The 230313-nt window shown below is 41.7% G+C and overlaps 1 protein-coding gene across 1 annotated transcript; it reads right to left on the reverse strand.

The window, feature by feature from the left end:
- Positions 1-1265: 1265 nt before the first annotated feature.
- On the reverse strand, positions 1266-163367 carry Atp8b4 (ATPase phospholipid transporting 8B4 (putative)). The gene is made up of 27 exons (XM_059258935.1): positions 163364-163367; positions 162127-162185; positions 137731-137844; positions 134319-134417; positions 133298-133359; positions 113465-113537; positions 105891-105961; positions 102906-102988; positions 93086-93244; positions 88247-88335; positions 84165-84361; positions 79942-80150; positions 76405-76451; positions 70328-70493; positions 64631-64819; positions 58586-58701; positions 54948-55112; positions 53932-54043; positions 47264-47369; positions 39791-39938; positions 37685-37868; positions 36961-37184; positions 19776-19859; positions 12138-12383; positions 7087-7225; positions 3727-3857; positions 1266-1547 (listed from the first exon to the last, which is right to left on the reverse strand). Exons 1-27 carry the CDS (start codon positions 163365-163367, stop codon positions 1266-1268), a joined length of 3558 nt encoding a protein of 1185 aa, XP_059114918.1.
- Between the last annotated feature and the right edge of the window lie 66946 nt (positions 163368-230313).

Raw genomic sequence — 230313 nt, forward strand, 5'->3', positions numbered from 1 at the left:
TAGGTAGAGGAGGAAACTGAGTCTCAAGAAAGGCACACCACCTGCCCATCACAGAGGTGAGAGGCAGCAGAGCAGCAGTTTGAACACAGAGCTTTATAAAATAGTGGCTCACCCAGAGATCCCAAAATTGGGCTGTAATGTCTATTTTAAAAATTAGCTTAGCACCGGGCGGTGGTGGTGCATGCCTTTAACCCCAGCACTTGGGAGGCAAAGCCAGGCGGATCTCTGTGAGTTCAAGGCTAAGCTGGTCTACAGAGTGAGATCCAGGACAGGCACCAAAGCTACACAGAGAAACCCTGTCTCAAAAAAAAAAAATTAGCTTATACATCTATACATTTAGATGTTTGAGTTATAAACACAACAACAAGATACTAAAAGGAATTGAGTCTCCATGACCTAAACCTGAGTAAATAACAGTAGAGATGGCCTATTCACTCACTTCCTTTTAATTCTCAAGTTTTTAAAATGGGATCTGTCAGCAGCCTTTGCCCATGAACTGTATGGAACACTATCAAAAAAGTGTGGCATTCCACCACAAGTCACTGAAACGTTAGGAGACTTCCTGGGGAGCCACTCTGGTATTTTGTCCCTACCTAGAACAGACTGAACACTTTCTGAATACATCTGACCCCATTAGCAGCCCCCCTCTGCAAAGGTGTTCACTCTTTTTTGTCCCTGGACTGGTTTGTAAAACAGGGAATCCCACAGGCTTTTTCCCGTATTCCTCAAGGCATGTCATGGTTTGTTGTCCAGGGTGGACTGGCAAGTAGAGGTCATAACTAGAGAGAGAGACTAACTCTCAGTCTGAGAGCACCGTACTGCATACTTTAAATTCTGCACTTACATTTGGGAAAGGCAGCTCTTCACATACACAGTATACCGGTAGACATGGGTTTTCTAGTTCAGACACACTGTTGGAATGTACTTTTTACATACCCAGGACCCATCCAGTATAGATGGTAATTTACAAGCTTTTTTTTTTTTTTCATAAATAAGATTCAAAGTTCAGATCAATTGGTGTTTAAGTTAATAAAAATCTGTGCTTGTCCCACGAGGCGGGGCTTGGTCCACAGAATCACAAACTGGATGGTGCCCATCTGGCCCGGTTTCCTGCTGAACACACCAGTATGTGACAGGCCTTGGAAACAGGAGGCCATGGATTTAAGTTAAGCAAGGCAATCCGCCCTGCTCTTGGCCCCTGAGCAGCTGAAGCTCAGCCCCAGATGAGGTAAAAAGAAAACCTTGTGGTTCAAGCCCGTCTTGACTCACAGCTTCACTGTCTTATCGTGACTAAAGCCGCTCACCATGTCTGTGGTTTTCTTACATAAATTTTCAATCCAGCTCGTGTTATTATAAAGCGTCTTTTCCAGCCCTGATGTTGGGGCTGGACTTTTAGCTCGCATATTTTTTCCAGATGTGATGAGCTCTCCGTAGCCCTCTTGGTGAGCAAATGCGTACCCGGATCTTCTGGAGCTGGACCTGCGGACCTGAGGCCTTCGGCTTCGTATGGGCCTTTCCTTTCTCTGAGCTTTCTGCCACCTGCGGATCTGGGGAGGAAGAGAGCCACGGGAAAATGATGAACCCACACATTAGACTGAGTATCTGCTACAAGAAAACATCCACCTTCACTGAAAAGGAAATTTTAAGCCTAAAAGCCATGACATTCTCCTCCACTCCCCAAAGATCACACTAGGCACTAATCAGGTTTTTTATTCCTATCAAGAAATTCTCATGTAAACAAGAAATATGCCAATAAATTTCATACTGTCTCCATTTCATTGGCCTTATGGAGAATTTCGGTGAGGTGGTTGCCTGCTTTACTAGCAGTGCTGGGAACAGGGTCCAGAGTCTGGAGCGTACTTCTGCAAAGAAATATTACATCTATAGTTCCAATACTCACAGGCTCTCTCCTCTTTTCCCCTTTTAGAGTCTGTCTGGGTCCTGGAGTTACTAATAACTGGATTAGGAGAAAATTTGGAAAATTGGAATCAGAATTTTCCTCTCTTATAGAAGGTCAACTTACCATGAGACTTTCGGGGTTTTTATTTGTTCTGTTTTGGGGTGTGTGTGTGTGTGTGTGTGTGTGTGTGTGTGTGTGTGTGTGTGTTACATGAATATGAATGTGTGGATTGACGACTTTTAAAGAACTAAACATATTGTTGCGAGTTGATGGGTGGATTTACTCTCTCATGTTTCAAGGACCCTATCTAGCAGGAGGGATTTTGTTCCTCTGGCTCTTTCTGACCCCACCTCAGCAACATTTCCTGGGCCTCAGGTGTAGGACTGTGTTAAAGATGTTGTATCATTTGGAGTTGGGCACCCCATAGAAACAACTTCTCCGGGTTTTGACAAGTGTGGCTCTCTGAAGTAGTCTCCACCTGCTGCAAAGAAGTTTCTTTAATGAGGGGCAGGAACTACACCTATCTGCAAATTTCACAAAGTCATATCCCAGATGAAGAGCTACAGCTGGTCAGTGGCTACCGGGAAAGGAAGAATCTGTTTTCTCTGGGGACAAGCTCCCGTATAGGTTGTCCAGTCTCAAGTGGTCATCCCTAGACATGTGTGTACAGTATCTGCACATGTATGGATAGACAACAGTAAACAGACTCGGCGCAATAACAGAAGAAGAAATTATGAGTTCAGGATGGGGAGCACAAGGAATTGGAAGAGGAGGAGGGGAAGAATGATCTGGATGCAGTGCTCATATGAAGTTTAAAAAAATTTTTTTTAAGAACTAAACATCATTTGGGTGGGTTGCCAACATATCTCCCATCTCCCTGTAAAGGTGAGCAGAGAAAATGACCAGAGATTTTGCACAAGCGCTCAGTTCTAACTTTCAGGTCTGAAGACACTCATTAAGCAAATGATGACGATTATCTTTAACACAGGAAAACTGAGCATCTTCAGATTGTCCATCATTTCCTGAGTTGGATTCAGCTCAGAACCAACACAAAAGAACAGACACACAGGACTCTGCCAATCATCTTATACTCTGCCCCCAGAACGTAAGGGACATCACAGTAAGAAAAGGCCACCTCGGCATCACTGCTCTGGCCCGACTCCCTCCAGAAACGTGTTATCTTTCCTTGTGGCATGGTGCCATTATGTCTCCCCCTCCTCCTCTTCTCTCTGTCCCGAGTCTCAGCCCAGGCCAGCATCACTTTATTTGTACTGTTTTGCCCAGGAGCCACAGAGAACTGGTCTAATCTCTGGTCTAGGCTACTTTCTATACCATGTTCTTTCTGTTTTTCTTCTAGCTTTGTGTTCCCAGTCCACTCAAAGCTGCTGTTCCCTTTTCAAATCTGCTCAACAGGTAACATCTCTCACTTTTTCCCAAGGCAATAATCTATTTCCACCCAAATGATGAGACCCCTTGACATGACTTGTTCAGATTCTTTGCACAGTACCCTTAGCTTTCCCTATAGCTTGCCCTTCTCTTAAAGAAATACTCCAAAATCATCTCAGTGAACTTCTTTTCCCAGAGTCAGGGGTGAAAATACTTACAGTTCATCACTCCATACCCACAGTTAGCCTAATACACTTCTCTTCACTGACACTCAGGACTAGTACACTAGTGTGTAGAGAGAACACTATCTACTGTGTCATGGTGCTGTGGACCTATGGGAATTTCAATAGTCAGTCCCTGTGCCTCTGTTCAGACAGAGAAGGACACCATTCACGAGAGCCACCAACCAGTTTTCAAGTACTCAGAGTATAGTAACATACCTGATCACTTAGGCTTGGGTATAAACACATCTTCAGGAATCTGAATGTCACCACCGGCATGATGGAAGCCACAGCTATCAAGAGAACAACGAGCCAGATGAACTTCTGACTCAGGGAGTGCACTGCATTTCCTGCCATCAGAGAGACATAGACATCCCAGCTATAAAACACTGAATTGATATAAAATCTTCATAATTATATAAATTAATTTACAATTATAGTTGGTGATTATGAATTAAATTGATAATTATGTAAATTTAAAAAAAAATCTTTAAAACTATTACGAACCCCTGGGGAACTGCTGGCATGGCCAGGCGTCCTCTCTTCCAGGCTCCGTTCAGCTTGACTCAATTCCTCTTTCAACCTCACGATCCATGATCAGATTAGAACTTTTGATTAATGATTTGAACTCAGGCCCATTCTCAAACAATAGCCTCACTGACTGCCTATGTCACAGGGATGTGCTGTGTCTAGCACAAGGCTAACCTTTGAAATTCTAGGCAACAGCCCAGAAAAGCTGCCTCAAAAGGAATTTGCTATTTCTTTGATGCTCCCTTGCTTGTGAGCTAAAGATCTAAGGAAATCCTGGAGGCTCCTGAGTTATGAGAAGAGTTCCCTATGACTACTGACACAGCCACCCAACATGAGAGAGGGCAGGCCAGAGAAACTCACTGCCAAGCCTGAAGCCAACTTCCAGACTTTATACTCGTTCTTCACATATTTATCATTTGTCTAAACGAGGCAGCAAGGGGGTGGACAGGCAGACTTCATGGGAAGACACCATCCCTGCCCCAGTTCATTTTCTAGGGATTTATCATGAGACCTTCAATCAGCCGGGTCTTCACCCCATGCACCCACGGTAACACCATTCAAATGGGCTTTGGGTATGAGAGCTTGGCTACTAATTGGTATGTCTGCTTTTTCTGGCTTCGGAAAGCAAATCTATCTACCAAAGAGCAACCAACTCCAGTTGCTATAAGCCAAGGGCAGAAACAAACTCGATCCAATCAATCAGATGTCTTTTGGAGCTCCTTGATGCTCATTACCCACAGGCAACTCTGAAAAAAACAAGCTTTGCTTTAAAGCCATGCCCCCTTGCCGCTAGTTACTAAGGAAAAAACTTTTTTTCTTTTTAGAAAACCCCAATGTTGATCTAACTTTTGTAAACTTTCATTGGATCTCAGTAATTAATTCACGGATGGCGTGTGCTTGACTAAAAAGGATTAGTCCATACACAAACTGCATTCTCCAGGGGGAAGCAGTCCCATTTTGTACATTAAAGTGGTCTTTAGGATTGGAAAGGCACTAAACCCTCAGATTTGGTAACACAAAAGTAAATAAAATGAAACTTAAGAACAGTTCTCGAGTCTTCCTTTCTCACTGGCTTGTTCTCATGACTAACCAACATGTCTCTACATGATTGGAATCTTTTGGTAAACAAAGCATTAACATGGTGTATTGAGCAAGACTGTTAGGATTGAAGAGGTTACTGCACATGTAAGAAGGGACAAAGTTGAAGAACAGTGTGTGCGCACACAGCTGGATGGGAATAGAAACCTGGCATCAGTGAGGATGCCCACTTCAGAATTGATCCTGCGACATTTCCTACACAGACCAGTCTTGTGAGAACTGTTTTCTAGGCTGGGATAATCTTAGAACGGATTTGAAGCACTGTGCTGTCTGTTGGAGCTCACAAGACTTGTCTCTGTGCACCGTTCCTTTCTAGTTTGTTTAGGTGAACCCCCAAAATCTGTTATTTACCTACTCACCTGTACTAGAGAATTCCAAACTTCTTGGAAAGTATATTAATAGTTCTTGTGTAAAAGAAAGTGATCTTTCCAGAATCATTTTGAAGTGTGAACTTTAACAGGAGAACACTGGATATGTCCTCTCATAAACTCAAGACTTTAAGGAATTTTAGGGGTTCCTTGTTACACCATCAGACATTCAAATTCTCCCACAATGCTCCCAAACATAATCATCAAGTCACAATTTTTTAAATAATAATATTGTCCTGGCTAGTTTTATGGCAACTTGGCACAAGCTAGAGTCATTTGGGAAGAAGGACTCTCAGTTGAGAAAAATGCCTCCATAAGATTGGCCTATAGGCAAGACTCTACCATTTTCTTAATTAATGATTGATGTGGGAGGGTCCAGTCCATCATGAGTGGTGCCACCCCTGGGCTAGTCATTCTGGGTGCTATAAAAAAAGTCAGATTGAGCCAGTCATGGTGGCACATACCTTTAATCCCAGCACTTGGGAGGCAGAAGCAGGTGAATCTCTGTGAGTTCAAGGCCAGCCTATCCACAAAGAGTTCCAGGACAGCCAGGGCTGTTACACAGAGAAACCCTGTCTTAAAAAACAAAAAACAAACGAGAGAGAGAGAGAGAGAGAGAGAGAGAGAGAGAGAGAGAGAGAGAGAAACACCAATCAACAAAAACTAAATATACTTTTACAATAAGAAAAGAAAAGAAAAAAAATCAGATTGAGTAAGCCATGGAGAGAAAGCCAATAAATGGTGTTCCTCCATGGCCTCTGCATCAGCTCCTCCTGTGTCCAGGCTCCTGCCTTGAGCTCCTGCCCTGCCCTCCCTTCATAATGCACTGTAATCAGAACATGTAAGAAGAAATAAACCCTTTCCTTCCCAAGTTGTTTTTTTGTCATGGCGTTTTATCACAGCAATAGAAATCCTACCTAAGACAAACACTATTATCAGAGTTAATATTTATTTAACCTGAATACATCTTCATACTTTATATGTAGTGACTCATTTGATCTTCAATTCTTTCTATTGAAAATGGGAACAATTAATAACCTAGTTCATAAATAAATCTTAAATCATGGAAAGGAAATAAAATGTGTTTAACATCACACAATTCATTAAGTGGTGGAGATGGTGTTTGAAGCCTGACTATCTAGGTCAGCCATCTCTTCTGGAAGGATGTTCAGAAATCTACAGAGGGCTATAAAGTCTGCAACACTTCCTTTTTATCTAAATGCAGATAATATTTATGGGGGAACTTTGACAGATATGCCGGTGGTAACCTGGTCTAAGGAGAACTGGGTATTTCTTCCTCTTGTCTCTGTAAAACAAATGAATGTTTCACAGGCTGTGAAGCTGTTTTCTAGGGCACAGCCTATTGCATCTGGGCTGTTAGAGCCTATAAATTGCATTTGGCAAGGAAAACAGCAGTCTTTTGGAACCCCTTTCAAATCTGGAAGGCTTCAGGTGCATGAGTCAATTCCTAGAAAAAGATTGGCCATTTCTAGCCCTACACAACAACAACAACAACAAAACATTATAAAGACAAAGAACTTTCAGTATGACACAGGGCCTCACAAAAGTAAGGGACACTTACCAACAAAGGGGAACTGGTGTGGGAAGATTCCAAAGACGCCATTACTGTGCATGGCCAGTAAAATGGAGAAATACGTAGCAACACTGCCCCAGATGAAGACGTGATTAACCACAGTCCAGTAACTGGTGTCCAAGGCTATCTGCAAATAGAGTCAAATGCAAAAGAGGAGTCACTATAAACAGAAGCTTGCCCCTAGGACTGCTCCCAGATCACCAACCAACCTTGCACACCTCCACTTCTGCACACACACAGGAGACTGACATGCGTTAGACTCATGGTTAGAACTTAGGTAAACAGGCAACTGTATCTGCCAAGGTTGAAACAGCCTTGGGAAGTGGAATGTTAAGGGTTTTATTTTTTAATGAGAAATAAGACAATAGAATGATTTTCTAAATTGCTATCAAAATATTTCTATGGGGAAAATCTTGTGGTGGGCTAGTGCAACATTTTATGAGCTGTGTGTAAACTTTATAAGATTTTTTTTTACACATGGGATATTTTTATGTGAACATTCCAACTCATTTTGATGACCTCTGTCTTAGATTCCTCAAATCACAAAAGAAAAAGGTTTGACTTTTTTTGTCATAAAAATTTGTGGTGACCTGGGAGTGTGTTCCCAACCCTTCTTTCCTTTCAGTATATTGTGTGGGAGCTACAATGTTATTTACATGGCAGAGGCCTCAGGAGATGTGCAGGTAAAAGATTGTAGACTCCTTCTCTGCCTGAAGGGACCCTTCCTGTGACATGGATATATCCCCCTCTAGACATGGAAATATGTTCCCTCCTACTGCAGTTCGCTGCCCTCTGAAGTACTGGTAGCATTAGGACCCTGGAAGCAGAAGATTTGAATTACAAGACTGTTACAACTGAAGACAGACAGCCCTGCTGTCCATCCTGGTCAAGACCTGCTAATTATCTAGGGTAGTTGGCTACCAGGACACTAAACCGGAACCTCCAATGCTTTCTTCCACCACCTGTCAGTTCATCACCAGCAAAAGAAAAAGGCCTGGTCCATGTTACAAGAAGGAAAGGAAATTATAACTCATATAAAAAGACCTAGCTAAAAGAACAGGTATCTCCCATTGGAATGGAACTAATAAATGTGATAGACAAGCATTACAGTAACAGCTAAGCATCGAGAGATCTCTTAAGAGGATACAAAACAAAACTGGGGGGGGGGGAACACCACTTCTGATTTTAAAACTTGAACAGAAAATCCAAACAAGAATCACCACCGGCGAGAGCTAACTTTTTATCCTGGAGTGAACAAATGAAAAAAAACTGGGAACACAAACTAAGAAATGGAAACCATTTGCAAATCTGTAGGTATCAGATTCATGAGCCCAATATATAATTCATAAGAACTTTGAACAAAATAAGGAATAAATAAAGAAGTGCCAGTCAAAGATGTAATAAAAGGAACGTGCTCTCAGCCAGCAATAGCCTAGATTTTCAGACTGAGAGTACTCTTCAAATCCCAGGCAAATTACTGTGTGTGGCGGGATCATATTCTGGTAGCACTGAAGAAATCAAATAAAGAGCATAAGCTTTTAGACCAAAGGGGTGCTATATGAGAGGGAAGGGGTCAGCTGACATCCATCTACCACAGAGGAACTGGGATATAGAAATGTAGCAGTAAAGTTGACAGGGCTTTGGCGGGGTGGAAGGAGCTATAGCCAGAGTCTTATTCTCACCCAATATAGTGTTTAAATACAAAGATAAAGAATGTTTAAGCTCAAAATTTTAACATCCAGATATCCTTTCTCTATTAATTTCTGAAAGATATTATTGTAGCCAAATAAATTAAAACAAAAACCTCAAAACAATTGTAGTATAGAATTTTAAAAAGGTGGCATGCAATGATTCTAGTGAATTTATAATTAGTTCTAAATAAATAATAAAATGAATGTAAGCTACAGTGTTAATTTGAAAAGAATTTGTAACCTTCAAAACTTATGTGAAAGGAGTATTCAGTAGCATTCTGAAATAACAACATATCATCATTTATGTACCAAAATTGAGGATAAGAGTAAAGGCAGAGGGAGAAAAGAAAAATTGAAACAGTCCTACCTAAACTACAACCCAGTCACAAATCCTTTGAAATAAAGTGGTGTCCTGCCTGTAAGACATGCTGGTGAAATGGTGGCCCAAAGCTTGTGGGAATAACTAACCAATGACTGATTTGACTCAAGGCCCACTCCAGGAGATGGAACCTATACCTAACACTGCTTGGGTGACCAAGAACCTGAGACCAGACAGCACAGGGACCTAGGGTAACCAAATACTAGTGTTATACAAAAAAGTAGCAATAACTTGACTCCTGGTGACATTTCAGCCATACTCATAGATCAGTGTCTCGCTCAGACATCATCAGAACATTTTACGAACTATCTGACCGCTATTCTTCAAAGTTTTTACAGATGAAGAAAGACCACAGAGCCATCAGAAGTCAAAGACTGTGGCAACACGACAGCGAAGTGCCCTGTGGAACCCTGTGCTGGTCACTGGAATACAGAAAAGTTACTAACAGAAAAGCTAGGGAAGTCTGAGCCATGCCTATAGTTTAGGTAACAAAACTGTATCCATGCTAATTTCTCCTGATTTTCATAAGTGCCATCATGGTTTTGTGTGGTCCTAACAAGGCAGGTTGAGCAGATACAGGCACTGCAGTGTCAACTCGTTTGCAAATCTATAATTATTTCAAAAGCAAAAAAAAATTTTTTAATTATTCTTGTTTAAATCACAAACTTAATAAAGACTTTTCAATGCACATCAATTATTTCCCAGGTACCCAGAGGCTATGGACTTAACATTGTGATCAGAGTAATGATCTCTTATCCATGTAGGCCTGGCTGAGAAGGGTATTTTATACTCACCTGCTGAAAATAATCTATTTGGGAAGATGTTTTGCAACGAGGTTTTTAAAAAAGAAACATCAAACTTCCATATATCCTTGGACCCAGAATTCCCCTTTTAAAAATAGAGTCTAGCTGAGCATGGTGGCGTATGCCTTTAATCCCAGAACTTGGGAGGCAGAGGCAGGAGGCAGGTGGGTCTCTGTGAATTAGGAGCCATCCTGGTCTATATTGTGAGTTCCAGGACAGACAGTGAGACCTTCTCTCAAACAAACAAAAAAATGAAATATCAATAAAGAGTATACTTGAAGGTGATAAAGAAGCATTGAGAATTTGGTGTGTGAAAATTCACCACTGTGTTGTTTTTCATAGTGAAAATGGTAGAAGCAATCTAACACTGTCCTGGTTGATAAGTTACGACATGTTCATATGCTGAAGTATTATAGCCATGAAAAGGACATTTCAGAGAATAATCTCAAAACAAGATACATGCTCATGAACAAAGATCAGTGGGAAAAAATGATAAAATCACACAAAATTGATTTCTACTATTTTTGCCATGTTAACAGCAGTGTGGGACTGTGGGTGAATTTTAACTTTTCTCTGTACTTTTCTGCTCTTTCCAGATTTACTCTGTGTTCACTTATGGCCCAAGTTCTGTGTGGGGCTCCCCTGCAGGGCCTTGCTTTTAAAGGCTTCTGAATTTCACAGGAGACCATAGCACATGGCTGAATCTGTTGTTGTCCCAGGTTCAGCATAGGGAACTGCTTCTCAGGCTGTTTGTAAACTGGCCATAGATATGTCTGAAGACTGTAGATATAATCTGGAAAAGCAAGTCATTTTTAATTATTCTTTTCTAATAGTTTGGCACACCCTGACAAGCTCTTTTTATGATAGGATCAGTAGGGAGAAAATCCCTTTTATCATCTCCCTCATTTACTCAATACTCAAGAAATGGTCATGTATGACTGGAACTTGTGACAAAGAGATCATCTGATTCTTAATAGTTCACTCAATAACCCAAAACAAAATAACACAGAGGTTGTATCGCCCACCACATCAGTCGGGTGCCACAGGTATTAATGGACCAGAAGTGTGTCTGAACTCTAACTCATGAGCACCTAACACAACTGCACCAGAAAACAAACCAAAGCACAACTCAGAGCACAAGAGCTCCCCCGTCAGACTGTCTTCTTAACATGCCATTTGAACAGAGCACTGAGCCTCTTGAATGATTTTTAAAAATGCATTACCAAATAAGTTCTAGTTCTCACTTTAGAACCTGGGACTTATTGTGTCTGAAATTATAGGAAACTTTTGTTATCCTTGGAAATGCGTCTTCTCCAAACACAAGAAAGGAACAGTAGTATGACTTTTTATTTTGACACAGGGTCTCACACTGTAGCCTGTCCTTGAGCAATCCTCCTGCTACAGCCTCTTAGTGCTGGGACAACAGGTATGTGTCACTCTGTTAGACCTGTTTTTTCAGTACTGGGCCTTGAACCCATGGCCTTGAGCATACTAGACAATCACTCTACCACTGAGCTATACCTCCAACCCTTAATCATTTCTCTTTATATATAATACCCAACCCAAATAAGTGATTGCTATATGTCTACAAACATGAAGGTTGTAAACTCCTAATGCTAATTTAGCACATCTTATTATCTATTAAAGATTATTTCTTTCAGTTCAAAATGCACAATTAAAAAGAAAATTCTGGGGCTGGATCAATGGCCCAGTGACTAAAGACTTGTTGTTCATGCAGGAGGACCTGAGTTTATCCCTAGCACTTATGTAAGATCCTAGGCATGGAAACACACACACACACACACACACCTGTATCCCCAGTGCTGGGTGGTCAGAGATGGCAGACCACAGGGGCTCAGCTGATAGCCAGTCTAGCTGAAATGATGAGCTTCAGGTTTGGTGAAGTACCCTATCCCCCAAAATAAGGTAGAGAAAGGATTGAGGAAGACATCCTTATATCAGGCTCTGGCCTCCTCGAGCATGGACAAAGGCAATAGGACCTACACACAAATGCATATGCCTACACACAAACAAAGGGAATTCCTTGTACTCTCTTAAGGTTATTCCCTGCCTGGCACCTTACCAAGCGGAATCACCTGACAGTGAACTTTAACCTATGTTGAACCTATCACATCAAGGCAGAGGTGCTTTAAGGAACAGGGTTACCTGTACACTGACCACAATGACCAAAGATGTGGCCATGGTAACTGCAAAGGACTGATAGTCAGCGATGTGTTGCCCATCTTCTCCAGCCACGTTGTAAAAGGACCCATAGGGAATGAAGAAAAGCGCTAAGGAAGTGTAGATTCCATGTGCCACACAGATGAAAAATCTACGCTTGTTAAAAAGTAGATTCAGTTGTCCAGGTTCATAGAGCTGGGGACAGTCCATGCTGGTCTGGTCACTCACATCCTGTAAACAGAGTATAACTTCAGAGAAGAGTCAGGGAGGCCCTGTATTCCTTATCCCTAGAAATAGACAAGGTCGTTGTAAGCATGCCCTATTACCTACTACTCACTGGGCTAGAACAAGACATTATGTTGCTTTTATTCCCAGAAGAACCTACCTACCAGATGGTAAATTCTAGGGGATTCTAATCCCCTTCATCCTTGTAGAATGGCCCAGACTGCCAAGAGGAGGATTCCATGAATCCTGACATGTTCTCTTTGAGAAGTCCTCCCTGGAGAAGTTGTCAGATACGAGTGTACTTTCTTCTAGTGCAGTAACTGGTATAGTTATAGTCACAGGCTTTGAGACCACACAGTGATGAACCGAAGGCCTGGTAACAGGTTTGGGCAGTGTGTAGCCTTGTACTTAAACCAAGGCTTGTTTTCCCCATCTGCAGAAATGCAAACAGTAATACCTCCCACACAGAAAACCACTGTCATGACTAAGAGATGTTTCTGCAGGGTCCTTGCCCCATATTAAGTAGTCAATAACCTATGCTAGGGTTGGAGAGATGGTTCAGTGGTTAAGAACACTGGCTGCTCGTCCAGAGGTCCTGAGTTCAATTCCCAGCAACCACATGGTGGCTCACAACCATCTGTAATGAGATCTGGCGCCCTCTTCTGCCCTGCAGGCATACATGCAGACAGAACACTATATAATAAATACATAAATCTTTAAAAGTAAAAAATAAAAAACCTATGCTCACACAAAACATTAATAAAACGATGGTGATGATAAATAACAAGGATAGTAAAATGTAGCTGCCCAGACTCAAGTAAGCTTGGGGTGGTCTTAATTCTGCCACTTATTGGCTGATCGCTCAGTGACTAGAACCCCCAGGGCTGGCTTCCTTTCACATAATAAGTAACACCAGAGATGATCCCGGTGGCCTTTTGTAGCCAGCATCCATGACTCTGCCATCAGCTTAAGGGCCAGGGAAGAAAGGAAAGGAACGGACATTCAACTTGATGACAATAAGGAGGCTTATTGTGTTTCGTTTTGTTTTGCTTTGCTTTTTTCAAATTGCACAATAACTGTTTTTGGTTTTTTGTTGTTTTTTTTTTTTTATTCCCAGAACTGCTTTATTTTTACTATTTGATTCCACATTGTGGGCAGCTACAAAGCACCAAGAAAAGAAACAGTTGTAAACATCAGCACTTGGAAGAGCTTGTGCTTAATCCTTTACATCTAAGGTCTTTTGAAGTTCAGTACTTTGTGCAGATGCCCTTTTTACATATGGACAGGAGACTCAGAACCAACTCCAAAGCAGACAGAATGGGAGAAGGGAGTGACCTCACAGTACGAAGACGTGCGTTGTGCAATAGATAGCGTGAGCCAGAAAATGAAGTCTAGTAAACAGGTCTAATAACAGATTGGAGAGAATCTGGTCTCAAAAATACTTACAAAAAAAACATTTTAAAAGTAATACACTTTAATTGTGCCATGGAAACTCTACTGGCTAGGCTTCTACTTCCCCACAGGCAGCCAGACTTCCTTCCTTGCCAGGAAGTATGTTCCAAACCAGAGTAGGCCGTGAAGCACCATTCTTAGAATGGATTCCTCCCCATTCTCCTGTCTCACACACATAAACACTAAATCAAAGTCTGTGTTCCGTCTCCCCATGACTGAGGGGTTGTGTGTGCTCACCTCTCTTAGACGGGCCATTCAGTGCCCTGGAGCTCTTTCTGCTCTGTGCTGGCCAAGGAGGGTTCACTGTACAATGCTGATATTTTATGCACCACCCCATCCCTTCATTTTTCCTTAGCCCTGCAAAGTTCTCTACAAGCCCCAGAAGCTAACACAGCACTTCCCTGCACATGATCTCAGAGGCACTAATTCTGACACATTTTAATGTTTGAAGCCAGAACAAGAGGTTCACAAAAGGACTCGAAGGGAAGAACCCTCCAGAATAAGGTTTGTTAGAAGAAAGAGTCTTGTTAACTATGAAGGGAGGAGGAAATGACAGGGCTTGAAGTAGGGGAGCATTAGGACATGTAGCCACCGTCAGGTACCAAAGAAACCCAGGACAAGGCTCACTCAGTACCTGTGGCTCCTCCTAGAACTTCTCACCTTGTCCCCTACCTTAAAATTCTCCATCCCGGCCAGGCGGTGGTGGCGCACGCCTTTAATCCCAGCACTTGGGAGGCAGAGCCAGGCGGATCTCTGTGAGTTTGAGGCCAGCCTGGGCTACCAAGTGAGTCCCAGGAAAGGTGCAAAGCTACACAGAGAAATCCTGTCTCGAAAAGCAAAAAAACAAAAAAACAAAAAAAAAAAACCAAAAAATTCTCCATCCCAAGGGCTTTGCTTCCTTTCCCACAACTTCCCATTCCTGTATAAACCTGCCACTTCAGCCATGCACTCTCTTGGTGTCCTCTCTTGGTTCTCTCTCTCTCTCTCTCTCTCTCTCTCTCTCTCTCTCTCTCTCTCTCTCTCTCTCTTCCTCTCTCACCCCCTCCACCTCCACTCTTATGGCTCAGTTCAGTCTGGATTCTTTCATATGCCTCTGACTGTTCTCTCCCTTATATCTACAATAAAATCCTTCTCCTCAACCATGCCTTGGAGTAGTCATGTGCTCATTCTCATTCAGCCACCATGTTTAGCATGATGGGAAGCTGAACGAGAAGCCTTCAAGTCTCCTGAGATTTTTTTTCACTATTATAGACTCTCAAGGGATGGCAGGAATTTCCATACCACATTATTTGGGAGAGAGACGTTTAAGGTTTCCTTTGTCCTGGCCAGCAAAGGAGGAAAGCTGGCCTTTTTTCCTGCCAAGTGTGTGTGATCTTAAGAGTCACAGAAGTGTCTTGTCAACTCTTTGATAGACTGTAGGGTTGTTGTGACCTGATTAGGAATGGAGAAAGCTAGAGAATCTGTGCTCTAACATTTAATGGAAAAAAGAAAAAAAATGAAAGATATAATTACATAACAAAGTGAGAGACCTGTACAATGAAAAACTTTAAAGCACCAAAGAAAGAAACTGAAGAAGACACAGAAGACCGACGGACCTCCCATATTTATGAACTGAAAAAAATTAGAATTAATATGGAAGCACAAAAGATTCAAGATAGCTAGGGTCATCTGGAACAATGAAGTCACTGCTGGAAGCATCACCACTCCTCGTTTTAACTTAGAGCTGTGGTGTTAAAACAACATGGTATTGGCACAAAACCCAATCACATTAATTAGTGGAATAAAATGGAAGCCCAAGATATAAGTCCACATACCTAGATCCACCTGATTTGTTTACTAGAGATGACAAAAATACACACTATAGAAAACACAGCATCTTAAACAAATAGTACTTGGGGAATTTGACAGCTACATGGAGAAGAATGAAACTCAAAATGTATATCTCACTATGCAAAAAAAAATCAACTCCAAATAAATCATGGACTCCAAAACTTCTACAGGAAAGAGTAAGGGGTATATGTCAGGATACAGGCTCAGTTAAGGATCTTCTGAATCTGACCCTGGTCACTCAGGAAATAAGATTAACAACTAATGAGTAGGATTTCATTAAATGAAAATGTTTTTGTTCACCAAAGAAAACTGTTAATCAAGTAAAAAGAGAACCTATAAAACGGGAGAAAATTCACCAGCTGCACACAGGACAGAGGGTTAGGGTCTAGAACAGAGGTTCTCAACCTTCCTAATGCTGTGACACTTCTTTTTGTTAGTTTGTTTTGTTTTTCAAGACAGGGTTTCTCTGTGTAATTTTGGTGCCTGTCCTGGATCTCGCTCTGTAGACCAGGCTGCCCTTGAACTCACAGAGATCCACCTGGCTCTGCCTCCCAAGTGCTGGGATTAAAGGCGTGTGCCACCACTGCCTGGCCCTGCTTTGACACTTTAATACAGTTCCTCATACTATGGTGACCCCCAACCATAAAATTATTTTTGTTGTTACTTCATAACTGTAGTTTTGCTACTTATGAATTATAATGTGAATATCTGTGTTTGTCAATGGTCTTGGGCAACCTCTGTGGAAGAGTTGTTTGACCACCCCCAAAGGGATTATGACTCACAGGTTGAGACCTCCTGGTCTAGAATATCCATACATTTCAAGAAAAGAAATAGCATGAGCTATGGATCTGAACAGAAAATTCTCAATAGAAAACTGTAAATGGATAATAAACATATTTAAAGTTTTCAACATCCTTAGCTAGCAAGGAAATGCAAATTAAAACTATTTTGAGACTCCATATCACCTCAACTAGACTGGCTATCATCAAGGAAACATGTGATAACAAATGCTGGTGAGGATGTGGGGAACAGAAACCCTCATTCACTGTTGGTGGAAGTGCAAACATGTGCAACCACTGTGGAAATCAGTGGAGAGGTGCCTCAAAAAGTTATGCCATGTGCATCTGGACAGATATCCAAAGGACTCTATATCCTACCACAGAGACACATGTTTATCCATGTTCATCACTGCTCTGTTCACAGGAACTAGGAAATGCAAATAGCCTAGATATCCATCAGCTGATGAAACAGTAATTAAAATGTGGTACATATGCTCAATAGAATTTTATCCAGCTATAAATAAAATTGAAATTATGAAGTTTGCAGGTGAATGGATGGAAATGGAAAAAAATTATATGGAGTGAAGAGTAACCCAGACCCAGAAAGACAAAAGCAACATATTCTCACTCATACGTGGAGCCTAGCATTGACTTTTTCAATTTGTGTGTTTAACTTGGAATACCTGTTGAAGCCAGGAAACTGGAGAGGGGCCATTGGTGGAAAAGGAAAGATCTTAAGGAAGGAGGATAATGAAATACAACAATGTGAAGGGGAAACACAGAATAACAGAAAGGAAGATCTAAGTAGGGGAGGGGTGGGAGGGAGGATAGAGGAGAGGGTGAGACGAGGGATAAGAGGGATGACTAACATTAAGGATGTTTTTAAAAGCCATGTAGAAACCTACTATTTTACAAGCTTTCTACACACAGAGACAGAGAGACAGAGAGACAGAGAGAGAGACAGAGAGACAGAGAGAGAGACAGAGACAGAGAGAGACAGAGACAGAGAGAGACAGAGACAGAGAGAGACAGAGAGACCCTTCTTAGGAAATAATACTTCTCCCAGAAGCCATACATTGGCAAATAAAATTCCAAGTAGTAGGTGTGGGATACCTCCCATTGAATTGTTGGCCAGGGGTCTTCTGGAGAAGCTCACAACAATAATAAAACATTGTCATTGCCCCTGGTTGCCCACCAGACCTTGTTGGTGAGATTCTATTGCTGAAGACACCACACAGCTTGGTCACAGGACATGGAGAAATCAAGCTGGTTCCCAGGACAATCTCCCTCTGCAGGCTAGCTCTCACATCTCCAGAAGGTGCTATGCAGGGCACCGAAGGAGAAAAGTCATCAAAAATTTTATCCAGCTGTGAAACCCTAAAGCTACAATGACAATCAACCTGGCAAGATACATCCATGGGTGTAACAGGGGCACATACGTTATAAAAGTAACCAAACGCTTCCTGATTGGATAAGCCCTGGTCCACAGGAAGCAACTCATGCTTGCTACAGTAAATCTAAGAACCCATGACTGGTGAGCTCGCAAGCCCTGAGGGTGAACCTACTACTTTTATTTTGATAAATGGACACAGTATCAAATTGACCTCTAAACATGTATTTCTACACCTATGGATTAATACTCCCAATCCTCATGAGAGAGGCTTCTTTGTGAAGTGGATGGTGCTTACTACAGAAACTCACAACTGGTCAAAGCACAAAGAATAATGTCTGTAATGTCGCTCAGCCATAAATGGGATATCTATATCACATGCCCTCATTCTAGAGCTCAGGGAACGTCACAAAAGAGTGGGTAGAAATAATACAAGAGCCAGAGGTCAGGGCTGGGTGGAAGATGGTGGAGAAAACAGCTTCTTCTGGACATGACACGGCCACTGTGCCCATGAACTCACAGTGGCTGTGGTTTCCTGTACAAGATCAATCCAATCACCTTTCTAGCCTGGATAGGAGAGGGGCTCATGGTGGCAGTTGACAGCTCCCAGGGAAGGGAGTGTCATTTTTAAGAATATGGCCTCTGGAAGGTAAACCGTGCTCCAGTGGGTGGCCTCGCATTCGTGTGTACGCAGGTGGCATAAATTGGACTTTGCGGGTCATTGAAAGAGAGAGAGGGAGGATGTGAAGTTAAGAGGGGCAGTGGGGGTGTTGGGGTAGATCTGAGGAGACTTAGGAATAGGAGTTGGGAACAGTGAGTGTGATCATGATACATTGTATGTGTTTATGAAAGTCCCAAATGTTGTGGAATATTATTTTAAGATGTGTCACATTTGTTTATGCTGTAGAACATTTGTTTTAATGATGCAAAGATGTGTTGCATTCTTTTATGTTGCATTTGTTTAACTCTATGAAGCTGTGTTACTGTGCCTGTCTAAAACACCTGATGGTCTAATAAAGAGCTGAACAACCAATAGTGAGGCAGGAGAAAGGATAGGAGGGCCTAGCCGGCAGAGAGAATAAATAGAAGGAGAAAAAGAGGGATAAGGAAGGGAGATCAAGGAGCAAGAAAAGAAGGAGCCAGCCACCCAGCCATACAACCAGCAATGGAGTAAGAAAGAAAGAAAAGTTACACAGAAATAGAGAAAGATAAAAGCTCAGAGGCGAAAGATAGACAAATTAGTTAAGAAAAGCTGGCTAGGTCAGGCAGTGCTGGCGCATGCCTTTAATCCCAGCACTCGGGAGGCAGAGGCAGGCAGATCTCTGTGAGTTCAAGGCCCTCCTGGGCTACAAAGTGAGTTCCAGGAAAGACGCAAAGCTACACAGAGAAACCCTGTCTCGAAAAAACAAAAACAAAACAAAAGCTGGCTAGAAACAAGCCAAGCTAAGTAAGGCCTGCATTTATAAGTAATAATAAGACTCTGTGTGTTTTATTTGGGAGCTGGGTGGTGGGCCCCCAACTCAGCTGAAGAACTGAGACAAAAGAATAAAAGCCAAAGAACCCAAAGAGTAAAGACAGCCAACTACACTCAAAAATTTAATTTAAACTATTATATTTTTTAAAAGATATAATCACAGACATTTGAGAAATGCTGGACTTAAATGAAAGAAAAGACTTCATGCATGACTTCTCAGAACGTTACATCAACACTGTGAGATGTGAATCCCTAAGAGCAGATAAGGCAAACTTGGGTGGAGAACCTTTTTGGAGAAGCAGCAGGCAGGGAAGGGACCCAGAAGGTCTTGTGACCCATGTAACACTTCTTTTAAAAACGACATTCCTAGGGATCTTCCCATGAATCAGTCTTCTACTTAAAAGCTAGCTGGCAATAGCTGAAAGACTCAACAGACAGAGTAAGCAACAAATAGAGAAAAAAAAAAAACGTACCTGGTCAAAAATCCCCATGGCTAAAACAGGTAATGATGTGTAAACGATGTTAAAAAGAGTGATGAACCACTGGTCATAAACAGTCTGAAAAAAAGTAACACGTCCATGAGAAACACCATCCACAGAATGAAAGTCATCTTTGTCAGAGCTAAGGAACTCAGAGTCAAGGCAAAGACATGAGCCCTCCCCAGGTCCTCTTTGAGGAGCCGCTGGATTTTTGGGGTGCTAGCTTCTCTAGGTGTTCTTTTTTTTTTGCTTGATTTGTTTCTCAATGCTTTTAAGGATGGGCCTTGGTCACTAGGCAGCCCATGCTGGCCTCCAACTTGAAGTTATCCTCCACATGTTGGGATTGCAGACATGCATCACTCTGCTCAACTCTATCTCATCTCTGAAGGGACATCATACCCTCCTCACCGTGTGTCAGTGAGGGTGAGATGAACTAATGCATGCAGCATACCAAATCAACCACACCACCAGACAAATTCGAGACACCAGACCCTTGTAGTGGGTTACTTGTACTCTCCAAGTTTTCAATAGCTTATTACAAGTTCAAATGCATGATCTAAGTGATATTCAAAGAATCCACTCAAGTATTCCCAAAGAAACACAGATATGAGCCTACACTATATTACCCCTACACTATATTCAAATCTTTTCTTGGGAGTGGCTTGTAGCAAAGTGAGCACAAATCCCAGGACTCACTGCACTGGATGTAACCAAGACAATAAAAGCATCCCCTCACACACACAGAAGAGGGTGCCTAAGACAGACTTGCATAGGGGGTTGGCAATGCAGCTCAGTCTGTGGGGTGCTTGCATAACATTCATGGTGCCTTGGATTTGCTCTTCAGCACTATATACGCCAGAGGTAGAGATACACAGCACCCAGGAGGTAGAAGCAAGGGGATGACAATTCTAAGTCATACTTAACTACATAGTGAGTTGGAGGTCAGCCTGGCCTAGGAAAGACCCTGTTTTCAAAAACCCAACAAACAAAATCTTTGCATAAGTCCCACCAGTAGAACAGGAATTATATTCCCATTTTGTTGATGGCATAGAGAGGCAGAAACGAAATCTTTAAGAGTTTCTTATTATAGGAATATGTAAACATTAAAATATGGATCTCTGGCTCCTAACCAATGACTATCCTACCACCTTCATAACATTCACTCATTTGTAATTCAATATGTATTGAGAAATCAATACACATCAAATTTTAGATCCTGTGTAGTAATAATTCAACATGGTCACTCACACAGGAATTTATCAAAAAATTTGCATTGTAATGGCAAAGGGAAGACACATTAAAAGGTCAAGTTTTGAAAGAGGAAGTGAGTGAGTGAGTGAATGAGTGAGTGAGTGAGTGAGTGAGTGAGTAAATTAGAATACAATAATTACCAGGGAGGAACGGAGACAGGAATGTGAGAGGGTTATCACTGTAACAAGGTGATTGAAGATGACCTCACTGGGAAGTGACATTAGGGAAAGGAACGAAGGAAGGAAGGGAGGAAGAAAGGAAGGAAGGAAGAAAGGGAGGGAGCGAGGGAGCGAGAGAGGGAGGGAGGGAGGGAGGAAGGAAAGAAGGAGGGAGGGAAGGAATTGAATGAGCAGATTCCTAGCACAGGCACACTCTCATGATCCAGGAAGATCTGGTGAAGCATACCTTAGGCAAAAAAGCATTCCTATGCCTAGCAAACAGCACACCCGCCATTGAATAACTCAGAGTTACCAATAAGGGAGATGATAGATGTCAAGAGCTAAGGTAGAGCAGCCAGGCACAGTGATGATCCTTTACAATACCAGCACTTGGGGGGCTGAGGTAGGGGTGAGAGGGAGACCAAGTTTGAGATCAACTGAGGGAACATAGTAAAATACTGTCTCAATAAATAAATAGTAAGTAAATAAATCAATAAGGCCCTAAAGACAAGGTTATTGTGTGGTAACCAGCAGAAAGCATTGGAGGTTGATACTAAGCTGAGAACAAACTGAAGGGCCATGATGCTGTGGTAGTAACCGAGGAATCTCCAACGGTGCTTCCAACCAAAGACAAAAGGCCCTGGGTCAACCTATCAGATTTTAAATATATTCGGAAACCCAATTTCTTTGTGGGGAAGTACTAAAGCATTAGAGAACTTTAGAATCAAATGAGTCAGAGGCGGTAAAGTGGGTTGTATTGGTTACATGAGCAAGATGATCCTTCCAATTATGTCCTGCAGATGTAAAGCATCTTGAAGAGAAAATGTTCTGGTTTCTTCAGATGTTAAATCTGAATTTGAAGTGTGCTGTGTCTTAGCAGTATCATTTACTTTTGAAATGAGGATAGATTTGTTAAAGAAAAAATGGAAGCCGTTCATCTGAGGCCAAATCCTAACCAACAATGCTCTGGAGAGCTCTCTTTAACTTGACTAACACAGACACTGGCAGTGTTATTTGACTTGGAGGCATGTTTAGCATGATTAGATTCTGTGGTGAGAGAAGGGCATTAGTGTCTTCAACTAGATCTGAAGGGTGAACAGGGAGGGGGAAGGGCTGGTAAATGAGTGAGGAAGTGTGTGAGGCCGTTTCCTACCAATGGAAACATCCTCTCCAGGAGGGGTCATGTGAAACTCAAAAGATAAACAAAAGGTTACACATCTGAAAAGGCATAAATTCGGAAGATTCTGGAAGACCCCCTCTGCCCCCTCCAGCTTTATAAAAGGAGGAAAAAGCTACAGAAGCAAGAGGAGACTGACTATCTGAGCAGAGCAGAGAGACTTAGACCATTCACTCTGCCTGTAAGCTGTTCAGAGTGCTCTAGGGTCGCCGCTTTCATGAGGGTCACCATGTGGCTTTGTGGTCATGTCTTTCTGTCATCTCTGATCCTGTAACTCCTCACCCACACTCCTGCTAGTAACCCTAGTGAAAACTCATTGGCTTACCAAGATGGACATTACTGCAGCTGTTACTTTGATCCATTGTGAGTTCCATTTCTTGGGTAAGTGAACACCTGTGCTGTGTCTCACACAACAGGGAGGAGATTTTTTTTTAATTCTCTGGCTATCTGTGCTGGTTAGTTTTATATCAACTTGACACAAGCCAGAGTCGTTTGGGAAGAGGAAATTGGAGAGTCCTCCCTCTCTCCAGCAGTTCTCATCACCAAATTGTTCATCAAATTCACGCTGTCATCCTGTTCAATGGCTGTACCTCTACCCAGCCAGTACTCACTCCCCATCTCTCCCTCTTCCTACAGCCCCTCAGCTGGGGTACCCGTCCTCTGACTCCAGCCTGCTCAGCTTTGATTGATCCTGAAGAATCAACTTGGTGTAGGTGGCAGGTCTTTTAGGATGCCTTTCTGAGCTAGTCCACTCCCATTCCTTGTAGTGAATTATACCTTTCACCTCGGGACCCACTTTCCCAGGTAATGGGCACCAGCTTGAAGCAGTTTGGAAGCCAAGGGCGTCCAAAAGCAGAAAAGCCACAGCAGCCTTTCTCCAACATGCTCATTCCAGGGATGGATTCCAGGCCACTTGTTAGTACCATGACTCACCACATCTCAGTGCTTCATAACACTGACCTGTAATTACTTACATGCTGCTTCCAAGCCCCGTCCTATCAACCTGTCAGCTCCTGGAGACTTATTCATCCAGGAGCCCAAGAGCCTAACTCCAAGTCTAGCATGTGGTGAGTACAAACAATGTCATAAAAGGGGTTGGTTTTGGAACACAGTGCTTGCCTAGCATGAAATGAACAAGGTCCTGGGTTTGAGCATCAGGCGCTACCAGCGCTGAAAGAGAGAGAGAGAGAGAGAGAGAGAGAGAGAGAGAGAGAGAGAGAAGAAAGAAAAGAAAGAGAGAGAGAAAGAGACAAAAGGAAGGAAGGAAGGAAGAAAGAAAGAAAGAAAGAAAGAAAGAAAGAAAGAAAGAAAGAAAGAAAGAAAGAAAACAACATCCTAAGATACCTCTTTGGAAATGTATATCCCTGTGCTTGCTGTGTGTTGCAGACAGAGAAAAGCTGTATAATTTCTTTCAGCCCTCAAAAATATTCACCTGTTAAAGAAAACACACTGGGAAAAAATAGGAGGTGTCCTGCTTTAGTTCTTTGGTTGTTGGTCTGCATAATTAGCAGGAACTCACTAGTAGGATCCGGTAGAAGGGCCAAGCTTGAACATCAGCCTGGCCCAGGTTTCCATAGGGCACATCTGGAAGGCAAAGGCAAAGGAACTCCCCTGCCTTGTAGAAACAGGCTTTGGGTATCAAAACCCATGACGCCATTGGCCTCAAGGTTAGTCTCACTCTTTCACATAACTTTCCAAAGTTTCACTGTATATTTTCTTGTATTATTTGACAAACCTTTTCCAGCCTTGACAAGATAATTGTTTCCATATTACATGGAATTTTTTTTAAGATACACATCTCTGTATCTCCCTGACAATGATAAATTGTCATCAGATAATATCATCTCAAGTGCCCTGTGCCAACATTTACACAATTTTTCAAATGTGAATCTCCTAAACTGGGCCTCAGCAATTTTTGGAGGGAACAACTCATCTTTATTAAAGCCCCTGAAGGACTGGGTGCTTTTAAAATTAGTTACAGATATTAACAATACACATGAGCGTGCATGCACGTGCACACACACACACACACACACACACACACACACACACAACTCAAGGAAAACCATGTATGCTACAACAGTGGGTCAGGGTAAGGCTTGTCCTGCAGAAAGAGCCATGATCTAACCTTTATCCAAAGCTTGCTAGACTAGAAATCCAGCTTGAGATCTCATCAGGACAGGTTATGTTTATTTGTCCCTCAGTAGCAGCTCAGTTGGAGTATCTGTTGACAGAAGGTAGGCTCGAGCTTCTAGATGATTCTAGAAGGAAAGCAGTTCCCCTGGGGAAGCTTGTGTGAGCAGACAGAGAACTAAAGGGGCAAGAGTCACACTCCTCACCACGCTCACCACTAACTCCCAGCTCTTGAAGGACTCAGGTTTTTCCTTTGTAAAATAAAGGTTTACACTCCTTACCCTAAACTCTCTGCCAGAGCAAAGGGTCTTCTTTCAACAAGACATGTACATTGGGAGCCATCAAGATGTCTCTGCAGGCGAAGATGCTTGCCCTTCAACCTGATGACCTGAGTTTGTTTCCAAGACCAACACGGCCCTCTCCACCATTGCTAGGAGTCTTAAATGGGCACATCCTTGTGGGTTCCTACAGTAGAACAGGCCCATAGGGTTGAGGAAATTGGCTCAGACCAGTTGCTAAGGCATACACATAACTTACTCCTTATGAGCCAACCTGGAGTCTGCCTGCAGGCCCAGCAACAGGCGCTGTCAGAGTTCCTAGTCACTGTCAGAGTTCCTGATAGATGTCAGAGTTCCTGATCATGACCAGCCAATGAGGGATGACCATGCAATGCCACCAGGTTGTGACACAGACTGGGTGCTGGGAGGAGGGTATATAAGGCCTTCCCTGTTATTAAATAAATACGTTTGTTGTTTGCCTTCAACTGACTCCCACTATCTGTGCCATTGACACCATGCCTTCTCACCGGCTAGGATCCAGTAACATCCTTAGGATTTCCCTAGCTCCAGGTTTCTTCCTAACCCCACACTGGCTTACTTGGTGTCCTGGTTCTTCCTTCTTGGAGAAAGAAAACGTTTAACTTATTTTTCATGTTACAGGAACCCATAGTTGAAAGACTTAATTTTAAAGACATTTAGAAATTCTACAGTGACTTTGAAGTTTAAGAGAATTCAGATTTTTTTAGAGGCTTTGGATATTTAATGGAACAGAACTTCTAAAGTGTCTGAATTTGTAAAGACTACAGGACTTTTAAAACTTAGAATATTTATTTTGTGATATTAACATGCCATCTTGATGATAAATGAAAAATTAAAAGTTCTAGTTGAAAATTCATGTGTTTGTGTGTCAAATCTAGAGAGAGTCAATTGTGCTGGCTAGTATTATGTCAACTTGACTAATAATAATTGAGAAAATGCTCCTACCATATGGCCTCTAGATAACTGTTTGAGGCATTTTATTAAGGTATGATTTATAGGGGAGGGCCCACCTCACAGTGGGCACTACCACATCTGTGCAAGTGGTCCTGAATGACATAAGAAGCAAACAGGCTGATCAAGCCATGGAAAACAAGATAGCACTCCTCAATGACTTTTGCATCAATCAGCTCCTGTCTCCAGGTGTCTTTCCTGACTTTTTTCATGATAGACGATGATCAAGACATAAAAGCTGAAACAAATTCTTTCTACCCCGTGTTACCACTGGTCATGGTATTCTATCATAGCTATGGAAACTCTAAGACATTGATGGAAGTATCACATTATACAAAGGCATGGTTGACTTACTAATAAGAATTTTGAACTCTGATATATAATAATTAAGAATTCACCTCATGTTTTTGGCAAATTTTAAAAATATTTTTAAACCAAATTTTATATAACTTAGAGCTTTAGATTAAACTGGATAGGCAGTGCTTGTCTTTTTAAAGATTCCATGGCATGAAGAAATCTTGAGCTGTTTTTATTACTATAAAATTTTCTAAGAAATTTAACAGTAGCTTTTTTTGGTATAAAATGGAATCTTATCAATTTAATATGATTTCTTATCATATAATACTATTTCTTAAAGTTAAATTTCAAATGTCAATGCATGGGGAAACGGCTTAGTTACCAGAGTGATTGCTTAGCCTGTATGATGCCTTTATTTGACTCCCAGAAACACATAAAACTGGATCCAATGGCAAATATCTGCAATCTCAGCACAGCAGAGTCTAAGTAGGAGGATTTGAGTTCAACACCATCCTAAGCTATGGTCCAAGTCAGACTGCAATGTGTGAGATCCTGTCTCAAACCGACAAAATTGCAGAAAAAAAATGAGGAAAGCAGGAAGAAAGAATAAGGAAAAATACTGTCTCTACATGATATCAATTTGCTATATATTGAGAATATGTGTTATCTGTGAGGGACAAAATTATGTTCTCTCAAGCGTAGTATATTATATATATTTTATACATACATATTTATTTATGCTTAGTGAATATAATTAAAAGTGTTGGGTGGTTGAAAGGCCTTTTGCTTAACATTGAAGTGCTATAATTTCCCTTTGTTTTTTCTATTAATCTAATTTTAGGAATATTAAATTGTATTGTCTACTTATTATTGTATGCAATTTGTATATTCATGCAATTATATTTTACACCTATGCAGTAAGCATGAGCACTAGTGACATTTCTAGGTAGTGGAAGAACTTACATAATACTTTCAGAGAACATTTTTCCTTGACCTTTAACTTCACTCAGTGATTGTAATTACTATTTTCTCACTTTGCATTTCTGTTGTAATGTGAACTAGTATAGATGAATTTTATATCACTGAGTTTGTATTTATAATATAGTTCTCTTCAATTTGATCACAAAAAGGATAACTTTGGAAATAGAATTTCATTACATTTTAAATTATATTTCAAAAATTGCTACAACTTAAAATAATCACCTGTTTGCAAATGTGATGGATCAGCACCTTTCAGCCAGTCATGTGGCTTCTGTTGTATTTCAAGATTATAATCAATGAAGCTTTCCTCATTCAAAGTGAAATTTGCAACTTTTAATTCTGTTTTATTCATTTATGCATTTGAAAATTAATTATTGATATAGACACTTATGTCAAAATCATTTTGTTCTAGTTGCTTGTGTACTTCTTGACATTCCTTTTAAATATTAAAATCATGAATTAGAGAAATTAAAAAAAAAAAGACCAACACAGTGCCGGGAGAGAACAGACTCCTGAAAGTGGTCCTCTTACCTGCTTATGTACTCCATGGTGCATGGGCCCCTCCTCCCAGACACACATGCAAAATAAATTCTTTAGATATCATGTGTTTTATTTTATACGTGGATGTCAGTATTTAAACATTTGATGTGTTTGCTAAAATCTAAATAAACACAGAGGTTATGTAAGGGGAGCAAGGAGGAGGAGACGGCCTTCCAAAGAAGGGGAAATAGAATATAGTGTTATGGAGAAATAAAGAGGAAACTAGAATAGGAGGCTTAAATAGGGGGGATGGGAGAGGAGGGTAAAGGAGGGAATATGGGAGGGACAACTAATACTGAAGGCCTTACGAACAACCATATGGAAACCTATTTCTATAGAAGCTTTGTGGTGGTGTGAATAGGAATGGTCCCCTTGGTTCATATATTTGAATACCTGGTCATTAGGACTATCATTACTTGAGAGGGATCAGTAGGTATGGTCTTATTGGGGGGGAGTATGTCACTTAGGGTGGGATTTAAGGTTTCAAGAGCCCTAGCTAGGCCCAGTGGCTCTCTCTTCCTGCTGCCTGCAGATCTGGATGTAGAATTCTCAACTCCTTCTCTAGCACCGTATTTGTTTGTGTGCTGACCTGCTTCCCACCATGCTGAGAGTGGACTAAATCTCTGAAACTGTAAGCCAGCTCCAGTTAAATCATTTCCTTTATAAGAATCGCCATGGTCATGGTATCTCTTCACAGCAATAGAACACTGACTAAGACAAGCTTCCTAAAACATATGCATGTATCAAATTAACTTAAATGAGCTACCATATAATGGGAAAAAAACATCTTATGTCATCAAGTAAAACCCCCAGTGCCAGAAAGGGGTTACATTCTGTTGAGTCATTGTTCAAAAGGGTACCATGGACCGCCTCCAAACATTACAGGCTATTGCAAAGGCTATTGGCTGCTTTTCACAACCTGATGGTAAGCCCCTACTGCTGAAGACAACACTCACATACAATTGAGCAAGAAGTCAAGCTGGTGCCTGGCTAAAAGCTTCACCCCCACTGACAAGCCTTCACAGTGCTGGAAGGTACTCAGCATGCCACTGGAAGAGAAAGGGAATCATTAATATCACCCAGCTACAACCTGCAAGGTATACTGGTGTGGTGTGCTAGTGGCACAAATATTAAGGGAATAATCAACCACTTTTGAAGAGTGTATTTATGGCCCATTTCATGAGATGAAACCCATACCTGACACACCTAAGGTGGCCAAGAACTTCAGACCGAATAGGTCATAGACCTACTATTCTTATTCTGCTAAAGGAACAGAGCAACAAAATGACTCTTGGTGACAGACTGCTATATCCATAGGTAAGTGCAACACTCAACCCTCATCAGAGAAGCTTCTTCCCACAGTAGAGGGGAATTAACACAGAGACACACAATTGGGCAGTGTGCAGAGAGTGAGAGACTGTGCAGCCCTCGGTCCTAACTGGGACGTTTTCATCCAACCCCTCCTGTCAAGGCTCTATGTAGATGAGGAGATCGAAAGACTGTAAGAGTCAAAGCTGGTGCATGGCTGCAAAGAACCAGTGTTTTGCAGACACACCACGACTGGTACACATAGGAACTGAAAGAGACTGGCAGCGTGCATGCGTCTCACACAGGTTCAACCCAGACAAAAATCCCAACACTGAAAAAGGGATGTGGACACAACGTCCCACACCAACCAAGAAGCTATTTGCAATTGATACCTACTGGGAAAGGACAAAACGCCACTGGGTATATCAACCACAGTCCAGGGCAGGGTCCATGCCCAGGAGCAGTTGGCCAAGACACCGTGTTTGTTTGTTGTGGGGTTTTTATAACACTCTGGGTTGTTTTTTTTTTTTTTTTTTGAGGGGGGGGAACATTTTTGTCTTATTATGTTTTGGGATTTTTTTTTTCTGGAACAAGTTGTTTTCTTTTGTTTTTGAGAGAGAAAGAACATGAAGTTGGGTAGATAGAGAGGTGGACTCTGAAAGGAGTTGGGGAGGAGGAAAATATCAAAATATATTTTATGAAAACAAATTTAATCAAAAAAAGTTGGTTGAACAAATAAGAGAAATGTGACAGTGGAGTGATTTAATATCCGTTTCACATTTATACAAATAAAATCATTCCCAGACTGTACGTTCTCTGTCAGTGGGAATGACCACCCTCCGTTTCATTGTAGTTTTCCTAGAGGTCATCAGAGCACCTGCCCTAAACTAGAACAAAGCTAATTGCTGGTAAGTGAGCAAACATTCAAAGACACAGGAGAATGTGTTCAAGTTTTATCCTGCCAGGACTGAACAGAAAAGAACCTTGAAAGTTGGGCCACTTAAGAGAACACTGGCAGGAAGTAAGAGGATCTCCAACAGCCAGCTCTCTTCAAAGGGCAGATGGGTTTTGGGAGCTGAGGAAAGCTCCACAACCAGCACAAGGTTTCAAGGGAGGCAAGACTGTCCCCATTCATAAATTCTCAGGCTCCGTAGACTGGTCAGTGTCTCTTGCAAACATGTTTTCTTTGAATTGCCTCATTATAACATAATGTTCTTAGAAGAACAGGACTCAGAGAGGAAGCCAAAACATGTTACAAGCCTGGTACTAATCAAGCCCTTTCCAGCCCTACCTCCCAGTGGCCCTCGCAGCCAGTTCTCAGTACCCCTGAAACAGAGAACACACGGGGTGTGGGGGTAGGGGACTCCAGCTTCCATCTACACAGTGGGTAAATGCAAGCTGTAGAACAGGGTTCCTGCTCCTCAGAGCAGCAGTGAGAAAAATCCCTTTCTGTGTTCTGCCAGTTTTAGAAAATATTTCTGTATGAATTTATATTAAATGGAATCTAACAAAAACACAAGTGCCAGGCATGGGGTACCTCACATACAGTTGTGGGTCAAGGGAGCCAAAGAGACTCCAAAAACGGTATAGGCAATTGCCATTACCCTGGGTTGCCTTCCAGAACTTGAAGACAAGGCCCTATAGTAGATACACACTTCAGACACAGGGCTCAAGGGAATCGAACTGGAGCTGTCAAGGAATCAATCAAAAGTCCTACCCAGTTGTGGGGTCAATGAGCCACAACAATAGCCAGGTGGCGAGATATACCAAAGGACACAACAGTGGCACTTAAATGTTGGGAGTAACCAATAACCATATAATCAGACCTAAGATCTGCCCAGTAGGAAGAAATTCATGCATTCAGGCCTGATATTGTAAAGCTAACCAACTCTCCATGCCTGAAGAGACCATAGACCCTTGAGGAGAACCTATTAGCCCCACTTTACTGAATCAGCATAGTTCCTAACTGCATTTTAAATACATAGCCTTCAACCCGCAGATAAGTATAGCTCTCCCCCCTCACTGAAGAAGCTTCTTTTTGCAGCAGTGGAGACCATTCCAGAAACCCACAGCTGCTTAATATGCAGATAACAACTGATCATGGGGTTCCCAACCCCAACTGATGCATATATAACAAAACCACTACACCTAAGGCTCAGGAAACAAAGAAGAAGGGGGTGGAAAATTGTTAGAGCCACAGGACCAGGACATCTGCTATGAGACACACAGTCCTGTATATATGACAGGGAGCTGCACCCACAAAATCTCAACAATATGAAGTCTCAACACCTTAATAAGACCAGCACAATGACAACACCAGTTGTCATGCCAACATGGATAGCTGACATGTTCTAGATGAAGAGTTACAAGTAATGGCTGCAGAGAGATAGAAAATCAGTCTTTTCCAGGGATGAGCCCTCAATAGGTTGTTCAATCCCAAGTGGTCGGCTATAAACAAATACACATAGGAACAACACTAAATGGACTCAGAAGATTGTGTGTGTGTGTGTGTGTGTGTGTGTGTGTGTGTGTGTGTAACAATAAGCAAAGAAGAAACCATGAATTTGAGAGAGAGTTAGAGGGGAGTGGAAGTTGTTTTGCAGAGGAGAAGGGTTGAAAATTATGTAAATTCAGTACTTATGCGTGATATTCTCAAATAAATTTTAAATCAAAAACAAGAATAAAAGTACATAACTATAAAAAAGATTATCACAAATGGTTAATATAAATTTAACATAGAAACTCTGAAACCACTGTACTAAATTTTCTCAAAGGTTTGAAAATAATTAGAAGGAGAATTCAGCGGCCACTTGGGCAGCATAGGACAGGAGGAATTTCTTCCTTTTATGTGACAGTTTCACACCTTTATATGAATCAGACCACACATTCCTGAAGTGACTAGACTATTAGGCACTCAGATTTCTACTTGGTGCTTAAAATGTCCTCCCTTGCAAACTAAAAGAGCTCTGGGGTGATCTCAGCTTCTCATAAATTTCTTCTTCCCTATGAACTAGTCTTAACTTCAATTATAATCTTTCTGTTTAGACTTACTTGGATATCTATGCCCCAATAAGAAAAGTTCTAACTGGATAGGAACATATTCTACATTATTTTATCTTTTCTACCCAAGACAGTAAGCAAGTATTCTTCTAGCAGTTTGGGATATTCAGTTACTTGAACTAGAAGAGGAAAATGATGACATCTAAACAAATATAGAATCAGGATGGTTAAATAATTTATAATAAAACAATAGTTCAGAATATTATAAAAAATAAAATTCTTTAAGTACATAAATCAGAGAGGTCTCTCAAAAAAACTATATTTTAACAAGAAAAATATAAAAGACTATAATCACAGTCATATATGAGTCAAGACACATTCAGGTACAAATATTTTTGTAATCTAAAGAACACATTAAAAAGCATGGGGAAAGGCACTGAAATATAAATCACAATGTTGCTGAATAAAATGGGGCTATTCTTTGAGCTAGTGTTAATAAGGAATAAACAAATGGTTTCCATGGAAGAAACATTCTCAGCATATTTTGCTCTGCCCACTTTATTTCAAATCACCAGACCTAGGATTAATAGCAATACAATATCAGGTTTTTAAAATGTTACTTCAGAGATATTCCAGAACATCCCAAAAAGGGTTCTGTGATGACATCTGTTTTACATGACACTATGCATATTGCTGGGGGGAAATTAGGTACCATGGATATGTGCTGAAGTAATAAGACTGAACTCCATTGGCCCTGAACATCCTTGACTTTAAGAGACACCATCACCAAGGTCAACATTAGACCAAAAGAGAATCAAGCATCTCCATAAAGCTAAGGCAATAACAAACCAAAGGTTCAGCAGAACGTAAAGGAGAACTCATTTTCATGCAGAAAGAGACTTCAAGGAAACTTGCAATAGTTAAAAGAAGGAACAAAAAAATCTCTCCAGAAAACCTGAACCACAAACTGGTAGTCACTGGAATTTCTAATCTGAATTCAAATCTTTCTTGAAAAGAAATGTACCTTGAGAATACGACATACAAGATAGCTACCCACTTATAGCACTGGGGATTAAATAAAAGTCCCATTTTTAAAACTTTCATATGTAAGGAGAGTGCCTGGATTAAAGAGAATGCCCTGGCATCCTGCTGGTAAAGGCCACAAAGGAAGCATTTTTCCAGATTCAACCACCCATTCTCATAATAGCCACAACAGTCGTGATAGAAGAGGATTCAGCTAATTTGGTAGCAGAACTTGGTGCTAAGTGGAGATGGTTTCATAAGCAGGAGGAATGCAAGGGTCAATGGAAATTCCATATGAAAAAAAAAATCTGTGAGGCCAGGCAACATGTGGCAGGGTTAGATTCTCTGTAGAGAGCCTGATGTTCTAATCTGACCTACATGTACATACATGTACATATACCTCATAAATATCACACACACACACACACACACACACACACACACACACACACACACAATCCTGATTAGTTTTTTTGTCAACTTGATACAAGCTAGAGTCCTTTTAGAAGACAGAACCTCACTCATTGAGAAAATGGCTCCAAAGTTGGCCTATGGGCAAGCCTGTGGGACATTTTCTTGATTAGTGTTGATGTGGGGGGCTCAGACCACTGTGGACAGAGCCATCCCTGAGCAGGTGGTCCTAGACGGTACAAGAAAGCAGGCTGAGCAAATCATGAGAAGCAAACCAATAAGCAGCTTTTCTCCACAACTTCTGCTTTAGTTCCTGCCTCCAGGTTCTTCCTCTGCTTATGTTCCTGTCTTGACTTCCCTCAGTGATCAGCTGTGACCTGGAAGTGTAAGGTGAAACAACACCTTTCTTTCCCATGTTGCTTTCAGTCATGATGTTTTATCACAGTAACAGAAACCCAAACTAATACACACACACACACACACACACACACACACACACACACACACACACACACACTGTACTAAAGCAAATCTTTTCCTTTTTTTTACCAAAAGATTAAGATAAAGATAAAGAATGTTCAAAGAAACTTTACCAATGGAGTGAAAGGACTCTACAATGAAAACTTTGAAATTGACAAGGGCACAATGGAGTTGATGGAAGACATGGGAGAGGGAAACTTTCCATGTGTACAGATTAGAATCAGTATTGTGAATACAGCTATCGTACTACGAACTATCTACAAATTCAAAGCAAACCACATCAAAATTCAAACACTATTTTTAACATAAATAGGAAAAAGAACCTTAAGAATCTTCAAACTCACATGGAAGCACAGAAGACCTCAGACAGCCAAAGGCAGGCCTGAGGGAAACAAACAGAGCTGTGGGTATCACCGTAACTGCTATCGAGTTATAGTTTCACAAAAATAGAAGTGTAGGTAATAGAACATAACAGAAGACGTGGATAGAAACCACACAGCTATAGACACCTGTTTTTGACAGAGATGCCAAAACTGAAGAAAAAACCAGCATCTTCAATAAATGGTGCAGTGAGAACATGATGAACCCATGCTGAAGAACAAAATCAGATATTTATCAATGTCTTTAACATAGGACCTGAAATTCTGAAATTGCTATCGGAAAACGTAGGGAAACCCTTCAAGGTATTGGCACAGGTAAGACTCTCTAAATAGGACTCTGGGGTCTCCAGAAATGAAGCCAACAGTTGATAAATGGGACCCCATTAAATTAAAAGGCTTCTGTACAGAAAGAGAAACTGTCAATCACGTTGGTGAGGGTGCCTACAGAATGGGAGGAACTTCACCAGCTATGTAGATGACAGAAGATTACTATCTATCTGGGCTATACATAGAATACAAGAACCTAAGCATTAAGAAAACAAACAACCCAGTTCTAAGAAGGGCTATAGAACTGAACAGAGGAGTCTCAAATGCAAAGAGCTAGTAAATATATTTGTAAGTGTTCAGTATTCCTAGCCATCATGGAAATGCAAGTCAGCGCCCCAGTTAGAGTGACTATCATCAAGAAAACAAGTGACAGCAAATGCTAAGGAGGAGGTGGGAGAGGACTCTTCTACACTGTTGGGAGAGTGTAAATTGGTGCAGCCACTACGGAAATCAGTGTGGAGACTTCTCAACAAGCTAAAAAGGAACTGTCATGTGGCCCATCTAGAACGCTCCTGTGTATACACCCAAAGGACTCCAGATGCTACTACAGAAAGGTTTGTGCATCCATGGTCATTGCTGCTCTAGTCATGACAGCAAGGAAATTGAATCACCTTAGACATCCACCAACTAATAAACAGGTAATGAAATTGTGGGACATACACGTAATGGAATTTTACTCAGCTGTAAAGAAAAATGAAATCTTGAATTAGCAGGAAACAATGAAGTAGAAAGTATTATACTGAGTGAGGCCATAACCCTTGCTTGGAAAGACAAACACTTAAACACTTCATGTGTCTTCTCATATGCGGATCTTAGCTTCTCATTTTTATGTACTTGTGCTTAGGGTCATAATCAGGAGGGAAAGGGACTTCAAGGATGGATAGGACAGTATAGCACACGTGTGTGATAGAAGAATGGAGCTCGGAGTACCAGGAGAGAAAAGCTCATGCAGGAATGGAGGGCCAGGACAGGGAGGGAGACAGGGTGGGGATAATCACAATTAAGGATGCCTGGAAAATCAATAAGGAATATCTACCACTTTGTAAGTTAATTAAAATATCAAAATTTTAAAAGGATTTGTCCTTCTGAGTTTGGATCACCTCACTTAATATTATACTTTCCAGACTCATCCATTCTCTATGGAAATAGGAGAACAACTTGTTGAGAAGAAGAAAGGGATCAGTGGAAGTAAGAAGAGGGCCAAGGAAGAGTGATGGGAAATATAAATGAATAAAATACATCATATACACAATGAAATAGCCAAGAATTTTAAAATAATCATTTTTAAAGTTTAACTATTATCTACATGTAGATATAAAATAGAATACTGTATTTGAATTTGCTAACTACTTACATGATATCAACATTAGCTGTAGATGAACTTTAGCTGGTGGAGTGATATCAAAACATCTCTGATGTCAGAGCATCAACTACTTCTTGATGTAAAATATCACATTGCCCTCTGAATCCATATCTCTGTACCTATCAATTAGTACAGCTTTTAGACCACATCAAAGAAGTTTCTTTATGCAGTGGGTAGTGGCTAAAACAGAAACTCACAATTGATCAAAGTACAGAGTGTCTGTGGAGTGTCAGGCCATATATGGGGCATCTATATTGTACTCCATTTCCCCAATGCACCACTGAGGGAGAAGTGGTAGAAAGATTTATAAGAGCCAGAGGTCAAGACAGGGGAGGAAGGCGCCAGAGAGAGGAGAAACCAGTCCCCTCTGGACATGACAGGCCCTGCACTCATGAGCACACAGTGAGGAGGATTGCTTGCTGGAGACCTGCAAAGATCAGGCCGGTCACCATGCCAGCCTGCACGGGAGAGGTGTTCGTGACACACCAACCTGGCTGTGGAGCCTTTAATCATGGATGGCTGATAGTGGAGGGAAACCCCGTTTTCTTTAAGGTTAGAGTTCCCAGTAGGTTGACTATGTGCCAGTGAATGGCCCCATTCCCACGAGCTTATGGGCAGTACAAACTGAACTTGGCAGGTTGTAATTTTTTAAGACACAAAATTGGGGGGAGGGGGGTTGGATTTGAATGGATCTGGAAGGAGCTGGGGTGAGGTGGGTGTAGTATGATCAAACACATTACAGGCATGTATGAAAATTTTAAAGAATAAAAATACATTTTAAAAACTCTTCATTGAGCTTACCTGTTATCATACCAAAACATTTCAATGAAAGCTAAAAGTTATGTGAGAACTGGTAGTTAGTTATTCTACAAATAAAAAAAAATTCCAGCTACACGTGGTTTTTGTTTTTGGTTTTTGGTTTTTTTGGTGTTTTTTTTTTTAATGTGGGTTGGATTCAAAGCTCATCAACACTCAATATACTGTCCTGGGTCAGGTGTATAAAAGTGTCTTTTCTTTATTAGTAAAATAGTGTGAAGAAGAATGGGTGTCATTGTGGGATAAGAATCAGGGTTTTTACTCACCTGTGCTGAGAAACCACAGAAGAAGGCAAACCAGAAATGCACAAGAGTGAACGCAAAGTTCTTGTAGAAGAAATAGCATAGAAACTTGCACATTCTGTAATAGGACCACCTTCCGTGAACAAGAAGCAGCCGTTGGAGATATCTAAACTGAGCCAAAGCATAGTCACTGGCTAAGACTGCCTGCAGGCCTTCTTGGCCGCTGATGCCAATGCCGATGTGAGCGCCTAGGAGGAAGAAGAGCAACGTCCATCACCAAACAAAATCACAGTATCTTTAAGGAACTTTGCTTTTTTGTCTGTCATTTATTGTAACTGTACATCTACAATAATTATTATAGTTTTTCACATCCATCATGAATTAGTCACATAGTTAAGTATCTGGGCTAGGAACAGTTTGGAAATGTGCACTTTACACTGGTAAATAACCAAGATGGGATCAACCCAGCCACTAGGAATGCAGCCCTGGCTGCTTTCACTTGCTCTGACTGGTTTTTCCCTCATCCACAAACTACTTAGGAGATGGCAAGAAATATGCAAGTGATTTAACTGAAGAGAAAGTATCTTAGGGATGCTAATAATTGTGGAAGTGCTGGGCCCAGAAAGTGTCATTTATGGAAGAACGAACAATGGTAAAGTTAAATTAATGCACAGTTCTACGTCATATTGCATGCTGAAATAGGACTTCCTGCATGTAGTGTGCCTCACTGAGAAAAACACTCTCTTACTTTTAATCATGCTGACATCGTTGGCCCCATCGCCGATGGCCAAGGTTACAGCATTTCTGTGCTTTTTGACCAGCTCTACGACTTGAGCTTTCTGGAGTGGGGTGACTCTGCAGCAAACCACAGTCTTACACATGCAGGCAAGTTCCAAAAGATCCTTCTCGACATCACTTTCTAGGGCATGGGCCTGTATCAGCAAAACAAACAGAAATGAACAGCAACAGAATGCATAACAATTGTCAAAGCAAACGTCTTGGTTCTTCACTGACTTAATTTCAGAACCATTTCATTACCTTGTCAATTCAGAATCACAAAATCCATAACAGAAAGAAAGGCGTGGATATAGAGCCATCAGTAAGTTTCAAGGAAATTTAACATAAAAATAAAAGACATGCCCTTAGTGTGTCTCTTTGGCATGTCACCATGCTGTCTTGGCAAGATATGGCTATAATAGATGTTGGAAAAGTTCTAGGAACCACTAAAATCAGTGGAAGCAACAGATAGAGCCCACTCACATTGAGATAGTTTTAAATGAACTGCGAACTGTGGTGATTTCTATATTTGGGGCTGCTAGCCTCCTTTGTGTTATTTTGTACAGTTACTGTTTGTGAATGCCAATGTGCAGGCAAGACGAACAGGTCATGAGGGGAGGTTGGTCCTTAAAAAGCACTGTGGTTGGAATCAGAAGCCTGGACAATAGGGTGGCAGGCAACCTGTGCCTCAACCAAGGTTCCTCAACCATTTCTATCCCTGCTCCACATACCGAGAGCCTTTCCATACTCTAAGAAATTACTGAGAAAGAGAGCACAAGTAACTGGACAATTACCTTTCTAGAAACATCTCTCATTTTGCACTTTATAACAGACATGTTCAAAGGAAACAAGAATCTATATTTAAGTAACTTATTAAAGAACCCTCAGTGAGTCCTTAGCAAACAGGGCTCCTGAGGAACATCTCTCTTAGCCCTTTCTCTCAACAGAGAGAAAGACAAGGTAGGTGATTATCACCTGAGAGCCCACACCCCCTCTCTGGCTTCCTCAAGCCCGAAGGACAGTCAAACCATAACCAATTAGGGATCCTGTCCTACTGCGCTGGCTGGGCCATTCAGCTCCAGATCTCAGCAGACAGACATAACTTTCAGTTGGTGTTCATCTGTGCAAGGGAAAAGTTCATGTCATCTGGACCAGCTTTCGACTGAGCTTGGCCCACAGCTGTGCTCTGTAACTTTCCATGGTGTGGAAGGCAACACATAGTTGTGTCTGCAATCCAGCTGGAGAGAGCAGAGAGCCCTGGGAGCTAACAGGCGGATGGTCATGAGGGGAATCTAATATACTCACATCCAACTCCTTTTGTCCACTAAGAAACTGTCTTCAAGAACAAACGTTCATTTTCCAAACTCCAAAGTGAAAAATGAGCATCAAAGCCAAAGAAAGATGTGCGATTAAGCTCTTTGTACACATAAATGATAATTTCACTAGACTGCAGTCGGGGCTTTTGTGTTCTAATTAGAGACTCAGAGGAGCTGTTTGAGTTTCATTCGGGGCTTGGAACCTGAACTGCATAAAAAGTACAATGCAAGTTTATTCTATTATGACAAGAACCAGATTTCCTAATCAAATCAAATTGTTTGGCTTTGCTGTAGAATGTTGCTATTTAGAAAAACCACCAGAGGTATCTTAATGACGATGATTTGGCGTGGTAATTCTATGAAGGTCAGGTTATGACTCGCAAATCACAAACATTAACAAGAGCAGTAACTGAAGCCCATCCATCCAGTTGCGTTATTTCAATTAAGTGACACTGAGCTGTGACATCCTCCCTTACAAAAAGCCCTTAAACAATTCTCCTAAGTGACTGTTTAGGCAAAATTCATAGGTTCCCTGTGAATTGCTTCCCCAGTGCCTCCCAACCAGTGTGATCATCCAAACAATGTATGAAATGCACCCTAGAAGTCTTCCCTTTTGTAAACAGGATATCCTGTGCACGCCCTATTCCTTGTAGTGTCATTTGTTTGAAAAACACAAAAGGGGTTCTCATTATGACAGCACAAAAGAGATGATTATGGGGGGGAAAAGAAAAAGAAAGGACAGTAGCCTCGGGCCAACTCACCAAACTGTGGCCGTTTATGACTAAGGCACAGTCTCCTGTTAGAGCTTCTTCTGTACCCGGGTCCAACTCCAACGGCCGCTTACTTTCGTCAACTACATGTCCATTGGAAAAACTCAGGTTTTGTCCAAACAAAATTTCCTTTGCTTTCCTTAAAGAACAGTAGAATTTTAAAAAGTATAACGAAGAACACAGAGCTAATCTATATAACTGCACCAAAAGACTGGCCTAGAAGTTAATTCATTTCATCACTACTCAGACAGAATAAGGCCCAAGAATTAGCTCCAGCAAGCAAGCCAATGGACAGACAGCAGTACCTGTCAAAAAACTGCATGGTGTGGGGGTGAGGCACAGGAAACAGACAGGTAAGAATGATGAAAACAGAATCATCGCAAACATTTTAAACTACCTGAGAACTAGTTTTAATTAAGGGATCTCGATAGCTATGATGTGTGAAGGCTGAAGAACTACTCTCTGGCATACAATGATTTTAAATATGCTAAACAAAAAACTAAAGACAATGAATGACACCTGGTCATTGCAGAGTATTCCCCCCTCCTTCCCTCTCTTCTCTCTCTCTCCTTTTCTCCACTTTTCTCTTTCCCTCTCCTCCCCCCCCCCGTGTGTGTGTGTGTGTGTGTGAGTGTGTGTGTGTGTGTGTATGTGTATGTGTGTGTGTATGTATGTGTATGTGTGTGTGTATCTGTGTGTGTATCTGTGTGTATGTATAGTGTATGTGAGGTGTGAGTGTGTGTGTGTGTGTGTGTGTCTGTCTGTGTGTGTATAGTGTATGTGGGGTGTGAGTGTGTGTGTGAGTGTATGTGTGTGCATGTGTGTGTATCTGTGTGTGTATAGTATATATGGGGTGTGAGTATGTGTGTGTGCGTGTGTGTGTGTGTGTGTGTGTTGTGCATGATCATCAATTTGACATACAATGTTATAAGAAACTACAAACACCAAAGCATGAGGGTTGTTGCAAATGGAAATTCATTGCAATGCTCTAGACCTAATCGGTAATAGATACACAGGAGTCCTGCACACAACTCACCCATGTCTCCCATTTAAGAGAAAGCTTATTTGATGACATAACATCCTTAGAAGTGGCATTTTACTGTTCTTTTCAAAAATGGGATGATGTCTTTAAAGGAAGGAAATTCCCTCCCTGAAGACCTGTGGGTGGCATGACTATAAATAACAGTTCTATCAGCATAACCACAGGAGCTTCCATGGTAGGAACACCAGCCGACGTCCCCTGCAGAAGGGTGTTCCAGCCAGCCACTGCTGCAAGTGAATATACAACTACATGTATAGATGAATGCCAGAAGAAAACAGGAAGTAAGGAATGAATTAGTAGATGTTTTGACTTATGGCAAAATGAACTGTCTCCCTGAAGTCCTACACAGTGTAGAAAACATTTCTTAAAATAGGTTCATATTAAAGTTTCTCTGATAGGAGAGAATGATCATATTAAAAAAAACATTTTTCCTTCAGCGTTTCAGTTATTTAAAAACGCATCATTAGAATTTACATACAAAGGAAGCCCAGAAGCCCTCAAGCTACCTTGTTTCCTGGCTCAACATTGCCTTCTGCTGTCCAGGACCAAAATCACACCTTCCCTTCCGAGTCCTGTCACTCTCCCTTGGTTCCAAGGGTGCTATCAGACAGTCAGCAAATCGTTCTCAGGAACACACAAAAGGATGTGCAAAGTCAGAGGGTTGTGTGGGAAATGCACTGTGGGGAAGGATTACTGTTGCAAACAGAAGGTTCGGGATTCCACAGTAGATAAGCAATCCAAGCAACACTCATCGTGGGCATGAAAATTGACAGCATCACATGATGAATGGGAGAAATGAAATTGGACATGAGCATTTCTATGACAGTGCTACAGATCCCATAAACTGGGTTTTGAAAAGACACTGAAGGGGAAAAAAAAAAAAAAAAAACCGTCTCCCAGGGTTTCCTGTTTAGTGAAGTTCCCATTTGCTGTGTAAATGACTCAACCTGTTTCCCCCTTGGAGAATGAAAACATTCCAAAGGAGGGTGAAGTTCATGAACACACTGGCTGAAATTCTATTTACTTAGGAGTTTTCCCCAACGATGTCTTCCTAGCATGTGACACAAACCCTTTTCTGGGCAGAAAAGGGACAATTTTTATGCTCTGCTAAAATTCCTAATGCTCCCTCCTCCCAGGCCTTCGCTCTCTGCCAGACTGGATGCTCACACTGTCACATCTGAGTGGCTGTCATTTCTTTTACTTCCTGGAACTCAGTTCTCCAAATACAATTGGGTTCTCACAAAAGCAATTCCTCAGGAGGGAGGGAAGCTTTACATAATACCTCTCAATGAAGATGAACTGTACATTGCATAAGCATCACATGTACTGTGTAGCCTCAGGATACAAACAGATACTTTAAAAAAATGCCTGTGCCTCCTAGGCTTTGTAATGAGGGGCAGTTTAGTACAATGTTGGAATGCAGAAATACATTAGGAGTTGAGCTGACTAGAGCACCCACAGCCCATAACATCAGAGGTACAGTAAAGCAGGGTGAGGCCTTTGTAAGCACTCAACCTACAAAGAAGAAAAGAGGTGGGGAAACAAGCCATTTTGTCAGTCCTTTTCTGGCACTCTAGATCCAAGAACTAAAAGGATCTGTTAGGAAATAGGTTTAAATTATGACATTATGTTTAAAGGAAAAGAATTTGGATTTCGGTACAAAGGCCAGTACTCTGTGTTTGCTCATTCCCTGGGAACTTGGGTCTGCCTCTAACAGATTAGCTATCTGACTTTTGGCCACTTGATTAGTCCATGGCAGGCCCAGAACTTCAAATTCCTAGCTCTTGGTTACCACAACAAATGGCTTGACACACACACACAGTCAGCCACAGGCTTTCTCTAAGATGGAGTAAGATACATTGGCAGAGGGCAATTAGAGACAGCACGACCCTACCTCTACCAACCGTGGAGGAAGGGAGAGAGTGGATGAAGTTTTTAGTGCAAGCTTCGTGTTTACCATCCCTCACTGCCCCAAGGACCTTTAAAGATGCTGATCCCTTATCAGAAATTGGGAATCGGCTTAGATGGGGGCATGAACTCCTGAAAACAGGCAGCTTAAAAAAAAACCTGTGGGCAACAATACCAGTTTGTGCAGAACTCAAAATGTACCATTCTGGAATTTTACAGTTTACGAAAAGAAACTTGACTTACTAAAACACTTTACCCAGGAGACTAGAACCTGGGAATTCAAACCAAGATGCCTCTTGTTTGGTCTGAATGATGCTATGGCCATTGTCATGTTCTTCTCCATGAAAGCACTAATATAAACAACCTCTATCACACAATTAATCTTACCTACCTACTCCAGGAGCCATTTGCACTTGCAAAAAGCACTAAAGATTAAAAATTCTACTGATTGGGCTGGAGAGATGGCTCAGCGGTTAAGAGCACTGGCTGCTCTTCCAAAGGTCCTGAGTTCAATTCCCAACACCCACATGGTGGCTCACAACCATCTGTAATGAGATCTGGCGCCCTCTTCTGGCCTGCAGGCATACATGCAGGCAGAACACTGTATACATAATAAATAAATAAATCTTTAAAAAAAAATTCTACTGATAAAAGAGGGAGTATCGAGTCCTGGTGCACCGGTGGGATACTCCGAGGCAGTGGAGTTACAGGTTAATGAACTTCTCTGAGAAAAAAACAAGTGATCAGTGCCACAGAAATGAAACACTGAGTGAGTTTTCTTGTCTGACTCGAACAACATTACATTCTCTGTTTTGTTCTGAGCAGAAGATGCATGCACTGTTAAAATGCAATCCATGAAATAACCTCAGAAACACTGGCAGGGCTTAACTGTAGATCTGTGGCATAGTGCTACCAATAACACATCAATGGGAGCAAAATCAATTGGGATTCCATGTGTCCAAAATGGCACTAATGACTCTACACAAGCTGTATGCATTGCTGTGTAGCTTGAAAATTACACACCTGTATTGACAAAATCCAAACACACTTGACAGGTTTAACTACAAGCACTTAAGAAGTTTCCCTCCAGTGACTACTATCACTCAGACCCTGCTCTTCTGACACATTTTTTTTTGCATGAACTTTCACTGAACTTAAAAACATAACACAAGAACGAGGAATGGCACAAATTTATGATTTTAATATTTCATCCCCAAAGCTATGGACTTAGATATATAAATCACCAAGATTACGAATATAGTGGAGATCTTGACACAATAGCTCTCCTTAGGTACTCTTTCCCCTCAGTGTCCATAGAAAGCAAATGCATTCTGGAAATGCATTCCTTCTGCCAGAGAATTTTCAATCATGCATTGCCTCCATGTTAGACTCAAAGCATGAAGGTACCTCCAAGTCTGGGTTAAAATTAGCATGGCCAACTCTGTCAGCTGAACAATGTAGCCTCGTGGGATGTGAGGTTACACCTACCCATAAATATTTTCCTTTGACTATTTTTCCTCTCATTACAAAATAAACACATTTTTAGATTTTTATCAATTGTAAAACTTTACACAAATACTACTACTTCTGATAACATAACAAAAATTAAGAAAATAAGCTTGTTGCCTAATTCTATTACTTAGAAAGAACCATGGCGTATATTTTCCAGGACTTGATAAGTAGTTAGGTGGGTAAATGTATAGTTGTGTGTGTGTGTGTGTGTGTGTGTGTGTGTGTGTGCGTGTTTCCAAAATATGTCATTCTATACACATTTTATAATCTCATTTTTCACTTTAATATATCACTCATCTTCCAAAGTCAATAAAAGCAAAATCATTTTATTGACTAATTGTATTCTATTTCTTGTAAATATCATAATATTTAACAAAATTCTTTACAACTAGGCATGTGAGCTATTTTAATTATCTATTATCATACCCAATGCAGCAATAAATATTTCCTCAGCTACATATTCATACATTTGTTTATTGCTTCCTTAGAAGAAATTCCTAGAACAAGGATCACTAAGTCAAAAGCATGCCTGTTTATATTTTTTAAATACATTGCTAATTTCCTCTTATAGAGAATTCTACCATTTGAAGGTTCCAACAATGGTACATAAATAACACACATTTCTCCACATTTATTCTATGAAATGACAGCTACAACATCTATGTAGTCAACTAGTTGTAGCTGTGGATAAAATCTTGAGGTACTAACTTGACTACTTCAACTATTTCTATGAACTCAAGGGCCTTCTCTTTCTTTACTTGGGGACATGTCTTGCTTGGGAAGGGAAACACACACAGAAAAAGTCAATTGCTTGGTTTTTGAGCTCCAAAACAGACTCTTGAAAAGCGTAGCATCAATATCACTCTAAACCCGACTACCTGGAACATTGCTAATTGAGTATTTTGAAAGGAAAAAGTAAGGTTTCTTCAAGTCTCAAAAGATGAGTTAGACCTGTCTTGAGGAGCAGAGTAGAAAGCAAAGCTCCCATAATAATGAGTGGCTAGATGCAGGCTTTGCCATGTCTGTAAGAGAATGTCTTGATGGATGATCAATATGGGAAGGCCCAGCTCATGGTGGGTCTGGGCTATGTGAAAGCTAGTTGAGGTTAGCCAAGGAGCAAGACAGGAAGCAGCATTCCTCCAAGGTTTCCTCTTCCAGGTCCCTGCCTTCAGATTTCTCCCTTGAGTTCCTGCCCTGGCTTCCCCCACTGATGAACTGTTTCCTGGAAGTGCAATCTAAAACAAACCCTTTCCTCCCCAAGTTGTTTTTGGAGAGATCCACATTCAATAAAATGTGACTTCTTTGGGGGCATTATTTACTGCTTCTAACATAGTCTAACATCAAACGAGCAGTCTCCTGTGTTGAGAAGCAGCCAGCACTGCCCACTGCCTTCCATTCCTGGAGATTCACACTGATGCTAATGTTTTGTTTTGGAGGTTTTGTTGCTAGTTTGTTATTTTTAGATTTCCAAAAGAACTGGGAAAATCATTAACCACTGCTTTGGATTTTTTTTCTCTTAGCCTCTGTGCAAATTCAATGCACATGCCTTAAGTTTTGTTGTTGTTTTAAAAGGGACTTCATGAGTTCATTTTCTCTCAAATAAGTGCATACATTTTAAAACTGTATGCCTTGCAATAAATCCTGACAACATTACTTTTGAAATTTTAGGTTTACATGTGCAGGTTAGTTGCAAAGTGATTTAAAATTTTAGTAATTAAAATGCAAACCAACTAACTATAACAGAAAATAAATGGGGAGGGAAACTTCTGATTAATTGGTTTTACAATCTGTATAAAATTATTGTGCCAGAATTATATACACATATGTATATGAACATAAATGACAATTTACCTTGAAAATTAATATTTTAATTAACCATCCAAGTATTACTATTTCTCCCACAGGCTCCATGAATTCTGTCATAAAAATGACATAAAAAATTATCCAAAATCATTAACTCCAATAAAAATGTGGCCAGTATACTGTCAATAAATAAATAAGAGATTTTAAACCTATATAAATAATTAGAATATATTACTAATAATTAATAAAATTTCCCGATTTTTAATTTGACAAAGACACGTGTAGCCTTCTGTCAGAACTTCACGCCAGCACTGGAGAGCCCTTTTCTACTCAGGGTCCCACAGAAACAACAGCAGATTCAATCTACAGCTCTCAGTTGGTGAAATCTAAGATTTCCTTCCCTACCCAGCAAGCTTTGGTCAGAGAAGCTGTAGGAGCAGCAAGCAAAGCTGTTACAAACCAGTACTTTTCAAATTTAGAGGGAAATAGTTATGTAGATTTTTAATGTTTTTTTTTTCCAAATGAAGTAACAGAAAAATAAATATAACGAACAGACAGATGCTAAGACATACTAGTCCTCCAAAATTAATATTTATGTGCTCGTATGTCCAATGCCAGTCAGCACTCTTGTATTTTCTAGCACTAGGGGGCAGCTGTACGAATAGCAGAGCATTCCCCTTCTCATACGAAGTGCTCAGCAGTCTGGGCTGAGTACTCACTCTTCCGACCATACGGCACCTCCTCCTGTGTTTTCCAAAGTTATCTTATCACAAACTGCTGCTGCCTACTAAATAGTAATTCCAATACTCCATACCTCAGAGACCAGACTCAACGATGGAAGGAAGCCAGAGGACTGGTGTTTTTAAAATGCACCTTCAGTGACATTGCTATTTATCATCACTTAATATCTTCCAGGTTTTTGCAAAAAAGTAATTTTAAAGAACAACATACATGACTTGAGATTCTTTTCTTAAAAAAACATAGGAAATGTTGGTATCTCAAAGACAATGATTCATTGCCAATGTCAACTTTATCCTAGCTTTTGTGACTAACATGAATGAGACTTAAGGAAGCTTGCAGGAACACCTACACAAAGAGAACTCACTGGGAACTGCAGCACACACACTTCTGCTTTCCCAGGTGCCTGATAGTCCTTCTCCCTTCCCAGACCTACTTTCTCCCTTTCCTTCAACACACACCTGAGTTCTTCTCGCACTTCTCCAGCTGTGTTCCCCGTTATCACAAACACGGCATCCATGGCATCGGTCAGCACATTGCAGGCATAACCAATATTGATGGCAGTTTCTGGCAAAAAGAAAGATCATCTCTGTTACATTTTCCATAAAGTTTTGAAGCTATGGCTGTGTTCCCCAGAGCCTATCAGACCCACTGATAGCAAACACACACTGCATTATACAACACAATTGACTGGGCAAGAAAAAACAAGCAGGTAAAGAAAACTACTCATGAAGTGAAAATTGAAATAGTAGCAATAAAGAAAACACAACCTGAAGGAATTCAGGAAATGGAAAATCTGGGTAAGGGAACAGGAACTACAGATGCAAACATCACCAACATAATACAGGAGATGGAAAAGAGAATCTTAGGCATTGAAGACACAATAGAAGAAATAGATTCATTGGTCAAAGAAAATGTTAAATCTAAAAATGCCTAACACGAAACATCCAGGAAATCTGGAACACCATGAAAAGACCAAATCTAAGAATAATAGGAATAAATGAAGGAGAAAAATCTCAGCAGAAAATATATTTATCAAAATAATAGAAGAAAGTTTCCCTAACCTAAAAAAGGACATGCCTATAAAGGTACAAGAAGCTTACAGAATATTAAATAGATTGGATCAGAAAAGAAAATCCTGACATCACATAATAATCAAAACACTAAACATATAGAACAAAGAAAAATATTAAAAGCTGCAAGGGAAAAAGGCCAAGTAACATATAAAGGCAGATCTATAAGAATTACACCCAGCTTCTCAACAGAGACTCTAAAAGCCAGAAGTACCTGGACAGATGTCTTGAAGACTCTAAGAGACCACAGATACCAGCCTAGGCTACTATACCCAGCGAAACTTTCAGTCTCCATAGATGGAGATATTTCATGACAAAGTCAAATTTAAATAACATCTATCCATAAATCCAGTCCTCAGAAGGTGTTAGGAAGGAAAACTCCAACCCAAGGAAGTTAACTATACCCACAAAAATACAGGCAATAGATAATCTCACACCAGCAAAATCCAAAGAAGGGAAACACACACACAAAACCAACAACAAGAAGAACAACAAAATAACAGGAATTAACAATCACTGGTCATTAATATCTCTCAATATCAATGAACTCAATTGGTCAATAAAAAGACACAGGCTAACAGAATGGATATGAAAACAGGATCCATCCTTCTGCTGTATACAAAAAAACACACCTCAACATCAAGGATAGACATTGCCCCAAAGTAAAGGGTTGGAAAAAGATTTTCCAATCAAATGAATCTAACAAGCAAGCTGGTGTAGCTATTTGAATATATAGCAAAATAGACTTCAAACCAAAATTAATCAAAAGAGATGGAGAAGGACATTTCATACTTATTAAAGGAAAAACCCAGCAGGATGACATCTCAATTCTGAACATCTATTCCCCAAATGCAAGGGCACCCACATATGTAAAAGAAACACTATTAAAGCTTAGATCACACATCAAACCCCACACATCAATAGTGGGAAACTTCAACACCATACTCTCACCAATGGACAGGTCATCCAGACAGAAACTAAAGAGAGAAATAATGGAACTAACAGATGTTATGACTCAAATGGACCTAGCAGATATCTACAGAACATTTCACCCAAACACAAAAGAATATACCTTCTCTTGGCAGCTCATGGAACCTTCTCCAAAATTGACCATATACTTGGTCACAAAGCAAGTCTCAACAGATACAAGAAGATTGAAATAACCCCCTGTATCTTATCAGACCACCATGAATTAAAGTGGAATTTCAACAACAGAAACGACAGAAAGCCTACAAAGTCATGGAACCTGAACAACTCTCTACTGAATTAGCACTTGGTCAAGGGATAAATACAAAAAAATTAAAGATTTCCTAGAATTTAATGAAAATGAATGCATAACATACCCAAACTTATGGGACGCAATGAAAGCAGTGATAAGAGGAAAGTTCATAGGACTCAGTGTCTACTATGAAAAAAATTAGAGAATTCTCATACCAGAGACTTAACAACACACCTGAAAGCTCTAGAACAAAAAGAAGCAGACACACTCAAGAGGAGTAGATGGCAGGAAATAAACTCAGGGTTGAAATCAATAAAAATAGAAACAAAGACAACAATACAAAGAATCAGTGAAACAAAAAGTTGGTTCTTTGAGAAAAGCAACATAATAGACAAACTCTTATCCAAACTAACTAAAAAGCAGAGAGAGAACATGCAAATTAACAAAATCAGAAATGAAAAGGGAGACATAGCAACAGACACTGAGGAAATTCAAAGAATCATTATATCAAACTTCAAAAACCTATACTCCACAAAATTGGAAAATCTAAAAGAAATGGAGTTTTCTTGATAGATATCATTTGCCAAAATTAAATCAAGAGCAGATAAACAATTTAAATAGACCCATAAACCCCAAGGAAATAGAAGCAGTCATTAAAAGTCTCCCAAGCAAAAAAAGCCCATGACCGGATGGTTTTAGTACAGAATTCTACCAGACTTTCAAAGAAGAGCTAATACCAATTCTCCTTAAATTATTCCACAAAATAGAAAGAGAAGAAACAATGCCAAATTGTTTTTTATGAGGCCACAGTCACCTTGATACCGAAACCACATAAAGACTCAACAAAGAAAGAGAATTACAAACCAATGTCCCCCATGAACATAGATGTAAAAATACTGAATAAAATACTTGCAAACTGAATCCAAGAATATATCGAAAAGATCATCTACCATGATCAAGTAGTCTTCATCCCAGAGATGCGGGGATGGTTCAACATATGAAAATCTGTCAATGTAATACACCATATAAACAAACTGAAAGAAAAAATGCATTATCATCTCATTAGATGCTGAAAAAGCCTTTGACAAAATCCAACATCTTGGAAAGATCGGGAATAAAAAGGACATACCTAAACATTATAGAGGTAATATATAGCAAGCCAATAGCCAACACCAAAATTAAATGGAGAGAAACTTAAAGCAATTCCACTAAAATCAGGGACAAGACAAAGCTGTCTACTCTCTCCATATCTATTCAATATAGTATACTTGAAGTTTTAGCTAGAGCAATAAGACAACTGAAAGAGATAAAGGGAATACAAATTGGGAAGGATGAAGTCAAAGTATTGTTATTTGCAGATGATATGATAGTATACATAAGTGACCCCAAAAATTCTGCAAGGGAACTCCTAGGGCTGATAAACACCTTCAGTGAAGTGGCTAGATACAAAATTAACTTGAAGAAAATCATTAGCCCTCCTATATACAAACAATAAGTGGGATGAAAAAGAAACCAGGAAACAACACCCTTCACAATAGCCACAAATAATATAAAATATCTTGGGGTAACTCTAACCAAGCAAATGAAAGACCTGTATGGCAAGAAATTCAAGTCTTTGAAGAAAGCAACTAAAGAAGACATCAGAAGATGGAAAGATCTCCCATGCTCATGGATCAGCAGGATTAACATAGTAAAAATGGCTATCTTACTGAAAGCAATCTACAGATTCAATGATATCCCCATCAAAATTCCATCACAATTCCTTACAGACCTTGAAAACAATACTCAACTTCATATGGAAAAACAAAGCACCCAGGATTGCTAAAACAATCCTGTACAATAAAAGAACTTCTGAAAGCATCACCATCTCTGATTTCATGCTGTATTACAGAGCAACAGTAATAAAAACCCAAATGGTATTAGCATTAAAAACAGACAGGTGGATCAAATTGAATCCAGACATAAATCCACACACCTATGGACACTTGATTCTTGATAAAGAAGCCAAACTTATACAATGGAAAAAAGAAAGCGTCTTCAAAAAATGATGCTGTTATAACTGAATGTCAGCATGTAGAAGAATGCAAATAGATCCATATCTATCACCATGTACAAAACTCAAATCCAAGTGGATCAAAAGCCTCAACATAAACCCAGATACACTGAACCTGATAAAAGAGACAGTGGGGAACAGCCTTGAACGCGTTGGCACAAGAGACAACTTCCTAAACAGAACACCAATTGCACAGGCACTAAGATCAACAATTAACAAATAGAACCTCATGAAACTGAGAAGCTTCTGTAAGGCAAAGGGCACTGTCAAAAGGATAAAACAGCAGCCTACAGAATGGGGAAAGATCTTCACTGACCCCACATCTGACAGAGGGCTAATATACAAAATATATTAAGAACTCAAGAAACTAGATGTCAACAAACCAAGTAAGCCAACCAAAATATGGGGCACACATCTAAACAGAGAATTCTCAACAGAGGAATCTCAAATGGCCAAGAAGCACTTGAAATGTTCAACATCCTTAGCCATTAGGGAAATGCTACTCAAAACAACTCTGAGATTTCATCTTTCACCTGTCAGAATGGCTAAGATAAAAACCACTGATGACAGCTCATGCTGGAGAGGATGTGGAGCAAGCGGAACACTCCTCCACTGCTGATTGGAGTGCAAACTTGTACAGTCACTTTGAAGATCAATATGGCGGTTTCTCAGAAAACTGGGAATCAATCTACCTCAAGACCCAGCTATACCACTCCTGGGCATATACCCAAAAGACGCTTCACCATACCACAAGGACACTTGATCAGATATGTTCATAGTAGCTTTATCCATAATAGCCAGAAACTGGAAACAACCTAGATGTCCCTCAACTGAAGAATGGATAAAGAAAATGTGGTACATTTACACAATGGAGTATTATTCGGCTGTTAAAAACAATAACATCAGGAAATTTGCTTGCAAATGGATAAAACTAGAAAAGATCGTCCTGAGTGAGGTAACCCAGACCCAGAAAGACAAACATGGCATGCACTCACTCATAAACGAATATTAACCATAAAGTAAAGGAGAACCATGCTACAGTCCACAGACCCAGAGCAACTTAGTTACAAGGAAAGCTCAAAGGGTATGGGGTTATACCTGAATATCACTGTGAAAGAGAAATAGAATGAACATTGCCAGTGGAAGAGAGAGGGGCATGGAAGAAAGGATAGGGATGAGAACAGGAGGAATCAGGTTGGGGGAAGATGGAGGGAGAGAGTACTGGGGAAAACAACTGGAATATGGGGCATTTCTAGAAGAATTAGAAACCTAGTACAATGGAAACTCCCAGGAATCTATGAGGGTGACCCCAGCTAAGACTCCTAGCAATGGGGAATAAGGAACCTGAACCAGCCATCTCCTCTAACCAGGCAAGACTTCCAGTGGAGGGACTGGGACACCAACCCAGCCATAAATCCTTTGATCTACAATTTGTCCTGCCTACAAGATGTGCTGGGTAAAGGTAGCACAGAAATTATGGGAGTAACCAAATAATGACTAGCCCAGCTAAAGACCTATACCCTGAGAGGGAGCTCACCCCCTGAGGGCCAGGACCCACATGCAGGATACCCCAGAGACCTAGGATAGAACCAAACATGAATCGCAAAATAAAAAGTCAATGAAAGATTCCTGTTGATATTCTGCTATACTCATAGATTGGTGCCTATCCCGACTTTCATCAGAGAGGCTTTACCCAGCGACAGATGGAAACAGATGCAGAGACTCACAGCCAAACATTAGGCAGAGCTTGGGAAATCCTGTGAAAGAGGAGGAGGAAGGATTACAGGACACAGTGGGGTCAGGGGCACCATAACAAAACCCACAGAAACAACTAACCTGGGCTCACAGGGTCTCACAGACACTGAACTAACAGGCAGGGAGCCTGCATAGGACTAACCTAAGCCCTCTGCATGTATGTTACAGTTGTGTATCTTGGTCTTCTTGTGAGACTCATAATAGTGACAGCAGGGGCTGTCTCTGACTGTTATCTGCTTTTGGAACCCTTTCCTCCTACTGATTGCCTCATCCAGCCTTAATGGGAGAGTAGATACCTAGTCTCACTGTAACCTGCTATAACATGGCTGGTTGATATCCATGGGAGGCACACCTGTATCTGAAGAGAAACAGTGGAGGAAGAGTGGATGGGGCCTGGGATGGGGACGGGGTGGGGATGACTTTGGTTGGGATGTAAAAACGAAAATGTAAATAAACAAAAAAAATTAAAGGAGAACAACACTCACTCAGTGTCTACTCATTCCTAAAAGTGGTTCAGTTTTCACAGACGATCCTGGAATTCAGCCAGGTGCACTGGGACAGTTGCAGTGATTGTTAAGATACAGTAACATGACCATAAACAGCTGAGAAACAGCTGTTGCCCTTAGCCTCTCAGGAGATTACTCAACACTTTGAGTTCTTCTAGAAGATCTCCCACACCTCCCTGCCATCAGGAAACTAAAGGACAGTGTAAGGTCTCCAGTGTCTCCCTTTGGTTCTGACAGAACAATGCTCAGATGAAAATCATGTTAAGTATGTTTCTCTATAAGGGTGACAACTATATAGAAACTCTGCAGACCAGAGAGTGTACTGTGGAAGGTATTTTTGTTAGTTTCTAAAGAATAAGTTCATACTTAAAAAAAAAAAAGAAGCTTTCTTTTGCATTTCAACTTTTTTCTATGTGGAGAACTAGGAAAATGTAGAGGTACTTAAAGTTGTTGATTAAAAGGTTTTTTTTTTTCAAAGAATTAATTCCCCCTCTTCAAATATTGTCACCCATTTCCAAATTACCTTGTTTGTCTCCTGTTAGGATCCAGATCTTAATATTGGCTAGTGATAGACTTGTAACTGTTTCAATAACACCTTCTTGTAACTTATCTTCTACAGCAGTGGCACCTAATAGCTTTGATTGAGAGTAAAGAATAACGTGTTAATACACGCAAAGAACACATGTAACATCCGTAGCTTTCAGTCAGAGTTTAAAGATACAGGAAATGAAGACAACTTATAAAATGTGGATATAGCAAGCACACTATTGTGTATATAAATCAATCAGTTGGGTAGAAACCCAAAAGGAAGTACATAAGTGAAGCTTACTTAATAACAGAGGCCCGGGGAGGTAGAATTTACATGAGGGAGATGGGATGATGCTTGCATCAGTGGGCAGAGGCGACTCCACCTCTAATGATTTAAGAAGTCCCTTGCTCTTCCCCACTTTCAGTAGCAAAGGAGAGGTCCAACAAAAAGCCCTCGGACCCTAGTCAAAAAACTGAGGGGGCAAAAGGTAGTGTCATTCCATGAATTAAGAGGTCAGCAGGTGATCTAATAAAAAGTAATGATGGTTCAGTTTTCACCCCAAGGATGAGACCTGCTTCCTATGACTCCCAGCAATCAACCTCCTTGGTCACTGGGGTCTCTGAGAAGAGTGACTTCTAAAACCACACTCTAAGTAGTCCTCTTAGTCTCCTGGGCCAGGAATACTTCCAAGCAACAGTCCTGCTCTCCACATCAACTGTCTCTGCACTAAAAAGTGTGGATCACAAAACAGAGCAAGGAAACGAATATGTTGTATCAAAGATAAACCGGGGGTTGACAAATAGGGTGTCCACTATCCTTCACTTTTGGAGGACTTCCCTTGCATGAGCTATTGCTAACAAAGCCAGTCCTCCAGAGTCACTGGGGCCACAAAGAGTAAGCTCAAAGTCAGCATATAAAGTGAGACTCCACATTGAAAAATAACCATCTGTTATTACAAGATGACTTAGCCAAAGGCTTGAGCATAGGCCAACACACTTCCAAACTTATACCATCAAATCTCTTTCAATGTCTTCATACAGCCCAGATATCCTTTCATCCCTGTCAGTGGTGGCAGCATTTGCATCTTCAAGCATCTCCTGCCACACTTTAAAGTACTTGTCATCAAGTTCTCTGTAAGCAATTGCCAAGGTGCGAAGGCCTTCACCTGCAAATTCCTGTAAGAGAGGATGTAATCTTAGGAATAGGTAGACAACAATAAATACAGCAAAAGTCCCCCACAACATGGGACGGGTTTCATTCTCATTCATTTTGTCCCAAGAGCACTGCATGACCATTCTGACCTAACTCCATATCTCCTCAGATATGGAAGAGTATAGTTGTGTTTTATGTTTATGTCTATGAGGTTTTCAGGGCACTAGCTTTCTCCCCAAAAGCTGCTGAAAAGGTGTGTTGAAGTGTTCTAATTGGGAAGAAAGGAATGGCGTGGAAGAGAGGTCTGTTGGAAGCAACTACATCAGTGTCCAGCCTACTTTGCCTGTAGGAAGCATTCCTGTCCATAAGTCACAGCTTTAACTCCCAGTGATGAGGAGAGGCCCTTGGAGGAGTCACAGCTCTCAGGCAAAGAGAGGAAGCCCTTTTGGGGATCGTATCAGGCTCTCTCACCAAGCCTTTCCACACACACCCCTAGTAAAGCATCCTTGATGAAAATTCAATGATTCCTACTTTTGTATCTGTAACCAGAGTTTTCCTGCCTGGCCCACAGTCAGGACAAATCTCTGTCACCCGCCAGTCCCACAGCCGCTCAGACCCAACCAAGTAAACACAGAGACTTATATTGCTTACAAACTGTATGGCCATGGCAGGCTTCTTGCTAACTGTTCTTATATCTTAAATTAATCCATTTCTATAAATCTATACCTTGCCACGTGGCTCATGGCTTACTAGCATCTTCCCATGTTGCTTGTCATGGCGGCGGCTGGCAGTGTCTCCCTCTGCCTTCCTGTTCTTTCTTTTCTCCTCTCTGTTAGTCCCGCCTATACTTCCTGCCTAGCCACTGGCCAATCAGTGTTTTATTTATTGACCAATCAGAGTAATTTGACATACAGACCATCCCACAGCATGTATCTACTTGAAAGTTTCCATAATAGAAACTAAAAGCAATCACTAGTGAATAAGTAGATGCTAAACAGTTGAGTAAGAGAAGTCTGGTATGCTACCTATGGTTATGAGAATAACCTTTGGAGGAAAAGGAAGAGAAAGGAATGAAAGATGCTACAAGTATAAGCTCTGAGAGATGTCTTTGGTCTTTCATTCTAGACTCTTCTATGAAATAATTCTCTTCTTTACTACATTAAATTTCATTTTTAAGAACAAAACTTCTTTGAAATCTTGAAGATATCATCAAGTCAGACCAGCTCAAATATTCGTTATTTGTTAGAAATTATATTTTATGGAGTTAACTTTTAATAAGTAATCAAATATTGGGAAGTCATACTTTTCCTGTTAGTGTTAATTGTCAACCTGACACAGCCTACAGTCATCTAAGAGGAAAGACTCAGCTGAGGAATTGCCCAGATCAGATTGGCCTTTTGATACGTCTATGGGAAGATTGTCTTGATTAACAGATGTAGGAAGGCCCAGTCCACTATGGGCAGGACCATCCCTAGGCAGGTAGTTCTGGGCTATGTAAGAATGCTAGTAAGCATGAGCCTGTGAGTGAGTGAGTGAGTGAGTGAGTGAGTGAGCCAGAGAGTGAGCCAGTAAGCAGTGTTCCTCCATGGTGTCTGGTTGAGGGTCTTGCCTTGAATTCCTACCCTGTCACCCCCAATGATGTACTATGACCCAGACATATAAGCCAATTAAATTAGAACACTTGGTAAACTGACAATCTCATGATTCTTCTGGTACTTTATCCTTCTAACAGGGGTGAGGGGTAGGAGATTGATGGCTGCTATGTGTCTCACACAGCCACATTAGCCAGAAATATAAGTAGATTGAGTTTGGGAGCAATGTTGAAAACCTCCCACGTCACTTCTGCCTCCAGTGGTCATTTTATGGGCCTCCAAACTGTGAGCAAAGCATTTTAATAGCCATTTCTGCCCCTTTGGGCATTGCCAGTCATTAAACATGCTTCTCTATCGTTTTGATGTATAGTGCAGATAGAGTTTTGTGATCACACATGTGGTATATCATGATGCATCCTAATTAGAAAAAATAAAAGCCAGTGCATGGTGCAAAGATGCATTTTAGCCCAGAAAGACCACAAGAAACATTAACTGAATTCATCACCCAGGCAGTTGGTAGTAACTGGGACATTGCATTCACATTACAAGCCCTATCTTCCAAGAACATCACCGCATTCCCTTCTGATCAGAAAATCTAGTTACAGCCTTAAAACCATCTTTTGCTTTCTCAGTTCACACAGATGCGTCTTTGCCTTTAACTCACAACCCCACTGGGCATTACCACTGCCTCCCACTCCGTTCTGCACAACAGTGAGTCAACTCTAAGAGGACATTAGAAAAGGGGACAGATGCCTGAAGTCATCTAATTAGTCATGCAACATACATTTAATCCAAAATGGTCATTTGAGCCAGGCCTTTTCCTATCATTAAACTATCCAAAATCAATGATTAAATACATGAATAAATTTAAAAGCCTAGAATGCAGATGGAAAATGACAAATGTGAATGAAGGTAATGCCAGGTCCAATTGATCTGCCCTAAAAACAGTTAGACTGAAAAGGAAAATGAAAAGACCAAATTAAACTTTAATGTGAAAGGAAAATGTCTAGAGCCTTGGTGTTTGAGTAATGACAAAAATCATATAGTTATTACTCCAATATTGTTTTAATTAAGAAAACTAAAATACCATGTCAATCTCTGGAAAATATTAAGAGGCAATCAAGAATGCTCTATTAAAAAGGAAAAAAAAAACTATGTTTGTAACAATTATTACTAAACCATCACTTTAAACTTAAAGTCAGGCAGAATATTTACATTTTATTTGTTTTTAGAAGAATTGAGGGGATGTTTTATAATCAAAACAACATCTGACAAAGGAACATGAATCTTCAATAATTTTAATGGAAGAATAAAAACTAATAAAATGAGAATTTTGAACCATTTCCTGCAAAGTTTCACAGGGCTCAAGCAGAACCTCAAACAAATAATTAGTATGACACGTGGACACCAGGTTTAAATCCACAGTGCCTCTATTATTTCCTAGACCCTTGCCCTTGAGAGGGGAACAAAGGTACAAAGATCACCTCTATGCCCTTGAGAAAGTTTCTGAAAACAATTACACTAGTCTTGGAATGTGTGGGTTGACACCCAGAACACATAAAGGACTCACAATCTGTAGCCAGAATGAAAGGAACTTTAAGAGAAAGTCGATTATCTCCAGAGATTATTGTCCCCTCACCATCTAAACACAGCCTCAAAGTGGTGGCTCTGGAGGACCCTGAGCTCACCCCACTGTGTGGCTCTCCCAGCTGTCCTGTGCTAATCCACCTGTGGAGAAACGGAGTGGCAGCCGCTTCCCAGACACTCACTGGCACTGCCCTTTGTGGCATGGCTCCCCAGCTGCCTTCTATTTCAGAAGTCAGCTTGTTTGCTGATCTTCATTAACGAGTGTCATAGTGGATGGTAAAAGGGCTCCTATGCTGACCTCAACGTGGAGCACTTACATTGAGATGGTCCGACGTCAAAGACAGCAGGTCTTTGTTGGAAGGATGGAGTTTCTCAAACAAAATAGTATCTGCTCCTTTGGAATAAAGTTTTATCTGTCCTTCTGGGTTTCGAACTGAAAAAAAAAAGAAGGTTTGGTAAAGCAGGTTATATAATTGAAATCTGTGAAAACTAGACTCTCCCAGGGCTCCAGCTAGTCCATCTGGAAATGGACATAAGGTTTCAGCCAGGAACAAAGAAAGTATTCAGGGCCTTTGGCTAGACAATCACTACCTAAGTCAGTAGGCTTTATTCCTGTTCAATTAATTTAAAAATATTCCTTCTACTGGAAGTTTTTGATTTCCCAAACTCAGAAACAAGTATTTTTATGCTTTTTTACTTGACCTACCAAGCTCTCTATTGCAAAATGGCTGAAAGACTTAAATTAAGCCATGTGTATTAAAGAGAATTAAGAGCTTTGTTTGAAAGTTCTTGGTGTGGAATTCAAGATCTTCCATTTAAATAAACATCACTATCATACCAACTCATTTCCACATGGAATTCTAGCCACTCAAGTTGTTACCATCTAGGGGTCTTGATAGAGTTCATTTTCTCTACCATTTGAAGAATTAAAAGGCAGCAAAGATCACCGAGTCAACAGAATCTATCAGTGAAGAAAGACTTACTAGAAGTAAGAATACACACACACACACACACACACACACACACACACACACACACACACACACGGGGGGGGGGGGAACCTTCAAATCAGAGAGATACTCCAGAGCCCAAAATTCAGTCTCTCCTCCAGGGCTGGAGGTTTTAAGTATCTTTGGGAGTTCTTCCTCCCCTACTTTAGGGCTGGCCAGTCTGGAGAAAGACAGGGTGGCTGATAGGACCCCCAACTTGGTGAACCTGTCCTAATCCTTCCTTTGTGGTCCAACAGAAAGGGAGCCTTATTGGTGAAAGCAGAAAGCCCACCAGGCTTTTGTTTTAAACTGCCAGACTTTTGTCTCATGTCTGGAGGGTGAGGGGAAAGCTGCTGTCTTTGGAACTTAGTCATGGCCCTCTCCCTGCCCCTCTGGTCTGCCTGACTCCCTGCCTGTCTGCCTGACTCCCTGCCTGTCTGCCTGACTCCCTGCCTGTCTGCCTGACTCCCTGTCTGGTCTGCCTGACTCCCTGCCTGTCTGCCTGACTCCCTGTCTGGTCTGCCTGACTCCCTGCCTGTCTGCCTGACTCCCTGTCTGGTCTGCCTGACTCCCTGCCTGTCTGCCTGACTCCCTGTCTGGTCTACCTGACTCCCTGCCTGTCTGCCTGACTCCCTGTCTGGTCTGCCTGACTCCCTGCCTGTCTGCCTGACTCCCTGCCTGTCTGCCTGACTCCCTGTCTGGTCTGCCTGACTCCCTGCCTGTCTGCCTGACTCCCTGCCTGTCTGCCTGACTCCCTGTCTGGTCTGCCTGACTCCCTGCCTGTCTGCCTGACTCCCTGCCTGTCTGCCTGACTCCCTGCCCTTCTGGTCCTTGCTCTGCTGCTCTTTTCTGCCCTTTTTGGCATGGAAAAGCTCATTCATTTCAGTGGTTTGTTCCTTTTCTCCCCTTTGTGGCATGGAAAAGCTCATTCATTTTAGTGGTTTGTTCTTGGGTCAATCATAGCTACAAATATACCTCAGAGAATTGAAAAAACTAAAGTTTCTCCCCTTCTTCCATTGGAAGTCTGTTATTTGTAGGGCTAATTTCCCTTGTTCTCCAGATTCAAGAATTACAGCCCAACTAGAGTTTCTGTTTCACCAAACTCCCCCACATGCTCTATCAAATCTTACTCTCCAGTCACATAAGAGTTGGCCCAACTTTGTAGGCTTGGTTTTACATTTTTAACACACACTAGGCACTTAATAATCTGAATGAATGAATGAGTGAATGAGCGAATGAGTGAACAAATGAATCATGAGGTCATATATTTCTTCCTAGGAGATCCAACAATGTGAGACAACTTCACTTCATAGTCAGAGCACACACCTTCATTGGCTTTATCAATTAAATCATAGACATCATTTCATGCTTTCCACTTAAAGTATTCCCTAAAAATAGAATGCCTCAGAACAGGAGAACATAAATATACTTTACTATTCATTTAATGGGAATGAGGAAACGATAGGAAATGGGCTGATGTAGGTAATTCAAGCCAAGGTATAAGAAAAATTGCACCAGATCATGCAGCTAGGAAAGCTGGCCAAGGGTCTTAAAACAGAAAGCCATGATAAGACCCAGGGCTGAGAGATTCCCAGAGTGCTGTGCATCTGCTCGAGCTAGGAGGAATCTAGAATGAAATGTGCTGACCATGGCTATTTAAGCATTTGCTCTTCTTCAGTAGTTAAAGTCTTTTGATAACAGTTTGACTATCTGGGGGGTGGGGTGGAGATAGGTTCTCACTGTATAGCCCAGGCTGCCCTTATACTTCCTGTGTGCTGGAATCATGGAAAGCACCATACCTGGCTATTAGACTCATCGTCTTTTAAAAGTTTACAGTTGAGAATTCTTCAACTCGCATCAAATTTTGAGAGCCAATATAATTTATTCTTTAGTGGTGATCTGCTACCTGCCTCATTTCAATGGGTTTTTGTTGTTGTTGTTGTTGTTGTTGTTGTTGTTAATGTTGTTTGTTTGCTTGCTTGTTCTTAACTCTAGACCTTAATGTACTGAACAGATGCAATGGGTTCTCCTTAACGGTATAATGAGATTCATATGTTTGTTAATAAAGTCTATAATCCTTGACGAAATACTATAGAAAACAACTTTTATTTAAACAGCACTAACTTCAATAGGGGCTCTCTTGTCTTCAATACCAGCATGATGGTAATGAAACTATACATTAATAAGTTGATGAATGCCAGACCCAAAAACAAACAAACAGTAAGGCGGAAAATGAAGGAGGAATCAGAAGGGGAAGAAAGGGAAGAAATGGTAATGGGACACTGAGGGAGAAATCATAGCAACAGTGTCTAAGCCCTCACAAGGGTATTGTCCCCACAGAACAAGCCACGTGACAATCAGGAGGCTGGCATTGCTTCCTGCCTAGAATCAAACAGACGTTTCTGCTCTAGCAGAGTCCCCTTGAATTCCTCCCTGATTGAAAACCAAGCAGCCAGAATGAAGTCTGCCAGCCCTGCTCTGCGCTGAGCATTGCCCTTCCCCATATGGGGTCCATTAAGGCAGACATCTGATGTCTGCGGTTAGGCTGAGAATTCCCCACAGCCTGTAATGGTGACCAATGCTGAGCAAAAGCCAAACTTCTCCCCATATAACAATCTTAGGTTTTTGTCAACACCCTCCGAGCAAAATGAAATCCATGCTGAGCCAACTGAGGACCACTGACATCTCCCTGGGGTTGTAAATAGAGGATAGTGCCTGCTGGTGCAATGCTAAGCCCAAACCTTCAACAACCTGTGTGCTTTTTAGTGGGTGGAAACTGCCTGTGGCCTATTATCATAAAAAAAATTAAAATGAGCAGCCTCAGAACAATCTCTCTCATACTATGTTCCAGTAAAGACTCCAAATCCTACCATTATGGATATATACATTTTCCATATTAAGAATTCATTTAATACAATGACCAAGATGTTCGTAAGTTACAAAGTATTAGATAGAATTTCATTCAATGAATATTTGTAGAGACTGTGTGCCGCTCTGGTGCTTGGCCCTGGGCAGTATGAAGATAAGGCTGCCTGACCTCAGATAGCACCCAGCCTATATGCTGTTGCTATAACCATGAGTCCCAGGAGATGGAATCTCACTGCTGTATCAAACAAAGCATTCTGGCGAATACCATAAGAAATAGTTACTTGAAGGAGCTTGAACTGTTTAGGAGGCCCCCAGGCAGTGGGACTGGGACCTGTCCTTGGTACATGAGCTGGCTTTTTGGAACCTAGGGCCTATGCTGAGACACTTTGCTCAGCCTTGGTGCAGGGACGAAGGGACTGGACCTGCCTCAACTGAATCTACCAGGCTGGGCTGACTCCCCAGGGGAAACCTTGCCTTGGAGGAGGTGGGAATTGGGGGTGAGTTGGGGGGGAGGCTGGGGGGGAGCAGGGAAGACAGGAGAATTCATGGCTGATATGTAAAATTAAATTAATTATAAAATAAAAATATGTATTTAAAAAATCAAAAAAAGAAATAGTTACTTGGAAAATAAGAAAAACAAATGACATTTAAATTGGACGTTATCAGATGAGAAGGAGTTTTCAGCAAAAAGGTATTAGGGAAAAGCGTTGTTCTATATATACATTAAATACACACACACACACACACACACACACACACACACACACACACACACACACACTGTATGCTATGTGATACTCTCAGACAAATGACTTAAATTTTTTTTAGTTTAGTTTCTTGTGTCCTGCATGAGGGTGATATATTGTTGCAATAACCCATTGCTATACTTAACGAGGCAATACCATGTAGCTTATCTGGTAATTAAAAGAGGTTTATTTCAGGGGTAACTTACAACCAATAAGGGTCGATTACAGGATCTGGAAGAGATGAGGTACAGTCCAGCATAGTTCTCTGGGGAACTCTGACTTGGTCTGCAAATCCAGCCTCCAAGACCATGAGGAACTAAGAGAGCGAACACATATGCATCTCCAGTCTTAAAGGGTCCCTTTTGCCACACCCCAGGGGCAGGTCATAGGCAGGTGTGGCAGTTACTTGCTGCCACACTAGGGGCAGTGTTTTGAGGTCAAAGCTGGAACAGCTACCCACTAAAATAACCCTCACCAGAGAAGCTTCTATCTTTGATAAATGATGATTAGCATAGAGACCCGTAAGCGGTCAACACACAGAGAATGAGAGACTGTGAGATGTTCAGCCCTAAATGGGACATCTATATCACTCCCCTCATCCCAAAGCTCAGGGATCATTACAGAAGAGGGAGCAGGAGTCTGGTTCAAAGACAGTGGATGACGACAAAGAAACAGTATCTTCCAAACACAACAGGGCAGCGGTCGTGTCAGCATGCCGAAGACCTGTGCAAGCTCAAGGCAGACAAAATTCCAGCATGGAGTGGGGAGGGGTGGACATGAAGTCCTCTAGCCAAGGAACTACTTGAAATTGATGGCTTCTGGGAGGGGGGAGAGTCAGTTTTCTTTAAGAGTGTAGACCCTGGAAAGTTGACCACACTCCAGTGGAAGGCCACACATCCAAGAATATATGGGCAGCACACATTGAACTTGATAGGTTAAAGAGAAGGGGGAAAAAAAGAGGATGGAGTTGGGTGGGTAGGGAAGGAGGAGGTTGATCTGGGAGGAGAGGGGAGAGCAAGTAGAGATGATCAAAACACGTTATATGAAACTCTCAAAGAACTAAGAAAAAAAGGATAATTTTTAAAGATTTAAAAAAATACTTGCTTGGACGTGTAAGAGGGCTGAGAAAAGGAGCATGTAACTAGTCTGAGGACACTGAAGTGGTGCTGAGGGTTAGTGCTTGGATGTGACGTGGTACTAAATACAGTAGTAAAGCATCATCTCCAGCAGTGGAATAAACAGAAATAATGAATGATGTGAGAAGAGCTGATAATGCTGAACACAAATGATGAGTGGATACGAGAATGATCCATGATACCCACAACAACCAGCACGAGCTACACAATTCAGAAATTCTCCTGAACTGGAGTTGAGCAGCACTCCAGCCAGGCTTCTGGATGTGACTCCACTATGTTACCAACTTTGTGGACTCAGTCAGGAAAGTTGCTCAACTTTTCTGTATATCAATTTGATTATCTATAAAATGGTCATAAAAATAAATAGCGTGTACTTTATTAGGGTTTTTGTGGTAAAGCAGTTACTTCAGGTAGAGAATTCAGAATAATGTTGGGCAAGGAATAAGCTCTTGTTGAATTTTATTCATATATTATTACACTTTTGAGGTTAAGTGGAGGATCATGAGAGTTTATAAAGTTATAAAAATGTAGAACATAGCCAAGAGTTAAATTATCCTCGAAAAGCACCAACACAATTACAGAAGCATCAAAAGATCAATGATAATCTCAGCTAACAAACATACCTATAACAGACATCCTTTTCCTGATGTTGTTGAAATCCAAAAAGGCAAGTAACTGATAAGTAACAGGTGTTCCCAATTCTTCTACTGTTATTGTCTCTGGGGTCCGAGACTTGAAAATGAACCCAAAATTTCTAGCAGCAGTAACTAGAGCTCCTTCATCGGGTGATTGAACTTGGTAAACTAGTTGTCCTAAAATGAAAAGAGACATTCAGTGCTGAGGGTAGTAACTCGTGTTCATAATTCCAATGCTAACTCCAATGTATTCTTTACTACCCAACTCTGGCATCAACTCTAGACACTTTCCTATCCTTACATAACGGCCACTCACCAACCATATGAAGCCCTGGGATATCCCAAGTCTCCACGCACACCACCATGCAGCCCTTCCCTTCCTGTAGCAAAGTGTCCAACTGTGAGTCTGCCTCCACACTGTGATAAAAGTTTCTTGGTTCATTAATGATAAGCTCTTCACTTTCAATGACTAGAGATTCTAACTGAAACATCGCAATACATTAACTCATATAATACTCAAGGTAAGCCTTTGGAATAAAGATTATTTAAATAGTTATTTTCATTTTTTATACTGATGGGACCTATGGCTGAAAGAGATGGTATGGTCATTAGAGAAATCAAACAAGAAGTGAGAAAGCAGATATTCTGGCCTTTCCCTCGCTAAGTACTAATGACCATTTTATGAGGTCAAACATATAAAAGTCCACCAAAATACAAAGGATCGAATCAAGATGTTAAAGACTTGTTGCTCAATAGTGTGTGTGCTGAGGTAGAGCTAAGGGGGAAAGAAAGAATGAAACATGCAGAATGACTAAAAATACATTAAAAATAAAAGTAATTTCATTTACAAAAAATTATACCATGTTTAAAAAATGAATTAGAAGATGCAAGCGTGGGCAGATCCATGCTTACTGCTTATAATGCTCAAGATAAATTATTAAATAATTGTGTTTTCTATTAGTGGGTATACTATGATTCCTTGTGAAAAATAAAATCCTACTTCTCTGTAAGTCCAAGAGTGAATCAGTTAAGAGACTAAGGCAGAAAGATTTCCTTAAGTTTGAGGTCAGTCTGAGCTACATACGGAATACTAACCTAGTCAGGGATACATAGCAAGACTCTGTCTCAAAAAATCAAAAGAGAAATAGAAATGATAAAACAGTTACTTCAGAATCTCTCATAGTTTACCAGCAATAAGTAAGCCACAATTTTACCACTAGTAGGTAGAAATTTATAAAATGAATAAATAAACATTGTCTACAGATTAAAGAAACAAATGTTACAGAATATAAAATAGATAAATGTATGAATGAATCACACAAAATTGACTACAGTTACAAAAATAGCACCTGTGAGTTTTTAAAGGAATGGAGACTATCATGAAAATGTTCCATGTGCCAGGACAGGGTTGATAACCAATGAAGGATCTTTGTTTTGCTCAAAAGATGCCCCATGAGTTCATGAGTTTATTATGTTAAAATCCCGATGTTAACCACTAAAATAATAGGGGCACATTGTTTCCAAAGTAGCAGGATTCAAAAGGACTAAATCTATGAAAAGACAAAAAAAGAGGAGTCTAAGAAAGAAAAGGCAGGACAACAACAAAATAAGATGGTTGAAAAGAACTCCAAACGTTATCAACACTTGAGCTTTGAGTATTTCAAACTAAGTGTAGTGACACCAAATGAAGGCAAGTGGCCTGTGTGTTTTCTTTATCCTTAGCTTTGTCTGCTCTGATTTTTAATGTTAAAATATATTATTTATGAGAGATGTATCCAAAATGTGAGGGAAGAGACAAATAAAGACTAACAAAAGCCAAGTGCACAAACGTCTAAGAAGGAAGAACAGTCAACTACGGTAACCTCTAAGACACAAATGACGACTGGAGATAAATGAGATCAGAATATACTGAGAAAGGCTGTGATTTAATGAAGATAGAAGTCTGAACATTATCTAACATAACCTTATAAAGCAAACATTGGCAGAATACAAACATCATACAAGTGTGCTGCTCTATCCAGTGCTCTTGGCATATGTTGATGAGCTGAGAAACTGAGTTGTCAAAACAATCCATTAACAAAACACAGAAGATTGCTCATATCTTTAATTCTAGCACTTAGAAGGCTGAGGCAGAAGGATTACCATGAGTTTGATGGCAGCCTAAGCTATAGAATAGCACTCTGATATCAAATAAACAAACAAACAAAAGAATGAGAAGCTTTAGTAATATAATTGAAATATTGTTGGACATCTATGTTTAGAACACAGTACCCCCAAATTATAGAACATGCATTTATCTCAAGCATTTATTAAATGTTTATGAAAATCAAGCATATACTAAGCCATTATTAAGCTTCAACAAATTTTAAAATTAGTATAATAAGGAAATAAAATAAGTCTTATTTTTAAACTTATTTTATTATAATTTACTAAAACAGAAAAAAAAAGAAAAATCTTCCTACCAGGCAGTGGTGGTACACACCTTTAATCCCAGCACTCGGAGGCAGAGGCAGGAGGATCTCTGTAAGTTCGAGGCCATCCTGGTCTACAAAGCAAGTTTCAGGACAGCCAGAGCTGTTACACAGAGAAACCCTATCTTGAAAAAACAAACAAGCAAACAAAAATCTTCCTACAGTACTTGGATTTCCCACTCTCTTGTTTTGAAACTTCGCTCTGGTAGAGACTGAAAACCACAGCCTCTCCAAATAACTTCCCCCATGAAACAAATGCCCTACACTCATAGCAATATCCTCAACCATGAGCTGAATTTTAAGTATTAAAACTAAATGTTAGATTTGAACTCTCTTCTCTATAAGTGACATTTATACAGAAAAAGTTCAGTTTTGAATGTTCTTTAACATGTATGGATTTGTTTGAGCCTGAGCTACACATTCCACAATGAAAGCTTTGAAACAAAAGCAAGTTCACATTTCCTCAAGACATAACCCTGTCAGTGGAATCTGGAACCATGCACATTTCTAACTCTGATCTCTTCGGAAATCCTTTTAAGTGGCAAAGACATTAACCAGCCATAAGAATGGCTGAAAGGTAAGAGTAATCACAGGAAATGCTGAGTGGGGAGTGCAGATGGCTGGAGTGCTCATTCATGCACAGTGGGGATATAACAAGATACTTTAATATTTTTAAGAAACAGTTGAACTGTTTCTTAGAAGTTTAAACATATCCTTATATGATGAGCTGGAAATTTCCATTCCTAAGTATTTAGACATCCTCCTTCCAATTTTTTTTAACAAATGATTTTTAAAAGATATAAAAAAGTCTTTGTGGCAACTTTACTCACAAAAGCTGGAATAATCTAACCACATATTAACAGAGAACTGGAAAAGGTTGTGGCATGTTCGTACAGGGGAATGCGACTTTAATAAAAAAGAAATTCATAACTGAGATACCAGCACTGATGACAGAACATGACACATAGAGTGGATACTGTACAATTCTGCTTATCTGGAGGATAAAAATGGCAGATTCGTCTTTAGTAATAGACATCATAGCAGGGCTTGGGTGGGCTAGAGTTTATAGAAACTGAACGGGAAGGTCAGGAGTAACCTCACTGCATTAATGGAAGAGATTTATGCCTTGATCCAAGCAGTGCTTCTAGGGATATTTGTAACTGTCAAATCTCATCAAACTTCAATGTTTATGCTTGTGCATGAATGTACTTTGAAGATCTGGGCACTTCAATACATTGAGTTGTAGCACAATGTCAATTTTTAATAATGCTAGAATTGAAAATGAATCTACAAATATGAGAACTATCTGAAAGATAAAATGCCAAATTGATCAGTAAAGAAATGAAGATAGAGGGGGAAAAATCATAGTTCAAAACATTTGCAGAAGAAAATGAAGGCAGAGGTAAGAGGAAGCAAACCCAGTCAACAAACGGAAACAGAATCTTGGAGGCCTCATCAATAAAACTGCTAAAAGAACTCCATCAGCACTGTTGGACCACTGTGCTCCTTCTTCAACCAGCTCACTCCAAATGGCAAGCTGAAGCAATTACTTCTTCCCTGGACGCATCCTTAAAAATATTTTTCTACACTGTGTTCAGGCCACCTCAAGAAAGGGTCAAGATCTGAGTCTGGGACCTGAGACCAGAGGTAAGTGAGCACAATAGTGTCAGACTACCACAGACCAGGAGGGGAAAGAGAAAGGGGATGTGTATACAGTTCTGTCTCTAGTAAGAACCCTGGCAGATTCCTTGTGCCAGCCCTGGAAAAGCAAGACAGTAACACAGGTGGATGTGATGCCCAGAACAGAGGACCCCACACCCAGAAGGCCATTCATGATCTGCCTCATCCATACAATCTTGAGCAACAGACTACAGTAATAAATGGCATTCATCAAGGAGGGATTCTCTCACACAAAAAGGAACCGACAACCAGAAATCACCAAACATTTGAGAATAGCATGAAAGTTAGATGCAGAAGGTGGGGAGGGAGGGAGAGAGAAAAGAAGGGGAGAGAGAGAGGGAGGGAGGGAGGGAGGGAGGGAGGGAGAGAGAGAGAGCACACTCAATAAAATACAGCACACTGGATGAAACAAAAGCAAATTTCAAATTAAGTATAATTAATATCCTCAATGAGATCTAAAGAATATCATAACATTAATGGAAAACAGATTGCTATTAAAATGAAATAGGGTTTGGGAAATTAAATAAACTCAAAAGGCAGAAATAAAAGAGACTTCCTTAAGGCAATTCCCAGAAGGGAATATAATAATTCCTTGTGGTGTTAATATTATAAAGATCAATTAAAGCCATAAATATAATTATGTGAATCTTCAAAGCAATTAAAATCTAAAGAATGGGTTAATCCAGCACTTATTACTTCCTTGGGTAGTAATTTTAACTTAATATTTGGTAGTGAAAAAGAAACAAAACTTACAGGTGGGTCCGTTAGACTTCGAAGGAAGAAGCTGATTCTTTGGCATCATTGATTGCCTCCCAGCATCAAAATGCAAAGTAAGCCAGCTGGTTTTGTTGTATTTTATAAACCCCAAGCTCCAAACAACCATGTAGCATGTAAAAGGCCTTGACCAGCATGATGACCACAGTGTTTTGATGAAGATTTATCCCCATTCTATGGTCATCTTTATCCATTAGAAGTTCATGTGCTATGTGACTCAGCTGTATCTCCCTATTTGTTCTGGGTACTAGAAGTTTTACAGTCAAATGTGGCGCTCAATCATAAGAAGCATTTCATCCCAGTTAAAAGACATATTTGGATCTTTAGCTTTCCATTGGTACTGTAACTTTTTCTTTAAAGTATTTATGGGGACTGGAGTGATGGCTCAGCAGCTAAGAACACTGGCTGTTCTTTCCAACAACCTGAGTTCAATTCCCAGTACCCACATAGCAGCTCATGCTTGTCTGTAACTCCAGTCCCAAGTGATCAGACACCCTCTTCTGGCCTCCATGGGCACTACACACAAATGGTACACAGACACACATGCAGGCAAGACATCCATACATGTAAATAAAATTAAGAAAAAATAAAAATATTTCCTTGTTTATGAGATGCATTCAAGATATAAATAAAAAGCTAGTGACAAGAAAATCTTGTTTGAATATTCTACCTTTAGTCCAGAAATCCTTCAATTTTGATATCAGTGCTTATCTTTATTATATTTTTTGAAAGGTTCACTACTCAAACACATTTCACTTACCTGCACTATCCTCCTCCGACATTACAGTATGGCAGAGAGCAAGTAAGCGAAGAAATTCATGTACTTTGGGGTCCCCCCGCTCAATGGATTCCATCAGACTGTGGTCAAAGAAATGAAGTCTTCTTTCTGATTGAGATTTGCCTGAGAAGTCCACAGCCTCCTTTTTCTGTAAGAGAACACCACTATCAAGTCAAACCTTTTCCTACCAATAATCCATTGCTGTTTCATTTTTGACCTTTGTACTTTTTATGGGGTTGTAATTACCTTATTTTTTTAAAAAAAATCTGCAACCACTAATTCATCCCAGATTATTTGAAAAATAGAAAATGTCTAGTATACATTCACATACTGCTGTCTTGGAGGGGAGTTCATTAAGACACAGAATGTTAAAGAGGAGGTGAAACATTCCATCCTGCAGTGAAGATCTTTAAACTCAGCAAGTAAACAACTCAGAATAGCTTCAGGAAGTCCCTGAAACCAAACAGATTCAACAGACACACCCTCTCCTTCCACAAGCATATAAGCAGTAAAGCCATTTAATAAGCTGTGAAGGAGACCCTCAGGCCAGAAATACTGTCTGGAAGGGGCAGAGACTAGCCAGGCTGCCTCGAAGAGACTCAGGCCAACTGAGCTACCTGGAAGGACACTCTCCAACCTGTTGAGCTGCCTGTAGGTTTTACAGGTTTCCAACTTTCGTGAGCTGTCACCACACTAAGGTGGGCTCTGGTGATGCAGCTTCTGAGACATTTTGCTCCTGTAAGTAACCCCTCACCCATTTTCCTATAAATACTCATAGTCCAATAAAGCTCATTGGCTCACTAAGACAGACCTTGGTGGTATGGTTACTTTGGTCTGCCTTCAGTTCCCTATCTGAGGTGAGTAGGTGTTTGTTCTCATATTCTTAGAATAGTGTCACATAACAGCGTCACCACATACTTCTGTCCATTTGAGAACTCCAACCTGATCTCCGTGTTTTGTCCTTTTGTTAATTTCATGCAGTCATTACCCCACCTTTAGGACAATTATATTGTGATTTTGGAAGCTTTATGACAGTCTTATAAATAATAAAATGTCCATTTCCCTTCCTAAACAGATGGTATTTCTCAACTTCTCACTTTATAGGGACACAACAACCATTCAATTACTTTGACCCTCCACTGTATTCCCATATCCAGGCTGATAACACATACCTTCTACTTTGTAACCAAAATTAAGTGTCCTCTCCAAAGATAAAATCATATTGCATTATTTAATGTTATCTAGTTAATAGTCAAGCTTCACACTGTGGCTAGACTTCCTTTGGCTCCAAAGTCTGAATCCATATGCACCTCACAGGAATGTTGAAGTACAGCTATCTGGACACACCCCCTCCATGTCCAGAATCATCCTTAGTTTTGAGAGAACGCTAATTCTCGTGTATTCTTCTTTTACAAAAGTTACATGCATCCTTTTTTTTTTTTTTTTTTTTTTTTTTTGGTTTTTCGAGACAGGGTTTCTCTGTGTAGCTTTGCGCCTTTCCTGGAACTCACTTTGGAGACCAGGCTGGCCTCGAACTCACAGAGATCCGCCTGCCTCTGCCTCCCAAGTGCTAAGATTAAAGGCGTGCGCCACCACCGCCTGGCTACATGCATCCTTTTGTGGGATGAAAAAATGATGCTTTTGGCAATACACTCCTTTCTCCCTCATGGTTCTGTTCACTCCCTGATCCAGGAGCTACAGGGCTACAGGGCCTACAGAGCTACAGGGCTATGCTCTGCCCAGAGGCAGCTGTCACACTTTCAGCCCCTCCACCACTATAGAGCTGGGATCACCTACAAAGGCATTTAACAGAGAGCAAAAAAAATGGTGTCTGGGCCCGGAGCTTGAGGTAGCATTGAGTTCACTCACTACTCCTTAGCATCAGACCCTATGGGATCACAGGATCTCTAACTAGTTGTCTTGACCCTATCCCCCACATTGAACACCTTGTAAGAAGCCAAGGAAGATGGAGTAGCAGGGAGAACTGAGGTGTTCTAGCTTTCTACAAGCAGCCCTGTCCCTACTATCCCTAAGAGTAGTGAGACTTGATAACACTGAGGGACTTGGCAAAGGTTCCTCTGAACCCAGAAACAGAGATTAGGGGTCCATCATAGCCAGGTCCACAGCACTGACAACGAAGAGCCCCAGAGCCTGTGTCAACCACATTCAATAAGCATGTACACTAGGACAGTCTGCATGCCGGCAGCATAATTCAAACACCTTTCCACTATGTCTGTAGTGCCCTGGTAACCTGTCATCATACTCTCACGGAGATATCCTGTTCCCAGTCCAGCAGAGCAGCCAGATCCCTGAGTTTAGCACTGTCCCAAGAGGAATGAAGAATAGGCTGGGATTCTTCACAACAGGGGCAGGCTGGTGACAGTTGCTAGAGTCCCAGAGCCCAATGCCTTCTGAATTTCTGGGCTGAGACCCTGGTGTGACACAGAGACCCAGCCCCCCAGGATGAGACATGCAGCTCATTCCCACTCCCATGGCTTGGACTCTGGCTGAACTGTTTAGTAAAATGGGAAGATATGGGACAGGGAGGGGCCCTGGTGAGGGACTGCAGAGTCAGCCCTCACTGGCACTTGGCCGTGTAGGGCTGAGAGTGTTTCTGTCAACCAGACTTGTGCTGCTTTGTGAAGCCAACCAGTGTTGACCACTTGGCACCGAATCTAGTTGTCCGGTCCACCAGGTCAGTGAGCATGCCTTCCTGAGGCAGCATGGAGATAAAGGTGCAGATTAACTGCCAGCTATGGGTCTTCCTCTGCTCATCAGTATTGAGCTTCTGTTTCTCCATGTTCCCCCTGAGACAAACCTCACAGTTTACAGTCTTGGCTGCCATACACTTCATCATGGTTAGCTAGTACTCCCCCGCCCCCCACTCACAGGCTCACTAGGCCTTCTCAGACAAGTCTTCTCTCCACTGTCTTCTACTACCTCCTCCTCCTCCTCCTCCTCCTCCTCCTCCTCCTCCTCCTCCTCCTCCTCCTCCTCCTCCTCCTCCGGGCTGCTGGACCCTGTTTCCTTGGCTTAATCTGATAGAAAATGAGGAACCCTTCCCACCATCTGAGTGCCAGGGGACTCGGTTCACCACCCTCAACAAGGTGCGTCAGGCAGGCCTGTGCTGATGACCCAGGTCACTGACATCAACACCCAGTCAACTGGGTCTCTAAAAAGCACCTTGGTGATGTGGGAGATGACAGGTCCAGAGGACTGTGTTGGCCTGACAGAGAGGATCTGCGTGCGGGGGTGGGTTGAGAGCACTGCCAATCTTGGCGGCTCTATCTGTGCTGTCGTTGGTAGAGGTGGGGAGGGCACTCGGTGTGTAGGCACAGTCACACCTGGACTCCAGCCCCACAGCTAGTCCTGATAAACAGAATCGACAGGTCTTCCTGAGATTCTTGAAGCTTCTCAGCCCAGATGTTGATGATGTCGGGCTGTGTCACTGACGGCTGCCTGTCTTCAGAACTACCCACTGAGCTCACTTGTCGCTAACAGCAGAACTGAGTTCTGCATGTCATCCTTGTCACTCTCTGGGCTGTCCTGGCCATGGGAGTGCTGCTGAGGTGGGCACACCGCAGCTTGACTGCAGCCCCTCCCTGCTGCCGACTCTTCTCCCTGCCGCATAGGGTCCTTGACGTTGCTGTGATCGCCTAGAGAGGCTGGCAGCAGCCAGACACTGTGGATACAAGTCAGGGGGACTCCACTGAGGCTGCTTCCCGGCAGCTTCACCGAGAGATTGAGTTTGCTGGGAGAACTATGGGTTTGAACTTGTGGGCATGAACCAGCCACCTCCTCTGTACCACTTGCGTGGGTGCCCTCAGAGTTAGAGCCCTGCCTGCCTCCAGGGGGTCTTGCCTCTGTGTGGCTTGGTCTCCCCAAGGAACTGTGACTCATGACACTTGTCAGTCTAAATCAGCTTGGCTGTGTTTTTTTCTAATCACTGCATGGCCTCCATGGCTGTTTGTCAGTTCACCTTCAGAACAGATAGCCTAGTGCCATACTTAACCTGTGGTTGGGTGCCACTTGCAGAAGCAAGGCCCATATGCTTCATGATGACCCATCAGGCTTCATCTGTCTACTCCCTCCCTCACTCCCAACCCAGGACTCGTGACCAGTAGGGTGGCTTTTCATCCCAACCAGCTCAATGATAGGCACATAGATGACAATGTGGCCTGCACTGCTTCCTGGAGAAATGATGTGCTTCTGGCCTGACATGGCAATTATGTGCCTTGGCTTGCTTGGGGGCATTGCCAATTGCATAGCCTTGGCTCCCAGGACCAAAGCCTTTAGTGACATCTTTCCTGTGGCTCAAGGTAGGATTCATATCCATATTTCTGCAGTTCAGTAGCATACTAGGCTAAGCATGAGTGTTAGAAGAGGTGAAAATCATTCACGGTGTCACCTTCAGTCGTATTTCCCACCAGTGTGGAGACCTTGCCTTGTCATGGGGCCTGCATTTTTCCATCCATTAGAACAGGAAGATGAATCCATATACCTGACATTTTTCTCTCAAGGTCACAGAACTCCACTTGTACCCTTTGACATCAAAATTTGTGGGAAATCTTGACCTGACTAAATTTTAAAAGCAATATCTGACCTGAAATAGTATGTGTCTTGTTATAACCCTTTTGAACTATTATACTTGTGAATTAACATTTGCTATAGCAAATATAGTAATATGTTCTATAAATCTATAATTCTCACTAAACATTTCAAAAGAAAGTGATGGATGCAACATACTATTTTTCTATAACCCAAAGCTTGTGAATTTCTAACCATTCTGCCCTAAATGTATTACTGACATTTGTATTACAGACTGGCATTTGATTCTGAAGTGAAAAGAACAGATGCTATCCTGACTACTTTTTAAAAGAGAAACAATGCAGCAAGAAGTTATCCATTCCAAGATACAGTTTGTCAACACCTGAGGTAAAACTGCAGCCAGGTGTAGGCCCTTTCTTCCTCAACCCAGCTTTATTCTAAAATGCATAATACTGACTGAAATTAATATTATTGAAAATGGACCAGGAAATAGGCTAACAGCTTTATGAATTATGGCACATACAGATCCTAACAAGCATCTGGAATACACACTATTTTCCCCATTTTACAGATGGGAATCTGAATTGTCAAGGCCAGCCATATAGGAAGTGGCATAGTCAGAACTAGGCAAAATGTGCTGCTTTAAATATTTTGTAAATTATTGCTCCCTAGTCTAGCTCTTGATTATTTCCCCACCCAAACACAATTTAATAATCACTACCATTTAATGCATTTGTGTTATACCAGCTTTTTTTTATGTGAGCATTTGTTACATCCTGAATGTAATAAATGTTTGTTTAATGTCCTTGAAAAGTCCATGTATGTTGAATGTCCATGAAAAGTCCATGCATGAAAGGTTGGTGTCCAGAGGGGTCATATTAGGCAGTGCTATGAACTTTTAAGAGGAGGTAATCCTTGTGGGAATGACTTTGATCATTGACAATGTGTCCTTAAAAGGGATTAGGTATCTCTTTTTATCTGAAAATGTAACTGTTTGCAGTATCTATCAACCTACAGACACCTACACATTTTTATGGAGTAATTATGGCAGCGGTGGTGTACACTTTTAATCCCAGCACTTGGGAAGTAGAGCCAGGCAGATGTCTTGTGAATTTGAGGCCAGCCTGATCTACAGAGTGAGATCCAGAACAGGCACCAAAACTACACAGAGAAACCCTGTCTCAAAAAAAAACAAAACAAAACAAAAATGATCTATTAAGGTTTCTGAGGCTAAGAAAGTTAAAGAAGAGTATGTATATTCTACCACCACAGTTTATGAGCACTGAAACACATTGTTTGCATATGCAGAAATAGCTCTAAAGATTTGGAAACTGTGACCAAGGCACCTGGGTTAAAAGAAATTTTAAACCATGTGAATCTATTTCTTTTTATGTTATACTTTATATGTCTCATGATGGATAATATAAATCAGGTCTTTAGGAATGTATCATACTTTAAAAGCGTATACAGTTTAAAATTAAAACAGAAGATGAAATGCATATCTTCTATACCTTAGTTATTTCTTTCTTCTGGCCCAGGTCATCTGGTACTTCACCTGCTAAAACAAACATTAAAAGTAAATAGTAAGTAAAATGGAAAGTAGTTTTAGATATTTAACTTTAGAAATAAACTTAGTATTTTTGTTTCATTTGGGTTTTGGTTTTTTGGTTTTTTACATTTTGGGGGGAGTATAATACAATTACATCACATACCCACTTTCCTTTCCTCTCTCCAAACACTCTTATATACCCCTTCTTTCTCTCTTTAAATTAATGGTCTCTTTTTCCATTAATTGCTATTATATGCACAAATATATATTAATACATATGTATATATATTCACACACACATATATATGTGTGTACATACATATATATATATTGGTATGCTCTTCCCTGAAGCACTACTACTAGATTACTAGATGGAATGGAATTTCAGATATTGGTAGAATATTTATAGCCCTATACATGACAATTAATGTAGTGAGATGCTTATGCTTAAGATAAAGCTGAAATAAGTAGACATTAAAATAAAATGATGAGACATGTGGCCCCGCATCACTCAGCCCTCACTAGAACATCTTCCTTTTGCAGCAGATGGTAATTAACACAGAGACCCACAACTGAGAGACCGTGGGAATGCTCAGCCCTGAACAGAGCATCTGTATCCCATTCCATCCGCCCAAGGCTCAGGGATCATGTTAGATGAGGGGGCAGAAAGACTGTAAGAGCCATAAGAAGTGGATGACTACAAGAAAACTGTATTCTGGCCATAGCAGGGCCCACATCAACTCACAGCAGTTGAGACACCAGGCATAAGACCTGCATAGTCTCAGGTCGTACAAAATGCCAGTGTGGAAAGGGGATGTGGGCATAAAGTCACACTCTCAGCTAAGAAGCTATTGTCATTTGATAGCTACTGGGAGAGGGAAAGTGTGTTTTCTTTATGGATGCAGCCTCCAGCGGTAGAGTATCCTCCACTAAAGGCCACACCTCCAAGAGCAGATGGGCAGCATAAGCTGTACTTGATGAGTTAATGAAAAGAAGACACCAAGTTGGGTGGGTAGGGAACGTGGTATGAATCTAGGAGGAGTCTTCGGGGAGGGTGAATGTGATCATTGCATTGCACAAAATTCTCCAGGAACTAATAACAAATGAGCAAACAATAATAAGATGGGGAACACTGGATGATAGTGCTCCCCAGAAGAGCCATAGACTAACAAAAACCCCAGTGCCTGCCATGGGAAACCTCCTTTTGATCTAGTGGTCAGGGTGAGTCCCAGAGACTTGTGAAACAATACGGATTGTTATTGCTCTTGGCTACCTTCCAGAACTTGCTCAAGAAACTTCAGACACAGGACTGGGAGGAATCAAGCTGGAACTGACCTGGAAGCCTCCTCCTGAGAACTAGTTTTAATAGTATATGAAGATGCTATGTGAGCTACCAAAGGGAGAAAAAAATGTTTATTCTACACTGTTGTATGCTGGAAGTGAACAATTACATTTTATTTTTCTAATGAAATGATGAAAAGAAGACAAGCAACTGTATCTTTGTACTAAATGGTCCCTCAAAGAGATCCCATTGCAGGACTGTGATAAAACAGAAGAAAAATTAAAAGTCTAAAACAGAAATAGTTCAGAGTTCAAAAACAAGATGTAGATAGGTGTGCTGGCTAGTTTTATGTCAACTTGACACATGCTGGAGTCATCAGAGAGGAGAGAGCCTTAATTGAGAAAATGCCTCCATAATACGGGGGGGGGGGGCATTTTTAAAGTCAGTGATTGATGTGGGAAGGCCCAGCCCATTGTGGGTGGTGCCATCCCTGGGCTGGTGGTCCTGGGTTCTATAAGAAAACAGGCTGAGCAAGCCATGTGGAGCAAGCCTGTAAGCTGCACCCCTCCATGGCCTCTGCATTAGCTCCTGCCTCCAGGCTCCTGCCCTGTTTGAGTTCCTGTCCTGACTTCCTTTGATGATGAACGGTGATATGGGAAATTAAGCCAAATAATCCCTTTTCTCCCTAAGTTGTGTTGGTCATGGTGTTTCATCACAGCAATAGTAAACTAAGACAATAGGTCAGAGTAAAAAGCTAAAATTTCCCAAAACCAAGATCTATGATTCAAAACAAGATTAAGCTGTGCCCAAAAAAGCAATTCTGAACAGTTTGGGAGTGTGCAAGGAAGAATATGCTTTAAAGGCATAAATATATTATAAATTATAATGCATATAAATCAGGGCCAAAAGAGAATACTTAACTCTTTCCATTCCTTTCCTGTATATGAGGGAAATTGCAAGCTTTCATAGGATTTTTAAAATGTGGGCATTTACAAAGATCTTGAGATCTCTATTTGAAAATGTCAAGAAGTTATTTCTAAAAGTAGCCTGCAATAAACATTTCTACAAATGGTTGGTGATCCACATGTCTAATACTTTCAGACTGCTTCTCAGAAATGATACTACTGTGTTAATATGAAGCAAAAGGATCCCCAAATTTCGTAATATCCTCTTATATTCTAAAATATTTTTACTTATACTATTTAGGTCAAGGCAGTATTTTTAGAATATCTCTGAAAATAATGTCTATCTATTTTAAGTGTTGGTTCTATGCCATTTACTAGGCATGATGTGAATATAAGAAGAAAGAAATCTCAGGCTGGAAGTCATCATGTGCACTACCAAATAGGGCAGGCTATGGAGCAAACAGTACAGCGGAGCTGAGGATACCATTACTGCAGGGTTGATGGTGGTGGGGTTCAAAGAGAGGGGTGCCAAAAGGCAGGACAATGTAGGACATCAACTTTTTCAACCTCTTGTTTTCCTTCAGAATAAAATCCTGCTTTAAATTATTAGGCAATGTGTGAGGTTTCCTTCCCATCAGGAGACAAAGAAAAGCTATCCTCTCTTGGAACTCCTTGACTTCCCAAAATGTCTGACTTCCATGAATTAAAGTAAGAGATCCAGAAGAATACTGTGGAAGGTCCCGTTGGGCCTCCATGTTCTCTACAGAAGGAGTTGTCTGCTAACTAGCCAATATCAAGTTGAGAAGGGCCGGGTATAAAAAGGATGCTTGAAAACCCAAATACAGATTATTTATCTATATAGAAGAGTGCATAGAGGAACTTGGCAGCAGTGAAGGTTCCCTAGAAGGTGAACACTTCAGGAAATAAATACTTAACTTCCTCACAAACACGTATATTGACATTGGTCCCACAGCAGACATAGGAGGAAGCATGAGACATTGGCTTAACAAGATAAACCATGCTGCCTGGAACTCATCCTTCCAGGGAATTTGGCCTCTGCAGCACTACAGCACAAAACCACATAGCAGAGTATCAGAGGGAACTGTCTCTACCCATGAATGGCAACAGATCCTAAGTTTCATCAAATTGTTCCAAATGTGTACAGTAACTAGTTCATGGATGTTCGTTACCTGTCAAGCACCACAGCAATGCTTAATAAGAAAGTCATGATGATTTGGGTAACAGGTTATTATTTTTTAATGATGTTGCTTATTTATTTATTATCATTAAGAGGAAGAAACTTCTCCCTTACCATAGACACTCCCATTAATGGAACATTTTTTAAAAGTCATGATGTTTTGAGTGAGAGTTCCTGTTTTGTCGGAGAAAATGTATTCAATCTGGCCCAGCTCCTCGTTGAGTGTGGTTGTCCGGGCTTCAGCAGGCATTGCTTTTGCAGCATAATACATCTTCCGGTCCCAGTTTATAAAATAACTGTGTCCCAGACGGATTACTTCCACACTGTCATCCATTAAGATGAGAAAGAGAAAGAGAGAGAGAGAGAGAGAGAGAGAGAGAGAGAGAGAGAGAGAAAGAAAAGAGGGAGAGAAAGAAAAGATTCCATCAACATCTGAACACACAAAGCTTTTGCCAAAGTCCTCAAGAGGTTCAAAAAAAAAAATGTAAGTGCTCCATCCCTAGAGCCTAGTGACCTTCAGAAATGCCTCAGCTGAGAATCTGCTCATAAACCTTAGTGTCCAAGTGATTTCCTTACAAGCATCATAAGGCAAAATGGCTGCCTCATCAGGAAGCTTCAGGCAATGGCCTATGGTTCTCTATATTAAATAAGCCCAATGGGGAGTTTTGTATGATGCGTTAATTTGAAACTCCATCTGTATCTCAGAGTAAACAAATCCTTATTGAAGATATTTGGCAGATATCTAGTTGGAAGAAATGCATTCTAAGACATAGATACAGTCTTACTTTGCAAAAGAAGCCAACAGTAAGTCTCTATTAAACAAACAAAAACAAAAAAGAAAAGAAAAATGTAAAACTTTGAAACAGGAAAACCATATTAGCATAACTTTTTTTTTTTTTTGGCTTTTGGTTTTTTGAGACAGGATTTCTCTGTGTAGCTTTGACTGTCCTGGAACTTACTCTATAGACCAAATTGTCCTTGAACTCAGAGATCCACCTGCCTCTGCCTCTCAAGTGCTGGATTAAAGGTATGTGCCACTACCACCCAGCTAATATAACTTTTATTATACTATATGATTATAATTTTTATATTTATTCACTGTTTTTGCCAGTCTCTTACTGTGCCAAATTTGTAACCAAAACTTCATATATATATATATATATATATATATATATATATATATATATATATATATATATATACACACACACACATGCATAAAACTGGAGGAAATGTACATGTAAGGTTCAGTACAATCAGCAGTCCTCAACATCCCTTGAGGGTCCTGGAAGATATATTGCTCCTGAATGGAGGGTCACTCCACAAAAATTACTCCAAGTTTTCAATTGTCTGCAAATCTGGCAGTCCCTTGTAACCTCAAAGCAAAAGGAACATAGAGGCTTTTAATTCTCCCACGCTGCAGTACAAGCCAGTTTGGAAATCTACAAAATTCACTCAAATTCTGGGGCCTTAAAATAACCTGTAGAGAAGATGGGTCTCCTCTCTGCTAGGGAAAAGAGGATTTAGGAGGGTGACAGTACAACATGCATCCCTTTCCTTCATACACACACACACACACACACACACACACACACACACACACACAACTTGTGGCTGGGCCTTTCTTAATGCATAAACACACTGCCAGCATGGAAATATCTTATCAAAATAAATGTCTTTGTTCACCTGGAATTGTTAACTGTTCAAAGTAAATCATGAGCTCTCGCCATATGGCATTAGTTTACATATTGTACCTATCCAAAAGCCTAATGGGGGATTTTGTGGAAGGCCTTCAGCCCTCATCACAGAGACACCTGGCAGTTCTCTGTTCCTATATCATAGTGTTTAAGCATTTAGGACCAAACAGCCTGAAATTTCTTGGAATGCTTTTCCCCTCCGGTTGAGATCACAGTTATTCAGCGAGAGAAAAACCTCAGCATTTCCTCTTCACCCGTCCCAAATCCCACACAGCTTAGGGAGAGAGGGAAAAACCAATCCTCTTCACCCGTCCCAAATCCCACACAGCTTAGGGACAGAGGGAAAACCAATCCTCTTCACCCGTCCCAAATCCCACACAGCTTAGGGACAGAGGGAAAAACCAATCCTCTTCACCCGTCCCAAATCCCACACAGCTTAGGGACAGAGGGAAAAACCAAGGGCAAGCATCAGCCACACAGACTTAGATCTTCACTCTGACTGTATAATTAGCTATGCAATCCTGAATCAATCAATTCCCCATTTCAGCAGAACTGTTTGAAAAGATTTGGGGGACACATACATGCGATAAAGTATGTGAATCTTCTTATGTAAAACATTAACAAAGGAAACAAAGCCATCTATGGACTATGGCAAGGCCTCCTAGTCACAGTACATTACAGAGCACTGGGAAGTGGTTTGCGAAACCATAAAAAGCAATGCAGAAGAAGATAGTGAAAGCAAGAAGTGCTGTGCCAGCATCAAATATACATGGATACACACGTATAGAACGGTGTCTAAAGGTAGATGCTATTGTTTCAATGGAAAGGAATACAGAAATCAATCATTCTTAATGTCCTCAGTTTTATAGAGCAGCACGTATTTGACAAACACAAGACAAAAAGAAGACAAGTCTTTTGGGGAGGCCAGGGGTGTTATTAGCAATGTTGAGACCAAAGCCTGGGTTTCTAATATTAGAAATGTGGGTTTTTCTTAACAATTACACACTAAAAGTAAAAGGAATGCTAACCTGGTAATCTAGCTGTGGTTTCTATTTAAAAAAAAATCTTTCAAAACATTAAATGAGAAATATCAGAGCAGTACAAAGAAAGAAGATACAAAGAGTGTGTGTTATCCACAAGGACATAAACTGTGCATGTGCAGAAGGTAAGCCACTGTGCGCATGTGCAGATGGTACACCTCTGTCACATTTGTTTTTAGGACATAAAAGGAAAGCTAAAGAGCTGATTATAGCTTTTCTGGCAAAGAGGAGCATTTGCTATAGACTTTATAATGGGGCTCAAGCATAAGGTTCTCAGCATTAAAGATGAGCCAGTAGAACACAGAGCACACAGTGCCCAGGCTACCCACAGCTCCAGAAGGCCCAGAGCAATTTGTGGTGTTGTGGCCAGATGCCTCTACTTCAAGTCAATTTCCTATAACTGGACATTTCAGTTTCCTGACTTCTATCCAAAACAAGCATGAATTTTGTTCATTTACTCCCCTTGTTTCACTATTTTGGAAAGAGAAAAGAGAGGTTAGTCATAATTAGTGGAGATTCAGAGCTTGTGGCTTTGTATGCTGCTAAAGTACTGATGGCAAGAAGTGACCAAAACAAAAACTAGTCCTTTGTTGGCTCCAGGATCTCTGGGCCTACCTGACTCAGTCTTGGAAGAAATGGGATAGAGAATGTCTCAGGTAGACTTATCAAAGTCTCATGGAACACACTCATTCACATACATACATGTATGAAGACATGGGAAAGGGAAGAAAGGACGAAAACATACATGTGTTTGGAGAAAGAGAACATACACAGAGAGAGAGCAGACATACACTCACAGAGAGGGAGAGAGAGAACACACACTCGAGAAAGACAAAGGCAGATAGAGACAATGATAGACGATTTTAATATCACTCTGTGGTATGAAATTGAGAAACTGTAGGTCAGGATAGTGGGAAAGATGAGCCATGCTTACTAAAAATGGCCAGGTACTACCACCTACCTTAATTTGAGTCCTTTCTGTATTTATAGTGGCTGCCAATAATAAGGTAATTTCCCCAATGTTACAGGGCTAATGAACAGTAGACCCACACCTGCATCCTGGTACCTGAGGCAGGCCAATGACAGGGAAGCCACATCTCAAAATATTCCAGGTTGAGGAGGGGACTGGACCTGCCTGGACTGAGTCCACCAGGTTGATCTCAGTCCGCAGGGGAAGCTTTGCCCTGGAGGAGGTGGGAATGGGGGGTGGGCTGAGGGGAAGGTGAGGGGGGCGGGAGGGGGGAGAACAAGGGAATCCGTGGCTGATATGTAGAACTGAATTGTACTGCAAAATAAAAATAAATAAATAAATAAAAAATATCCCAGGTCTTCTTTTTCTTACCTTAGACCAGCTCAATTTTATTGATCAGATTGCATGAGCTTATAGCATAGTTTACATGTTCCAAAGAAATTCATTCCTAAGAAACCTGACTAATCAAGGAGAAAATAAAATGTATTTGTTGTGATTTAAAAAAAAAAAAGTACAGGTTAAACAGAATCAAAGAACAAAGTCACCTCATTCCTAACACATGGAGCAGATCATACACAGATCATCATGAGTGACGAAACTATTTCGTTGTAGTGCAAACTCTTAGCTCACCTCACATATAACGAAATGGGCACAAGCGTGTTGAGGATGATAATGTATGACCAGAACGTTAGGAATCCTGAGAACAGGGAACTCTTCTCGCCTTCTCTCCAGAAGAGGAAAGTTCTAAGCTGGTCCCCAGATTCACTCTTCCAGATTGAATTTCCTATTCCAAGAATAATTCCCAGGCATACCAGAAATCCAAAAATCTAAAGGAAGAATAGAAGTACAGAAGTCTGGTTAAGGTTAATGTGAACCCTAATAATTTAAGTCAAATCAACACTATCTAACTACAAGTCAATTTCCCATAAGAAATTGTCATTTGAGGGGCTGGAGAGATGGCTCAGAGGTTAAGAGCACTGACTGCTCTTCCAGAGGTTCTGAGTTCAATTCACAGCACCCACATGGTGGCTCACAACCATCTGTAATGAGATCTGGCTCCCTCTTCTGGCCTGCAGGGATACATGCAAACAGAACACTGTATACATAATAAATAAATAAATCTTTAAAAAAAAAAGAAATTGTCATTTGAAAACCAAGTTATATAAACCTTTTCTTACTTACAATAAAGTCTATAAATAAAACTCATATGGCTAAATATCTGACACACAGTTTCTCACTTAATTCTCCCACTAACTCTTTCTGAGGCAGATACAATCATCCACAAATTAAAAACAAAAGAGCAAACACAGAAAAGACTATTAGTCTGTGGATTGACCACTGTCACATAGGCAGCTACACACCCTTACTCTGTGACAAATTACATGCTTCAATGAAGCATGATGTCCAGAAGACTGTAGTGTGTCCTCAGTGCCCTAGAAAGCCCCAGTTCACATATATTGTCCTGCTCAGTTGACAGCTTGATGAACCCTAGAATCACCATGAAAACAAGCCCATGGGCAAGTCTGGAAGGGATAATTTAGACTACATTAACTGAAGATGGAAGACCCACCTACATGTGGGCAGCAACACTCCACCAGCAAATGTTCCCAGACTGTGTAAAGGAGAAAGGAAGCTGAGCACCAGCATCCATCTCTCTCTGCTCCCTAACTGCAGGTGCCACGTGACCAGCTACCCCCTGCCCCTGCAGCCATGGCTTCACCACCACATGTGGGTGCCACGTGACCATTTGCTCCCTGGCCCTGCTCCCACACCTTCACCACCATTTGTGAGTGTCATGTGACCAGCTGCCCCCCTGCCCCTGCCGCCATGTCTTCACTACCACGTGACCAGGAGCCTCCACTTCCTGCTCCCGTGCCTTCACCATCACAATTGACTGCATCCCCAGAGCTGTGAACCAAACTGTATTCTTCTTCTAAATTGTTTTTGCCAGTTGTTTGATAACAGCAACAAGATAATCAACTAATACACCAAGTGATGTTCCCTTTCTCCATCTCACACTTGTCAGAATTCTTAGCTGTAGATCTCTCTGCAAATCCTTACACACAGACAGCAAAAAATAGAAGGATGAACCAAAACGCCTCATGATGTAGATACTTTGCATTTGAAATATTTGAAACAAGTGGGAGGCAAGGCAAAAATGTGTACTACATTTTAACATCACCATTACTATCAGAATTAGAAAAACAAACATTTTAGAAATACGTCAGTCAGAGAGACAATGAAGTCATCATTGAGTCTAAACCCACAAACTCACAGATGAAGGACACAAGGGCAGTGTCTTGAAAATGAATTTGTGGAGATTCATTCTCCTAAGGGTCCCTCTGTGTCAGGAGCCCACACTCGTCACTGTCAAGGTAGAAATGGGTCTACAAAGTAGCCATGTGTCCAATTTTTCTCCAAGAAAGACCATTCCTGAGGTCTAGAATTGTTTTCTTCTTCTTTCTCGTGAATAAAATAGGAGCATATGAAGACAAAATTGAAGAAATTCTTACTGAAGATATATTAGAAAAACTAGATATGAGAAAAAATTAAATTGTGTATCACCTATACCCTACCAACTTGGTATCTGTATCACAGTATCTTCTCCTTTTAATAGTTGGTACTATAAATTAATTTGACAGAATTACTTTAAACCATTAAAATTAATGATGTTTGGCATTAAATACCTTAATTTAAGAATGGATTTGGTTTTTATGTCCCAAGAAAATCATCCTATTTCCTACCACAGAAATAGAGGACAGTGCCAGCCTCTGAGCCAGTGACTTTACTCTGTGAAAGATGATAGATAGATAGATAGATAGATAGATAGATAGATAGATAAATAGATAATAGGTAAGATAGATGATAGATAGATAAGATAGATGTAGATAGATGGATAGGTAGGATAGAAGGTAGATAAGATAGATAGATAGATAGATAGATAGATAGATAGATAGATAGACAGACAGAAAAGATAATAGATGATAGATAGGTAGGTAGATAATAGGAGATGGGTAGGTAGATGATAGATACATAATAAGTAGATAGAAAGATAGATAAGTAGATAGAAAGATAGATGATAGATAGATAGATAGATAGATAGAAGACAGATAAGTAGACAATTCTCATGCAAATCCTGGGAGTGGGTTAGGGCCATTTAAATTGGAAATTCTTGGAGTAGATTAGATTCTTTGTGAGGATATCACCTCCATTCCAGGAACCCTATGCCAAAGGGGTAAGTGTAGCTAGAAGGAGCCCAGTCTGCAGATGATATGTAAAGCAAAGCATGGTCTTGTCAGTATTAGTCACTTCCTTCTTCTCCTATTTAGAGTCAATCCATTACATTATATATCAATTAGGCAAGTGCATTTGAGCTCAAATTCTTTAAGACTCCCGGAAAGTCTGTGATGAGGTACTAGGAGACATGCTTCAAAGTTGCTGTCCTCATATTTCAAAGTCACAGTAGTTTTCAAACTAGATATCTCATAAGTTGACAAATCCATATGACACAGGTCAGAAAACAATTAGATCAACAGTATGAGATTAAAACAAACTCAGCTGGTAAAGGGATGGAATATAAGAAGATACACTTGTTTGGAGTAAACAAGTAGTAGTTATTACACATTTCCCCTCTCATTTCAAAAACTGAGAAGAGAAAACCCAAGCCTCACCAAGAAAAGATAATTATGAACTAATGAAATCTAGGTGCTTCCATGAGGAAGAACAGCTATGGTTTAGACACCAGAGGCTTCCTAAGGAAAGTCAGCTCCAAAGCTGGCAAGGTCCAGTGAAAAACAAAAACACATAGCAACAGTAAATCAATAAACCACACACCTGGCTTTTATGAGAATAGAGCCATCTGTGCCTACACAGGTCACCATTATCTACAGCTATGTAGAGAGGATTTCAACAAAGATGAGATCTTATCTCAGAAATGATTTAGCTTCCCAAACACAAATCCTTGAAGACAAAGGCCTTGTATTAAAATAGGCTACTTCTCACATTAAATCCTACCACTGGCTGATAATTTATTTTGATCTATGAAATAAAAGTGAGTAAACTGAGTCCTAAATATAAAATATCCAAATGCAAGTTTCAGAAAGAGTTCAGACTTCTAAATGAATTCTCAGAAAAGCAAATTAAATATATTAATATAGCAGTGACTAGTGGAATTGCCTAATTCAGTCACAGTGATGCATCCGTACCACCAGAGTACTCAACTTGCCAGTGACTCACCCTCAGTACCAGAGCATGCATCAACATGTCAGTGACTTGCCCAAAGTACTAGAGTACTACTCAACCTGCCAGCTACTCACCCAGAGCACTAGAGTACTACTCAACCTGTCAGTTACTCATCCAGCGTACTAGAATATGCCTGACATTGACTCACCCAGACTATTAGAACATGTCTCAACCTGTTGTTGATGCACCCAGACTACTAGAATACTCATCAACTTGTCAGTGACTCACTCATAGCACTAGAATATGCACATCAACCTGTCAGCGACTCACCAATAGTACTAGAGTACTTGTCAACTTGTCAGTGACTCACCTAGAGTACTAGATTACTACTCAACCTGCCAGTTACTCACCCAGACTACTAGAATATGTCTCAACCTGTTGTTGACTCACCCAGACTACTAGAATACTTGTCAAACTCTTAATGACTCATCTACAGCACAAAAGTACTCATCAACCTGTCAGAAACTTACCCATAAGACTAGGGTATTCATCAGTCTGTCAATGCTTGTTCTTTTAAACTTTGTCTTGCCACTGTTCTGCATTAGTTTAGTGTCAGGACCTGTAAAAAAAAAAAGTAACAATTTTGAAACACAATCTAATGGCAGGAATCAATACATATCTTTCAATAATAACTCTGAATGCTATAAATTCCCCCAATCAAAAGGCACAGACTAGTAGACTGACTCAAAAAGCAGGAATCATTTGTTTTCTGCCTTGCAGAAACAAACCTACCACAAAAGACAGAAACTACTTTAGGGTTAAAGGATGGGAAATGTATTCCAGTCAAAAGGAACAAAACAACCAGGTATTATTGTTCTAATGTCTGACAAAATAAACTTCAAACCAAAACTAGTGAGAAAAGATAAAGAAAGACATTTTATATTGAGTAAGGGGAAAACCCATAAAAAGAATATTTCAATCTAAACACACATGTCCTGAACACAAAACATCCAATTTCATTAAACAAAAACCCACGAGATGTGGAATCACAGATTAAGCTCCGCCCAGTAGTGATAGGTGAGCTTATTTCCCCACTCATACCAGCTGACAGGCCATCCTGACAAAATATAAATAGGGTTGAAAAGATGGCTCAGCCGTTAAAGGCTAGGCTCAAACCCCAATTGTCTACTCATTTCTGGACCTACTGTCTATTTACAAATGTTATATATACTATAGGGAAGAGTCCATCCTTCTCATATACTTATTTAAAATCTTTAATATATTCTGCCTCTTAAACCCTCTTGCTGGTTTCCCCCGAGCTCTTCGGATAAAGACCAAACTTTTTCACATAATCTGCAAGGTCTGCACAGTCCAGCTGCCTCCCACACCTCCAGTCACATTCCCATGAGCATCTCCTGTGCTTTCTGCTCTCCATCAGAACTCTGGAGGTTTCTAACCTCATTATACCACAACACCTTGGCCCAAGGCTTGCCTTCACAGTAGCCAGCTCTTCGCCTTCCCTTATACTCTCTGCTTCCTTCCTTCCACTTTTCTAACTCTTCATTTTTGTTGTATTAGTCTATAAATGGCAACTCAGGAAAGCCTTCCTCAAAATCATCCTAAACAGGATGTATAAGTGGCATTTAAATATAAAAAGAAGAGTTAATAGTTCATTATGGATTCAGTTTTCACAAGATTTAAGTACTGCCTGGAACTTGTTTCCTCATTGAATGTCTCAAGACTTGGGGACTCAGGGTACCCATCTATTCAACTCCGACATGGACAAAAACAACCTTGAATTCCTCTGCTTGCCAGTACTCTAGTTAAGTTCTCTCTTAACTAAAGTCAATGCAAACATTATCTGCTTTACAAATGTCTGTGACATTCACCCTGACAAATACCATCTAAAAGTAAACATCCGGGACACATCACAAAAGAACAGAAGCTCCTTTTCTTCTCCACCAAAATACAGAGATTAGTTCTGTTTTCCCAGCTCAACCCATAGAGATGTCAGTGTGCTCTGAATTGCTGGTAAAAGCATTGAGAAGTAAGCATGGAAAATATCAACAAGTATCCTCTTCCACACACATCATCCATTGTACCTAAGCAATGGATCCTAGTGCGCTCATTATTATCCTGTGCTCCACAGATGGAAGAGCCTAGCAAGTCTTAGAGCAAGGATTCTCTGCCTGATCTGCCCCACATCTGCCTGATCCCTAATCCGTGGATTTCTGTTCAACTTGCCTCCTTCCAGTCATATAAGAGGATTTTCCCACAGAAACATTCTTATGAAGGAGACCTTGGCCCCTCAACAGCTCTCAGGAGTGGCTCTCAATAGTTGTCCTGACACATATAATATGAGTCAGTTGAACTAGAGCTTCAGACTAGTCATTCCAAACAAGACTATACAAATGTAATGAACTTTTGAATGACAGCCCATCCCTTGGATGAGGCATCTCCACTTCAGTGATAACAGGGATCAAACCAAGAGAATATTTACCAAGAGACCCTCAGATAGGGAGACTTTTTTGAAATCTCCATACTTCTAAGCAGGAAGTAAAAAAAATATATGGGTAAGCTTGAGTTTTTCTCTGAAAGAAAGATGGAAATGTGACATAAATAACCATAGACTTACTTACCTCACTAATTTAAAAAAAAATCTGGTGAAAGAATCATGAAATTAGGTTCAGCCTCAGACAAAGGCCTGATTCTGCTTGATTTCTAGAGACTTGCTGGGTCTTTACACATGACGATGCCCTGAGAGAAAAGCTATGCTCACACCCACAGCTGAGCATATTTAGAAGGACTTTTTCTAGCTTTGGAACACATTGGCTCTTTAATGAGCATTTTTTTGTTATTAAGGAAAATGGGTTAAGAAAAATAATCCAATTTCAATTACACATGTAATCAGCAGACACAAAACACATCTTAATTTGGTGTCACAATAAATAGGATTTTTTAATCAATGACTATTAAATGAAGATATGAGTATAATTTGAGTGGCTTTGCCAACTTATGCTGTTGTTCCCGAGAAGGAGAATTCTACTTCAGACTCACAGAGATAAAGAAAACAAAAATGATAGACAAAAAGACCCCCATCCTACCACAAGGACACTTGCTCAACTATGTTCATAAAGGCTTTTTTCATAATAGCCAGAAACTGGAAACAACCTAGATGCCCCTCAACTGAAAAATGGATAAAGAAAATGTGGTACATTTACACAATGGAGTACTCATTACTCGGCTGTTAAAAAAAAAAATGACATCATGAAATTTGCAGGCAAATGGATGTAACTAGAAAAAAATCATCCTGAGTTTGGTAACCCAGATCCAGAAAGACAGACATGATATGTATTCACTCATAAGTGGTTATTAGCTGTTAAGTAAAGGATAATCATGCTACAATCCACAGACCCAGAGAGGCTAAGTAACAAGGAGGGCTCTAGTGGGACGCATGGATCTGCCTGGGAAGTAGAAATAGAGTAGATTTTGTGAATGGGATGGGGGTGGTTGGAGATGGGGAAAGGAGGGATCTGATTGGGAGGGAGGGATGTAAGGAGAAAGTATGGGGAGTAGGTGGGCGCTTAGGGGGTGATGTGGAAACCCAGTGTATTGGAAACTTCCTGGAACCCATGAGGGTGACCCTAGTGAGTACTCCTAGTAATGGAGGATGTGGACCTTGAACCAGCCATCTTCTCAGGCTATGCTCCCAGTAGTGGGACTGGGACATCAACCTAGCCTCAAAACCTATGACCCACAACCTGCATTTCCTGCAAATTGCGCTGGGGCAGTGGTGGCTCAGAGCTTGTGGGAGTGACCAACCAAAGACTGGTCTAACCTGAGACCCATGCTGCAAGAGGAAGCCAATGCTGGACACTGCCTGTATGGCCCAGAACCAGAAGCTGGATGGTCCAGAGACCTAGGGTAGAACCAAACACAACTGGTGGGGGGAAAATCAATGAAATGATTCCTAGTGATATTCTGCTATACTCATAGGTCAGGACCTAATCCAATTGTCATCAGAGAGGCTTCCTCTGGCAGCTGATGGGTTGCAGAAATGACATGAGATACAGAGACCCACAGACAAACATCAGACTGAGATCAGGGAACCCCATAGAAGAGAAGGGATAAAAGTAGCCAGAGAGGTTGAGGACATCCAGAGAACACAGCCCACGGAATCAACTAAGCAGGGCTCATAGAGATGTGAATCAGCAATTGTAGAGCCTGCATGGGTCTACGCCAGATTCTCTGCATACATGCTTTGGTTGTTTAGCTTGGGGTTTTGTGGGGCCCCTAACAGTGGGTGTTGGGAGTATCTCTGCTCTTTTGCCTGCTCTTGGGACCCTTTTTCTCCTACTGGGTTACCTGGCCCAGCCTTGATATGAGGATTTGTGCTAGTCTTATGGCATCTTGTTGTGTCATGTTCAACTGATATCCCTGAAATGCCTGCTCTGTTCAGAAGGGAAATGGTGGAGCAGTGGATCTGGGGCAGGGGGTACTGGGAGGCGTGGAGGGAGGGGAGACTGAGGACCAAATGTATTGTATGAGAGGAATAAACAAAAAGAAAAAATGTCACCTTTTTCCATCCCTCCCTCCCTCCATCTATCCATCCATCCATCCATCCATCCATCCATCCATCCATCCATCTATCCATCCTAGTTCCATCAAGCACAGCCCTCAGCCCCTTTTGCCCTAGTGACAAACAGAAATGATTGCTCTCCAAGAAGCTTTTCTCAAAAGAGCCTCCTGACCTTTTCCAATGACAACCAATGTGAGATGCAGTGTGAGGGAGGGGCCTTCTTTCATATCAATCTTTGGTTTGTTTTCTTTTTTGTTGTTGTTGTTGTTGTTTTATGTATGTGGTGCTCTATCTACATATACACCTGCATGCCAGAAGAGGGCATTAGATCCCATTATAGATAGCTGTGAGCCACCATGTGGTTGCTGGGAATTGAACTCAGGACCTCTGAAAGAGCTGCTAATGCTCTTAACCACTAAGCCATCTCCCAGCCCCTCGATCTTTGGTTTTTAAGGGCAGGTTATTGCATAGGCTAACAGATGCATACAATGGGGCTAAAGAGAAAAAAACTGAGTAGTAGATGTGTAGATACCGATGGATACTGAAGGCTTCAGCATCCTTAAAAATGAGTTCAAGGTATCAGTGATTCCCACACTCTGGGACCACATGGATTATACTCAGAGCACTGCTGTCTCCTCTAGGGGTACCACACTCTGGGGTGAACTCAGGAGTCAGCACTTGGTATTCAGTAAAAGCTCTGTGCATGTCCACATCCATAGAGAACCATGAACTACACTGAAGTTACCGTAGGACGGGACAGCGTAGAGATGGCCCTGTTTGTACACCGTACCTGCAAAAAGAACCATCCCAAAGCACCAGCTGGTGTTCCTCAGGACGCAGCCTCTCAGGATTATCTTCTGGTTGCTGAGGGTGTGTTTGCTGTCCTTCCACGAGAGGACTCCAGAGAACTTGTCTAATTTGTTGTTAGGTGCCTCACAGACAACAGTCCCTGGAAAAGAAGCAAGTCTCTTTAGACTCACTGCCAACTCACTTCAGAAGCCCATAGTAACACCTCAGCGCCCGACACTGATGTGTAAGGCATTGCCCTTTCCTTCTAGGAAGCATGCTGTTACACTTGCAAGATTTGTGCTGGGGGGGAAAAAATAAGCTACAACATGCAAAAATAGAAATCCATCAAATATTTCTAAGCAGGATTGTGTACACTGACCAATAAGAACATGAGAGACATGAGATTTCTTTTTCCATTGAAAATATTTCTAAGTACCTATTTTTACTCTTAGGAGATATAAATATAGATATAGATATTTGGTTTTTTGAGACAGGGTTTCTCTGTGTAGCTTTGCATCTTTTCCTGGAACTCACTCTGTAGCCCAGGCTGGCCTTGAACTCACAGAGATCCGCCTGCTTCTGCCTCCCACGTGCTGGGATTAAAGGCATGCACCACCACCGCCTGGCTATCTTGGGATATATTAAAATGATTTTTCATGAGCATAAAATGATAAATGTCCACATTGTTATTTTTACTTACTGTAAACTGCCACATGAGTTAAGACACTACAGTTTTGGTTTCAAAACAAAAGTTAATCAGTTTTCTATATTCGTGGTAAGGATTTGAGGTCCTAGTATACCACACCCCAGAGAAACCTGAGCCTTGTTTGCCCTGTGTGCTAAGATTCCTTCCAGGTTCCCTGTGCCTCTTATCTTGATTTGACTCAGAGTTCTGTGGACTCTAGAAGGCAGCACATAACTTGCTCAAATTAGCCAGAAAATGTTTCTGGTTTTGGTGTTTTGGTTTGTTTTTAATTCCAAGTAAGGACATGCTTATTCCAAATCAATGAAATCGATTCATTCCATTATTTCAAACAGAACATGTACATTCAGGGTGGAAGCTTCCTAGATAGCAAGAAAAAAACAGGAATAATTTTTATGGACACTTCACAAGATGTAACTATTAGGTTCACATGCCTTTGCATTACAGACAAACGTGCTACATTTTTAGAAGTAATGAGACATGAGAAAACAGAGTGCTGAGGAAAGAAAGGAGGGAAGGAGGGAGAGAGACAGGGGAAAGACAAAAAGGCGAAGTGGGGTAGAAACACCTGGGCCCAGGTCAGAATCAAAAGTAAGATCAGCTAGCAGCTTTCAGGTTTGCTGTCTTAAAAGCAACAAAAGTACGTCTTAAAACCGGAAGCCAAAAAGGAGATTTGGAAAGATGAAAGGGAGAGGGGCCCATCTTCAGCACTGGTTAAGCTGACCAGCTAAACCAGGAGCTCTAACCAGTGCTATCTTGGGCCCTGTGTCTTCATCTAAGACTTAAGATCTAAAGCACAGTAGAGAGAGGGGTCCCATTCTCTCTCCTAGCCACCTTCTGATACTGAAGAGATTTCTGAGTTCACCCCAGAGTGTGGTACCCCTAGAGGACACAGCAGTGTTCTGAGTATAAGTCATGTGGACCCAGAGGAGGTCAGCTGAGACCAAATAAATAAGTAAATAAAATACGGTTTGGCTCATAGCTTTGGAAATTTCTGTTCAAAATCAATTGGTGCAAACAGTTTGAGTCTGTGGTAGCACATTACAGTAGAAGTGTACGAAAAGTGATCCGATTCTCCTACAGTCCCCTTCAAGGGCACACCACTGATGACTTGATCCTCCCTCTAGGCCAGACATCTTAAAGTTCTATCACCACACAGTAACACTGAGCTGGGCATTGTGTCTTCATCTAAGAGTTAAGATCTAAAGCACAGTAGAGAGAGGGGTCCCACCCTCTCTCTAAGCCACCTTCTGATACTGAAGAGATTTCTTGCAGGGTTTCTTCCTTTCCTAGAATGCTGGTTTCCCTTTCAAACTATAGATGCAGCTTCAGCTGCGAGTCAAGTAGCCTGACCACTCCTGACCAGCCAGGCTGTTCATATTTCAAAATCAAAAATGAAACCCTTTCTAGCCACTCCTTACCATTTCCTAATTAGCAAAAAAAAAAAAACTGACCTCTATTTGGTCGTTCTGTGGGCCTCCCCAAACAGCCAGTGCTAAGTAAGAGCCTGCTAGCCTGGGTTTCACTGAGACAAACCACCTGTATAAGGTTGTTTCCTAGACCAAGTAGCTAAATTGTGGTTAGCTCTCATTATATCTTATTTATCAAAAAGTAAATTAAAATGAGTTTCAACTGGCTCAATTTCTTTGGAAAACTATGTTATGGACCCAGAGCTTTTTCTGAATCCTCAGCTTTTGTGATCATCTTTTCCTTGAGCAATAATTTTCATTTCTGAGTTTCACATAACCTTGAATTGAGTGGGTCTCACCAGCAAAACCTGCACAAATAACAGGCTGACAGAAGCCCTTAAAATTTATTCCAATTTCTTCACCCAAGACTCAATTTCCCAAACTTCAAATTTGGCCACTATTCAAAAAAAAAATGTGGTTTGGGAAAAAACATGATACATGGTTCCTTGCCAATAACAATACAAAAAGCAAGTTTGTTTGATCATGTTCATTTTTGTAAACAAAGGCTGACAAGGAGGTAAATTCAACCTTGAACATTTTGGCTCACTATGCTTGGCAAGAAGATGTGCCCACATCTGGCCTCATGCTAAGGGTGCTTTCTGCCGGGGACCACAGGGCCAAGTTCTATATGAGCTCCTGGAGACCTCGCCCCAGCACAGCTTCCTAAAGAGTATGGCCCCAGTGCTCTGAGTATAAACACAGGGTTTCATCACAACAAAACAATTAGCTGATAAAGAGTGTTGTTTCCCTTTTCCTAGCTCCATTGGCATAAAGCATGAGTGTTCCTGCTTCACAGGAAAGTCTGTCAGATATACTAGGCCTGTAGGACAGAGTTAGATGCCCCAACATTACAGAAGAACTTGGGGTGACTGTCCAGGAAGCCAGATGTCCCTGTCATTAGGTAACATTTCACCCTTCTGGGGTCTTTGATGGAGTTGACAGTTATAGATTTCCTTACTTATGATAAAAGGTAAATAAGGTATAAAACTTTAGACTCACCAAGATAAGATAGATAATAAAGTATATTCTCTAATATTGCCAAATACAAGTAGATTGGATATTCTAACTGTAATTCTTACTTGATAACTGGTTTTGTTGTATTTAATTTTACTATGTTAAGTTAAAACCTTCTTTTTTAATTAGACAAAAAAAGGAAATGCTGTGGAACAATCTTCGTACACTTCAAATATTCATTACTCTCATTGGTTAATAAAGAGCTGACTGGCCTATAGCTGGGCAGGAAGAGACCAGGTAGGAGAGCCAGACTAGGAGAATTGTGGGAAGAAGGGCAGAGTCAGAGAAGTCGCCAGAAGCTGCAGAGGGAACAGGACATGCTGAAGGACAAGTAAAGCCACAAGCAACATGGCAGAATGTAGATGAATAGAAATGGATAAATTTAGTTTATCCATAGAGCTAGTTAGTAATAAGCCTAAGCTATCAGCCGAGCACTTATAATTAATATTAAGCCTCTGTGTGTTTATTTGGGAATGGCTGGTGGGACAGAAACTTCCACTACAAATCTATGACAAATAAAAAGGTAGGTATATTTTGACAGGAATCATAATAAATGAAGATTTGAATACCAAATATCTTAGAATGACCTAATTGTAATAGAAGTCAGAGAGAATGATGAAAACAGGCGGGCACCTTAAAGCACATCAGAAATAAGCAAAAATATTTGCCACCCACAAAGCATAAAAACCAAGATGCTCTTTTGGGACCCTACTTTCTTCTTTCTAATTCTACTAGAGGTAGATATGATAAATATTCCAGTGGTAAATGGCTGGAAAGGATAAGAAAATCATTTAAGGAAAATAGAATCACTTCTCCCATGGTCATCTTAGTTGGAAATGATACAATCTCAATAATTAAATGTAGACATAATCAAGGTAGAGGCTTGAAGAGGCTATAAGGACGGAGCTAGGGAGATGGCTCAAAGCTTAAAGTATTTGCTGCACAAGAATGCGGGTCTGAGTTAGGATTTCTGGCACCCAAGTGAAAAAACCAGGCATGACATCGTGTGACTGTATAATCCCAGTACTGGGAAGTACAGACCAAATCCCGGGGTTCGTTGGCCTGCCAGCCTGCCCAATTGGCGAGCTCCAGGTTCAGTAAAAGCTCTGTCTCAAAGAAAAAAAAAATGAGAGCAATAGAGAAAGACACTCAACACACACACAAACACATAGATACACACACTTGCACGCATACACATATGCCAGGCTCACAAACGCATAAAATGTTGTATGCATTTTATATGATAACATACAGTATACAGTGAGTGCTTATTCCTGTATCAACATCATGTTTAGGGCCTGAGAACGTTAGCAATCACCCAGGCAACGTCTTCTTTCAGAAGAGCCCTGGTGTAAGTCCGTCTTCCCCACTGTGCCTTAAGCTTTGTGAATGCAAGGCCTGGGTCATATTAACCACTGTCTCCACACGCAAACTCTTAAGTATTGTATGAAATACACACTGTTCGAATGAATAAACAAACAAAAGAATGAGTGAATGGGCATCAACTCATACTGTGTTCAAGGACTCTGTTGGTGAGTATAGATGTAAGAGTGTAGACAGGAAATAACAGAAGCATGTCCAACACATCTCAGCTTTGACGCAGGTTGGTTTAAAGTTCTGGACTTGCTGCCCTCAGTGGTGACTTCCCTAAGAACAGGAGTGGGGATTTGGGTTTTCTGACACTTTGGAAGATAAATGTGCACTTATAGTATAGGAACAGAAAATGGTGGCTTGATGCCAGCATAGTTTAGAAAATATTAAAAGAAAAGCCATAGAGTAACTAGAAATTTAAAAAAAAAAAAACAGTGTGATATCCAGATGTGCCCAGAAGTTGCAAGCAGTATGTATGTATGTATGTATGTTGTAGTATGTATGTATGTATGTATGTATGTGTATATGTGTGTTGTATGTAGCACAGCATAAGCAAGAATGTGCCTCATCCATGGGTCTTGTCTGTTTCAACTTCCCAAATATGGTCAGGACATTTCCAAAAGTAGATAATACTAATGTCATTAATGTAAACTGAGAGATGGAATATTGAGTTTTGATTCCCATGGCATATGGGGAAGCCTTTCTAGTCACCAGAAGAAACCCTGAAATTTATTGATTTCTCTTTTATATTAACGTTTGGTTTTTAGCCATTTTGTACCTATATGCAAGGACTGTGATTATATTCACACCCCATTGGCCTCTCTTATTCCTCTAATACTTCTCCTGACCCCTTCTTCCCGATGACCCCCTCCAACTGATGTTTGCTCTTTCTGCATGCCCACAGGTCTTGTGCAGGTATTCTGTTCATGTTTGCAGCAGCCAGGTCATTTCACAGCACTCCTCCCCACTCCTGACTCTCCCAGGCTCCACCTTCTCCTCTGCAGAGCTCCTGGGATTTGAAGGTAGTGGCACAGATGTCCTGTTTGGGGCTGAACACTCAATAGTCACTTATCTTCAGCACTTTGGTCAGTTGAGTTCCAGCTTTGACAGTTACCCACTGCTACAAGAGGCTGAGTCTTGCACTAGTCTATGGTTTAAGCAAATATTCAGAAGGCAGTTTAACTACATGTCCAGTTCACTAGAGCTTCAGCAGCATTCACTCTAGAGCCAGTGATCTCCCTAACTTTTAGCCAGGTGTGCAGCCTCAAGCATGGATCCCTTCCAATGGAGCAGATCTCAAATTCAGCCAAAGAGTGATTGGTAACCCCCAGAACACTCTAGTGCCAGTGGGCATGTGTTTCTGGGCAGGTAAGTGTTGTTTTGAAAATAATCTTCAGCTGGGTAAGATCACTGACAATTTCTCTCCCCCAACATTCTACACAGCACCTTCCAACACCTTCCAGCATTTTCTAGCACTATGAACACAAGTCAGAGGGAGCTCCTGCTCAATTCAAACTTCATTTTTCTATGTTCTATAAACAAATCTATAAGGTATCTTCAGCACTAGGGTTTTACTGTCTGGTTCGGGTTGGCGACCAAGAGTGATGGCAATAGTTTGTGTTGTTTGGGAGGCTTCTGGGTGCTCCCTGACAAATAATTCATTTTCTTTGTTTGGATAATCCAATTCTTCTGATGTTCTTCTGTCCTCCAGACACCTTAGTGAGGCTTCCCACTACACTTTATCTTTCACTTGTGGAATCTTTCATTTCCAGCTTAATTTCATTTTGTGGTTTTTTTTTTCAGTAAGTTTATCTCTTCATTGAAATTTATTCTCATATTCTAAATTGACTTCCTAATTTCAGCATTTGTTTATGTGTATTCTTTTGGAATTCATTCCATACTTTATTACAGTCTTCTTTAAATTCTTACAGGAGTTTATCCATGCCCTCTGTGAATTCTCAGAACATACTTTTTTCAATTATTTTTCTGGAGTTTTGTCTAAATAGCTTTCATTTGGGACCGTGTGTGTGCTGTGTATGAGTGTATGTGTGCTCACATGTGTGCAGGTGTAGTGTATGATGTGAAGGTCGGAGATTGCTCCAACTTGTATACTGTTGAGGCAGAGTCCCTTTCTGAACCCAGAGCTCACCATTTCAGTTATACTGGCTGGCCAGCTTGCTCCCAGAATTCCTTGTCTCTGCCTCCCACACACTGAGACTGCAGTGGGCCACCACTCCCATCCGGATGTCATGTAGGCTCTGGAGATCTAACACACACACACCCCACTGCCACCGCCATCATGTCTGTGCACCAAGCACTTTTCCCACTGAGCCATCTCCCCATTCCAATCTTGGTTTTTTTTTTATATTAGCTTACACATCTTTCATCAGCTGTAGTTTTTGGTATGGGTTTCTGATGCACCTATGTTGAGTGGATGTTTAAGTCTCGGCTTGCTGTTACTGGGGCTTGGCTGGTTTTAGATCAGCTAGTTGAGGTTTTACGTTCAATTGGGGTTACTCAGTCCTGATTTGAATGTGAGGTAGCTACGGTGATTCTAGCCAGGCTAGGTTATACTGTGACTTCTGACCTCATCAGCAGGCACTTGCTTTGAGCTAGCAGAGAAGGGGTGCCTGGGTGGAGGGGTAGGCCTGAAGATAGTAGGGTTAGGATACAGGAGACAACAGGGATATCATCTCCGACCTGAATAGTTGGCAGTAACTCACACGGATCCTGAGACAGCAGGATTAGGATGCCAGTGGAAAGAGGAGGTGTGGCCTCTCACCTGAGGAGGCAGGAGCTCCATGCGGGTCCTGTGACACCAGAGATGGAAATCCCAGAGGGCTGTAGAGGCGTAGCCTCTAGTTTGGGGGGATGTCATTTTCTCTGTGAAGATCCTAAAATGCCAGGGTTAGATGTGGCAGGCATGGCAGTCAAGGTGGTCATGTCGGACACCATTCAACAAATAGCCACATCTGTCACTTCCTAATATCCCTTACAGTAGCATCGGGGCTCATGAAATATAAGAGGCAAAAAGTAGACAAAAGGCACTGTGTCTCCTTCACCTCACCTCACTCTCAGTCCAAGTTCCATGGCTACAAAATGGGGTCATCTGCCCTGCCCACATCAGAACTGACATGAGCAGGAAATGGTTTTTACTGTGTTCACACCACTGAGATTTCAGGGTTGCTTGTCATGGCATTGTAGTCTAGGCTACCTGTGCCAAAATCTATGTAAAGGAAGAAACAGTTAAAACAACCATTTTATGCTTTCTGATCATTAAGAAAACTAAAACTCTTTGATTTATACCTAATTATATGCTGACAGACATATAAAGGTACATTGCTGCCAGGGAAGAAGTGAATAATGGTAAATTATATTTAGGTTGCCCTTTTAGGGCTCCATAAATAGTCAATACAGTATTTTAAGGAGTATTTTGAATCATGAATACAATTTACTTTTCTTGGATTCATATAACAGTAACATTTCATTGAAAAAAATTACTTGGTTACAAAATTTGTCATTTGTTTTAATCTAATCAAAATATTTCTTGGGCTATTCAAAGTTTCCTGGCTACCCTTCTAAATTAAATCTTAATTTGGAAGAATATTTTTCTATAAACATTTATTACAACAACAGTCATTTAAGAGAGATTAAAATATTAACATAATCCAGGCAGAATTTACAAGCAAATGCCAAGCACGGACCATATATATTCTGAAATGTGTGTTGGAGAAGAGTCACATTATAAACTTGCCTGGCCTTTAACTCAAGGGGCATTGCCAAGACCCTTTATCTTCATTATCTCTCAGTAAACTCCAAAGAAAACATTTCGGAAGGATAGACTTAAGTTAGTAAGACTCTTCAATAAATCAGACCAACCTGTATGGAAATAATGATATTCAAAACTAACCTTGCAAGTGAGTAATGCATAAGACTATTGAGGAGTGGCAGGAAAGCCCCAGACTCCCTGGCATGATGCATAAAATTCTGCATTTAGTGTCTCTTTTCCTTTACTTGTAAAGGAATTCCTTTGTGGTCATGGGACCATAAAATGCAGCCATCTAGGGTGGGTGGTATCTAGAGGCCTTCCATGGGACTTAAGAAAATAATGTTAGCAGCTGACCTGAGTTCATGGGAGCTCATGGTCTCTGGACCAACTTTAGGGAGCCTGCATGGACTGACGTAGGCCCTCTGCATATGTGTGACAGTTGTGTAGCTTGGTCTGTTTGTAAGGCTCCTGGCAGTGAGATCAGGACCTGTCTCTGGCACTTAGCTGGCTTTTGCAAATGTGTTCCCCATGCTGGATTACCTTGCCCAGCCTTGACACAATGCGGGGAAGTCCTGCCTCAACTTGATGTGCCATGCTTTGTTCAAGCCCATGGGAGGCCTGCCCCTGAGTGTATAGGGAGTGGAGTAGAGGGGAAGCGGGGAGTGGGGTGGGGGGAGGTGGGAGGGAGACTGGGGTTGGTATGTAAAATAAATGAAAAAAATGTTATCTAAATAAAGAGAGAGAGAGAAAAAAAGAAAAAAATGTTAGCACAAGATACAGCCAGAAACATGTAAAAGCAAAGACCTGCTGAGGAAGAGAGTCTGTGTTGAATGAGATGATGATGATGATTATGATGATGATGATGATGATGATGATGATGAAGATGATGATGAAGCCATGGTCAAAAACTTAAGGCAACAGATGACTGACTGTAACTTGGAGATTCTCATGGAACACCTACTGGTTTCAAAACAGTATGCCACTATGCAAAATACAGAAACATGTGTGGCCTGTCTTCATGAGTCATCATCTAAGCACTGGTTTTGTTGCAGAGCCATTGGATGAAAAGCCAGACCTAGGGCTGGAACTAAAATGCCAACCTGTTTACCCTCAGTGAGTCTACACCAAGCTCCAGGAAGCAAAAAGCTACCAAAAGAAGGTCACTACCAAAAGAAGGGCAGCAGGGAATGAGATTCATAAAAGAAGACATGAGGATAAGCTAGGTGGTGGCTTAATAAAGCCATGCTTGCTTTTAGCATGAGCACAAGTGACAGCCATTAGTGCCTGCAGAATTTTATGTCTTCCCACTAAGTAAGAGAAAGAAAGAAAGAAAGAAAGAAAGAAAGAAAGAAAGAAAGAAAGAAAGAAAGAAAGAAAGAAAGAAAGGAAGGAAGGAAGGAAGGAAGGAAGGAAGGAAGAAATCTCAGATAATTTGCTGTTACACTGCCTTCTGGCTTTTAGATTTTTTTTTTTTTTGTCTATTTAAAGCACTTACCATCAAACTTTGCAAGGCTGCTAATATCTGCTCCAAGTTCTGAGGTAACAGGTAGCGCTTGACGAACTTTTAGATTCGTTTCCCTATTAAATGAAAGACATGACATAAATTTTTGTACAGAACAATCCAACAGAGGAGGTAGCACACAAAACCTAAATGAGGAGACCCACAGAACCTGGCTTTGAGTGTCACTCACACCTCCCCATACTATCTCAGCAAAGCAAGTGGGCGTCTCCAAATTCTGGAGCTGGCATTCCACCCACAGCACATCTGTGTAGCAACGCAGAGATCTGTTTTGCATTTGTGTTCAAAAGAACACAGAACAGAAGAAATATGGTCTCATCCAAACCTTCTCACACATCCTATATGAGTTATAAAACACACTGGAACTAGAACACCGTTGCCAAAAGGAGTCCAGTATCACTCCACCGTCTGCTATCTGTGGAGTTTTGTTTGCAAGACAGCCATGGCTACTTTTACAGTAGCTGAAATTCTAATGTGGAAAAGAATGCAGCCTTCCTCTTTAGAGGGTCAACCCAAGAAACTCTTGGTGTTGAATGGCACAACCAACATGCTGGACAGATCACAGACAACTGCTCTTCTCATGAAAAGAACCACACATGTTAGGCAGCAGGCTCTGCTGTGATGGTCAGCAGTGACCATATGACTGTCACTCCCATACTGTGTTAAAGGGAGTGCCACGCCAGCTTCCTAGGGAGTCTTCCCTCACTTTCTCTTCAGCAAACACTAGTGTGTTTTCTGTGAAACCGGGAGACCTTTAGGACGAGCTGGTTTTGCATAGCACAGTTCTCTGAAGAATCAGCCCAGTCCTTGTATCTGTTAATAAGTTGTTCCTTTTTGTTGCTGAACAGTATTCCATGATGCCCCAGGTTGTTCAACCATTCATTTGAAAGATATCCAAGTCATTTCTTTCCTGATGTAAGAAATGCATGTGCCCTAAGCATTCACTATAGAGCTTATGTAAACGTAAGTTTTCATTCCTCTGAATAAAAGTCCAGTTTGAAATTGCTGAGCTATGTGGTAACTTTATGTTTAGTTTTTAAGAAACTGACAAATTGTTTTCCCAAAATGAATATCGCACTTTACATTCCCTCCAGTAACATGAGGGAGATTCTGCTTCTCCAAATCCTTGCCAGCTTTGGAGCCGTCACTGTGCTGGTGACAGCCATTCTTACGGACCTGCGTAGCAGAGCATTGTGGCAATGGCGTTCACGTCACTAATGATGTTGAGTACCTTTGTGTGCTTGTTTGTCACCTGTTGTCCCTTTTGTCCAAGTATCTACTAACGCCATTTGTCATTTGCCTGTTTTCTAACTAGGGTTGCTTATTTTTTTAGTCTTTAAGCATTTGTATGGAGTAAAGGTAATTCAGGTGAAGTCCTCTCTCTCTCTCTCTCTCTCTCTCTCTCTCTCTCTCTCTCTCTCTCTCTCTCTCTCTCTCTCTCTCTCTGTGTGTGTGTGTGTGTGTGTGTGTGTGTGTGTGTGTGTGTGTTGCTCTCTGTCTCCACCCACTTTCTCCCTGGAGAAACCAGCCCAGGGCCAAGTCCCCATTCTTGTGTGTCCAATCTAACCATCCTTTGACTAGGCCAAATCTCAAAGTCTTTCTTCTATGTTTTTGCCTAAATTTCTTTTTTTTTAATTTCTTTTTTTTATTTATTTATTTTTTATTTTTATTTTGCAATAAAATTCAGTTCTACATTTTGCCTAAATTTCTTATAGTTTTAGTCCTTACATTTGAATTCAATTTCCTTATTAGCTATAAGGCTATTCGAGTTTTATGTCTCGTAGTGAGTGCATGGTCTGTGTGCTTTTGGAGGACGGGTCTACTTCATCTAAGTTGTCAAATGTATGTGTGTACAGCTGTTTGTAGTATGGCTTCATGATCCAGCTGCCATTTTCAGGATGTTTTGTACATTCTCCATTTGTTAATGGCATCCCGAAGCTGCCTTTTCTCTCCTTGCTCTTTGTCAGCCTTGCTTGAGGTTTCTGGACAAACTAATGTTTTCAGAGAACAAACCATGTCCCATTGTTTTCATTTTGTCCTGTTTTGTATCGAGTTTGTTGCGTTTTGCTCTGAATTTGGGGTTTATTTTGCTATTTTCTAGGTTCTTGAGATGGAATGGACAATTGATTTGAGACCCGTTCTCTTTTTGGTACATGAATGACTTGAGTGTTACCCATTCTCCTCTTAAGACAGCTTTAGCTGAGCCTGAACCTGTCTGCTAGGTTACACAGGCTGAACTGCTCCAGTCTCTCATCAAGGCAATGACTTGAAAGGCACTGGCTAAAACGGTGTGCCTCATGCTGTCTGGTTGAGTCCTACCTTCACTCTTTGTCGGCTTGAGCAAGCTACCTGGCTGTCTGAGCCTAGGCTTCGTGTTCTACAGTAGGTCTCATACAATACCACCATCAGGATTACAGATCACCTGAGTCGCGCACATACAGAGAGATAGTACCTATACAAAGTGAGGGGTCAGTAGTGTCAGCCAGACAATGGAATCCTCTGCCACAGAACTAAGTGGTCTGTAGCTGGACTCCAAAGCCAGCATGAAAACTGCATCACATCCATTTCTCTTGTCTCTCTGTGTCTTCATTTGCCTCTTAAAGCCATCTCAATCTTTCTTCTTGGGAACCTTGATTCACACCCTCACATTTTCATTAGAAAATGAGATTCAAACAAAGAAAAACCCCAAAAGGAACCTCGCTGAATAATCCTAGTGTAAAATTACTCATGTTCACATATTTAGCATAGTATTTCTGAAAGAAACTATGCTAAAAAGTCAGTGTTTTCCAAACAAATTCAAGAGAAAAACTGTTTCAAAATGACTGCCACGTAGATGACAATGGACTTGACAATTTAGATTTCTATGTTTCACAAGGAAATAAAGAAGAAGATTTGTCTGACAGCTGAAGAAGACCTTCAGGTTACACAGTAGCCTACCAGCTACTTGGATTAAGTACTTACCCATCGAGCTCGGCTGTTTCAACATAGCAGAGACCGTGCGGCTCACTACTTGACAGGAGCAGCAGATCGGCCTGGTTGGGAAACCATGACAGAAAGACACTTAAGAATCAGGGCTGTAGAAACCTCTCTCTCCTGCGTCACCCCTTGGCAGCCACAGAGCGCCTTGGCACCTGTGAGGAGGGAGGCAGGCCCTCCCACTCCCTTGCCCCTGCTACCATGCCCCTGGATCATCATGGTAGGAGCAGGGTTCCAGGCAACATGGAAATTACTAGTGATTTACATTGCTGTTTTTGAAAGTCATATATAAATTCTATTTTTCTGGATTTAATAATTTCTAATGAAAAGCAGAAATCTCTTTCTGATAAATAAGCTACTTAAGACTCCTCAATGTGCTGGTATATGAGCAGTTCAAAGCAAGGAAGGAGCAGCAGAGGTGAGGAGGGAGAGAGAAAACAGAAGGAAAACCAGAGAAAAGAAGAAATGAAGGCAGACCAGAGCAGCGTGGAAGTAAACGGGAGAGATTTGGAAATGACGGAAAGCAGTAGAACACCGGGAAGAAGGGAGAAAGTGGGCCCAAGCCAAGAGCACAGAGGGTGGACAAGAAAATGGCGGACAGGACCTCTCAACGCCACAGTCCACTGTGCTTTAGAAAAGACATCACAGTTCAGTATTAGAATTCTGGCAGGCTGGGAAACTGTTTTCTCCTCGAATTTAAATTTCTATTTTAAAATAAATATAATTCTGAAAGATTCATCTTAAAAGAACTGACTGACAACTTAGTATGAAACTTTAGCCTAACGATTTTCTACCTGTCTGAATGATTAATAGTCCAAGCCTCTAGAAATCTTCTTTTATTTTGAAAAGCATTCTAATTGCTTTATTTTAAAGTCTTAGGTGTTAAGTTCAAGATCAATCTACTCATTTCATTGTCTCTATTATTTAAATTATCAACTAGAAATAGGGTGGGGGAAATGATGAGTGTAGTTTTGTCTAAATTAAGACTCTGTGACAGCTCCTGGAGGAACAAATGGGTTTGAATCGTGGGGGCTCTTCCCCAGCTCTGAAGGAATCGCCCCAGAAGCCAGTCAAGGCAGAAACTGCTTTATGATCCCCTCAGTGTGTTCTATGGAAACGCACACAGAGAGTGTATCCAATCGTATGCCACTCTTGAACCAAAGCTTACCTAATCCTGACCCCCAAAATGGAAACATCTGGGCTGAGGGGCAGATTCATCCTGATCCTGAGCCACACAGTGAAGTTTCAGTATGTTCTAGCAGAGGCATGACAGCAAAAAAGTAAATACTCTTTGAGGCTATGACTCCCTATCTTAAGGATAAAAAATAATTTTAAACAAAATCTAAAATTCCCTAAATGCGATCATGTATAATTAGACATTATTTCAATGCATAGCTAAAGATGCCTTTGGTACCTGGTGTTGCTTTGCTCCAAAACTCTGTGTAAATAATGATGCAATGTGTCTGCTCAATATTGAATTCAGCTGTGTTAACACTTCTGTGGTAAACAAGGGGCAGCTCTCAGAATGTGCGACCAAGGTACCACCGCCACCTGGTGGCCAAGTTCCTCAACCAGCATCACGCTACTTCCCAGAGACTGAAACACACCTACCCGTTCTTAAGCCCTCCTGCCTAACTGTTCCCATGCTTCTCCCTGGACACCAAGCTTCCTGCCTCTTCCTGTACCCTCTGTCGTCACCTGTGCCTATGCTATCTCTGGTCTTCCTCTCCTTGCTCCTTCCCTCTCCTCTTCCCTACTGCTAACAACTCTCTTAGAGGTTTCTACCATTATCCTTCAGGAGGGCGGTGGAGGGACAGGGTTGACAGTGTCCAGCAGAGGACACTGCAGAAGTCATAGCCACCCAGTCAGTCTTTCTAGGGCACTCAGCAATAATCTTGAAAAGGAAAGAGAAAGAGAATTGTAGCAATAGCCTTGCTAGTCCCTGGCCATCCTTCTGTCAGAGGTGGTGGACTGCTAGTGTGCGCAACATGTGGTAAGGGCACAGCAGAAACATAGAACAGGAAGGGCAAGTGTTACTGTCCAAAAGCCTAGGTGGAGAAGGCCACTCGTCCATTAACCCCTAGTCTTTTCTTTCGCCAGTTATTGATGCACAAACTCAGCAATAACTCCCACAAATGAAGAATTTTCGAACACAAACACCTTGCCCCAGCTTCCCTGGGCAAGAGAAAAACCCAAGCAGATACCTAACAGAAGCCAAAAGGCAGTATTCCCACCAAAGGAAACTTGAGGATAACCTGCTGGTTATCTTTGAGCCCTCAAAGCCAAAGACATTTGGGTTTGTTGAGTTGTTTGTTTGAGTTAAAAGTTTGTTGAGTTAAAGAATAAAAGAAGAAAATATCAAGGAATATCAACCTACAGCCATGAACTTCTTTAAGAACCTATGAAACACTCTCATAACTGAATCACTTCATTCCCTCTGAAACTCTGTGATGGAATAATTCTGCTCTTGATGTCTGGACAAGGAGCCTGTGTAAGTCATATCTCACCCAGCAGTGAAGGAGGAAGGGCACCCCCTATATCCAGCAGTGAACTAAATTAACTAACTCATGTGCAGCCAGTGGCCATCAGAACCATGCCCAACTGAAGAGCCAGAGGCTAGAGTCTTGGCACCATCCTTGAAAATGCTCCAGGCTCAAGTTAGGGAACTAGAAACAGAGTTCAGAGCCCCTGATCACAAGAGAAATACTCAGCTCTGGTGGCTGTGGGCACTGGGATGACATCTACGAGAAACAGAAATGTCTCACTTTGCTTGGGGTGTCTGCTTTGCCTGTTGGCCTTCAGAACATCCTGCTGATCAAGTGTTGAGATACTAGCTCCATAGCAGAGAAAAAGATGTATTCATGGAACCAATGCCAGCATGCACCACTTTGGGAGCTTCCAGGATTTTCTAAACTGAGTTCTTCATCTTTACCAATGCACACATTATCTTTACCGTCATCCACATTATCTCTACTTTCAGTACAAAATACAAATTTTTAAAATTCCTACATCATGAGTCAAAACTGAATTAAAGCAGGAAGTGATGCTGTGTGCAACTATTGGTAACATTTTAATTCAAACTTGAAATTTCAGATCCAGTTAGTACACATTCAATGTGTACTGGATATATCATTTTGTTTTGCTTTGCTTTAACAATCACATTTTTCAATTAAAAAAAATTAACTGGAAATAAGGAAGGGGTCTGAAGAGATGGCTCAGGGCCTACAAACACTTGATTTACAAGCATGATGATCTGAGTTCAGATCTCTAACTTTCATGAATCCAGGTATGGCCACCTACCCCTGTAACCCCAGAGCTATGCATCAATGAGACTTGCATACTCCAGCCCAGCTGAAAGATGGCAAGCTCTGGGTCCAGTGAAAGACCGTGTCTCAAAGGAATAAAACAGAAAACACAAGAAGGCATTCGGTGTCTCCACAGGTCCCATAGCCACATGTGTGCACATATACATCCTCTTGTGGAATATCTGTTTAACTAAGCAAAGATGTGTTACATTTGTTTATGCTGTTTTTTAATTATGTAAAGGTGTGTTGCTTTTGTTTATGCTGCATTTGTTTAATTCTATAGAGATATGTTACTGTTTTACCTTGCCTAAGGCACTTGATTGGTCTAATAAAAAGCTGAATGGCCAATAGCTAGACAATAGAGGGACAGGTGGGGCTGGTGGGAAGAGAGAACAAGTAGGAGAAGAGAAGAGAAGGGACAATGAGTGAAAAAGAGAAGAAGATGTCTGGAGCCAGACAGACAGACAGACACAGAGTAAGACATACAGAATGAAAGAAAGGTAAAAGGCCCCAAGGCAAAAAGTAGATGAAGAGAAACAGGTTAATATAAGTTATAAGAGCTAGCAAGAAAAGAGCATAAGATAAGGCGAGCACTTGTAACTAATAATAAGTCTGTGTGTCATGATTTGGGAGCTGGTTAGTGGCCCAAAAGAGAGCCTGTTACAGCATCCACACATACAAACAAATTCTTTATAGAAGATGGTTAATAACAAAAAAGAAAGCTAGAAGAATAACAGTGTGTGTGAGAGAGGGTGCTTCTTCACATACAAGCTCTTTCTCTGGGCATAAGGAATTATTTTTTCCTTCTGAACTGGTGACTTAGAAATGGAGAATTGACCACTTACTTCTATTTTCATTTTGAGGAGAAAATTGTGTTTTGGCCTTTTATACTTTCACAAGAATCTGGGTTTTTTTAATATTTAATATTTTCTTAGAGATTCTCAACTTAAATCTTACAACAAAGAATTTAACTACAGCAGACACAGAAAGTGCATACCTCTAGGGAAGACCTTTCTACACAGCCAAATTCTCAGTGTTCAACATGGTCAGGTTCGGTACCTGGGTTGTTCCCACCACCAGAAAAGCCAGCAAACCAAGAGCACTAGTGCTGAATGTGTGCCCAGTGTGAATTGGATGCCCAGCTCCAGGTTCAAAGTTTAGTGCCATCAAGAACTCTCTAATGTGTGTCCAGCAAGTTATGTGTTTCTCCTAATGCAAGTTGACCTCACTGTGACATATGAATTACATGATGCATTTTTTCCAATCCCCAAACAAAATGTGGAGGTCTAGAATTCAGTCTAGAATTCTGGGCTCTTGAATTAACAAAGAAGAGAGGGTAGGAGGGAGAAGAGAAAGATGGAAGGGAAGGAGAAAGTGTGGAACAAAGAGGTGTGTAGTTCTTGTCGTCTAGGAAGAGAGACCCTAATTGAGAAAATGCCTCCATCAAATGGCCTCTAGGCAAGTGTGTGGGGCACTTTCATGATTTAGTGATTGATGTGGGAAGGCCCAGTCCACTGTGGGAGGTGCTGTCCTTGAGCATGAGGTCCTGGATTGTATAAGAAAGCAGACTGGGGGTTGGGGATTTAGCTCAGTGGTAGAGCGCTTGCCTAGCAAGCGCAAGGCCCTGGGTTCGGTCCTCAGCTCTGAAAAAGAAAGAAAGAAAGAAAGAAAGAAAGAAAGAAAGAAAGAAAGAAAGAAAGAAAGAAAGAAAGAAAGAAAGAAAGAGAGAAAGAAAGCAGACTGAACAAGCCATGAAGAGCAATCCAGTAAGCACCATTCCTCCACGGCCTCTACTTCAGCTCCTGCCTCCAGGTCTCTGCCCAGCTTGAGTTCCTGCCTTGACCCCTTCATGAGCTGTAAAATTAAGTAAACACTCCCCTCCCCTAGCTGATTTTGGACATGATCTTTGTCAGAGCTAGAGAAACCAAACTAGGAGAGAGGAGATTGGGGAAACAAAGATACCTAATTCTCAGTATGTCTAAAAATTGGCAATTTCAGGTGAACTCCTTTTCGTGCCCAGATTTTATTGATAAAGAGATATAAATCAGGTTGAAAGTTTTAACTTTGAACAGATAGATGTGTACTAAATCTGAGTACATGGCAGATCATATGATTTCCAGCAGCCAGGTCTGGAACCCCAGTTCTGAAAACCCAGACTCAAAACAATTGTTCTGAGAAAAAAAATAGATTGCAGTACTCGAGGAGTGGGGGGGTCAGAGTTAGAGTACCAGATTTAACTCTTGGCTCTCCATTAGAAAATTATTTGTGAATACCATGCCTTTGTCTTACCTTCCACAAAGTGTAAATAATGAAACAATACATAAACTGCCCTCCCTGGGTCAAGACCAGCAGTAAGCTAATTGATTCATATAAGACTATGTGACATAGTCTTAGCCATTGTGGTCATTATCTTCATGCGCAGACTTCCTAAGGTATACTCCAGAATAAAAAGTCCTAAGTAGATCTTCCTAGATATCTGTGAATATCACTCCCCAGACATAAGCCCCCCTGGCAGGCCCTGCCTCCAGGCAGCTGGGGGGAACACTAGATGTCCCTGGTGATTAAAGTGCATCGTCTATAAAAGCTTTGCTCACTTCTGAAACTATTCATAGGTGTGCAATAACTACCCATGGTCAAACCTTGAGTGAAATGACTTGGTTAAAAGGCGCTGTGGTGATTGGAGGACTTGGGAGATCCTCTTCTTCTCTTTTAACCAAAGAGTCGAGCAGAGAAGAATGGAGAGTTTTAAAAGTGTTAACACAGGTAGAGCCTGGGCTTTGGGACTGTGGGCCAAAGAGTCTTGCTCATACTTTGCCAGGGGCAAGGGTGAGAGGATGCAAGCTATTAAGAGTATGGGTTTGGTGCCATCCCTCCCTCGTGAAAATGAGAGGATCATAAGCATTCTCTCCCTGACATCTGCTATGTCCAATGTGGGAACTACAGGTCATACGTAGGCATTTGAATACAGAGCAATTAAAATCCAAAATACATTCTTATGCTTGCCCCCTGGGATTCATTTCATGGGAGGCATTGCAACAGTACACAGAGACTTGGCTCCCAGCCAGTTCCTTTAATCATCTACCTCAACCCCACCAACAGAGGGTGTTCTGTTAACAGGTGTCACCTCCTAGTTTTATGTCCCCCATCTTTACTGGGTGGAAAATAAGCCAGAGGTTTCATTTAAGTCACATGAAATAAAAGTAAATCAATTATAAATGAGAACCTCAAACCATGTTTGAGGGGTCCAAGCCTCAGGGCACAGACTTTGAGACCTCGGTTTTGGCTGTCCTGACAACATCTTGCTTATTTTGTGTGGGTTCCCAGCTATTTTCCAAAACCTTAAGGTTGCCAGAGAATAAGCCACTTGAAGTATGACCTCGTGGGCAAATGGCTGGTCCACCCAGAAGCTCCTTTACGCATGCTCCTCTGCCCTCTCCAGGCACAGAGGATGCAGTGGTACAGGGCGGATTCTAAGAGGGAGTGTCCAGCATGCTCCACTAGGTTGCTTTTTTTTTAAAGAGATTATAGGGCCATATTTTTCCTTCATAAAATATCAAAACTTTAATAAAGAATACAGTTAGATTCAGAAAACTGCATACAACATAAAAATTTTTATGTGATCTTATATACATTTGATACAATCAATATAATAATTTGAATTTTCAGTCCTGATCTGCACCATTTTTATCATCTTAAATTTGACTTTAACTGCAGTTATTCATCTACATTTTAGTGACTGGACTGACTTTTACTTAAGAAATTGCAACACTGGCTGCTTGCAAATATAAATTATGATGCATTTGATGTGCAAAATCCTCACTAGTTCACCTTTTATCAATTTAGAATCATAACATGAATTTTATCTTTAGTGTGTTTCCTTCAAATGTGTTGCCATTTAAGAATACTAATTGCAATATTAAGAAATAGCATTCAAAATGTATGAAGATAAACTATTTAGGGTACTCAGGAGCATTTTTTAAAACTCTTATTTACATATTGTTCTGCATTTGTATAAGTTTCCTTACGGGAACAAACAGGGAGAAAATTAGTGTTAATCCCAGCATTATCCAAGTCACCATGTCACTGAAAGTCTCGTCTTTTAAAGTATTTATAATTGAAACTTGTTCTAATGTATAATGGTAATCCTTCCTTGGTGACTCCAGATTATCGCAGATTTACTAAATTTGCAAATGCAAATACTTCAGTGTGTATTATTCTAATCTGAGATCGAGTCATACAATAGTGAATACTCACAGCAACAAACTGGTTATTTTCTAATTTAATGATGTCTCCAACTTTAACATTCATCCATTTTTCATTCTGCAGTCTGAGAAAAGAGCAGAAATATTTTGTTCAACAATGGAGAAGAATAAAAAGTATAACCAAAGGTTATATCCATATGCACATAATGGAGTAGAAGACCCAGACGAGACTTTGCTGAAGTGGGAAGTCAAGGGACTCATTCACAACCAATGAGCAATGTGGGTGTCACAGAGGTGAAATACTTTGTCTGTGGGTATCTGGTGAGTAGTGACACACCTAGAAAAAGCTCAAAATGCCAAACTCTTGGCTGAGGGTCTGTGAAACCAAGCCTGGATGCCAACTTGATGCCCTTTTATACAACCTCTGTGGTCTCTCAGAAGATCCAACTACTTACATTCTTCTCAAGCTCTCAGCTAGTAAGTACAGAAACAGCACTGCCATTGTCTCAGACGTCAATTAACAGGAAACAAAAAGACAGTAAGATAACAGCAAAAGAGAATAGTCCAGGGCAATGGGTCAAATGCAAATAAAAAGGAAAAGTTACAATTTTGGAAAGGACAAGAAGGATGGATGATTTAAAAAAAAAAAAAGTGCCTGAAAGAACAAATGAAGAAGCCTCCACAGTATCCTCGTGCTGCTGTGGAAAGGTGGCTTCGGTGGCATTCTAATATCCTAAGACTATCGACTCAGAACAGAGATCAATAGACCGCTAGCTTTCTTTGAAGCATGTGTATGTATGTAAAGGAGACCCATGCCCAGTCTGCACCAAGTTCACAAAGGGCTTGTGAGGAAAAGCAATTGTGTTCATCGGATCTAGCCTTGGGTGACAAGTGAGTTAGAGTTGCCCAAAGCCGGACAGGCCTTGAAGAGCAGACCACTTGCAGCCGGATGCAGTGCACCTGATCCTGCCTTCCGAAACAAACTCCTTGAAACGTAAAGCAGCTTTGCTTTCCAGCTGATCGTTCTCATCCTGCTTCTTAGAAATCCCTTCCTAGAAGCCAAGACTGTTGGAAGAGGGTAGGTATCCCCAGTAAGTCAGGTGAATTCTGCCGTGCAGCTTTTCAAAACTAGCCCAGTTTACTTGCTTTATAGGCTGGAAAATAGATTTAAATATTTACACAACTGTGAAATGCGCCTCACACTATCAACCCTGATGGGTCATTTGGCTCAAGAGCTCAAAGGATTGTTCTTTAATACGGATCCAAGTACATGTTGTTCTGGAAGTTTTTCAGCTGTAGCATTTTTGTCTCTAGCCAAAACTGGATCATGTTTTTCAGTGCCATGCTTTGCTGGACTCTCTAGTCCAGTGACACCGGGGGAATGGAGGAAGCCTTGTAAGCCTCACTGGTCTCTCTCTTTAAGGTACAGAGTGTTGCTGTTTATTTCTCGTGGGGACTCCTCCCTTGCAGCATCCATGACATTTCTCAGGGGACTGTCTACTGGAGATATGACATGATGGAGCAGAGAAGGACATCTTGGGTGGCTTGTGGAAACTGTGCTGCTACTGAAATGCTCTGCAGTCTCTACTGAAAGTGCCTATTTTGAGGAGAAGCTAGGACTAGGTGTGGTTTTGTTTTTAAGTTCTACACCTACTTCCACGTTCCACCCTCACTCAAGGTTTTATTATTTTACACATAAGCACGCCCTTTGTGACACTTGGGATGTTGGACACTAAACATTATTGTTATTAGTCTAAAATCTGAATGTAAATCATTTTACATTTAGACTTGTTTCATGTAGCATCACTATTAACAGTTATCTTATCTCAATTAATCCTCATGACAAGCCATGAGCTAGGTCCTGCTTCAACTTGGATTTTACGAGACCCTGGGGTTCAGAGAAGTTGGGACATTTACTCTATCTGAAGTATCTTATTTAAAATTCAGATGCCCACATACTTTGATATAGGCATCCCACTTTAAAGAGCTGATTATAAGAGAGCTTAAACATGAGTATACAAAGATGACCAGTGTAGCATTATTTACAGAACTCAGTTGGAAACCACTAATGTACCATGGTATAATTACTTAATCATACATTATACACGTTCAGCAGAATTAAATGTTGTTACACGCATATTCAGCAGAATAGTGTAACCAAAGGAAAATGATAGGTCTAATGTGCTGGCATGAAGCGAGTCTAAGTTCCATTGCTGGTAAAGGAGAACTGTTCAGAAGCCTGTATGTGCATGGCAAGATCCATGTATTGAGACAAGGGTGTTCTTACACAAGGTTTTTTTTTTTTTACATTTTCTTCTATTTTTTGAGATTGTACTATAATTACACCATTTCCCCCTTCCTTTTCTTCTCTCCCAGTCCTCACATATACCCCCTTCCTTGCTCTCTTTAAAATTCATGATCTCTTTTTTCATTAATTGTTGTTACATGCATATATATCTATGTATATACATACATATTTCTAAATACAATCTGCTCAGTCTGTATGTTACTTGTATGTCTGTTTTCAGAACGGACCACTTGGTTTGGGATAACCAGTTAATGTACTCTTCCCTGGAGAAGACTACTCTCCCAGTACCAACCTTCCTTAGTAGCCTGTAGTTCTTCATGTAGGGTTGAGGCCTTGTGAGCTTCCCCCTGTCATTGTTTGTGAGTCTACCGGTGTTATCCCTGCTGAGCTCCTGCTTAGGGAGTCATCTTGGTGAGACTTTAAGGGGTAGCTTCTGACATTCTTAGCAGACACAGTCTCCCAGCAAACTCCGTGATCCTCTGGCTCTTGCCGTCCTTCCCACCCCTCCACCCCCCTTCTTTAGTGTTCCCTGAGCCTTAGGTGTGAGTGTCATACTGTAAATGTTCATTGGCACTGGGCTCCACGACTGTGCATTTTGATTAGTTGTAGTTTTCTGTAATGGTCTCCATTGGTTGCAAAGTTAAATTTCCTTGATGAGGGGTGGGGACTACACTTATTTGTGGGTATAAGGACAAATATTTAGGGTGTGGTTAAGGGTTGTGATGGTTTCATGAAGTAGTGGTTGTAGGTTCTCCTCTAAGATTGGTAACTTCACTAGCCCTGGGTAGTTGGCTAGGTTTCCAGTACCAAGCGTGATTTCCCTCTTGTTGAATGGGCCTTAAATCCAACTAGAGAGCTGTTGGTTTCTGCCAAGATACGCATGTCGCTTCTGTACCCTTTGGGTTATCTGCCATGCTGATCGTTGTTTACATATATATTTTAACAAGCTGTCCTAGTTCGACTCTGTTGCTTTAATGAACACAATGACCAAAAGCAACTTGGGAAGGAAAGGATTTATTTCATCTTCCACTTCCGGGTCACAGCCCATCACTAAGAGAAATCAGGGTAGGAACTAAAGCAGAGAGTTAAAGCAGAGGGGTGCTGCTACTGGCTTGCCCCTTCCCCGCCCCCCATGGCTTGCTCAGCCTGCTTTCTTAGACAACCTAGGACCACCTGTCTAGAGATGGCCCTGCCCACAGTGGGCTGGGCCCTCCTTTCTCAATCATTAATCAAGAAAAGGCCCTCACAGATTTGCCCACATGCCAATCTGATGAAAACAATTCTTCAACTGAAGTTCCCTCTTCCCAGGTGGCACTAGTTTGTATCAAGTTAATTTAAAAAAAAAAAAACAAAGCCGGGCGGTGGTGGCGCACGCCTTTAATCCCAGCACTCGGGAGGCAGAGCCAGGCGGATCTCTGTGAGTTCGAGGCCAGCCTGGACTACCAAGTGAGTTCCAGGAAAGGCGCAAAGCTACACAGAGAAACCCTGTCTCGGAAAATTAAAAAAAAAAAAAAAAAAAAAAAAAAAAAAAAAAAAAACAACTAGCCAGCATTCATGCCTTTAAAGCCTCCATGAAGGCATTCCAGGAAATTCAAGAAACCAGAAGGAATGGGAGGTTTCATTTCCATTGTGTGCTCAGTTGTCAGTATTACATAAGTTGACATTTATAGGTCAATTTGGTGCAAAAAAAAAATCGTGAAAGCTTCCTCTTCATTTGTTTATGTGTATAGGTATTCGGGCTGCATGTATATCTGTGAACCACATGAATACAATGTCCAAGGAAGCCTGAGAAGGGTATTGGATCCCCTTGAACTAGAGCTACAGACCGTTGTGAACCACCATGTATGTGCAGAAAATTGAACCTGGGTCCTCTAGAAGAGCAGTCAACACTCTTAGCCCCTGGGCCATCTCTCCAGCCCCATGAAAGCTTTCTTCAGGTTACATCTAGGCTTCAACTAGAAGCCAACTTTGTCTGGCTATGAAATTCATATCATTAATAAATCTGCACTTATTGCTCCTCTTACTTTACTTTCCATATTAAGTACAACCTACCTGCCTAAAAAGAGAATGAGCCCTAAGGAGCTGAAGCAATCTGAGCAGGGTGATGGTGCACAGTCCCAGTATTCAACACCAACTGGTCCAAAGTTAGCATGTAGTCATGGTCCCCTGACATAGATGCTCAGTAGACAGCAGCCAGTTCTGGTTCTTTTCTACCCCAGCACTGTCAAAGTTGCACTGGAGTAAAGAGGACCGTTTGGCCCCCAGGAGGCTAATGATTACACTGATGAGTGGGATCTCATTACACTGAGATAATAAAGCTCATGTCTTTGGAATCTACTTCTGGTGAAGAATTCAGGTGTCTCCCTCCTTTTTGTCCCTTCTTCTTAGTAAAATGCCCCCACAGTGGCAAAGATTACATGGGGAGGGCTGTGGTCGGCAGCTGAAGGGGTCTTCTCACTGATTTTACCAAGGAGAGAGGGAAGGAGAAGCAGAGATAGTAAAGCTGTGATGCTCCAGCACAGATAGTTTAACAATTTGCTGAGAAGAGCAACCAGCCACGTGTTGTCCTGCCTGATTGTTCGTATGAGTCCTACTGTGTTATTCAGAGGCAGAAACATACAGACAATATTGAGCCTTCCCTTTTGGAATCAAAATGATCCCTTCACTTACCAGTTTTTACCTGAACAATGAACCTGCCAAATGTTGTACAAAAGGAACTTCTCTGAATCACTCTTTCCAGAGCGCCTCTAATTTCTATAAATTGTTAAGATTCGGATAATAGACGGTTAATACAAAATGAGGCCATAAAGAATTCAAAATCATTTCAAAGGAAGATTATTGTATTTACTTGCCTGCATTAACAGTGAGGAAAATGCTCTAGACTGACCACAGAGAAAGCAGAGCTCTTCAGTCAGAACCTTTGACAGCATGTCCACAGATATCAGTAGGCAAGATTTGATGGATACATCTCTCAGGAAAGAGCTCCGAATGTTGTAATTCCAGGATGAAGGACATGTGTGACATTTTCTCATAATTTTTGGAAAGCTATCAGATAAGCAAATGTCTACTGAGGCAGACTGTATATAATTTTAATATGTTATATTAAAGTGTAGAAATGGGACATGCCAGCAGTGATGACAGAAAGCACTTTTCAGTGGCTTGATATGGTTTGCTCTACTCTGAGGACCTACTCTTTCTGGAAGTAACACCCCTAATTTCTTAACACAAAGTCTAACCAAAAGTAACCCCAACAGATTATGAGCCTTGTTACTCATTAGATCTGCAGCCAGATTTAGTGCTAAACAGTTTCTAAGAAAACAGTTTTAATTCACTTTAAAATAAATTGTGATGTTTATCATCTTGAGTTCCTCAGAAACAGGATAACATACAGGTAAAATTCTTGAGTAGTTGACCACCTACAGACATGTGATGTCATCCTCTGTTAATGAGTTCAAGACCACCCTAATATGGCCAGAATCATCACTGTAAGCTAGACACCACACTACATGTCAGGGCTACAAGGGGCATTAGATACAAACTATATTCATCAAATAATCTAGAAAATGTGGAAAATATAAGTCTGACTCTTAAACAGATACATGTAAATCATCTTTGTCCTCCAGGACTTGGAACACAAGAATGTTTCCAATCCCCAATGAAGAGCACCTGCACTTTAGAAAAATGACTTCACTGTAGAGTGCTTGCCATGCCTTTGTCGTCAGTGGTCCAGGGAGAAAATTGATAGAGCCAAGGGCTTGTCTAATAAAGGATATATCAACTTTCAGTCCTCACGATAGTCCAAGCTTTCCCCCATGTACAGTGAGCTCATCAGAAAACTATATGCCTGGACTTTATTATGCTGATCCCTCTAGACTTGTCTTCTCAGAACCATGACTTCAATCAGGATTTACTTATGGTCATAAGTGAAATATCTCTCCCCCTGAGGCTTCAACCATTACGTCATTCACTTTTCTCTCAGCACCAGGATAAATCACACTGTTCATGATCACTAGATAATACATCCGTCCATTGGACTATTCGTTTTTGTATCCTCGGCGCCTCTGTTATGAGGAGAAACAGAGTTTAAGCTCATGTTTCCATGGATAGACAACCGTCATATGGGTTGTTTAAACAAAAACTAGAAAATTTTACTAAAGGACTCTGTCTTCCAAAGATAACAGACAATCTTGATACCTAAAAATACAAAATTCTGATTAGAAGGGATTAGAAGCAGGAGTTGATTTTTTTTTATGCCCCAAAGATAAAATATTGGCTTCCTACTTATAACAGAAATGATGTAAAATACTAAAAAGACTGCATGTTATAGGATCGCAAAACACGCACTTTGTCACTAATCAACCACGTGACTTTGCTCAAGAGTTTGAGTAAAACTGGAATTTCCATCCAACTGCTCCTGTCAGCCTTTCACGGCATCTGTTAGATTGAGGTCTTCAAAGTCGCATAAACACTTAAGCATCCATCTGCCATGACATTTGTGACCCTCGAATGAGACACAGCCACAAAAGCATTTCTAAACCATAAAGTAATACATGTATCTAAAGTGCTGTGACTATTTTTATTATTTCTAGGCACTTCATCACAAGGATAGCAAATAGATTTTTACTGTAAGTCGTTGAAGGAGCCTTTTGTGCTCGGTGTTTGTGCATAATAGCTACCTGTGTTTTCTCCCACCAGAAATTTGTCTCCACCAGTCCAATCAGACTCTCTAGTGACAGTTGTGATTCTATGACCAGTCAGTCCTCATATTTTGTTTTATTCATCACAGTTGACTGCCCTTCTGTCTTTAATCTCTTTGCTTTATATCCAGAACAAGAGATTCAAGTGGCTTTGTTTTACTTACTAGTCATTCTGCTGAGGTTCAGAAATACCCACCACAGCCCCATTTGTTAAAGAGCTGCTCACAGCCTGTGTTGCCACAGAGAGGGAGGAAACTTTTAATACATGGGGTCTAATCAGACTAAGTTAGGTCACTGAAGGGGAATCTTAAGGAGGCAATTAGAATCCAGACCTAAAACCCTCATCCCCATTTTGCTTCCTGACAAAGATGAAGGAGCAATCTCATCCTGCACATGCTCCTGTCCTAGTTTTCTAAGCCTCACTACTGCCCCAAAAACAATGGAGTCACCTGACCATGAGCTACAATAAGCCTTTCTGTCTTTTAAATCATGAGGACTGAGTTTGAATCCCAATGCACATACAACAGGATGTATGCCCTGTAAATGTCTGTAACTACAGTACCGAGGGATCCAAAGTGCTCTTCTGACCCCCATATGTGCACAAACACACAAACACATACACACACACACACACACACACACACACACACACACACACACATGCATATACTCATACAGACACACAAATGCATATATAATCAAATCATGAAAGAACACAAAATGTGAGGATGAACACAAAAATATCAAGAAGTTGTTGACAACTATCAGGAGGTGATAAATATAGACAAAGATTCATTGCACTGTTCTGCTTGTATGCCTGTATGTTTAAAAATCCAACAAAGAAATATATATGATGATGATGATAATGATAGATAGATGATAAATAACTGATTGATTGATTGGTAGGTTGATTGGTTGATTGATTGGTAGGTAAATTATATATATCAAATTATATATACATAAATAGATTATTGATAGATTTATTGATTGACAGATTGTTAAAGATATGTAGATAGATGATCAATAGATATATATAGAAAGATAGATGATAAATAGGTGATAGGTAGATGATAGATGATAGCTAGATAATCCTACTTATGTTTACGGCCTTCACTGACACAACCAAAGTTTATGACATTGCCGTCTCACCTGGACATAACTTTTCTTCTACTGTCCAGTATCTATGCAGCAACCAGAGAAATTTTCATGTTATCCCTACAATTTTCCTGTTAAAATCCTCCTCGGCTTCTCATGACATGTAACATAAAACTGAAGTTAGCATTCTTCACAATTACTAAGAATTGGCTCTTGACTGAGCACAGTTGCTTATGCTTGTAATCTTACCACTTGGAATACTGAAGCAGGGGGCTAACCACAAGTTTGAGCCCATCCTAGGTACATAGTGAGCTCAAGAACAGCCTGGGCTATAGAATGAGACCCTGTCTAAAATATAAAAATAGTAGCTGGCTTCTGTTAGCCCCCTCAGAACTCTGCTTTATCACAGTACCCCAGTATTGATGGGACCTTATCATCATCCAGCTCATTTCCAGTCCTAAGCTTTTACACTTATGACTTTTACCTATGATTTTACCATAGCTGTCTCCCTCTGAAACAAAATCTTACATCTATCAAGATGCCATCATATCCACCTCTACTAACTACCTGCCTCCAGCCCCCACCCAGAGCATCCAACTCCAATAACTAACCACCTGAGGTCAGTTGGTGCTGGCCACATGTGCGTGGGTGTAGAGCCATCCACTCAGACATGGGGAACCTGAAATCACATTGTTTATTTAAATGGCTATCTTTCCCATTGGAAAGCAGGCTAAGGCTGTGTCTGGCTGCTTGTTCCTGTATCTTTGACATGTAGAAGTGCACTTGGCATGCTGTGAGTTTGGGAGATATTTGCTGAGTAGAGATTTGAGTGGAGTGACTATGCATGTAGTCACTCATACTACGTACTTATTTACACAGCTAGCTCTGAATAAAAGTAAGAAACAGTTTCATATGACTATTCTTACTGGCCGGACCCTAAGACAGTGTAAGGGGGAGAACATAAAGAATAGCAAGAAGTGAGGGGCACAGTTGTATGATTACAACGTAAAACACACCAGGTTGGAGAAGAAAAGCATTGTTCACTTTTTTATAAGGAACAGACTTCAGATTTACATTTCACATGTGCAAAGAGTCAGGCTGCATCTCCTATAGCCCATGTCCTTCATTCTTCTCAGTCTCCAGTGTCTCCAGAATAATCTGTGTCTTGAATGCACCCTGCTAGCTGAAAAAGTGAATGCATTCTACTGAATTCCACAAACACGGAGCACCTACTGCCAGCCAAGCTTGAACTAAGCAAGGGAGAAACCCAGCTAGGTGTCAATCAGTCCTGAAGAAGCTGACAAGAAAGGGTGCTGAACAGGGCTGACCGTTAGAATGATGTACCTATGGCAGCATTCACTGTTGCCATGGCAACACAAAAGTGGGTAGAAGAGCTAAAAGGAAAGAATGCATTGGCGTTTTGAAAAGGCCAGTGTTCTGGTGTGGCTGGAGGGGGTACTAGAAGAACTAGACCAGCCAGAGGCCACTATGGAAGGAGCGGCTGGGAAAGTTTTAAAACAGGAATGTATTTGATCTGTGCTATTTTGTGAGAAGAAAACAGGGAGGAACGTGGACGGTTCAGCAATGCCTAATCCGGCTTGCAGAAACACCACTCAAGCCAACAAGAACCTTTAGGCAATACCCTAGAATACAATATTATTGTTTCCTACTGAAGGGATGTTTTTAGAAGACAATAATTAAAATATAATCCCTGACAGAAGACAAAGAAGTGCAGGCTAATATTAAATAGTGAGTATAAATAGGCAAGTCGCAGAAAAAGAAATTTTTAAAAAGCTAATAAAAGTTGGAAAACATCATCACTAGAAATCAGGTGTGTAAGACAGATCTCCGCACGTAACAGACTGATCCAGCTTTTTAAAAGCCAATATTCAAAGTCGTGATGATGCTGTTGGAAAACTACACTCACTCGTTCGGATGGGAGAATGAATTGGCATCAACTTCCTGGAAATGAACTCAGCAACATGGGATGCAAGTGCAGAGAGAGGAAGAAGAAAAGGGAGGATGAAGAGCCAGCAGTTTGTCCCCGAAACAGCAGGGAAGAGTGTTCCTGCCAGTCTGGGTGCAGAAGGAGTGGTGGTCTCTTAGCCACACAAATTAATGCACAAGAAAAAACAAGTCTTCTGAAAGTTCCTTCTGTAATGAAGGGTCAGGGGTAAAAGCAGAAAGGCCAACCAAGAAAATAAGATGCTTGCTGAGCTGTCCTTGGGGCCGAGAAACAGAGCAGACCCTGAGTGTCCATGGCATACCGAGGAGGGTATGTCCCTTTCCCCATTTTTAATTTGTCTTGTTCTTATATATTTAAATACATATTATACTATTTGTTTCATTACAAATTTCAGCAGGAAATGTTATAAGGAAGAAAGCACATTTCCTTCCGAAATCAGGCACCTAGCAATTTAAGTTCTGGCTCCGAGATCCCAGACCGTAGTTCTAATGAGCTAACATTTGCAGAGCCAACGCCCCTCAACTGACGCTGATAGAGACAGTAAACAGATTGTGCGATCGGGGCCAGTAATTTCCAACAGATACTTAATAACTAAGTCTAGAAAGAAGAAAAAAACAGTTCTTTCCTTTTGGCAGAAAAAAAAACTATTTTTTATATTCTAAAACTATTTACAGTTCATATGGTTTCCAGATCCCCTCTCCAGAAGCAAGGGCCTCATCCCCTGGCCTGTCTCAATGCTCCACATGTGACTCCTCAGGCAGCTAGCCAGAAGAGTATTTGATTTGAAATGAAGCCTTAAATTTAGCAATGTGAAGGGGAAGCCGATCTGAACACACATGCCTGGGAGGGACAAGGACACCAGATGGGCCAGCAGTGAATACAAACTGTCAGCCCAACAACTGAGAAAACCTTGCTAGGAGGGCAAGGTCTGTACGGGCACCGTGGGCATCTCTGCCCTCCATGCCAGCATCTAGAGCCAACCTGGACTGGTAGTTCTGTCTGTCTGTCTGCCCTGCTGCACCATTGGTCCTCCACTGTTTAGAGTCCATTTCATTCCGCCAGCGACATCCAGCTCCCCTCTCCTCTGCCCTCCCCGTGCCTCCTTACTTTAATAGGTCAGTCGCACCTGCCAGTCATTTTCTCACCAAGAACATTTCCAAGCTTCTTTTTTCTTTAAATCTAAGAAGTCACTAGCCTACTTTACACATTCTCTGGACTGTGGTAACAAATCACCCTGAATACATGGCTTAGAAAAGAAGAATATTATTCTCTCTATTCCAGAAACTTAAAATTCAAAAGCAAGGTGTAACAAGAATAGAATCCTTCCGGAGGATGTGGGGGAGAGGGGAGCAGGGATCTGTCTGCTTTCCCTGACAGTTTCTGGTGGCCCATGAGTTCCTTCCTATGGGGCTAGCTTGAATATCTGCCTCTAATCTGCACATTGTGCTCTTTTCTCTATCCCAAGACACTTGTGGTTGAGCCTAGGACATACCCTGATCTAGGATCACCATATCTCAACATCTAAATTATACATGCAAAAAAACTATTTTATTCCACGTAAGACCACACCCATGGGATCTATTGCTGGGAGGTATATAGGCTACCAGGATGGTAGAATATAGTATAACCACAGCTGTATCTGGAAAGAACATTGCACAGTGGAATAGAACAGAAACAGCAAAGACAAAGGAGACCGAAAGAGCACCAGAATGCATGAACTATGAATGAACTGTAGTTCACATGAATCTGGGAAGCAAGACCAAGAATAACTTCTATATTTTATTTATACTGTTAATTTTCTAAAGTTTCTAACCATAATAGATTGGCCATATGCTAATTTAAAATTCATGGAGGAAATGAACCCATTATGAGTATCTCAGGGACCTGAAGGCAGAATGATCCAATAGTAGAAAATTTTATATTGAGGTCTTTGATCCACTTGGACTTGAGTTTTGTGCATGGTGATAGATATGGATCTATTTGCAATCTACATGTCTACGTGTTGACATCCAGCTATGCCAGCACCATTTGTTGAAGATACTTTCTTTTTTCCATTTTACAGTTTTGGCTTCTTTGTCAAAAATCAGGTGTTCATAGGTGTGTGGGTTAATGTCAGGGTCTTCAATTCAATTCCATTGGTCCCCATGTCAGTTTTTATGCCAATACCAAGCTGTTTTTATTACTATGGCTCTATAGTAGAACTTGATGTCAGGGATGGTGGTGCCTCCAGAGGTGGCCTTGTTGTACAGGATTCTTTTAGCTATCCTGAGTTTTCTGTTTATGAGATGGTTGAACTGGAACAGGCATGGAGTGGAAAAGCAATGAGAGAGATACCATGATAGAGGGAGGTATCATGGAGATAGAGAGAAACCTGGTTGCCAGGAATCCCCAAGGATGACCCCAGCTTGGACTACTAGAAATAGTGAAGAGGGTGCCTTAACCGAACTGGCTTGCCCCAGTGATCAGATCAGTGAATACCCTAACTGTCATCACAGAGCTCCAATGACTAATGGGGGCAGATGCAGAGATCCACAGCCAAACACCAGGCAGAGCTCCAGCAGTCCAGTCAGGAAAGAGAGGAGGGATTCTATGAGCAAGTGGGTCAGGATCATGATGGGGAAACCTGCAGAGATGACCAAACTGGACTAGTGGGGACTCACGAAAGTTGGATCAATGGCTGTGGAGCCTGCATGGGACTGGACTAGGCCCTCTGCATGGCGAGACGATTGTGTAGCTTGATTTGCTTGGGGAATCCCCTGGTGGTAGAATCAGAATCCAACCCTGGTGCATGAGAGGGCTTTTTGGAGCCCACTACCTATGATGGGACACCTTGTGCAGCCTTGAGGCAGGGAGTAGGGCTTGGACTTGCCTCTACTGGATGTGCCTCCCCATGGGAGGCCTTACCTTCTTGTGGGGGGGAGTGGGGGGTGGGTTGGGGAAGAGGCTGTGGGTGGGAGGAGGGAAGAAGAAGATCTTTGATTGGTGTGTAAAATGAATAAAAAAAATTTTAATAAAAAAAAGAAAAGAAGTTGGACGTCCCTTCTGGAGCACAGGTGAGTGCCCTAACTGAGCCCGGACCCCATCCCTGGGCACCAGCCACTCCAGGGAAGACCTGCCCAACTTGGCCCCTGGTTCTGGCCACCGGGCAGGTTCCCTTCTAGCCCCACCGGGAAGGATCCCCTTCTCCAAGACCCCCAGCAGACCCTGCAATCTCCACACCCTGCCCCCACGCCCAGCCGCCCAAGCTTCCAGCCTCTTCCTGAGACTTAGAGGCCGGCCCCCAGCTCCCATCCTGCCCCGGACTTCCCTTCTGGAGCACAGACCCCAGCCACTTCCTGAGACTTAGAGGCCGGCCCCCAGCTCCCATCCTGCCCCAGACTTCCCTTCTGGAGCACAGAGAGAGAGAGAGAGAGAGAGAGAGAGAGAGAGAGAGAGAGAGACAGAGAGAGAGAGACAGAGAGAGAGAGACAGAGAGAGAGACAGAGAGACAGAGAGACAGAGCTCCCATCCTGCCCCAGACTTCCCTTCTGGACAATAGCTCCCATCCTGCCCCGGACTTCCCTTCTGGACAAGATCTCCCATCCTGCCCCGGACATCCAATTTGGACAAGAGAGCTCCCATCTAGACAAGAGAGACTTCCTGAATCTGTCAGCTCTGTCTGAACCAAGTGTGCGGATAAGACCAAGAACGAACCACAAGGAGATGGGCAGACGTCAAGGCAGAAACACATACAACAAAATAAATAGCAATACAGCATCACCAGGACCTAGCCCTCCTCCAACACCTAGACCTGAACATCAGAAATTGGAAGAAGCAGAAGAAAACAGCCTTATGAATGACATCATGAAGAAGCTAGAGGCTTGAGTAGAGGAAAAGACAAAAAAATGGGAAGAACGCTGTAAACAATTAGAGGAAAGGGCAAACAAATTAGAAGAAATCAATAAAGTCCTGGAAGAAAACAATAAAGTACTGAAAGAAAATCAAGAAAAATCAATGAAACAAATGAAGGAAACAGTGCAAGACCTGAAAAGGGAAATAAAAAAAAAATGAAGAAGACACAAACAGAGGGAATGCTGGAAATAGGAAATCTGAGTAAACGATTGGGAACTTCAGATGCAAGTATAATTAACAGAATGCAAGAGATGGAAGAGAGGATCTCTGGGTGAGACAGCTGATTGGATTGATCTGTTTGGGAGGCATACAGGCAGTGGGACCGGGTCCTGTGCTCATTGCATGAGTCGGCTGTTTGAAACCTGGGGCCTATGCAGGATCGCTTGGCTCGGCCTGGGAGGAGGGGACTGGACCTACCTGGACTGAGTCTACCAGGTTGATCTCAGTCCACGGGGAAGGCTTTGCCCTGGAGGAGGTGGGAATGGGGGGTGGGCTGGGGGAAGGTGAGGGGGGCGGGAGGGGGGAGAACAAGGGAAACCGTGGCTGATATGTAGAACTGAATTGTATTGCAAAATAAAAATAAAAAAAAAAATTTAAAAAATAAATTAATTTTAAAAAATTTAAAAAAATAAAATAAAAAATTTTAAGTGATTAAAAAAAAAAGAAAAAAAGAAAAGAAAACTTTAGTAAGGAAACCCTGATGGGGGTAAGTAGTCAACCAAATACTATCCAAATATTGCTTTGGTGTAGACAGTCTTTGAGCTCAGATTGAAACCAAAGTACATTTCTAAAGTTAATATTCTTACATCCCCAAGGTCTTTGGAATTTGGGGTTTGTTTTTCAAAGGGAACTCTGAACCTCAATCTAACACTTTTTGTAAGGAAGAAAACGAACCGAATTTTAAAGATTACATGGGATCTGCTGCATGTTTAACTCCCATTGTCACTGATAATAAGAACACTGGTTACAACAGCAACAGGATCCAATTGGAGCCAAGAAAGACTCAAGCCATACTGAGTGACAACGTGGGGGGCACATGTGAGGCCCAGATGCTGAGAAAAGACAATGGGCCAGCCACACTGAACCCCAACATGGAAGGGGGAGGAGAGTAAAAGACCAGAGGACATTTTTGAGGGGGAAAAAGCTGGGATCTCACATTGTTTGCTGAGGGATATGTGATGTGAGCCTCCTCCACAAAAGATGGGGTTAACTCTACCCCACTCTCTGAGGCTAATGTGTGGGTGTCTCTTTGAAGGAGCTTTAACAGTTCTCTGTGTTATATAAACCTTAAAGAAAACAGGACTGCTATGGAAGACTCCAGGTGCAGAGCTTTGAAAGGGTTACAACTCCCTTCAAGATGCACCTCATGTGGGGAAATAGTTGCCCTTTGGAAATTCAACCCTTAAAACTCCTGTCTGTGCAGCATAGTCATTAGATAGGAGGGAAAACTGTTATAATAACTGTAACAGCTTTGCAGCTTGCACACAGAAGTCAGCCCTTTAGCAAGCAGCTCCTTCTGTCTGCAAAGCTGAAAAACAGAAACTGCCCGAGAAATGATTAAGACTTTTTAAAAATGCAATTAATTTGTGAAAGTGAAACTCTTTCTGAAATACTTTCATTGTGAATTAGCAATATGAGGTAAAGATGAATTTTATTTCTGTACTTTCACTGTATCCAAACAGCATTTTGAACTATTCCCATGACTACTTTTGAATTCATTGTTAAATCCATGAAAGTATGTCTCATTGACATTGTTTTTATAAAATATAATGATTCTTCTCAAGTTTTCCTTTCAAATCTGCAAGCTCTTTTCACATGTTATGTGATCACAATGGTATGACCATAATGTGATCATATGTGATCCCAATGGTGTGACCACAATGTACAAGCAATCTGGGTAGCTGGAGGTAAAATACTCAGATTGTCTTCTCCCTTGTATAAACTGAAAGTCTCCATTTCAATCAAAGTAAGATGACATAACTGAGTGTAGGGCGCATCAATTCTCCCACTGGATCAAGATTCCCAGTCTTCCATCTAGAAGACACACAGAGACATACTCAATGTGTATCAGCAGCAGACATGCTAAATCCAGTGGTGTTTGAGTTTGTTGTTGTTGCAGGTTCTCAACCAGAAAGTATAAGAGCCCATGAGGAAACATTATAGAAGGGGAGGACCCAAAGAGTGTCAGGGTAAGGGGATAGGGAAGATGTGAAGCAAAAAGATGTCTTCTGGAGGTAGCACAACCATTGCACTCACGAGCTATCTTTATCTGCACAAGACTTGCACAAAATTGGGCCCCCAAAATGTCACCATAGATAGGGGTAGATGGTTTTACTGCTGAATTCTACCAATTTTTCTATTGAATAGGGAGGGAACACTACCAAAATAATCCTATGATGCCATTATAACTTAAGGAGGGAATACTACCAAACCCGTCCTATGACATCATTATAACTCAGTGAGGGAATACTACCAAACCCATCCCATGACATCATTATAACTCAGGGAGGGAACACTATCAAACTCATCCTAGCATGCCATTATAACTCTGATGCCAAACCCAGACAAAGAAAGAAAACTATAGACCAATCTCCCTGATGGACATGATCTTCAACAAAATGCTTTCTAACTGAATTCAAAGTCACATTAAGAGGATTGTTTATCATAAGCAAGATGATTTCACCCCAAGGATACAAGATAGGTTCAATATACCAAATCAATAAACACGATATGCCACATTAACAGACTTATTTAATTCCAGCACTCAGGAGGCAGAGGCAGGCAGATCTATGAGTTTGAGACCAGGCTGGTCTACAGGGTGAGTGCCAGGACAGCCAGGGCTACACGGAGAAACCCTGTCTAAAAAAAACAGGTTCTGATGAAACCAGGAGTAGACAGAAGACAGCTCAGTGTAATAAATACTACAAATGAAAATCCTATAACCAGCATTATACCAATTCCTTTAAAATCTGGTACAAGACAAGGGTGCTCATTCTCTCCAGTCTTACTCAATGCAGTGCTCATAATGGGGAAGCACAGTAAGTCAAGAGAAAATATAAATGGAGTAAAAATTGAAAAAAGATCAGTTAAACTACCCTATCTGAAGACAACATAATTCTATACTTAAAAGACTCAAATGAACTCCATCAAGAAAAAAAAACTCTTGAAGCTGATAAAGAGTTTCAGTAAAGTAGCAGTAGCAAGATACAAGATCAATATATAATAATCAACAGTTTTTATATGCACTAACAACAAACTTCCTGAAAAAGAAATCAGGAAAAATATCCATTCACAAAAACGTCAAAAATATGCAGGGATAAACCTAAGCAAGAAGGTAAACTTTAAGGCTCTGAAAAAGGCACCAGACAATGGAAAGACTCCCGTGCTCCTGGATGTTCAGAATTCATATTGGGAACATGACTATCCCACCAAAAGTTATCTACTTATTCAATGCAATCTCTACCAATATCCCAATGATATTTTTTCAGAGATGTAGGAAAAAGTCTAAATTCCATATAGAAAGACAAAAGACCACATATAGCCAAAGCAATTCTAAGCAGAAAGGACACAGCCAGAGGCACCATATTACCTGACCTCAAACTGCTCTACAGATCCATAGTGATAAAGACAGCGTGGTATTAGCAGCATGAAGACAGTTCTATAAACTAATGGAACATGATAAAAGACCCATAGATAACCCACACAGCTGTGGCCACTTAATATTTGACAAAGGAGTCAAAAACATTCACTGGGAAAAAAAGACAGCCTTTCAACAAACAATGTCAGCAAAACTGGATATCCACCTGAAGAATGAAAACAGAACCAAATTTTTCATCATGCACAAAAACAATCTTTTCAAATTGGATCAAAGACTTTAATTTAAAACCTAGAACACTAAAACTGCTAAAATAAAACACCGAGGAAACATTTCAGAACATAGGTGTAAACAACAAATTTCTGAATAGGATCCCAATAGCACAGGAAACAGGCCCAAGAACTGGCAAATAGTAATACATGAAATTAAAAAGCATCTGTAAAACAAAAGGAATTGCCAACAGAACAAACAGAAAGCCTGCAGAATAAGGGAAAATCTTTGTGAGCTATGCCTCAGACAAAGGGTTAATATTTAGAATATATATAAATAATTGCATAAATTAAATGCCTAAAAAAAAACCTGCCAATCAATCAATGGGCCAATGATCTGAGGAAACACACTTTAAGGAAGAATGCAAACAGCTAGGAAACTCTCCAGCCACTGAAATAAAGCAAATTAAAACTATTTTGAGATTATATCTCACACTAGTCTGAATGGCCATCATCAAGAAAATAAATGACAGCAAACGCTGGTGAGAACGTAGGTTTAGAGACCCCCTTACTCACAGTCGGCGGGAGTGTAAACTAACTAGTACAGTCACTGTGGAAACCATGTGGTGGCTTTGCAAAAGACTTAAAGTGGAGCTCCAACAGAATGTAATTGTCACATTCAGGCATATATCCAAGGTCTCTATGTGCTACCACAGAAATACCTGCACATCCATGCTTATTATTGCTATTTTTCACAATAGCTAGGAAATGGAATCAGCCTAGATGTCCATCAACAGATCAATGAATCATGACAGTGTGGTAAGTATACACAACAGAATTCCATTTAACCCAGGAGAAACATAGAATTGTGTAATTTGCAGGGAAATGGTTGAAACTGTTTTTTTTTTATTTATTTTATTCTGTATGGGGGTGTTTTACCCACATAGTCTGTACACATACGTGTGTAACTAGTACATGCAGAGGGCATTGGATCCCTTAGAACTGGAGTTACAGACAGTTGTGAGACATCATGTGGGTGCTGGGAATTGAACCAAATCTTCTGTAACAACAAGGGTTCTTAACTACTGAGCCACTTCTCCAGCCCTGAAATAGCCTTTTTCATAGTTATTTTATTATATTAATTATGTGGGTGTGCACATGAGTGTAGGTGTCCTCAGAGGTCAGAAGTCAGATATGTTTGATCCCCCTAGAGCTAAAGTTACAGGCAATTGTGAGTGGCCAGCCGGTTGCGAGTTCTGGGAATAAAACTCTTGTCTTCTGGAAGAACAGCAAATGTTCTTACCCACTGAGCCATCTCTCAGTGGGACATTCTATTAAGTCGAGTGACCCAGGCTCAATGGTTAAGACAAGTCTGTATATTCTCTCTCATAGGTTGACCCTAGCCTGTAACTGTTAACTATGAGTATCCAAATGGGAATAAATTCCAGTAGAGCCCATGACACTAGAAAGGAACCCACAAGACTGGAAAGACAGCAGTTTTAAAGGAGGGAGTGGGAAGACAATGGGAGAGCTGGAGTAGGAAAATGCTGGGGGCGGAAGTGTGCAGCGGGAAAGGAGGGCAGGGAAGATGGAGAATCAAACAAATGAAACATGTCTGGGAAAAAGAAACCTACTACCATATAAGCTAATAAGGAAATTCATTAAAAATTCAAAAGATGAAAAGTAGTCCGTACAAAAATAAGTAAAATAAAAAGAAAGATTGGAAGGGAGCTTGAAGATTTCCCTCTAAACGTTGTAGTGTTTGCCCTGTTGTTTGGGTATCTACACTCATGTTTGAAATCACTACTGATGTCAGTACTGTTTCTACAGATGGTATTTATTAATACATGAAATTAAATACAAGGAAAACTCAGGTGATTGTAGATAATGTGTTCTAAATTCCTCTGTGGGGGGTGTATAAAGTCCTGCGACCTCTGCCTGCTTGGAAATACAATATCAAAGATATGTCTGTGTTCCACAAAATAAACTCCCAAAGAATCAATTTCTAACCAATTAAAGAAGGACAGAAATACACACTTAATTAGATAGAAAGCCACCAATCATTAAGAGCAGTCTGGGAGCCCCCAGAAATCTTAATAAAAGCCCAAAGAATGAACGTCTTACTTGCTATCAATGAGCACTTCAGACTGTCGGTTATTCACTTGGTTATCACTCTTGTGACGAAACTAAAAAACAACAAAAAAAACAAAAAACAAAATTTAGGAAAGAACATCTTAAGTCATCATTGATCCTAACAGCAACATGGGGCATACTCTGAGTTCGTCTGTTTGGACCATGTGGCTGTCCATCCAATGTGAACACAGCTTGCACTTACTTTGAGCAGAGTCTATGCACAGCTAGTCAACACTCATCTCCCTATATCTCATCCTGGTAGACATGTCACCGTGAAAATTCTGTGTGTGTGTGTGTGTGTGTGTGTGTGTGTGTGTGTGTGTGTGTACGTGTGTGTGTGTGTGTGTGCACTCATATGCACATGCTGTATGCTAGACACAATTCTTAATCCTTACACATTTCTAGTTGCTTCTAAGCAGGCAGCATGCTGTTTACCTCATAGTCCAGAGACAACCATACACAGGTTTTGAGAACGTCAACCCAGAGCCAGTTTCCATTTCCCTCACATGCACACAGTCCTCTCAGCATATTAGTGCACACCCACAGATGAACAGGAGTGCTTTCAGGGACATGAAGCTTTTATTTCATAAACTATAATAACAGTGAGAGCTTTTCCTTTTGTATTTCAAAATGATCTGTGTGTGTACATACACATATACACACATACACACACATTATACTGCTGTCAGGCCTTCTTTATTTCAACCTCAGATGTTATAGTATCAATGTGTATATTGAAATATGCTAGACACTTCATTAGGAGACAGAAACATACCACATGAAGACAAGTGTGTGATCCATGTGTATGGGGGCAATTATAAGTTACTCATATCAAATTGTAAATTTATTTAATATTATACATGCAATTGTGAAGAAACATCACATACATCAACTTGGTAATTAAAGATCTTCCCCTCTGCCTCATGCTTGACCACCCTTCAGCAGCACTGGCTACATTCCCACTTCCTATTTGAAATTGAGACATCAAGCATTCTCAGGAGCAAATACCCACATAGTCGTCAGTAGCATCCTTGACAGCTGTCATGGAAATCACCAGGACCAGAGGCACAATAGTGGTGAACCACGTCAGGGAAGAGATTTCTGGAATGAGCTGAAACAAGCATTTCCAGTAGTTTAAGACTTTTTCAATTAAGAAATACATCTCTCAATCTTTGTCAATGAACTGTATAACACTTGCAGAAGTAAATTGGGTTATGTTCAGCTATTTGTACAAAAGTAAACCTGCTAAAATGGCTTAATTATATACATTCAACTACAAAACATACAGAGAAATACCTTTCTGTCAATTTTCAGACTACCTGGCAAAAATAAAATAAAATAAAAACTTAAAGCAAACTGGGAAGCGGGCTCCTTGAGTCCCTTCACACATCTTTCAGTAGGTTGTCACATGTTACGGATCCCTCAGCCTTTCTTCTCAGTCACTAATAAGTTACCAACCCCTCTTAACAGCACCTGTCAGAGTGCCTTTGATCCTCAGTCTTGCAAAGGCTAACCAGGTATTTCCGTCTTAATAATTGGATGCTCTGAAAATGGAGTTAGTTTCTATGCTGGAATGTTTTGTATAAACCCATGGGTTCCATATCCGCATGAATAACACTCCCCCTGCTGTGCATACCAGAACACATTGTGAATGGTGATCCTGTGTCAGAAAAGCCTGCAGAGCTGATATCATGTCCTTGTTTTCCTGTTCCAATTCTACAACTGAAGTATCCAAGGCATTGAAAACGCTAGCAGAAACACACACTGCTAAAGTATGTACCTAGGCTTCTTTGGCTCCCACACTATTCCTTTGGGCCTGTGCTACTATCTACAGCAAACGTAGTAACAAGCATGTGACCCTCTTAGACAAGTGCTTTTTTGTTTTTTCAAATCAAGTCACATTCACTTGGGATCTGCTCCAGAGCCATCAAGCAAGGTGGGGTCCAGTAGAGACTGTCAGGGGTTGGAGATCAAGTCCCATACATAACTCAAAACTAAGCCAATTTTACATAATAGATTCTGTGCATTTTTTAAACCTCAAAAAAATCCCTGAAGGTTAAATAATAGACACAAGCTCCAGTACCCTACAACACACTGTTGGACAAATAAGCAACCAGAAAATAGGAATTTAAGGGGCTGAAGAGGTGGCTCAGAGGTTAAGAGCACTGGCTGCTCTTCCAGAGGTCCTGAGTTCAATTCCCAGCAGCCACGTGGCAGCCCACAATTGTCTGTAACTCCAGTTCCAGAGGATCCAACACCCTCACACAAACATACACGCAGGCAAAACACCAATGCACATAAAATAAATTAATTTTCAAAAAAAAAGATAGGAGGTCAAGGGTTCTCAATACAAAGAACTGATCAATGCATGAGGATATAAAAAGCTAGTTACCCTGACTTGATCATTGCACATTGTGTGCATAATCTGAATTCTCACACTGTACCCATATTATTACATGCTAATTCAAATAAAAATAACTTTAAGAGACACAATAAGAAAACAAAAGCAAAAGGTCCCTGAAGATGCAGCAGAAACATTGGGTGGGTAGCAGAAAATCCTACTATTTCTCCCTCTTGTTAATCTGTGGCTTCACACATCATCTCACCTCCATAACTCCCAGATGTTTAACAAGAAATAATATTGAACTGAGCCATCTCAAATGTCCCAAATATAAAATTGTGTGAACAAAAGCCTGAGACTGTAAGTAAAAATGTCATTAGAGAAATAAATTCAAAATTCTGGAATGGTGTAAAACATCACATCAAGATTCTGAAAGCAAGTCCATGACACTGTGGGGAGGCGAGACCTTGGGTCTACACTTCCTTTCATGAACAGCAGGTGAGACCTTTGGTCTACGTGTCCTTTCATGAATGGCAGGCAAGACCTTGGGTCTACGTGTCCTTTCATGAATGGCAGGCGAGACCTTGGGTCTACGTGTCCTTTTGATGAATGGCAGGTGAGACCTTGGGTCTACACTTCCTTTCATGAACGGCAATTTGTTCATCAGGTTCTTCTGGTTGGTTGTTTCATCTGGTTTGGGTTTTTTTTGCTATGGTTGTTTTGGTTTTGTTTTCATTTTGAGGTTTTTGTTTGTTTTTGTTATTTTGTTTTGTTTTGTGTTTTGTTGTTTTGGGTTTTTTTTTTCACACAATTAGTATCCAGTTACTCCCAACTATATCTTTTTTTCTTTGGGAGCTTTCCAACCCTCTAATTTCAGTTCTTTTACTTTTAGTGAACTGACTCCATTCTGACGCAGGTTTTGACAGGTGCTCAAGACAATAACTGTACAAATTCTTGAGCAACAATGGTTGGCTTAGGAGACAGATACAATCAGAACTAATATCAACAGAAAAGTGATATTCTCTCCTCTCTCTCTATCTCTCCTCTCTCCTCCCTCCTCTCTCTCTCTCTCTCTCTCTCTCTCTCTCTCTCTCTCTCTCTCTCTCTCCCTTCTTCCTTCTTCCTTCACAGGAGTTGGAAAGCTTGGAAGATAAGTGGTGAAGCTGGAAGGACCTGACAATATGTAAGAAAACAGAGAAATCGAAGCCTTGTCCTACTGCAGTGGTTACTGTCTGTGAATCCAGTCACACATGAAAAGAGATACATCTTGGAATATATTCATCGTCTGCTGAAGTCTCTGGCACTTACAATCAAAAGAGTAACACACATAGCTTTCAACTCACTATCATACTCAACACTCTTCATCTAGATCTCCTGTAGCCGAGCCATCCTTACAGCTCTTTTAAATAGCCCACCGTCTCACCTGGAACTACCAAGCTGATCTAATTAAACCATCCAAAACTAAAACCAAGTAAGTCACTGGCTGATATGAACTATTGATGTGTGTATGAATCTTTCTTAATATATGCCTTTTTCCTTCCCGAAACACCAATACAAGTTGACGTTTCACTTAAGCCCAATTTTAGTTAAAAGGGGGAAGATTATTAATGACTAATTAACCACTCAAAAATATAAAAATAGTCATCCTACAGTGAAATAACATATATTGACATCATATATTTTATGAATGCACACAATTTGCCATTGTTCTTGGATTAAAGGGAAATTTGCCAAGTCTTAGGAGCCCCACCCTGTCAATGTAAGAAAATGATAAGGAAAGGAAGAGGCCATGAGTGGCAATTATTAGACTTCTATATGGTTCAAATAAAGGTGAGACTCTTATATGGTTCAAATAAAAGTACATATTACAATGACCTAGGTGTTTAAGATAAATGTACTATTTTTGTTTTATCTATTCTTGGCCTTCTCATTTTTTAAGACAAAAAGTAGTAATAACATTAAAAATCTAATAAGAGTGGTCCTATGCAATCATGAATGTTTACTAAGTAAATTAACTTATGTTTTAAAATTATATAAGTACTTTCAGCAAATAGATAATAAAGAAATACGGCTTAAAGATTACCTGTAGTATCAGGAGGAAAAGGAAATAGGCATTTGCCACTCTTTGGAACTGCTCAAATAAATTAATCGGCAAGAATGTGAGAATGTTGTATTTGGACGTGTGGATACGATTGTCCTGAAAAAGAGACAGCATCGTGTTAGTTTGGATCAAGGCATTGCCCGTTATAACTCTTAAACATACAAACCCTAGCACAGGTTATACCACAGCAAAGTGAGCAGTTAGTTACCTAAGAAGTCCTAAGCTCCATGTAGCCAAGACCTTCACATATCCCAAGATAGCATTGTCCTAATTCTAGGCAAAATGCCTGAGTGTCATATCACCCATGTAGTCATGGGTTATCACACACAAGTTGGCTTCTGAGATTTTTGTCCTCCTATGCACTCTTTGGTAGATATTGCAGGAACACCCACTGTCTTGCTTGAGTATCCCTGAGCTCATGCTGGGGTACACAGATTTAAGGCATTTGGATGATGATCAATTTGTCTGTCTCCCCAAAGTATGACCCCTTTTGGAAATTGACAAGAGATTTCTTTTTTTTTTAACTTTTTAAAAATTTATTGTGTCTTTCACATTATGCATCTCCATCCCATTTACCTCCCCATCTCTTCATATCTACCCTCTGCTCTTGCAACCTGCCCCCCCAAAATAAAAGAAAAGAAAAATCAAGAGAAAAAAGAAAAATCTTGTCATGGAAGCTGTAGTGTGACACAGTGAGTCACACAGTGAACCCCTTTATCCATATGTCTTTACTTGCAAGGGTTCCTTGCAAAGAGCTTTGCATCTGCAGAACCTGCCCTTTCAAATGCTCCAGCAGATCATAGATGGGATGGATGCTCTGTTTCTGGGCCTGGTTAGTTGCAGATTGGTCAGCCCACCAGCTCTCCCCTATTCTCACCACCAGGGGGAGCGCTCCAGCACTGTCCCTGCAAGTTCACCCACATAGCCACAAGCAAAGGGTGAGACAAGTTCTCTGGCTTTCATGCCCTCAGGGCCGGCTCACCCACACCTATACCACCAGGCCAGCTCTATGATGCTGCCCTGGCAAAGTGCAGGAGCCACTCTCCGGAGCGCTGCCGTTGATGAGGGTCAGGACCAGCTCTCCCAACTGCCACAGGCAGTGAGGGGTTGGGAGAGCCTCTTGCCCTTGCCCATGCCACCATACGGCAGATGAGGGTGGGGCCAGATCTCCTACACTCGTGTTCTCAGGGCCAGCTCACCCATGCCCCTGTCTACAGGGTCAGCTCTACTGTGCTGCGCAGACAAGGTACAGGGCCTTTCCTGAGTGCTGCAGCTGGTAAGGGAGAAGGTTAGCTCCCTTACCTGTCACAGGTTGCAGGGGGTGGGGGAAATAAGGGATTTCTTTGTCTGGAGATCTTCTGGGATGCTTACAAGGTAGCCTGTCCTTAGTTCAGAACAGAATTACTGGAAATAATCTTTATTACAAAAAAAGGAAAAAAATGTAAATTTGTCTCACTGTAATCTCTTGCTCTATGTCAAGGCATGGGCCTGTGGTCACTAACACTAAGTCTAAGGCCTTTCCTGGTGGTAGTATTCCAATATTTGAATGCTTCTCATAGAACACACCACACCTTCTGTCCCTGATTCACATTCCCAAATCCTACAGCTTCTCTATGACCTTTTATAGCTATTCCTTCCTGGCTATCCTCTTCAGAATCTATCCCAACTTCTGTTAAGATACAGTGCCTACATCCAAATACAAAATATGGACATGGCTCAATTGTTGTCCTGTGTTCTACATTTGTATATTAATATGCCCTAACACTCCATTAGCGTTTTGGAAACTGCATCTCACTGTGTTTCCATATTGAGTTTTAATCACCTGAAATGGCCTAATGGTCATTAGAAACTTCTATTAAAGGTGAGTGTTGCATATTCTCACTCATCTGCATTTCCTGGCTCCAGATCTTTAGATGTGAGTATAACCCACAGTAACCATAGAAATGGGGAAAGAAACTACTATTAAATCAGTTGTCTTTCCTAAGCATTTACTTTTAATATAAATATGAAAAGCTTTCCTGTGTCCCTAAACTATTATTTTAACTTACGTGCATTACCAAAATCATTAAATATTCCTTCCAACTTTGTGCTATCAGGAACTTTCAAATACATGTGTTTTATGTATTCTTATAAAGCTAAAGACAAATACATTAAAAGGGGGAAGGTCTACAGGAAAAGAAATTATTACTGAAACAATAAAGCCTGGGACATAACCAATGGGCTTTCTACAGATTGATATAGCTTTGTTCAGTCATATGAAATACAGGGGGCTGGGGAGAAACTCAGTTAATAAAGTGTTTGCCTTGCCACACAAGGGTCTGACTTCCATCCTCAGAACACAGGTCTAAAAATGGGGGTGGGGGGTGTCACCTTAATCTCAGCCTCAGGGAGGCAGAGACAGGCAGGTGCATGGGGCTTACTGGACAGCCAGCCTAAGCCTACTTGTCAAGTTACAGGACAATGAGAGTCCCTGTCTCAAAAACAACTGACTGAAGGTGGATAGCACACATGTTCACATGGACACACATACTGTATACACTATACATTGAATATGTTTTATTCATCTCTGTATGAGTCTTTGAAAATACATTAAAATTTTATTTAAGCACTTATAAATCCATTTATCCATATTCCCATGAAGCTTGACTCTATCTTGCCCACAAAGATAGTATAGTAAGATTGAAATAATAAGACATGATGAAATACATAATTAATATATCAAAGATAAGGGGTGCTTTTGTTGACTTCCCTCCCCACTCCCCAATCAAAGCCCCCCTGCTTTCTCCCCTTCATATAATCTCTATCCTGCTAGTCTCCTCTTAGTGCCCCTCCCCCTTCCTCCCATGGCCTCTTTACTTTCCCCATTTCTGTGGTTACCGCAGGTTATACTCACATCTAAAGATTGGAGCCAGGAAATGCAGGGGAGAGAGAATATGCAGCACTTATCTTTCCGGATCTGGGTTACCTCACTCAATATATTATTTTCAAGTTCCATCAATTTACCAGCAAATTTTGTGATTTAATTTTCCTTTATAGCTGAATAGCAATCATTGTGTATGCATATAAATAACACTAAGGATGGTTGAAAATGCCATAAGGAATCATTATTTTATATTCATCTGATTACATATAATACAAACAAGTGTATACATATGTATATATTTTAAATGAAGTTATACCAGTTGCCTTCCCCAAGATCCATAGACTATCCAACCAAATCCCCAGCAACAGACATGAGAAACCTCCTTTCAAGTTGTCGGTCAGGGGAGTCCAAGAGATTTCTAAAACAATAGAGGCTATTGCTGCTGCCTTGGTTGTCTCCCAGAAGTTGAAGATAAGTCCTTACTGCTGAAGAAATCATGTGCTTTGGACACAAGACTTGGAGGACTCAGGATTGATCTCACCAGAAAGCCTCCTCTCTGAGAACTAGCTTTCATAGTACTGGAAGGTGCTGTGCAAGCTGCCAATGGGGACAGGGGGAGCATTCAATAGTCCCACATAAGCTATTATGCCTATAAATCACAGTAATGATCCATATGGCAAGATATCTCTAAAAGTGCAATTGTGGTACTGATATCTTGGCAGTAACCAAGAGCTGTTTAATTAGACTTAAGGCCCACTGAGCAGGAGGGAAATTAGGCCTGGTAATGTAAACCTAGACAACCACACCTGGCTAGTGAGTTCATAGATCTCAGAGGAGAGCATACAACTGCCTCTTTCCTAAACCAGTATCATTTCTAACTGCATTCTGAATGCGTATCCTTACATCCACAGATGAGCATAGCTCTCAGCCCTCGTCCAAGAGACTTCTTTTCATAGCAGATGGAAAAGCATTTGGAAAAGCACACCCGGTCAAAATGCAGAGAAGAACTACCTGTGGGTGCCCAGCCCCTGTGCATATCAACAACACGCAGTTCCTGCACCTAAGGCTCAAGGAGCAGCAAGGAAACATGGTGGGAACACTGTAAGAAGCAGAGGAACAGGAAGTCTGCTGCAAGATTGTGTCTTCTAGACACCACAGGGAAGCTGCGCCATGGAATCTCAACACTGTGGCTGCCTAAACAGGACCTGAGCGATGACAGTGTGGATGACAGAAATCACACAAGGCTCCAACCCCAGAAGAGGACCAAAGGCAACTCAACAGAAGGCAAATTAGTCTTCCTCAAAGATCCATGAGCTAAATGGTTATTCAATCCCAAGTAGTCAGCCCTTAAAAGTATATAAGCCACACTAGACAGACTCAGCAGGTTGCATTTATATATTTGTTAAAGATACATGTAACAATGCTAATTAGAGATTAAGAGGCCGTGAATTCGAAAGGGAGGGGATGGCAGAATAGGGAAGAGTTGGAGGGAGAAGAGGGGGAAATGATGTAATTATACTTTAGTTAAATTTTTAAAATTAAAATAATAACAATTTGTTAAAGTATTTTAATTTTTATTACTCTTATGTGTGTGTGTGTGTGGTTTAATGTGATTTGCTTCAGCTCCAAATAATCACAGCTACCATCTCAAGAAAACTTAATCATTGAACTTTATCAGGAATTAAGGTGCTGGCTCCATGCCCCAGGGGCGAGTGTTTGGAGGACTTGGAAGAGAGATGCCAGGTTACCCCATCTGCTGAACCACAGAGCTCTGTAGACTGAAGTGACAGGCTTACAGTATGTAAGGCTGAGCAGGGAGGCCTTGCAATTGTCAATCATGGTGTTTTACTGAACAGAGAATTTGGAGAAAATGATAAGGAAGAGGAAAGCCAAGGAGAAAAGATCAATTAGCCAAACATATCTTCCAGGGCTGGGGATGTATCTGAGTGACAGAGAGCTTTCTTAGTATGTATAAGACCCTGGGATTAATCCCTAGCCCTGCAAAAAAAAAAAAAAAAAAAAAAAGTCTCATGTGTGGTTGATATATTATGCACCCCAATAAACTTATCTGGGGGTCAGAGAACAGAACAGCCACTATATCAAACATAGAGGTTAGGCAGTGGTAGCACACGCCTTTAATCCTAGCATTCCAGAGGCAGAGATCCATCTGGATCTCTGTGAGTTCAAAGCCATACTGGAAGTAGCCAGGCGTGGTAACACACACCTTTAATCCCAGGAAGTGATGGCAGGAAGCAGAAAGGTATATAAGGCATGAGGACCAGGAACTTTAGCTTTTTAAGCTTTTAGGCTTTTAGCAGCAGTTCAGCTGAGATCTGTTGAGATGAGGACTCAGAGGCTTCCAGTTTGAGGAAACAGGATCAGCTGAGAAGTTATCAAGGTGAGGTTGGCTGTGGCTTGTTCTGTCTCTCTGATCTTCCAGCTTTCACTCAAATATCTGGCTCTCCAGTTTTTTATTATTAAGACCATTTAAGATTTGTGTTACACTCATTCTTAATTGTTTTGTGGTTTTCATCTAAACTGCTAATGCAGAGGTTAAGTTTGCATGATGCTGAAGGACAGTCAAAAGCTAGCAAGAGTTTTTAAGAAACTCCTACAAGCCTGGGTTCTGTACAAGTGAAGAGCCAGTTCTGTGGGATAAGGTGATAAAGCCAAACAGAACCTATGGCCATTTTCTCCTCTGTGCAACCTTTACATACAGTAATGGTTGTACCTTTCCATGGCACTGCTATAATGTAATCACAGATGGTAAAAACTGCACAGCTTGGGCAGGGGCAAGGAATGAGGTCACCCTTTGTGAACATGCTCTGAATATATCTTCTTTACTTTTGTTTTTCAGTCAAAGGGGAAACATGCTTCCATTTCTATTGTCCTAACCAAAAAGATATTCAGACCTTCAATCAGACATATTGCTATTTAGTCATATTGTTGAGCCAGCCTACTAGAGCACAAGTTCTGGTGCAGCTCACTTCCTAACACGGCAGTGAAAGTCTTCACTGCTTTCCTCTTACAGCTACTTTTCTACCGTGGACCACTAGAAACATAAAGGAAGAGGAAAGAGCTGCCTGGGAATCAATGTGGCATCTCTGATGCCGGTAAAAGCAAAGCTAGAGGCCATGGCGTGAGCTCATTAGTCTGTTGTGGACTATTACTTTAACTAGGCAAAGATGTGTTACATTTGTTTACGCTGCATTTGTTTAAGTATATAAAGGTGTGTTGTTTTGCCTGCCTAAGGCACCTGATTGGCCTAATAAAAAGCTGAATGGCCAATAGCGAGGCAGTAGAGGAATAGGCAAGGCTGGCGGGCAGAGAGAATAAGTAGGAGGAGGAATCTAGGCTCAAGAGAAAAAGAAGAGGGAGCCCGCCAGGGGACCAGCCAGCTAGGCACAGGGGAAGCAGTGAAAGTAGGACACACAGAATGAAAGAAAGGTAAAAAGGCCCAAGGCAAAACATAGATGAAGAGAAACAGGTTAATATAAGTTATAAGAGCTAGCAAGAAATGAGCCTAAGCTAAAGCAAAACATTCATAACTAATAATATTGGGAGCTGGTTGGTGGCCCAAAAGCAAGCCTGCTACACTAGTCAGCTAGTTAATTAGCCCTAATGATGGAACATACCATCACAGGTGAAGCTGAGCCATGCTAGACCTTCCACACAGTAGGACAGAGCCTGCCCATGGGTGAGCAGAAACTCTCTCTCTATAGGAAGCTTGCTCTCAGGGTGGGAGAGGGCAGGGTACTGAGGCCAGTGATACTTCCAAGCTTAGGTACACGACTCCATTTCTGACTTGGCAGAATGAGGAAGGGGTTGGACAGGTAAGTAGTGCACCAACAGGGAGCCTTCCACTTGGAAGGCAACGCCAGGGAGACAAAGAAGGAGTTACTGAGAGGTGCTAAGTGGAGAAGTTAATTTGACAGGACTTTAAAGATCACTGGATGGGGAAGAAATTGAAGATGACACAGACATGCCTCTGAAAGGAGTTCTTGCAGAGGACTTTGAGCTATCCGACTAAGAGAAGATGGGAGGCTTGAGCAAGTCGGTGGTAGAATAACAGGGAATAAGGGTGGGGGGTGGCAGCTAATATTACCAAGCCCTTACGGTAAATACTGTTCTAAGAACTTGACATTTGGTAACTCCATCTATCCTCAGAACGTTCTTGAGAAATGGATACTGTTATTCCCACTCTACAGGAGGAAAAGCCAAGGTTCAGAGAGAGTAATGTACACAAGGTTCCACAGCTTCCAGGTGGTCGTGCCAGACGGGGACTTGGCACCCGGAGCCCACCCTGTCACCCCTCTGCTGCTGCTACAGCCCAGTGCAAGCAGCTGCCCCTCATTCTACAGCTGTCGCTTGCCTCCACTCTCCATCCCAGCCTTCGGCTACCTTCTCACCAAAGGAAACCTTAGGTCTCCCTCTTTCCTCCTCATCTGTGCCTCAGTTACAGTCCTGGCTATTGTGGGCTTGGTGTGCAATTACAACTCCCTTGTGCTCCCTTGCAATTCCCTTTGAGGGCAATTCCACTGGCCCTGGACAAGAAGCACTGAAGACAGAGTGGATAACCAGACCCCCATTTCAGCTTTCCAAAAAGGAGCAGCCATGGCCAAAAGCCTGTCCATGTTCCGTGCTGGCTACTCTGGGAGAGGTATAAAGTGAAGGGGAAAGTTCTTCTGAGGCCACCAAATAAAATGCCAATAAACTGGAAGTGTTTGTTTTGACAGCGAGAGTCTCACATGCTGCACAACTGTATTGCTGAACACACACAGAGCCAATAAAGAAGAGCAAGCATGGTTAAATCAACGTCAGAGTGTTTGGGGACTTTCCTCGGGCTTTCCCGGGAAACATTCCTCACACAGGACTATCATGGAGATGAGGTCTCAAATTAAAATTATTTTGCTAAGTCAAAGATTTATACAAATATAAGATTTCATGAGCAAATCCTGAAATAATTTCTGACTGCAATGTATTAGGCAGGACAAACTCTGTCACAACAATGAATGACTCCACCGTCCCTGACTTCACCCACCAAGAGTTTATTTCTTGTTCCTGTTACTCATCTAACCTGAGTCTGCTCCTCTTCATTGCTTATGATGGACCGAGATAATCTCAAACACTTCCAATACAGAACCAAAGGGGAAGGGACGTACCTGGATGGCCACACCTATACCTTAAGACTTCAGCCCAATGCCCACAGCACATTGCTAACAGACAACAGAAACGCCACTTCAGCCAGAAATGAAAACTAATATGTAATGTTTCAGCTACAATATATCAATATATATATACTGTATAATATAATATATATTGTGTACATATATATTGTATGATATTGTGCTATATTGTTTCTATATACATATGTGTATATATGTGTCTCATATATACATATATTTCATATATATACATATATGTGTATATTTCTTATATGTAAACACACACACACATCGGCTTTCTATGTTTCAAATCCAATCCTGTAAACAGCAGGTGCATTTGACTATTTTCTCAACCACCTCCACTAACAGCGCTCTATCACAATGGATTTAACTCCCATCTACAACACCAGGGTCAGGCTCAGGTTCACTTAAACAAATGCCACAGCCTATCTTCCCAATTACATTTCTGAGATGAGAAAATGGCACATGACCTGTGTCAAATCTGGACTCTGAAGAGATTTCTCTTACCTATTGCATTCCAACCTGGAAGAAAGCAGCCCTGGAGATCACTCTTTGAATTCTGACTAAACACTTAAGATGGGAGGCCTGGGTGTGTACAATAAAAAAAAACTGCATGTCAGTGTGGCGGCACATGTTACATTCTCAGCAGTGAGTGTGACACCACATGCCACAGTCTCAGCAGTGAGTGTGATAGACATGTTACATTCTCAGCAATGAGTGTGACAGACATGTTACAGTCTCAGCAGTGAGTGTGACAGACATGTTACATTCTCAGCAGTGAGTGTGACAGACATGTTACATTCTCAGCAGTGAGTGTGACAGACATGTTACATTCTCAGCAGTGAGTGTGACAGACATGTTACATTCTCAGCAGTGAGTGTGACAGACATGCTACATTCTCAGCAGTGAGTGTGATAGACATGTTACATTCTCAGCAGTGAGTGTGACAGCACATGCCACATTCTCAGCAGTGAGTGTGACAGACATGCCACATTCTCAGCAGTGAGTGTGACAGAACATGTTACATTCTCAGCACTCAGGGTATGGAAGCAGGAAGGTGGAAAGTTCCAGGTCAGTCTGGGATACATCCTGAGTTTGAAGCCTTGTGTTAAGACCTCACAGAAAAAAATAGCTGAATGAAATCGAATAGGACAGGCCTTCCCTGAGTCCCCACTGTCTCTCACTTACTTTTTAACTATATGTTCTGTTCACATCTGTCTTTGCCTAAGTCAGTTGGAGGATTTTTTTCCTTTTTTTTTTTTTTTTTTTTTTTTTTTGACTCCCAACCAAACACTAGGCACAAGCATTAATCACACGTTCGAGGTCCATTCTCTTCCATGTAACAGCGTGGCTTTTTCTTTCTCTCCTCTTGCCTACCACACTACATCACAGAAGGTAAGCCTCCATGAGCTTAGAGTTGTCTGGGGGCACTTCCTGCTTCTGTGAATCCCACAGATCACACCCCAGGAACTTTTGCAAGAGTCCCATGGTTTCCACTGGCAAGGCTTCTTTCCTCATCTGACGAGACCCTATATCATGACCGTTGCATGAATGTCTACCTTCTCTTGCTACAGCAATGCTCATGTGTCATGTTGTTACGATACAATCTAGATTCCAGGGAAACAAACAATCCTGCTAAGGGAAAGAACATCTCTAAACCATCTAATGAAAACCAAAGAGAAGCCGTGCCCACAGACTGCTTGCGTAAAAGAGGAAGTGGCCAGAAGGCGTTTGCACCACTCAGGAAATATGTGCAACACCGATGTTCATGCAAAGCTTCCCCCAAAGAACGCGTGTGTGGGACACGTGGGCAGCGCAGCCAAGCCTGGCACCTGCCTCTCTGATACCAGGCTCCTCCATATTAGCTAAATGCTGCCTGGTGAGATTCCATGGGCCTCTGAATTGGGAGAAATAGTGATGAGCACGCACCAGTGAACGCTGCAGAAGAGGCTGTATACAGAGGTGCCCATACATGACAGCTACCAGCAACATCTCAGCATCCTCCTCAGCCATATTTTTGTAGAGAGAAGGAGCAAGAGGGCATGCTACCCCTCACAGTCACTCATTCATTCAGCTCGTGTTTGCAAAGGGCCTCCTATGTGTCCGCATCATGTCATGGAGCCAGGACTGCAGACATGGATGGAAAAAGTCTGTACACACACACACACACACACACACACACACACACACGTAAGTCTGCATTTTAGCTGTGGCGGAGAAAGGCAGGAATACACAGAAAACAAGCTTGTAAACTGGTGACATCATTTAAGAAGGTGGCAAACACTAAGTGCAAACGGTACGTGACGAAGCCAAAGCACCGGGCTTCCCCTTAGCAAGCCTTCTTGTATGACTTTCCTGGTTAACATAACCTCGAAATGACCCTGTGGGGAAGGAGAGAGGCCGTGAGGTTGGGAAGGCTGGGGAGGTAGGGCCAGATCTGGGAGGAGCTAGGAGTGGGAGGTAAAATCGATCAAAACCCACTGTATAAAATGCCCAAATTAATAAAAATTATGTATTTTGAATAACTACCCTGATGAGACTATGTAGCCCCTGATGCCAGGGGTACCCATCTCCCTCAGAAGTGCCCAAAGGAATCCCTTGTATTAGCTAAAAATAAAAAAAAAAAACTTTTAGGTCTATTTTAACTAAAAACTTAAAGTTGTGATAACTAATACTTAATGCAGATTTTCTTTACTATAGATGTATGTTTATGTTCACTATAGATTTGTGTCTATGGTGAAAACTATACATATATGTGTATATGTATACAAGTATATATATGTGTATACTAATGTGCATATATGTATGAGTGTGATACATACACATGTATACTTTTGCGTGTGTGTACGTGTGCATACACATATACTGTATCTACAGTGAAAACACCTATACATATGTGTGTGGATATACTCACAATTACACTTTCTTTTCACAAATAGAGATTGTGTTCACTTTGAGGATGGCTGAACAATCACTGTTGTGATGGAAAGGATTGAGCATGGCCAGGATGGGAGAGCATGCGGTTGGTTCTCGGGGTGATAGTTCCTCTGCAGCCAACAGGTGTTGTCACCTTCCACATGCCTGGCACAGTCCACAGTCCTCAGAACCTCCAGGAGCCATGAATGCCTCCACACCATCTTATAATAAGGAAAGTGGAGGCTGAGGGCAATTTTGAGGACTGCCGCCAAAAGAAACGTTTCGTAGAGTCCTGTGTTAAAAACGCTGTGTTTGTGCAGGTGAATCAGAAACGGAATCCCCAGACTGCCTCCTGGGAAAGGTTCCTCTGATCCTTGTGGCGCAGTGAGAGGTTCACGTTAATTCAATCAGCCTGAGCAGTGTCACTTTCAGCCTGAATCAGAGTGTGTCACCAAGCTGCTCTCAGAGCCCACTTCCCATCTAACCTCAGAAGCAAGGGCAAGAAGCGCCCCTGGGCCTCCGTCTCTTCCAAAGCAAATCTGCCAGGCCGCTGTCCCAGCCATCTTCTCTGCTGCACCCTCAGGCCTTAGTTTAGTGTCTCAGCATCTGGAAGACTGTTCTAGAACTGGCAAACATCCTACAAATAATGGTGTATCTACAAAGGTCTAATTTGGACAATTACCAGGGGAACAAATTAAATTCTCCTCTGAGGTTAATTTAATAACACTACCTTTTTTGGTTTGTTTGTTTGTCCGGGATGTTTAGACACTTAGGACAAACGTAATGTTAACTTTTCTTTTGTGATATTTGAAAAGGGACTTAAACACTCCTCCTAAGTTATAAAGGGGCAAGGTTCGAGAGAATAGAAAACATAAAGCAGGACTGTACTTGGGCGGGGCTCTCTGGGTGCCACTAATGCTCTGTCAGCATCTGCGCCTGCTCCTTACACATCCAGCCTCTGCTAGGAACAACCCATCTCAGAGCCTCAGAGCCCTCTAGGAGCAAAGAGGGCATCGCTTTGAGCTGACGTTAAAGCTACCTGGTCAAGCTCATTTCCTTAACTACAGGGAGGCTTTAGAGCACAAAGTCCATAGCATGTTTATTAGAACTAAGCAGGTCACACTCACACTACTGTGCAGTCTGGGACCTGAGCCAATCTTCAGGATCTCAGAGTCTATGACAATAACAAAGGCACACTGGAAGAGTCTGGTTAACAAGGAGGGGCACACATAAAGAATATTCCAGAATAGTAATCCTTCCTAGGACTCTTCTTACATCAGGGTTCTACATAAATAATGCAGCCTCAAGTGGCACCCTCAAAAGTTGCAATTGGGGACCAGAAGGAAGTCCCTGCTACGCTGAGGCTCCACTCCAGCTCTCCCGGCTCCTGCAACAATCCCAATCTTTCTGGTCTACATCCCCTTCACAGGTAGGATTAGGCAATAGATCCAAATCCACACAAATTCACAACACCCGCCTTGCATCTTTGTTGGGTGGGTTTTGTCTGGGAATGAGGTGCTGAGAGGGAAGGAACAGAGGATGGGGTCAGCAACAAGAGCAGAGAGGTCTCTAGGTTGGTGATGGGTCGGGGGTTCGGAAGACTTCAAGGTATCTTTGTGTCGTTAAAATAATAATATAACAACAATTTATAAATAAGATGTCATTCTTCAATATTTTGTGATCACAACATGCACAAAAGGTTTAATGAATTTTCACCAAATGTTGAGGCTAGACAAGATGGTCTGAGTTAAAAAAAACACTGCCCCAACCTTCCTTCAGGACCAACAATGAGTCTCCCTAAGGACATGCGTGAAAACGGCCCATTATCTTCTGCAGGAGCTAACAGAGAGATCCAGTGAGAGATGAGCAGGAACCTGGGGTAAGTGCTGAGCAGACCAGCAGCATTCCTGGAGTCTGTATGGAATCCAGTGTGATCAAACACTGTAAGACACTGAACTGATTTGCAGATGGGCAGCTTCCATAGGAGCAAGTCCACATGCCAGGCTCCAGAGCAAGGAACCATAGGAGTTGGTTTATTTAATAGCTTACTAGCCAAGCTGGGTATGATGGTACCTGCTTTTAATCCCAGTGCTAGGGAAGCAGAAGCAGGCAGAACTTTGTGAGTTCAAGGTCAGCCTGATCTACAGAGCAAGTTCCAATACAGCCTGGCTAGGGCTGCACAGAAAAACTGTCTCAAAAAATAAAAAGCTGACCATCCAGCTAAGCCTCACTGGGAGCCCAGCTAAGAATAACAACCAGTGCACAAAACTGCTTTAGGACAAAACCAACTAAATCTGTCTCACTGCCTCCTGAATGAATGAACAAACAAAGGACTATCAGCTGCCATTGCTAAACCTTTCCCACCTCATCTTACGTCCTTCATATCACCTTCTCTGTCTTTGCCCAACTTACTCTAACTGTGGTAAGAATTAGAAAGTTCACCCAGACACACACACACACACACACACACACACACACACACACACACATATTGGTTCTCAAGAGAAAGAATCCAGAGAGGTTGCTATGTTTAGAAGAACAGACCCTGGAGGCATTTTGTGGACACAATAGATTACGTACTCTGTGTCGCTCCCACTAAGGATCACCAGTGGCCCTGCAGTGGGTGAGGGAGTGAAGCAGAGATCTCTAAACTCAGTTCTGCTTTTTAAAAGTTTTTCTCAGTCTCTCTGGAGTGGTGGCCAGTGCAAGCACTGTGCCTCTGAGCAAAGTCCTCAGTCTTGACTTGTGACTCTCTGTCTCACTCTCCTGAGTGATTATAAACCTATGCAACCAGGTCCACCTTAATAATGTTTATTTTCTAAAAATGTGTCTTACTATGACAAAAAAAAGCAATAATATTACAATCTAATTACACAAATGCCAGAATGTTGGCAAAGTCAGTAAAGTATAGAAATTAAAATTTGTAAGTAAACAAGATGAACTGATTAATGGATCATGAGCATTCTGTAAGGAGATATCGACTGGTGAGAAGCACATAGCTGTCTTAACAGTGTTGTGCTCAATATTGTTAATCCTAACAGATCGGTGATTCCTGTTTATGCATATATGTGTGGTAAGCATGCATATATGTATGCCTGTTCACATGTATGTGGGTGACTGTGTGTGAACAAACATGCATACAAGTGTGTCTGTGGTGTAGAGACTGGAGGGTGACATTGGGTATCTTCCTCCATTGCTCCCCAACTTATATATCTCTCACTTGAACCCAGAGTTCACCAATTTAGCTAGTCTAGCTAGCCAGCATGTTTCATGGATACCCTGTCCCTAACTCTCAAACACTGGGCTTACAGGTAAGCCACCATGTGTGCCCACAATTTATGTGAGTGCTTAGATCTAAACTACATTCCTTATGTGTGTGTGGCAAGCACCTTACCCATTAAACCATCTCCTGAGTCCTAGACCAGTGATCCCTAACTCTGAATGACAATTGGAATCCTGGGGAGCTTTTAAAAATGCCTAGACTCCACCCACAGAGTTGCTGATTCAGTTGGGTCATTGGTTTAGATACTGATGGAGACACAGAAGTTATGCTCAGTATGTCACAATAGTAAAGGAGACTTAATGACGAAGAGAGTCAATCCTTGTCACTAGCAATAGAAGTGGGGGTCATTGTTGACAATCTCCTAAAAGTTGGTACTGTCTCTTATTCATTAATACTTCCACTACAGTAACGCTTTCTCTTCCACATCAAGCTAGTCAAATAGCATCTAGAATATTGTGCTTAACTCTGAAACACTTCACCAGAAACAGTTACAGAAAAACAAAAGCCCTTTGAGAAGAAATGGAATTCCAGGCGATTATTCTAGAGCTCAGGTTTGAGCATTCATTCACAAGTATCAGAAGGGTTGCTGGGTGAAATAAGAGCAATATTTGTTCTGCTTTGGCCTCCAATTTGTCTCAACTAATAGAAAGTAATGAATCTATCCTGCTGAGTGTGGTGGCACACACGTGTAATTGGAGACAGGATGAATGCTACAAGTTCAAGACCAGCCTAGTCTATATAATGAGTTCTAAGCCAACCTGGTCTACATAGTAACTTCTAGGCCAGGCTAATCCAAGGTAGCCTGGTTTACATAATGAGTGCTAGAACAGCCTAATCTAAACAGTGAGTTCCAGGCCAGCCAAGGCTACCTGGTGAGACCTTGTCTCAAAAGAACTGAAGTTGCCGGGCGGTGGTGGCGCACGCCTTTAATCCCAGCACTCGGGAGGCAGAGCCAGGCGGATCTCTGTGAGTTCGAGGCCAGCCTGGGCTACCAAGTGAGTTCCAGGAGAGGCACAAAGCTACACAGAGAAACCCTGTCTCGAAAAAAAAAAAAAAAAAAAAAAAGAACTGAAGTTGTTTCCAGAAAAATGAATGGAATTGGGTATTACCACATTACATGAATTAAGACAGACTCAGACAAACATTATATGCTATATTCTCCATCATTTGTGAATCCAACAGTTTATATAGACATATAAAACCATCCACATATATGTCATGAAAGCAGAAGTGACTGTCCAGGGAGGGAGGGAGACTAACAAGAGGGGTTATGAGAGAGGGAAGAGGAGGAAGCCTGGCAGGAAACACAGCCAACATATGCTATACACTTGTATGAAAATGTCCTTATAAAGCCTGGCATTGAGCACAGTGGATGTGCACATCAGTTAAATACCTTATCCAAAGACAGCAAAGTGTTTGGGGAGGCAGTGACTCCCTCTCTTCTAAAGGTTAGGAACACAACTAGATATATAGTTAGAATTCTATATGGACAGTTAGCTGGGAACATTTTAAAAAATAATTCCACACTAACCTTCTACTTGACATTACTGGATAATCCAGTCAGTTTTTCCATTTTATATAAACAATCTTCTGAACTGGAGAGATAGCTCAGCAGTTATGATGGTGTACTGTTCTTGCAGAGGACCTGAGCTTGGTTCCCAGGACCTGTGCAGGGCAGTTCACAATAACTCCAGCCCCAGATGATCCAATAAGGTCTTCTAGACTCTGCAGGCACATGCATCCATGTGCACCTACCCACATACAAATGCTCATAACTAAAAACAAAGTCTCATTTCCCAGTACTTTCAGATAATCGGCACAGAATGATGTCACTTCTTCTACATATCTCTACCACACCTGGTCAGCTACAGCTGGACTCACAACAAGTTTACAACCAGGAAGGCATACATGAAACCAGAGCAGTCAGGGTCACTGGAGACATCTGGTCTAGGGTACCATCACCAACCAAGATGTGCCAGTCATTTGCTGTACTGAACTTATTTCCTCAAAGAACTTCACAGTAGTCAAGCCAGAACATTCTTGGGGCGCTCCACACATACCCTCTCAACGACTATGTCATCTAACAGTCATGTCACACAAAGACACAAACATACAAATAGCTCCAAACAAGCCCATTTGTAAAGAATTAAAATTGAACTTTAATTCCTAAATAGCTTTTTTTGTCCATGAACATAGATTATACTGGGGTGGGTGTTGGGGATTAGCTCACATCTATAAGCTCAGTACTGGAAAGCTGAGGCAAGAGAATGGCTATGAGTTTCAGGACAACCTGGTCTGCACAGTGAATTCCAGGCTAGCCTGAGCTATGGAAGAAGACATTGTCTCAAAAAAGAAAAGCAACAACAATAACTTTTTAAAGTAGATTTTTCAGTGTTCTCACCACAAAACAGTAAGTATATTAAGCCAGGTATATGTTGATTAACTTGACTTAACCATTCCACAATTTAAACATATTTCAAAATATTTTACCATAAATATTTACAACTTTTATCTTTCAAAAAAGAAGAAATATACAACAAAAAATCTACGTATTGGTTTTATAACAGTGGACATGAATTAGATTCTATATTTTTTGCGTGAATAATTTGATTAGTCTTCAACCTACAAAATGTAAAATATGATGGTTACTGTGATTTTAGCAGTCTTATCATAGAACCATATTGTTTGGGCTAATAAGTAAAAACTACAAAAATGAGATTAAAAACCACTTGGTGACGGTTGGAAATAGTGGTTTTCGGTTAGCTTCGAAATTGTTACTGAAATTGCCCCACTTGGTCCACATGGTGATTTATGGTCCTGTTTAATCAGATACTGACTACAAAGGAAACTGGATTGTGGTTCTCTTCACTGAGCAGTCGATTTTCTTCCTCTTGCATCTGTTCATTGGTTAAGTCTTAGCAGAAACACAATTCGAAACAGTCGAACTGTAACAGGGCTCCAAAATTCTACCATCAGGGATCCTCGATCTTAATTCTTCTAATCCCAATTGTATAATATTTCACATTTAGGGTTTCTAAAACAATGAGCCAAAATAAAGCTTTTCTCTCTTAGGTCATCTTTTAGGTATTTATTTAGTCACAGCAGTGACAATAACCACTCTATAGCGGCACTTACATATTAAAAAGTAAGTAACTTCAGTCAAAAATATTACTTTACAGAACAGGTGATTCATGGCTAACACAGCCTGAAGTCTGCCTCTCCACACCACAAGGAGCCAAGCAGAGCAGGTTCCGCTACATGGTTTCAATTCACTACAGTTCCTCAGCACAATTGCCCAGTGGCTGTCAGTGGGAGGGGCCAGACGTTCTCTTTATACATGACACATCACCGGGACTGAGACAGTCTTGGCAAGTAGAATCCGAATATAATTGCTAATCACAAGAGTAGCATATCCTGTGGATGACCAAACTGTGCTGGTCAGGTTCTACCAGTCAGTCTTGACCCAGGTCATAAGGTTCAATCAGACCATGAGCCTCTATGTCAGTGGCAACCTGTGGGTTGAGACCCTCTTGGGGGTTGATGACACTTTCACAGGGTCACCTAAGACCATCGGAAAACACAGACATTTACAATAGGTTTCACAACAGTAGCAAAATTACAGTTATGAAGTAGCAACAAAAAATTTTATGGTTGGGGGTCACCACAACATGAGGAACTATATTAAAAGGTTGCAGCATTAGGAAGGTTGAGAACCACGGCTCTGAGTGATTGTGTGTGCTTTGAGAGATTTGCCAATTAGTTGGAAGAATGTGAATTTTGTATGTATGCCTTCAAGATCTCTGCCAATGCAACCAAGTTTGTGTTTAGTACTGCAACTACATGCTTGGTGTGTTGTGTTGGCCATCAGGATCTCTTGGATCTTATCATACCATGATTCAGGCCTGTGACATTTCCTGTGTATATAGAACTAAGAATGATTTTATATTAATTTTAATGTTACTGATATTTGTTAACACTGCACAGGCTGGGTTTATACACTAATCTGAGCATTTGGTCCTGTAAAGTTGCATTCAGTGTTTACTTTCTGGCCAATTATTCATACAAATGATATGTAGGGGAAGTTGCTATACCTTCAGGGTAATAACCTATGTCTGGGCAATACAAAGTATACCCTAACATCAGTGATGAGTTTGAAAGTAAGGCATCAGAATTTGAAAACAATATTTTGTGCATCATGTATAGCCTAACGGACTGTAAAAGGGGGGGGATTAAAACCACTTTCTCAAGGTCTCAAGCTACTTAGGATCAACAGTGTTTTTTCATGGTCCTCAACCCCCTGCATCCACCTTTCGAACCAATTAGCCACCCATTTCCTGAGACGCTCCTTTCCCTTCTCAGGCTGTCTCCTTCTGCTGTCTCATCTGCCCCTCACTGCAGAGTCAGCCGTCCCTCCCAACAGCATCCACTCTTCTTTCAACACCACATACCTCCTCCTGTGTAGACATTCCTAAAGCTACAACTCTCACCACACCCAGGTTCTGTTCAGTACTAACCTGGCATTTCCATGTGGGTATTCATCCCGTCTATCTAATATGTAGGCCAACTATAATCCTGTTTTATTTTGTGTCTGTCCAGCTCCTAGGAGCCTGCCACTCATATGCAAAGCACAGGGGCTGCCCTTGCATTTGCAGCAATCCTGCCTCAGCCCTAGAGAACTGGGATGATAGACATGCATCACCATGCCCAGCATCACACTCTGCTTCAAGCAACTACATGACACCTACCTGAACCACAGTGACTTCACATGGCACACTTGACCCTTGCTCAGCACTGTCCTTCCCAACACTGGCAGTCCAAATAAGCACACAAGCCTGGGACCATTTCCCATTTCCTCTATCAAAACTTCCTCCAAAATTTTCACTAACCTTGAGTTCTCCTCTCCCTGACATTGTAAGCCATGCACCACAACTAAAATTTATCATCTCCTTTTCATTCTCACTATCAAGTTGTTCTGATGTGCTGGTCTTCTCTTCCTACACAGAATGCATGTGCTCTTGGAAGGTGGGAAGCAGAATCGTTATCCCCTTGTTGGGTAACCCCAGTGGCCTGGAACACACTGCTCGTGTAAGCAGGCAGGCCCCTTCTACTTGTGTTTTGTGGTCACTTAAAAATACCCCACCAATAATAGTTTCCTCACATATTCTTAATCCCTTTGAGCTTTGTGTTCTGTTTGGACACTGTCTCAAACATTCCTTGAAGAGCAGGAAAAACAACAAACATACATGTTGCTAGGTAGAGAGCAGGCATGCTAGGAACACTGAACTTAGAGCATCATTTTTATCTCTATCAAAAGAGTACAGTGGATCATGTATCTGTTCACAGTTGGTCCCAGAGAAACACAGGCACAGCATGTGGACTTGGAGAGGCGCACTAAGTCACACACAGAGAATGACAGCGGACCCATAAAGAAATGATAAAATTTTAAGATGGCAGATATGCTGATTATACTGATTAGATCACTATATAGTATTGACATGATGAGAACATCATACTGCATGCAATTAATGTGTGTAATTGTTATATTTTAATAAAAATAACGTTTTTAGAGATACATAAAACACCACAGCCCTTTATTTTTTTATTATTTGTGTGTGTGTGTGTGTGTGTGTGTGTGTGTGTGTGAATGTATGCCTTGTGTGCAGATGGTTCTGGTGGCAGATATCCTAGAGCAGGAGCTACAGGCTCTAGTGAGCTATGTGTGGGTGCTGGGACCTAAAGTTGTGTCCTCTGCAATAGCAGCAAATGCTCTTAACCACGGAGTCACCTCTCCAGCCCCCAACATCACATTTTAATACAACTACAAGTGTTTTCTTTATTTCTACCATCCACTTTAAGTTTCAGGCTGTTTGGATAACTTACACAATTGAACATTTTTAACATTCACATATTTTAAATATTTATTATGTTTTATTTATTTATTTATTTGTGGAGAGAGGGGCACATGCACATGCAGAAGTCAGAGTCAGAAGATAATTTGCAGAAATCAGTTCTCTTCTTCCAGCATGTGGCTCCCCAGGGTGACACTCAGGCTGTCAGGTTCAGCAGCAGGCACCTTTACTCACTGAGCCAGCTGGACAACCAATTTTAACAGAACTGTTTCACCCTTTCTATTATTCATTCCTGTTATTAATCAAGAACACTTTGTACTCTCTTCCAATGAGAATAAAAATTCTCACCCTTGGCGCTCTCCCCCTCCACCCTCCAATCCTACTTTGTTCTGGGTTTCTTGGTTATCTGAAACTTCTCAAGTGATTTTTACATTTCCCACCTTTCCATTCTCATGACATCATATCTGATTTACTAGTGAATCAAAGTTAGAATAATTAACTTTGTCATTTTGTTCATATTCTAGACCGCTCATGACTTTGCACTATCTTTCTGAGTTTTAGATGATTTTTTTCTCCCCCAGTCACACGTACAGATCTAAAATGTGGCCATGCCTTGTTTTGTAAAATGTATAGCCCTGTATCTTCCTTTGTCTTTAAAGTATAAAAATTTGGCTAATCGGACTGTGGACATAGCTCAGTAAGTAGATTACTGCCTCTACAAGCGAGTTTAATCATGGATCCAACTTCAATCCCCAGAACCTTCCAAAAACATTTTTTTTAACATGCCTGTGTTAACATTATGAGACTCTGTCTCAAAAAAAAAAAAATAGTCAACCCTACTTTTTAATAAAATAAAATAAAAACAACTTACCATTGCGTCAGGGGACTATGACAGAAGAGGGGGAGATCGGGGCCTGTTTGGTTGGGAGAGGGGTTGGTTTTAGTTTATTGCACTTGTTTTTCTGTTTGTTTGTTTTCTGGGACCGTTCAGAAGACTGACCAGTTATCATGGACAGAACCATAGACGCAGAAACGGGCCACTGTGTAGAATCTCAGCCTTCCGCCCTTGAATTGCTTGGTTGCGGTGGATTGCGGTGGATTGCTGTGGATTGCGGTGGATTGCGGTGGATTGCGGTGAATTGCGGTGGATTGCGGTGGATTGCTGTGCAGTGGCACAGCCTCGTTTCTTTCATTTGGGGAAGCGGGGGGGCGGGTGCTCAGTAAGTAGAGTTCTGCCTCTACAAGCGAGTTTAATCATGGATCCAACTTCAATCCCCAGAACCTTTACCAGGGACTGAGGTACAATGCCAATTGCCCAACATGAAGCAGGACTGGTGGATTTTATCTAACTGTGTAAGTTTGCAAAAGTCACTGAAATGGACTATTCCCTGCTTCAATGTCTTCCTACAGAAAACGGGATAATAAAAGTGCTTGGTGCTGGAAGATCACATGTGTCAGTACGGTAGTTTAGTGTATGCCTAGAACAGTAGCTTGCGTTTGGGAAGCACCTTGAGTTTGAACTATCGTTGTTACCGTTGTTACCTTTCTTGCTCTCACTATTAACCGTGTGTCTATCACAGTCCACAGGGAGGCTGAAGGAACACGCCCTGCCTCTGGTGGTGCCTTGCACAGAATAGGAAGCTGATACGTATCTCAGTGAGTTGGCGTTCTTTCAGACTGGCTCATCTGGAAAGGAAGCTCCACTCCCACAGCAGAGGTACTCTGGTCATGTGGCACCCGCCCCTCCCCCACAACTGCATCACCTGCAGTTTATCAGTGACTTCTGTACTTTCAGGGTCTCCCATGGTTCATTGTGCACATGGTATCTTCTGGATGCAGTTCACAAGGCTAATGAGTTTCTCTGCATCCTCTTACACCACTATGGCAAATAGCATACCCCACCCATGCCTCATAGGAACCCCCGCACCCACTGTGGAACCTGCCCACAGCTCTGTTAGGTTTAAGAGAAAAATCCATAATTAAGGCCGGCACACATGAAGCACCTGCTATTGTTACTGTTACCAAATATTTTGCTAAAATAATCTAATCTGATCCTTCCATAAGCAACCCTAATAGAAAGTTTCTCACAATTTGTAGATGAAATACTTGGTTCTCAGAGGAATAAACCAATCAGATCACAAGCTAGTCCTGAGAGGAAGGGTTCAAACTGTGGTTCAGCCCCCAGCACTCTTCCTGCCACACTCAAGAGTTCTTCACTGTTTCTCCTTTCATCGTTCCCATAAAATTATTGAGTTTATTCCCATTTTCTTTCCAGACTTTCGGTGGGAATATCACTCCTCCAATGAATATGGCATTTTTCCTGGGATCTGTTTGGATCTCTCCAAATCCACTTCCATTAAAGCTGGGCAAGACTACGCAAATACAATAGGGAGTTGCCTGCCTTAATGGATATTCCATTTGGTAGTCATAGGTTCAAATCCTACATGTGCAGACACTCATTCATAGTCTCTGTGTCTTGTCATGTCTTAGTCCTCACATTGGCTCTATGAAGTTGCTGCTTTTAATTAACCTCAATGAGACTGAGAGAGCTGTGGCTCACATTCTGCTAGAACTGCCCAGTAAAGGTCAGGAGCTTGCCAGGTCCTTCTGAGTCAAATTGCTGCCCACTAGAGATGAATCCCTGGGCCCCTTCACTTGCAGCTTTTCACTGTCTACTTCCGTTGTACTTCTTAGCCCCACAGGCTTAATGGATTTTTGCTTCTCCTTGATGCAGGTTCAGTCCAAGACAGAGTAGTCATATAGACTCTGTTCTGCCACAGGGTCCTGTTATAATACCTTGGTGCTAGTAGGAAAGTCAACAGAAAACACAGCCACACATTCGTGTGCTTTTGTTCACACCATCTCTACATCATTAATATACTATTAGTTTCTGTGACAAACTGGTAATGTCCATTATCAGCCTGGGTGGGCTCATGGGGGTCATGTTACCTTCTGTATCTCTGTAAGACTGAAACATCTCATAGGTCACATAAAAGACACCAGAGAAAAGGCTGTATAATCTTATAAAATACGGCTTTCCTTATACTCACAGAATAAAAGTACTTGCTATACATTGGGAAATAAGTAAATGCAGCTAGGTACTTAAATAAATAATTATCTCCCCAATAAGTTAGATATAACAAAATTTCTCCCAAGGTCTTAAAATATACACATATGGGTTGGCCAGATGGCTCAGTAGCTACCTTCAAGCCTGACATCCTGAGTTCTACCCAGAGTCACTCAAGGTGGGAGAGAGCCAGCTCTCCCAAATTGTCCTCTGGACTACACAGAGAGACAGACAGACAGACAGACAGACTGGGATCTTATGGTCAAGGTTTTAAAGAGCCATCCTCTACAGATACAGGATCACCTGAAGCAGGGATGTGAAGGTCAAGTCTGCTGGTGACCATATGTCACACCACACAGAGTAGCATTCATTACCTGAGGTAACCCTTCCCTTCCGTTCTAAAAACTATGCACATCATCTTGAAAGAGGGATCCCTTCCCTCAAAGACAAAGTTGCTTTGATCATTCTTACAAGACAGGTGAATGAAGTTTCAATATATTGTTTCACAATGAGAAAGCAGTTACAGAAACAAAATCCAGACTCCTTGTGTGGGAAACAAAACCTACACAGAAAGTCACATTATGATTGTAACACAGCATAAAAGAAGAGCTGTTGGGTGCCCCAGTGCGTGGCCAGTGGCATTGAGTTGCAATGTTTGTGCATGCGTTTATATTCTCCGCCAGTGACCCACCAATAGGAAGAAAATACTAAAGTGTTCATTGACCAAGACTCTCCCTCCTCGGGCAATGCCTGTGTGAGAACCATTTGAACTGATGGTTCTCACTATTCACTTTGTAAACAGAGTCATTCAGCACTTAGAAACCTCATCCTGCATACGCTTTTCCACATTTCCCAGAAATTACTTAGAGAAAAACCCCAAATTCAACCCATCAATCATCAGCCACTAACCTCACTTTCTCATCTATCAATACAATACTTTACTAGCCCATTTTCATATTTTCCAGCATATTATACTAAATGGACACCAGAATGAAGTAAGCATAAATTCTTGAGAATGGATTTTATCATTCTTCCATGCCCACCAAACTGTCAGAGCAGAAGAGGACTATGTGTGAAAGCACATGGAACCACGTTTTTAAAGTTGGCCAACACGGAAAGATTTTCACCATGATGAGGTTCTACAAGACATGGATCCCTCTTCTAGCCCTGAGTAAAGCCCCTCCCCCAACACGCTGTGCTGTGTGTTCACTCACCGCGTACTGGAACTTCTCATTGTAGTCACGGTCATTGGCTTTCACTACCCGCTCGACTTCTAAAGGACAGAGAAATCAGATATGGAATTCAACGTTAAACCCACAGAAACATAACTTGTTAAAGAAACATCACTGAGACTACTTTGATTTTGAGTTCTTTTCTTTGAAATTGAAGGGTGTTAGTTTCCGTCCAACCTGAACGTTGGAACACCAGTTGGAAAGTTCTAAGTGGGGCTTGGGAAGTGGACTGGGGAAATAAATTGCCAGGTAAAAGGACCTTCAAAATCAGGAGGACCTGAATTTGAATCCCCAAACACACGTGAAAGCTGGACAAGCAGCAAGGGCATCTATAATCCCAAAACTCCTCCAGGGAGATGGAGGTGGAGACAGGGAATCCCTGAAGGCTCTCTGGCTGGCTGGTGTGTGCAGATGAAAATCAACAGAGACCCTGCCTCAGACAGGTGAAAGGAAGAGCAACATGTAATTGTTCTGTGGCCTCTATATGGGCACTGTGGCAGTGTGTGCCCACATTTACACTCAAGAATGCACACACATACAACAATTCATGTGCTTGCACACACACACACACACACATTTTAAAAAGTTAAGACAGTCTCAAAATGAAAAGCTATAATGTTTTTCATTATCTCTTTAATGAAATCCATAAAACAGAACACTGTATTTCTCTAGTTTGTGCATCTGTTCATTCAACAAAGACCCTTTCTCTTAACTTCATGTAATTTCTAAAGGAAAAAGACCCACTAAAAGCCAAACTTACCTTGAAAATGATTTTTCTTTTCACAAAAAAACCCCACAAAATACAACACAGGCAAATAAAATTATATCGAATTGGTCATTTAAGCCACTGACTTTATGCTTTATGGACACAGACCAAAAGGCGGCATTTCTAAAATGCACATCACGTGATTAAGAGCCTTCAATAGACATAGCCAGTGGGTTAATCTCTTCTGAAAGGAAATGTATACAGCAGTGTACACAATTAACAAATAGGCAGGCCCAAATTTTGTGACAAAATTAAAATTGTCAAAGAGAAGACAGTGCCCAGTAACACTGGCCATGCATCTTCTGTAGTAAGGTGACATGCCTCTGTCTTGTGTTTACTACAAAGCTGTTGCAATAATAGTAAAGGTTTGAGATCAAATAATAAAAGCTATGAGGATGTTCTGCAAAGTAATTGCCAGAGATCAATAGTGGGCTTGCATGGTAAATGACTTACCCATCTGACTTGAGGGCCCTTTGATTTCTCAAGAACTGACTCACAGTTCTCCCAAAAAAAGGACAGAGTTGTAAAATGAGTAGGTGTGCAGTACGAGATGTGTTCTTAAGCAAGAGGACAGAAAAGAGAAGTGATTTCGAGAAACGAAACAAGGTGAGAGTGCTAGAGAGGAAGAAAAGCATACTTTAACGTCACCCATGTCAGACATCACCTGTAAAGATTGTCAAAACTTTTTCCCAAAAACTCTCCTAAAGCTCACCCAACTTGTAGTGGTTTGAATAAGAATGGCCCCTATAGGCTCATATATTTGAATGCTTAATCATCAGGGGTGATGCCACTTGACAGGGATTAGGAGGCATGGCCTTGTTGGAGGAAGTACGTCACTGAGAGTGGGCTTTGGGGTTTCAAATGCTCAAGTCAAGCCCAGTGTCTCTCTGCCTTCAGATCCGGATGTAGAACTCTCCACTACTCTCCAGCACCATGTCTGCCTCTCCACCACACTCCCTGCCATAATGGTAATGTACTAAACCTCTGAAACTATAACAAGTCTCAGTTAAATGCTTTCTTTCATAAGAGTTGCCATGGTCATGATGTCTCTTCACAGCAACAGAACACTGACTAAAACACCAAGACACTGCTCCTCAGTCTGAAGGTCACCCTGAAGACTGCTGATAATTAATGACAACTGTGTTTTGGGTTACATTTCCATTCCTATCATTCATGGGATGGATTGTTTGCCTAACATCCACCTGCATGGCTCTCTTGCCTGGAAAGTTGATTCTCTGTGGCTGTTCCTGCAGTCCAGCCTGAGTCATCTAGCTGCTGATAAAAACAATGCTGAACTGGTGGCATCAGTTCACAACCACGGAGTGTGCCTTCCTGTCGTGGATACCACCAGGAAGCAGCCTTCCAACCAACCAATCACTTGAAAGAAACTCTTCAATCCTGACTCTAAAAGCCTGACCATTTCTTCTTCATGATTGTCCTACAACAAACAAAAGAGTCAAAACTCAAAATGGTATTTGGACAGTGAGACTTAAAATAACAAGGTAATTTGTGTAACACTACCTTAACCCAAAACTAATAAAAAAAAATCCTGTAGAAAAAAGTAGTGGGTATTATTGCAAGGGTGGGCAAAGGACTCTTTCCAAATGGCAGGATTTAACCTGGCCCATCAACAAGCTGCAGTAGACTTATCAATTAGCTTCACCTCTAAATAAAAAATCAGATATACTGATTTAAATGTTAATTGACCTGGGCTTAGATTATACACATTCAGAGGACTGTCGTTTTCAAATTATACATTTGTGTGGTTCACATCCAGGAGCACAGATTTGTAGTTCTGCACTAAATTGTACTTATTCCAACACCACAACCTTGACCCTACAAACCAAGAAGGAATTATCCACCTAGAACTACAGATAGCCACATTCTAAATTGTTTGAAATTTTATTATCGCTCTGTGTGTGGATGCATGGTGTGGAGAGACAGATGTATCACCACAGCACTGGTGTGGAGGTCAGAAGACAACTCTGAGTTCTAACCTCTCCTCTCACCTTTACATGGGTGCCAGGGATCAAACTCAGACCACCAGGTTTGTGTGACAAGCACCTTTACTGGCTGGGCCATCTCACTGGCCTCCATAATCATATTCTAATAGATTGCCACCAGCTCTCCCTAAATGATCAAATGTTGCTCTTGCCCCATAAGACCTGATTAGATCCAGGAAGCCCTCTTTTTGGTTCTAAATCCTTGGGATTAAGTCTTAATCTTCATGTCTGCATCTTTCGTGATTACTGTCTTCATGAGTTAACTTTTTGTTAATTAATTCTGGCAGAAGATCTTGGTATCTTTTCATAAAACTCGAAAACATCCTGGCTTGGACTCTAAATCTTTACAGTTCTCTACTCTTAGCTTGGCTACACTAGGCCTGAATTATTTTTGCAAAAATTAGCTTTCTTCCACCTATTACTACAGTGTACGACAGGAAAATCACATCCTGGAAGAGGAAGCCAGAGACAAATTCCCTATAAGAATTCCCATTAGGAATGTCTTCTCTGAGATGCAAAGATTTGCATCTAAATCTTTCCTAAGTTTAAATATTTAGAAACCTAAATATTTCCTGTTTCCTGAGCTCTTTCCAGGTATGATTTCAGTAATGAGAGGGGTGTGGTCACCATAGGGTATAGGATCTACAGAAGCACCCCACACCTCTATAACTAATCACTGAGTTTTTCTGGCTCCAAAAGGAGTAAGTCAGCACATGTTAATAAAAGATGTAAAGGAGCTCCCAACTTAAGATGGCAAACAAGTGCCTTCGGCCAGGCTGGCTTCTCATGTCTCAATGAAGTTACAGATAACATGTACAAAAGAAGAAAAATATGGCTAGGAGAGGGCCATTGATTTTGAAGAAAGCTTAGAGAGTAAAGCAGAAAGCCAAAGGAGTCAGTATGACTAGAAAAAAAGATGGGAGAAACTCCAACCAATCAAATGAAGAGTGGGCATCCCATGGAGGCCCAGGGCAACTCTCTGAGTCAGAAGTGCAAAGACTGAGAGCGTCTTATAAACAGAGGAATGGGGCCATTCGTATACATTATCTTTGCAAAGTAATTGTCAGGGTCCTTTTTCATTCTCAAAAGTGTCTCTGTGTTGTGTAATATTAGTTGAAGATATGTCGCATTTGTTTATGCTGTGGAATATTTGATTAATGATGCAAAGATGTGTTGCATTATTTTATGCTGCATTTGTTTGACTCTGTGCAGCTGTGTTACTTTACCTGTTTAAAACACCTGATCGGTCTAATAAAGAGCTGAATGGCCAATAGCTAGGCAGGAAAGAGAAATAGGCAGGGCTGCCAGGAGAGAATAAATAGGAGAAGAAAGGAGAAGAAAAGAGGAGTGAGAAAGAAAGAAGGAGAGAGGACACCGGGGGCCAGCCACCCAGCTACACAGCAAGCCACAGAGTAAGAAGTAAGAAAAGGTATACAAACAGGGGAAGGGAAAATCCCAGAGGCAAAAGGTAGATGGGATAATTTAAGAAAAGCTGACTAGAAACAAGCCAAGCTAAGGCCGATCATATAAGCAATAATAAGTCTCTGTGTGATTATTTGGGAGCTGGGTGGCAGGCCCACCAAAGAACAAAAAGTTAACAAAAAAAAAAACCCTATATCTCTGTTTGGAGCTGGGAAAGGAACTAGGTTTAAATGACAAATTATATTATCACTTCAAAAGTATGATCCAAGGGCAAGAGTCAATGCTGAGGCAGAATGGGCTGGGTTTTCTTATTTATTCTAATTAGTGCCTTAAATATATGCAGGAATACATGATATCAGTGAAAGAAGAGAAAAATGATATGAACAAGGAAAAAGAGAATAAGATAAAGTTCCTGGAAGAAAATTTTCTTGGTTGTTTTTTTGTTTTGTTTTGTTTGTGTGTGTGTGTGTGTGTGTGTGTGTGTGTGTGTGTGTGTGTGTGCGCGCGCGCGCGCGCGCACACTTGTGTGAGTTATCAAGTACCACCTGCAAGCAGTAGTTTGCAGAGACCAGAAGAGGTCTTCAGGTCCTCTATAACTAGAGTTACAGTTGTGAGCCACCATATGGGTGCTGGGAATCAAATTCAGGTCCTCTACAAGAGCAACCAAGGCTCTTAACTGTTAAGCCATCTCTCCAGCCCCCTGGATGAACTAGAACAGATAAAACTGAAAAAACTTGATGTAAGTGTATATCAAAATTGTAAGGTGAAGGAAATTATAAAAAAAGAAAACCAAGAAGGGAATATAGACAATAAACAGGGAGAAACGATCAAATGCACAGAAGGACTCTCTCTACTCCAGAGTAAGATATCAGTCTTCGCCAGGCAGTGGTGGCGCACACCTTTAATCCCAGCATTCGAGAGGCAGAAGTGAGTGGATTTCTGTGAGTACGAGGCCAGCCTGGTCTACAGAACGAGTTCCGGGAGAGTATCCAAAGCTACAAAGCTACACAGAGAAACCCTCTCCTGGAAAAAAAAAAAAAGTCAGTCTTCAAGGGGAAAGGCCCACCAGATTCCAATCAGAATTCAGTAACATGGTCTCCACAAAAGACCATCTCCAAGCCAATCACTTAAGAATGTATAACAAAAAATAATAATAATAGCTTAAATTTCAACATCGAGGTGGAGTAGAGAAGATAAAAAGCAAAGATGACGACCAACCAAAGCCGTGACCCACACACCTGCACAAGGTGAGCCCCGAGTGCTGCAGAAAAGCTGCATGTCTATCGCCTTTGACGTTTGTATTTATTATTGTGTATGTGATGTGTGTGTGCGTATGTGTATGTGTGTGTGCGTGAGTATGTGTGTGCACGTGTGTATGTGTGTGTGCATGTGCATGAGTGTGTGTGTGTGTGTGTGTGTGTGTGTGTGTGTGTACATGCCACAGTGTGCGTGAGGAGGCCACAGGACAACTTTGTGGAGTCAGTTCTCTCTGTCTAGGCTTACATGGGTTCCAGGGATCAAACCCAGGTCACCAGGCCTGTGCTGCAAGCGCCTTTCCCCATTGAGCCGTCTTCCCAGCCCCACTATTGATTTTTATCTTACATCTGCTAAATAACAACAACCAAAAAACACACTTCTCGTGAAAAGCAAAATATCAATAGCTCTTGGCTCAGACATTAATTTTCTAAGAAGGCCTTATGAAGAATTCATTGTTTGACATAAATACATGAGGGGTAAAGCTTCTGGAGATGTGTTTCTCAACAACTCAGAGGATATCATCCCAAACACAACCCAGAGGGCTTTTGTCCCCATTTTCTGCTCATCCAACTAAATCAAGAAATGTGATTTAGGGTACTCAGGTGAATAAGTGAGCTGAGTCTCCTTCAAACAATCATCCTAATTATTTTTTTCTCAACCTCATTTGTGCTAAATGCTATGTGACCACAAGATTGGAATTGACCTAGAAAACAGCTAGTGAGTCACTCTGCCATGTTCCTGGTTGAATGTAAGACACGCAAGACACAAGTCAAGTTGGTAATTGGGTTCACATGTTTTGTGGCAGCTTAGGAGACCAGCAGAGGCATGTGACTGGACAGGACATCAACTTTAAGTACCTTGGTGATTCCAGGAAGTACCACAAAAAAAGGAAGAATTCTCTTAGACCTGGTTCTGAGCCCATTTCAGAATATAAAATTAGGGGATGCCTTCAATATCCTACTCCATGTAGATGAGACAAAAATAGCCTCCACTCTGGGGCAGGAAAGTTGTCTCCCCAGTTAGGAGCACTGACTGCTCTTGCAGACGACCAGAGTTTGATTCCCAGCACCCATGTGGCGGCTTGCAACTGTCTTAACTCCAGTTACAGGGGATCTAATGCCCTCTTCTGGTCTCCACAGGCACCATGCATGTGGTACACAGACACACATGCACACACACAAAAAAACATATGTGTGTATGTATAATAAAATTAAATAAATCTTTAAAATAAGAAAAAGAAAGAAAAAACAACCTTCACGCCCCGCCCGTTTGCAAAGGCCAATAATATTTGATGTTTTCCTCAAACAAGTAGATCATCAATGAAGTGCTGGAAAAACACTTGTCTCTGCCCAGTGCTTGCTACTTTCTCCACAGTGACCAAATAAGGATAGGAAATGGTCACTTAGAACAGTGAGAATTGTGGTTGTGTTTTACCTTGTCTAAGGATGATTAGCTTATAGTCCCCAATCCTACCCTACCCCCAAAAAGTTATTATCTGGTGGGGCTAATGATTTACTAAATCCACTTTTAGTTTAAAACTTCAAAAAAAAACTGTCAGGCAATGATGGAACACACATTTAATCCCAGCACTTGGAAGGCAGAGGCAGGAGGATCTTTGTGAGTTCAAGGACAGCCTGGTCTACAGAGCTAGTTCCAGGACAGCTAGGGCTACACAAAGTAACCCTGCCTGGAAAAGAGAAAAAAAGAAAAGAAAAGAAAAGAAAAGAAAAGAAAAGAAAAGAAAAGAAAAGAAAAGAAAAGAAACTATTTCACTATGCTTGGAAGTGGGACAACACACATTCAATACATCCGAAAGCATTGTCAAATCACTTAAGACATAAATGTAGAAGGGGAGAGGGACTTCTAAAACACTATTTGCTGAAAGTATTTCACTACAATCAAGATACTATTTCTTATACACAAGATTTTAGGTCCCATAAAATGAGTTAGATTTAAAAAGAAAAGAAAAGCCCCCAGACGGGAAGAGGCGAGATGCTGAGGCAAGGGCTAAGACCCACAGCTTAAGAGCCTGTCTCCTTAGCTGTGACTCCTCAGAAGAGTACCAACACTGTGTGTGGGGATCATTTAACTAGAAAATGTGCTGGAAGCACTTTTTACACAGAAAAGTGTCATGAAATTTATATGCATGTATAAAATTTTCAAACAATAAAAAATGCATACAAAAAAGTCTTTTAAAAATAAAAAACTGAAGTCGAAATAGGTGAAGGGGGAGAATCCTCCAAATGCTTGCATTACTTCCCGAGAGAGTCTTGAAGTCATTCTCTGAACATTTCCAGTGAAAATTGGCGAATGATCATTGACTCTGCTCCAGGTCCTTGAAGGCAATGCTTACTTCTTCCTAATCTGGGCTCTTTTCTATCATAATGCACAATAAATTACAAATTCGTTCTCTCTCACTTCTGGTCAGGAAAAGAGCGCAAGTCACTTATGCCTCTTTGTTTAATCAGTTTGTCTGTGAGAGGATCTTAATCACTTAGTGTTGTTCACTACTTAATGAGAGAGAGCAGGAACTCTGTATCCAGACCAATAGCAAGAGGGGGAAGTAGGAGGTCCTCCTAGGACCCATGAGTGAGTGCAGAATTAATAAACACAACTGTCCCTCAATTACCTACCCTGCATATTTTTCTTTGGCCAATGTGGTTTTGAAGACAACATTCAGACACTTAGCTGTATGCTCCCAAAGTCATTAAACAATGACATACCACAGAGAACTTGGGGTCCCTTGCGTGAAACCTTGATGGCATAGGCTGAGATACTTAAGTAAGCTTGGAATGCATCCAGATACGAAAGAAAGTCTCCAAACATGAAGTATCATTTTGGGTGTGAGATTGTTATTAATTTTTCTGCAGGGGGGGTCAAATTTTTCAGAATGCTCCTTCAAGCTAAATCAATAGTGTAGGCCTTTCCCTTCCTTAATTTTCTTTCTTTAATTCATCAAAATCTGGTCAGTTGGAAGCCAGAGAAATTCACTAAACACAGAGGAGGAGGATGATTGGAGAGGTTTAAAGCTACGGGTCCAGCCTCCAGACTTTCTGATCGGACTCCAAGAGCACATCATGATACAACTGAGAAATGCATCCTGAGCAGGGATTCCTGCTGACCTGCAGCTTCTGGGGTTTGTGGACATTTAAACAGAAAACTGAAGAGAAAAAAAGTCTTCCCACAATATTATGCGTGTGTGTGTGTGTGTGTGTGTGTGTGTGTGTGTGTGTGTGTGTTGACAAAAGAGCTTGGAAATGAAGTTAGAGGATTCAAACAAATGCTAAAGGGTTTGGGGTTTGTTTTCCTCCTTCATAAGTCAATATAAATACGTTCATCAGGTCCAAGGAGTTGGAAAATTCAATTTACTGGAAGCTTTTTTCCCTCTATGGCTACCATAGCTTCACAGAAAATTCATCCTTCTGGTATACCGGGACTGGATTATATAAATTACAAATAAAACTTTTAGATTAAGACCCTGGCATTTTGTTTTCTATTCAAATAGATTCATGACTGGAGACTTAAAGCCTACTATAACAATAATGACAAAAGCTGATGTTTATTGATTATTTGTTAAAAAGCTAGATTCAGCCTAAAGTATTTCACAGACACTATTTCAGGAATTCTCAAAACAATATGCTATAACCCTCAAAAGTACATGCTATTCCCAGCCCCATTTTACAAATAAGGAAGCAAAGCCAGAGAAAGATGATGCGTTAGGGTCAGATCTGAAGCACAGAACTGTCTAATTCCCTAATGCCAAAGGTTTGGCAGTGAGTCTGGGAATACGGAGATGGCGGATGGCACTTTGCGGAGGTGACTAGGGAACCACAAATTGATTTATGCCAGATTCAAGAACAGACAGAGCAGGCACAGGCCTCTTTCATCAGATTCAGCTGCTTCTCCGCAGGAAAACCCTGCTCAGCATGCATATACCCCGTCCATTGCCTTCTTTTTCTGCCTCTCCCTCTTCACTTTAATTTATAAAATTTTGCCCACTTTTCCATGTCTATATTCATGTGTACATAGAAACTGTTTCAAACATTAATAGACTCGGGCCTGGATCTTGGACCATGGTCTTAACATAAGACAAGCAGCCACATTTGGGCTGTTTGACCTTGTGTTTATGCTACAAAGATGGTACCAACGATTTGTGTGAAGGCTTTCGTATGACAACGACAAAGGACAGGAGGAATTCTAGAGTCTTATATTGGCACTGGGAATATCGACAGACCCCCTACCGAGGGCACAAACAAAGCCTTCAGCTAGACACTGCACTGGGACAGAATTCAGCTCATTCTGAAGCTGAACATTGCCATGTGTCCTACAAGGGAGCTGATGCATCATGAAGTAACTACAGATGCAGGAGCCAGCCACCTGCCAGAGACGTTGTCAGAAGGAGAGACAGGCATTGAATAAACTCAAATTCAACCTTTTACCTTTAAAAACTATGGTCAAAAATGAAGAAAATCTTAGTAATAAGATATAGAATGTCCACTGAAATAAAAACTACAAAGTAGTTGTCATTTACTGACTAGAGATGAAATGAAAAACCAATACTCTCTGTGGTACTTTAAATAAGAATGGCCCACATAGGCCCATATATTTGAATGCTTAGCCATCAGGGAATGGCACTACCTGAGAAGGATTAGGAGGTGTGGCCTTGAAGGAGGAAGTGTGTCACTGAGAATGGGCTTTGAGGCTTCAAAAGCCTAAGTCAGGCCCAGTGGCTCTCTCTTCCTGCTGCCTGCAGATCTGGATGTGGAACTTTCAGCTCCTTCATCCCTTCTCACATGTCTGCCTGTGTACCACCATGTTCCTTGGACTCAAACTCTGAAGCCAGCCCACTTAAATGCCTTCCTTTAGAAAAGGTATTGTGGTCATGGTGTCTCTTCACAGCCATAGAACTGTGACCAGGACCCTTTCTGACTGGAATGCCATTACTACTTCAAGTTGAGCACCCAAGCCTGAAATTCTGAACCACAAAAGGCTCTAAAAGTCCCAAAGTTTCTGAACACTGACATGATATTTAAAAGTTTCAGATTTTTTGGAGAATTTCAGATTTTTGCAATTTCAGGCTAGGAGTACTCGACTAGAAGAGGTCTCTGAAAATATTCTAAACTATAAAAACTAAAAACCAGTACAAAACCTAAACCCCAGAAGTACTTCTGGCCCCAAATATCTCAGAAAAGCTACACTTAACCTGTTTTCAGGAAACTGATTACTAAAACAAATGTACAAACAAAAAAGTGTGTTTCCTGCTACCTTGACCAAACTCATTTTGTATGGACTCAGTTTTAAGTACTTGTGTATTCATGCAACAAAACACTGCTTTGAAATGAAAACATGAGGAACAAACCACAGATGGATACAACCACACAGATACACAGGGAAACCTTCACATTAAGTGAAAGACTCATGATGAAAGAATATATGTGGTATTATTTCATTTATATTACCTTAAAGTAGGCAATAGTAAACTGACGGAGATCAGAAGATGGCTGGGATTCCAAGAGCGTGACCACAGCAACACAAGGGACTTGGTGAGATGGTAGAAACTTCTGTGTTTTGTTTCACGCACCTTCAGGAGTTACATGGGTATACACAATTGTCCAAGTTGTTTTTTTTTTTACTTTAAACTAATGTATGTGTTTTCTGAATAAATCAAGCCTCCAATATAAAATAAGATCACAGTTCCTGTTTTGTGTAGTCTGAAAAACTCAAGCCTTACCAGGCAGCTTCTTCTGACTGCAGAACATCATCCCCTGAGTTTCACCACGTCACAAGCGCTGGCCTACATTTTTTTAAAAAAAGAAAAACACGCCTTAGTATTTGAAAGATGCTCAATAGCTTTACATTCACCCTCTTCAACTGTCTTCCTACGCAAATTTAGACAAGTTGCCGATATAATAAAGAACCATTAGTTTAGTGTAACATGTTTATATCTAACCAGATAATAATAATTCTGTGCCATTAAAAAAATACATGTTTGTACTATAAATGTATTGGGGTTCAGAAAAAGCATACTTCAAAGTGAAGGCTTTGGGAGCAATGCTTCTTTCTCCTTGCCCTCCTCCTGCCCTCTAAGCTCTCATCCCTCATCTCTCTCCACAGTCCAAAGAAGACTCAGAAGTTAGAATTCCTCCTCCCAAGGGCAGGTCACAGAACCCAACAACCCTGTCCCTCAAATCTAGCCATAAAAGCTAAATTACTGTCCCTAAATACCACCAATCATATTTCTGTATAGAACTGTCTGTGAAGGAATCCTCCAATGTATTTTTTTAACTAAAGGTCATAAGACCCTCATCCCCTATTCCCTAAAGGGTCCCACCCCACACCCCAGTGGGGGGGGAAAAAACACGTCACAAATGAAAGCCAGAAAGAATCTGGATAGATCTGTGAGCATCCTCCCCTTCATCATCTTTTGTTGGCTCAAACCTTTTCTGTCCAGTCACAGAGCCACATGACTCTCTCTGCTTCTCCGAAGCTGCCCATTAAAATGGATGGTTCACCCTGGATCTTTCTTTGGATCCTCATCCTGAAGGATCCAGTGTCGTTTGTGACACCACCAAAGTTCATAGCATTTTCTCACTCCTGTTAATTTGCCTTATTGTCAATTTTTCTCAGTAGACTCGAATATGTTACATCATAAGGAAACTTGGAACTTCCTAGTAAAGACTTTATACGGCAACCCCAGATAAGCCTATATATGCACTGGGTTTGATGTTAAGTTTAAATCAACTCTTCTAATTCATCCCAAACACTAGCAATTGGAATCTCTTGGGGCTGTGCAAGCATCTGCCTTTTACTGGAATGTGCTTGATAATTCCTCCCTACAGCCTGAGCTGGTAACTGCTCCTGAATATGGGAGCTACATATAACAGGGAATTGTTGACCATGCTGCAACAAAACACAACCCAAAATTTTCCACTCACTTATTCATACATATGGCCTTCTCCTGGCTGTTACCCAAAATTAAAATAACGTCATTATTATCTTTTTACCGCAAGCAAATATGCACAGATTTCACACAATATTCATAACCCATGGAAAAGAACACAGGCAACTTTGCAAACACATGGCAGGGCAGGCAGATGTATGGAATTGGTGGCACTCTTTGGGTTAGAAAGAAAAATGGTGTGTCTGCTTTCTGCTCAGAGAAGAGACATGCAGAAGGTACTAAGTACTTAAAGAAGTAGTGTGTGGTCAGTCACCCAGACACCAAACAAGGGAAGAACGGTGCATTTGGCTTAGCAGTTACAAGAAAAGACATTTAAGAGGAAGTCCATCAACACCCACTGTTCTAATATGGATCCCTTGGTGTCCAAAACACCGGAAACCATCAATTTGTCTTCCTGTTATCACCCTTGGGTGTGTCTGCAAAAAGAGGTGCTGGCAGTAGGAGTCTAGACTTTCCTGGGCCCAGACCACAAAACTGATGAGTCTATGAGGGAAGGTTGATTATTGCTGCCATGTGCTACTGAAGGAGGAGTAATTCTCAGATACAACCCATTAGAAGTTCCCCTGTTCCCTCCTGTACACTTTCCATGCCATCAGCTACAAGGCTGCCCAGACCATCCCTCCAAAGCCCACTCCCTACTCACATCTCTGTTTGGGCAGTGGGGGACATCTTGGACATTTTCCCTGACCATAAATCATTCTTCCTCTGTGCTTATCCTCATAAGTCTGTCTTGGACTAGCCTTGGGAAGCTATAGGCCAGAATCCACATCAAAACTACAGACATCTTCATGAAAGGGAATGGCGTCATGTCATGTCATGACCCTGCTAAGAAACCCAGAACACCTCACATTAGCTTTAGGGAAAACATTTTAACATGCCAGCTGAGACCTTCTACCTCCTGGTCTCTGTGCGTGTTTCTTACTCAGTTTCTCCTTCACTGCCCCGATGCCTCTTTTCACTTCTCATGTCTGCACTTCAGAATTACTCAGTTTAGTGTTTTTCCATTTGGGGACCTTTACCAACCCTCTTACCTATATTTATAGCCATGTAACCACAACCCCGTCAACTCATATATCAACTCATATGGCACTTCCTCCAAGAGGCCTTCAGTGCCCTCTGAAATCAGAGATGGGGCTGTGTTCCACAAAACCTGGTATGGCCACCTCAGAGTCCATGGCACTCTAGACAGTATACTATATTGGTCTTCTCCTCACCACTAACTCCAGTGGGACAGGAACCTCCTCATCTGGTCCGTGGTTGTGTCCCTGACATCTGACACGCCTGGCCCACAGTGCTACTCCATGTGTTTATTGATTATGAGTGAATGATGACTTCTGTTTCCCTAAGAAATGGACACACAGGTGCTAAAAGACCCTCCTCTTTTAGTGACTATCCCTTCTAAGACTCAAGCCCCAGAGCATCTTCGAGCTGCCATCCCTGTTTGAGGGCTCTTGGGGTTTTAGGGGTATTTCAGCTCTCTTGCTGACCCCTGTCCTTCTATACATCACCATCTCCTAAACACCTTTAGTGTAGACGAGGAAGAACATCTAAGAACGAGCATTTGGTGTTACAGCAACTTGAAGAGCGGGAGAAAGAAGGGAGAAGTGGTCAGATCTTAGAGGAGGAAGTGGAGAACTGCAGTCCAAAGAAGACTTGCAGAATGACTGTTCTTATTTGTTCTTTGACATCTGCATAAATGCGTGGACTTGACTCTCGCCCCAACCTTCCCTTATCTCCTCACCCTGCCACCCTCCCTCCCTTCCTCACCTCCTCCCCTCCTTCCCACAGTCATGCCTCTTCTTTTGTTTTGTGACTTTCTGATTTTAACCAGGGGCATCTGTGTAGCCACGGCTTGGCACTATCTGTTGCAACCTGGTGGCCTCACTGTTGGGCACACAACTGAATGCAATGGCTGTCTCCACCCCAGAACCAATCCGTTTCCAATAGAATACAAGGGAGATAGATAGATAGATAGATAGATAGATAGATAGATAGATAGATAGATAGATAGATAGACAGATGATAGATATGTCTTTTCTGTGGAAAAATAATAGACCCAATGCAGTCCTCACCCATGAAGGACTTTCTTCTTGTTCCCTTATTTATTTATTTATTTGTCTATTTTGATACAGGGCCTAAAGACCTGTCACTTGCTGTGTATCCCAGACTAGCCTCCTGCCTCAGCCTCCCGATTGCTGGGATTACAGGTATTTCCCCCATACACAGCTTTTTCATTGTCACTTCTTTGCTTCACAAGATAGGCACCAAAAAGGAGTCAGAGCGGGGAGCGCACACAAAGCCTAGAGGGATGACATCTGCTGCTTCTGGTGGCCCCATCTGGCCAGAGGAGAGAGACCAATCAACAAGTCTAAGCCAACTTGTTAAAACATGAAAATTCTCTCTGGGGACTAAATCAGTGTGTTCTGTTTTCACGGGACCAAAATCCCTTATTGGTTTGTTAGACGGGGCTGAGAGAATAGCATTAACTGATAACGAGCACTAAAGATGAAGTTAAATGCAGTTGTGGACTGTGAAGGAAACGGTGGTAAAGAGCCATGCAACTTTTATTTTACATCTTTCTACAAGTTCTCATTTCCAAAACTCCCGGACAACGAGGCTTAAAAGAATGCCATATCCCCCCTAGAATTTCTTTATTTCATACAGCTCTTAGGTTTTTACTTTCAGCTTCTCACTACCACCTTCCAAAGTGTCGTTGAAACCATTTATTTTGAAGATACCGAATAAATCCATTTTTAACGTTAAACATTTTTACTTTTATAGAAATATTCTCCACTCCATAACTCAGAGTCATCATTGCTGTGTGAATTAAAAACTTCTGTATGATTTCTAGAAACTTTTTCCTCAATAGTAATCATGCTCAAAGGCTTTTTAATCTCTACAACATTGAAATGAGAAAAGAAAGAATTCACTTTAAAGCCCCCATTTCCACCAATCCAATCTTTTCCTTGTAACAATGGTCATGTGGGCGTATTTTATGGAAGATTGAGGCCAGTGGCACAGATTTCTGTCAAACTTGAAAGAAATAAGATTTCCCTCAATACTGTTTCATAATTCTTATAATGCTCTTCTTATTCCTAACCTCTTCCTATTCCTCACCAAAACGTGCTCATCCTTAGATGTTCTTCCTCATCTGGGTTAAGGGTCTTTAGGAGATAGTGGTGTACAGAAGTGTGGAGGCCAGCAAGAGATATGAAATACCCTCATTCTCTTTTTAGAATGTGTGTATGTTTGTGTGTGTGTGTGTGTGTGTGTGTGTATTCATGCACATGAGTGTGAATGCTGCACAGTGCACATGTGGATGTCAGAAGGCAACCTCTGATGTTGGCCCTGGCCTTGCACTTTGATTGATGCAGGGTCTGTTACTCATCACTGCATCAACCATGCTAGCTAGCCTGAAGACTTCCAGAGAGTCTTCTGCCCTCACCTCCTGCCCTCCCATAGGAACATTGCGATTACAGAGACATGCTACCAGCCAGGCTTTCCCTGAGTTCTGAGGATCCAAACTCGTGTCCCCTTGCCTACACAGCAAGTGCTTTACCCACTGAGCCATGAAGCCAGCCCTAGGCTTTTTCATTCTTGCATGGTCATCAACTCTCCAAAATGCCCTGCATGGCACTTGTTCCACCTCAATGGGTGTCAGAGTAAAGGTCACATTTTGTTGAACTTTGGATCACTGGCAGTCTGGGGAATACAGTAAACACATCAGGGACAGAAGTTTGTAAGAAATAAACTCTAGCTCTAGAAGTAGGACCTTGGGATTCTGAAATCCAGCCACTTATAAAGTACTCAAGTAAATGAGAGTCACATAAAAGTGTTCCCCCTTTTTTAAACTACCCTAAATCTCAGAAAATTGTAAAAATATATTTTACTGTGGGATGGCTTCATCTCATACAAAGGATCGATATAGTGGTTGCCTCCTACAGAAGTTCTAGTAACATAGAAATGATTTATAGATAAATAGACAATAGATAGATAGAAGATTGATATAGATAAAACCCCAATAGATATCAGTAGATAAGTATATGATTGATAAATAAATGATATATAGATAGATGATTGATAGAGATAGATAGATAGATAGATAGATAGATAGATAGATAGATAGAACATAGATATAGATAGCTAACTCAAATAGATAAATAGGAGATAGAGAGATAGTAGATAGAAGATTGATATCAGTAGATAAATATGTATATATACATATATGAGTGAAAGAAAGATAAGTAGGAAAATAGAGAAGAAAGGTAACATCTATATGCATATACATTCATCTAAAAATTAAATAAGTATATTAAAAAAACTCAAAGTTTCACTTCCAAAAAGATTTTCTTTCTTAGACACACATGCCTTTTTTACCCTGAGCTGCACTTCTAGCCCTTTTCTTTTTTTCCATTTCAAGCTCAGGTTTTGAATCCTGGTCACAGAAATAATTGCTCTAAAGAAGCAAACAGCAAAGTCAGAGGGAGATGCCAACTGATACAGAGGAAATAAGGACTTCTTGACTGAAATGCTGACTAAACAAGACACCTAGGAGAGCATCCACATGGAAGGAGGGGGCCTTGTCCATATTGCTATTCGACGAGGAGGTCTCCCCTCAATGTGAAAATGGGCACACCTGGGTACAGGTGACTCAGTGCTCTACGCTAAGAACTAAACTGGAAATTCCTTCTAATGATGGGCGTCCACTCAGCAATTAGGTTATTACAGGCAATTCCCCCTGCTCCAATTCCACACTCACCAAGCAACCTGCTAGTAATAAATTGCTTTCCCACAGAAACCTGCCTACAGGGAAAGAACACACCAGTTATGTTAAAGTGAACATCTGGTCCTCTCAAAGGTTGTATTACATGTTTTAAACTAATAAATTGCCATTCTTGCTGTGTATCTTCCATGCCCTGAACTAGTGTTTGTCTGTTTCTGGTGTCCTATTAAAGTGTTGTCCAAAGTCCACAAGACAAAAGGTCTTTTCTGGCCATAGGCTGCTGGGCTGTTTGAGCCCAGGAGGCAGGGTGGTTAGAAGCTTATCCTCTGACATCTGGGACTCCTGCTTTTCCTATTGTGTGACTACCGAGCCTAGGGTGAATCTCTGTAAGCCCTTGGCTGACTGACCTAGATTGGCTAAAGGTGTGGGTTGCTTTGATCAGGCACATTCCTGAGATTCAACCTCTGAGTCCAGAACATGGATATCATAATGGCTTCCTCCAGCTGTTGTATCGAGGGCCCCAGATGTGGGCCCCTCCCACTTGCTCCTCTCCACCCCACTCCTTTCCTCCTGTCCCCTCCTCTCTTCTTTCCAAGCCCTCAATCCCTCTACTTGTTTCCCTAGGTTTTCTTCTCCTTAGGTGGTTTATGTCCTGGGTGTGCGCTTAGGTGAACCTTGAAAATCCACCTGCAGAAGCAGTAAGGCCTGAAGTTGGAAAACTAGGAGGATGGGAGAAGGAACAAGACCTTTCTTCTGTCTCCCTCATCCTCACTCGCTGTCCCTTGTCTCCTTCAGGCCCCAAGCTCCCAGAGTTGAGAAGCAAAAGTCCCATAGACCCTCTCTCCCATAGAAAGGAGACCTGGCCATCAAGCTCTAGTCAACCTTGCTTGCCAGCTGAAGGGCAGGCCCTAGGACCCCCAGTGCCAGACTTTTGAGGGACAGATACACTCTAAGACTCCTACCAAGAGAAATCCTAATAAACCTTAGCCATGGGAGGTGAGGCCAGAGAAAGGGGAGCACCAGGCTTCTGGTCTGCATGAGTTCAGCTGAGTGTGAGGAAGAGGGTGGAAGGTATGGGGGATGCATATGTCACATTCGGTGTCAGTGACAGTTATCCACAGTCACAGTGCTTATAGGTTTCACATAGTATAATAACACAGAAGTGAAAACAACTAAGCCTACCTGTGTGTGTGTGTGTGTGTGTGTATGTGTGTGTGTATGTGTGTGTGCACATCTGTGTATGTGAAGTGATGGCTAACACAGCCAAACATTTAAATTAATTAGCAACTATGTCTAATTACCATGACCTAACAGTAAATTATTTTATTTCTTTTAGAACGTACATCTCAGTTTTCATCTACCTTAGCTCTGCATTCACTATTACCAAGATCCTTCTGTGTGTCCACCTGTTCTTAACCTCCCCCAGGACTGTGAACTTCTGAAGGAAGTTCTCTGCTTCTCTCATGACCGGCCCAAGCTATGCTACGGGCCATGTTCACAGATGGAGGAAGGAGAAGTGCTGGAGGTCAGGGGTTAGCAGGGGTCAAATGTGAGGAGCTGGACTCCAGTACTAGTGGAGAAAGAGGGAAATGAGGAAGGACGATGACTAAGTCAGGGAGGCATGTCTGTAAGAAAAGGGACCAGAGGAAGAGCAAGAACAAGTGTGGAGAGAGAAAGGACAGGACGGGCTGGGAGAGGAGGGAGAGAGGAGAGGAGGCGGCAGAGAGTGAACAACAGAAGGAAAAGAAGATTTAACAGTTGGTGGATTGGTACTGGCTGCATGCTTAATGCAATACAAACAGACTTCACATTGACCTGATATACATTATGCAAAAAAAAAAAAAATTCACTGGGTACTTGGTCTGAGGCCAAGCCCTTGGCTTGTATTATCTCATTCAATCCTCCCCAAAACTCTAAAGACAGGAGCCATCATTATCCCATTTTATAGATGAACTGACACAATATTGCTGTGTTCAAGAACCTGTGGTTGACCCTGCCAGGAACAGAGTCAGGGGAGATCTGTAAAACTGGGGTGATTAAACTCCGGCCCCATTGCCCATTGTTGCTGTTCTCCATGTCTCCTCTTGCCAGCCCACTATATACATTTTTTTCACTGATTTTTAAGAATTTTTTAAATTTTGTATATGAGTATTCCCCTGCATTTATGTATGTGTACCACTTGTGTGTCTGGTACCTATGGAGGCCAGAAGAGACAGTCAGACAGACCCCCTCGACCTGGAGTTACAGACGGTTGCAAGCTATCCTGTGGGTACTGGGAACTGAACCTGTGTCCTCTTCAAGAACATCAAGAGTGTTTAACAGTGGATCCATCTCTCTAGCCCAAGTCTAAGAGCTTGAAGGATTGCTCTCACAGCACAGACCACACGGAAAGAGCTGGGAGGGCTATGACAAGAAGAGAGCAGAACTAGATACACTAGTGTCTCTGCAGTGATCTTACGTGGGGGCGCAGAACAAAGAGGGGCCGGGGTGACTTCCAGGCTTTCGTATTTGAGCACCGAGGGGATAGAGATGCCATTGACTATGTTCACAGCAGTCAAGGGAGGGGGAGGACATGGAACAGCAGAAGCAGAATTAGAAAAGGACAATTATAAATTATAAATCCAATCTGATTGCATCAGCCTCTTGAGCATCTTCAAAGCCCAACAGAAGGGACAAATGTGTAGACCGAGGAAGGTCAGCATATGGGCCAGTGCTGAAGCTGTGGGAATGAATGGTCCCACTGAGGAAGAGCCAGAGGAAGAAGGGCAAGGAAATGAGCAGCTGAGAATGAGTCAATCAAAGAGCAAGGACAGAGCAAAGGAGGGATTCAGCCTGCACAGATGGTCCAGGAAGGGCCACTGAAATGAACAAGTGATCTCCCACTACATCCTTCTCCTCTCGACCAGCATGGGAGAGTCGCTCAGCAAACTGCAGCCGGGTGAGTAAAAATGGAGAGGAAAGAGAAGGGGCCTCAGAGTAAGGAAGAAACGTGTTTCTGGAAGAACAGCATGCTCAGAATAGCTAATATTCACCTACAAATGTATTTATTAACGTTTAAAGTACTTAAGATAACTCAGACGTTATTTTCTCTGCCAGTCTTCCAGGAGAAACCCTTAAACAGCACCACCTTTGAATCCCAATGTCACACATGAGTACCTGGAACATGATGTTGATTCTAAAGCTGAGACTGGAGGAGAAGGAAAGAGGGAGGATGGAAGGAAAGAAGGAAGGAAGGAAGACAGGGAGGGAGGGAGAGAGAGAGAGAGGGAGAGAGGGATGGAGGGATGGGAAGAAAGGGAAGGGAGAGAAAAGAAGGGTTGCCTACATCTTGATTCTCAGCACAGGGCAGGGCAGGTGGATTTCTGTGAGTTCAAGGCCAGTTTAGCCCACATAGTAACTTCCAGGCCACTTGAGGCTACACAGAAAGACTCTGTCTCAAAAAAAAGAAATAAAGGAAGGAAGGAAGGAAGGAGAGAGAGAGAGAGAGAGAGAGAGAGAGAGAGAGAAAGAAAGAAAGAGAAAGACAGAAAGAAAGAAAAAGAAAGAAAGAAAGACAGAAAGACAGAAAGAAAGAAGGAAAAGGAGAAAATGTTTTACTTCAAGTATTACTCATCTACTAGTGAAAATTTCCATGGTTGTGCACATGAACAAAAGCACCCTTGTGCTCAAGCGTGCACACACACGCAGTCTCCCAAATCACAAAATATCAGTCTCCTTTTTAAAGATTTGTTCATACAATATCAAATAATATAAAACACACTAGTAAATAAAGTCTGCTCAAAATCTCTGAGTTTTTGTCTCCAGGGGAGGCTGACATGCAGCCACATCTGAGAGACAGGCAGGTTCATGGGCATAGGAGTTTGTACCCCACAAGAGCCCCTCTATTTCCTCAGCCTTTTCTTAAAATCCTTCAATTCCCCAATTAACTTTTCTCACTGGTTTCTTTCTTCTTCAAACAGCTCCCTGTTAACCTGAGACCTGAAATGCTCTCTTGTCTATGAACAGAACAGCTTAAGGATCAACTTATTCTTCAAACAAACCCTAGCACTGAAAAATCTATCCCTCGAGCCTCAGGAACACAGGCCAGTGAGAACTGTACATCTGAAGGATGAATTAATCGGAGAATAAGCAGGACCTCAAGCTATGCAGAAGAAACCTGCTACCCAACACTCCCAAACCAAGATGTTCTTCGCGCTGCTCCCATCTGACACTTCAGACGTGATGCTCACAGAATAAAAATCTGGAATTTCAAGCATAAAGAGAAGAGAATGTCCTATCTCCTATCCACAACTAATTGCCCCCAAAATTATTTTTAAGACAAGGCAAATAACATATACAATATTTCTTAAACTTCAACCACACAGACAAAAACAAAACAAACAGGAATTTGGAGTCTCAGCGAGTCCAGAGCAAAACTCTACTGGATCTCCTTAATCCCGGAATGGTCCCCACCTACTCACCTCAAACTGGACCTAGCCTTCTCCCCTAAGAAAGGGTTTTCCCAGCAATGCAGATAGATCAGCTAGGTTTCCACTAAGGGAGCACACCAACGCAAAGGCAGGGATGGACTGAAAGCTCCAGGACTTACAGAAAACAAACTGACTCTCTGGGGGCATCCTAGAAAAGCTCGACTCACAGAAACAAAACACTTGACCACTTACCACCACCACAACCGGAAGCTGCTGGGTAGCAACTGAATCAACAGTCTTCAGGAAAAGATGCTGTCACCTCAAGACAGCAGCTTCCCCAGCTGCGGGGGGAGGTGGAGGTTGAGGGGGGCGAGAGCACTCCTTGGAAAGAGTCTGAGCTCTGAGGAGCATCTCCTCCTACCGTTGCCTGCTACCACAGCCAGGCAGAACTGGTTAAAACAAAAGGGGATTCCCGGGAGACTGTGACTGGAGGATGGCTTCCTCTGTGGAAATCAGCTACTCAAGGTGGGAGTGATCAATACACGCCAGCTAGCTACCTGTCTGCTCGCCAAACTTCAAGCCACCCTGGACTGAGGAAGATAAGCAAGCATCTCTGGAGTTCCCACCTGTTTTCCCAGAGATTAAAGAACCAGCAGTGGGGTTAACGCATCACAAAGGGAGTTGGGCTCTCTCAGGGATGAAAGCTAAGCACGTATAAGCAACATCTGAGGTGCAACGCAATACTTCTTTCCCAACATCCTTCATTTCAATGCAGAGGACGCCAGTGTTAACCCTTTCCTCTGTTCCATAGGACGTAGATCTTAATTTTTCAGTTTGGAATCATTTTTGAGAGATTCTGGTTTATTAAGTATTTATTAAATGAAAACAATATTTCAGGTTTGGGGGTGGTTTTTTTTTTTTTTATTCCCAACCATATAGCCCTCCAGCTCACAGACATCCACCTACCTCTACTTCCTCAGTGCTAGGATTAAAAGTGTGTGCTGCCATACCTGATAGTTTGTGACTGTCTTTTTTTTTGTTACATAATTTTGCAAATTGCATATATAAGTACTGTATTGCATCATTTTCACCCCCTCCTCTCCCCCTTCAGCTCCTCCTGTGCCCCCCCACTCTTTCTCAAGTCCATGATCTCTTCTTCCTTAATTATTATTATTTTTATTATTGTTACGTGTGTGTGTGTGTGTGTGTGTGTGTGTGTGTGTGTGTGTGCAAATACAAGCTGCTGAGTCTATTTAGTGTTTTCATATGTATTTGTTTTTAGGACTGACCACTTGGGACTAGATAACCTATCAGGGAGCTTGTCCCTGGAGAAGACAGGATCTTTATCTCTCATCAGCCATTAGTTGTCGATAGGTCTTTATCTAGGGGTGGGGGATTGTGAGATTTTCCCATCCACAGTCAACTACTGTTGTCATTGCACAGGTCTTATTTAGGCAGCCATACTGTCAAGATTTCATGGGCGCAGCTTCCCTGTCATGTATAGAAGACACGATCTTGCAGCAGATGTCCTGGTCCTCTGGCTCTTGCAATCTTTCCACCCTTTTCTGCGATATTCCCTGGGCCTTAGGTTTAATGATTGTGTTGTGGATGTCTCAATTGCGATGAGGCACCCCACATTCAGTTCTCTGCATTTTGACCAATTGTAAATTTCTGTGGTGGTGCCTGCCCATCTGCTACCAAAAAAAAAGTGTTTTTTGATGAGAGATGAGAGCTACATTTGTCATGGAGGTAAGGATACATTTTTAGAATTCAGTTTGGAATTACGCTGGTTTGGGAATGTGGCATCAGTAGGCTCTCCTCTAGGGTCCATGACCTCACCAGTTATGGGTAGTTAGCTAGGTTTACGGTACCAGATATGAACTCCTTCCTACTGAGTGTTCCTTAAGTTCAATTAGATGGCTGTTATGTCCAAGACATAAGTGCCACTGCTGCACCATTGGGTATACCTGCCATGTTGGTCCATTCTTATGGTTCCTAGGCTTTACAGTTAGGCAGAACTATTCATTGCTTTCTCCCTTAGCATCTTGCACAGCATCTTCATGTACTATGAGACCTGGTCCTCAGGGAGGAGGCTTCCAAGTCAGCTCCAGCTTGATTCCTCCAAGTTCTGTGTGTGAAATGTGTGATGTCTTTAGACCTTATTGCTCTGGCTATTTTTAAATGGGGGAATGTGGTTCTTTCTCAACATACCTTAAGACATTCCAGAAGCTTCCCAGAAGTTGCATCAGATTTGCCAGTTAAGCACTTAGTATCCTTAACAGTCTTCACTGTAAAGTGTTTCTCATTTTAACCCTTTCAAAGAGATTGCTTCTTCCCTTAAGTTGTTCCTGGTCCTCTGTGGCATACGAGGGACAACCATGGTTCTTATATTCAGGAGTTTGTAGTTTTGGGATGTGCAAGAGGGAGGGACCGTAATTTCTGTCTATCTGGCTTGCTGGGAGCCTTAGGTTGATGATGAGCAAGCTAGTCCCTTGTGATCCCTTGTGCTTCAACTCCACTGTCCTGAAACATCATCAACCTAAGGGTTAAAATGAGAAACACTTTACAGTGAAGACTGAGTATGGCCTCTGCACCATTTTTAAACCCATTATACTGGCCTATAGTGTAAGTTCAGTAACCACAATCCAGAAGAGACAAGGAATCATCAGCAGGCCTGGGCAGGCAAGGGGGAGAATAACCGAGGTGTACACTTTGCTGCCGTGCAAACTACTGGACGATCTTAAGTCTCAGCGTCTTACTGGATAAACTGAGAACAATGGGACCTTTTTTTTTCAAACTGTTTATCAATATTAAGCTGATATTAAACACACCTTAAATGAGTAACAAATGAATTAAAGAATGAGTTAGTATGCAAATTTCATGTGCCGTGAACTGAATAAGGAATAGCTACACATTACCCAGCACCTCTCACATACTTGTTAGTGTCCACTGTCTCCAGAACCTTCTCAGTGGCCGCCACATGGGCTTATCAGAAGAGAAGGAAGGTGACTGTACCAAAATTTATTCCATAGGTCCAGTTTTTTTACATCCTGATCCAATCACCTGCGTTCTCTGCCCTCTAAGACCAAAGTCCCCATGGCTGTCTTTTCACATCTTTTCCATATAAAATAGCACCAGCAACAGAATGAGATCAGACAGGAGGGAAAGTACATGTCTGTGATCCCAGCACTCAGGAGTGCAGTGAGAGTTCCCCCTGTGATCCCAGCACTCAGCAGACTGCAGTGAGAGTTCACCCTGTGATCCCAGCACTCAGGACTGCAGTGAGAGTTCACCCTGTGATCCCAGCACTCAGGACTGCAGTGAGAGTTCACCCTGTGATCCCAGCACTCAACAGACTGCAGTGAGAGTTCACCCTGTGATCCCAGCACTCAGGACTGCAGTGAGAGTTCACTCTGTGATCCCAGCACTCAGGACTGCAGTGAGAGTTCCCCCTGTGATCCCAGCACTCAGGAGTGCAGTGAGAGTTCACCCTGTGATCCCAGCACTCAACAGACTGCAGTGAGAGTTCCCCCTGTGATCCCAGCACTCAGGAGTGCAGTGAGAGTTCACCCTGTGATCCCAGCACTCAGGACTGCAGTGAGAGTTCACCCTGTGATCCCAGCACTCAACAGACTGCAGTGAGAGTTCACCCTGTGATCCCAGCACTCAGGACTGCAGTGAGAGTTCACTCTGTGATCCCAGCACTCAACAGACTGCAGTGAGAGTTCCCCCTGTGATCCCAGCACTCAGGAGTGCAGTGAGAGTTCACCCTGTGATCCCAGCACTCAGGACTGCAGTGAGAGTTCCCCCTGTGATCCCAGCACTCAGCACTGCAGTGAGAGTTCACCCTGTGATCCCATCACTCAGCAGACTGCAGTGAGAGTTCACCCTGTGATCCCAGCACTCAGGAGTGCAGTGAGAGTTCTCCCTGTGATCCCAGCACTCAGGAGTGCAGTGAGAGTTCACCCTGTGATCCCAGCACTCAGGACTGCAGTGAGAGTTCACCCTGTGATCCCAGCACTCAGGACTGCAGTGAGAGTTCACCCTGTGATCCCATCACTCAGCAGACTGCAGTGAGAGTTCCCCCTGTGATCCCAGCACTCAGCAGACTGCAGTGAGAGTTCACCCTGTGATCCCAGCACTCAGCACTGCAGTGAGAGTTCACCCTGTGATCCCAGCACTCAGGAGTGCAGTGAGAGTTCCCCCTGTGATCCCAGAACTCAGCAGACTGCAGTGAGAGTTCATCCTGTGATCCCAGCACTCAGGGCTGCAGTGAGTTCCCCCTGTGATCCCAGCACTCAGCAGACTGCAGTGACAGTTCACCCTGTGATCTCAGCACTCAGGGGTGCAGTGAGAGTTCACCCTGTGATCTCAGCACTCAGGAGTGCAGTGAGAGTTCACCCTGTGATCCCAGCACTCAGGACTGCAGTGAGAGTTCACTCTGTGATCCCAGCACTCAGGACTGCAGTGAGAGTTCACCCTGTGATCTCAGCACTCAGGAGTGCAGTGAGAGTTCCCCCTGTGATCCCAGCACTCAGGACTGCAGTGAGAGTTCACTCTGTGATCCCAGCACTCAGGAATGCAGTGAGAGTTCACTCTGTGATCCCAGCACTCAGGAATGCAGTGAGAGTTCACTCTGTGATCCCAGCACTCAGGAGTGCAGTGAGAATTCCCCCTGTGATTCCAGCACTCAGGAATGCAGTGAGAGTTCACTCTGTGATCCCAGCACTCAGGAATGCAGTGAGAGTTCACTCTGTGATCCCAGCACTCAGGAATGCAGTGAGAGTTCACGCTGTGATCCCAGCACTCAGGAGTGCAGTGAGAGTTCACTCTGTGATCCCAGCACTCAGGAATGCAGTGAGAGTTCACTCTGTGATCCCAGCACTCAGGAGTGCAGTGAGAGTTCACCCTGTGATCCCAGCACTCAGGAATGCAGTGAGAGTACTGTGAGTTTGAGGCCAGCACTCAGGAGTACAGTGAGAGTACTGTGAGTTTGAGGCCAGCACTCAGGAGTGCAGTGAGAGTACTGTGAGTTTGAGGCCAGCACTCAGGAGTGCAGTAAGAGTACTGTGAGTTTGAGGCTAGCAGGGGTTTCATAACAAGACCTTAGAGAGGAAATGAAATGAAAGGAAGAGGGAACAGGAGGGGAGAGAAGGGGAGGAAGAGAAGGAGGGAGGGCAAGAAGAAGAAAGGGAAGAAAGGAGGCAAGGGAGGAAGGGGATGGAGGGAGGAAGAGGAAGAGAACGTGGGGTTAATAAGAACAAACAGAAGTTTTGTTCTTTTCTTCCTGCACCCCAGAAGACTGCTGCCCACCGACCCCCACCACTTCCTCCTCCATCCCATCTCCATTCCTCCACACTACTCATTTCCTGTCCTCCTATATCTACTTCCCTTGAATTGAAACCAACTCACTATCCCATTCAGAAACAGGGCCATCAAATCTTTGGAGTCACAGATAACCATATGGTGTTTAACACCTAAAACTCTAAATTTTTTAAGATCTAAAATCTAACCTTTTTCAGTTCTGTGTATGATCTGGTATGGTGCTCTGAGCTAAAATTCACAGTCTTACTTTTCTATTGCTGTGAAGAGACATAATGACCAAGGCAACTCATAAAAGAAAGAGTTTATTGAGGGATTACAGTTTCAGAGGATGAGTCCATGACCATCATGGTGGGGAGCATGGCAGTGGACAAGTAAGCATGGTGCTGGAGCAGCAGCTGAGAGCTCACATCTAATCCACAGACATGAAGCAGAGAAAGCACACTGGGAATGGCATGGCCTTTTGAAACAGCCGAGCCCGCCCCCAGTGACACACCTCCTCCAAAGCCACACCTCCTAATCCTTCCCAAACAGTTCCACCAACTGGGGACTAAGTATTCAAACATTTCAGCCTAGGGGGCGCCATTCTCATTCAAACTACCACATCCACCAAGAGAAAAGGTAACACAACACAACATCAGCCAATTCCCCTTACAATAAATTCCTACTGGTGAGTTAATCTTTTGTGAAACATCACAGATCTCCTTACACCGGCCAATATAAACTGACCATTAGCAGTATGATTTCTTATGTGGGGTTTCCCACCCATTATGAAAGGATGCACAGCTGAATTTTATTTATTACTCAATTCAGAAAAAAAGAATTAAGAGAATGCAAGCATGAGACATCTCTTTTACAGCTAAGGATAGGAGCATAAGTGCTTCCTATTCTATTAAAATTCCAGGAATTAAAATGAAACACAGATAATATAAATCTGCCATTTCATGAAGATTAATATAGCATGATTTAAAATAACTAAAGGATTCTCAATTCCAGGATGTGTAAAAGCCCTCACAAGGGAACAATGAAAGCAATCTGGTCCTTTCTTGGGGTAGAGAGGTTGGGAGCTCTCTTCTCTTCAGCACCTGAACACCGAACAGAAGATGAAGTCATGGCTTCTTGTTATGCAGGCCACTCACTAGAACCAGGTGATGTGCATTTAACTTGCCCCTTTAATGCATTCTGTGTTCCAGAACCAGACGGCACAGCTTTAAACCAGACAGCCTAACCCCAAGCCAGACAACTGGTAAAGTCACCCACTCCATAGCCAAAACTGGATCCTGAAACAGGTGGATGGCGTCAGAAAGAGAAGCACTTCCCAATATGGTGCATCGGCCTGTCAGGGTATACAATGTCTTCTCTGCATGTGAGCACCCAGGAGAGAACCTGAGCCTCTATTTTTATGAATTGACATCATAAGACCTCCTTCCTGCCACAGCAAAGCTTGCCAGAAAATAAGATGGGAGAAATGGATCCAAGAAGGATCAGTTTGGGGCTCCAAGACTCCTTACTATCTCAGAACCATTAAGACAAGAGGAGTCAGACAGCCCTTTTAACACACACACACACACACACACACACACACACACACACACACACGCACTAGTTTCTCTTTAGCAGACTATGATCCCAGAAAGAGGACCAGAGTCAAACAACTTTAACAGAGCTCTTTTCTCCACCTCTAGGGCTTTTCGGCCTGTCCTGCTTGACAATTAGGTGTGAAGAATCCCTGCCCCATCACATGGCACTAGGAAAGAACGAGGTCAACTTCAGGTTCAAAAAAAAAAAAAATTCGCTCATCAGACTGTGTCTCCCAGACACTGTGCATTCTTCACCGTTTTCCAAGCCAGGTTCTATATCTGATGTAGAAGAAACTCCAAGTAATAGAGTTGATGTTATAAAGGACTTATTAATAGATTTGCTTAGCAGACATTAAGTAACACAAAGTAGAATTTAGCTAAGGGAGCTGCCTCCAAAATGCCCCCAAAGTAGTGTGCTAATCAGGCCTGTTAGAGATAAGTGAAATATAGGATTCTAGGATGTAAATGTTTATTCACCAGGATCCACCAGTCCTTAGGCTCCGTTCCAATAACAAAGGAGACAGCCCTGACTTAGAACCGGCCATTAGGCCCATCCCCATTGTCTATGCTGCTTTGAAACACCATGACCAATAAGCAAGTTGGAGAGGAAAGGGTTTATTTGGATTACACTTCTACATTGCTGTTCATCGCTGAAGGAAGTCAGGATAGGAATTCAAACAGGGCAGGATCCTGGAGGCAGGAGCTGATGCGGAGGCCATGGAGGAGAGATGCTTATAGGCTTGCATCTCATAGCTTGTTCAGTCTGCTTTCTTATAGAACCCAGGACTACCAGCCTGGGGTGCCCCCACCCACTATAGGCCCTCTCCCGTTGATCACTAATTGAGAAACTGCCTTACAGCTGGATCTCACAGAGGCATTTCCTCAGCTGAGGCTCCTTCCTCTCCAATGACTCTAGCTTGTGTCATGTTGACACATAAAACCAGCCAGTACATCCATATCAAAAAACATGCCTCTAACATGCAGCTCCAGGGGGCATCACAGGGTCACAATGTTAAGTCCTGAACTGCCATAAAGCCCCCAGTTCTCTTCCTGAGAAAAGCATAATTCTGCAAGGTGGGTAAGATGACCCCAGGTAGTAATTGTTTGAAAAAGAACAGCACTTGTATAGTTAAAAATAACTCTGAAACTATGCAATATATCTTTGCTATGCAAATCTCCCATCTGCCTAAGTGGCCAGACTTCAATCTCCTGTCTCTGTTTACATTGTTCAAAATGTGACCTGAGTCCAGGACCTGAAGGAGATCTAAGGATGACAGTGTTTGTAAAATGTGTGAGCCTAAGGTGCATATAAGTTAGCAAAAATTTCTATTCCAGGCCAGCTCTTCTTTGGGCATTAGCCAGAGCCAGATATGTGCTATATTAAAGAGCTTTTTCCTTCATTAATTCTACATAAATTCTAGAATGCACCAACCTCTCTGCAGGGCATGGAAGACCCCATGGTAACAATGATCTGGTCTGTGTCCTTCAGAGAAGGCAAGAGAGCTGTCTACTGGCTGTGCCATTGTGTGGTAAAAACTTAATAGCAGTACGCACACCCCCATGCAGACTTTGAAGGTATTGGAGGATAGCTTTCTGTGGCGGTGTGGCAGGCCAGTGGAGAACACCTCAGGAGAACATTTGAAACCAAATTCTGAAAGGTGACTAGTCAACTAGAGAGGATGTTGGAGTTGTTGTTGTAAAATGCCTGACAGGGCAGCGTAAAAGAAGGAAGGTTTCTTTTAGCTCACAGTTTCTGAGGTCTCCAGGTGGCTAGCACTGTTTCTGGACCTGTGGCAAAGCAGAATGTCATATTAGTTGGACCATGTGCTGGAAAAAGCTGTTAACTTTGTGGTGTCCAGGAAGCAGAGATGCAGAGGAAAGGCTCTAATATATGATATAGCCCCAATGACATGCTTCAGTGACCTACTTTCTCCAAGCTATCCTTGCATCTGGACACTTCCCCCACCTTCCATAATGTCATCAAACCATGAATCTCTCAGTGAATTGATTCATTAGTAAAGGCAAAGCCCCCATGAGCCAATTACTTCTCAGTGATTGGATCCACCACCACCTAGGGACTATACCTTCAGCATATGATGAGCCTTTGGGGGATACTTTATTCAAACTATGGACAAGGAGGATCCTGTTAGTTTCACAAGCTAATGGTCTAATAAAAAAAATGACCATGGAGAGTTCTTATTTACTCCTCTGCTACACACCATGTACCTCAGAAAAGAGTGGTCCTCGGCTGCCACCTGTCTTTCCATTCCAAATGACTAGAATGCACCCTGTTCCATTCATAACTGTGGAGGTCAGACATGTGTTTGTCTGTACACCAGCATTTCAGTAAAGGTGATTACTAAGTGCTTTGGATCAGAGACTAGGCAAGGATCAAGTACCAACAGTGTCTCAGAGGCTGAAAGTGCTGCCTTGTACATAAGCACATCCCGGGTACTTTCTTTCCTGGATAACTTGCAATGGCTTATCCTTCATCTTTGTTTACAAGGAAAGCAAGCCCTCAACACTAAGAGATTGCACTGAGGCAAGAGGTCAAAGCATAGAATGGCAGTGGGAAGGTGATGCTGTTCAAGGCAGTTCCTGCATCATCCTGCCCTTGGATTATCCCACTTATAACGGAGAGAAGCGGACTCCAGGAAGACTGATTTTGGAAATAAGATCCCAGACAAACAATCTTTCTTCTCTGCACCCAGCCCCACTGATGCTGAGCTACCACTAGGGAGAGCATCCTCCACTCTCTAACCTGGGACTTGATGGGTGTGTGGATGATGGAGTGTTACTCTGCTGTGCATTCCTGTGATTCTGTATATACTTGGATAAGGAAAGTGCTACTTCCTATCTTCACATATGAGTGAGCTGATGTTTCACACTGTATCCCAACCTATTTTGGAGAAGGGGCATGACTAGCGCCCTGGAAATAATGAGAAGAAAATAAAGTCACAACAGATGCCAGAGAGAGGAGAACCATGGAGACAGACACCACGGTCCTGCTTTTTCCTAACTTTGAACCTAAGGGTTCACTGTAGAAATATCCAGAAACATGCATAGGCACCTGAGAAATTTGGGCCAATGACCTCTTTCAGCTTTAGAGGGTGTCCTTGTCCCTCAGTCTCACAGGTGGCTGGGCTAGGAGCACTTTGATGGGACGGTGACAGCTGATGATGGTGAGGCCTGGGTCAAGGTGATGAGAGCCTCTGTGGAGAAGAATCCCTGGGACCAGGCTCCTGCTCCCCCTCTCCCACTGTCAGAGCATACAAGAGAAGAGCAGAGGAGGAAAGCTCACCCAACAGCCTGGGAAAGACTAATGGTGAGAGGACTCTTGGCTAGAAACCCATGAAAAGGAAACTGGCCATTTAGAATTAGCCATGGATTCTTTCTCTCCCTAATCACCCTTCAGGATATACAGGTTAGCCAGAAAAAAAAAAGCCAATCTGGTGCAGAGTCAAGCCATTACATTTTTAAGGGCATACAAGCAACAGCATGAGTAAAATACACTCTGGTATACTCACCTCCACCACTGACAGCAGTCTGTTCTGACTGGTGTACGCCAACTGGACACAAGCTAGAGTCATCAGAGAGGAAGGAGCCTCAGTTGAGGAAATACCTCCATGAGATCCGGCTGTAAAGCATTTTCTCATTCAGTGATCATTGAGAGAGGGTCCAGCCCATGGTGAGTAGGGCCACCCTGGGCTGGTGGTCCTGGGTTCTATAAGAAAGCAGGCTGAGCAAGCCAGGGGAAGCAAGCCAGTATGCAGCGCCCTTCCATAGCCTCTGTACCAGCTCTTGCCTCCAGGTTCCAGCCCTGCTTGAGTTCCTGTTCTAACTTCCTCCAACGATGAATCTGGAAGTGTAAGCCAAATACACCCTTTCCTTCCCAACTTGCTTTTTGCTCATGGTATTTCATCACTGCAATAGAAACTTTAATTAAGACACTGTCTCTTTTTGTTGTTGTTGGCATTACCTTGAGGAGTCAAGTTTATTCCAACATATGTCATAGAAATACCTTGGCAAATACCATAAGCAAGGTGGATTTTGAGATGGTGTCTCACTTTTATAGCCCAGGCTGGCCTCAAATTCAAAAACCTCCTGCCTTGGCTTTCTGAGCACTGAAATTACAGATATATGTCATCCCACACAGGTATAAACTAGGTGATTTTATATTTTTGGTTGTGAGCCTAGCCTTTAACGGCTGAGCCATCTCTCCAGCCCAACTAGGTGATTTTAAATAACAGAGATTTATTCTTTTACAGTTTTGAAGCTGGAAGTCCAAAGCCAGGTATCAATCAAGCTAATTCCTGTAGAGGTTCTGGAGGAGACATGATCTATGCCTATTGCCAAGCTTCTGGAAGGCGCCAGATTTAGAAGCATCATAGCACCAATATTTTAATCCTTTGCTAGCTGAGATGTGAAACCTGTATTCATATTTTGGGATGTAGGCAGAAGATGCCATTCATTTCTAAATCTTCTCAAGTTTGTCTGCTTTAAATATTTATTGACAAGTTTTCATCATGAGTTGATCAAGGGGGTTGGGATGGTTTGAATGAGAATGTCCATCGTGGGCTCACTGTTTTAATACTTGGTCCCTATTTGGTGGCACCATTTGGGGAGGTTGTGGAGTCTTTAGGAGGAGGAATTATGTCTCACAAGGACAGCTGTTGAGAATTTATAGTCTCACCTTAGTTCCAGCTTGCTCCCTCTTCTTTCTGTGTGTGAATAGAGATGTGATCTCTCAGTTCCTGCTCCTGCTCCGCGCCTGCTGCATGATGTTATGACTCAATGGTGATTTACATACGCTTACCCCTCTTAAATGGAGTTTGCTACCATGCCTGGCAATCTGAGCCCAATCCCCAAAGCCTGCATGGTGGAAAGAGAAAAATGAACTCCTGCAGGCTGTTCTCTGACCTCCACATGTGTGTCACGGCTCTTGAACACTCACTCATCCACACATACATACACACACAATAAACAGTAAGTGCTTTAAAATATGCTGTTGAGCTTCATAAAAAAAAAAATCAATGGATTTTTTTTTTTTTTTTTGCTTAGGTGTAACTAGAGTTTTCCTGCCTTGTCCACAGTCAGGACAAATTTCTGTCACCTGCCAGTCCCACAGCCGCTCAGACCCAACCAAGTAAACACAGAGACTTATATTGCTTACAAACTGTATGGCCTTACCAGGCTTCTTGCTAACTGTTCTTACAGCTTAAATTAATCCATTTCTATAAATCTATACCTTGCCATGTGGCTCGTGGCTTACCGGCATCTTCACATGCTGTTTGTCATGGTGGCGGCTGACAGTGACTCTGGCTCAGCCTTCCACTTCCCAGCTTTATTCTCCTCCTTGTCCCGCCCACACTTCCTCCTGCCTGACTACTGGCCAATCAGTGTTTTATTTACCAACCAATCAGAGCAACACATTTGCCACACAGAACATCCCACAGCACTTAGGATTGGTGCAGAATGTTCAGCAATTTCTAAAGTGGTCATAAAAATAATTTTTGCCATTTTGTATTACATATTTCTTTGAAGCAGTACTCTTGGCAATAAAAATTATAAAACTAAAAATATCAATCAGCTCTTAAAATATCTAAATGTTCTACATATCAAACTGCAGCCAAGCTTTAATCTCTTGTTATTATTTACTCCGACAATTTCATACATGTATATAAAACATTCGAGCTTCAATCATCTGGCCACCTTCTCTAATCCTCCCCCCTCCCCATGCCACCAGCTCACCCTTCCGCCTACCCAGTCCCCATGCTACTTTCATGCCTTGTTCTGATTTTGGTTTTGTATTGTGACCAAAATCAAACACTGGGTCTAACTGGGGTTACTCACATGAGCATGAGTGTGAAGCTATCCTCCCCCACCTCACCCCCATCATTTGGCTCTTACATTCTTCCAACTCTCTTCCATGAGCCCCGAAGGGGATGATGGGAGGACCTTGGTTCTGAGTACTCAGAAATCTTTTGTTCTTAGCACTCAACCCGCCATGAATTCGGCAAGCTTCAATTCTTTGTAGAAAAGGAAACATCAATCCATATGTGAGAGAAACGCCTCCTACTCTTGAGGGGGGATGTATGTGGGTATTTGGTCCCCAGTTGATGGTGTTGTTTGGGGTGTTTGGGAGGTGTGGCCTTGTTGGAGGAAGTATGTCGCTGGAGGTGGGTTAGGTCTCCACTCCACTACTATGGACTCCAGTTCTCTGGAACTGTAAATTCAAACTCTTCTCTAAGTTGCCTTGGTCATGATGTTTCAGCACAGCAGCAGTAAAATAACCCACACAATATGTAAGCTTGCTTTTATATTTAAAGTGGTAAAATTCTATGTATATAAAAGAATTGTTTGAAATTAAGCTTCTTTATAATTCTTATCAGGGAATGTTTGATTTGTATAGCCATTTTAGATACCAACATACCTGGAGCTGTAGAAAGTTTCTCAGATGTCAAAGGATCTGAGAGAGAAAAGTTTGGGAAGTCCTGCTTCAGCTGACCTTTCACAGGCACATTAGGCAACCCTCTAGACAGTCTTTAAGATTCAAAGCATGGGGGCAAACTGGAAATCCAAGTGCAAGAATTATAACAGGCACTTTACCTGGCAACACAATGAACAGATGTTTTCCACTAAGCAAGGAACTGAAGTCTACAGTCTCCTGGACGTATTTTCTTAGGTTTTCATAATTGAAACCTGACATACATAAAACTGTTACTAAATCCCAGTGCCCTTGGGGTGGAGCCCCAGAAAGAAAGGCATCCCCCTATCTGATTGGGAAGCTTTCTGGTCAGTTAAAGGAATGCAGATGTAGCTTCAAAGGGCCTCTAAGGGAGTGTTAAATTCTCACTAATAAAGCCATATTCCTCCAAAATTAAACTCCTTAATCCTCAGATTCATTTTCAGTGCAAGGTGGAGTCCTTTTTATTTAATCCAGCCTTTCAATGTGGAGTTCCCTCTTCCTCACTATTGATGCAAGGGTGGACATTTCAGCGCATTCAAGCAGCAGCTGTTGGACACCCTGGTCCTGTTGATTACTGTGGTAATGCCTGCTCCATTCTGGAGTTTAGGCAAACAGGACCACCCCTCTCTGCACTTATCTCAGGTTTGACAGCCATTCTGATGCTTCAGTAGAGTTCACTTGCTCTGAATAGTGATTACATACTGCGGTGGTTTGAAGGAGAATGGCCTCCATAGGCTCATATGTTTGAATGCTTGGTCCTCAGTTAGTGGACCTGTTTGGAAATGATTAGGAGGTGTGGCCTTGTTGGAGGAGGTGTGTCACTGGGGTAGGCTTTAAGGTTTCAGAAGCCATGCTCCTCCCAGTTTGGCCCCTCTCTACCTGTAACTTTTGGATCAGATGAGCCCTCAGCTCCTTCTCCAGCACCAGGCCTGCCTGCTTGTCACCTTGCTCCCCACGATGACAATGGACTAGCCCTGTAGAACTGCAAGCAAGATCCCAATTAAATGCCTTCTTTTATAAGAATTTCTGTGGCCTTATTGTCTCTTTGTAGCAATAGAACAGTAATTAAGACACGTACAATATTGTCATGTAATTTTCGGATCTTTCGAAGCTTTCAGCGCTCCTGGCTCTCCACGAACTTGCTATCACAGTGAGAACTGAAGGGAGGAGCGATGTGCAGACACCTCGGATTTGGAGCGCTGGCCATGAACTTTCTATGTGCCTTCAGAACATGGAAATGCCAAGGAGAAGGAGGAAAAGGCCCGTCAATCCACCACCCAGAGAGGAACAAACCCCACCAGAGCAAATGTACCTTACATACTAGCTTGGATTTTTCTAGAACAAAGATATTGTACCCTTATTGCTTCCTTTATTAGTGAGTGGTGCTTAATTAACTGGTAAGTCAAAATGAATTCACTCCCTCTCTTCTCTGTGTTTATTTGTTTTGCTTCTGTTTTTTTTGTTTTGTTTTGTTGGTGTTTTGTTTTGTTTTGTTTTGTTTTGTTTTGTTTTGTTTTGTTTTTGAGATAGGATCTCTCTATGCAGTCCTGGCTGTCCTGTAGACCAGGTTAGCCTTGAACTCACAGAGATCTGCCTGCCTCTGTCTCCCAGGTGTTTGGATTAAAGGCTTCAGCCACTATGCCCAATTTCTCATTTCTTAAAGTGACTAAATGTCTCATCTGGAGGACTCATCTTTTATGATATGTACAAAGGACAGAGCAGAATCCACACATGAAAGGAAAAAAAAGTGTTGTTTGTCCTTTAGGGCCTGCATTTCTTCACTTAGAATATTTTTCCAACTCCATTCATCTATTTCCCTGAAAATTTCATAATTTCATTTTTCTTTACAGCTGAGTAGTAGTCCATTAGGCATATATATAATCTTTATCATTCACTCATCAATTGTTGAGTATCTAAACTGTCTCTATTTCCTAGCTATCCTGAATAGGTCATCAATAAACATAAAAGTGCAGGTATCCCTGTCATGGAGTATAAAATCCTTTGGGTGTGTGCCCAGGAGTGATACAGCTAGGTTATATGATAGTTTAATTTTTAGTTCTTTGAGAAACCTCTATATTTATTTCCAAATTGGCTGCACCAGTTTACACTCCTACCAACAACGTACAAGATTCCTCTTTCCCCACATCTGTGCCAGCCTTGTTGTTACTGGTTTTCTAGTCTATCTTATTTTATTTCATGTGTATGGATGTTTTTCCCGCATGTACGTATGTGCCCCATATGCTAGTGCCTAAGGAGGCCAGAAGAAGATGTCAGATCCCCGGGAACTGGATTTACAGAGGTTTGTGAGACACCACGTGCTGCTGGGAATTGAACCTGGGTCCTCTGGAAGAACAGCCAGTGCTATTAACCACTGAGCCATCTCTCCAGCACCATATTATTAACATTCTTGATGATAACCATTCTGGCAGGGATAAGATGGGTTCTTGGGGTAATTTTGATCTGTGTTTCTCTAAGAGCTAAGGATGTTGAACACTTTGAAGAGCTTCCTGGCCATTTGTCTTCTTCTTTTGGGAACTTTTGGTTTAGCTTCATTGCCCAATTTTTAATTGGTTTGTTTTCTTGGTATTCAGTTTTGTTTTGTTTTTAGTTCTTTGTATATTCTAGACATTGAACCTCTGTCTGATGTACAACTGTCAAAGATTCACTCTATTCACAGTTTCTTTTGCTGCATAGAAAGTTTTGAATTTCATGAAAACCATTTGTCGATTGTTGATCTTACAGCCCATAGTAGTGACTTAATCATCCCACAAGTACTTTCTTAGTCACTCTTTCTGTCTCTCATTTATATGTGTATGTCTATGCAAACGCACACACTCCGCTGAGTCCATTTTCACTGTTTATATGTATTTGACTCTGCATTGGGGGGCTCACCCTTGGGAAAGGCAAATTCTGCTTTCCCCAGGAGTCAACAATTGCCAGTGTCCTTTACCTAGGAATAAGACCCCATGAAATTTTACCCCTTCCATATTGCATGTCCACTGATGTTACAATTCTTCTGGTCTTGTTTATGTGGCCATTTCTAGGAAAGACTGCTTCACAGCAGACTTCCTCGTGTACTGGCTCTTACAAGCTTTCTGCCCCCACTTCCTCAATGTTCCCTGAGCCACAGATGCACAAGCCGTGACATAGATGTGTCTGTCTGGTGTATCAGAATGACTCCATGAGATAATGATTCATGTAGGAAACAGATGCATCCAGTTTCGATATTTGTCACATAAGCTCTTTCACATTAGCATTTGAGTCCTCTGTGACTTAATTTAAAAGGTTTAAACTCTCTGTTCCCAATGACCCAATCCCTCAGGCTCCTCTCTAGCAGTGGAACAGGACCCAAGTTTCCCAGCCCCCTATCCTGTGAATCCCATAGACCATCCCCTCCTGGCCTCTCTCCCCAAACTCATGGCTGTGTCCCAGCCCCATCTCTGGTGGACACCCCCTGCTCAACCACAGGCATGCTTTTCAGAAGACCAGGTAGGCTGCCCACAGACCTTCCCCCACTCTCTCAGTTCCCCCAGAATCAATCCCTCAGACTCCTCCCTAGTGCTTCAACACAACACCAGCTACAGCCTCCCTTCCCCCTGTTCATGTCTCCTGTGGATCCCATCAACCATCCCCTCCTGACCTCCACCACCCTACTCATTCATCTCCTGTGGATCCCATCAACCATCCCCTCCTGACCTCCACCACCCTACTCATTCATCTCCTGTGGATCCCATCAACCAGCCCCTCCTGACCACCACCACCCTACTCATTCATCTCCTGTGGATCCCATCAACCATCCCCTCCTGACCACCACCACCCTACTCATTCATCCCTGTGGATCCCATCAACCATCCCCTCCTGACCACCACCACCCTACTCATTCATCTCCTGAGGATCCCATCAACCATCCCCTCCTGACCACCACCACCCTACTCATTCATCCCTGCATCCTAGACTCTAACACCAGCAGGTATTCCCTGTAAACACACCAGTCCAGCAGATGAGTAAAACAGGCAACACACAGCCATCACAATCTCAGAAAATCGAGAGAGGAAACAGAATCCAAGGAACAAAAATACCTACCCAACAAAGAAAAACCCAGAAATAAGAACCTAGATTTGTAATCACCCCAAATCCAGATGCCTAGATGCTAGCATAAGAACAGCCAGGACAATACCTCTCCACTAGAGCCCAGCTATCCTACTTCAGCAGGCCCTGAATAGTCCAACATAGCAGAAGCACAAGAAAAATACCCTAAAACCAACTGTATGGAGATGCTAGAGGTCCTTAAAGAGGAAGTAAATAAATCCCTTAAAGAAAGCCAAGAAAAAAACAGTTAAAGGAAACAAATAAAACCGTTCAAGATCTGAAAATAAAAATAGAAGCAACAAAGAAAACACAAACTGAGGGAATTCTGAAAACGAAAAATTTAAGAATTAGAACAGGATCTACAGAGGCAAGCTTCACCAACAGAATATACGAGATGGGGGAGAGAATCTCAGGCATTGAAGATATGATAGAAGAAACAGATATTTCAGTCAAAGAAAGTGTGAAATCTAAAAAATTTCTGACACAAAACATCCAGGAAATCTGGGAAACTAGGAAGAGACCAAACCTAAGAATAATAAGAATAGGAGAAGGAAAAGAAACCCAGCTCAAAGGCCCAGAAAATATTTTTAATAAAATCACAGAAGAAAATTTTCCTAACCTAAAAGAGGAGATACCTATAAAGATACAAGAAGCTTACAGAACAAATAGATTGGACCAGAAAATAAAGTCTCCTCACCACATAATAATCAAAACACTAAACACACAGAACAAAGAAAGAATATTAAAAGCTGCAAGAAAAAAGAGTAAGGAACACATAAAGGCAAACCTATTAGAATTACACTGACTTCTCAATGGAAACTCTAAAAGCCGGAAGGTCCGGAAAGATGTGTCACAGATTCAAAGAAACCACAGCTGCCAGCCCAGACTACTATACTCAGCAAAACTTTTAATCACCATAGATGGAGAAAAAAACTAAAATATTCCATGACAATCACTGGTCATTGATATCTCCCAATATCAGTGGTTTCAACTCCCCAATAAAAAGACATATACTAACAGAATGAATTCAAAAACAGAATCTATCCTTCTGCTGCATCCAAAAGACACACCTCCACATCAAAAAAAATAGATGGATATTACCTCGGAGTAGAAACTGGAAAAAGATATTCCAAGCAAGTAGACCTAAGATACAAGCTGGTGTAGCCATTTTAATATCTAACGAAACAGACTTCAAACCAAAACTAATCTAAAGAGATGGGAAAGGATCCTACATACTCATCAAAGGAAAAATTCACCAAGATGACATTTCAGTTCTTAATATCTATGCCCCAAACACAAGGGCACCCACTTTTGTAAAAGAAATACTACAGCTTAAATCACATATTGACCCTCCCACACTGATAGTGGGAGACTTCAATACCCCATTCTCACCAACAGACAAGTCATCTAGACAAAAACTAAGCAAAGAAATACAGGCGTTAACATACATTGCAAACCAAATGGAACTAACAGATATTTACAGAACATTTTACCCAAACACAAAAGAACATACCTTCTTCTCAGCACCTCATGGATCTTTCTCCAAGATAAACCACATACTGAGGCACAAAGCAAGTCTCAGCAGACGCTAGAAAATTGAAATAGCTCCCTGAATCCTATCAGATCACCATGGATTAAAGCTGGATATTAACAACAACAGAAACAGCATAAAGCTTACAAACTCATTGAAACTGAACAACTCTCTACTGAATGAAAAATGGAAATATGGAAATTAAAGACTTTCTAGAATTCAATGAAAATGAATACACAGCAAACTCAAACTTATAGGACACAATGAAAACAGTGCTAAGAGGAAAGTTCATAGCACTAAGTGCCCACATTAAAAAAATTAAACTGATCTCATACTAGCAACTTAACAGCACACCTGAAAGCTCTAGAACAAAAAGAAGCAGATACACCCTTGGAAGAGTAGATGGCAGGAAATAATCAAACTGGGGGCTGAAATCAATAAAATAGAAACAAAGAGAGCAATACAAAGAATCGATGAATGAAGCGTTGGTTCTTTGAGAAAATCAACAGGATAGACAAACCCTTATCCAAACTAACTAAAAGACTCAAAACTAGGGGCTAGAGAGATGGCTCAGAGGTTAAGAGCACTGGCTGCTCTTCAAGAGGTCCTGAATTCAATTCCCAGCATCCACATGGTGACTCACAACCATCTATATTGAGATCTGGTGCCCTCTTCTGGCAGGCGGGCATACATACAGACAGAACACTATACAAAATAAACAAATAAATAGATATATTTGGGGAAAAAAAGACTCAAAACTAACTAAGAGACACAAAGATTATCCAAATTAACGAAATCAGAAATGAAAAGGGGTGCATAACAACAGACACTAAGGAAATCCAGAGAATCATAAAGATGTAATTTAAAAACTTGTATTCCACTCAAATTGGAAAATCTAAAAGAAATGGACAATTTCCTTGATAGATACCACTGACCAAAGTTAAATCAAGATCAGATAAATAAATAGACTTATAACCCCCTAATGAAATAGAAGCAGCTATTAAAAGTCTCCCAATCAAAAAAAATCCCAGGGCCAGATGGTTGTAGTGAAGAATTCTACCAGACTTTCAAAGAAGAGTTAATGCCAATACTCCTTAAATTATTCCAATAAATAGAAACAGAAGGAACATTGCCCAACTCATTTCATGAGGCCACAGTTACCCTGATATCCAAACCACATAAAGACTCAACAAAGAAAGAGAATTGCAAACCAAATTCTCTTATGAACATTGATACAAAAAAACTTAATAAAGTACTTGCAAACCAAATCCAAGGACACATCAAAAGATCATTTACCATGATCAAGTAGGCTTCATCCATATTGTGTTCTTGACTATTTCATCCCCAGGTATGACACTCCTACTTTGTCATATGTAAATATTATGTCAAATTCAGAGAACAAAAGCAAACTCAGATCTGGATCATGATGGCAAATAGATTTTACACAATCCAGAGATTTCCTCCTCAGCGGTTTTACCAACCATTTCTCTCTTCTGATTTCTGATTTCCTAGCTACTCAGCCTCGCCTGTACCTAGGAATAGCCTTCCTCATGCCAGAGGACATGAGACAAAATTTGCCACATACACAAAACATAATACTTGGCCAACAGGGGGAACTGTGAAGATCTCCAATGGAAAAAAAACTTCTATATTAAATATTCAAGATTGATTAAACATACTTTGGCAACTCTAGAGAGTTGAAATGTTGCCAATACAGAGCCAAATTATCTTGGGTGTCATAGACCCTTAAAATAGGCAGTTAACTACCTTTGTATGTGACATATGATATAAACCTCATGAGCTGAAAGAGTCCAGCAGCTTCCCTCAGACACTGAGCTCCTATGTACCAGTCAAAAATCTAAAATTCCTTTTTAGGAGGTACTCCAACAAAGCAGATAAGTGGCAATTGATCAGAGTACTCGGAGACGCCCCCTCTTCTGGGTCATTTTTTTTTTTCAAGACATGCTCTGTCTTATACTGGATCTGTGCAGAGAGCCTGCTTGCTTCCTTGGTACACCACTTCAGCTGAGCCTGACACAGCCACAGCAGTAACAGTACACTTGTAGAGCCAGACTTAGTCAGTACTACATCAAAACTGTACTGGATTCTTCGTGTCAAATACCCAAGATGTTCACTGACCTTGTAAATGGAGTGATATCCTCCTTTAAAGATGAGGGGGGAAAAAACCAAGGTTAAATAGCTCACCGGATGTATCAAGCCTTGAGAAGAGTTTGCACAGTGATTTGAGCCAGTGTCTGAGATCAAAGTCTATGCTTTGATGCCAGAGCGTCATCTGGTGATAAGGCAGACCAAGAACTTTCTCACAAAGCGGATGAAATGCACAGGAGGGACTCAGCACTAGAAAGTGTCGACTTGGTTTCTCTACTTATAAAGAGGAAGTTGCTTGTGAAGCCAGAAGGCATGAGTTTGGAGACTATAAAAATACCCATCTCAGGGTGCTTGTGGACGCTGGAAGACAGTTTGCAGGAATGGGTTTTCTCCCATCATGGGGTCCCAGGGGTCAGACTCAGACTCCTGAATCCTGGGTCTCCCTGACCGTGAGTCAAGCTGGGAGCAGCACCCAGAATTAGAGAAATGTCTCAAGATGCCCTCTGCCAACCCAAAGGCATTCAAGGTGCTGGCCACCAGGGTCACCCTGAAGGAGAAGCAAGCTGAGACTCGGTGCCTCAGGCACAGGCACAAGCAGGAGGAGCAGGAGCTCGCCCAGGTGACCCCCAGCCCTACTTGACCCGCTCAGCCTTATGCCCTACCAGCAGCAGGAGTGCTACTGCCAGAGGCAAGACTGGAGAGACCGGCACCTCCCACCAACCCCAAGGAGACTTCACCAGTCAGTCAGAGCACGGCTGTTCTTACTGCTAACCTGAGCCCAGGGCCCGGCGGGGCCTCCCGGAATCCCTGTCCTCCCACCACTGCCCGGCTCCCCATAGCTCCAGGAGCCTTGCTGAGACTCTAGTCTCTGTCTAGACTGAGGCAGAGATGGCATGGCAGACAACCACCTAATAATGGAAGGTCTCTGAATCTACAGGAAGAGTCCCTGTACACCCCACAGGTCTGACTCCGTAATCTGTGTGCTGGGGCATGACTGCAGTTTTCTTCTTTCCTTTTCTGTGAGGTTTCATGTAGCCCAGGCTAGCCTTCAACTCAGTGGGGCTGAAGATGACCTCAAACACCTAATCCCTCTGTCTTGCTGCAGGACACAGAAATATGAAGTAGGAATTCAGCTGACTACGGCAAAAGCTAATGCCTGGAAGAAGCCAAGGGTCTTTCCAGAGGATAAAGCCAAGGCTCAAGGAGTCTTGGTGATACTGGCTTTTGAATATTAGTCGTTTCCTGCTATGAGTTTCTCATGTGCTATTGTAGCTTTTCCATTCCAAGACCAGTGTATTTGATCATTCACTGGGCACTATTTCCCCTATACAACTGAGGTATTTGGATACTTGCCCCAACTGTGACACAGGCAAGACTTCCTTTTTCCAGGCTTTTGTTTCCCATTATTAGCATTAGACGCAGATATCTGCCTTATGTAATTATCTCCATTAGCAAGTATCCAGGGCCAGGGCCTTCTCCAGACAAAAGCACTTTATCTGAGATACCTCTCAACATCCAAGGACAAAATGCAGATAGACAAGCATTCCAGACCACCTGTTAGTCTCCTGAATTAAGGTAAATATCCATATGGAGACAATGGCCAAGATCAGGTGGATGTTAGGTACAAACCTTCTCATCTTGGGCAAATTAAGCTTAACCCTTCCTTTCATAGCCCAAGTTGTATCTCTAGACTTCCCCTTTAACAATTAACTCAGAACAAAACGGCTTACACATTGTACCAGGTGCATCAAGCTATGACGCAGGCTTCCTAGCTACCTAGCAGACTTGCCCTGCCCGACCAGAAAGAGGTGGAGCCAGAGAATTGCAGATGGTATGTGTATTTAAACTGGACTAGGGAGAGAGGAACGGGATGAATGAAAATGGAAGGAATATAGATAGAACAATGAGAGGACAGGAGAGGAAGGGACAGAGAGGAGCTAAGTGTGAGAACAGAATTGAAGCCATATAGAGTGATTTTGACTAAGAAGAGTAAAGTGAATGGCGAAAGAGCTTTCAAGACTCATTCAAGTATCCCACAGATTGATTTCTTTGCCACTGGTAGCTTCTTTTCTGGAACCCTGGGAAAAGTTTATTAAGGGGCTGGACCCCAAAAAGGCTTTGATACTATCTCAACCTCTGGGGTGATGAGATTACAAAGGCATACCACCACACCCATTTGTGGGTTTTGTTTGTTTAGTTTTGATGTTTTTTGTTTTCTTTCTGGCCTGAAATTCCCAGTAAGCCTCCTGCCTCCACCTGACAGGGACTGGGCTGCCTGACCACTGTTGTGAGGTTGTGGCCTTCTTTTTCCCTTGTGAGATTTTTCTCTTTTAACATTCACCTTGTTTTGTGTTTTTGGGTTGCTTTTTGCTTTTTGTCTTAGGGTTTCTATTGCTATGAAGAGACACCATGACCATGGCAACTCTTATAAAGGAAAACATTTCATTGTGGTGGCTTACATTTCAGAGGTTTAGTCCATTATCATCATGGTGAGAAGAATGGCAGCGTGCAGGCAGACATGGTGCTGGAGAAGAAGCTGAGAGTTCTACATCTTGACCTGCAGGCAGCAGAAGGAGTCAGTAACACTGGGCGTAGCTTGAACATATGAGACCTCAAAGCCCACCCCCCACAGTGACACACTTCCTCCAATCAGACCATACCTCCTAATAGTGCCACTCCCTATGGGCATCTTTTATTTTTTCAAACCACCACAGTTTTGTTGTGTTTTGTTTTTCCTTTGAGGCTCTTTCCCCGTACCACCTAGCTCTGGTGTTAGTGGTTTTTGCTCTCTATTAATGCTTTCCAAATTGCTTATTAGTGACATGTTGTTATTTATTTCTATCAACAGCAGATTGATAATAAAATTATTAATAAAAATGTTTTAATTGAAAAGCCTATGTGGTCTTTGAGTTGGACAGTGAGTAGCTGGAAATAATTTTTCACTGAGAGCTGTGGTAAATTAAATGAGGACAGCAGAAAGTGAGAGCCAACAAGGTCCTTTTGTAAAGAATGACAGAAGAAACAACCGGAAGAATGAAAGGGAAAAGGAGGGGGCAGGGAAAAAGGGACAGCGAGTAGTGATAGGAGATTTGGAAGGAAGGGAATGAGAAGAAAGAAAAGCAAAGAACCTAAGTTTCAAAGTGTCAGCTCCATTGTCATGGAGGGAAGTTGTGTGTCTAAACTGGACTTATTTGGGTGATGCAGAGAAGACAGGAGATGCGCCATGAAGACAAGAGAGAAACCAGGCATGGAATGCATCCCTCTAAAGCTAGCACATAGAAGGTAAAGGCAGGAGGAACAAAAATTCATAGCTACTCTCACCTACACAGCGAGTTCAAGGAAAACTACATGAGAACCTGTGGGGAGCCTGCCCCCACTTTTTCCCCCAGGGTACTCTTGAGCAGGGAGAAATGAGGAATGTGTAGATAGAAATATAGAGGAGAGAGACAGTTAGAAACATAGGACAGCCTCGGGAGGGCCTGAGTCAAAATCCACCAGCCCCTTCTGTCTCTACTAAAGGGCTTTTAAAGGAATGCCAAGGGGTGGAGCAAAGGACCTCCCCCCAGCACAGCCAAGTGCAGACTATCCCAGATACCTAGTAACCATGAATGCATGCACGTGGTCAAGCCATCCCTTAATGCGGCCCTGTTGTGTAAAGCAAGCCCAGATCTCACTATGAAGCTTTTGTGGGCTCCCACAGGTCCCTCCTCCTAATTTTTTAAAAGAGCCCCTCAGGCCCCTCAGATAAGCTGGGTCTGTCTTAGGTCATCCCCTTCAGCCAAACAACCTTTACCTGTCTTAGAGGTACACTTTCCATCAAATGCCCTCTGGCTTAGGTTGGGAAGCTGGCAAGAAGAACATTGCCCATCCCTGACTCTCAGCATCTGGCAGGAGGGGGTACTGAGCTTAACTTAGATATGGCCCAGGTTCCTATTGAGCTTATAACCATCCACAGTGATCTCCAACGCTGCTACACCTCCCAGTACAGGAGTAGAGGATAATAAAGATGGCATATATTTTTTGGAATGGGTCTTAAGATGTCTATAACAGCCTTAGCTGTGCCAAGCCCTTTTTAAATCAATAAACTCTTGATGTAAACCACATCAGATAAATTACATCAAACTTAAAGATTCCCTTAGCTTTTACCAAACTCTGGTTCATTAATATCAACATAATTCTAGTATAAACATTACTGTACATATTTACAACTAGCATAACTATTTACTATATGCATTTACACCTAGCATGGTTATTTGCTATATGTAGTTACACTTCTTACAGACTTGCATCACTATATATATTTACATTCTACAAACTTACATTAAACATTTAGACTTACATTCAACATTTACACTTTTCACAAACTCACATTCAACATACACTTATTTATACTTCTTGCAAGCTTATCTTCATAAGGAAACTCTATAGGACTACTTTAGGAAATATCTAAAGAGATTTCTTAACTATTTACCAAGCTTATGGGAAAGATTTCTTAACTAACGTCTAGAAGAGATTTCTTAATATTTAGAAGAGATTTCTTAACTATTTACCAAACTTATATTCAAGAGGAAACTATTATCGAACATCTAGAAAGAATCTCTTAACAGAACTAACTCATCAAACATCTAGAAGAGATTTTACATTATCTTCCAACAAGACAGAAAGTAATTTTCTTTGGACTTCATTTAGAAAGTAGAAATGGTGCTGCTGCTGCTGCTGCTAAACAGTGCTTTATGCATTTCAGATATTTTATAAAAACTCTATTAAGAGCTCTCTCAGTTTACAGCAGGCCCAAAAAGGAAGAAAGAAGACGAGGAGAAAAACCTCCTAAGGAACATTCTGTTTCTAAATTGCTCAGCTGGCAACTCCACTACAGCCAGTTTCCCATCAGGAGAAGATAATTGTCTAAGCTGGAGTGGGGTTCCAGACCTGCAGCCTTCAGCAGGTTCCCCTGTGTACCAAAAACATTGCTGAAACTTCGTCCCACATTCCTCAGCAGTCTGAAGGTCTCCTTATTCTCCTGCTATCCCCAGACTGCAAGATGGAAACTCAATAGCAGGAACATTGGTTTAGTTGCTTCTCACTCCAGTTCCTCTAGAGGAGTGTCATTGGAGCTGACATTCCTTCTGTTCCACACTCATTACCAAACTCTCAGACAATTTTCCCCCTTCTTAAATTTTTTTAAAGTTGCATTTGCCATGAGTTCTTTTAACAATGCTGAAGTTCCTGATAGATTTTTATTAGCCCAATATTTCTGGCAAGATTATTTGTTCACCAAAACTACTACTACTCAAAAGAGTCAAGAACATAGATGTTTCATGACACACATCTTTCATTAGCTTACTCTGAGGAAGAACATTTTCGTGATTTAGTATTTTCACTTCATTCATTAGCTTCTCAACCCCTGATGTTATTTTTATTAGCAGCTGTGAAATACTCTGACCATGAGTTATTACATTCAGACTGTAGTTGTAGCTTTTCAACCATTAGTAAGATGGCTAGATTCTCTGGAGTTTGATCCCCATCTGCAACGCAGTCACTCCTTTCTGAACACACACCTCTCCATTCCCTCATTAGACCTGCAAAGGAATCCCATTGCAGGCTGTTTGTCTGTTCTCAGTTTGGGGGAAGTAAAGCGAAGCTTTCTAGCAGCACCTGAAAAAAAGCAATGTTTTAAGCTGAGCATTTGAAAGTTTTTGTCCCATTGTCTGCCTTTTCTCCATACCAGCTTGCCTATGCTGTCTTGCTTCTGCACATGACATTTCCCAGGATACCTTTCTCTATAGCATCACTACAGTTTATTGGCATGCTACTACAAACTAGCTTCCCCAAAATGCCTCTCAGGTCCCAGCAAACTTCAGGTTTCCTTTATAGGGTTTGTTTCCTGCTTTTTCTTTTTCAATAGGAGATCTTTGAGTCAAGATTTTTAATTTTTTACCACAGGACATCAAGAGATTTCTGTTCTCCCTGAGCTGGCAATGATAGGTGTTTTTCTTTCTTGATACTGTCCCCAGAACTAAGTCAAACTGCCCGCTCACGCATATTCGGGCATGTCCTTTTGTGCCTGAAGCAAAATTCCCTTGGGGTTTGCTCTTCCATGTTACTGGGTCAGTGAAAGAAAATTAAAGCACTTGGACTCAAAGCTTTTTCAGAAAAGTCTTTTCCCCAATAGAAAAGAGAACTTTTTCGGAGAGATTTTTTTTTTAAGCTCAAGCCCTTCCTACACTTTTCTGAGCAAGCATCTATTGCTGGGTTCTAGCTGCAGGGAGTTTTCTGGCTGCTGTTTTTCTAATATTAGCTTGAAAGAGACAGGCTAGCAGAGAGAATTTGTCTAGTTCCAAGAAGTCTCTTTGTTTTTTCTTAGAGTGAACCACAGGTGATTTCCCTTACTGATAGAGGTTGTCTCCAGGTGAGTTAAATTTTTGCCCTTATAAAAAAAGAATCTGAGAAAGAAAGTTCTGAAAGGCTTTTAGTTTTTTAGAGAGAGATTAAGTTTTTCCCAAGAAAGATTTCTGTTTTTGAGAGAGAAAGACCACAAAGTTTTCCCAAGACTTCTGTTCTCCAAACTTTTACTTCAACGGCCAAGAGGAAACTAATTTTCATGGTATGGTGTTTCCATACAGTGGCAGCAGCAGTGGAGTGAAAAGTTTTATTTCATCTACGTCCACCTCAGGGAAAATTCTTTCCCCTGCCACTTGGGACCAAAAGCTTCCCACAGGAATCTTTTTCTCCCCGTTTCTCCTCTTATTTTTCTCAATTTGCATTCATAGCCCCATAATTAGAAAATTAAGGACATAGTTCCTCTGTCTTATTGCTTATCTTATTCTAAGTTTTCTTCCCAATATTTCTAGTCTACCTTATTCTGAATTTTTCTACATTATGTTACTATACTCTACCTTCCTTAATTTTCATAGATAGAAGTTAAGAGAGCAAAAGAAAGAAAGAAACCTTGCTAGAGAGATATACCTATGCTGCAGCCTCACCTGGGCATCTTTCCGCCCCTCATTCTTCCTCCTGAAAATAAAGACCCCACCTTCACTTTCACTACAAAACTGGTCCAGTTCAACTGCTTCTCATGGAGCTTTCTCCCCAAACTTTTGCCAAGTCCCTGGGTTCCTGTTTCTGGCACCACTTTTTCCCCCAGGGTACTCTTGAGAAGAAAAAAAAATGAGGAATGTGTAGATAGAAATATAAAGGAGAGAGACAGTTAGAAACATACGATAGCCTCGGGAGGTCCTGGGTCAAAATCCACAAGCCCCTTCTGTCTCTACTAAAGGACTTTTAAAAGAATGCCAAGGGGTGGAACCAAAGACACACACACACCCCCAGCACAGCCAAGGGCAGACCATCCCAGATACCTGGTGATCATGCACTTGGTCAAGCCATCCCCTATGTAGCCCTACTGTGTGAAGCAAGCTCAGATCTCACTAGGAAGCTTTTGTGGGCTCCCACAAGAACTTTTCTCAAAAGGGGGGGGGCAGAAAAAGAAAGAGGGAGAGAGATAAAAGAAAAGAAAATAGGAGAGAAAATTGGTACTGGAGGCAACTGCCACAGATCACTTAGTAAAAGCCTCTAGGGGGCAGCTGGAGAGATGGCTCAGCAGTTAAGGGCACTGACTGCTCTTCCAGAAGACCTGGGTGCAACTCCAAGTACCCACATGGCAGCTCACAACCATCTGTAACTCCAGTCCCAGAATATCCAGACCCTCTTCTGGCCTCTGTAGATGTCAGGCACGCATGTGGTACACAGACAGACAAGCAGGCAAAACACCTATACACGTAAAATTCAAATTTTAAAAGCCTCCAAGGAAAACAAGACATAGCTGGCTGAGAAAATCCAAGTAAGGCTTTATCCTCTGTGTCCTGGGGAGCTTGAATGCAGTGTGCAATGAGAGCCACTGAGCCAGACAGACAAACACGCTGAGGCTCATGGATACGGGGCACATCCAGCTATGTAACCAGAGCAACAGTAATGCCAACCAGCAAGTTTCCACTCAGCAAAGGCCCACTCTGTGAGATGGAACCCATGCCTGACCCTGCTAAAGTGGCCAAGAATCTGAGACTAGATAGATCATGGGCCTAGGGGAAAACCTACCACTATTTTTCTCCTAAAGGAACATAGGAATAAAATGACTCCTAATGACAAGTTGCTATACCCACAGATCCATGCCTTGTTTAACCCTCATCAGAGAAGCTTCTTGCGGTAGAAGGCAATCAACACAGAGACACACAACTGGACAATGTGCAGAGAGTGAGAGACTGGGGAACACTCAGTCCTACATGAGAAGGTTCACCTCCTGAGTGCTCATCCATATGGTTGGCAAAGTGATGTCAGTGAACGGAAATAGGAGGGGCCTTCTGTACTCCTGATCCATGGAACAGCAGATCTAACCATAGTGCTGTAAGCAGTCTCTGTCAATTTGGCTTCCGTGCACTGATTATGAGTAGAGGGAGAAAGCCGGGAAAATGTAGATGGATATTGCAGACCACCTTGCATATCTGCAAAAGGAACACAAAGTTTACATAGATATAAATGGAATTACACACGCTTTCTCAGCAACACATAGACGTGTGAAAATCATAAAATGTCACAATGGAAGACCTTCTCAAGACTAACCTTTCCTCAAGAGATGGCTGTGTCCTGGAACTGGACCCTTTGCAGGGTGAGCCCATGAAGGAAGCATCCATGGTCAGCATCATGTACTAGGAAGGCAGCACCAGAAACAGTGTGGCAGCCAGGTCAGAGAAGGAATAAACAGCTGGGAATGTCAATGTGGCATTTGAATTCATTTCAAGGAATAGGAATCCGATAGACTGATATAGAAGAGGAGAAATGTTGACATCCTCAAATAACTCAATGAGTAGGATAGGGTTTTGCATTCATAACTGAGTCATATTTTTTAGTTGATGGGGGAATAGCTTGCTTGTAAACGATGGTATGCCTTGCAGTTATAAGAGCCGTTTTTCATCTTTGTTCCTATTCATGGTGTCTGCCTTTCCCAAACACGACCTCATCTGCTACTCCCTTCAGTGACACTTTCAAAACCCACTCACTCCTAGAAGCCTTCTCGGGCTGCGCTCATAGCTCATAGCATCAGATCATGTCACACCTACAGAAACAGTTGGTTCCGTGTAGCCTCACGTTAGTAAATAGCGACCTTTGTCTTAAACTGTGGTGGCATTTCCTCAGGTTGAGGTTCTAAGTGGCCCCATCTTGCACCCCAGGGAACTGAAGCATGGCCCTTAGCAGCAGGTGACACAAGGCAGATCACAGATGAGCAGATCACAGGATGAAGAGCCCGGGACCACAGGAGGCCACGCTTGTGAGCGGCAGGTGGCTCCCCAGACTCCCAGAAAGCCTGTTTATGAGGCAGGAGAATTCTGGGTCCTGCTGGGTGCTGAAGTGAGCTTGCCCATGGAAGGCCCTTGGGGGCCTGCATCTGGCACAGCCACAAAGGGCAGCGGCAAGAGGGGGCCTGTGGAGTCAGTCGGAAGGGCGATGTTTCTGCTATCATTCGTGAAAGGATGGTGAGATTGTAATCTCAGTTGGAATGAATCTTGATGTTTTGTTTAATTGGGGGTTCTGTTTTTTTTCACTAGTTTTTAATAGCAGGATCAGAGTTGAAGTAAAAATAAGAAGATAAAATACTTTAACTGAGATATTAAGTATAAAAAAAAAGACATCTTAATGAATCTAATGCGGTAACTTCTGTTGGTAGCATCTTACCTGATGTGAGAGGCTAGCAAATCATAAATCAATAATAAATTGGTTGGCAAGTAGTCTTTTTTTTTTCCACTGTAATAATAGGTTACCGAAGAATGAAAAGAATTTACATTTAAATATTTACCATTTGAAGAGTGTGTTTTTACAAGATTTCTGCGCGGGAGGAACACTGTCCCAAGCAAGCTGCATTGGTCATCTTTTCAAGTAGACCACCAGTCGTTTTTTTCCCCAGCGCCCATAGGCATGCTAGTCTCAGAGTGCTACTGCCATCTAGTGGACAATAGGAATAAGTGCAGCTGTTCATCCTCTACTTGCATTGTAGTAGCTACCCTTTTTCTCTTTTATTTTTTTCCCCTCCTTTTTGCTCTAACACACGTAAAACAAAAAAATGGAAACTTCTTTATCAGTCATCGGGGGTTCCTTTGAAATTTGGAACCTTGTTCCTTCATCAAAAAACTAACAAACAATATTTCTCTGTAGCCAAAAACTGGTTGTTAGAAACACAAATGAGGCCTGGTCGTGGTGGCGCACACCTTGAATCCCAGCACTCAGGAGGCAGAGGCAGGTGGATCTCTGTGAGTTCGAGGCCAGCCTGATCTACAGAGAAAGTTCAAGACTGCCAGGGCTACACAGAGAAACCCTGTCCTGAAAGAAAACAAAAAACCAAACACATGTAAGAGAAATCCAGAATGAAAGTATTTTTACCCAGCAAAATGAAAATGAGAAAAATAATGAAATGTGCTTAAGTGCTTATTTTTGCAAAGAGAAAATACAGGAAGTTTATGCAGAAACTAATGGGACTGGTGGTTTTTCAGGGAGAGGACTCACCGTGTGCAATGACAGGCAAAGGATAGAATTACTTTAACATATACTAGCTTTAACACATTTTTCATCAAAATAGAACTGCATCAGTCACCCTTGCCTCCCTCCAGCCCCTCCCATATCCCCTTTTTAACCCTTTCCTTGTCCTTTCCCTCAGTCTCAATCAGATAGCCTCTTTTTCTTTGATTATTATGGCTTTATATATATATATATATATATATATATATATATATATATATGTATATGTATGTATGTATGTGTGTGTATATGTATATACATATGCATATATATGCAAAAATATAGAAGTGCCACCTGCTGAGTCCATGACTGTTGCTTGTGTGGATGTGATTTCAGGACTGACCGTCTTGTATTGGGTAACCACTTAGGGGGCTCATCCCAGGGAGAAGCTAATTCTCCCTCTTAGCAATTATTGTCCGCAGTTCTTTGCCTGGGGTGGAACCCTGTGAGCTTTTCTCCCTTCCACGTTAGCGTGTCTACTGATATCGCCATGGTTCTGGTCTCCTTTATGCAGCCGTTTCTAGGAGAGACGTCTCACAGCAGACTTTCTGGTATTCTGGCTCTTAAAATCTTCCCACCCTCTCTTCCTCCCCGTTCCCTGAAGCACAGATGCAAGAGATGCTGCAGATGTTTCCACTGGCGCTGGGGTTCCCACGAACCCATTATCTCTGTCTTGTGTGCCGTTGTGGTTTTCTGTGACGTCTCCATTTGGTGTAAAGGGAAGCTTTTTTGATGGTGGATGGCAGCCACCCTTACCTGCCGTATAAGGATAAGATTTAGAACATAGTTAGGAATTATGATGGTCCAGTAAGCTAGTGGTACTAGATTCTCTTCTACGGTCCATGATCTCATTAGCCCCAGGAAGTGGACTAGATTTCCAGTACCAGTCATGATTTCCCTCCTGTTGAGTGGGGCTTAAAGTCCAATTAGACAGCCATTGGTTGCCACCAACATGTAAGTGCCACTCACTGCTTATCTTGTCATGATGGTTATCGTCATGCTTCATAGGCGTCATCACAGTTGGGTGATATGACTACCAATTGTTTCCTTCCCTTGGCAGCTTGCATAGTACTTTCTGGTACTATGGAAGCTAAGCCACAGGAAGGAGGCTTTCCGGTTAAATCCAGTGCAAATCATACTAGTCATGTGTCCATAGTGTGTCATGTTGTAGCATGAATCCTAATTGGTCTTAATAATAAAAACCTGGAGCTAGATATAGGGATAAATGCTGAAAGATCAGTAAAGGAACCAGCCACGAAAGAGACTTCTTACCTCTATCTTTAGTCTGAAAGGACCGAGCTCCTGTCTCCACCCTGCCCTATCACTTCCTCTCTCTACCCAGCCATATCACTTCCTGTTCCCTCCTCCCAAGAGCTGGGATTAAAGGTGTGTGCCACCACTGCCTGGCCTCTAGTGGCTAGCACCACACTCTGATCTTCAGGCAGTATTTATTTGTTAGATCATAAACAAAACTATCACCACATCGTGTCTTCAGCATGAGGGACCCACTCTCAACCTTGAGTGGCCTCACTGATAATCTACATTGTTTTGGGAGTCACTTGGGCTACTGACCACCACTTAAAGGAGGTACTGGGGCTTTTGTTAGTCTATGGTTCTTGTGGGGAGCATTGTCAGCCCAAGTAGCATAACTTCATTTAATATATATTATTTTAGGTTAATATAAAATATGATTCCTTAGTCGGGCAGTGGTGGCGCACGCCTTTAATCCCAGCACTCAGGAAGCAGAGACAGGCAGATCTCTCTGAGTTTGAGGCCAGCCTGGTCTACAGAGTGAGTTCCAGGACAGCCAGAACTGTTTCACAGAGAAACCCTGTCTCGAAAAACAAAAAACAAACAAACAAAAAGTTCCTTGAGGCTTTATCAAACAACCTTGGTGCAAAATTTTTCACCCTTCCCTTCTTTATCTCCTGTAGACCTCCCTCCCGCCCCTATTAGGCACCCCTACCTGTTTTGCCATTTCCTCCTTCTTATCACCTATATTCTGTTATTCCCTTCATAACTCCCATACGCTCGCTTTATACTTTCCCAGTTTCTGTGATTACTCCATGTTGCGTTCACATCTGAGGACTTGGAGCTAGGAACCACAGTTGAGAGGGAACGTGTGCTGTTTGTCTTTCTGGGTCAATATAATCTTTTCTAGGTCCATCCATTTACCTGAAAATTTCATGATTCCGTTTTTCCTTAGAGCTCAATAGTATCCCATTGAGTGCGTGTGCCACATTTTCGCTATCCATTCATCTGCTGAGGGGCATATAGATTGTTTCCATCCTCCAGCTATTGTGCATAGGGCAGCAGTGAACATGGCTGAGCAAGTGTCTATGTGGTAGGGTGTTGAGTCTTTGGGCACGCCCAGGAGTGGTAGCGCTGGGTCAGAGGATAGATTTATTTTAGTTTTCTGAGGGTTCTCCATACTGATTTCCAGAGTGGGTACTCCAGTTGTGTTTCCACCAGTGGTGGATGAGGGGGTCCCCGTCCATGCCCCCGGCCCCGTCGGCATTTGCTCTCAGTTGTTCTGTTGAGTGCAGCCGTTCTGCTGGGGTGAGACGAAATCTCAAAGTTGTTGTAATTTGAAATTCCCTATTTGCTAAGAGCGACCAACACTTTTTGAGGTATTTCTTAGCCATTTCTATATTTTCTTTTGAGAACTCTCCGTTTAGATCCCTAGCCTATTTTTCCTGTAGCAACTTACGTCTTTAATTATTTTCTTTTTGAGATTATAATTATGTCACTTCCCTCTTTCTTTTTCTCCCTCCAAACCCTCCTATGCATTTCTCCTTGCCCTCTTTCAAATCCATAGCCCTTCTTCATTAACTGCTGTTACATGAATATGAGTATATGTATATGTATATATATATATTCCTAAATACATAAATACAACCTGATCAGTCTGTGCAATGTTACTTGTATGTGTATTTTCAAGGCTAAACATTTGATTAAATAATCAATTGGTGTGCTCTTCCCTGGGGAACACTGTTTCTCCCATTTTCAGCAATCCTTAGTTGTCTGTAGTTCTTTGCATAAGATTGAGGCCTCTGATCTTCTCTCCCAACTACTTTAGCAAGACTATTGTCCTTGTTCAGCTCATGCCTGGACAGCCATGTTGGTTAGACTTCATGGGTGTAGTTTCTGGCACTCCTAGGAGACCAGCTCAGAGCAGCTAACTCCCTGAACCTCTGGCTCTTTCAGTCTTTCTGCTCTTTTGTTTCCTGAGCCTTAGGTGCCTTTCGGTTGGTTGTGGTTTACTGTGATGATCTTCATTGGTTGAAAGAGAAGTTCCCTTCATGAGCCAGTCAATATAGCTCCATGAGGGAGTTCTTGCCTTCTATGTAGAAGGCCCTGGTTTTGAGCACAGCCCAGCCAAGAGAAATAAAGAACAAAGAGCTTGCTGTTTTCAAAGATTCACCGGTCAGTACAACATAGATGATAGGCAGAACCACTATCAAAAGTCAAGTCTGCTGATATGTAAAATTAAATTAATTATAATTTTTTTTAAAAAAAAAGAAAATATAACTTTAAAAAAAGTCAAGTCTGGTGCAATGCAGGGAACTGTAATCATAATTCTGACATATCTTGGAGGCAGCCTGGGAGGATGCTGTGGTTGATTGGTTAGGTCTGCCCTGGTATCTGTTTAGTCCCTCTTACTGTCTAGGTCTTATCATCGATGTAAAACAGATGAGGAGGTAAGCATTGGTCCAGAGGACAGAAGAGATCCCAGCAACACTACTGGAGTCCAGTCTGACCTTAGATGGTTTACTTCTCTGCCTCTTGAGAGCAGGACTAGACTTGTTTTCCTAGTACAATATAGCTGGAAGTTTCTCCGGTTCCACCTGGCCCCGCGGTCCCACAGCTGCTTATAAAATAATTACTCAGAGGCTTAATATTAATTGTAAATTGTATGGCCTATGGCTCAGGCTTCTTACTAGCTACCTCTTACAACTTAACTCAACCCATAACTATTAATCTATGTATCAGCAAGTGTCCTGTGGCTTTACCTGCATCCCGTTACACGTCGCTGCTTGGGTGGCTGGTTCGCCTCTCCCACTCTGCTTTTCTCCTCCCACTGTCTCCCTTGGATTTTCCCACCTGGCTCCATCCTGCCCTGCCATAGGCCAATGCAGCTTTATCTATTAGCCAATGGGAGTAATACATATTCACAGCGTACAGAAAGACATCCCACAGCAGTGCAATGTTAATATCACAATGAAACAGAAGTCAAGGGTAGGGTGCACACCCATGTGCCCTAAGCCTTGAAGAAGTCCTCGCTAGGAGTCAGACCACTCATGTGGTAGAAAACAGCTATACGGAGGAGGTTGTTAGTTTCAGCAATAATAGTAACTGACAATAATGAGTTCAAGAGGGAGATCACTTTAATGAAAACCTAGTTTATTAGAAGGAAATTCTATTACAGGTATTGAAACCATAGTTTCAAACAAGTGGATATGGGGTAAAGAAATAGAAAAGGGGGGTCACAGAGAATGTGTCTGAAATGAGCAATAGGCAAAAGAGATTGATTGAGCATTCATATTACTGATGTCCGTGAAGAAAAAAATCTGCATGATGAAGAAATATATGCTGAAAAATATACCCAAGGGGCTGTAAAGATGCTGAGTAGGTGAGAATTCTAGTCTGCAACTATGAATACACAAGTTTGAATCCCCAGAACCCATTTAAAATGCAATGGACATAGCTGTGCATCCCTGTCACCCTAGCATTGGGAGATGAGGAGACAGGAGGATGGCAAGAGTTCCTTGGCCAGTCAGTCTACCTGGAACAGAACTTCTTTTTCAGTAAGTGACCCTGTGTGGTGGCTATTCTTGTCAACTTGACTACATCTGGATTGAACTACAATCCAGAAATGGAGGACACACCTGTGAGAGACTTTTCTGCTTGGTTTGAAGTGGGTGAATCCACTTCTAGTCTGGACCTTTGAGGTAGGAAGCCTCACACCTTTGATCCAGATCTTGGGGCAGAAGGACACATGCCTTTGATCCTGATCATGAGCAGGGGAAGACACGCCTTTAATCTGGGCCACAGCTTCTGCTGGAGGCCTGTATAAAAACATGGAAGAAGGAAGTTTTGCTCTTTGCCTGCTTGCTCTCGCCTTGCCAGCAAGTCCATTCCTTCACTGGCATTCCAGCCTACTTCTTCAGGATTCCAGCGTCTACTGAAGACCAGCTGAGACATTCAGCCTCATGGACTGAGCAACTTCTGGATTCTTGGACTTCCCATTCATAGTTTGCCATTGTTAGATTAGTTGGACCACAGCCTGTAAGTCATTCTAATAAATCCCTTTCTGTAATATATATGAGAGAGAGACAGAGAGAGAGAGAGAGAGAGAGAGAGAGAGAGAGAGAGAGAGAGAGAGAGAGAGATTCATTCTGTAAGTTCTGCTACTCCAGAGAATCCTAACTAACACATCCTGTCTCAAGGTGGAGGTAGAGAGCAATAGAAAAAGACATATGATGTTTTGAGCTGTCCTCTGTGTGCACACACTGTCATGTGTACCATATATTCATATGCATGTATCACAAAAAAAATAAGAAAATTTTATAGAGATGAGAAAACTGGAGATTTTTTTTTTTGGAGACAGGGTCTCACTGTGCAGTCCAGATCAGGCATGGACTCACTTTGTAAACTAAGCTTAGCATTAGCTCAGATAATAACTCCCAAGTGCTGGATGTGCACCACCATATCCTGCTAGAAATTTCATTTAAATATAAAAGACCTTGTAAAAAATTGAACTGAGTTAAAAGAATAGTTGTAAAAATAGCTGAAGCCCCACATATTAGAATTCATTGTACACATTTAAAGTAATAATACAATAAGAAGAGAAATTCATAACTCCAAACACAAATCTAAACAAATAAATAAATAAAATAAAATTTTCAACCAAAAGAGATGGGAAAAATGGAACAAGCTCTATATTATATGCTTATGGTTTTAATATGGTTTGTCTCCCCTAAATTGGAGTTTAATTCTCAATGTGAGTGTCTTAGTTATGGCTTCCATTGCTGTGAAGAGATTCCATGACCACAGCAATTCTTATAAGGAAAACATTTTATTAGGGGGGCTCATTTACAGTTTCAGAAGTTCAGTCCATTACCATCATGGCAGGGAGCATGGAGGCATGCAGGCAGACATGGTGTTGACTACATTTTGATCAGAAGGCAACAGGAAATCAACTATAACACTGGGTGTAGCTTGAGCATAGGAGAACTCTAAGCCCACCCCCACAGTGACACACTGCCTCCAACAAGACCACCCCTACTCCAACAAGGCCTCCTAGTAGTGCCACTCCCTGTGAACTTATGGAAGCCAATTACATTCAAACTACCACATGTGAAGTATTAAAGAGGTAGAAATAACTCAGCAATGGTATGAAGAGATGGAACCTTCAGGGTAAGACGACATCATTCGAGTGGGATCCCAGATTGAGTCCTGAAGGTTTTATGAGGATGAGTGAGAGACAAGAAGACACAGAAGTGTAATCCCTGTTTCCTAGAACGTCATGATGCCCTGAGCCACCTTGGAACTCTGCCAACAAAAAGGTCATCACCCTGTATGACTTTGTACACTTTGATCAGAACTGTGAACCAAAATAAACCTTCTTCTTTTATAATTGACCCTGTCAATTATGTAACTAGGGACAAAAACAACCTTGGAAATACTTAAATAGAAGAAAGTTCAAGAGAGAGAGAGACAGACAGAGAGACAGAGACACAGAGAGACAGAAAGACAGAGAGACAGAGAGAGAGAATATAGATACAAATCTTAGTGAAGTAAATAGAAAAATAAATCAAGTTAAAATACTAGTTGTTTTAAATATAGTAGGTAACCATAAACTAATTTAATAAGGGGGAAAGAGTACTGAAGTACTAAGAATATGTCACCCAAAAAAAAGCTGGCTGTAGGAGACCATCATACACTCACCCAAAACATGACTATTTTTAAATGTTATTGGTATATATTAATTATACATGATAATAGGTTTCAATATGACATTTTCATACAAGTACATGGTATGTGTCAAGCATATTCACTGCTTTGCCCTCCCTTGGTCCCTCCCATTCTCATTAATTTTCTTCCTGACTAATTCTCTTCTACTTTCATGTCTTCTTTTTAATGACCCAATGAGTTTCTCAATGATACGTACAGGACCATAGGTAAAGGTTTGTTTACAGAACTCGGATAACTTACCAGTTGTTCCAGCACCCACAAAAACCTGTCTCCCTCTTACATCAACCATTAACTACACATAAATCCTTGAGGAAAGGTGGGTCCACATGAGACTCTCCCGACTCCATGACAGAATGCTGATATGCATCTCATGCAGGTGATCACAGCTTCTGAAAGCTTAAGAATGGAACATTCATGTCATGCCTGGAAGTCCACACACCATGTTCCATCCCCTACTTACCTCCTGAGGGTCTTATATTCTTTCTGCCCCTTCTACAACGTTCCCGGAGCCTTGAAGGAGGTGATGCTGATTTTCTATTTATGGCTGAGCTTCCAACACCACTCTACACCACTACCTACTGCAAAAAGAACCTTCTCGAGCTGGTGAGACAACTTAGTGGGCAAAGGGATTTGCTGCCAAGTCTGACAACCTAAGTTCCATTCCTGGGTCCCACATGGTGGAAGGCAAGAACCAACTCTCACAAGTTGTCCTCTGACCTTCACACTCACAACATGCCACGTCTCATCCCCCACATACACACATACATGGCAAAATAAATAAGTGGAAGACAATTTTAATATTTTTAAAGAAGCTTCTCCGACAAAGTTGACAGCAGCCCTGATCTGTGGGCATAAACATAGTTGTGAGGAAGGCAATTTGATGGGCACGTCTTGTTCATTTATCAAACAGCAGCAGAAGGTTCACAGTCTATGATCTCCACGGTCATGAGCTTTGCCAGGATTGAAAGTACCACATCAGGCGCCCGTCTAAGGAGAAAGCAGTTGGTTACCTCATAACAGAGTCGCCACTATTACACCAGCAGGCTCGTCTGCCTGGCTGGTCAGTATTGTTGCACACAAGACCCACAGAGTGAATCTGGAGATGACGGTTCTCCCTCAGCAGCCTGTGTCACATCTTTTGGCACTCATTCAGGCTAGCTGCGGTTTGCTGTCTCCATAACTTATAGCCTCGGAATAATGGTGTCTTCAGCAAGAGGGTCACAATCTCTTGTTCTGGTGGGCAAACTACAGCAGCACCCATTCATTGCCTGTCTTGTTTTGACAGCTTCAGACAATCTCCCTGACCAACAGCTCTTAGAGAGGTAGCCCACATCTGGCACTGGAATTTTCATTTCATAGCCTATGGCTTCTGGGAGCAGTTTTATCCATACCCACCATCTTTCAAACTGTTTTTAATTAGCTCATCAAATATCAGGTTTCCTTAGGGCTTCTTCACACGTGGTTGTGACTGACCCTCCCCCATCACTGCCCTCTTCCATTTACTTGCCCCTCTCCCAACTTAGACATTTCCAAGCCCCATATTTCTTCACCAACTTGCACGTCACAACACTTATGCTCTCTCTCTCTCTCTCTCAGTGCCTTTTCTAGTTTCTTGTCTCTACACACACTCATTTGCATATAATGCACATTGTGAAAAATAGGAACTTGGGTACATATATAAGAGAGAACATGAGGACTTTGTCTCTCTGAAATTGTTATCTCACGTAAACCATTTTCCAGTTCCATCCATTTTCTTCCTATTTTCATAATTGTGCTTACCTTTACAGCTGAGTAGAATTCCATTGTACATATGTACTACATTTTCACTACCCATCTGCTCATGGCCTTCTATGTTGGTTCCATTTCCTTGTTGTTTGTAATAATGCAGCAATAAACATGAATAAATAAATATCTCTGTAGGATATGGAATTCTCTGGGTACGAGCACAGGAGTGGAATAGCTGAGTCACATACAAGTTCTATTTTTAGCATTTTGAAAAAAAAAATCTCCACACAGGTTTCCATAGCGGCTGCACCAATTTATACTCCTGCTAAGAGTGGATAAAGGTTTCAATTTCCCTGCATCCACACCAGCACTCTGGTTGTTTCCTTGGTGATCTGGTCTGATTCAAGTGAGACAGAACCTTGAAGTACTTTTAACTTGCATTTCCCTGATATTAAGGATGCTGAACACTTTTTCAAATATTTGTGAGAGTTGTTATTTCTTCTCCAGGAATTTTATTTTTAGTTCTTTAACCTGTTTTTTAAATCGGGTGGCTTATTTTCTTGTTGTTTAGGCTTCTTATGTATATTCTGAATAATAATCCCCTCTTAGATGGATAACTGGTAAATATTCTCTCATCCTGGAGGCTGTTTCTGCCCTTGGTTATGTTTCCTTTGCTGAACATACGCCTTCTCATTTCATGGGAAACTGTTTGTTGAGTGCAAAGCCTTATTCAGAGAGTTCTTACCTGTGCCTAGATCTTGAATCCTTTTCCTTGGTGTCTCCTACAGCAGTTTTCAAATTTGAGATTTCAGGTTTAAGACATTTGACCCATCTGGAGTTGATTTTTTTGTGCAGGGTGAGAGGTAAGGATCTAGTATCATTCTTCTACATGTCGCTGTCCTGTTTGACCAGCACCATTTGTTAAAGACCCTGTCTTTTCTTCAGTGTGGTTCTTGAATCTGAGTCCTTTCTTCTGCTCCACTGATCTACATGCCTGTTTTTGTGCAAGGCCCATGCAGTTTTCATGACTATGTGTGGCTCTGTAGCTTAAATTGAAATCAAGTATGCTGGTATCTCTAGCAGTATTTTGTTTGCTCAGGACTGATTTGGAAATTTTGTTTCCATATTAATGTTTTATACATTTTTAATTAAAATATAATTACATCACTTTCCCGCTTCCTTTTTCCCCCTTCAGCCTCTCCCAAGTCCTCTCCCTCCAAGTCCTTCCATGTTCTTCCCTCACTCTCAAATTTATAGCCTCTTTTTATTGTTATTATCACATATACATGTATGCATATATATAAATATATAAATATAACCTGCTGGACTCATTTTTGGGTTTTGTGTGCATACGTTTTCGAGTCACTTTGTATTAGGTAACCAGTTGGGGGGCTCATCCCTGGGAAAAGATAGTTCTTCTCTCAGCAGTCAGTAGCTGACTGTAGTTCATTGTGTAGCGATGAGACCCTGGGAGATTTTCTCCCTTCTGTGTTAGCATGTCTGTTGATATTGTCAGGGTTTGGGTCTTGTTTATGCAGCCATGCTGGGAAATATATTCTTACAGCAGGCTTCCTGATATTCTGGCTCTTTCAATCTTTCAGACCTCTTCTGCTATATTCCCTGAGCCAAAGATGCTGGGGCCCACGCTGCAGATCTATCCATTGGCCCCCCACAAACCACTGATCTCTACCTATGTCCAGTTGTGATTTTCTGTGATGTCTCCATTTGCTGTAAAGAGAGGCTTCTTTGATGAGGGCTGAGAGCAACACTTACCTGTGGGTATAAGGATAAGATTTAGAATGTACTGAAGAATTATTCTGGTCTAATAAAGTGGAAGTAATAGATTCTTCTAAGATCCATGGCCTCGGTAGCCCTGGGAAGCTAGCTAGGTATCTAGTAACAGGAATGACTTCCGTCCTTGTTGAGTGAACCATAAGTACAATTAGACAGTTGTTGGTGACCACGTGTGAATAGCTGAGGAAGTCTTGAGTGAATTCATAAGGAGTGGATGAAGTCCTAAGTAAACGTTTATTATTGGCAAGAACCAATGCCTCAGACTTGTGGGAACTGGCAAAGCCTTCTCCTGGTCCATATGCAAATGTTGACAGAGTGTCCAGAAAGCATTGATTACAACTTCCCCCTCCCAGATATTTACAGCCTGAGCCTGCTCACCTGGAGAGGCCTCCTACTGAGGCTAGCTAATCCCTTCCCCTGTGCTGTGCACAGTAGATGCACTGAGGTTCTGTTGTTTTGTAGTTGATACCATTCCATCAGACTGATCACAGTTCACCTGACCCCAGCTTTCCTGTACTTGTGTCTGTCCTTTCTTTGGTCCCTCGTCACCCCGGTTAAGCTTCCAAGACCAAGCAGAGCTCAGCAACCACCAACATGTGAGTGCCACTTATTACACCTTTATGGATATCTTGTCATGCTGGCTGTTGTGGTTTATAGGTGTCACCAATGCTGAGTAGGACAATTAATTGCTTCAGTCCCTTGGAAGCTTTATAGTATTTGCTGATACCGGGGAAGCCAGACTACAGAAAGAAATCTTTCAGGTTAAATCCAGCTCCAATAATCTGAGTCCCACATCCTAAGGTGTCTTCAGCATTAGGGGCTCACCTTCAACCTCTGAGAAGCAACCAAGGACAACAGCAATTGTCTACATCTTGAGGGAATCCTTTGCGTGACTCTGGCCAACTATTCAAGGGAAATTTCTCATGCCTGGTACTGAGATTTTTGTTATTCTATGGTTCTTGTGGGGAGGATTCTCAGCCCAAGTAGCACAACTTCCTTTAAGAGATACATACATATATACATACACACAAATATGTGTGTATGTATGTATATGCATATGTTTGTGTGTACTGTGAAAATCAGTATGAAGAATCCTCAAAAAACTAAAAATAAGTCTACCATATGATCCAGCTGACTAAGTCCTTAGCGTATGCCCAAAACTCAGCATCCTGCTCCACAGATACTTACTTAGTCATGTTTATTGCTGCTCTATTCACAATAGCTAAGAAATGGCAATAACCTAACTGTCCTTCAACAGATGAATAGACACAATGAAAATGTTCATCTACACAATGGAATATTATCCGGCTCTAAAGAAAAATGAAATTTGCAGGCAAATGGACATACTTAGAAAATATTAATTATTTCGAGTGAGGTAACCCAGACCCATAAAGACAAACATTGCATGTTCTCGCTTGTCCGTAGCCCCTAGCTCCAGATCCTCATCTGTGACTCTATAGTCTACAGAACCACAGAAACCAGGAAGCTATAAAGGGACAGCACGGGAGGAGGTGAGAAGGGAACGGAAGAATACAAATGATACGAGGGGGTTAGCGGAAAAACAGGGAGGGAGCTCTAACTAGGGAATGGGGGCAGAGGTCACCAAAGGGGGGGAGGAGGGACAAAGAGCATGAAGGTTGTTTGAAAAAGCCTCCTGGAGCCTTATAACCTGGATTACCTAAAATGTATCCAACATATTAATTTTAAGTTGGCTTGTTTGAAAAAGATTCTTTATTCAATTTTGTGAAGAATGTCACTGGAATTTTGACAGGAATTACATTGAAGTTGAAGATTGCTTTTGGCAGGATGGCCACAATCGTTAATTCTTTCAGTCCACAAGCACATCTGCTGCAATTTCTTACCTCGGTGTCCTGAAGTTCTCATAAGAACTTTTCATGGCCTTCGTTGAGGTTATTTGAGGGTGTTTGGGTTTGGGTTTTGTTTGTTTTGCCTTGGTTTTTTGTTATTTTGCTTTGTTGTGGTTTTGTTTTGGGTCATTTTCTTTAAAGACCATTGTGAGTTATTTTTCTGACTTCTTTCTCAATATGTTTATCACTGATATATAAAATGCCTATTGATCCTTGTAAGTTAATTGTGTATTCTACCTCTTTGTGACAATGTTTATTAGTTCCAAGAGTTTTCTAGAACTTTTTAAGGTCTCTTATGTATAGATTTTGATTCCTTTCCTATTTGTTTCTCTTTTCTTATTGCTTTAGCTAAGACTTCAAATACTATATTGAATAAGAGGGGAGAAAGTAGACACCCTTATCTTGTTCCTGATTTTAGTGGCAATACTTTGATGTTTTCATTTAATTTAATGTTGACTCTTGGTTTGTCATATAAAGCCTTTATTATGTTGAGATATGTATTTTTTTAGTCCAGGTTTATTCAGAATTTTTAACATGAAAGGAGATTGGATTTTATCAAAAACTTTTTCTGCATCTATAGAGATGATCATATAATTTTTGTTCTTGAGATCATTTACATAATAGATAATATTTGTTGACTTACATATACTGAACCATCCCTCCATCTCTGGAATAAAGTCAATTTGATCATAGTATATAATCTTTTTGGTGTGTTCTTGAATTTAATTGGCAAGTATTTTGTTGAGAATTTTTGCATCTGTGTTTATCAGGGAGATTGGTCTATAATTTCTTTTTTCCTGCATCTTTGTCTGGTTTTGGTATAAGAATAGGACTAGCTCTGTAAAATCCTTGGTGGCATTCCTTCTTTTCCTATCCCAAGCGAGAGCCTTTGTCTTATTTGAATTAGTTCTTTGAGAATTCTGTACAATGTGTTTTTATCATATTTACCCCTCCCCACCTCACACTCTTCCCAGATCCATTCCCCATTCCTTTTCCTCTCACCTTTGTGCTCTCTGTTATTTTTAAACCCATTAAGTCTAATCTATGCTGTTCATACACTCTTGGATGTGTGGCCTTTCACTGGAGTGTGGTCAACCCACAAAGGATCACACCCTTAAAGAAAACGGACACTCACTCTCCCAGCAGGTATTAGTTACAAATAGCTCCTTAGCTAGTTGGGGTGGGGCTTCATGCCCACCTTCCCCTCACCATGTTGGGATTTTGTGTGACTTGAGCTTGCACAATTTTTGTGCCTGATGTCTCAACTACTGTGAATTCATTTGTACAACTGCCCTGTTGTGTACAGAAAACACTGTTTATTCACAATCCTCCACCGCTGCCTCTTACAATCTATCCACCACCACCCCCTCTTCTACAAAGATTCCTGAGCCTTGGGAAGAGGAAGTGTGATATTGACTGTCCCCCGCCCACCCCACCCCACCCCACCCCCGCAGGGCTGAGAACCCCAAAGATTCTTGTTCCCTCCACTTTGAGCAGTTGTGGGTCTCTATGTCAATCACCGTCTACTGAAGACATGAGTTTCTCTGATGCAGGCTGAGAGACATACTCATTTATCAGTATAACAATAAGTCATTAAAAGCCAGTATAATTGACACAAGCTCTTCTTGACACTCTGACCTCTCTAGCCACAGGTTCCAAAGAACATTGATGAGCAAGTGTTTCTGTAGTAGGATATACAGTCCTTTGGGTATATGCCCAAGAGTGGCATAGCTGGATCATACAGTCGATTCATTTCTAGCTTTTTAAGGAAACAGCCACACTCGTTCCCATAGTGGCTGCACCTACCTGCACTCCCACCAGAATGAATAAGTTGAAATGAAAGCAGAAATAATCTACTTTCCCCCGCCTGCATCCCAGCATTTTCTGTTATTTTTGCTTTGATGTTAGCCATTCTGACAGGGGTAAGAAGAAATTTCAAAGTAGTTTTAATTTGCATTTATTTCTCTGACAGCTAAGGATGCTGAACATTCTTTAAAATGTTTCTCAGCTGCTTGTATTTCATCTTTTGAGAACTGTTTAGTTCTTTATCCATTTTTAAATTGGGTTGTTTGTTTTCTTGATGTTTTTCAGCTCCTCATACATAGAGATACTAACCCTGTGTTGGATGTATAAGCTGATACTGACATTTTCCCCGCTCTTTTGGCTGGGCCTTCCCTTGAATGATGGTGTCCTTTTCTATACAGAAGAGTTTAGTTTCACGTGATCCCATTTATCAACTGTTGGTCTTAAAGCCCATACTACTGGGGTCCTGTTCAAAAAGTCCTTTTGTGGGTCTGCAAGTTGAAGCATATTCCATACTCTCTCCTCAGTCCGATTCAGAGTATCATGTCTTATCTTGAGGTCCATTTGAAGTTGAGTTTTATGTAAAATGAGAGACAAGGACCTGGTTTCATTATTCTACATCCAGCTATCCAGTTTTATCAGCAATATTTGTTGAAGATGTTGTCTTTTCTGTAGTGTGTATTGTTAACTTCCTCCTCAATTCTCCTTTGGAAAAAAAAAAAAGGTTTTCCTTTGTCTCCCCAGCATAGATTTACTTTAATTATGTGTGTATGTCTGTGTGTGTGCATGTGCCTGGG

The sequence above is a fragment of the Peromyscus eremicus genome, chromosome 4 (assembly GCF_949786415.1).
Source record: "Peromyscus eremicus chromosome 4, PerEre_H2_v1, whole genome shotgun sequence".
NCBI classification, from domain to species: domain Eukaryota; kingdom Metazoa; phylum Chordata; class Mammalia; order Rodentia; family Cricetidae; genus Peromyscus; species Peromyscus eremicus.

What these genes read in the sequence shown, in the direction of transcription:
- Atp8b4 (XM_059258935.1), bottom strand. An exon ending in TGACGTCGGACCATCTCAAT is followed by an intron (nt 55,113 to 58,585) that starts GTAAGTGCTCCA and finishes CCTCTCTTACAG; the next exon opens with GAATTTGCAGGTGAAGGCCT. An exon ending in TCTGTGGTTTCTCAGCACAG is followed by an intron (nt 19,860 to 36,960) that starts GTGAGTAAAAAC and finishes ACTTTTTTTCAG; the next exon opens with ACTGTTTATGACCAGTGGTT.